Below are 209,818 nucleotides of genomic sequence, written 5' to 3'. Positions count from 1 at the left end.
GCCGAGCGAGCAAAGTTCCAGTCAGTTACTTTGCTCTAGTTATGAGTGCAGTAAATGTAACACTAAAGCACTTTCTGGGGAGCAGGGGTATCAACTTTAATAAAATATTTTTGGGGGGGGGGGCTGGTAACAGTCTGTGACGACGTTTTACAAACTTCAGTATCGCCTACCTGCATTGTATGTATTTAATCTGCAGCTGCAAGTACACTGAGAAAAAAATATATGTTAGTTCATACTTCAAAAGAGAGTGCCTTGTGTAGTTTTTTATAGGAAGGAAAAGAGAATTAATTTAAAGAGTCAAGCAACCCATTGCTGCCTTCCACATGCTCTGCAAATGGAAACTAGAGTCTAATTCACACATTTTTAAAAAACGTAATTTTATTAAAGATTTCTTGGTTTACAAAAGTATGGGCAATGGCTCTTTTTTCAAGTTACATTTTCAAGAGATCGGTTTCATTTGTTATGCTCCAAAATCCAACTATTCTGGACAACAGCCATATGGGAAATATGCAAAATAACTAAACAAGTATTAGAAGGCACCCCAGAACTGTCCCTACTAAACATCTTCCAAGATCATAATGTCCACTCACATCACTAAGAGCTAATTCACACTTTTGGGTGGGTGGCAGGACAGTGAAACAGGACATGCTGCACTTGCGCCTCAAACTCCACACTGAAACGTTAAGAAACTCTCAAGTCATTGATGAAAGCTCTTCAGTTTGTTGAGCTTTTGAGGGCGGGGGATTTCAAAGATCCAGCCAATTTCCGAAATTCCACCAGGATACTAATTCCACGGCATCCCTATGTAGCGTCCCTACGTCTATTGACCTCAAAGGGCTTTGCTTTAGGAAAGCTGCTAAGGTTTGATGTGGCTGACGAGGAAAAAGAGGAAGAGGAGGAGGAGGAAGGGGTTGAAGTGGAGAAGAAAATATGTTGCTGGCAAAAGGCGCAGTAAGAGCGTGTCTACAATCAATGTTTTGTCCTTTTGGGGATCTAAGTAGCGATGGAGAGCAGAAGTCTTATCTCACTCGAGACAAATGCATGCCACTGTAGGCATGTTCATCTCTCACATTTGACAGCCCAGTGTGATGCCTAGCTAGACAGGGATGAAGCCATTGAAATCACAGGTGCAGATTTCATATCATACAGCGTCTTTTGAAGCTCAAGACTTTTCCGGAGAGACAGGCATAATATTCACCTAGGAAACATCAATTTAGATAACTGTTTCTGTTCTAGTGCTTCCCCCATCTCTCAGCAAACAAATAAAACTACTTCGCTGGGGGAGGCTGGAGCCACATAAAAGCCTGCAGAGTCCAGCCATATAATATTATTTATTTGTTTATAAGCATATTCACAAGCCACTATGTTCATAACAAATGTAGCAAAGTGGTTAACAGCAATTAAATATAAAACGGTATAATAAAAACCATTAAAAGCTATAAACAGGCATTGGTTAACTGTTGTAGAAGGAATGCCTCCATAGGCCTGGCGGAATAGAAAAGGCTTTTGGCAGGCATTTAAAAGTTGGTGTAGAAGAGACCCGCTGAATCTCTATTGGCACAGTATTCCACAGGACTGGGCCAATGACGCCAAAGGCTCAATTTCTTGGTGTGTGTGTGGTTTTTGTTTTTTTTTTGTGGTTTTTTGTTGTTTTTTTTGTCAAATGAGCCTCACCAAGTTGGGGGACAACCAGTGGCACTCCTGCAGATAATCTCAGTAACTGAGCTGGAGCCACATTCAGCCCCTTGACCTCAGGGTCCCCACCCCTGCTAATTGTGAAGGTTAGTGAAATTTACATTACTGGATATACATGGGTAGGGACACGGGTGGCGCTGTGGGTTAAACCACAGAGCCTAGGACTTGCCGATCAGAAGGTTGGCGGTTCGAATCCCTGCGATGGGGTGAGCTCCCGTTGCTCGGTCCCTGCTCCTGCCAACCTAGCAGTTCGAAAGCACGTCAAAAGTGCAAGTAAATAAATAGGTACCACTCCAGCAGGAAGGTAAATGGTGTTTCCGTGTGCTGCTCTGGTTCGCCAGAAGCGGCTTAGTCATGCTGGCCACATGACCCGGAAGCTGTACGCCGGCTCCCTCGGCCAGTAAAGCGAGATGAGTGCCGCAACCCCAGAGTCGGTCACAACTGGACCTAATGGTCAGGGGTCCCTTTACCTTTACCTATGATGTATGGAAGTGAGAGCTGGACCATAAAGAAGGCTGATCGCCAAAGAATTGATGCTTTTGAATTAGGAGGAGACTCTTGAGAGTCCCATGGACTGCAAGAAGATCAAACCTCTCCATTCTGAAGGAAATCAGCACTAAGTGCTCACTGGAAGGACAGATCCTGAAGCTGAGGCTCCAATACTTTGGCCACCTCATGAGAAGAGAAGACTCCCTGGAAAAGACCCTGATGTTGGGAAAGATGGAGGGCACAAGGAGAAGGGGACGACAGAGTACGAGATGGTTGGACAGTGTTCTCGAAGCTACCAGCATCAGTTTGGCCATGCTGCGGGAGGCAGTGGAAGACAGGAGTGCCTGGCGTGTCTGGTCCATGGGGTCACGAAGAGTCGGACATGACTAAACGACTAAACAACAACAACATATACATGGGTGGCTCATCCCGTTTTGCCACCAGAGTAGAAATGGGAATCGCTGCCTTATATTCCCCCTGCCACTGTCCACCATCATGCCCTCACGCTCACCAAACTCAGCGGGAGTTGGGGCGCTCCTCAAAGTGTTGGCACTCAGCTTCAGGACGTGGAGTGGTTGGGAGCCGATCATCAACATGGCATTCAGGAGCACCCCAGCTCTCACTGAACTTGGCGGGAGCTGGGGCACTTCTCAAATCCACTTGGCTTTCCCCCCAGAGGCAAAGAAGACGAGTGACAAAACCGCATACCAGAATGCCTCCCTCTCGCTAGTGGTGGAAATGGTGGGATAGCTGGGGCACTGCCTCTTGCAAATCTAGTGTGTGCTTCACCCTGCCTCAAGGGCAGGCCAACTCTGCATATATATTGTATTCATTTACAAAGCCCTGAGCAACTTGGGAAAGGGTAGTAAATTGCCTGTTCTTTCTCCTAACCGTTATAAGAAAAAAAAACTGCTCCTTTTCCCTTATGGGGTATCCAAGAGCCCGTATAGAGTCCTTAAGTGGGTTCCCTATTGGTAGGAGAAAATAGCAGAGTCCAACCAGAGAATATTGAGAAGCAAAGCAACTCGTAAGCTTGATCTTTATTAAACTGTTGCAACAGGGTCCTCACTCACCCCACGCAGGGAGGGAGGAGAGCCCTGAACGATGGTGTGCAAGCCCTTATATAGACTTTTGAAATTGCCCACCCTGTAGTCCAAGACCACCCCCCTAAACATCATACATGCATCACAGAAGGAGGCAGTCTACAGCAGAGGAGGTGGTCTACAGCAGAAATCCTGTTTTGCTAGGATACCTGACAATGGTCACTGATTGCTTTGCCTGGGCAGCCTGGCCATTCTTTTGTGGTGGTTAATAGGTTAGTTCCTGAAACCAGGTCACAGGCTCACCCTATTCATACACAAATACGCCCTTAAGACCGGATTTGTAAGCAAAAGACAATGGGGAGGCTTTCCCATTAACCTTTCTCCCTGCAGAGAAATATTTGAGGTCAATTAATTTGGGAGAGTCAACATGGTTTGGGAGAGTCAAATTGGCTTCAGGATTGCTCTCCTGTACTATTTCAGACATGTGGTTTATATACCTGTCAAATCATTAATCCAAAGGGATTCTTTGGCAAGAAAGGCTCTCTTCTGCTGCTCCCGCTCATGTGTTCTGCTCGCTTTTGCAGCCCTGTTTCAAGTCTACATGTGCACTTATAACTCCCTCCTTCTCTCTCTCTCTTTTTTTTATTAAAGATTTTCTTGTTTTACAGAAGTATGTGTAATGTCTCTCGTATTTTTTCCGTGTAACATTTTTACAGATCAGTTTCATTTGTTGAGACATTGGGGGGGGGAGGGGTGGACATACCTCCACATGTGGTGGGAGTGCCCCAAAATCCAACTATTCTGGACAACAGCCATACGAGAAATATGTAAAATAACTAAGCAAGTATTAGACATCACCCCAGAATTGGCCCTACTAAACATCTTCCAAGACAACAATGCCCATTTATGCCACAAAGCACTCATAACCCACCTACTTTCAGCAGCCAGAAACGCCATAACCAGACACTGGAGAGACCTGTCAGGAGTAAGCATGGACCAATAGTACCAAATAGTATGGGAAACAGCCTTACTAGAAAAATTAACCAATAAACTGAAACTGACACGGGGACAAACAGAAGAAAACTCCCTCTTTCTCTTGAGGCCATCCCAGTTCTTTTTCTTCCTCTGCACTCCCTCCCACCGTAGCGCTTGGAGGAGAAGGTTAATTGGGAGAGGAGAGGAGAGCCGACTCCTCACAGAGTCTATGCAATAATTTGCAGTTGGCTCCTGCCAGGCTGGAGTTTGCCAGTTGCATGCGCATATTTGTTTATATTTTAAACAAGGTGGTCTTGCCCACTTCCCCTGGACCTCCTCCTGCCTCTTGAGGACAGCCAGGGAAACCTGGAGACTTCAGGTCAGCCCCAAAGGTCTAGCAACTCTTGGTAGCACGCAATACTGACCAGCGGGGAAGGTGAAACAGAGTTGGAAGGGACAATTTTTCTGATAGCCTCACGCTGCATACCAACTAGTCTGGAACAGTACCAATAGCTAACATTGTTTATATCATTAGAAACCACAAAGTATAGATCAACGGAAATGGAAGAGGAAAGAGAAGGATTGTTTGTACTCAAAAACTATCATTATCTGTTCTGAAAATCATGTAATTAAGTTCTGTATTGCTGGTAAGAAAACGGATGTGCAACCTTACATTGCAACCTTTAAAAGCAACTGCTAGGTGGATATAAATCTCAGTGTTACCAACAGAATCATCCATATGTCAGATTGGCTTAAAAGGGAGCCATCACAGTGGTTATATACATTTTTATTATTTTATTAATTATTAAATTTTTATACCGCCCTCCGTCGGAGGATGACAGAGCAGTTTACAATATAAAAAGTATATTTCAAGTATATTTGAAATAAATTAGTTTATTTAGTTTCATCATGCCCAGGGATATAATTGTGTTTCAGGGTGAATTTTAAAATATTGAGGGGAAATATAGTCACTGTGATGCGTTGGGAAAAGCTGGCTTTGGAGCTTAGGAACTTTGCTTCCCCACTCACCAATGAAAATCACTAGTTGACTGTAAGCAAATTGCCTTCCTTAGCTTAACTTAACCTCTCACAGCTTTGTTGCGATGAGTGAAAAGTAGTGGGAGCAATCCAAGCAAAGAGCTGTGGAGAGGTCCGAACAGCAGATATACTGTCCTGCATTATGAACTCATCAAATGCCTTTAAGAATGGATCCTTTTTTCAAAAGGAGAAGCAATTCAAATCTCTTGTTAACAGTTTACCATCCCCCGAGATGATAATAGGGTCTAATAGGTCCAATTAACCAGATAATCCAGAGCGTGACTCTAATCCTTTTCTGCCTCTTTGCGTCCAGGGTCATGCTGCCTGCCACCATAGAAATTGGCTGGAACGGTAATAGAGGAAGAATCAGCTATTGTCCCCAGGCCGGAAATTTTCCAGGAAATGGTACTGGACACCAAACAAATGCATTTGTGTTTCAAACAGCATGTCTAAACCGCAGCACCTTTTATTCCACCGCCACTGAATAGACACCATATGAAATGTGCTTTGTTGTTCTGAGGCAGCTTTAAATATTTTATTTAGGTGATATTTCAATAAATAGAACATGGTCTCATTGCGAGCAAGTGTCAACATAAGCAGTTGATTAGGAGAACTATGAGCTTATTCCCAATTCTTCCTTAAATTCCTAATCCAGTTTTTATCCCTTTTTCGATTAGTAATGCAGACCTTCCAAGTGTCCCTGTTTCCCAGATTTACAGAAGCCATCCCAGTTTCTGATTTGATCTTGGAATGTCCTGCTTTTCCTTAAAAGGTAAAGGTACCCCTGCCCGTACGGGCCAGTCTTGACAGACTCTAGGGTTGTGCGCCCATCTCACTTAAGAGGCCAGGGGCCAGCGCTGTCCGGAGACACTTCCGGGTCACGTGGCCAGCGTGACAAAGCTGCATCTGGCGAGCCAGAGCTGCACACGGAAACGCCGTTTACCTTCCCGCTAGTAAGCGGTCCCTATTTATCTACTTGCACCGGGGGGTGCTTTCGAACTGCTAGGTTGGCAGGCGCTGGGACCGAGCAACGGGAGCGCACCCCGCTGCGGGGATTCGAACCGCTGACCTTTCGATCGGCAAGCCCTAGGCGCTGAGGCTTTTACCCACAGCACCACCCGTGTCCCCTTGCTTTTCCTTAGGACATCCCTATTTTGTTGGAAGAGACATCTCCATTTTCATCAGAGAAATATTGGAGGGTATCTTCATCCCTACATTTACAATTTAGTAAAATGCAAGTTTGGAGTTTACTCTTTAGAGATACCTGTACAACAAACTAATATTGGCTTTGTGCCATTTTAAATGACTTGGCTTCAGTATTCTGGGTATTGTAATTTGAAGAGCGTGCTGACAATGCTCAATTCAAGATCCCTAGCCTCCTCACAGAGCTGCGCTTCTCAAAGCTCCCAAGAGAGAGGTGGTGACTACTAAAATTAGTAGTCATGGGGAAATTATATTCTCTAGAATGCCTAAAGGTCATAGATGGAGCCTTGATGTTAAAATAAATACATCCCTTTCAATACGCACGTTTTTGAATAGCTATCTTCATGAACATACATGTTGGCAAATTGCAAATTGGGCCAATCTGAAGCACTCTTCCTGCACAGTTAAATGTCAAGAAAATGCTCATTCAGCTCTCAGGAGCAGAAAAGTTCATAACATAAATATCTATATGGCCATCTTTTTTGGTTATGCAGTGTGTTCTTGTTTTGAGTGCTTTTCTCCTTCATCTATTTGCTAGTAATCTGGAGTTTTCCCCTTCGTATTCATAGAAACGTTGTTTAAAGTATAGAACGTTGATCATTGTTTTGTTGATTTGTAGGGAGTCTAGTTCTCTCCTTTTTTGTTCTATAAGTTTGAGGAGTTTTTTAGATCCTGTTTGTTTGTAGCGTGATGAGAGGGCTGTGATGTCTGGCCCTACTAAACATCTTCCAAGACAACAATGCCCATTTACACCACAAAGAACTCATAACCCACCTACTTTCAGCAGCCAGAAACACCATAACCAGACGCTGTAGAGACCTGTCAGGAGTAAGCATGGACCAATGGTACCAAATAGTATGGGAAACAGCCCTACTAGAAAAATTAACCAATAAACTGAAACTAACACGGGGACAAACAGAAGAAGTCGCCTTTACCCCGGTATGGCTCCCCTTTATCACATACACAGCCCAACAAGACAATGACAATAATCCACCAACAGCATACAAATCAATATGGCTAACCTGATCCAAAACACCCACCCACCCCACTCACATGTGAAAACAAAAACCACCACAGCCAACCACAAATGAACAACCACACCCTAGGCCAACCCCAACCTCTCTCACCACCAAAGGAACACAAGTGAACAGCACAAGCAACGCTGACACCAAACCCTACATGCATTGAGCATAATAGAAACATCGCCACCCGGCCCCACCCCCAACCCCACCCATCTCCCCCCCTCCTCCACCCCCTTTTTTTTCTCCCCCTAATGTCTCAACAAATGAAACGGATTTGTAAAAATGTTACATGGAAAAAATACGAGAGACATCACACATACTTCTGTAAAACAAGAAAATCTTTAATAATTTTTTAATAAAAAAACATAAATGTCTATAAAAAGTAGGAAGGTCAGCTGGAACAGTTGCACAGAGGAGGGAAAAATTTCAGGTGTTCCATGTCATGCAAATGTCTGTTAAAATTTTCTCCTCTACTCAACTATTAGAGGCAAAGGAACCCCATTTCCTCTTTGCATGTGACCACTCTAAAAAGCCAAAGGAAATCAGAGTGCCAAACTAAAAATGATTCCACAGGTCCAATCACTGTAGGAAATTCTTTGCAAACAATAGGAACTGTGAGTGAAAGGCCCTGAGGCATATGTAGCCCTTTGGTTTTGTTCCCTGAGAGAAGACTGTGAACCTCGTTAATAGTGTTCGTTAGCTTGTGATCCAACAAGTAGGCCAAAGTGTTTTATCCATAATATATGTTTAAGTGAATCATTAACTTTTTTCTGTAGTCATAAAGAACAGCAGCACATAGGAAAAGATGCAAGCCCTTCATTTATTATGTTTGCAGGTTTGCTTCAGCCCCTGCACAGAAGGAATGCAGTTCTGCTATGAACAGGCATCTGTTTGCTTACTTTATCCAATCGTAAAAAAATCCAGCATTCTGGTTATGTTTTGATATGGAAGGGAGGGGGCATGTCTTCTTTACCTTCTTCTTCGCTACAATATATCCATTTATTTCCAATTGTCAATGTCAAAAGGGACTAAAATCTATAAAATTCATAGAAAATCAACGTGCCAATTTGCTCAATTTCTCTAGGACTCCATGACACCTCCCCTGTCCTCCATAATCCCTCAAGCAAGGTGTCAAGACCCTAATCCTGTCAAATCACTCTGCCAAGCCTTTCCTCAGGGCAATGCCAGGTGGCAGACTATGCATACATGGACCATTGTCTTCTCATCACCGGTACTCAGGATGTGCTTATCTGCGCATATCTCCAGCTCTGCATATTCCCCCTCCCTCCTCCATATGTTAATCCTGTGTAACCCAATCTCTTCTTAATGTATTCATGATGTAACTGGGATGTATTTTGCACTGTATTCTGGGACATGGAGGGAAGTTTCAAAAGTTCATGTCACCCCTTTCTCGCTGTTCAATCTCGCCTTGAACCTGTTGCGCAATAAACTTGGATCTTCTGCAGTTTGCTCCTGTCTCCGGCTGAGCTCATTTTCCTCCGCAGGGACCCGCGGACTTAGTCCGACAAGCTGGGTGGCAGAGCAGCCTCGCACCCAGATTTTACCATAACAGTTTGATCTCACTATTTCTTAGATGTATGGGAGATTTGGCTTGGTGCAATGAGGGAGACTGAAACTCTTTTTCAAACTCTCTGTAAATGTAAACAGCACTCGAAAGGTAACTTCCTATGCAGAAATGCAAAATGAGCTAGGTCAAAGACTTGCATGTTGTTCCAACACTGAAAAGTTATTTTCCCTGGGATGCGTAAAGGTCATGCATTTGCATAGAGCCTTGTTGCCAAAATAAAAACATCCCCTTCAATATACACATTTTTGAATAGCTATCTTCATTAACATAAACAGTAACGGTTCTGTTTAAATCTTTGTGTGTTGACGCATCCCTTCAGTAGTTGTGGACTTTTACAAAGACAATTGGTTAGAAAGGTGATGACTATAACATGTACAGTGGTACCTCAGGTTAAGAACTTAATTCGTTCTGGAGGTCCGTTTTGAACCTGAAACTGTTCTTAACCTGAAGCACTACTTTAAGTAATGGGGCCTCCAGCTGCCGCTACGCCGCCGGAGCACGATTTCTGTTCTCATCCTGAAGCAAAGTTCTTAACCCGAGGTACTATTTCTGGATTAGCAGAGTCTGTAACCTGAAGTGTCTGTAACCCGAGGTACCACTGTATACTATTCGCAAATAGAGTTCTCCATATGCTGATCTTTATGTAGCTATAGCATCACCATCGAAGAACAAGAGGTGATACAGGTGGGGACCATTTCATGTGAGGGTTGCATGTTGGCAGAGCATGCATAAGCCTGTCCCACCGCTGTTCTGCCCTCTTCCAGGTCCAAAAGGACCCATGCGTCAGCAATCACATGTCATTTGAACATGCCTAAAATGTTCACTACCTGTTTTAGCAGACTTGGGGAAAACCCAAGATGAGTAAAAGCATCTTTAGAAACAAATGAGCATGCTCACAGGCAGAAAAACATCCTGGTCTGAGTCTGCCAGGAGTCAATGCAGGCAACTCCCCATTTACACGAGAGTTACATTATTTTCTTTTTTAAAAAATAAATTATTTTATTTAATTAATAATTAATCATACATAAATAAGCATAAAAATGTGCAGCCCACTACCGAGACCATGCCATTGTAACTATCCAACCTCCCGAAATTTTAACACCTCTTGCACTGGTTTAACCCCTTTTCATTTTGACAATACAAATTCTACCAAAGATTCTCCGTATCTCTTCAAAATCATTTCTCCTACATAGTCCCCATCTTACCTTAATGGCACATGTTATGTTATCATTAATAGTTATATCCCAAATCTCTTTGTACCATTCTCCCATTTTATATTCTGCTTGCCCCTTCCACATTCTAGCTATAATAACTTGTGCGGCTGTCAATAAATTTGTGAGCAAGTCCTTCGTAGCCTGCGAATCTTTCACCCCATCGGAAGTTGATAATAGTGCTACCTCTGGGCTTTTGGTCAGCTTTGACCCAGTGATTTCTGTTATCTCCTTAAACACCCTTTGCAATAAAAAAATGTATATATTTACACCCCTAGTTACATTCTAAGGCACCATGCATTCAAGGGAAATCATGTCTATTGGGAAAACCATTGAAAAAGCCTGCAAAAACCCTTGAGGACCTTCCTGGGGCAACTTGGATGTTTGTCCTCATCTGCAGAATCACTTTTCTGCAATATTGCACCCACAGCTGGATCTCATTTCAAGGTGCTGATCCTTGGTTTGCCTTTTGCCTTGCCTTGCCTAGGAAACAGGAAATATTGACCTCCCCTTGCTTAAGCCATCACCTCTCCTCAGTCGTGGGCATCCCTGTGGGTCGCAATAAAGGTAAAAGTAAAGGGACCCCTGACCATTAGGTCCAGTCGTGACCAACGCTGGGGTTGCGGCGCTCATCTCGCTTTACTGGCCGAGGGAGCCGGCGTACAGCTTCCGGGTCATGTGGCCAGCATGACAAAGCTGCTTCTGGCGAACCAGAGCAGCGCATGGAAACACCGTTTACCTTCCCGCTGGAGTGGTACCTATTTATCTACTTGCACGTTGATGTGCTTTCAAACTGTTAGGTTGGCAGGAGCTGGGACCGAGCAACGGGAGCTCACCCCGTCAAGGGGATTCGAACCGCCGACCTTCTGATCGGCAAGTCCTAGGCTCTGTGGTTTAACCCACAGCGCCACCCGCGTAATAGATAATATTTTAATCTGTTGGATGTAGTCCCTTGTCAGGATCCGATAGTCTTTTGTTGAGAGTGTCCCAAGAGTTTTTTGTTGCAAGCTACTATTTAGCTACCCCTCTTTAATTCTGACTTCCCTTTCCTGCTTCAGGATGAAGGGATTTACCAGTTCATAATGAGAACTGGATTTCTGCCATGATCGTGGATGTATACCACAGAATGGGAACATCGAAAGGAAAACTACTGGCCTGTGCAATTTAGATTCCAATTAGTTTTATTAAAAGTACAACATGGACACTCTGAAAAGGTTTCCCTGCAGCTCCGAATGTGCCTTTACATGAAAATTTTAATGCAAAATTCTTGGAATGTTCCGTCCTGTTCCATTCGTCCTTCATGGTGTGAGTCTAGTGAACTCGCAGCAGCAAGAGACGACACATCCCAAACGAGAGATCAAGATTTGTGGCTGGTTTTAGCTTCATTGGAAGTCACAGGGAACACAACTGCTATCACTAGCTATCAAGCTCATCAGACATTTGGTCCATGATCTGAACTTAGGGCCAGTTCATAGCAGGAAAAGGAGACCCTTGTGATTTATAGGATCTATTTCGTTTGATCCATCCCTTAATGTACCTCAAGTTATACCACAGGGTACTATAAGCAGTGGATTTTGTATGCGGAAATACTTGATAAAATAGTCAAGGGTTTGTCGTCTAGCAGTTCTGATTAAGTTGACACACATATTTTTACAGAGAAACCTATATAATTATTCCACGCTGACTTAGGGCCATAACCTCCTGGCAGGTTTTCCTGCCTAAGCCCCACTGAAGTAAATCCCACTGAGCTGTGTCCTTCTACAGCTCCCATTAATGTCAATGGTGATTTTGTTTTGCTATAGGAGAGCTTCCAAGCAGGTTGCGCCCTTGTTCTTTAAAATTCATGCTGCATGAAGCACTACCCCTGCATGAATCTACACTGGCAGAACACTTTGTTGTCAACCTGGAGTCCTGGTGCGCAGGCAAAGTTAACATGATTACTGAGGAGACCTGAGTTATATATGATGTGAGCCCTGGGGAAAGCACTTACCCAAACATGACTTATCAGGATGGAATGAGATTACGACATCTAGTTAACATATCAGCAATCAGCAACCCTAAAAAGTAGGCGAGAGTGGCATGGCGATGGGCCAGCACACATGGTGAGTGTGTCTCAATGAGACAAGCACATGTGGCGTGCTTCGAAGTTGAGTGCTGTACTTCTGGCATATGTTGTAGGACTCAGCTGTCTTTCCAAAAAATATTTAAAAATATGCTTTTTGGATCATTGCAGTTGTCCTGTCCTGTTATGCAATACCATGATACATTAATGGTGCTGTGATTCAAACTCTACTCATACCACTCAACTGTCCTGATTTAACTAGGACATCCCAAAAGATACCTTGTTAAGAACTTTTCCCCTGGATGAGAAAGGAAATCGTGTGCCGGTGGTGCAGTGGCAGGAAGAGGCCCCATTAGTGAAAGCACGCCTCTAGTTAAGAACAGTTTCAGGTTAAGAACGGACCTCTGGAACGAATTAAGTTCGTAACTAGAGGTACCACTGTACTTTGCAAAGGTAGTCCCTTGTCAAGGCTCTGCCAAGGCTTTGGGAAAGCTATTCCTCCCCAGTTGCAGCGAGAGCAGAGAAAACAAGGAGAGTCCTTTTTAATGAGTTTCATTTAATCCTAAAAGCAAGAGACAAAAGAACGCAACAAGCCTTAACATGGCATTGCTCCAAACTGGGCTCCTCCCTGCTCCTCCCTAGCAAGAACATCTCCCTCTATGATGGCTGCTTGTGGCCAAATGTCCCTGATTCCATTGTTCCTGCACCCTTAATGAACGCCGAGTTCTGGGAGAAGGAGGATCAGAAATACTCCTCAGTGACAACGTGTTAGCTGGTTGCTCTATCACAATCCCCCCCCTTTTCTTCTTACACTTCCCAACTATTTTGTTTGTCTCTCTCTGAGCTGTGTCCTTCCTCAAACCCCTGCTGTAATTCAATGCTGCATTCTTCTTCTCTTGCCGTGTCAGGAGAAGGGTGTGTGTGTGTGATCTCTACCCCTCCTCATCCGTCTCACCCTCTTGAGTCCAATCCCTGACATCCCTAGGTAGACAGGTGAATTGAGTTTCTGTAGTGCTAGCATAGCTGTCAACTTACAGATTTGAAAATAAGGGACCAGCAGCCTCGAAAATAAGGGATCAGCAGCCAAAATAAGGGATTTTCCAAGCACAGGTATGTTCGACTTCTGAGCCCCTCCGAGCCAAAGGCAGAAAGCCCAGCCAGCAGCCAAACGAAGCCTCAAGCAGTGGTTCCCACAGCGCAGCAACCCGGCAAAGGGGATGCAGCAAGGAAAACCACCGTCACCTCTCTGCTGGGAAGCGCTGAGCAAAGGTGAGTCCCCAGGCAAGCGGCCGATTTGATTGGCACAAGGCATGCAAGCTCCACCCCCCAGTCGTTCTTAGACTCCTTATTGGGTGAGCAACACAGTTGGAGCCTCCCTCCTCCCTGGCCGGCAGGGAGGGAGGGAGAGGAGCTGCTTCCTTTGAAACCTGGGAAATTTAAGGGATATCATCAATAAGGGACAGCAGCGGGACACGGCGCTGGGATAAGGGAGTTTCCCGCCAAATAAGGGACGGTTGACAGCTATGAGTGCTAGGGGTAGGGACTTGTACTGGCAGGCACCTTTCATGGCCCACACTCCAGCATGGGGAGGGACCATTGACCACCAAAGATTGCTGGCGCTCCCTCACAAGTCTTCTCTCTGTCCCTCATAGTCTCATGGCCCCAGCCATCAATGTTCATGCCTTCTCCAAGCTGCATAGCCCTGTCCACTCACTTGCATTGCCCCGTTTTATATGGAGTAGGTGTGTAACTATTGCACACATACACATATGCACAATCACACACACAAAATTTTGTAGCATTTAGTGTTCCTCATTAGGATCCCAGGGATCCTATCCTATTTTCCCTTCCTGATTTTCTACCCATGCAACAGTCAGTCAGCGCTCTGTCTCCACTGAGCATGTTCAGGCCTCATTTGGCCTGTTTAAGTGGTCCCTCTCATGTTAAGGTTTTTCATCTTCTTTAAAATGTGTACAGTGGTACCTCGGGTTAAGTACTTAATTCGTTCCGGCGGTCCATTCTTAACCTGAAACTGTTCTTAACCTGAAGCACCACTTTAGCTAATGGGGCCTCCTGCTGCCGCGCCGCCAGAGCACGATTTCTGTTCTCATCCTGAAGCAAAGTTCTTAACCTGAGGTACTAGAGAGCCAGTGTGGTGTAGTGGTTAAGAGCGGTAGTCTCGTAATCTGGGGAACCGGGTTTGCGTCTCCGCTCCTCCACATGCAGCTGCTGGGTGACCTTGGGCCAGTCACACTTCTCTGAAGTCTCTCAGCCCCACTCACCTCACAGGGTGTTTGTTGTGGGGGAGGAAGGGAAAGGAGAATGTTAGCCGCTTTGAGACTCCTTAAAGGGAGTGAAAGGTGGGATATCAAATCCAAACTCTTCTTCTTCTTCTTCTTCTTCTTCTTCTACTATTTCTGGGTTAGCGGAGTCTGTAACCTGAAGCGTATGTAACCTGAAGCGTATGTAACCCGAGGTACCACTGTACTTATGCAAACTTGGGAGTCTGGCTGCTTAAGGATCTAGACTCTCAAATAATTAATTCGCTCTTAGTATAAAGGATCTATTATAAGCAATTTTCCTGAGATGTGGCAGTTATGTTCATCATCCTTCTATTTCAGGCAATCAGCTTTTTCTCCATGTAATGGAAGAGACTTAAATTGCCTCCTTCAAGATGGCATTTCCATGAGAGCTATGTTAGAATGCCCAGTAAACAGGAAGCGTACAGCACGGTGTGAGGAGTAAATGTTCAGTGCACTGCTATGTAATTATGACATTCCTCGCAGCCTTCCTGGAAGACAAGTGTTTACATACTTGGGATAGACTGCACATGGAAGTTGTGACAAGGTTCAGGAGAACTCTGGATGTGAGAACACTCAGTTTAAACAACTTTCTTGGCTGCAATTTTTATATTCCAATAAATGTAAAGCCTGCAGCTGATCTCTGCAGATAATCAGGGTTAGCACTGTGAATGGACTTATAAGAAGAGATACTGGGAGCTCTTAGACCTTTTTATTGAGCATTCATTCTGGTTTTTCTGCGGGGAGGCTGGACAACTTTGCATCAAAGCTAGTTTTACCTCACAGTTTCCAGTGCCGTTTCCTGTCACGTATTGGAAAAAGCCCAGTCTTGTGGGGCAGCAGGCTTTGTTGCACAAGACGTCAAAGTAAGCTATAATGTGCAACCTGAATTTGCCAGTATGTAAACACACAACAATCTGGAAGTGCCTAGAGAGATGTTGGGGTCCAGCGCTGAGGGCCTTCTGGCGGTAGCCTTACGAGGAGAAGTGAAGTTACAGGGAACCAGGCAGAGGGCCTTCTTGGTGGTGGCACCCTCCCATCAGATGTCAAGAAAATAAACAACCATCTGACTTTTAGAAGACATCTGAAGGCAGCCCTGTTTGGGGAAGTGTGGCGTTTGCCCTCCTAGGTGTGTGACATCATGCTGGGTTCATAAGGAAAGGGTTAACTAATTGTAAAATGACTAACTAATAGGAACCCAAGGGTAGGAGTTAGAGTTAGAGTTATTAAGGAGTCAGTCTGGAGTTAGAGAAGAGACAGAGAGGATAAGTCTGTGGCTTGGGCTAGTCTGATGTGAGAGAGTGAGAGAATATGTTAAGAGGAGTCAGTCAAACAGTTGATATAATCAGTTAGAAGGTATTAGGAAGGTATAGGCCGGTAAAGAAACTAAAGTTAAGAAACTGACAGGAACATTATCTGAGAAACCATAAACTTGTTAATGCTTATAAAATAAACTTGTTTATTTGGTTCACTTTTAACAACTGTCTGGACTCAGTGTTTTACCCGAGAGTAACAGGTTGGTGGCAGCGGGGAAGCAAGCACAGTGGTGGCACAGGGATCAATAGACCGTTAAACGTCTGGGGACCTAGTGTGATCGCCACAGGAAGTTTTTAATGTTTAATGTTTTATGATGTTTTTAATATTCTATTGGGAGCCGCCCAGAGTGGCTGGGGAAACCCAGCCAGATGGGCGGGGTATAAATATTATTATTATTATTATTATTATTATTATTATTATTATTATTATTAGGGACTAGTCCAAGTCTGCTTGCCCACAGTTACCGCTCACTCATCAAGGCAGTGGGTGGGGTTTGCCACCCTGCGTGGGCTTCCTGTGCCAGGGTGACACCCCCTTTTTGTTGCTGGCTGTTGCTCTGCCCCCTCCCCAGCTACCCAATCGGCTGCCGGCTGGGGGGTGGAGCAAAGACCACGTATTGCTGGTATTGCATGGCTCCAGCCGACCATCTCTCCATTAACCCCACCCACTGCCTTGATGAGTGAGCGGTAATTCTTCTGCACCACAGAGCTCAGCTGATGAGAGCAAAACTAGATGTGCTCTCTTGGTCACATAGTTTGACACTGCAAAAAAAAAACCAGTGCAGATGGGTCTGAGACAGACTGGGGTTATGGTGTGGTTGGATTTAAAATTGGTGGAGGAGAAGGATAAATGAATACAACACACAACAGAACAGAGCTTGCAGCACAGTGGTGCTCCGCAAGACGAATACCTCGCAAGACGAAAAACTCGCTAGACGAAAGGGTTTTCCGTTTTCGAGCTGCTTCGCAAGACGAATTTCCCTATGGGCTTGCTTTGCAAGACGAAAAAAATTCTGGGTTTGAATTTCTGTGTGGTGGGTGGCTGGGGGAACAGTTGGGGAGGGGTTTGCAAGAATCTGGAAGCTTGTTTTTTTCCCCTGCATTTTTATGATTTTCTGTGACCATTGGGCCACTCTGCTGTTTTTTAAAAAAAATTCTGGGTTTGAATTTTGAAATGCTCTTTACAGTATGTGTGACTTTAAAGAGCAGTTAATAAACTCTTGTACCAAATTTGGCTTTGTTTGGACTTTTTTTGACCATAGGAACGCATTAATTGATTTTCAATGCATTCCTATGGGATTTCGTGCTTCGCAAGACGAAAAATTCGCTAGATGAAAAAACTCGCGGAACAAATTAATTTCATCTTGCAAGGCACCACTGTATTGTATAAGGGCTTGTGGGTGGCCTCAGGCTGTGATCATAGGTATGAGGTGTGTTATAAAGGCGTCATTATTTTCATCTGTGGGAAATCTGGGTATATCAGTCTAGTTCAGGCATAGGCAAACTCCAGCCCTCCAGATGTTTTGAGACTACAATTCCTGTTATGTACTGAGTTGAATAGGATCCAAAATGCAGCAATCTGATTGGTCCTAGAACAATAGGATCCAAAATGCAGCAGTCTGATTGGTCCTAGAACAATAGGATTCAGAATGCAGCAGTCTGATTGGCCCTAGAACAATGCAGCAGTATGATTGGTCCGCAGGAGCCACCCATTCCAGCTCCAGGTGGAAGTGAATCCACAACCTGATTGGCCTACAGGAGAATCCCGGAATTAGCCAATCACGTGCAGCCCATTGTGTAAATAATGTATATAAAGCAGATATTGTGGGGGAACTTCCATTCCTCCTCACCACTACGAGCTGAATAAAGAGCATGAAATCCACTCTTGACTCCGAGTATATTTCAGTTCCCATCATCCCTGACCACTGGTAATGTTAGCTAGGGATGGTGGGAATTGTAGTTCCAAAACGTCTGGAGGGTCGGAGTTTGCCTATGCCTGGTCTAGTTCACTGGCTCTGGCTGTACCCTATCTGGATTGCAAACCCTCTCGCCTGTTCTTAATTTAGAACCATACGATTGCTTAGCATCCTTAAATGTAATTAGAGTGCTGCTGTGTTGTGCCAAATGAAGCGATAGCTATCTCTGGGCTTCCATATCTGCTAAGCAGATAGTTAGAGACATTGGCTTAATGGTGGCTCCCAGCTACTGAACATACACATCACACGTCTAGTGATAACCAGTTTGGCAGCTGGGCTGAAGCCAGTGAGGGAAACGAGTATTTACACGTTACTAGCCAGAAGGAACCTTAAGGAAATGGCTCTAAGGACTTAATATTTTTTTTAGGAGACACTGATGCAACTTTAAAAACTAGCACTGATTGACACCCAGAGGGGGTGGAACCACAGCTGGATCTCAGTGGACAATGGCTGTTCCTTGTCTCTAGAACACAGGTAGAAATTGTGTGTGTGACGCACAGTCTCATTTTAGTGCACAGCCTGCCATTTGCCACACTGCAGGTATGTTTGAACTGCAGCGGTGTATCATCAGATATGCTATTTCGTATATTTAATCACTTTAAGGTGTAAGAATAGCTTCCCGGCAGCGGCGTCACTGCCACTCACCATGTGGGGGGCGTGGGAGGGGGCAGCGAGGTTGGTGGAGCCAATTTGGTATTTCCACCAATGGGTTACAGACTCCGCTAACCCAGAAGTAGTACCTCAGGTTAAGAACTTTGCTTCAGGATGAGAACAGAAATCATGCTCCAGCGGCGCGGCGGCAGCAGGAGGCCCGATTAGCTAAAGTGGTGCTTCTGGTTAAGAACAGTCTCAGGTTAAGAACGGACCTCTGGAATGAATTAAGTATGTAACCCAAGGTACCACTGTATTTTAAAATGTTAGGTATCTTCTGAAGGCACTCTGCTAGGCGAACAGCAGCTTCCAGAAGAACTTTCCTTTATGGCTCACATTCCTAAGCATTGCTTTGCTTCTGTAATGTTATTTATTTTTCAATGAATCCAAAATGAGGCACGTCCTCTCATTTTATCATTTATCGTTATTTTAAATGTATCCATCCGGGGTAGCCAAGAGCAGGCTGTTTGGAGGGCTTGCATCCATCAATACCAACTATATTATTACAGCAGACATCGGAAAAAACAAGCATTTGACGAAGTGCAATGGTTCAGTGGTTTCATGGCATCCATGCCGCTGACTTGGCACATTCCTTCAGAGCAGCATCATGTCTGGCTTAGGCACGCTTTCAATTACAAAACGGGATTTGCCCAGAATTCTGGCCCAGAAGCATCGCTGCTCGAATACTTTGGAACATTTTTGCACAAGTAAGAAATTAAAATAAAATAAAAACCCTGGGGGGGGGGGAGGAACTCTTCCAAAACAGTCCAGTGAGTACTGAGCATGCGCAGTGGGCACGCAATGCTGAGCATCTGTAGGAAGTTGGGGAAGAGATGGAAGAGATTATCCAGAGAAATGGCTGATCCATTTGCTGCAGCTGGAATCCTGAAGGGGAGCATTCCACACTGCAACATTCTGCCGCAGCTCCCACTGTACAGTGGTACCTCGGGATACATATGCTTCAGGTTACATATGCTTCAGGTTACAGACTCCACTAACCCAGAAATAGTGCTTCAGGTTAAGAACTTTGCTTCAGGATAAGAACAGAAATCGGGCTTTGGCGGCGCGGCAGCAGCAGCAGGCCCCATTAGCTAAAGTGGTGCTTCAGGTTAAGAACAGTTTCAGGTTAAGAACGGACCTCCGGAACAAATTAAGTACTTAACCTGAGGTACCACTGTATGTCTAAGGTTCCAGGTGCGTGCTCTCTCTCTCTCTCTCTCTCTCTCTCTCTCTCTCTCTCTCTCATTATTTAAATTTTATTAATATTTTCCACACAACAACAACAACACAAAATATATTGAAAAATAACAATACACAAAACACAGAAACCAACATAACAAAAAAACCCACAAATCCATATCTTACAAGTTAATAATATAAACACTAAAAAGAAAAACAAACATTGATTTCCACCAATCCCACAACACCTCCTTTACACATTGTTCCAGTTACAGATAGGTGGTCTGCCATAGTCAAAACAAAAAAAATTCCTTCCAGTAGCACCTTAAAGACCAACTAAGTTAGTTCTTGGTATGAGCTTTCGTGTGCATGCACACTTCTTCAGATACACTGAAACAGAAGTTGCCAGATCCTTCTATATAGTGAGAAGGTGGGGAGGGGTATTACTCAGAAGGGTGGTGGGAATGGGTGATTGGCAGATAGCTGTGATGAGCCTGTTGACGACTCTTAACGACTGCAATAGGTCTTACAGGAAAAAGCAAGGGGTGAGAAGGTGAAGCCATTTTTCACCTTCTCACCCCTTGCTTTTTCCTGTAAGACCTATTGCAACTTCTGTTTCAGTGTATCTGAAGAAGTGTGCATGCACACGAAAGCTCATACCAAGAACTAACTTAGTTGGTCTTTAAGGTGCTACTGGAAGGAATTTTTTTTTGTTTTTGCACATTGTGTCTTCCTGTTTTCCTGTTTTCCTGATCATCTCTGTCCTAGCATCTAGATATAAATCCCTCTTTCTTATCCTTTCACTTCACAAGGTTATTCCAGACTCAGCCAGATTTCTGTCCTTGAACCTTGACTTTTAAGGTATTCATTTAAACACTCCCATTCCTTTTTCACTTAACTTTCAATTTGGCTAATTCTAAGTACTCTGAAAATTTACATAACCATTCTCCCCTAATGGGTAACTGATTCCCTTTCCAATGCTTAGCCATCAGGATTCTTGCTGCAGACATTCCCACATGACTCTCACATCTACAGTTGAAAGGACTGGGTGGGGGATATTCCATTGATGAAATAAATTCTACTTATTGGCAATGAGGGACAGCCCGAGTTACTGTTATTTCCTGGTACAGGGGCACAAAAGATATTTAGCCATGGCAAAATGCATAAGTCACTGGCAGATTTTCAAGTTTCTTGGGATAGGTGTTTCAAATCTAGGACAGGCCTTGGTTTTTTGAGGTAATGAACACGTACCCATGTGTAATCAGTAGCCATTCCTAAATACCAATTTTATTCCGCAATATCACAGAATTCCTCTACAGTGGTACCTCGGATTACAGACGCTTCAGGTTACAGACGCTTCAGGTTACAGACTCCGGTAACCCAGAAATAGTACCTCAGGTTAAGAACTTTGCTTCAGGATGAGAACAGAAATCGCACGGTGGCAGCAGGAGGCCCCATTAGCTAAAGTGGTGCTTCAGGTTAAGAACAGTTTCAGGTTAAGAACGGACTTCCAGAATGAATTAAGTTCTTAACTTGAGGTACCACTGTATAAGGAAAAGTTATAATATTGGGGGGTTTTCAGTTTAAGAAAAAAACAAAGAGGGGGACATGATAACTCTTTGTGAAATATTTTGTGCATAACTGGTTCAGTGGGTTTTGCTTCTCATGTTATTGGTTCCAAAGAACCAGCACTTCAAAAAGTTTTACAAGTCTTTTTTTTAAAAAAATAGGAAGCTATTTAAATCTTCCTTGGAGGATATGTGAAGTTGAAAAAAAGAGCTTCCTGTGAATGGCATGGGGGGAGGGATTTAATATGGTAACAAAGTATATTTATCATAGGAAGTTTTCATAATTACTGTTTCAACTTTGTATTTACAAAATCCTTCTCAATGAGAGGCAACAAGGCACAAAAGAGAAAAATTTGCATTAAATATTTTCTTGTTTTTCTTTGAACTCAGAAAAAGCTGGAATGCACATACAGAATGCCAAAAGAAGAGAACGGCAATTTTGACCATCTTGCTTTTAGAAACAAAAACTAGTTGGTGGAACAAACCAGTATTACTTTTGTATGGCTTTATGATGAATCAGTGGGGCAGTGGAGATACTAATCATTCTGTTCTCACAGTGGCCAATTGGATGCCTATGGGAAGTAGGGCTGATCAATATATCATCCAATACCGGTTTGAATTTTGCATCGTGGTAATTGTTTCGTAAAATTTGAGCTGGCAATATATCGCGAATCACAATGTTTGTAAGGGCTAGGCAATAACTGGTTTTCAACATCACGATAACTCACCAGCTAAACACTGCAATGTTATCAGCAGCTGAACCTCACAATATCACCAGCTAAACATTGCAATCTACCACAATGTCTGAAATAAGGATGGAACTATTCAGAGGCAAACAGGACAATGTCCAGGCAACTGCTACTACTTGTTGTTGTTGTTTAGTCGTTTAGTCGTGTCCGACTCTTTGTGACTCCATGGACCAGAGCACGCCAGGCACTCCTGTCTTCCACTGCCTCCCGCAGTTTGGTCAAACTCATACTGGTAGCTTCGAGAACACTGTCCAACCATCTCGTCCTCTGTCGTCCCCTTCTCCTGGTGCCCTCAATCTTTCCCAACATCAGGGTCTTTTCCAGGGAGTCTTCTCTTCTTATTAAACATTAAAAGCGTCTGTAAACAGGGCCGCCTTCAGATGTCTTCTGAATGTCAGGTAGTTGTTTTTCTCTTTGACATCTGGTGGGAGGGCATTCCACAGGGTGGGTGCCACCACCGAGAAGGCCCTCTGCCTGGTTCCCTGTAACTTGGCTTCTCGCAGTGAGGGAACCACCAGAAGGCCCTCGGCACTGGACCTCAGTGTCCAGGCAGAACGATGGGGTGGAGATATATGCTGTGCGAAGGAAAAGAATATGGTGTCCTCTCCTAGCACTCAGAGCAAGATCAGCATGTGCTGTTAGCTTTCTGCTTGTGCTTCGTACCTTACCAACAAGCTGCCAGCATCTTTGGTATTTCAGCTGTTCTGATCTCCCAGAACAGCAGTGATGGGAAATATGTTGTTATGGCTTCTGGCTAGCCATTCCAAATCTCTTCGCAATAGAATGTAATTGTTAGGCTTTCTGAAAGCTGGGGGATTTCGCACACAGAGGGTGATGCCAACTCGAGAGATGGTAACATCTCTCTCACTGACGGGAGAAAACAGGTGAAGGATGATTGCAGATTGTTTGAAAACTGCGGCTTGTGCAGAATTCAGCAGAATTTTTGACTGGGACCAGACGGTCTCTAAGCATAACACTGATTCTGGCCCAACTGCATTGGCTACTGATTAGTTTTGAGACTCAATTCATAATGCTGCTATTGATTTATAAACCTTATGTGACTCATAGCCCCAATGCTTCTGCTTCTAGTCTACGTCACTTTCGCATGTATTCATTCATTCATCAGTCTATTTCATCCACTACCACATTAATCTGCCATTTCTTCGACCAAATCTGCATGAAAACCCACTTTTAAAAACCTATTTAAATGCATGTTTCTGAACATCTTTTCTCCAAACAATTTTCTCCCAAAATTTGTATTTTTAAATATGTTTTCTTCTCAAAATTTTCATGTTTAAATGCATATTAATTAATACTCTCTTTGTTAGCTATGAACAGCATCGTAAAATTCAGAGAAGTGCAAAATTTTGATTGAAAAGTTTGTTGCAATTCAGACTTACTAAAGGACCAAGAAGGAAAATGGAAGCTAAAAGAGTACAAGGAAATAAAAGACCATTTTCTGAGTTGGCAACATTACAGGCATGAGATATACAAAGAAGACAGTAAGAAAGGATTTAGTTACTCCTAGATTTCAAAAGGAAGTTATAGAAGGGAAAGTAAAGCTGCTGAAAGGTGCATATAGTATTTTGTTAGAATGGGAAACAAAAGATGAGGAGGTGAAATTGGTCATGATCAAATGGGCACAAGATATAGGGCATAATATACAATTTGAAGATTGGGAAAAACTGTGGAGAACGGATTTAAAATTTACAGACTGTTCCATTTTGAAAGAAAACTATATGAAAATGATGTATAGATGGTATGTAACTCCAGTACAGATTGCAAGAATGTACAAAACTGGGTCAAATGTATGTTGGAAGTATAAAGAAAAAGAAGGGACATTTTATCATATGTGGTGGGAATGTGGAGAAATTAAAAAATTCTGGGAAATGATATATAATGAGTTGAAGAAAATGTTTAAATTAACATTTGTAAAAAACCCAGAGGCATTTTTGTTAGGGATTGTAGGAAAAGACCTGTCAAGGAAAATAAAAAATTTATTTATGTATGCGACAATGGCGGCAAGAGTCTTAATAGCACAAGGATGGAAGAATGAGGAAACCCCGACAAAAGAACAATGAGAAGAAAAATTGATGGATTATGCAGAACTGGCAAAATTGACATACAAACTGCGAGACAAGGACAACTGTAACTTTAAAGAAGAATGGGAACGTTTTACAAACTCAGCAAAATGAACTGGACTCCTTGGCAGGTTTTGAATAAACATACACAAATTTATTGACTGTTAATATAATAGATAGGCAATGTGAGGATCTTTACAATTTTACATTATGCAGAGAACAACATGTGCTGAAAAATCAGAGAGAGGAACTGAGGGAAGTCTTGGAGGGGAGGAGGGTTATTTTTTGGGGAGGGGAGGGGAAAATTGGGGTGGGAAATGTTGAACATGATATGTTATGATAATTTGTTATATTGAAATTATTAATAAAAATATTTTAAAAAATAATTTTAAAAAATTGTTGCAATTCACATACTATTCTGGGGTTGCAGAGCAGGATAGTTTACAAAGACTGATTTTCTCAAGCTTTCCTAGCGAGAGCACCACATTTTATCTACAAAGCACAGAAAGCTAGGATCCATGTGTGGGAAGACTAATCCTGCTAATTATTGAGTGACACAATAAAGATCTGTGTAATGTTTAGGCTGAATTGCCTCCTCTCTTGTATTATTTTCCAGGCAGAGTTTGTGCACTTTGGATATAGTCTTTATATAATTAACACACTCGGGTGGCGCTGAAGGGACGCGGGTAGCGCTGTGGGTTAAACCACAGAGCCTAGGACTTGCCCATCAGAAGGTCGGTGGATTGAATTCCCCGACGGGATGAGCTCTTGTTGCTCGGTCCCAGCTCCTGCCCACCTAGCAGTTCGAAAGCTCATCAAAGTGCAAGTAGATAAATAGGTACCACTCCAGCGGGAAGGTAAACGGCATTTCCGTGCGCTGCTCTGGTTCACCAGAAGCAGCTTAGTCAGGCTGGCCACATGACCCAGAAGCTGTATGCCGGCTCCCTCGGCCAATAAAGCGAGATGAGTGCCGCAACCCCAGAGTCGGTCACGACTGGACCTAATGGTTAGGGGTCCCTTTACCTTTCCAGTCATGGTATAGACTTTGGTCACTTGATCACCCCTAGCAGTGATTTTAATATTATTATTATTGCAGGTGTGTACTGTAATTTGTATGGTTCAACTCCACTTTTGGTCACTTTCAGACATTTCTATACTGCCCTTCAATTCAAAATTTGCATGGAAGTGTGGTGGAAGATTAATGAGAGATTAAAAGGCTGAGTAAATAAAAGTGTATTGGACCAGATGCCTAAAAAAAGGTCTGTTGTACAAGTAGAACTTATTGTGTTGACAGGACAGGTTAGTTGGATACCTCCCCAAATATTTTTATCAACACACAGGGCAAAAGAACCATTTATTTTCCACCAGCTGGAGACATTCTAGAGAGATATCAATCTATAAACTATGATTGTTATTATGGATTGAGTTCAAGATACAAACAAAGTAGTATGCAGTCTTAAAACTAGTTCCCAGAGTGAAAATATTTTATTCCATCATGTCTTCTCCTATCCTGGTCTGGCTCCACACCAAAAAGGAAAAATATAGGAATGTGTACATTGCCTCTACAGTTAAATTTCCCCTTAAATAATTGAAAATAAGTATATAGGGGAAGTCCTTGATTATAATGCTTGCTGTCTGGACAGTGTTGTATGGTCTATAATTTGGTAACTTAATCCAGGCTTCGAGGCAATTTAGCATATTACTGACTTCCATGACAGCATGTTAAGGCATGTGTGTATAGGGAGGAGCAGAAAAGAGCGGTTCCATTTGGTGGTTGTTAAGGCATTCTGGCAGACAGTTTTAATTCCAGTTGGAAAGTCAGATTCCAGAATGGAGAATGCAGATGGCAAAATTCTGCACATTTGCTATTCACCTCAAGCAGAAAACTGGAAATATATGTATCTGCGTGTGTTTAAAAGCCTATCATTTGCACAATGTTGCAATTGGTAAATCATTGACGCCACCTCACATACTGGGGCAAGATATTTGACAAGGACTTCTAATAACAGAGTATCCCCAATTGCCAACAGGAGTGTTTTTGTTCAAAGGTCTGGAAGAGGAGCACAGTTTTGGACTTGTTGTTTTCGTTGCTGCGGAAGATCCTTTGTTTCATTTAAATCCAGCCTTTCTTCCAAGGAGTTAAAATGTACTGTATTTTTCGCTCTATAGGACGCACTTTTTCCCTTCCAAAAATTAAGGGGAAATGTGTGTGCGTCCTATGGAACAAATGCAGGCTCCTTGGCTTCAGCGATAGCAACGCGAAGCCTCCGAAGCGCAGAGGGAGCGCTTCCTCCGCGCTCCGGAGGCTTTGTGTTGCTTTCACTGAAGCCTGGAGAGCGAGAGGGGTCGGTGCACACCGACCCCTCTTGCTCTCCAGGCTTCAGGGATAGCCGCCTGAAGCCTCCGGAGCGCAGCAGGAGGTCCCGCTGAGCTCTAGAGGCTTCGGGTTCTAGAGACTCTCCTGGCTTCAGCAGAGAGGGAGAGCTGCGCAGCACCCCTTCAGCCAAGCGGGAGGAGAAACGGAAGGGGCTCCGTTTCTCCTGCCGCTTCGCTGAAGGGGCACTGAGCAGAGAGGGGGAGATATTTTTTTCTTGTTCTCCCCCTCTAAAACAAGGTGTGTCCTATGGTCGGGTGTGTCCTATGGAGCGAAAAATACGGTATATAACATGGTTGCTCACTTTATCTTCACCTTGTGAGGTAGGTTAGGCTATGAGTGTGTGACTGACCCAGGACTATTCAATGAAGTTCATGGCTGAATGGGATGTTGGAAATCAGGTCTCCCTGGTCCTAGTCTTATAGTATACTCTAACAATTGCACCATGCTGATACATTTTGCGTTATGCTGACAATTTTTCGCTTTTCCACCCTTCCAAAAACTTTCCCCGCTGGGCTATAAAATGCTAAAGAGTGGCGCTGTGGCCTAAACCACTGAGCCCCTTGGGCTTGCTGATCAGAAGACCGGTGGTTCAAATTCCTGCAACAGGATGAACTCCTGTTGCTCTGTCCCAGCTCCTGCCAATCTAGCAGTTTGAAAGCATATCAAAGTGCAAGTAGATAAATAGGTACCGCTGTGGCGGGAAGGTAAACGGCGTTTCCATGCGCTCTGGTTTCCATCACGGTGTTCCGTTGCGCCAGAAGTGGTTTAGTCCTGCTGGCCACATGGCCTGGAAAGCTGTCTGTGGACAAACACCGGCTCCCTCAGCCTGAAAGCGAGATGAGCGCCGCAGCCCCAGAGCCGCCTTTGACTGGACGTAACTGTCCATGGGTCCTTTACCTTTTACCTTCATGTTGCAAGCTGCCACCCGGCCAACGGCAGGGGGTGATGTAAATTACATGCATGCATACTCAAAAATATCTGTTTGGATGAGTGTTCAGATCAGTGAGGACACAAATGGTGCACACACTGATAGGAGATAGTTTAGCAAGCTGCAAAAACTGCTCTGAGAGTGTTCTCGCTGAGACTGCTGTTCATTCACACTGAGATATCACAACAAAGGAAAGCAAAGTGATGTTCTGGGGTGGTGACTCAGTTGCAAAACTCCCTGGGGATACCTCAAAGCCTGAGAGACATTTCAGAAAAATCAATGACTAGCTCACTTCTGCAAATAATTATTTGCATGGCTTATCGAGTTCCATGTGCAACATAGCAACAGAAGAAGGGACTTGGGTGGAATTGCAGCTCCTCCTTCAGGATTAAAAGAATAATAATCACATAATCTGATTTTCCTGCACATGAGATGCAATTTCTTTAAAGTTCTGTGCTCTGGCCAATCTCATGAGCAGCTATTTCTGTGAGTAACCAAAGTGTTCTGAACCAGTACTGGTTGTTAATTTTTCCACGTGGCCTTTTGAACCTGTGTATTGCTGTTTCAAGGGACGCAGGTGGCGCAATGGGTTAAGCCACAGAGCCTAGGACTTGATGATCAGAAGGTCGGCGGTTCGAATCCCTGCGACGGGGTGAGCTCCCGTTGCTCGGTCCCTGCTCCTGCCAACTTCCGTGCGCTGCTCTGGTTTGCTAGAAGTGGCTTAGTCCTGCTGGCCACATGACCCGGAAGCTGTACGCCAGCTCCCTCAGCCAATAAAGCAAGATGAGCACCACAACCCAGAGTCAGCCACGACTGGACCTTTATTGCTGTTTCAACTGGGGGCTCCTCCAAATGGCCTGTTTAGTGAGCATTCATCCTCATTTGCTTGCACAAAACTCATGCAGAGGTTAGAATATATCCAGTGTTTATGGAGCATTCATTATGATTTGTTTCCACGGAGGTTACACTACAATCGTCATTCATTCTATCCTGATTTGCTTGAGCAGTGATTCTACAACTTACGTAATTATTTATCCCATTTTCTAACTTCAAAAAGTTTTTTTAAAAAAAAAACCACACGTGGATTTGTTGTGGCAGAACACTTCAATCCACTCTGTGTGTGCATGCCTGAATTTCCAGTAGCCAATTGAACCCCTTCCACAAAATACTGAGGCTATGTATACATTAGCAACTTAAAATTCTTCCTTTTGCAGCATTTCAAGTAGCATTTGCACACTGCAGTACACACCATGTGGGGGGAAGGAATATAATGAGGTTTCCCTGAACATACTGTTAAGTTGTGGATGAACATATCAGACGACACAGCGATTCTTCAAACAGCTCTTCTTTATTCACAGGCCAGAACAGAACTGAACTGAAGGGTTCAGCCAGCCTGCTTATATAGAGCTCCACTACAACGCAACAATAACCATTTCCTGTAACTATCCAATCACTGAATGTCACTTTCAATCCCTTATTTGCATATGTGGACCTGAGTGAAAACTATCTACAGTATCCCCCTGCTGGCCAAGGGTGAGAACTTCAGTACATAACACATACGACCGTCCCAATACCCATTCATGCATACAACGTGCCAAAAGAAAAAAAAGGCTTTATAGGAGCAATTGTTTTTCATATTAGCGGCATATCTAGCTGCATTTACCGTGACTTAATTACTTGGAAGCTTTTGAAAGTGAACAAAATGCCTTTGTTTTCTCTGGGGACTTGTTTATGATTGTACACAATTTTGTAACGTATAGCTATCCTCAGTTGTCCTGAAATCCATGGGACTCACCCAGGGACGCGGACTTATAAAAAATATTGGGGGGGCCCGGGAAAGCTCATGAATAATAAATAAGCTCATGAATATGCAAATAAAGTGGCGCCGCCTCCTCGTGAGCGAATAGGGGAGAGCGTGCTGCGCCTATTAATCAGCTCCAAAGGAAATTGGGTGGAGCTTTTGCTCGGGAGGGAGGGCAGGAGGCATGCAGCCCGCCCCTCCCTGTGCATTTTGGGCTGGGGGAGGGGCGGCGATGGCGCTCTGCTGGAGGGGCGCCGGAGATTATTGGGGGGGCGGAGCCCCCCCAAACGAATTTTTGAGGGGGCTCGGGCCCCCTCAAGCCCCATGGAGTCGGCGCCTATGGACTCACCACTGGGTAACTGTGGTGTGCAAATATTTGAAGGCAAAAAATCCTCAAACTGTGAGCTTTATACCAGCAGAGGGCACCCTTGAGTACAAAAATCAACTTTTGATTGCTTGGAAAAAGGAAAGCTTCAAATATCATTGACAAAGGAGCGAGCTGCTGGGCAGAACCAGCGCAGTGAATATTGAAGAGGTCCTAGTGAAACTACCAACTTGGGACCAATAGGTTTACACCTGCAAGCAGCTGATCCTGATCTGGTTCCTAAATCTGGGTAACTTTTTACTGCAGACAATAAAATGATCACAATGGAGATCAAACCAACAGTTAAAAAAAGGAAAGAAAACCAAATACTGTACACAGTACACAATGGAATTACAGGTCTGGGTAGGCTTGCCTAAAGAAAAAATGTTTTAGATGCACCCCTAATGCCAGCTCATTCACTGATATAGGTTTACTATCATTAAGCTTGGTATGTTAAAAAAAAAAAAGACTAATAAAAATAGTTGGTTTGTTTTTTTAAAGCAGCTAGGCCAAGTGCCTTTTAAGTGTTACATTAAGAGGCCTGAGCAGTTTTAATGCTGTGCTGCTGCTGTGCCAGCTTACTAGTCTTATACCTTTTTATTGGGCCATCAGCGGAAGCAAACAGGTTATGAAAGAACTTCTGTCACTGGTTTTCTTTTGTATGCAAGGGCAGGTCTATGAGGTCTGAGAGTTGCAGGTTTTTAAAAGAAGAAACTCGTACCAACATCATAGGACAGCTAGTCATGGATGTGTGTTGCGAAACTCTTATTTTTCAAGCCTGAGAAAAAGGCTAAAGCCAAAACCATTTTCAAAAAGATCGCAGATTAAAGATACCAGATTTGGTGGTTGCAAGAACGTTTCTCAAGCTCTGGTGCGCAGGGTATCTAAATAGGACATGAAAGTCCACGAACCAGATAGGATCTTAAGACAAATGGAACCCTCCCCAGCCATGACCTGATTTGGTTGAATACCTCCTCCCTGAGGAATCACAATGATTTACTTGGTACTATGGGGTTGGGCTATGCCTTCCCCATTCTCCCAAAGCTGTTGTTTTGTTTGATAGGATGGGGTGATAAATAGCTTTCTCTGCTGTTTTCTTTCTTTTCTTTTCTTTTGCAATTTATTTATTTATTAACATTTGTTATGTATTGCAGTTCTCACCCTGGCCACCAGGCGTATTGTGTATGTAGTTTTCACTCAGGTCCACGTCAGTTATTTTAGGCGGGAAACCCTGGGTTGTTGTTGCTACATTGTTGACAGCCGGCTGCCTATAAAAGCAGGCCGGCTGAGCTGTTTGCTGTTCAATTCTGTCCAGCTTACAAATAAAGAGCTGCTCTGGCGAAATCGCTGTGTCGTCTGCTATGTTCGCCCACAACTTAACAACATTCTTATATTACATCGGTAAACATTGTCATATTACATTACAGGACTTACTATAATATAATTTCCAACATGTATACAAAAATTATATACAAATTTTATATACCTAAAAAGAAAATTAAAAAACAAAAAAAGAAGAAGGAAAGAACAAGGAAAAAAACACCAAAACAATTTTTTCCAAAAATCATATACCGTAAATACCAACACACTAGACTTCCTGTCTTTCCCATTGTATATTCCTTTTTTACAAATGAATGTACTCTTATTATTGCATATTTCTTTACATATTATCTAATACATTCCTATATCAAGAAGAGCTTTGGAGAACAAATATGAAATTTACGGCGTGTTATAACATTAAAGAAAATATGTTAAAGATGCAGCACAGATGGTATCTCACCCCCCAGAAGTATATTGAAGCTGTATAAAAATTTAGTGAATGTTGGAGGTGTGGTGGGAGTAATGGCGACATGTATCATATGTGGGGGACATGTAGGAAGATCAAAGTGTTCTGGGGCTTACTGTATTTTTTGTTCTATAAGACTCACTTTTTCCCTCCTAAAAAGTAAGGGGAAATGTGTGTGCGTCGTATGGAGCGAATGCAGGCTGCGCAGCTATCCCAGAAGCCAGAACAGCAAGAGGGATTGCTGCTTTCACTGCACAGCGATCCCTCTTGCTGTTCTGGCTTCTGAGATTCAGAATATTTTTTTTTCTTGTTTTCCTCCTCCAAAAACTAGGCGCGTCTTGTGGTCTGGTGCGTCTTATAGAGCAAAAAATACGGTAATTTACAAAGAGTTGGAAAAATGTTTGGAATAACTTTTTTAAAAAGACCAGAGGCATTTCTGTTAAGCATTGTTGGCAGGGACATCCCGAAGGCCTTTAGGGAGGTATTCTTATCTGCAACGGCCGCAGCTCGGACTTTGGTGGCAAAGGGGGGGAAGGAACAAGAAGCCCCAACAATAAAGGACTGGCATTACAAGCTAGAAGAATTTGCTGAAATAGCGCAGTCAATACCCTGAGAGGCAATTCAAAACAACAAATTATGGGAAAGTGGGATAGATATAAAACATATGTTCAAAAATACAGTAAAGGTTCGCTGTCTATGCTGGCATTTGATTGACGTTGGATTGAGACTGAGCTGAGAAATAAGACTAAGCGCACATATTATAGGAATGTATTAGATAAAATGCAATGAAATATACAATAATAAGAGTACATTCATTTGTAAAAAAGGAATATACAATGGGATAGAAAGGAAGTCTAGTGTGTTGGTATGTATATGATTTGGGGGGGCATTTGTTTTTATTTTTTCTTTGTTCTTTCGTTTTTTTATTTCATTTTCTTTCTAGGTATATAAAATTTGTATATAATTTTTGTATACATGTTGGAAATTATATTATAGTAAGTCCTGTAATGTAATTTGAGAATGACTACTGATGTAATATAACAAATAAAATGCAAAATAAAAAAAGGAAAAATGAAAAGTGATGCTGCATAAATCTAACAGGACCCAGTACAGAGTACAAACCTCAAATTACAGAATCATGGAACTGGGGGCCACACCAAAGGCCATCTAGCCCAACCCTCTGCAATACAGGAACCACAGTTTGATGCCCCCCCCAACTTGCTCTGCTTCAGGACACTTTGCCTATTGCTTCATTACAGAGGCCAGAATTTTGCTTCCTCTCATATTGAAGTATTTTTGTACTTGCATGGTTGTATATAAAACAGGGACTTTTCCATATTGTCTTCTAATGGAGAAATGGATTGTTGGTCTTGTGGAGAAGTTAGCTTGCTTGTCTTCAGGGTAAATGACTTAAGAGGAATATTTCTAGAAAACTGCCTTGGGCAGAGTCAGACATTGACCCATCCACCTCAGCATCGTCTAAACTGACCGGGTTTCAGACAGGGGACATTCTCTGCCCCAGCTGGAGATGTAATCCAGGATTATCTATGAGGATGATGAGGATGCAAAGCAGATTGTCTAATCCTGTGCTATGGAGACCCCTAGACTTGGGAGTCTTCTACTGCATTTCAAGGGATGTTGGGATTGTCTCCCTTTGGAAATGGGGCTGAATGAAGAAAGATCCGGTATAGAAACAGGAGCTCGAAAAAAGAGAAGATTGACCTGCAGACAGAACAGCGGGTGCTTCCAAGTAATGAAGAAATATTGGGGGGGGGGAGTTGGGCCCAGGGTCAAGGTGGTTGGGTTGCCATGGTAACAATGGCCTGCTCTCCTTTGTGACATCACCTGCTTCTCCCTTAAAAGCCACCAACTACAGGTGTCCATTGTGGGTTTATGAGGAGAGGCGGAGAGAGGTGTGTAGGTGCGGTTGGCGGTATTCGATTTGGATTTTCTTCTGATTTTGACTGTTTAAAGAGGAGGCGGAGCCACCAGCAAGCATGCAGTCAGTTTCAGACCTTCAGGAAGAAGGAAAGTTCAGCGGACTAGTCCTTCGTGGAACAGAGTGGCTCAGGAGACTGAGAAGAGTGATGCAGCTTAAAAAGAGGAACAAAGTGGCCCCGCTCCAGCCCAAGGAGCAGCCTCCTCTGGCACCAGTTGGGACCAAACTCTTCAAGAGCTGTCGAGAGCTTGCGAGGGCAAAAGCCCGAAACCGGGCCCGTATTAGGCCAGCACTTGAAGAAGGGGACATAATTGTGGAAGATCTGGAATGAGCGTATGGCGTCGCCGGTTGAAGACAAGGTGCTCTGCTTTGGAAGAGTTAAAAGGGAGTAAGGGACGAACGAGGGCGATGAGATCAAGGTAACCCTCCAGGCTCTCCTGAGCTGCAGAGGCTCAGGGCAGAGATGTGGAGGGAACTAAGTTCCCGCAGGAGGAGTGCTCGCCTCCAGGCCAGGAAAGGCGAGTCACCAGAGGATCACACGGTCAAGGCTCTCCTTTCATCGGACAGTGTGCTGGTACAGTACAGTGAAGCCAGGCCGCTGGTCCTTGCCTGCGACGCCTCACCTTTTGGCATCGGTGCTGTCCTTAGTCACCGTTTTCCAGACGGAAGAGAAGCACCGCTCGCCTACTTTTCCAGGACACTATCTCTGACTGAACGGAATTACAGCCAGCTCGACAAGGTGGCACTGGCACTTGTGGCTGGAGTGAAGAGATTCCATGAATACCTCTATGGCAGGACTTTTGACCTCATCATTGACCACAAGCCGCTCCTGGGCCTCCTTGCCGGTGATCGTCTAACTCCACCGGTCCTCTCGCTGTGCATGCTGCGATGGACTGTTTTCCTGCCTGCCTACCACTACCGGCTCGTCCATCGCCCGGGGAAATTGATGGGCCATGACGACGCCCTCAGCCGTTGCCCTCTTCCAGCGTTTGTGGAAGACCCGGCTCCAGCTTCATCGCTCCTCCTGATTGAGGATCTTCCGGCAGGGCCTATATCGGCTGCCACTGTGGCCTCCGCATCTGCCCAGGATCGCACCATCAGCTGTGTGCTCAACTGTGTGTGGAGGGGGTGGCCACAAGGGCCTTTTGCAATGGAGTTCCAACTGTTTGCAACCTGACAACATGAACTCTCGGCTCATCGCGGCTGTCTGCTGTGGGGAGACCGCGTCGTGATTCCCCAAAGACTCCGTCAACGCATCCTGGAGGCTCTGCACGTTGGCCACCAGGGAATCGTCAAAATGAAGGCATTGGCTCAGTGTTACGTCTAGTGGCCTAACATGGATGATGCCATCACTGCCTGGGTGTCCGCCTGTCAAGCGTGCCAAGAATCGAGGCCTGCACCACCGACAGCTAAGGGACACACCTGGGAGACGCAAAAAACACCCTAACGGCACCATTTCATCCATCCAGCAACAGGCAAGCGGAGAGAATGGTGCGCTTGGCAAAAGAGGCACTGGCGCGCCTGGACTGGGGAGACTGGCACGAGCGGGTCTCCGAATACTTGTTCGTGCAACACATCACACCTCATGCGGAAACAGGGCGGAGTCCTGCTGAACTGCTTATGGGCCGCCGCCTCAGGACACCGCTCGACCGGCTGCACCCGGACTTTGCCGTGGCCGAACCCCCAGGCTGTGCCAACGCGCCATGGTCATTTGTTCCAGGAAACCAGGTCTTTGCCCGGAACTATGTGGGGGACATTCCTTGGGTGCCAGCCACAGTAGTGGGAGTCACTGGACCTCGCTCGTACCAGGTGGCACTCGAACATGGACGCTTGTGGCGCCGGCACATAGACCAGCTTAGGCGCAGGGTTGGGGACTTGGACACTACCATGGTGCCCCCAACTGCGCTCATGGCTCCGGAAGAGACAGTTACAGATGGCGAGGCTCCACCTACACCTCCCTCGCAAACTGCCAGCGTGGAGCCGAATCAAGCCACTTCAGAGGGTCTGCCAGACTCACCACAGGCTCAGACCACTCCACTTGCGGAGGCTCCACCCACAGCAGCGGATCCAGGGGATTTGGTTTCAACGCCACCTAGGGTCGCACCACAGCCTCAGCAAGAATTGTGTGGCACCCCAGACTTGGCTACCAGTCCCCGGCGGTCTGGCAGAGTTTCCAAGCGCCCAACTTATTTAAAGGACTATGTTGTTGGAGATGTATCACTGTTGGTCTAAGTATGTCAAATGTAACCGATATGCTTTTGTGCCTAATTGAACCATTACGTGTAGTGCTGTATATAAGGAAACCATTACGATTGTAACTAACGCCTTATCTCGGTGGGGAGGGGTGTTACGTACTGAAGTTCTCACCCTGGGCCAGCAGGGGGATACTTTAGATAGTTATGCATATGAAGCATTGAAAAGTGACGTTCAGTGATTGGATAGTTTTGTATGCAAATGAAGGATTGAAAAGTGATGTTCAGTGATTGGATAGTTTTAGAAAATGGCAACAGTTGCATTGTTCTGGAGCTCTATATAAGCAGGCTGACTAAGCTCCTCAGCCCAGTTCTGTTCTGGCCTCTGAAGAGCTGTTTAAAGAAGAGCTGTTTCGTCTGAAATGCAACGAAATATACAATAATAAGAGTACATTCATTTGTAAAAAAGGAATATACAACGGGATAGAAAGGAAGTCTAGTGTGTTGGTATGTATATGATTTGGGGGGGGTTGTTTTTGTTTTTTCTTTGTTCTTTCTTTTTCTTTGTTTCATTTTCTTTCTAGGTATATAAAATTTGTATATAATTTTTGTATACATGTTGGAAATTATATTATAGTAAGTCCTGTAATGTAATATGGGAATGATTACTGGTGTAATATAACAAATAAAATGCAAAATAAAAAAAGGAAAAAAGGAAAAGTGATGCTGCATAAATCTAACAGGACCCAGTACAGAGTACAAACCTCAACTTACATAATCGTGGAACTGGGGGCCACACCAAAGGCCATCTAGCCCAACCCTCTGCAATGCAGGAATCACAGTTTGATGCCCCCCCCAAACTTGCTCTGCTTCAGGACCCTTTGCCTATTGCTTCATTACAGAGGCCAGAATTTTGCTTCCTCTCGTATTCAAGTATTTTTGTACTTGCATTGTTGTATATAAAACAGGGACTTTTCCATATTGTCTTCTAAATGGAGAAATGGATTGTTGGTCTTGTGGAGAAGTTAGCTTGCTTGTCTTTTTTTTTTAAAGATATTTATTCAAATTTTCAAAATATTACAAAATGAAAAAAGAAAAAGAAAAAATACAAAATAAAAATAGTTAAAAAACAATTCCATCTTTCCATCACTTATCTTTCATTTGCTTGTTTCCCGGACCTCCTCACACCTCCCTTTTCGTATTCCAATTCAACTTGTTAGTTCAGCAAATCCTTTCCCTCTTTGTTTATCCTAGTCTTTAAGCTTAAAATATTGTAACATTAAATTTTTACCTGTTAATAATCCATTTTTCCATATTCCTTATAGCATTATAGCTAAAAACCACTTAACTTTTTATTCAACATCATTCTAACATTCATTAATTTTACAATATTTCTGTAGATAGTCTTTAAATTTCTTCCAATCTTCTTCCACCGACTCTTCTCCTGGTCTCGGATTCTGCCGGTCATTTCTGCCAGTTCCATATACTCCATCACCTTCATCTGCCATTCTTCCAGGGTGGGTAGATCTTGTGTCTTCCAATACTTTGCAATAAGTATTCTTGCTGCTGTCGTGGCATACATAAAGAAAGTTCTATCCTTCTTTGGCACCAATTGGCCCACGATGCCCAGGAGAAAGGCCTCTGGTTTCTTCAAGAAGGTATATTTAAATACCTTTTTCATTTCATTATATATCATCTTGCTTGTCTTCTGGGTAAATGACTTAAGAGGAATATTCCTAGGAAACTGCCTTGGACAGAGTCAGACATTGACCCATCCACCTCAGCATCGTCTAACTGGCCGGGTTTCAGACAGGGGACATTCTCTGCCCCAGCTGGAGGTGTAATCCAGGATTATCTATGAGGATGATGAGAATGCAAAGCAGATTGTCTAATCCTGTGCTATGGAGACCCCTAGACTTGGGAGTCTTCTACTGCATTTCAAGGGATGTTGGGATTGTCTCCCTTTGGAAATGGGGCTGAATGAAGAAAGATCCGGTATAGAAACAGGAGCTCCAAAAGAGAAGATTCACCTGCAGACGGAACAGCAGGTGCTTCCAAGTTCTGAAGAAACATGGGGGGGGGGGGGGGGAGTTGGGTCCAGGGTCAAGGTGGGTGGGTTGCCATGGTAACAATGACCTGCCCTCCTTTGTGACATCACCTGCTTCTCCCTTAAAAGCCACCAACTACAGGTGTCCATTGTGGGTTCGTGAGGCGGAGAGAGGTGTGTAGGTGCGGTAAGAGAGAAAGCAGAGGATTTGGATTTTCTTCTGATTTTGACTGCTTAAAGAGGAGGCGGAGCCAGCAGCAAGCATGCAGGAAGAAGGAAAGTTCAGCGGACTAGTCCTTCGCGGAACAGAGTGGCTCAGGAGACTGAGAAGAGTGATGCAGCTTAAAAAGAACAACAAAGTGGCCCCGCTCCAGCCCAAGGAGCAGCCTCCTCTGGCACCAGTTGTGACCAAACTCTTCAAGAGCTGTCGAGACCTTGCGAAGGCAAAAGCCCGAAACCGGGCCCGTATTAGGCCAGCACTTGAAGAAGGGGACATAATTGTAGAAGATCTGGAATGAGCGTATGGCGTGACTGGTGAAGAGAAGGTGCTCTGCTTTGGAAGAGTTAAAAGGGAGTAAGGGAAGAACGAGGGCGATGACATCAAGGTAACCCTTCAGCCTCTCCTGAGCTGTAGAGGGAACTAAGTTCCCGCAGGAGGAGTGCTTGCCTCCAGACCAGGAGAGGCGAGTCACCAGAGGATCAGGGCCGCCCTATGCCTCGGGGCAGATCAAAGCTGGCCAGCCCCAGTCCCAAGTTGCGGGAGCAACATTGTTGGTTGCTAGTTCCTGCCTGAACCCTGTCCTGCTTTCCTGCCTGAGCTCCTGACCCGCCCTGGTTCCCGGCTTGCAAGCCTGTTGCTGACTTCACCCGACTCCCTGCCCTGCACCCAGATTCAGCTACTATGGACTGCCTCCACGTTGCACCTTTGGCCACGGACCGCACTTGGACCTCACCTCTTGGGTAACCCACGGGACCAGCAAAACGAGGAAGGAGGGAGAAAGGATTGAAGAGAGGTGAAAATGGCGGGGACAAAAGGCTGACTGGACTTGGACCTGCTGGGAAGCGCTGAGCAAAGGCGAATCCCCAGGCAACGCGGCCAATTTGATCGGCACAAGGCTTGCAAGCTCCACCCCCCCAGTCATTCTTAGACTCCTTATTGGGTGAGCAACGCAGCCAAGCAACACAGTTGGAGCCTCCCTGGCCGGCAGGGAGGGAGGGAGAGGAGCTGCTTCCTTTGAAACCCGGGAAATTAAAGGGACATCATCAATAAGGGACAGCAGGGGGACACGGCGCTGGGTTAAGGGACTTTCCTGCCAAATAAGGGACGGTTGACAGCTTTGCGTCTTGCGCTGTACCATTTGCTTTGCATATGCGAACCAAATAAACTCTGCTTGAAATCTGAATTGGTTTTGCCTCTCTGTGTCCAGTCCGTGCTCCAGAATTACCGATTCCCTTCGGTCCAACATGAGAAGAACACATCGGCGGTGACCTAGCGTTTACAGCTGTTGAGGTAGATGGTTCTCTTTCCTGTTCCCAGGCAGTATTCCAAACTAGAGAACAAAGGAGAAACATGGGAAAGAACATTGGTCAGATTTTAAGCCCGGCTTTGGCACAGAAGAGAAGCAGCTTTTGAATTCTGGGAGGGTGAAGGGGCAGAAGGCCTTAGCTCAGGGATAGGCAAACCTGGCCCTCCAGATACTTTGGGACTACAACTCCCATCATCCCTGACCACTGGTCCTGTTAGCTAGGGATGATGGGAGTTGTAGTCCCAAAACATCTGGAGGGCCGAGTTTGCCTATGCTTGCCTTAGCTGCTTGGGGTGCCAGGACAACATGGGAGGGGGCATGGGTATTTAAGCCGTTTCCACCCATTATTCCAGTTCTTTGGAATCTCAGCACCTGCCCCCCCCCTTAGATCCAGTGCAGGTTTTGCCGGCTGCCTTGGGGTCCAGTATAAATTTTGGGTTGCCAGTACACTGGCCTGGCAGCCAGGTGTTTTGTTATTGAGTTGAGGTCAGCTGTTAATTCAGTTGCCTAGTCACTTTTAGTAGGAAATAATAATAATAATAATAATAATAATAATAATAATAATAATAATAATAATAATAATTTTATTATTTATACCCCGCCCATCTGGCTGGGTTTCCCCAGCCACTCTGGGTGGCTTCCAACAAAACACTAAAATACAATAACCTATTAAACATTAAAAGCTTCCCTAAACAGGGCTGACTTCAGATGTCTTCTCCCTCCTTCCTCGTTTTGCTGGTCCCGTGGGTTACTTCAGATGTCTGGTAGTTATTTTTCTCTTTGACATCTGGTGGGAGGGCATTCCACAGGGCGGGCGCCACTACCGAGAAGGCCCTCTGCCTGGTTCCCTGTAACCTCACTTCTTGCAATGACGGAACCGCTAGAAGGCCCTCGGCGCTGGACCTCAGTGTCCGGGCGGAATGTGCAAGAAAGTTCAAGACGCTTGACAGGTAAATAATGAGTTGTGGTGAGCACCCTTAGGCACCTTATAGGGGTGAGGGGGATTGCCAGAGACCTGCCACTCAAGGTCTGTGGGACCTTGTGGGCAAGATACAGGGCACCTCTGAGGCTAGCCTGAGTCGCCACACGTGATTTAAAAGATGGGAGGACTGCTTACTTGCCCTCCCTAAATAGCATGTCTGTGCTCATTCATGAACCTAATTCCCGGAAGCATCTGAGGACTATCTTTGCTGATTTCCTCATACTTATTTCCCAATAGCATTCTCTCTGTTTCATCCACCTCCTCCTAGCCTTTGGCAGAATGGCCTGGCCTTGTTTAATATTGTGTAATATTGCAAGGTATGGAGGTACGTTGTTTTGTTAAGTCCATGGCTGAACAAGATATTCACTCATCCATCTCTACATGATCACATGTATGGCAGAAGACTCCATCATGTGGCGTTTTAGCACCGCACAGATCTTTAACCCACAACATGAAGGAACAGAAGTTTTTATTTTGCTTTTTTTGTTTGGTTGGTTAAAAGTCACTGTCGGTCGCCCTGGGCAAGATAAAGCAACGAGCAACTTAATTAATTAAATAATAGATAAACCGATGACGGACTACGCCAAAATGGCGAAAATGACAGGGAAAAATCGGAAACCAGGAAGATAGAAATTTTAATATGAAATGGGGAGGGGATTACAATTTACTTAAGAGAACACTGTATACAACTAAAAACTTTGGCAGGATTAGAGTAATACTTGTAATGTATTAAAATCTAAGGTAATAATGAATTGTTTTTAGAAAAATAGAGAAAATACATGATGCAGTAGAAAATGCCTGATAATGGAAACCATGGAGGACTGGAGGGAAGTCTAAGGGTTCAGGGAATCCTAAACGTTGACGATTATGATTAATGTTTGAATTTATATGCATAATGTAAAATTGAATTAAAAAGAATTTAAAATAAATAAACAATAGATAAACCACTTCGGTGGCCGCAGCCAAATCAGGCCCAGGAAACATAGACTTGAACAATCTGTGCTCATTTGTTTAGTTAAGCTAAAACCATAATAGACCAGACTAAAGAATTTAATCTGTGAACTGCCCTGGGATTTTATGAGGAAGGGTGGTATATAAATCTAAGAAACAAAATAAATAAAAATGTATTTATTTCATATATATAAAATAAATGTCATGTGTGTTCTAAAATAATTAAACAAAACAAAACTCAAAAGCGGGTAACAAAGTTTTATCGATAAACCATCATGCAAATCTTTCTAGCCATAATTGAAAACATGAAAAAGATCAAAACCACAAAAATATACCGGTAATTAGAAAGGATCCAAGGATCATCTACTGGGATCGAACCTGCAACCTTGGAGATATCAGCCCCACACTCCAATCCACTGACTATCCAGGGCGATTGTCCTAACGGATTTAAACAGACGCTTTCGGAAGGGACTAATGGAACCATCGAATCCAGGAATCATTTTCCCCAACGTGGGGCGCGATCCCACGACGCTGCGACTAAGAGTGTCCTCGCTCTACCGACTGAGCCACCTCAGCTAAGGCGCCGACAGGAGCTGTCACCAATAGTCAAGGAGTTCCTGAACGATCGCAGCTCTCACGAGAGAAGTGCCCTCTCTCCCACCTCCGGCGCTCGCTAGGGAAGTCGGGGAAGGGTTAACTGGAGCGGCCGGCCCATCCAATCAGGCCGCGCCCGCCTTCGGGAGGCGGAGCTTCCCGGCCTTGGGCGCGTTGCTGCGCCTCCGGAACCGGGGAAGAGGCTGCTGAGGCGATTCTGAGGGGAAGGAGCGGCGGCGCTGAGGGGAGAGAATGGCGACGATGGCCGAGGGCTTGGAAGACCAGCGGATCCAGTCAGCGGCTTCCGACTGGCTGCTGTGGGACAAGGTGCGGGAGAAGGAGGGGAGGAAGGAGCCCGGGGAAGAGGGAGGCCGCCCAGGAGCTCATATAGTGGGCGCCTGTCGGAGATGAGAGAACTGCCGAGTGGGGAAGGGACACCGCGGGGTCATCCAGCCCAACCCCCTCGCGCTGAGAGAATGAAGGCGGCGCGTTCGAATCACAGAATGGTGGGGTTCGAAGGTAACCTCTGTGGTCATCCAGCCCAACCCCCTGCGCTGCAGGAATGAACGTGCAAGTAGCCATAGGCAACGTCTCTGGGGGGACCTCGGGGAGCTTTTCAGAAGCATGTTGCGTAAACTGCTTGGCCCTTCCTTACCAAAGAAGGGTGGCTATTAGCATTATTATTGTGCATTTAGTCCTGTGGGGGCTGGCTAGGGAGTCGGTGACAGCAGGAACAGGATGTCCTTTTTAAAAAATACTGTAATAATAATGATTTTTTATTAATTTTAAATTCCAAAAATCCAATATGCACCAAATTATATTAATACCAAATAACAATACCAATTTATATACGAATCAATTACATTTTGTTGTTGTTTAGTTGTGTCCGACTCTTTGTGACCTCATGGACCAGAGCACGCCAGGCACTCCTGTCTTCCACTGCCTCCCGCAGTTTGGTCAAACTCATGTTCGTAGCTTCAAGAACACTATCCAACCATTTCGTCCTCTGTCGTCCCCTTCTCCTTGTCTCCTTTCCCAGCATCAGGGTCTTTTCCAGGGAGTCTTCTCTTCTCATCAGGTGGCCAAAGTATTGGAGCCTCAGCATCAGGATCTGTCCTTCCAGTGAGCACTCAGGGCTGATTTCCTTAAGAATGGATGCGTTTGATCTTCTTGCAGTCCATGGGACTCTCAAGAGTCTCCTCCAGCACCATAATTCAAAAGCATCAATTCTTCGGCGATCAGCCTTCTTTATGGTCCAGCTCTCACTTCCATACATCACTACGGGGAAAACCATAGCTTTAACTATACGGACCTTTGTTGGCAAGCTGATGTCTCTGCTTTTTAAGATGCTTAAAAATCTTAAAAATCAATTACATAGCCAATTATAAATTTTGTATGGCTTCCCACGTGCTATACTTCAGCATCTGATTCCCTTTCATTCTGCCTCCAGACTATTGCTCAAACCAAATACAATCCATTCTTGATAAAATCCCTTATACCACAGCTACAATGATTAGCTTCAATTCGCATTAACACATATAGTAATTTGTAATATAGTTCTCCTTTCTTATTCCTGTGTGAGGTTTTAATTTCCATCAGTTATTCCTTTATCAAATATTATGTCCATATTAATTATTCCTGATCTCCTTTGTTGCCTCGGAGTTACTCTGGAGAGGTCTCTTCTCTTTGTTCCCAACTCTTCTGATGCAGCTGTAAAATTACACTTTTGATTTCAAACAGGGAGTCACCCAAAGTCCTGCCAAAGCCCTGGCGGGCCTCCAAGTTCTCCCCTCCATGTCCTGTTGAAGCAATTAATTATAATTATTTGTAGAAGATAGATCTGGTGCCCCGGCAAGTCTTCAAAGTCCAGTCCTTCCTCCCCTCAATGAGGGGGCAAGTAAAATAATTAACTCCGCAGAGGCTCCAACCCCTTTTTATAATTATTTCAAACATTATTTTTTTCTCACACAGTCCCGTTTGTCATAATGATATATATCTGTGCTCCCATCTCCTTTCTTCTTCATTTGCTTTAAAGAACAAAACTTGTAGCATTCCCAGGCATTCGAGGGGGGGCGGGGGTGAGTCATTTATGTAACAAAGGATTCATAATGAAGCGATTGGCTCCCCCCACAAACATATACTGTCTTTTTTGGCTTGAATGAAGTCATATTTCCAATTTAAATCTGTACAGCCTTGTAACAGTTTCAGTTCTGCAGTCCTTAATCTTTTCCCATCATTACCAACATGTGTCTCTGCATTAATCCTAATGAATCCTTTCATGAACAGAAGTACCGCAGCTCTTAATGGCGGCATTGGAGGGTTACCAAGAGGCGAATTGCTTTGCACCCAAGGGTCTCCCTGCCTCTCACATCTATGTAGGAGCGAAAGTCAGGTACCAAGACTATCCGCTAGTGTAGCTCACTCCCCCTGGGCCCTGGGGGGAGTTTACAAAGATAATTACCCTGTTTCATCTTTGTTTATTGCTTCGCCAGTGGTCTCCGCTGTGGTGGGAGCTGTGCCATTAAGGGAACCGGAAGCCACAGGAGCAGGATTTCCAGTAAGAGAGCATAGAATGGTAGAACTGGAAGAGACCCCAAGGGTCATTTAGTCAGTGTTAGAATCAGATATGAAAGCTAGGAGCTAAATGGCACCTTAAACCTAGGTTATGGGCACAACAACGGAATGTCTAGGCGCACTTTTTTTGAAACAAGAATACAAAGCTGAAAATGAATGAACTGCAGCTAAAATATTATGTTCATATTTCACATGGTCTGGACCTCATCTGAAGACTGCAAAAAACAAAGCCATACTTCCGCTACCTGCTCCCCTGATATTCTTATGAGCGTCCCTTCTCCAGTCCTCAGAGAGTAGCCGGAAGTGGGGAGGCAGAAAAACGCTGTCCTTTCCTTCCATTCTGCAATTTTAATCTGAAATATTAGGCGTATTTCCGAGCTCAGGAACTGCTCATGCAAATGAAATTCCCGGTCGCAAAATGCACCTAGAACAATGGGAATTTCGAACGCTTCGTCTAGTCCAGCACTCTGCACTGCAGGGATAAATCTGATTTGTTAGAATCGTATAATTGTAGAGTTGGAAGGGACCCTGAGGGTCATCTAGTCCAATCCCTTGCATGCAGGACTCTTCACTAAAACATCCATGACAGGTGGCCATCTAACCTCTGCTTCAAAACCTCCAAGGAAGGTTCCTTGCACTGCAAAAACTATGATATAATAAAGGTAAAGGGACCCCTGACCATTAGTTCCAGTCATGGCCGACTCTGGGGTTGCGGCGCTCATCTCGCTTTACTGGCCGAGACAGCTTCCGGGTCATGTGGCCAGCATGACTAAGCCGCTTCTGGCGAACCAGAGCAGTGCACGGAAACGCCGTTTACCTTCCCGCCGGAGCGGTACCTATTTATCTACTTGCACTTTGACGTGCTTTCGAACTGCTAGGTTGGCAGGAGCAGGGACCGAGCAACGGAAGCTCACCCCGCCACGGGGATTCGAACTGCCGACCTTCTGATCAGCAAGTCCTAGGCTCTGTGGTGTAACCCCCAGCGACACCCGCTTCCCTTATGATATAATAGCCATCTTCAAATAGCTATAGGGCTACCACATGGGGGAATGGAGCAAACTTGTTTTTCCCCTGCTCTGGAGTGTAAGACCTGAACCAATAATGGCTTCAAGTGACAAGAAATGAGATTCCTCTTAAACATCAGGAAGAACTTTCTGATGGTAAGGGCTGTTCCATAGTGGAACAGACTCCCTCAGGAGGGTGTGGACTCTCCTTCCTCGGAGGGTTTTAAGCAGAGGCTGGATGGCCTTTGGCTACTCACCTACTAAATAGCACATGATTTAAACATTGCTAACCATAGTGCCTTCAAGCATTTACCCTTATGAACACCGTGTTTCCTTTCTACCAATGCCCAGTGTATCAGCAATGAAGACAAAGGTGATAGTGACTCAACATCCACTGCCCAAATCATCTTCTTATGTCTGTGTTCTATTTTTGAATGGGTTACATACAGTACGTACTGTACTCCACAAAAACATGTGACTTGAGTATCAAAATTAAATTTTAGAACTATCTAGACTAGAGGCTTTTTGTGTGTTAGTAGCAGAATCATTCAGCATTCCTTGTATTTCAATAGTAAATAGTAAATATTTCAATAGTAAACAGCACAATTTCAGTGGCTGTTTAATTTCTTATTCCAGTTTTTTTGTTTTTACTTTACTTCGGAGAGATTTTTAGCTATATGTGTATTTATTTAAACTTTGTATACCCTTCCTGTCTTACATAAATAGCTTTTGTTTCCCCAGATAGTTGAAATACCTTGCAGTACATTTCTTACAATTCTGCTTTGTAACAGTTTACGTTATCTTAAAATTCCAGACATTATTCAGTGATTTATTTTTGATCCTCTAGGTGGTTAAAGTTGGTGGGTACAGTACACTGAAAGAAAGAAACTCGTTGTGTTATGAGTTTTGGATCATAATATTTGTTGAGCAATCCCATTCCAAATTTGTATAATATTTATATGTACCGAAAGCAGTTTTAAGCATAAAAACCCCCACATTCAGAGGCAGTTATACACCAATCATCAGACCCTGTTGCTTCTGAAATAGTACTTTGCATGGGCCTACTGTTGAGAAAGTGGCTTGAGGAATGTAACCTTGGTTAAATATCAGAAGATGGTTACAAAACCTAAAGTAAAGTTCAACTAAGATCACCCTCCTGATAAGCAGAAGAGTACTATATTTACTGTTACAAAACGAGGATTCACCTTAGCAAGCTATTACGCATACAGATACCTCAATCCTTGGATGAACAGTGTGCTAGAAACATTTGGGCAAGTTCAGGTTCATAGGTTTCGTAATTTCTGGACTTTGTTATGCATTACAAATATGGTAATGTTAATCCTGATTTAAACCAGAATCCACAGGATGCCTGAAAGGTGGCAACACAAGAACGGACCTTTTCACTGGTGGCTCCATCTTATGGCATGCTTGGCACCATCATTACATATCTTTACGAATCAGTCATCAGCATAATTTCTTTATTTTTGGCCAGGCTTTTAATTACCCGTGTTTTCTGGCAGTGGGTGGAATGTTTTAATGCAGCTTTTAAAAAATAGAACTACCTCCTAGACTTTTTGTTTTCTTTATCCCCAGTTTTAATGTATCTGTTTGCTTGCTTGTTTTTACTGCAAATCCCTTGGAGTTACTTTGGTAAAAAAAAAAGCAACCTATGAATTTAATAAACGGCAATAATAATGGTAGCAGCATCTGCTTTCTCATTGACCAACAAAAAAAGCTACAGTACTGCCCTACTTCCATCCCTATTAATCCTGAGACAAGAAGCGACTGGTTGCACTCCTATTGCCTTCAATGGGTTTACTGCATTTCCATGTGTTTAATATGCCTCTGTGCAATTTGTAGTTTAGTGATAAAAGGGCGAGACTTAGTTCAAATTCAACCTCAAAGCTGAACCTGGATATGACAGCAGGTGATCTGTTTATTTTACAAAATTTTAATGCCAAAAGTAGCAGTCTAAAAAGGAATAGGAATATGTTTTGTGGCACAGAGGGCCATGGTCTGAATGTAGACGAAAGCAAGATTCAAGGTTTAATGAGCTTCTTGTGGAAGGACAGTGGGTCCGCTGATTATAGTGAATGCCAAGCTTGGTGCTGTTAGCAGGGCTTCAGTTCACACTTAGAGCAGTATCCTACCGCTGTAAACCGTCATGGGCTTCCCCCAGAGCATCCTGGGAAGTGTAGTTAGTTAAAGATGCTGAGAATTGATAGGAGAGCTTCAGGGAGCTTCAATTTTCAGAGTGGTTTAACACTCCTTCCCAGGGCACTCTGGGAACTGTGGCTGCGTGAGGGCAGTAGGGGTCTCCTAACAGCACCCTTAGCAAACTACACTTCCCAGAATTCTTTGAGGAAAGCCAGGGCTGCTTATAAAGTGATGTGATGCTGCTTTAAATGTATAGTGCAGATGGAGCCACTGACAATCCATGGCAAATCATGTGGTAGGAGATTCTCCCTGAGTGAAGTGCTCTGGATGCCCAAAGCATTTCAACTGACTGCTAAGTAGGAGAGTGAGCGAGTGTTAGATCAGGCTGTAAGTATCATTGTTATTAAGCACCTCTTTGCCCAGCAATATGTGGAATAATCTGAGTTTTAGCTACTGTATTGATTTATGCATGCATGCATTTCAGTTATATTTATTCCTCCTACCAGGATGCAAGTCCTTCCAAGTTGGCTTTACAAAGCAAAAAAAGCAAACAAAACACTCCCCTTTCCATTGTGCCTTTTGGATTGGAAGCCAGAGGGCAAAGACTGTCTTGTGGTTGATGCTTGTGAGCTGGTCTAGGAGCCTTTTCTGAAGAGCAGAATGGTTCAGATTTTTACTGTAGAACATTTCCAGCACAAAGCCTTGGGGCCAACTTTCTTTGAAGCTGCAGTCGTCTTCATGCTCAGCTGTAAATCTTTACATTCAGAAGGCCAAATGTGAAGATTCTCAATATTTCAAGAGCTCTAATATGTTCCCTGTGGCTTCCTATAATTGCTGTGTGATTCTGGTCTTGAGGACCAATTAGTGACAACGAATCTTCTTGTGGTTTGTATCCCCCTCTTTAAAACAAAAAACAAAAACCAGCTGGATTTGGGCAAACAGGCTCTGTATTGTCTGAATGTTTCAGCCCGGTACTGTAAATACTAATGTGAAGTGAGTTGCCTAACTCAGCAACAGGTTTGAGCACATGACTCCTTTCCTGTATTGCTTCTCTAGTTGTTTAGTTGTTAGGCAAGTGCTGGACATAACAAGGCACTTTGTAAATGCCGTAATAACATGTGGAGCAACATGTCTGTATTGTGATATGAAAAAGAATCTCACGGCCATCTAAAAATAGGCAACGTCATTAAGCTGTCAGGCATCCATTAGGGTTGAAGGATATAATGGTAGTTTTGGATTCAGTTACTAGTTGAGGACTGTAATTGTGGCTATGGGCATTTGCTCGAGTTGCTTATGATGTTTGGGCCCTTCCAGCGCTGTGAAAAGTATACCAGAAGGCATGGTGTGGGTCCTATCCCCTACATCACCACTACTCCTGTTTTTAGAAGAAATGATTCTGTTTTCCTTTGGACCACATCAGCAAGGCCAAGGGGGGGTTCTTGTTGTCTGGGCAGCCCAGGGCCCCCATTCCCACTGCCCAGGCTTGTGAACCATGGTAGGTCACTTCGGTGGTGCTAATGCAGAAGAATAATAATACCTCGGGTTGAAGTAGCTTTGGGATAAGTATTTTCAGGTTGCGCGCTGCGGTGACCCGGAAGTAATGGAGTGTGTTACTTCCAGGTTTCACCACTTGCGCATGCACAGACGGTCAAAATGACGTCACGCGCATGTGCAGAACCGGCAAATCGCGCAGACGCGGGTTATGTTCGCTTCTGGATGTGAACAGGGCTCCAGAACAGATCCCGTTCGCATTCAGAGGTACCACTGTAATAATAATATTATATTATTTATACCCCACCCATCTGGCTGGGTTTCCCCAGCCACTCTGGACGGCTTCCAACAAAATATTGTTGTTGTTGTTTAGTCGTGTCCGACTCTTTGTGACCCCATGGACCAGAGAACGCCAGGCACTCCTGTCTTCCACTGCCTCCCGCAGTTTGTTCAAACTCATGCTGGTAGCTTCGAGAACACTATCCAACCATCTCGTCCTCTGTCGCCCCCTTCTCCTCGTGCCCTCCATCTTTCCCAACATCAGGGTCTTTTCCAGGGAGTCTTCTTTTCTCATGAGGTGGCCAAAGAATTTCAGCCTCAGCTTCAGCTTCAGGATCTGTCCTTCCAGTGAGCACTCAGGGCTGATTTCCTTCAGAATGGAGAGGTTTGATCTTCTTGCAGTCCATGGGACTCTCAAGAGTCTCCTCCAGCACCATAATTCAAAAGCATCAATTCTTCGGCGATCAGCCTTCTTTATGGTCCAGATCTCACTTCCATACATCACTACTGGGAAAACCATAGCTTTAACTATACGGACCTTTGTTGGCAAGGTGATACAATAATTCATCAAATATTAAAAGCTTCCCTAAACAGGGCTGCCTTTAGATGTCTTCTAAATGTCATATAGTTGTTTATTTCTTTGACATCTGATGGGAGGGCACCACTACCGAAAAGGCCCTCTGCCTGCTTCCCTGTAACTTCGCTTCTTGCAGGGAGGGAACTGCCAGAAGGCCCTTGGCGCTGGACCTCAGTGTCCGGGCAGAACGATGAGGGTGGAGACGTTCCTTAAGTTATACTGGGCAGTTTGACTTCACCCCCTGAGGCACACTTTATTGTCTGTCGAGACAGACAGATGCCAACAACAAATGGCCCTGGGTCTTGGCCTGGGTTGTTGGGTGTTGAACTGAGAGTGTCTCCTACAGCTGCATTTTGTAAGGAAACGTCATTATTTGTGATGGCCAGAAAGCTGACTTTTAGGAGAGCTGCTCCCTTACAGACCCTTCATGGACAAACTTCTGATAAGCTTTCAAGGAATCTCTGAATTTCTCTAAATTGGATTCCCTAGAAAAATGGAAGTCTTGCAGTTACACTCTTTCCATTATAAGACTTGCTTCCCTCAAAAAAATTGGCAAAATTGGTTTTCCATAAAAGGTGCCCTAAATTCTGGGCTCAAAATTAAACCCTGGTGAAATCTTTTTCCTTTACAGAATTCTAAAACCAGAGACAATGTAAAGTATCTGCTTGCAAATCAGAGTACAGAAGAACTCCGAAAATGTTTTGGTTCACGGATGGAATTTGGGACTGCTGGGCTCCGAGCACCTATGGGAACAGGAACATCTCGGATGAATGATTTGACTATTATTCAAACTACTCAGGTACCAGATTTAAACAAACAGGTCTTTATTTTTCTTTAAAAGTACTGTATGCCTGTTTTTCAAAGAATGGTTGTAATTGACAGAAAGTTGAGTGCCTCTCTCATTATCAATAAGTCAAGCCCATCAAACTTTCTCTGGTTTGTACCCAAAGTTTGTAATAATTATAATATGTAGAGAGTCAAATAATTGAAACCGTTTCAGTGGCTTAATCCTGCTTTTCTTTAATGGGTAAGCATACCATTAATGTCTCTGCAACTATTTGTAATGATTGGCTGTTTAAAAAAAAAAAAATCCCACCAAAGCTTTAGAGAAATTAAACTGCATCTCAAAATGGCCATCATTTTCCACTGGAACACCTGTTCAGTTTGCAAGATTAAAATGAGCTTTTAGAAATAGCTTCTCCAATATTTGGAGGCTAATTCTTCCGATTTGGGAGGGTTTTTCCTGAAGGTGGCTTATAAATTTTTGAAATAACATAAAGTCTGGATTGAATGTTAGTGAGATATGTGTTGAAGCGTAGGCACAGAACAATACAATCAGAATGTTGCAAGGCATATGCAATTGCCACATTGTTGCAAGGATTGTAAGATAACAGATCATTAAATCGACCTGAATAAATATCCAGGTGGAGCACTAATTGGCAGATTGCACAAGCTGTTTTCATTATTTGTGCCACAGACAGGCAAAGTCCCACAGCCCAGCTGTGTTGCTCTTCTCAGATGACCAGAAAACCATTCAACAAACATGGCAGCAATTTACATGCAGTCATCATCATCAAACCCTTTATTGGCATCACATCCAAAACAAATCAATACAGAATTACCACTTCCCCAGTGGCACAAAACATTTGCTAAAAGAAAGGAGGCAGAGCAGTCTATCATCACATCTCTAGGTCTCCAGGGAGATCAGACATCTGCAGTGTATTTCAATGACAAAAAACCAAATAGAGATATTTAGCCACTAACTTGTTGAGCTCCTGAGCATTCCCTAGTAATAGAAAATGTATGACCTCCAACTCTGGTTTCCATTTGGGGATACAGAGTTGATCTAGAAATTGCTGACGGAGATCAGCATATAGTTTACAATTAAGAACCACTGATGGTGCAAGTGTTTAATGTTTATCATGCATACAAAAAGATGGCCCTCTGTCTTAGAGTCATTTTTGCAGCAACTGGGAGCCAGCATGGGGCATCCTTCCCAACTTAAGTGCAGCCTCACAGCAGACTAAAATCAACATCCCACTCTTCCCAGATTTACAGGCATAAATCTTGCTCCCCCCCAAAAAAATATATATCACCGGATTAGCACAGACAAGTATTGCTCAGCTGCTCATTCAGGATTCTGTAATAAGAACACAATTCCCCTTTCGTGTTGTGTATATAAGAGAGCACATAACTTGCACCACGGTCATTTACATCGGCACATATGTGCAGTATGAAAAGAATAACTCTGCAGTGCTTGCACAAAATCATGGCTTATAGCCAGGGTGGATTTGATTTAAATCAAATCGATTTAAATCACGATTTAAATCAGTAGTCAGTAAGACTTGATTTAAATCAGTAGTCGGTAAGACTTGATTTAAATCAGTAGTCAGTAAGACTTGATTTAAATCTTTTTTTACAGAAAGACTCATTCTCGCTGGTATAATCTTAATATTTACAACCAGATGAAGGTTTCATTTTTGGAATAATATATTCTCAGAGTAGTTTTTACAGTTATATCAAAAAATACTGATGTCGTTATGCTATTAGAAATATGTAGACAGATAATTATGAAATTATTGTGAGGTTTAATAAGTTAACTGTTTATACTTGGACAACTTTTCTGCTATACTTTATTGGAAGGAGAAAAATAATCATTTCCTTAATAACAGTTTAAACAATTTATTTAACTAAACAATAACATTATAGCATATGTATTCATGTTTGTTAACTGATGTGGTTAAATGATTTTTTTTAAAAAAACTTAGACTAAGTTTTAGCACACATAAAAAAATTAAAACAAATCCTTATTTCCTGATAAATAGCCTTTGGACTATAATGTAACTTAAATAGAAAACTATCTTTAGAAAGATTTTTCCTCCAAAAGCGCTTTATTTTAAAAATCCAATTTAAATTTTAAAAATCCAATATTTTTGTGTGTGGTTTTGTTTTTTTTAAAATTGATTTTTATCCACCCAGCTTATAACATTGCATTGGCCACCCTAATCCAGCACACCATACTGTAAGCACCTTATTTGCAGAGGCAGTAGATACTGGGATTAGGTTGGTAAAATGCAATCCTCAAAGTTACTGTAGTAGGTATTTCCTTAACCTGAGGTTTTCAATCTCTTTATCTTACCTGATCAAAAGCCTCTTCCTTGTTAACAGCATTTCTTTTTGGGAAAAGGTATGCTTTGTAGAAAAAGGGATTTGCATGTTGGTTCATCTTTTAGGTACCACTTTTCATTCTTAGATTTTGTCCCCAAGATGATGCTTTAAAAGCCACTTGCGGGGGAGAAGGGACATATTTTTTGGAACATGGGTGGAAGGTGAAAGCTCGCCAAGTTGTTCCTTCCTCCACTCTCCTGCCCTCAAGGCAAGATGCTTCATCATGAGCCCTGTAATATATTTATTTCAAGATGCCGTAACTTCTTCACTTTGCAAGCAATAGCTTCCTCTTCCTCTGTTCCGTAGAAGATGTGCAAAGTTATATGACGGACTTTCAAAACTGCCGGCACTTTGTATGCCTTTGTTTCTAGGGATTCTGTAGGTACCTCGAAAAGAGCTTCAGTGACCTGAAGAAAAGAGGCGTTGTGATTGGCTACGACGCTCGCGCTCATCCTTCAAGTGGCGGTAGCAGCAAAAGGTATACTTAGCAACTGCTGCGATGATTTGTTGATGACATGCTTGTTTTGCCATAGATGGAGAAGGGGCCCACTCAGAATGAACTCCTTTCTTGACTTAAACTTAAGGGAAAGTCTGTGCCACGATGAGCTGATAAGATTGATTGATGGATTTTTTTAATCCCACCTTTCCTAAAAATATCACTATTAAAACAATAAAAATATTAAAAGTCAATGGGTCTGGCAGCTCCAGTCGAGTATCTTTCTTCTTTAGGTAATTGGGACAAAGAATAATAAAATGAAAGGAATTAAGGCTGTAATTTGAGGCACGCTTGCTAAGGAGTGAGGTCTTTTTTATTGGGATATATCTCCCAAGTAAGGACACTTAAGAGTATGTAAGATTTATGGGAAGTTGTTTTAGTCTATTCTATTGTGGTTGTTTTAACTTCCTTTATGTTTTAATTTGCAGTTGTATTTTTTTAGTGATTATTTTATTGTTTTATATCTTTTTGTAAACTGCATTGTAGCAAAAACCCTCAATCAAGCAGCATATAAATTTTATGAAATACATACATACATACATACATACGTAATATCATTATTGATAAGAAGTGTATTGAAAACTCAGAAAGTGTTTGTTCTACAAACTGCTCTGCTGTACTCTGCTGCCCCCTGGCTGCCAGAGATCCCTCCTTTATTTCATCATGTTGTGGAGAAAAAGCAGTGCTTGCCTGGCGACTAGGGGGTGAACCCTTGGTTTCCTTTTGGAACAACTTATAGTGGTACTTAACTTTTTAGAGCCCTGGCTATACATCCAGATTGGTTGGCTTTAATAGCCGGGGCTTGGCCTGCTTCATGGGTTAACATCATACTTTTTCTGTCATGCTCAGAGACTTTATCTCCATACTAGATGCATTTTAAGGGACGCGGGTGGCGCTGTGGGTTAAACCACAGAGCCTAGGACTTGCCAATCAGAAGGTCGGTGGTTCGAATCCCCGAAACGGGGTGAGCTCCCATTGCTCGGTCCCAGCTCCTGCCAACCTAGCAGTCACGTCAAAGTGCAAGTAGATAAATAGGTACCGCTCTGGCGGGAAGGTAAACAGCATTTCCGTGCGCTGCTCTGGTTCGCCAGAAGCGGTTTAGTCATGCTGGCCACATGAACCGGAAGCTGTCTGCGGACAAACGGCGGCTCCCTCGGCCTATAGAGTGAGATGAGCACGCAACCCCAGAGTCGTCCACTACTGGACCTAACAGTCGGGTATCTTTACCTTTCACCTTTAGATGCATTTTATAGCCCATGAAAAACACTGGGAAGAAACTTATCATATGTAGGTCACCCGATTCATGTCCTTGTGATGGAGAACATGGCCGTGCTACCATCCTTCGTAGATTGCTAAATGCATGCTGTTTGCAGGGTGGGTGCTGGCAAACGTAATGCATGAATATAAACTAAATGGCACCTAGGCTCAATGCAGTACTTCTTCGAGTTTTGCAAGAGGATTCCTTCCTTGTTTTCAAACTATTATTTTTCTCGCCAATAGATTTGCAAGGCTTGCTGCGACAGCATTTATCAGTCAAGGCATTCCTGTGTACCTTTTCTCCAACATCACACCGACTCCTTTTGTGGTAGGTTATTAGCCTCCCTGCACCCCAGTTACGCTACTTATACATTGTTAGAAAGGTCAGTAGATAAATATACTTTATTGTGATGTTACACACACACACACACACACACAGAGAGAGAGAGAGAGAGAGAGAGAGAGAGAGAGAGAGAGTTGTACCTTGGAAGTCAAATGGAATCCATTCCAGAAGTCCGCTCGACTTCCAGAACATTCGGAAACCAAAGCACGGCTTCTGATTGGCTGCAGGAAGTTCCTGCAGCCAATTGGAAGCCCTGCTGGATGTTCGGCTTCCAAAAATAGTTTGCAAACCGGAACAGTCACTTCTAGGTTTGCGGCATTCGGGAGCCAAAACTAAACTGTTCGAGAACTAAGGTATGACTGTTTTTGCCATGAGATGAGGTCAAACTAAAACTAGTTATGAGATTGTTAGTTCTTTAAAAAGAAATAGAACTCTGATTAATTTTAAGAGAGCCGTCTACCGTCTGCAATTGGTTCTTCTGCTCATTGCTTTCTCTGTGCTTTGGAGACCTTCCAGGTTTTTTTTGCAGATTGTGACACAGAACTTACCTGTGATGTGGGCTGAGATGAAGGTCTCTGCCTATACTTGCTGTTGTTGATAGAACAGGCCAGATAGGAAGCCCCTTTTATTGGAGTGCCATCCCTGATGGTCATTCTATAGCATCTTGATTGAATTGGTGTTATGCAGGAGAAATTTAAAAATCATGCGTTCTTGCTACCAAAGGTATGCATAACAAAAAAATTCCTTCCAGTAGCACCTTAAAGACCAACTAAGTTAGTTCTTGGTATGAGCTTTCGTGTGCATGCACACTTCTTCAGATACGAAAGCTCATACCAAGAACTAACTTAGTTGGTCTTTAAGGTGCTACTGGAAGGGATTTTTTTGTTTTGACTATGGCAGACCAACACCTATCTGTAAAAGGTATGCATGTTGCTAATCCATCTGGATACTTCAGGATAATGTAGCAGTAGGCATGCTGTGCTTGGTCCAGAAAGACATTGATTCAAGTCCCCACTCAGCCAAGGAGTGCACTGCATGTCTCTGGACAAATAGTTACCTTGTTGGGATACTGCTGGGGAGACGGGGGCATCAGGCAGGCCCCCAGCTGGCTCCAGCCACCAGCCAGCAGCCGGGCGATCACCGGTCTCCCTTGGAACAGCATCAAACAGCGACACAAGCCTCAGATACCTTTAGAGACTTGACACGCTCTATAGCAGAGTGAATAAATCTTCTCACAATGGAAGTGGCGGACAGAGACATTTGTAAGCAGTATTTACAAGCATTTATTCAGCATAGTTAAGGAACAAAGGGAAAACATGTCTTCTTCCCTTTGTGTTCAGCAAACAGTAATATAGCAAAAGCAACATACAAATGGAAGTTCCCAGCAGACTGTGCTAGAAGTAAACAGGCATGTGACACACAACAGTCATGCCTGTTCCTTTTAAGGTGGAACGGAACTATATCCTAACATACCTTTCACCCGTCCCTCTTTCACAGTGTTGAAGTTAAAATGTAATTCCTATGTATCACATAAACAAAGATCAGTTTAAATAGAACAAGGCTTTCACTATTTAACTGAAATTCTAAAAAGTGCTCCAAATTCAGGGAGACTGTAGTAGCAGGCTGTTTGATAACTGGTGACCAGGACGCGTGGGGGAAATTGGAAGAGACAGCTTTTTCTGGACTGAACTTTATAGCTGCATATATACTGCACTGAGATTCTTAGAATGTGGGAGAGAGAAATAAATGTTTTCTAAAAACTGTGAACGAAACAGGGCAATTGCTCCAGGCACTCTTCTTCCATTTTGAGATTACTTTTTTTGCTTATTTTCCACAGCCTTATGCAGTGATTCACCTGAAACTTTCTGCTGGAATTATGGTTACTGCATCTCATAACCCAAAAGAAGACAATGGATACAAGGTATTCTCATCCTCCTCCTCCTCTTTTTCCAGAACACCTGGATCTGGCCTGAAACAATTTAGAGGTGGAGATCATGTTTCATTTAGGGTTTTTAAAAAACCCTGTACAGCCAGGAGGGTGGGGCAAGAGGAGGAGACACTGCGGAGAGAAGGAGGGTTTAGTCTGTTGGCTACCGCTTCACCAAAACATTCCTTGTGGGAAGAAAAAGCTTGCAAAACAGACCCTGTACCCAGCTTGACTGTCACCTTGATGTATGATTCCTGCAGTTCAACTGCATGTGCTGAGCTACTGTACTTGACTTGCCTGGCCTCCTCATTCTCCATCCGCCCTCCCATATTTTTGTCCCCAGTATGTCCCAATTTCCCATAGTTCAGGCCCCAGCTGTCTCGGTTGCCACCACCAACAATGTCATCTGCTCCTGCTTCCTGGTCATTGCTTGCTCAATTTCTGCCACCGCTTCTGCCACATTCAGACCCTCCACCCCACAAACCAGCTCCATGGTGCACGGCTGCTCCACAGCCCTAAAACTAACTACAGTGGTACTTCGGGTTACATACACTTCAGGTTACATACGCTTCAGGTTACAGACTCCGCTAACCCAGAAATAGTGCTTCAGGTTAAGAACTTTGCTTCAGGATGAGAACTGAAATCGTGTGGCGCGGCGGCAGCGGGAGGCCCCATAGGCTAAAGTGGTGCTTCAGGTTAAGAACAGTTTCAGGTTAAGTACGGACTTTCGGAACGAATTAAGTACTTAACCCGAGATACCACTGTATCTGTTTATACATCTCTATGCTTTTTAGTTTCTTAGAATTCCAGGGCAACACCTGGTACTTTCAGCTACTAAGTACCGTATTTTTTGCTCTATTACACGCACCAGACCATAAGACGCGCCTAGTTTTTAGGGGAGGAAAAAAAGAAATAAGAAAGCAACACAAAGCCTCCTGAGCGAAGAGGGAGCGCTCCTCCCTCTTAGCTCAGGAGGCTTTGCGGCGCTATCCCTGAAGCCAGGAGAGCAAGCAGGATCGGTGCGCACTGATCCCTCTTACCCTTCTGGCTTCAGCGAAAGCATTTCCCTCCACCTCCCGCAAGAGCCGTGCACTCTCTTGGGGGCTTTTCTGGGAGGTGGGGGAAGGGACAGAGCTGTGCGTTCTGTCCCTTCCCCCACCTCCCACAAAAGCCAGGGATAGCTGCGCGAAGCCTCCACAGGGGAGCGGGATGAAGGCTCCCCGCTGTCCTGCGGAGGCTTCGCGCCACTAAGGCAGAAGCTAGAACAGCGAGAGGGAACACTGCGCAGCGCTCCCTCTCGCTGTTCTGGCTTCTGGGGTAGCCCGCAAAGCCTCCGCAGGGCAGCAGGATGAAGGCATTCGCTCCATAAGATGCACACACATTTCCCCTTTTTAGGAGGGGAAAAGTGCGTCTTACAGAGCGAAAAATACGGTAGATACATCATAATGAAGCTTCCATTAACAGGTAATCTGCATATATTCTCTGTGTTACTTAGGTTTATTGGGAAAACGGCGCCCAGATAATTTCACCTCATGATAAAGGAATTGCTCAAGCTATTGAAGAAAACCTAGAGCCCTGGCCTCAAGCTTGGGATGACAGCCTGATTGATAAAAGTCCCCTACTCCACGATCCTTACGCATCTATTAACAAGGACTACTTTAAGGACATACAGAAGCACTGCTTTCACAGGTAAACTGTCAGGGAAGGCTTTTCTTCCTTCTTGGGGATAAATCTATATTATTTAATTTTAGTGCAACAGGATTAAAATTGAAAGAAAGTTGCAAGTAGGTTTCCACATACAGAAATGGGAATTTCTTTTGTCCATTGGTGGAAAGGTGGAACAAACTTCTGATGAGGGATGTAGGAAGGAAGGAAGGAAGGAAGGAAGGAAGGAAGGAAGGAAGGAAGGAAGGAAGGAAGGAAGGAAGAAAGAAAGAAAGAAAGAAAGAAAGAAAGAAAGAAAGAAAGAAAGAAAGAAAGAAAGAATCTTTATTTGCATCGGCCATAGCAATAAAACAACAATACGATATACAAAGAATAGAAATAAAAAGTCAATTATATAAAATACATTTTAGGGTTTTGAATCAATAGTCAAATAGTGGATCTTATTCTGATTTCCCCAGCTAAAAACCTTGCAGCCTTTGCTGTCACCTGCTCATCTTGATTTGCCAAGAGAAAGGACTGTATGACAGTGGCTGGGTGACCCAGAATGGATGATAAAAGAGGGGTGATAACCTCATTCCTCAAGTCTTTATAAACAGTGCAAGCCAGAAGGACATGCATCACTGATTCGGTACTGCCATGTCCTCAGGGACTGATGAGGGATGTAGGGAAGAAAAGACGAAAGGTTGTCTTAATTATCTCTAGCAAGCGACAATCCCTTAAAAATGAGTAGGCGTGTCAAATGGTGAGGTGGCAGCTGGTAAAAGGAGTTCATGTTATTAAAATCTCGACTGATGGCCTAACGTAGATAGACAATTCCTGCTTGACCCTTGAAAGGAAGGCAACTTGTGGCGAGTCCATTTTTCCTTTCTCAGCTGCTAAGGAAATGCATTCAGGACAGGAATGTCCCAAACTTCAGATCTGCGTGTTTCCCTTTGTTCATCCGTTACCGTTCTTCATTCCCTGCCTTATCCCATAAGACATCTAAGCAGGTACTATAGCAGTGCCAGCAGAGAGGAGATACACAGAAGGAGTTGCACACAGGTTGTAACCGCTTTGCAACTGTGTGTGCATGCAGGAACATCTTCGCAACATTGCTTGAATACACAGTCTGCTTACATCAGTTGTGTGGCCTGGAGTTGAGAATCGGGCAACTTGTAAGCGCCTTTTTAAAAAAACCAAGTTTTAGTGAAAGAGGATACAGTGCATTTCTTTGTTATTAGCGGTAAACAAGCTCATGCCAATGTAATGTCATTGCTGTACTTAATTTCAGGAATATAAACAAGGAGACAAAGCTGAAATTTGTCCACACTTCTGTGCACGGCGTAGGCCATGAGTTTGTGCAGTCCGCCTTTAAGGCGTTTGACTTTAGCCCTCCATTTGCTGTTCCTGAACAGAAGGAGCCTGATCCAGAATTTCCAACAGTAAAATACCCAAATCCCGAGGAGGGGAAAGGCGTACTGGTAAAACACAATTTAGTCAAAATTCTTCCTTCTACCTTTCTTTTGCGCCACTTCAAACCTTTCCTGATAACCTATAAATCTTCTAAATGCATATTCTTTTTTTAAAGACATGTACTTACATCTTTTGAAAAAGCCATCAAACATCTTTTCTTCTTCCTCTTCTCTCTCCTTGCTGTATCCTGAGGACAACTTCATGTTACTTTCATGGAATCAAAAATTTGATGTGTTCCTTTTTTCTGCAAGAGGTGCAATTAAAATAATGTGGATATCTGCCCCCTGCCTGCCGGGCTCCCAAGGCTTGCGGATAGCAGCCTGCATCCCGAAGCCTGGGGCGCGCTGTGCAGCGCTCCCCGGGCTTCGGGCAGATATCCATAAGCCTTGGGAGCTTGGTGGTGCTCCCCCCCCCCCACCAGCCCCAAAGAGCAGGTCGAAAGGAACCCAAAGCCTCCAGAGCCCAGCGGGAACTCCCGCTGGGCTCCGGAGGCTTCGGGTGAACGCACCTTGAACACACAGAACGCACCTTGACTTAGAGGGGGAGAACAAGAATTTTTTTCCCCTGTTCTCCCCCTCTGTGGTCCAGTGCGTCCTATGGTCCGGTGCATCCAATAGAGCAAAAAATACGGTAGTTTCAGGGTTTGAGCCAAACTTTCCCATCTCTGTCAGCAAATAGGCCTCTTGTATTATTATTGGCATAAAATGCATTGAATATATTTCTTTTCTTTTTAAAATGTTATTGCTTTGGGGCTCTTCACTTTCCTGTTCTTTTTTAGACACTGTCTTTTGCCTTGGCCGAAAAAGAAGGAGCTCGGATTATTTTAGCCAATGACCCAGATGCTGATCGACTTGCTGTTGCAGAGAAACAAGAAAGGTATGGTTGCTTGCTTTGGTGATTTCAGTGTTTAACAACAATTCAATTGTTGAAAATGCCCAAGAGCTATTTATGTAAATGTATATTATCTGTTGCCTTACTTTTCTTTTGACTACTGTCAAAAGTGTTGGCAGTACATGCTCTTGAGGATAATAATAAAAAAAGGTATCTTAAATCAATTTCTTTTAAAAAATACTTACCGTATTTTTCGGACTATTGGACGCACCGGTCCATAGGACGCACCTAGATTTGGGGGGGAAAATAAAGGCAAAAAAATTTATTCCCCCCCCCCCCGCCAGGCGCGGGGCTGGGGCGGAGAAGCCCGAGCTTCCCCCTCCCCCAGAACGGGACCCAGAGCCATGCCGAAGCTGCGCGCAGCTTTGGCATCGCTCTGGGAGCTTGCGGGGCTGGGGGAGGAGGAAGCCTTCCGCCAGCCTCCAAACCATGTCGGGAGACAGCGGGATGGCGCGCTGCGCCTCTCCCGCTGTCCCCCGAGTTTGCGGGGCTGGGCCAGCCTTCTAACCAAGTCGGGGGACAGCGGGAAGGGCGCGCTGCGCCCCTGCCGCTGTCTCCCGAGTTTGCGGGGCTGGCGACGGGGAGGAGCAGGCTTCTCCCCCCGCCAGCCTTCTAGACAAGTCGGGGGACAGCGGGAAAGGCGCGCTGCGCCTCTCCCGCTGTCCCCCGAGTTTGCGGGGCTGGCAACGGGGAGGAGCAGGCTTCTCCCCCCGCCAGCCTTCTAGCCAAGTCGGGGGACAGCGGGAAGGGCGCGCTGCGCCTCTCCCGCTGTCCCCCGAGCTTGTGGGGCTGGCGGTGGGGCTCTCCTGAAGCCTGGAGGTTGTGGGGCTGGTGGGGGGGAGAAGCAGGCTTGCTTCTCCCACCCCCAGCCTCCAGATCAGGTCGGGGAATAGCGGGATGGCGGAGCGCCGCCATCCCGCTATTCCCCGACCTGATCTGGAGGTTGTGGGGCTGGGGGGGGGGGGAGAAGCAGGCTTGCTCCTCCCACCCCCAGCCTCCAGATCAGGTCGGGGAATAGCGGGATGGCGGAGCGCCGCCATCCCGCTATTCCCCGACCTGATCTGGAGGTTGTGGGGCTGGGGGGGGGGAGAAGCAGGCTTGCTCCTCCCACCCCCAGCCTCCAGATCAGGTCGGGGAATAGCGGGATGGCGGAGCGCCGCCATCCCGCTATTCCCCGACCTGATCTGGAGGTTGTGGGGATGGTGGGGGGGAGAAGCAGGCTTGCTTCTCTCACCCCCAGCCTCCAGATCAGGTCGGGGAATAGCGGGATGGCGGAGCGCCGCCATCCCGCTATTTCCCGACCTGATCTGGAGGTTGTGGGGCTGGGGGGGGGGGAGAAGCAGGCTTGCTCCTCCCACCCCCAGCCTCCAGATCAGGTCGGGGAATAGCGGGATGGCGGCGCTTCGCCATCCCCCTATCCCCCGAGCTTGTGGGGCTGGGGGGGGAGAAGCAGGCTTGCTTCTCCCCCCGCCAGCCTCCAGATCAGGTCGGGGAATAGCGGGGTGGCGGCTCTGCGCCTCCCCGCTGTCCCCAGCTTTTGGGTGCAGGCTGCTGCCCGCAAGCCTTGCGAGCCCGCGGGACATCCCGCCGGGCTTGCAAGACTTGGGATAGCTTCCTGAAGCCTGGAGAGCGAGAGGGGTCGGTGCGCACGGACCCCTCTCGCTCTCCAGGCTTCAGCAAAAGCCTGCATTCGCACCATAGGACGCACACACATTTCTCCTTCATTTTTGGAGGGGAAAAAGTGCGTCCTATAGTGCGAAAAATACGGTACACACCCAATATTTGTGGAAAAAAACATGTCAGTTTGCATTTCTTAGTTCAGAAAGTATTGATCTGATGTGTAGAGATCTTCCCCATTCTAATTAATTCAAAAAGCTTCTCTGTGTGAAAGAAGCAATCAGAAGATTCCTGATATTTGGGCTATTCCTTTAGAGAAGCTGAGTACAGCTGGCTTTAACTGCTTCTCTTATCTCTTCCTGTCAAGGTCATGCTGACTATAAAAGTAGGGCCAGAAGGAGCCTGAGTTTCACTTTCTCTTTCTGTCTCTTTTCCTTCTGGTGTGGTGTTCTGCACATACAGTGGTGCCCCGCAAGACGAACGCCTCGCAAGACGGAAAACCCGCTAGACGAAAGGGTTTTCCGTTTTGGAGGCGCTTCGCAAAACGAATTTCCCTATGGGCTTCCTTCGCAAGACGAAAGCCCATAGGGAAATCTCCGGGACAGCGGGGAAGCGCAGCGCGTCTTCCCCACTGTCCTCGGACCTCCTCCGAAGGCTGGCGGCGGGGCGGAGAGACCTCCTCCTGCCGCCAGCCTTCGTTTCTCCGCTATCCCGGACGGCTTTTGAAGGCAGGCGGGGGGGAGCAAAGACTTTTGCCCCCCGCCGGCCTTCAGAAGAGGTCCAGGACCTCTTCTGAAGGCCGGCGGGGGGCAAAAGTCTTTGCTCCCCCCTGCCTGCCTTCCCGGGGGCTTTTAAATCGCCCCGGACAGCGGAGAAGTCCTCCGCTGTCCCGGGGTTTTTTAAAATGCTGGCGGGCGGCAGCGGAGGCTTCGCTGCCGCCCACCAGCATTTTAAAATCGCCCCGGACAGCAGAGAAGTCCTCCGCTGTCCCGGGGTTTTTTAAAATGCTGGCGGGCGGCAGCGGAGGCTTCGCTGCCACCCGCCAGCATTTTAAGATCGCCCCAGGACAGCAGAGAAGTCTCCGCTGTCCCGGGGTTTTTTAAAATGCTGGGGGTGGGAAGAAAAGCCCTTGTTCCCCCCCCCCCCCAGCCTTCAGAAGAGGTCGGGGGACAGACTGTCCCCGGACCTGGTCTGAAGGCGGTTTCCATAGGAACGCATTGATTGATTTTCAATGCATTCCTATGGGAAACCGTGCTTCGCAAGACGAAAAACTCGCAAGAAGAAAAAACTTGCGGAATGAATTAATTTCATCTTGCGAGGCACCACTGTAGTATGCTTAGTATTAAGGTTTAGACTTATTGTAAGTTATTGTAAGTTTCAGTTAAGTCTGCTGCCATTGGATTTCTTATAGACAGTACCATTCCCGAATGTATTGAATTTGTGGCCATTATGCTCATCTGGCTTCAGCAGCAGTGAAGCTCAGTTGGATGAAATATAATGGCCTCTGGTCTATTTTTTGGGAATCCTGTAACGTGTTTAAGTTGTTACTCTGCTAACTATACATTGGAATCTACTCTGGATCAATATTGAGTATAATTACATGACAAATAAAAGTGCACACTCTGTATCTACCGTATTTTTCCGTCTATAAGGCACCCCCATGTATAAGACTATTTTGGGGGACTCAGATTTAAGAAAATAGGGGGAGCCGCTATCCATCCCCTAATTTTGGACATTATTTTTTAGGGGGAAAACTTAGTCTTATACACGGAAAAACACAGTATATCCCTTTGGTTTTGGAACTGCAACCTCAGCACAATTTCTTTACTGTAGTTCCTATCATTTCTTTATGTTAAGCTATCAAGCTACTGTCTCTCTAACCATCTAAACTTGTTGTGTCCCTCAGTGGAGAATGGAAGGTGTTTTCTGGCAATGAATCAGGAGCTCTTTTGGGCTGGTGGATCTTCACTTGCTGGAAAAAGCAGAATCAGGAGCCTGCTTCCATCAAAGATGTATACATGCTTTCGAGCACAGTGTCCTCCAAAATCTTAAGAGCAATCGCACTCAAGGAAGGATTTCACTTTGAAGTAAGCCATTTGGGGGCAGGAGAGAAGCATATTTCATTTTCCTGTAGACAGTGTTCTGACTGAAATCTTGTTCCTCACAGGAAACATTAACAGGATTCAAGTGGATGGGAAACCGAGCCAAGCAGCTCATGGACCAGGGAAAAACGGTCTTATTTGCCTTTGAAGAAGCGATTGGTAATAAGTATTCCATAACTCAGAGTGGTTTAGACTGAAATATTTTACAGAGATAGGCATCTGTTTAATGTACCATCTACTCTTGTGGTTTTTTGTTTTTTTTACTGGTCTTGAGAACTGATTACCTGTAGTACAGTGGTATCTTGGTTCTCAAACTTAATCCGTTCCGGAAGTCTGTTCCAAAACCAAAGCGTCCCAAAACCAAGGCGCGCTTTCCCATAGAAAGTAATGCAAAATGGATTAATCCATTCCAGACTTCTAAAATGAAAGCAATAAACAATGTACTATACTATAAAACAAATAAGACAGTATTGTAGATGATAAAAATTAAAATGAAAAAAAATCTTACCTGCACTGATGATAGTCATTGTTTGGATGGCAGGCTTTTATCCACTTCCGCAGTCACAGAATCAATCAATCAATCAATCAATCAATCAGTAGCTGAACTGGGTTCCACCCAGTCACAAAAACAAATTAACTGGAAAAGCCTCAAAAACATGCAAAATACATAGCAAAAACAAAAGCGCCAAACTTAATCCGTTCCAGAAGTCCGTTTGACTTCCAAAATGTTCAAAAACCAAGGTGTAGCTTCTGATTGGTGCAGGTGCCCCAGAAACAGTAGCCAACAGCTACATCGGACATTCAACTTCCAAAAAGTGTTTGAAAACTGGAACACTTACTTCTGGGTTTTTGATGTTTGAGAACCAAGGTACCACTGTACAATGAGGTGCATACTGTCTGCATTTATGCTGATGAGAGTAGGAGAAAATGCTTGCCTACTGATAGCTCAGGAAGATAATGTTCAGATGCTAACTGTTTCTAAGCTTTGGCTTTAAAATGTGGCTGCTTATTTCATCATAACACTGCGGGTTAAACCACAGAGCCTAGGGCTTGCCGATCGTAAGGTCGGCAGTTCAAATCCCCGCAACGGGGTGATCTCCAGTTGCTCGGTCCCTGTTCCTGCCCACCTAGCAGTTCGAAAGCACGTCAAAGTGCAAGTAGATAAATAGGGACCACTCAGGCGGGAAGGTAAACGGCGTTTCCGTGCGCTGCTCTGGTTCGCCAGAAGTGGCTTAGTCATGCTGGCTGTACGCTGGCTCCCTTGGCCAATAAAGCGAGATGAGCGCTGCAACCCCAGAGTCGGCCACGACTGGACCTAATGGTCAGGGGTCCCTTTACCCTTTACTTAAAATACCACCACTAAGCAATTTCCCTCCCTAAGTATAATAATGCCCAATAATCAATAAATATATGATAGTACTTGAGGGTTGGGATACCATGCTGCAATTAACTGAAAACAGATTTGTTTCTGGCAATGCTTTCTGATGACATGCTTATTACCAATGTGTGTCTTAAAATGTTCCCATGTCCATGTCAATAAATGGGTTAGTTTGCTCATTTAGTGCTAACATAGACGAGCCTCAGTGAGCCCCAGCAAAGCATTTGTTTTGCACCCTCCCACATTGCTACTTCCATCCTTCATGACCAGGAGAACTTCTGCTGAATATGCTTTCTGTTTCAATGGCTATTATCTAAATTTTACCTGAGAACCAGGAATCCTGGTTTAAAACTACCAATGGCTCCTTCTAAACAAACCAACCTCAAACAATAAGGTATTTATTGTTTAGCCACTGCTAAATCAGGATTCTTTGTTTGTGTTACATATGAACAAGGCTTAGCATTATATGCAAAATAAATTCTACAGAACTTATCCCAGCCACATGGGAAGAAAGGACCGTTTTGATGAGGCACCTAATATAGTATTACCTGCAAATCAGTCCCGTGATTGAGATGAAAATTGGGGCTATCCTTATCTTGGTACTAAAATGCACCTAACCCTTCTGAAATTGCAGCAAAATGCATTTTCTAACTTGGGTCATTCATTTGAAATGATCCTTCAGTCTGTGATCCAGGTTTAGGTCCTGGGTTTAGGGCTTAGGTTTAATAATATTAGTCACAACCGAGCACCTAATACAAACCAGATGATGTACAGATATGAAAGCAACACTGCCTTGCATATGAGCCTGTTATCTTGTGTTGTGTGATAGGACTACTTTGTTTCATAGAATCACATTTGTAACTGAATGGAAACTTTATCAAACCTTTTGCATTTCATCATCTGTCAAGAACATTTAGACAAAATAAAGGTAAAAGGTAAAGGTACCCCTGCCCGTACGGGCCAGTCTTGACACACTCTGGGGTTGTGCGCCCATCTCACTTAAGAGGCCAGGGGCCAGCGCTGTCCGGAGACACTTCCGGGTCACGTGGCCAGCGTGACAAAGCTGCATCTGGCGAGCCAGAGCTGCACACGGAACGCCGTTTACCTTCCCGCTGGTAAGCGGTCCCTATTTATCTACTTGCACCCGGGGGTGCTTTCGAACTGCTAGGTTGGCAGGCGCTGGGACCGAGCAGCGGGAGCGCACCCCGCTGCGGGGATTCGAACCGCCGACCTTTCGATCGACCTTTCGATCAGCAAGCCCTAGGTGCTGAGGCTTTTACCCACAGCGCCACCCGCTGTGGCAAAATAGCTACTGTTAAAGATGTTCTGTCTGTAACTTTGTCTTCAGGATATATGTGCAGCCCTGTGGTCTTGGATAAAGACGGTGTCAGTGCTGCGGTCATAACTGCGGAGATGGCTGCTTTTCTGGAAACCAAGAAATTGACTTTGTCTCAGCAACTGAAAAACATTTACAATGAGTGAGTTTACAATGAGCGTTTCATAGTATACTCAATATATTTTCTACATACAAGGTACATGGAGTTCACGGGTAACTATTTTGCCTTCAAAGGTACGGCTACCATGTTACTAAAGCTTCCTATTTTATCTGTCACGATCAGAAGATTATTAAGGAGCTATTTGAGAAGCTTAGAAATTATGATGGGAAGAACACTTATCCAAAGACCTGTGGGAGATTTGCAGTATCTGGAGTACGGGATCTAACTACTGGCTATGACAGTAATGAGACTGATAAAAAGGCTGTAAGTAGCTGGAACTTTTTGTTCTTTTATTTCTATGAGACTGTTGCTCCCTGAATGATGTCTAAATTTCTTTATTTGGAAATACAGTGGTGCCTCGCAAGACGAAATTAATTCGTTCCGCAAGTCTCTTCGTCTTGCGAGTTTTTCGTCTTGCGATGCACGGTTTCCCATAGGAATGCATTGAAAATCAATTAATGCGTTCCTAGGGAAACCGCCTTCAGACCAGGTCCGGGGACAGTCTGTCCCCCGACCTCTTCTGAAGGCTGGGGGGGGGGCGAAAGTCTTTGCCCCCCCCCCCCGCCTGCATTCAAAAGCCCTCCGGGACGCGCTGCGTTTCTCCGCTCTCCCGGGAAGGCAGGCAAGAGACTTCGTTCCGCAAGTCTCTTCGTCTTGCGAGTTTTTCGTCTTGCGATGCACGGTTTCCCATAGGAATGCATTGAAAATCAATTAATGCGTTCCTAGGGAAACCGCCTTCAGACCAGGTCCGGGGACAGTCTGTCCCCCGACCTCTTCTGAAGGCCGGCGGGGGGCGAAAGTCTTTGCTCCCCCCCTGCCTTCAAAAGCTGTCCGCCAAGGCTTCGCGGACCTCTCCGCAAGCAGCGGCAGCGCTGCCGCTGCTTGCGGAGAGTTGCCGGCATGCCGAAGCCTGGGCGCGCCGAGATCAGCGCGCCCAGGCTTCGCGGACCTCTCCGCAAAAAGCGGCAGCGCTGCCGCTGCTTGCGGAGAGATGCCGGCATGCTGAAGCCTGGGCGCGCCGAGATCAGCGCGCCCAGGCTTCGCGGACCTCTCCGCAAAAAGCGGCAGCGCTGCCGCTGCTTGCGGAGAGATGCCGGCATCCTGAAGCCTGGGCGCGCCGAGATCAGCGCGCCCAGGCTTCGCGGCCCCGCCCCCGGCATCGCAACATGGTCCCGATGGCGGGCGGCGGGGGGAGGCGTTCCCGCCCGTCCACCGGCATCGGGGCATGGTCCTGATGGCGGGCGGCAGGGGGAGGCGTTCCCGCCCGTCCACCGGCATCGGGGCATGGTCCTGATGGCGGGCGGCGGGGGGAGGCGTTCCCGCCCCACCGCCCGGCATCGGGGCATGGTCCGGGGCTTTTAAATTGCCCCGGAACAGCGGAGAAGTTCCCCGCTGTCCCGGGGCTTTTTAAAATGCTGGCGGGCGACAGCGGAGGCTTCGCTCCCGCCCGCCAGCATTTTAAGATCGCCCCGGCAGCGGAGAAGTCCCCCGCTGTCCCGGGGCTTTTTAAAATGCTGGCGGGCGACAGCGGAGGCTTCGCTCCCGCCCGCCAGCATTTTAAGATCGCCCCGACAGCGGAGAAGTCCCTCGCTGTCCCGGGGCTTTTTAAAATGCTGGCGGGCGACAGCGGAGGCTTCGCTCCCGCCCGCCAGCATTTTAAGATCGCCCCGACAGCGGAGAAGTCCCCCGCTGCCCCGGGGCTTTTTAAAATGCTGGCGGGCGACAGCGGAGGCACTTCCCCGCTGTCCCGGAGATTTCCCTATGGGCTTTCGTCTTGCGAAGCAAGCCCATAGGGAACTTCGTCTTGCGAAGCGCCTCCAAAACGGAAAACCCTTTCGTCTAGCGGGTTTTCCGTCTTGCGAGGCGTTCGTCTTGCGGGGTACCACTGTAAGTCATTGATTTCATTCCAGAGGGTAGCCAGAGGGAGTCCTATGACATCCTAAAGTCTAAGGGAGGAATTCAACGTCACACTGTTCTGATAAGTGCTTCTGCTTGTCATAGGGAACTATCCCCCTTCTCTTCCCCTCATCTATATTTGTTTGAGGACCAAGGCAGAAATTAGTGGAACACAAGGCTTCAGAAAGTGAACTGGCAGCTGAAAACAGAGCTCAGGAAGCAGGGCAAATCCCATCCCTTAATAAGGATAAAAAAAATTAAAAACAGTTTTGAAATACTCTGTTTTGTGTACTGCCTTGTAAGCAATGCTGGGGCTAAATGCAAACATGCACATAGTATTGAATGCATGTAGATTCCTAGCAGAATTAGTCAATCTATGCTGTTCCTTTGTCAATGCATTTGACTGATGGAAGAATCGTACGAACCTAATAGAGGTACTGTAAGCTGCCCAGGTGACTTGCTGGTTTGATCTGCATAATTTGCAGATACCTGCAAATTAGAATAGCGTATGTCATATTTGGCATCCTAGTGCCCAATCCTATATTTTCGCTCCCCCAAGAAAAAGACATCTCTTGAAATCCCCACTGTCAATTTTTCACAAGGAAGAGTCCAGGAAAGGTTTTTTCTTTATCCCATGAATTCCACCCTTAGAAAGCTGATGATTAGTCATTACACATTAGCGCATATGAGTCTCATGCAGTCATAGCCAAAATTGTGACAAATTTACCTTTTGTGGTGTTAGGTGCTTCCCACCAGTAAAAGCAGTCAAATGATAACATTTACGTTTACTAATGGATGTGTGGCTACCATGCGAACCAGTGGGACCGAACCCAAAATCAAATACTACTCAGAGCTTTGTGCACCTCCTGGAAACAGGTATTGTTTAGGTTTATTTATTTTTCTGTTGCAAACCATTGTTAAATTTGGATTTCTCCTACTGTAGACTTTTTCACAGAATAGCTGTTTGAGCAGTTTTCAGAAATCTTTGTTTAACACAGTTTTGGGTCGGGTAAGCTAAATTTCATTGTCATATCCACAAAACCTCAGTCCATTGTATTTCAAATGTGTATTTTAAACCACCTCCCCTTTGCTTTATCCAAGTCACCACCACAGTTCCGAATGGACTTTACCTATTAGCATATCATGGGAATAAATCTACTGTTTTTAATGTGAATGAGAATTTGAATAGATTGAAACCCAGGTTTTGTTTTTGGCTCATTTTTAGTGACTTTGAAAAGCTGAAGAAAGAACTGGATGAACTGGTCAGTGCAATTGAAAAATATTTCTTTGAGCCAGAGAAGAATAAGCTGCAGCCCAAGCCAGAGTGATGCAGCTGTCCCTGTTTTCATCTCTACACAAACAATACTTTCTACAGTTAATTGCATAATATGTATAAAGCACTTGTTTCCATGAATTAAGGGTGCACAAACGTGACTGCAATTTCATGTTTGCATGTTTCATCTGTCATGCATGCTCATGTTTTGAGGGGAAATATGTCTTCCCTTGGCAAATTCTCCTTCAACCAATTTCCTGATGAAATTGCATTTGGTTTTAATAAAATAGTTGGTAGTGCCTATTGACACAAGGAATGTCCCCTACCATAGCTCACAAATGGAAGTGCAGAAAGCGCTCAGTAATGGATGCCGATTTTATGTTACAAGGCTTTGCATTCAACTGTAAGATTGTAAGATTACCACTCATACAGATCTCCTGAGTTTCCTGATATATCATTAGAACTATTAAAACTTTTCAGTCATCTCACTCCTGTTGGTGTGTGCATGTTGAAAAGTTGCCTCTTCGCTCTCTTATATTCTCAAATTGGTCAGTGTCTCTTAGTTTTCCAGCTTTGCTCCCCATCCCTTGCATGCCTGATCTCTTTGTTGCAAGCATGAGAGCAAAATCTGTTTCTCTTTTTTGACTCACAATGCCTACTTACTGGAAGTACTCCAGAAATAATTATAATTATAATTATAAAATGTAGGGTCTGCCTTGTCAGAATTGGCTGCAATAAAACCAGTACATCAAAGATGTGGTATAGTCCCCAGTGCAGACAAGCCAGTAGCCGAACCTGAAACAGCACAGGCTGTTTATCATATATCTGAATCTTGAACTTGTAACAAAACAACAGGAGGTATAGTTCTGCCAATGGTAGAGACAATGGATTCAGCTCTGCAAGAGGCACATTTCCAGTGGTTTTTTTCTGGGGTGGGGATGCAGGGGTCCACATATCCCTAAACATTTTGTGAATTAAGTTTGGCCTCATTGAGGGACAGTATTTCAATATGAGTAGGAAAATGAGAGTACCCCTAAACATTTTTTTAGGAAAGAAAGCACTGCATATTTCTATAATTATGTACTGTTAACCAGTGTAAAAACTATAAGAAAATCAGACAATTACTCAGTCAGTTGCCCTATATATTCTGAGACAGAGTTCTTTCAAAAATCATTGGTTCTACAGAATATGACCTCTTCTGTCTGTATTGCTTATTTCTGCTCCTCCCCTTTACAGATTGCTTTTGGCTTGTTTGGGTTTTGCTTTGTTATTATCGAGGGAACAACACTAGCTTTATAGCCGCTAGTTATCTAAAGGCAAGAGTCCTGTTTTCCATGACTGATCCCTCTAAATGGAAGCTGAATAAAAAATTACCTGTCTCAATGATGTCTTGCCTAGAGCAGTGGTTATCAAACTTTTTTTCCTGAGTCACACTTTGCTGATGCTGCCCAGAGTCTTTTCCAGCACTCATGTTTGAATGGCAATTCTGAATCACAACCAGGATTGTCCTTGATATCACTTGATGCTATTGCTCTTATATGGAAAATATATCTATCAGTATTCTGCAAATTAAAAAGCTATGCTTTACTACACTGAAATGTTTAAATGTCTGATTGTCCTTGAATCTTCCTGCCACACTTGCCACCTACCCCTGCTGCACTCTTTCAAAATCACTGGCCTGAAGTTTTGATTACCAAAAAGACAATTTCTTTCTTCATGAATGACTTGAATGACAAATCAGAGATAGGATGTGCAATTTTTCTTGAAATTGTTGACTGATGTGAAGCTCTTGGAATCCTAGCCAATCTGTCATCCACGATTGGTTTTTTAAAAGCTCAGCATACATTTGCATAACAGTTATGCACTTAATTTATTTGACTACATTCCGGAAGAACTGTAGAGTCTCATTTGATGTCGCCCAGAGTGGATGCTGCTTATGTATGGCAATGTAAAATACTGTTTGACTCTTTATTAAATGAGTGTTGCAAAGTTTATACAACGCCTTCCTGTTCTTTTTGCTGTTTGTGGATGTCCTGCTGTTTATTTTCCTCTTAGGCATAAAAGACATGTGTATGTGGGTTGCACAGCTACTCAGACAATTTTACTGTCAGCAAGTGCCTTTGTGCAACAATGTGTCTCAACTTTATAATAACTTCTCAGGAAGGGTGTAGCTAGGCAGAAGTGAAAGTTTGAAAATACAGATCTGAAAGTAAGACTGGAAGAATATGTTCAAAGCAATATAGCAACATTGATCAAAACATCACACAGTTGTTCCTATTTCTCAATTTGTTGTCAGCCTCTGAAATTGATTAATATGCAAAGACTTAACTGATTGAAAAATTGGGATCAAGCAGATTTTTTTTGCTAGCAACCCATTTTGTGGATGAGCACAAAACAACTTCTTTACATAGGATATGATGTTGAAGAAAATGTTACTAGCTTTGCTATATTCATTTAGGTTCGGCTTGTTACAATTCAGTCTTCCAGTCAAGATAAGTAAAAAGGTCCCACTCAACTGCATTTTAAAACATTACGAGTGCATTAAAGTTGCTGAATATACTGTAACTCATTTCTTCACATTTACAGATCTTAGAACATGCAGCATCAACTTAAAGGGGAAAGGGTTATTTATTTATTTCATAAAAAATTATATACCTCTTGATTGTAGAAAAAACATCAAAGCGGTTATATTGTGTGTAAAATATCCAGCGTCGTTTCTGCCTGCTCGTTGCATTTGTTCGAAGTAGGTTTTTGCCTAGGATAACTTATTCCACGACAAACTTGCTAGTCTTTAAGATGTTACAGGACACTGTTCTGCTGCGGCTGCTGTGTTGCAACGGTGCTGCATCACTTTGGAGTTGCTGGGGAAATTAGCTGTGTTAGTCTTGTACACCTATCTGCTGGTGTAAATACCTCAATTTACAGTGCCAGTAATGTTAAAGTCATATGTAGAAAGGGATAGACCAGCCTGATTTGAAACGGCATGTTACCAAAAAGCAACAACATGCTCTAGTCCCGGCAAGGTCAGTTCAACCCTTATGTCAGCTTTGTTATCTGATCTCTTCCTTGCTTTAGACTATAAAGTAATACTGCCCTTATATCCTCGCAAAGCACACAACATTCAGGTTCTGCATATAGTCATAGCTTTTACAACACAAAAATAGACCTGGGAAAATAAGCATGTCATTAGAAAAGAATTTTCAAGGCCTGCTGAAGCCAAGGGAAAAGATTCCAATCACTAAGTTGGGTTTAAATCAGGCGCTCATTAAGGAGTATGGTTTCTGCAGCAACAACCAATCAGAAATACCATATTTTTTGCTCTATAAGACTTACTTTTTCCCTCCTAAAAAGGGGAAATGTGTGTGCATCGTATGGGGCGAATGCAGGCTGCGCAGCTATCCCAGAAGCCAGAACAGCAAGAGGGATTGCTGCTTTCACTGTGCAGTGATCCCTCTTGCTGTTCTGGCTTCAGAGATTCAGAATTTTTTCTCTCCTTGTTTTCCTCCTCCAAAAACTAGGTGCGTCTTGTGGTCTGGTGCGTCTTATAGAGCGAAAAATACGGTAGATGCTTTTTGTGGTTAAAATGGTTTCCTTTAACTGTTCCCTGTTCCTTTACAATCTTGTCACTGGTCATGAGTTTCCTTTTTCATAATTATATCCAGGATAAAATACTAATTATTGTAGATTCATGCAGGAATTGTTCTGATATCTACTTGGTAGAAATATAAAAAGTCCAAATTATAGATGTCTAGTTGATTTTTTTAAAGTGGTGAATGCAGGTAAGCCACATAAAACCATGAACCAGAATCCCACAAGTCACCCCATACTGTATTAAAGAAACATGTTTCTCCCTTCAGTTCGCCCTTATATGTCATATTTCCCTGGCTGCCTTTTGTAATGTTTAGAAACCATTGTGTTTCTTGTTGTGTATGGTTGTCTCAAAAGCTGCTAACATGGTTAAGGGTATGAAAGGCCATGTTCAGATTACTTTTGGGGGATTACTTATTTTGTGCCAATTTTAAACATTCTTTTTTTCTAGAATCCCTGAAAGATAATTAAACTTGCAGGGTCCAGAATAATGATGGCATCCCTCTATAGGTCGGTCCTAAAATGCATATAGTCCCAAGTTCTTTGCTAGACATGAAAAATGTTAACTGAAATAAAAATATTCAGTTAGAAGAAGGCTCATTCAACCAAATGGAGCAATTTTAACAAATTGTACTTTGGACAACAGATGAGAAAACATGTCAATGCAGACAGCAGGTGGACATAAATGCAAGCACTTTTCAGGAGGCTTTTGTGGGGATCAGATGCTCCTGTTTCATTTTATCCTATCTGATTTTCCTGCCTCTCTGTATGATAGATGGGAACAATAGTGGAAATGCTGGGTGTGGTACCTTCACAATCCAGAATGTGACACCAGTAATACTTTCCTGTGTATTGTACTGCAGCAAATGGTGCTGTACTGCAGCACCATTTCCCCCCAAATACTTTACAAAGTTCTGATTTAGTGTTAAAGCTGAAAGTGGGAGAAGCTTCTATTTTAAATATGTCCTTTGAATTCAATGTGAGGGTGTGTGTTGTCATGCTGATTACATAGATCTCAATTTTTTTCTCCCCACAATATTGGATCGTAGTCTTAGGTTCTATGGCTTGCAGGGTGATTGTGGAACAGAAGGGAGAAATCCATATGACCAGATGGATTCTAATAAACTGATCAGAAATGTGCTTCTTTACAAATCACAATTTTATTTATTTATTTTTTTAAAAAAGTTCCCCGCTCACTTGACTTGGTGAAATGGATTTGTGTTAGTTTGAAAAGAGCCAAGTTGCCCCAAATCAAACTCTTAGCTAGCATGCATTGTAGTACCATTCAGAGGTGTCTGGTTTTGTACAAGAAAAGCCTGCTGTACCAGACCATGGCTTGGTTCACAAATACTAAGCGAAACTATGGCTTGGCATGAACAGGAAAGAAAACGATGGGTATTTCACTCCTTACTCAGTTCTGTGGTTGCTGTAGTACCAGAAGCCATGGTTTGGCTTAGCATTATGCCTGAACCTAGCCTTGTGTTTTGTTTTGTTTTGTGTCAAACTATAGCCCGTAACCAAGGTTTGTTCTTGGCTCAGTGCTTGTGGTTTGTTTGAATAGTGATCTTGTGGGAATTCACAACAAGAATCAGAAGAAAGTACCGGTAACTGCAAAACTTGAGTGTGGCTGGAAGGCCGCAGGTTTCGCCTCTCTGGATTAGAAGCTTAAATAGAAATTTCCGTGCTATAGTTTATTCTGTCAGAAACTGGCCATTTGAAATTGTTGCCCTAAGCAGCCGAGTTCAAGTCTATTGGTCTTCAAGAAATGGTTCATTTTCACAGGATAATTCTTGATCTGAGGACTAGATCCCTTTTTAAAGTATGTTTCTAGCCCTCAAGGAGAAGACAGCTGACGTTTTCAAAAAAGTGTTCTCTGCTGAATCTCCTATTATTTGGATCCTGTAACGAAAGCTTTTCAGGATTAAACTGGGTTGCATATTACCCCTTACTTTCAGCCAGGAGAGAAAAGGGCAGAGAGTCTGAGATTCTGGCTCAGACACACTAAAAGCAGTTGTCACATGTGCAATGGGGCAAAGTCCGTGAGTTCACACTTGGGATCCTGTAGCTGCTGTTGCAGCCTCAGTCATGAGGAAATGTAACATTAAAAACAGCCCGAGTCCCTTTGAAAATGTGTCTAAAAGCACCAATAAAGGTTTAGTGGTTGCTAGTTCTACCAGAGCGGCAACATCTGGGAGGTCCAATCTACATATGCACACAAACAGGACACAAATATTGAAAGCTAGTAGCACTGAGCTACTGTTAGAAGATGGTGACCCATGCAACTCTCACAAATGCTTAGAGTCAAAGAAACGTAGAGTTGGAAGGGGCCACAAGGATCATATAGTCAAACCCCTTTCAATACATGAATCTTCTGCCCAGTACGGGGCTCCAACCCACGACCCTGAAATGAAGAGGTTGTAATTTTATATTTTTTTATTTAGGCCTTTTGTAGCACATACAAATGAAGCGAGCATTGATTTTTCCTGTACTTGTGGCAACAGCTTACAATGAAATCCGAGGCGTGTCTAGAAGCAAATCCCACCAAACCCTGTGGCAAATCCTGCCTAGACAACAGGACTGGGCTGCAGTCAAGTTAGTACAGGCAGATGTGACCAGGGACTCAGTTATACAGCTGTACATATTTAAATCGTAGCTGTCAACTTTGAGATTTGAAAATAAGGGATCAGCAGCCTCGAAAATAAGGGATCAGCAGCCTCGCCTGTCCCGGGGACAGTCTACGGGATATCTAATAATCCGGGATAGCAGCGGGTAGCGGCGCTGGAATAAGGGAATTTCCCGCAAAAAAAGGGAAGGTTGACAACTATGATTTTAATGTGCTGCAAAGTGCAATATACAAATGTGACACTAGATGGCTACGGCGAGCTATACCAAAATCAATGTATTTTTCAAAACGTTTTTTTTTGGGGGGGGGAAGCATTTTCACAGCGGTTTAAAAATAGATGTGTAGATTCCACCTAAGTCATCACTCGAGGAGTAAGAGGGGGGCCCAAACCCCCAAAGTTGATGGGTATTGCCATTCAAATGGATCTTGTGATTAACTATGGTGCTCACTCTCAAAAAAACCCCAATTTTTAAAAATTCAAGTTGGCACCCCTGACTCGAGGGCTTGTCTGCCCTGAACGTGAGGACTGTGCCTTCATCACCCTCAGGAGCCTTTGGGCTGAGGGGGGACGGCGGCGTGGCGCCCTTCTGCCTCGAGCGCCTAACCCGCCCGCCTTTTGCGGTGGGTTCCGAGTGGGGGGGAAAGCAAGAAAAGGCGGGAAAGAGAGAGGCAGGCGGGCAGGCAGAGCGGGAGAGGCCGCCCTTCACACGCGCGCGCGCCGGCCTGCAGTGCAGCTGTTTCTCGCACATGACCGCGGCAAGACCGGCTGCTGCTGCTGCTGCGCCACATCCAAGTCCTTCTGTCACTGCGTGTGCTTTTCTCTGAGGCGATTATTCTGAGGGGAAAAGCGCGCCAACCCGCTTCGCCTCGACACTCCCCCAGCCCCAGGCTTCGCTCGCGGCCTGTGGAAACTTCTATTTTTACAGCGCGCAACTCCTTCATGGCCCCTCCGAGGCCGCCCACCCCCCCACCCCGGCTCGGCCCGCTCCTTCCTCCTGCTCCTCTCTCCCTCGAGAGACGCGGCTGGATAAGGAGCCATTGCCGCCGGTGCATGTGCCGGCTTGTTGTGGCTCTTCCCTCCCCCGCCTCGGCTGCGCCCTCGGGGGAGAGGCGGGCGCGGCGGGGCAGCCCAGAGAGGGCGCTGTGAGGGAGCCGCTCCTCCGTTCGTTTCTCCCTCAAGGGGACGCCGCCGCCGCCGCCGCCGCCTCACAGCCCGCCCGCCCGCCCGCCCGCCTTTGACAGCCCCGGGGGCGGGGGAGCGAGCGACGCCGGTCACGTAGCGAACGAAGCAACAGGAGCCGCTTGCGCCCCGGCCAACTTCCTCGTCGACCGCGGGACATTGCCGTCCCCTCAGGGACGAGGCGGGAGAGTTCCGCCTTCCTCTCTCAGTCTTCATCTTCCTCGCTGACATCTCCGCGAGCCGCAGACGGCGCACTTCCTTTCAAGGCACACACTCATCCTGCGCTGCTGCTGCTGCTGATCGGTGAGTGATCTTCTCTCACCGCCCCCCCCCAACGTCCCTTGATACTTTTTCTCCCTTTGCAGGTTGATTGACGCAGCTTCTGGGGCTGGGGGTGGGGAGGAGGGTGCAGCACCCACCTAACCCACCCAGACACCCCACACACCCCGTGGCGACGCGATGCGCCACGGAGCAACCACGTGTTGCTGTTGCTGCTTCCACTATGACCGTATGTGGGCAAAGAGACTTCGCCCAGGGACGTGGTCTCTCTGCCCCGAGGAGCTTACAGTCTGGATTTTCACAGGGAACTGTGATGGCGCAATGTGGCATGGAAATCAATGGAGGCTGTTATGCAATGGAAATAACCCCCCTGCGTTTAGTGGGGTTTGCCTCACCCTCCAGCAGGAGTGTCAACATAGGCGTAGACAGGATTTTTGTTGGGTGGGAGGAGGCAGAAGAACCTCAGATTTGTATTGATTGTATTGATAAGGAGGGGCAGCTGCCCCCCACTGCGCCCCCTTGGCTACGCCCATGGGTGCCAATTTGAATAAATATTGGAGGAGACAGGTAAATCCTGCCCCACTTAATTGATCATGTGATGCAGCACACACACAAACACCATTTGCATGGCAATGCCCATTAAGGTTTTTTTTGGGGGGGCCCTCAAATCTTTTTGGGGGTAAAGGAACCTTGCCCACAAGAGTTGGATCCTATGCCCTCCAGTAAGCATGCCTTGGGCCTCACTTCAGTTAGGACTGAGGAATATAGATCTTACTCAGCTACGCTTTGGCTTTGTGGTCTCACAACCGCAGCCAGCTTTGCACGGTTAGAAGGAAGCTGCAGATGCCAAATGGGAACGTTTTAATGACTGGCATTGCTGACACTGACAACTTGCCTTCGATAATTGTTGCATCAATAAATCACAGTAGAAGGATTGTGAAAATAGGACAGCTCTCTCTCTCTGTATGTAAACAGTTTTAGGTCTACAACAATGCATTAAAATGTTGGATTTTTGTTTGCATGTTTGCTTGTTTTTGTCCTGTCTCAACTCGATCACCGTTAATCTATTGGTATGAGCAATGATGTCTGGTTGGAATCCCACAAATATTTGGTTAAAAACCTGTTTAATACGTTTCCTGATGAACACACCTTTTGCCACTTTTTTCATAAACACCCTACCCTGCTTTTCATCTAGCTCCCAAAGCTTACGACAGTACCAGCACCAGCAATACTAATTAATGTAATATGCCAAGTGAAAGTGGCATATTTGGAAGTAAAGTTGAGTTTTGCTTTTTATTTTTTATCATGTGGATATCATGCATATATCAAGATTAAAAAGAAGTGTTTTGTGTGCATTCATTTCCATTTTCTAAGAGACAGAGGCATAGATTTATCTCTCAGTGCATCATTTTGTTGAGATTGAAAGGCAGCTTTGAACGTACTTTGTAGGCTCTAACTTGTGCCAATAACAAATTGTAGAACTAAAGGCGCCAACTTTGCTCATAACTCAGCACTGCACTTGTGTGGTTTTCTCTTCTGTTCAGAGATCAAGTGATAGAGGGTCACTCTGCCATTTAGCACCGCAGAGCTTAGGATACAATTTCAGTCTGGGATTTTGCTGTAATGTTGACATCCCAGTGAGATACAAGTTCACCTGCGTTAGTGATGATGGAAGCATAAACAACCTAGGAATAAGCATGTAATTTGGGAGGCAGTTTCCTTTTTCAATTGCATGATGATAACCGCTTCTTCACTCCAAAAATAACCAAATATTGTAACCAGTGTCATCTGTACAAGTACAATGAGGGGGTATAATGTTTCCTAGTGGAGAATAATCCAAAATGTACTGGTTGGTTAGCAACTTTTCTCGTTGGAGTTTGCTTGTGCTGTATTTAGGGTGTGCGCTTGGAGTATTATGAGTAAAAATAATGTCTCAGGAATGTCACAGCAATAAACTCCAATTGTGCTGCTCAGAGTGAAGCATGCAAAGTAATGTTATACATAGCACAGTATACTCTGGTTTCAAGCTTGATGTTTGTAAAGGGTTTGGAAAGGCTTTTTAGCAGTATTAAAATTACAGAGACAGGGCATAAAAGAGGGGAAAGGTTACAAAATGCATCATACCTGAATATTTAAGGGTAGCTGTAGTCATAGAGGGGAAAACTGCTTAGAGTAGTTAGGAAGGTAGGAAGCTATCCTTTACTCAGTCAGACCACTGGTCCATCTAACTCAGTATTGGCCACACTGACCAGCAGTGGCTCTCTAGGATTTTAAATGGGTGATGTTCCCAGCCCTCAATTATGTCCTCTTGAGGAGTAATAGACTATAGCCTGCACCATGGCCAGTGCTTTGGGTAGATGGTGAATCAGGCATCTGCAAAACGTCTATAAGCAGAGTGACTCAATTCACATATAGGTCAAGGTTACTGATCCCAAGATGCCAAGGTTACTAAATCTGTGGAGGCCATTTATCTAAACCCAAGTCCACCTTGTATGTGCATTGTAGGCCCATGTGCAGTGTAGCTCTGGGGTGCGGGAAGCAGTCAGTAAAAATGACAAGTTGGGGGGGGGGAGGCCACAGCTTTATTTATTACAGCGCAAGAGCTTTGGCAAAGCGAAGGCCTATATCCATGTGATCACCAAGGCAGCCTGTTGGGTGATGAGCTGTGTCTTGACAGCAAAGAATGACCAATTTTGAGATTTCCGCACAGTATGAACCACTTACAGAGAACCTCCCCTGGCCACTGAGGCGAGGGTGCCATGGCTCATCAACTCCCAAACTGGGCTGCAGGACAGAAATCTCTGCCCTCCAAGATCACTTAAGGGGAATCTCCATTAGCTGGAAAATGGTGTCCTTTGCCTGCCCCTCCCAAGGATTCAGCCCAGTGCCTTTTCCGCTATAGGAAAGTTGTGACAATTAAATACAGTGGTACCTCGGGTTACATACGCTTCAAGTTACATACGCTTCAGATTACAGACTCCGCTAACCCAGAAATATTCCTTCAGGTTAAGAACTTTGCTTCAGGATGAGAACAGAAATTGTGCTCCGGCAGTGCAGCAGCAGCAGGAGGCCCCATTAGCTAAAGTGGTGCTTCAGGTTAAAAACAGTTTCAGGTTAAGTACAGACCTCCGGAACGAATTAAGTACTTAACCCAAGGTACCACTGTATTAAGGTAAAGGTAAAGTTACCCCTGCCCGTACGGGCCAGTCTTGACAGACTCTGGGGTTGTGCGCCCATCTCACTCAAGAGGCCGGGGGCCAGCGCTGTCCGGAGAAACTTCCGGGTCACGTGGCCAGCGTGACAAAGCTGCATCTGGCGAGCCAGCGCAGCACACGGAAACGCCGTTTACCTTCCCGCCAGTAAGCGGTCCCTATTTATCTACTTGCACCTGGGGGTGCTTTCGAACTGCTAGGTTGGCAGGCGCTGGGACCGAGCATCGGGAGCGCACCCCGCCGCGGGGATTCGAACCGCTGACCTTTCGATCGGAAAGCCCTAGGCGCTGAGGCTTTTACCCACAGCGCCACCCGTGTCCCACCACTGTATTAGATAAAAGCAAAATTACAAAGAATAGCATTAGAGGGTGGGTGGAAAGATCAGCGGGTGACTGTGGTGGAAGTTGGTTGTGTCCTCTTTTTATGTTCCTGGAGTGGACCAGACCCCTAGAGTCTTCTCTCTGGTATGCCCCAGAAGCCCTGCCCCCTTGGAACCCAGCGATGAATCTGAGTGGTTCCCAGCTTCATCATTGAGAGAGGTGTGGGGTTTTGGTTTTTTTTCCAAATGGAAAGTCTGGATTCTTAGAACTGTTATAACAACCTGCACAAAGTGAAAATGCCCTAATTTAAGTACGGTAAGCCTACAATTCACTTGCATTTAACTTGTGCACATTCAGCTTTATGTGCATAGCAAAACAGGCGGGGTACAGAAAGCAGGCACGGTTCTGGGGAAAATGATTTAGCAATCCCACCTGCCATTGAACTCAGTGTGCTTTGACCAGGGCTTTTTTTCAGCTGAAACTCATAGGAACTCAGTTCCGGCACCTCTCAGGTGGGCACCATTGCCATTATAAGAGAACGGGGGAGGTGTTCATGGTGAGTACCGGCACCCCTTTTTCTAGAAAAATAGCACTGGCTTTAACTATATGTAGTTTTCGGTTTAGGCGTGATCCCCAGAACATAACTCTTGCGTATGTTGTGGGTTTACTGTAATTCTTTCTTAGATGCTAAAGAAGAACATTCCAAACTTTTCATGTTGATGATACACTTTTTAGACATGCATCATTTTGCAACACAGTAATTCAGTTTTACTAGCAAACCAGAGGTTAAACGAATCCCTTTCCAGCCCCAGGAAGAGCACGGGGAGCATTCGTGCGACACACCTACACATTGCAGCTGACACGCTAACATGTCGCGACACAAAGTTCGGAAAGCTCTGTGCTAAAATATTCAGGTCACTTAATCTCAAAATATTCATACTGATGTTGCACATGTGCACACACACGACGGTAAAATTACTTATAGTAGTTGGTATCACTCTAGAAGTCTCTCACCATTACTGTTAAAAGTATGTTGAGGAGAAAATACCAAATATATGTGGCTTCTCCCATTTTTCAAGTCTCTTTTCTGGCTGCCACTATAAATCAAACATACACACATCCAACTGAGGGTTACTAAGACCTCCCCATATTCTCAACGTGTTGTCTAATCTGTGTCTTGAATTTCACTTTACTGACTGCTGTTAGGAACTAGACTCCATGCTCCACGTTTTGAGGGAGAGAGGTCAAATGTTCAACCTTCTCTGGAGTTGGACGATCCATATACTTTTGTGCACTTTTTGATGTTTTGTTTATTGTTTATTGACCACTTTTGTTATGTGATATTTTTATATGTTGTAAGCCGCCTTGAGCATGGTTTTAATTTTGGAAAGGCAGCTTACAAATAAAATGATTGGTTGATTGATATATCAAATTTCAGCTTTCTTATCAGTTGTGGTGAAAATAAATTTTATGCTCCATCTCTGAGTAAGTAAATGGGAAGGATACAAATGTGTGTCCAGGAATAATAATCTGTTCTGATAATAAAGTATAGCAGTTCATTTCTTAGTTCTTAAGCACCACCATTTTATTTCTTAGCTAGCATTCCTTTTAAAACAAGAAACTTCCCCATCTATGAACGGCTGCATGGGAATTTGAACTCGTGTGTCCTATTTTAGGCTAGTTTTAAGAGATTGCTTATGTACTGCATGTTATTTAGGAAAGAGGCTAATACTCCTGAGCTATTATTTAGGAGCCTCACTGCAGTACAGATGGTGGGATTTGTGACTGTAGCTAAGCTCAGAGATTGAAAAGAACATTACTATATAAAATGGAAAAAAGAGGCACTCTTGCTATCTCCCTCAGAGTTCAAAAGGCTATGAACTGTTGACAGTTACTCTCAATCGTCTTAATGTGCTTATAAGCTGAGCCACTGCATATTTTAAGTAAGGAGAACATTTGTCAAAGTACACAAACTTTCATTATGTTGCAAACAAGCATTAAGTCAGGATAAAAATAGTAGACCAGAAAATGTAATATGATTCTTGTGGTGTGATGTATCATCACCTTTGTACTTCCCTAGATATATGGGTTGCTATAGGTTTGATACTGCTTTAGAAGAATGCTCTCCAGGAAGGTCAAAGGGCCAGTTCCTAGAGGATAAGGGCAAGCTAATGTGCAGTCAATATGAACTCAAGAAAAAGGGGGAAGGGTTGTTCACATCATTTAGTCCCCAAATCAAGACCCAACATCCACACAATCTTTGTCTCCTACTTCCTCCTTCCACACTTGTTTTCTTATTACAGACAAAACTGTGGTTGCCTCCCTGTCTTCCCTTTCCTACTTAGCCCATGGTGATGCTAAGTCGTTATGCTTCCTCCTTCTCCTCAGTATCTTCAAGCAGGGTGAGGAGCATGTGACCCTCCATCTGTTGTTCGACTACAGCTCTTGTCTGCTCTGACCATTTGACATGCTGGCTGGGGATGGTGGGAGTCTGTGGTTCTTGTTACACAAGCTACCGTATTTTTCTGTGTATAACAAGCCCCCGTGTATTAAGATGCCCCCTGTTTTTGGGGACTCAAAATTAATAAAATGGGGGGAGATTGCCCCTGTGTATAAGACTACCCCCCTTTTAAACTTTATTTTTTAGTGAAAAAAATCCTAGTCTTATACATGGAAAAGTATGGTATTTCTTAAAACCTTTGGATATTTTAATTTGGACTTCAACAGTCTTGCTTTTTCTTGTGTTTTCAATGAGCGTGAAGACAAAACCTTGCATGAAAATGTTGCAGCTCATAATTGGACCCATATCAAAGAACCAGAATGAATCTACTATAGTGCTGTGGCTTTTAAATAATGAAATACACTTTATAGCTGGCTGAGGATCATCTGAGGCTTTAACATCCCTATGTTTAAATATGACTTGATTCCTGTAATGCTTTTGCCCTAAGTGTGAATCACTGTTGTTAATGTCTGATATGTATAATTACACAAGAAGCTTTTCATTTTATTGCTTAATTTTATACAGTCACTGACATGACTCTTAAATGATAAAAAAGGGAAATTGTGTTAACCATGTAAATATCTTTCCTTTCAGAAGTAAAAGTCTTCATCAAAAATTTGTTTGATGACTCAAACATGGATCCCATATCGTTCAAAGTTAAAAATCCTGAAGCAACCAGTGATGGCTCAATAGACTTCAGTCTTCAGCTAGTAGGTTCTCTGCCAGTACACTCTCTAACCACTATGCCAGTGCTCCCTTGGATTGTGGCAGAGATTCGGCAGCTCAGCACACACTCCTTGAAGGAAGAGCCTAACTCCAGCCAAATACGGCTTTATGTCTCACCGACCAGGCTGCGATGTGAAGCAGACACAGGGAAAACCCAGCAGTGGGATCCTCTGATTTGTTCCAGCCTGTTTGAGTGTAAGCCGCAGCATGTCCACAAACTGATTCACAACAGTCATGATCCAAGCTACTTTGCCTGCTTAATAAAAGATGGCGCAACAAACCCCCAAAGTATCTGTTATGTATTCAAAGCTGATGATCAAACAAAAGTAAGTGATATATTTTTGTTTACATTCAAATGTGTTGCAAATTAAGATGGCATTTAAATAAATTGTATTGTAGAGAGATGCAGCTTCTGTGATGGTTTGACATCCATGCCATACATTTAAGATATGTTACTTCACACAAAGAATCCAGGGAACTGTAGTTTTATAAAGCTACTGGGATTGTGGCTCTGTGAGAGGTAAACTACACTTCCTAGGATCCTTTACAGGAAGCCATGACTGTTAAAATGCTATAAATGTGCTTTAAATGCATGATGTGGATGTGAATATTTCTATTCCATACAAGCTGTATATGATTATTTTCTCAATATGTAAAACAAAGTATCCATTCATTTATCCAGAGCTTCCCCTATTTCATGAATATAGGAACTCTCAAACAAATTATATTAGTACTCTATGAAGCTTGGTATTCAGTCTGTGTCAATGTGCACGAAGAAATTGTTCAGTAAAAGTGGTGCAAATAGGGAAGTTAAAAAGGTAAAGGGTAAAGGGACCCTTGACCATTAGGTCCAGTCGTGACCGACTCAGGGGCTGCAGCACTCATCTCACTATATTGGCCGAGGGAGCTGGCGTACAGCTTCCGGGTTATGTGGCCAGCATGGCTAAGCTGCTTCTGGCGAACCAGAACAGTGCACGGAAACACCATTTACCTTCCTGCTGGAGCGGTACCTATTTATCTACTTGCACTGTGACGTGCTTTCGAACTGCTAGGTTGGCAGGAGCAGGGACCGAGCAACGGGAGCTCACCCCGTCGCGGGGAGTCAAACCACCGAACTTCTAGGCTCTATGGTTTAACCCACAGCGCCACCCACGTCCCTAAATAGGGCAGTTAGGGAGTGATAATTATCCTGTTTGTGCCATATGTCTTTATCCAGAGAACAGATTCAGTTAGTACAGTTATCTCTGAATATGGCAGTGTATTTGGGGACCATTAATTTTTTTAGCCATTTTCTTTCCGTTGTGACTTCCTTTCCCCGTAAAATAACGAAAACTGTAGATTGGTGGTGGGCCAGGGGTGTCAAAGAAAATTCTCAGCACCCTCAGTAGCTTTTTGAGGGGCTACTTGAACTAGTATAAAACTACTGTAATATGAATCAATAGTATAGATACGCCATAGATAACTTTTGATAAAAGTTTTTGCTCTTGTGTTTGTACAACCTTCTGATTGGCAAGCCCAATAGGCTGAGTGATTTAGACCACAGCATCACCCGCGTCCCCACAATAAATATGGCTTATCATAGGCTCCCCAAAGAATGGAATTGCAGTTCCTCTAGGAAAGGGAATAACTGATAAACCAGTTTTAAGTCTGCAGTATACATACCTCTTTCCATTCCAGACCACATGCTAGTAAATATTAGTCTATGTGTAATTCCTTGAACCACATGATCTGGGTGTCAAAGGCTGTTTTAGCACGACTGGCTTGGCTGCACTGGGCGCTGTGCTGCAAGCGGTGCCACAACAGTGCTGTAGAATGGAGCATGAGAGACAGGAGTGATGGTGAATTTTAGCGTAGCCCAGGGCGCCACTGAAATTTGAGAGCCTAAAGTCTGCCACTGTGGGTATTAACTAAAGTGTAGGGTAACAGTGCTGGGACTGATATGCCCCAAACTGCTACGTAATAAATATGTTGTGACAACAGCATTACAGATTTGTCCCAGATGGCCGGAGGCTGATAGTTCCTTCTCGACCTGTTTTCATTCCTCTGTTCCCAATTTGCCTGGAGTTCTGATCTTTAGTAGCTATATGATGTCATATTGTGAAAACAGAATGGCTTGGGTGTCCCTTGCTTTGAGAACTGTTTGTCTCAATCAGTGAATGTTATGTTGTAACCAGGACACTTAAAAGCATGGGATGTCCCCTGCCCCACTCCCTCCCAAAATACTGATGGCAATAATAATCCCCTCAAACACTAGTAGATGATGTTATTATTGGTTACTTTTGTAAATATATATTATTGATCACTGTTTGCTGTCTACCACAATGCCCCATTTTGTTTTACACTGTGAAAAAATGATGGTAACATTTACTTGCCTGGCTAGTTCTGGGAGCAGTTTGACATAAAGTTTGAAGAACAAAACAGTTAAGTAGAGGGCTGTGCATGTTTTAGTTTCTTTTGGGGGTATTGGTTTATTTATTAACATCATGTTCTAGGAAAGAGCCGAACATTTTCACACAGCTACGAACATCAAATGGATGCAAAATTTATAGTTCTAAAGCAGAACATAACATAAACATCTTGTCCTTTTATAAAAGTCCTATCACGTAAAAAGGATCCTGATTTGGAAGAAGCTCAAATAATTGTGACCCTTGTTTATACCAAGTAAAACAAATATTTCTTTAGAAAAACATTTTTTAAAAATACTTTGCTGCCAAATATGTAGTGAGCCTCTAAACTAGTTCTGGTATTTGTAATCTGAAGGACAAATGTATCTTTAAAAAATCTGTCCATAAGAACGTTTTTGGGGTAGCATTTTAAACTTGGGGAATGGTTTTTACTTTAGTCATTAGGTGGCTTCTCGGCCATGTGGAAGCTTTTGAAGTTGAGAATGGGTATTTTTCATGAGACTTTGCTTGAGATCCATGAGCTCTCTCACACTGTTATAATGGTGTGGCTTCTTCTTTAGGAGCATTGCAAAACTGGAGTGCTGTAATATGGTAGCAGACATTGGCCAGGATCTGAAGAACTGTGCTAGTTCAGTGTTCCAAGGTGACTCCAGACTTGTGCTTTCTTTGAACCCTTTCTTTGCCTTTTGAACAAAAATGGAAGTTTGTGATTTGGGTGTATCTGTTACTCAAAAAACAAAAGTCCCTCTGCAGAAGTGCAAGTCCTGGAAGAGAGAGGACTTTCCATTTTAGGTCCTGGCCATACCAGTGAAATATAAAATGTATAGCATTGAACATGCATTTTATACCTTAGGTTAGCAAACTCATTAACAGTAAGTTTTTATTTAAGAAGGAAGTGAGAGAAAAGTGCAGTTATGCACTTTCTCGCACACTCCAATTTTCTTCCTCACTTCCTTCTTTGGGGAAACCAAAGTTAACAAACTGGCAAATGGTGGTTTGCACCAACCATGAACCAGAAATCATGACTGGAAAGTAGGTTCTGGTTTGGACGCGTACTTTGACTTACACCAGGTGTGGGGAACCTGTGAGCCAGATGCTATTAGACTGCAACTCCCATGAGCTTACTGGGGTAAGCATGGTCAATGGTCAGGGATAGTGGGAACTGTACTCTATAACATCTGGAAGGCCAGAGGTTCTTTCTCTCAGGCTTGCATAAAGCATGGCTTGCCCAATTTCCAAATTGTTTATGTAAACCATGCAAAGGATGGTATGTCTGAATTAGGAAGGAATCAACAGCATGTGCATGGAGGAGAGAAAGTATAGTGTACTATACAAGTTTTAGAGTTAAATAATCAGATGAAAGTATAACTATACAATACAAAAGGTAATGGTTGGTTGAAATGAAAAATTTCACTGTCCATATTAGGACAATATCTTTATTAGGCCAACCAAAATATCACAAAGCAATGCACAATCTTTTGAGTTCTCCTGAACTCTTAATAAGGCTAGGTAGTATACAAAGCAAGAAAATAATATAAAAGTGGGGAGGAGAGAGAGAGAGAGAGAGAGAGAGAGAGAGAGAAACCCAATTGCTGGTGATTAACCTATCATTTCCTACATGTTGAAAGAGTTTTACGATGGACTGATAGGGGAAATAGTAGACATTCATATGAGGTCCCTTAGGTTCTGTGCAGGTATAGATTCTCTATCTCTGGAAATACAAAAATACCAGTTAGTTTTATATCGCCAAATCTTATTCTTTAGTCTTTGATCTCCTCTACAGAGGCCAGTCAAACAATTTCAGCATCAGGTGGTTTTGCTTCAATGAGAAAACAAGCCTTCTTAAAACCTTTGATCTCAGAATGCTATTGAAGTGTTCGTCTTTGATACTTAATTCCACAAACATGCATAGGAAGTATATTGAGAAACTTATTCTGGCCTGGCCAAACAATAAACACATGCTGGCCTATTAATTGCTGGTCAACAGGCCTTTCTGCAAGGTGGGCTTATATTTATATTGGGCTGGGTAACCTCAAGCCCAGAGGCAGAACACTTTCCTATGGCTATGCCCTCCCCTCACTGAATGCTTCCTTAGTGCTTTTGTTTGACTGGAATATATCGTTGACCTATAATAATGCTTCTCACATCCTAGATGGCATATGGAGGGGTGTATGTAGAAACATCTGCATTTGCATGGCTGGAATGTATAAAGGAAAGAGTCATACCCAATGTTATGCCCACTTTTGCCTCTGGTCCCACCTACCATGGGCACATCGCCCCCACAAGCTTCTCTCTGAGGTAATGTGGCCCTCAGGATGAAAAAGCTGCCCTATCTTGATTTGTATGAAACATTTCTGGATTTCTACAGGTTTCACAATCTAACAGGTATTTATATACAGTTATACCTCGGGTTGTGAACGCTGCGGGTTGCACGTTTTTGGGTTACGGACATGCCGAACCCAGAAGAACTGGAACAGGTTACTTTTGGGTTTTGGCGCATGCGCAGAAGTTCTAAATCGCGCTTTGTGCATGTGCAGAAGTGCCAAATCATGTCGTGCGCCTGCACACACAGACATGGCGCTGCGGGTTGCAAATGTGCCTCCCGCACGGATCACATTTGCAACCCGAGGCTCCACTGTAATGTTTCAGTTGTTAGAAGCCCCTTTTCCCATGGTAGCTAACAAAATGTCGACGACTGAAAAACCCCATGAAGTCTTTTATTTCTGGAAATATAGAAATTGTGAATTGTCAAAAAGCTGTCAAAAAGAAATTGTGAATTGTCAAATTATCCACCAATATTTTCAAATGGCTCTGCCCTTCTAACACAATTTTGAGCAGTTGCTTCACTCAGTATCTAAAGTACAGAGTTTGGGGAAATATTTGGTTTTCCATTTTTTTACACCAAGTCAGTTTAGAGCCCAAGTAAAAGAATGCAGCTTTGTAGCGGGAGTTGGAAGAGGGGAAAAGAGGGCCACCTCACAGGTGCATTTTATTATTATTTATCTTAACCAAAAGACTGAAAAACAAGAAGACACAGCAGTGGTTACCAACTGGTGGTCTATGGACTGCAGGGGGTCCGTGTAAACCACCCAGGGGTTTTTTTTCTGAACAGCCAAATATATTTGTTGCTTAGGATGCAAAAACTGAGTAATAATAGCACTCAATTGCTATTTCACCTTTGTCAACCTGATTCCAATCTGCAACTTAGAATAATATTTTTGGGGAATGTGTTTTGAGAAACATCCATATTTTTGAGGCTTGTATAGCTGGCTTATACTGTAACCAGCCTTTGTTTGATTCCAGTTCCTCAATAATGATTTAAAGTAACTATTAGGACCAACAGCAAGAATCTAATGTGAAGAATTCCCCCCACCCCAAAGTTGGCTTCCAGCATATCCTCTGAACAGACTTAGGGACATGATAGGCAAGGAGGGATGAGAGAGGGACGAGTAAAAGTGCAGTTGCATAAACATAAGCTTTGTTTTGCCTAGAGGCGAAGAGTATGCAACAGTACAGATAGTATCGTATTACAATTGGACAGTTAAGTATAGCAGTACCCAGTTGCGATCAGTTGGAGTACTGGATTTGTCCCATGTTTGCTGTAAATGTCCTCAGTACTGGCTAGAAATAGGATGTTTATCTAAGTGACTTTGTGCCTGACAGGTTTGGTAGTTCTTAGGTTATTTTAAAGCCACTATTTCTTAGTGATTATACTTAATGAGTTCAGAAGAAAGATGAAAGTTATCCACATTTTCTTTTCTTTTAGTATTTTATGTGGTGTTTTTCTTATTGTATAGTCTTTTATTTTGAGGCTATCATGTGTATTTTGTATTGGAAAGATTGTTAGTAACCCCTATAAATAAATAACACCGAGCATCAAATTGTACATTAACTTCAGTGTGTTCACTTTTTGTTACAAAACCATATTATTTCACATGGATGTGTATGTATTTCTATTCTTTAGAATGGAATATGGCATGAGAGACCAAGGTTCAAATCCTCACTTAGCCATGAAACTCAGTGAGTGACCTTGCACTAGTCAGTCAACACCTCTCAACCTAACCTATCTAACAGAGTTTGTTAGGGTAAAATGGGAAGCAGTAAGTCAGGAACCATGTATGCCACCTTGAATTCCTTTAGTGAAAAGTGGGATATAACTGGAACAATACAATACATGCACACTGCTGAAAGGCTAGTGGAAGTGTCCGGCATTCTGATCAATAGTACAGTAGGCTACCAGACTACACAGCCAGTCAGGACTGAGAACTGATGAGGATTGTGTACATTATTCCGCTATGAAAGGCATAGAAAAGACACAGCAAACTCCCCAAACACTGGTTGCTAGCTTTAACTTCATGACGGAGGATTATTATGTAATTTATTGTTTATATCTGACACCAAGGCTTTTGTAAGCATCTCTCTGTTAAAATTACCCAGACAAGACATTCAACTGTGAGATTAGAGTTAGTATTGTTTATAGCATTTGACTAGCAAATGTTAAGACAATCTGCAAAGTTATGAGGAAATACTTAGAGAAACACTCCCCCCCCCCCTTTCACTCAGATTTATATGTCAATGCCAGCAAAAATTGTACAGGTGCCCTTTTCTCTCTTCTGTCAAATGCTGCAGACCTCATTTATTTTCTTTGTAAGGTTGCTCATAACTTTAAAGATGCAGCTGATTTTCATTTGAAGGAGCAGAAATAATTGAAACTTGAGTGCATCTAGCTCTCCTGAGAGAAATAAACTTTTTAACAGACTTGTCAGAAAAGTAGACATTTTAAACATGGAGCAAAAAACGACGTTTGATTTAAATCAGGGGCCACTAATATGGCACTCATGTGCTCTCAGAGGCCTTCCCTGGTGCCCATGGGGTCACCTGCTGAAATGAGGCTTGAAAGAAGCATCTTGTAACCCATAGAATAGGGTATGGTGTGTGCTTTGTTGTCTGTGTGGTGCTCACAACAGTTTGTCTTTTTTGCAATTGTGGCTGAAACGTTTGGCGACCAGTAATTTAAATGATCCATCTTATAGCTCAAGAAATATTGCTAAAATCTGTAACATTGATCCAGAAGCACAATCAGTACTCCTCTGAGAGAAAGTTTTGTTCTTAGGGGAAGGTCCATACTTCAGAGGAAGAGTATATGATTTGAATGTAGAAAGTTCCAGGTTCATGCCCAGGAATTACCCCAAGGTAGGCTACAAAAGACCCTGGTTTGAAACCTTGGAGAGCCACTACCACTCACTGCAGAGAGAAGATTGCACTGAACCAGATGGACAAATGATCCAACTCAACATAATGCAACGTCAATGTTGGGCACCCATTGGGCAGTGCCTGTGACATAACAAATCAAATGTCCCTATTCCTGAAATTTTGGGGCAAAACATCATGTTTAAAAAGAAAAAACTGCATAGCTATCCTTTCCTGTACCATTATTCCCAAGGTGTGTTTTTTTTTTGGGGGGGGGGGAGGTGAACAGGCTTTCCCCATCTCCAAAATAGCAAGCTGTTTTTTTCTTTCTCCACTATGTTTGTGCAGTTATACAGTATTACTGTTTTAACATAGGAGACACCATTGTAGCACTAAGAGAGAAGTAGCTTTTGTTGCCCCATATTTTTTTAAAAAAAACCCTCAATACAATCGTTTAACTTTATAAGGAGAGAACTCTGTGAAACAGCAAAGTGCCAAACTCACATAACTCCACCATTAAGCTATAGGTCAGCTCTAAACTCAGGAACAAGACCAAAAGCAAATAATAAATTCTAGTTCGCAAGCAGCTTGCAGAACAATGTTTTAGGTCAGAGAAAAATGTGAGTCCAGTTTGATGTTCTAAATCAACAGCCCACAACAAAGGCCTGCCTGGATTTTCCAGGAGGCTTCTATATAGTCGAAACAGCCAATAAGGCCACATGTGGTCAATAAGCAACAGGTGGCCCTGAGCCGTTGAATAAATAGCACCAAGAAAATCCAGCCCAGGAACTCAGTCCTGACAAGAAGCAAGGAAGATCTGACAAATGTAGAGGTTGCAGTGAACATTTAAAACCACCACCATCCAATCTACCTTTTATTGTTGCACATGAAGTATAGGTAGAGCCCCATGCTTGCAACTTGATCAACAGTAGCTATGCACCTAGTTTTGCAGTTGGGGAGCATGCAGTTCGTATGGACAAGGAAACACATATAGGCCCCGTGTGCATTTTAAGATATATGAGGGCAAGGCAAACAAGTTATATTATGGGGAATGTGGGCCACAATCCCAATTTCCCACCACACATACAGTTAATTGGTGAGATTAAGCAACTCGCTTTTCCACCCACTGGTTTCCACCTGCCGGTATCCTGCCCTCTTTCGTGTCTCCTTTTTCTCTGCATCCCTAGGATGCCTTGTTGTGCTGCAGTTCCCTAAAACAGCCACACTGCGGAGCTATGGCATTTGCAAATGTTCAACGTTCAGACACCGAATATGTAGGATGCAGATATATAGCAATATTTTATCACATTACTTCCTTAGAAAAAGGCCATGGCAAAAATCAGAGTGGTGGTGGGCACCACTGAGCATAGACCCAGCTTATGTGCTGACTTTAAAACTCGGCACTTCTTGCTAAATAATAGATTTTACAGTCTTTTCTATAGCACATGAAATGTCTTCTCTGTGTACGTGCTGATATTTAGAGGCATAAGGGTTTCCAGCTGCATCAAAAACTGTTACCCTTACCAGCTTCAGAACAAATAATTGCGTGGTTAAGGAAATCTGACCTATCTCCATGCAACATAAGCCTAGCTAATAAAGAGTTAGCATTTATTGATAATAGAAAAGCTGTCAACAGTCACAAGTGGACAAGGAAGTAAAATGATATCACAATCTGATTCTCAATTATATTCTCTAATGTGGACAGCAATCCTGTGAACAAAAGCTAGAACAGTGCCAGCCTATATGTGTATATTTGTAAGGGCTCAGCCAGGAGGCAAAAGTTTTAAGCTACTAGGATAACCATTATTTTAATAAAAGTTTCTTTTGTTTTCATTTCTATTGGTCCAAAAAGAATACTTGTGTGTTAAATTATGTACCCTATGCTACAAGGCAGACGAGTCTCAGTCTTGTATTGGTCTCCATGTTGCAATGGTCTTCCTTGTAAACAATAACATCAATAAAAATTCAGATTGATTAGAGCTATTAGGGCAGAGGCTGCTGATTTAAGGCATGGGGCAATACCCTTAGACTGTTGTGTTCCATTCAAAGGACCCATGGGCATAGTAACTTATTCGATTGGAAAAGTAAGCAGTTACATCATTCCAGTGAAAATCAGAGGGACTGAAGTTACTTAATCAGTTGCATTATGCCTATTTTATGTAAAGCCTATTTCAGTTTTATAACATGCATTTATGTCAAAGTTCTGATCATGTTCTCAAAAAGCCAAGGATATTGGCTTTGAATACTTTTAAAGCAAAGGATAAACATACAGTGGTACCTCGCAAGACGAATGCCTCGCAAGACAGAAAACTCGCAAGACAAAAGGGTTTTTTGTTTCTTGAGCTGCTTCGCAAGACGATTTTCCCTATGGGCTTGCTTCGCAAGATGGAAACGTCTTGCAAGTTTGTTTCCTTTTTCTTAACACCGTTAATACAGTTGCGACTTGACTTCGAGGAGCAACTCATAGCACGCGGTGTGGTAGCCTTTTTTAAGGTTTTTGAAGACTTTGGTGATTTTTGAAGCTTTTCCAAAACTTTTCCGACACCGTGCTTCGCAAGACGAAAAAAATCGCAAGACGAAAAAAATCGCGGAACACTGTACTGTACTGATATCCTTGTCTTAAGCACATTAATGGACTTTACTTAAATCTGATGCAAATGTGAAATTTATGTTGACTGGAACATAGATTTGTAGTGCAATGCTGTACATCAACTCAGAAGTACCCTTGAGTTCAATCATTTTATTCCCATATAAGTTTGTAAAGTGTTGCACCTTAAGTTCTATTATGTATCAAACAAAGAAACAAAGAGAGAGAAGTTTATATTTCTTTCTAGTCTTTTTGTTACACATTGGTGGTGGTGTTGAAAATTGATTCTGAGTCATTTACTCACAACAATATTTACTTGGAAACAAGTCTCACTGAGTTCAGTAAGGCTTAGTCCTAAGTAAGTGTGCACAGGATTGTAGTCTCAGGGTTGTGCTTGAAAAGTACAGGTGTATCATGGTATTCCAAACTGTGCAACACAAGATAAAAAGATCTCAGTTCCATTCATCATGTTTTATTTGCCTGTTGATTGCTAAAAACTGCTCTTGAATGCATCTGCCAGTACAAACAGTGTTGGTGTCTGTGTGGGTCTCCAATTGCAATCCAAGCCTGAGACATTTCTGAAAGTCGTGTCAGGAAATTGGAACCTCTTTAGTTTGCCTTCACAGAAATAGCTGCAAGTCTGGGGAGTACTTTATCTGCAGCTTATATTTCAAAATAGTTTATAACTCTGGAGATGTTCCCACTGCAGTTTCTCACTTGAATTTTTAGCTGAGAGATTGGGATTGAGGAGGAGAGTGAACTTTCTTCTAAATACCTTCCCTACGTTTTATTTTTAACTGTTTCCACCAATAACATCTCTCATACACACCGATGGTTAATTTCTACAGAAATTGCTTATTATGAAATAAGTTGTACAAAACTGCATTTCCCAGTAGATATCATTTTTATAGTTTTAATGGTGCCCAAACCATATCCTATCTAGGAGGAAACACTAGGATAGGATTTAGTGGTTACTGAGAACAAACACAAAATCCAAGGAATTCTAATACTGTAAAGCTTCTTGATTAAAACCTGAACACTCAATTTGATATCATATTGGCCAACATTATTTTAAAATCTGTTTTCAGTGTGATGCGAATGCCTCACAAGACAAAAAACCTGCTAGACGAAAGGGTTTTTTGTTTTTTGAGCTGCTTCGCAAGACGATTTCCCCTATGGGCTTGCTTCACAAGATGGAAACGTCTTGCAAGTTTGTTTCCTTTTTCTTAACACCGTTAATACAGTTGCGACTTGACTTCGAGGAGCAACTCATAGAACGCGGTGTGGTAGCCTTTTTTTTAGGTTTTTAAAGTTTTTGAGGTTTTGAAGCTTTTCCAAAACTTTCCCGACACCGTGCTTCGCAAGACGAAAAAAATCGCAAGACGACAAAACTCGTGGGACGAATTAATTTCGTCTTGCGAGGCACCACTGTATCAGTGACGCTATTAGTGTATTGTCATGCAGTAAATGGTGTATCTGTGACAATTCCAAAAGTAATGAAAGCTACAAGTTTGATTATTTTGGAACTGGGTCAGATGAAGCATCAATCCAGTCAGGAAATAGCTTTTTCTCTGATGTCAATATTATTCTGGTGTTTCATATGGATAAGGAGATGTTTTTTGATAGGATGGCTTCATTTTCTGCACATGAATTCAAAGAAAGGCCAACTATATGTGGCATTTCCCACACACCCTTTAGGGTTTTGTTGTTGTTGTTTTTCCCTTAGGGTTGCTTTCCTGCTTGAAGCTCACAGCTGAGGCTGGGTGGAAGAAAGGTCACCCTTGCTCATTCTGCAAGCAAGTTCACACTAGTTGGTGGCTTCCATGCATTCATTTCAGGGGCTAACACTGAGGTCATGGTTGGAGCAGTTCATGTTGTGACATATTTGGTATGAATCTGTGCTTCTATGTATGGGCTATACACACAGGTGCTACGAATTGCATGATTGTTTGGCATTTCGTTTTTTTAATTTCTTTTTCCTATTTGTTACCAAGTTCTAAGTTTAGACACTTTGCTTCAAAATAAAACTAACAGACATCTAACCATTCAGTGGTGACATTGGCATCTTCCCACAAAAAGTAACATCCGGAACACCTTAAAGCCCCTTAAGCAAACACACAATTCCAGCTTCAGTTCCTACCAGATGCAGATGGTTTGCCATCTTCCTCCACAGACAAGCATCTTCCCTAACCTGACTTCTTAAAGTACAGCCAGGATGTAGTGGTAGAGACCTGCTGGTTCATGAGCTAAATCTGGCCCATGGATAACCACCAAGTGGCCCACTGTTTACCCATCTCCTCCTCGGAGCTACAGCCTTGTGGCTAAAATAAACCTTTTCGTCCCAGACAATCTCCTTGGAGCTGACTCAGGAGGAAGAGGAACTGCCAAAATCACACAGGCTGTACACAAAGTCCCAGATTGTGAAGGTACTGGTAGGCACCGGGCGAAAACATACCTCTCCAACCAGGCGTTCTGCTGATTAGCACTCTGTGACTTTTTAAATGTGTTTGTGGGAGGTGGGTGGTTAGTGGTTTGTTTTTATTTTATTATGTATTTTGTATTCTTGTTTTGTATTTTTCTGTTGTGAACTGCCATAGGATCTTTGGATGAAGGGTGGCCTACAAATTTAATAAATACAGTGGTACCTCGGGTTAAGTACTTAATTCGTTCCAGAGGTCCGTTCTTGACCTGAAACTGTTCTTAACCTGAAGCACCACTTTAGCTAATGGGACCTCCTGCTGCCGCCGCGCCGCCAGAGCCCGATTTCTGTTCTTATCCTGAAGCAAAGTTCTTAACCTGAAGCACTATTTCTGGCTTAGTGGGGTGTGTAACCTGAAGCGTATGTAACCTGAACCGTATGTAACCTGAGGTACCACTGTACTCCTAACAAGTGTGGCAAGTGAATAAAAGGGAGAAGTAGCTTGACCCCCTCGGCTCTGTGCTTTCTTTGACTTGCATTGCCCATTGGTGCCAAGCACTGAGTTGCCAATACATGAGTGTAGTGTTTAGTGAAGTGGGTCAAGTGATTCCCCCCCCCCCTTTCCTGATTCAAGAGGAAAATGAACCCTGACTTCTAGATATGAGGCAATGGCATGACACTACTTGTGTGCTCCCTGTGTTCCCTCTGAATGCCTGGAACTAAAGACTACCATTGTTTGCTCACTTCCACCAGGACCTTTAAGGTAGCAGAACAGTCCAAGCCATGGAAGCCGAGTGTTGTGAAGCCCTTTGTCATGCTGCCATAAACCAGTAACTATACACAGATCTGAGGAGATGTCAGTTGGAAGGAAAGCAAAGAGTATGGCTGACCTGGCCCATATGGTCAATGTACAATATGTACCTGGGGACCATTCACTCTAGCATGGTCAGCTGTGGCTTCTAGTGCAGCATTCCTCATGCCCAGCAGTTTTGCAGTTTCTGCAGTGTCATAAGACAGAACTTTGGGGAGATTCAAAGGGTTTATTTTTCTTTGATTTTTTTTAAATATTTTTTTTTTTTGGAGGGGGCATGTCACTGTTTCAATGTCAGAGAATCCAAGCCCTAAAAACCTCATGAAATACAAAATATCCTTCAGTTCTGTAACATTGGATGTATTATATAACTTTTCTGTGCTTAGAATAGGATTGCCAGTTAATATATGCTATCTCAACATGGTCCAGATTGGGTTTGATGTGAGGCTGTGGGGAAGAGCCCGTAGTTTCTGATAGGCCTGGAGCAGTCCACATTTTCTGGTAGGTCCAAGAGCAAGGCCCCACATAAAAGCCATGCATTCAGTCTCAATAACTTACATTAAAGTTGTTGAGGTGTGGCCTTGTGCTCTACTTTTTTGGCAACCAGCTCCAAAGTTTTTTTGTTTTTTTAATGCAACGTTTTCTGCTTGGTTGGCTGCCTTCTTCTCAGAGAAATCAGCCCTCATAGGAACAGCAAGTCTACTAAAGCTCTGGGCCCCAAAGAGGCAATTTTACAGTTTGGCCTCCCTCTGTTCAGGCATGGAATGATCTGTCATGAGCAGCGTTGTGGTGGCTGTTGTAGTGACTGACCACTGAGTTCCCCTGGGAACTGTCTCCATGGCAGCTGCTTTAAAAGGAAGTTCTGGTAGAGACTTGGAAGGTGAACGTGTACAAGGCAAAGTTTTCTACCCCAAGAATTCATCCAGCTACCCTGTTCAGTTTATCTCCATAAGAGATTATAAAATGCTGTTTTCAAGAGCTTTAAAAACATTATACAGTGCATATGGCAGAGTTTTCCTCTTTTTTTTTTGGATGATATATTATTGAATTTTCCATTCATTTAAAATGACTATACAGTACCTTTGGAAATAGCATTGCTTAATCTATTCACAAGCTGCAATAAACATTAAAACACTGAGTTCTGTTTTAAGTATGTCTGTACTGCTAAACTTTTTTTGGAGGAGAGGAGGTGGAACAAATGGACAAACATTAAGGGGAGGTAAATAAAAATAAATTATTGAATACCTGAATACTTTCCAGCTAACTCCACACAAATAAACCTTTTTGAACTTGCAGACTTAATTTTTACTATGCAACTGGGAGACAGAAATGTTATAACATGGTCAGGAGTCCCCAGTCTTATGGCCAGAAGCCAATCTTTGCTGCTAATTGTTCATTGTCCAGTTTACACTTACCATTTATAGGGATATGGTTGTTGGGGTGGGTCGTCCCCCCCCCCCCCCCGTTATTCAGCTAGTATTCCAGAATAACGTGGGGTGTTTTTTAAAAGCCTTTTCTTTTATTGCAAAACAACAACAACAACTTTTGTGAAAGAAAGATCCTGAATGGATCCTCAATATTTTTCATCTGTCTGGAATATGTACAAGCAGGACTTTTTTTTCAGCAGAGCTCACAGGAGCTCAGCTCCAGCACCTCTCAAGTGTGCGCCATTGCCATTCTAAGAGAACAAGGGAAAAGTTCTAGAAAAATAGCACTGTGTACAAGCAGAGTGTCCTGGTTTATTTGTGGTTTGGGGTTGGTGGGCGTGGCTTGGGAGACATCTGTTTTGTGCTACTTCTCTCTGACCTTTGCAAGCTGTCAGTTTGTGACATCGACAGATGGAGATGATGTTGAGTCAAAGCTCTGCCCATGACAACATTCATTAGCTGCAGACAAAATTTCATCACAACAACCAAGTTCGCCATAGCTCAGGCTGACGCACCTTCGAATCTCCTATGCTATCACAAGATTAGAATTCCAAAATGCTAGGCATTTAAAAAATAATAATAAAAAATCCATGAAACAGCTGTAGCTTTATGCATGCTCATAACGATGATGTTTACTGCTGGAGGATCATGAGGGTATGTAAGGAGTGTGACTAGAGCCACAGAACTTTTCTCAATTTGGGCACAACCCACCATTAGTATGGAAAGGAAAACCCTGCACTCACCCTCTAATAACAGCAGCATGTGACCAGTGGTGCAGACAGTCAGCTTCACATTCACTCTTTAAAACGTTGGGTCAAACAGCACAATAAAAGGTAAGAGCAGAAAGGCCTTGCCTTTCCAACGCTGTGTAAATAACATCATTCATAAAGCACCTGAGATTTGCTAAGTGCTGTACACAGATTACAGTCACTGCCCATATGCTTACATTTAAAAGACAGGAAACAGAATGAAAAAAGAATGGAAAGGAAAGTTATATACTGTAGTTCTTATAATGAGCAGCTTGGAAGGAAGCAGCTGGTCTCTCACCCAAGCCCATGGAGTGGCTCCCGCTGACCCATCTTTCCCTCTGACGTGAAATGGCTGTGTTATTACTATTATTCTTAAAACTATTAATTAAATCTCTTAGTCGCTTTATCTTAGACAGGGTAATCCAAAGTGATTTACAACCAAATAAACAGACAGACGCTAAACCTCACATAGATACATTAAAACCAAGAGAAAAGAGAAATACGTTAAAAACATCCCACCCAATTCTAAAAGGCCACAAATAGTTAAAGGCCAAAGGCCAGGTTTTGCCTGGTGTTTAAAGATATATAATGATGGTACCAGGCAAGCCTACCTGGACAGGGCATTCCACAAATGGGAAGCCATTACAGTCTGTTCTTGTGTTGCTACCCTCTGGACCTTTCGTGGAGGAGGCAAAGGCCTCAGATCATGAGCACAGGATCAGGTTGGTTTGTATGGGGAGAGGCGACTCTTGAGAAGAGACGTTTAGGACAGCTCATCTCTTGTCCAAGCCGATAGACTGGGCTTTGCTATGCTATTCCTCCTATAGTAGACATGTGATAATACAGGCATTACAGTGAATAATTCTGAAAGTAAACTAATCTGATGTATCTCAGCGTTTCTCACATTTCTTCTAGAACCAGAAGCCTGCAACCAAGAAATTTATTCAATGTATGATGTAGACGCATCCCAACATCCATTGGCAGCTGGTAACATTTTAAATTTACAGTGGTACCTCTGGTTAAGTACTTAATTTGTTCCAGAGGTCTGTACTTAACCTGAAACTGTTCTTAACCTGAAGCACCACTTTAGCTAATGCAGCCTCCTGCTGCTGCTGCTCCGCTGATGCACGATTTCTGTTCTCATCCTGAAGCAAAGTTCTTAACCTGAAGCACTATTTCTGGGTTAGCGGAGTCTGTAACCTGAAGCGTATGTAACCCGAGGTACCACTGTATAGGCCTTGCTGTTTTTCATCACAGCACTTATTTAGGAATGTTTGCAGAGTGCCATTACCCATGTGCAGAGTGCAAACCCAACACCATCAATTATTCTCTGCACATCTATGGACAGGGAAAAAGCTTCTATGTAAGAGGAGGGTCCTAGTATAATTTTCAGACAAGATTGACTCATACCTCTTATTTAGAAATTAAGACATACTGCATGAAATCTATTCATCTACATGTCTGTTGCCAAAAAGCTAAACACACAAAACATTTTAAAAGGTGAGGAAAGCTTGCTTCTAGTTGCACTCTGTCCCTCCCACCCGCACTGCCCCAAAAAGCAATTCAACACTCAAAAAGCAATTCAACACTGCTTTTTCCAGAGGGGGAAGAAAGCAGCACTTACATTACTTCACTATTACCAAAATTCATTATATTTTGCAAAATATGTTTAAAAATAAAGTAAAGTCCAATATATATTTCATGTTAATATTGCAAAAATCACTATTCCACTGTTGCTCCAATATTGATGTACTAGTGGAGGCTGCAGTCCCTACCATGACTACTCAGAAGTAAGTGGGGCTAGGACTGCAGCTGTTAGCAGAAAGACAAGAAACGAATTCACTGAATTTGGGGGTTTTGCGTTTATTTTCAATTAGCAGTGACATTATTTATTTGTAAGTTGGAATATTTCTAGAAAGTCCTATTAATGGCTGTGTTGTTGGGAGACTGTGCGTGTTGTTTTAAGTAAGTTCTATGAATGCTCTCTTTTATTCAGAACTCCTTAAAAGTTGCCAGCATATGTTCATAACTGCCCTCTTTGGCATGTTATTGCAGTTCTCTCTTAAATAATAAAAAAAAAACCTGCCCCGTTTCACAACTTCCTGAGTGATCTACAGAGCCGGACTTTGTTGGTACTTTCTTTAACTGCCTCTCCCTGAGAGTAGGTGGAGTCGTCTTTTGAAAGCAGCCTATAGAAAATCTCACTCCTGCGCGTAACCCACCCAGCCTTTTCCTTCCTTGCAATGAATCTCTGCGATAGACTGTGGAATTGTGTGCGAGAGACCAGTGACCTCATAGTTGCTTGCAGAGCTTGGAAGGAGCGTGGTTTTCTGCAGCATGGAGCGAATAGTCTGAAAGAAGTGCTTTCTTGTTTCTCAGTAAATGAGCTTACTGCTCGAGGCAGATGCGGGAGAGGGCGGTTTTATGAGAGCGCAAACGCTGAAAGAGGAGAGGAGAAAGTGGCTGGAATTGCAACTTTCCGCACACTGCTGCATCTGCCCTTGTTAGGATGTCACCATTGTTCAACTGGGTGGCGAAGGTAGGAGGAGTTTTAAACTTCATTCATCTCGTTTCTTTCTATTTAGATATGCAGATCAATGGCTATGTTTTGATGGTGGAGTGCTGCAAGAGAAAAATGCAGCTGGAGAGCAAACGTTTAGTTAGAGGAAAGTTAAGTGGCTTTTTAAAATGTGCAAAATCTGAGTGAAAACGCCTAACAGTTACAACCATTATATATGTTTACTTGGAAGAAAGTGCCACAGTGTTCAGTGTGAATTCTTCTCCAATATTTGTGTTTAGGATTGCAGTAGAAGCTAGAATTCTTGTGTTACAGCGAATTTGTAGGAGTTGGTGTATGAACAGTTTAATATTTATATGTAAAAGAAGACAATTTGCATCAGTTTAAATCTGGCCATTCTTGTTGTTCTGAATAAGCATAGTTCACCTAGTCTGCTCCAGAAATTGAAAGAGTCTTTTGCTTCGGACTACGCTTGGAGATGGACAGCCCATAAGCAATAGTGGCAGAGGTTGTTTATGTTTTAGTTATTTGTCCTGGAGTGCTGATAGCAGCTTCCACTGTAACAGCTTTCTTCCAAGTGTGGACGCTGAGCAGCTCAAAGGGTTAAATGTGATAAGTGGGGTTTTTTGTGCCTCTGAGGAATTAATAAACTGATGACCAGTTCTAGTTTGTGATTCAAAATGGGGATGTGAGACAACCCAAAAAACACATCCTAGAAGTGAATTGAAAAATGAGGACATAAATCTTGGACATAAGTTATTTGACATTTATCTCATTTTCTTATGAGTACACATTTTACTATGGAATATAATACCTTCAATATTTTTCCTCAAGAGTGTGTGTAGTAACTTATGTCATGTGTGCTAATATCTTTGAACACCTCAAGAAAATGAAGTTAGTGAAAATTGATGCATTCCTCTTCTTTTATTGTCCAAAAAGGCATAATCCTCTCTATTAAATGACTAAAACAGCTGCTTATTTTTTATCACCTTTGTACCTCACCGCTGGGTCTTGTATAAAGGGTGTGTTCTGTATACCCAAGTAAGCAGTAGCTTATTCTTCTTCCTGTTCTTTATTCTGTGTTCAAATTTCCTGTCCTGACTGGAATTGAAAATTCTGAGCCTTGCTAGTGCCCACAGGAATTTCCATGTTTCTAACTGGAGAGTGAAGTATCTAACCACTTGGATTCTTACTTTCTGTCACATGGATTTGTGAATGGAATACCTATCCACTTACTGTTGTCTTGGATTCTTACTGTTGTCACTAGGCTACCTTCGGCTGTCCTGAAGGGAACCAGCAAGTTTCTAAACATAATCTCAGGATTGTTCCTCTTGCCATATATATATACTTAAGTGCCATTTTGAAGTAACAAAGTAGGATAAGTATTTTTTTCTTGATCTATTCTTGGCATCCGCCTGTCTCTGGAGTCAATTGGGGAGTGTGCCTTATCTTAGTCACATGAACATATTAAGCATATTGGAGTTTAGAGTAGGAGTATTGACAAAATGGGAGAAAGTAAAGATATACAATACTATGTTGGCCACAATATGTTGTACAGTTAACTGATTGTTGCTGGACTACAAATCCCTCGCCATGCTGACTGTGGCTGATGGTATTTGGAGTCCAGTAATGTTGCCGGTGGCACTGTGGGTAAAACCTCAGCGCCTAGGACTTGCCGATCGCATGGTCGGCGGTTCGAATCCCCGCGGCGGGGTGCGCTCCCGTCGTTCGGTCCCAGCACCTGCCAACCTAGCAGTTTGAAAGCACCCCCGGTGCAAGTAGATAAATAGGGACCGCTTACCAGCTGGAAGGTAAACGGCGTTCCGTGTGCTGCGCTGGCTCGCCAGATGCAGCTTGTCACGCTGGCCACGTGACCCGGAAGTGTCTGCGGACAGCGCTGGCTCCTGGCCTCTAGAATGAGATGAGCGCACAACTCTAGAGTCTGTCAAGACTGGCCCGTACGGGCAGGGGTACCTTTACCTTTACCTAATGTCTAGAGGGCCACATGTTAGCCATCCCTGCTTTACAGCTTTCGTTATATCCCCTTCCTGCTGCCACTGCCCATGATTTCTCTATACCAAGTTTCCCCAACCTGATGTTCTTTGGATGTCTTGGATGACAACTCTCATCATCCCTGTCCATTGACCATGCTGGCTGCAGCTGATGGAGTCCACCAGCAGCTGGAGGGACCAAAACTACTCTACTCTAGGCTGTTGTTCTGTTTTACAGATGAGGAACAGAGAATTTGCTAATGCCATGAGTCATTACCCGATCAGAAGAGAGTCCTTGTACACCCAGGAGTGACCTAGTGCTAACCTTTTACAGCACAGTAGCCTTTACAGAAAATTTAAGTGTTCAAAAATACGTGTCAAAGCCTTTCTCTTAATTCTGTTCTAAACTTTTAATAGTTACTATGTTGTGTTTTTCACTAACCTTTCCCGTCTCTTTTTGACTATAGTATTAACCATTCTAAATCTATTCATTAAGAAAATTATTTGAACATTTGGAATTCGCGGGTGAAAATATTAGCCCCTTCTACATCAGCTTTATTTTGGGTCATCCCTTTCCCTTTGCTGACAAATATTTCAAATTTAAAGAGTGGAAAGCATATGGCTTACTGAGACTCAAAAGACATTTTGCATCAAGACACTCTGGCAAACTGTCTGCAAAAGGCCAAAGGCCTGCCATTTTCCCAGATGTTCAGTAAATAAGGGGGAAAGGCTTAGGTCTCCAAAAAATAAAATAAAAAAATGATGCACTCAGTCAGCAAAAGAGGGCCACACAATTTGCAGCCTTGTTCTTGAAAATATCACAGGTGTGAGTGTTGGAAGCAGACTGGTATTACAGTTCCAAAAGGGGCAATGGAACTCATGGACTGCCAAACATTTCCAGGCAATATTGGTCCAGATTAAAGAAGTTACCTTGGATTAACAACTCCTTAACACCAAACTGGGAGAGGGTGCAGGGACACAATCTGGCTTGCTGATGGTGGTAATGCCAAGACATGGCAAAGCACTGGAAGAGGATTCTTAGGACTCTATCAGACCTGGGCAATTAATAGATCACATTAGAATGCTCTTTGGTACAGCAAGGTTAGAGGTAGCTAAGGACATTAAGGAGCTCACGGATAGAAAGGTTGTGGAACATTGTCGGTAGAAGAACTCATACATAATAGCAGAGAAATAAAAATATGGTACCCATTTATAGTTTAATGGCATTAAAGATTCATAATCTGGAACATTTTCACAAAGTGTGCTGCTCTATATCCCATTTTTAGGACCAGAATACAAAAGCCTTATATGGAGTTTTTCTCTCTTAAATTATGTGCAACAAACACGTAAATTGTCATGTGTGGCAGCTGCATGTACAGGTGTTTCACTGCATATATCCATAGTAGCAGTTGACTTTCTGGAATGCATTAATACATCTATGCAGTTTAAAAAAAAAATAGAGCCCATGAAAGGCTCTGCATGTGTGTGTAAGAGAAAGAGAGAGGAGAGAATGAATTTCAGTCCTCTGTATTGATGAGCCAGAGGGGCTGCATTCACATTTGCCTTAAGTGTACTGGTTTTACAGCAGTGTTGCCTGCAGCAAACATTAAGTGTGTGAAGGCAAATGCATACCTCTGCCTCCTCAAACCCCACATTATCTTTTATACCATACTCAGATTGTACTGTATCCCCTCTGCGACAGGGCTTTTCTGCTTTTGACAGTAAACCTGTTTGCCTCTGTTCATCTCCCAATCTATTATCAGCTACTGCAGCCTGTTTTTTACTAGTCAGCAACAGTGCTAAGCAGAGAGGTACAAGACTTCTTTCACACATGGTCAAGCTAAAATTGAAAACAAACAGGTAGAGAAGCCATGCAGTGGTTATGGCTGCAGCAAGTTATGCTTAGCTGTCCTACTTACTTTAAAAAAAAACCCAACACACATATTTTTCATAAACTTGCTTTGCAAAATATGTATAAGTTGTGTTAGTAGTTCAACCTGAGAAGGAGAAAAACCCCTGTAATTGGTCTGTATCTTCTCTGTGTGCAGCTGACCATCATTATCCTCCCTTGAAATGCTTGTTTGGCAAACATGTTCTTTATCTTCCAAAGGAATTTGATGTTTGTTAAAGAGAGACTCCTCCACCATTAATAACTTGCATACAGGAGCCAAGAAAATGGCAAGATCTTGCCTCTGGATAGCAAAATATCACTTTCATGTTTCCATTGCTCTGTGTCACCATCCATACTGTTGGGACTGTTTTAATTCCCATAGTAACTGCTGAAGTGGCTAATTAACATAGAGAAAAGAAATGTATAACAATCTCCATAGTATTTGCAGGATCTGAATATAGTAAAGTATCATGGAAGAGCAAAAGATCCCTAGGCAGTTACTGTTTATGGAGCCAAACTGACCTTTGAGAGACACTGGATAAACAGTGCTTTAATTATCATTTTACAACACTAATGTGAGAGTTACTGAGCCATTTCCTGTGTAACCTGCAGCATGAAAGCTCAGAGACTATGACCTCAGTCATAGGGAGTAGAGAATAGATACTTCATCTTGCTCCTCTTCACTCCTGCCACAGCCTGCAGGGATCCTTCTCTTTTCCTTAGCCAGCTTTTAATACTGTCACTGGTATCATGGTTGCCCTATATTGAACCTTTGTCAATGCAGTAGTGGACCAGGGGCCCAGCTCTGTCCTGGATTTTAGGCAAGTCAATCGAAAAGTTGCTTTGGGGTTTTCAACAGCAACAACAGCAATGGCTCAACAACTTTTGGGGTGTCATTGTCTTTACTTTTTGAAATATGGCAACCCTATCTAAACAGATTTTGACTAATCTGTTTTACACATGAATAAATCTACAGGGAAAACTGTGGCCTTTGAGGAACTGTTAAGACTACAACTCCCATTATCTCTGACCATTGCTGTCTGGGATTGATGGGAGTTGGAGTCCAACACCATCTGAATGGAAAAAGGTTCCTCATCCTTGGTTTATCCTGTTTATATGAACAATGGGTTTTGAATTTGTAAAGACTTGCTAGTACTTGGCCAGTTATAAAAACACAATGGTCTGTGCAGCTGATTCTGGCTCGAGATCAGCTTGCTCATTTGGGAATCAATATCGACGCAACAGTAGCTCCTTTGAGGAATTCACTCTTACTTCGTTTAAATGATTTAAACGAGACATTGAAAATAGGAACATAAATTATTGAAATGGTCACTCGTAAAAGCTCCCTAATTAGAATTTTAAAGGAAAGGAGCGATCAGGATGATAAAAGAGGGGTTGTAGGAAAGAGCCATAGCTTCAGGTCACCCTCAAATACAATAATTTAAAATTTAACAAATGACTGCTCAGGCTCAATCCTATGCACGTTTTGGATTGGATAAGTCTCAGTGAACTCAGTGGTGTTTGCCTCTTAATCGTCATGTATAGGACTGCAGCCAGAAGGCTTTTAGCATTTGTTTTGCTCAAATTAATCCATTTCCATTTTAATGTAACCTGAGCTAGGCCCAGCTATTGTGGATACTCCTCTAAACCCTCTGCAGACCAAGGGGATTTTTTGGGTAGAAAGAAGAACATATCAAAATCTGTGCTGGATGTCATAATCTGAATCCTGTACACATCAACTGCCAGAGGCTGATATGGGTGGAGTTAAAACAGGATGGCTTTATCTTTTGGCTGCCCCAGGTTAAAATGGGCACCCAGAAACTCTTATTTTCAAATGCCCTATGATAAGCAGCATGTGCCTTTTACATTTAAGAAGCAGCTTACCGTATATACTGCTGGCTACTAATCATTTAGTCAGGGAGAACTAGCACCCAGTATAGAACCACACTACATCTGCAATAGCATCTTCATTTCTGCCATGTTCCAATGCTATTTTCCATGTAGAAATAAATGTCCCCCCCCCCCCACACTATCAGCTTGGAAACTGCATTTACTGGATTGTTATTGTACAATATAGTAGTTCAGTCTGCTAGATTTCCTGCTGTTAGAGAAAAATGGTGATCTGTACGTTTCCAAAACATGACTGTAGCCTATGTAAAACAGTACAAGCTTCCTGTGTGTGAGGTCAGGTGTTTAATCTTGGCATCTGCACTTCGTTTTGAGTTTTAAGGGATTTTAGAAACCTCTGCCTGACATCCTAAAGTGTTTCTACTAGTCAAAGCCGATAGTCAATACAGGCCTGACTCACAACAAGACAGCCTCTTGTATACTTAGCTATGGCTTAGCAGTGAAAGAGGGACACTTTTATTTTCTTTCATTATTATTATTAATTGAATTTATATATCACCCTATACCCGGAGGTCTCAGGGCGGTTCTTTTTCTAGTGAAAGAAGCCAACTTTATTGATTCCTTGTGAAAACATTCTTTAAAAGGACACCTGCTGTCATATCTTTAGAATGGGGCAGGTGCATCCTCTCCAGCACTAGGGCTATTTCCTATTCTAATTATAGGACTAGAAACCAGGGATATTTTTCCCCCAGCCAGAACTCCCCGGAATTCTGTTTCGACACCTCTCAGGTGGGTGCCATTGCCATTGCAAGAGAACAAGGGAGGTGTTCATGGTGAGTTCCAGCGCCTCATTTTCTAGAAAAACAACACTGCTAGAAACTATAGAAAAAGTTGCATGGTAAGGCTTGCAGGATATATTTTTTTTAATGGTTCTAGTAAATAGCAAAGGAAGGCTACAGTGTATCCCTATTTCACTTAAAGAGCTTTAACGCTTCTTCTTACTTGACTAATCCAAAACATACTACAAACTGGTAGCTGGTACCATCTGTTGATTGAGCAACAGAGAGTCTTAAGGCCTACGAAGAATACTTGTCTCAGTTCCGAGAATGATTTGGGTTAGTGTTGAGTTAGAACTACACCAGTTTCCCCAATCTTTAACCATCCTACTTCCTCAAATGACGATAAACCCTAAAGGACTCCAGCGTCACACTGATTTCCTAACTTTACTTTGCCATTTACCAAAAGCAACTTGGCTATTTAATAGGAACATAAAAAGCGGCCTTATACCGAATCAGGCTGCAGGCTTATCTAGCTCACTGGCAGCAGTTCTTCAGGTGGGCTCTTTCCAGTTCAAAATTCCAGGGAACGAACCCAAGGCCTTCTACGTGTAAATTATGTCTACCACTAAACAATGGCTCTTTCGCAAAGGAAAGGTTCAGTGTGCATTCGCATGTAGCTTCCCCAATAGTTGTGCAGTTAGAGAATGCACATGCCCTATTCCAAATGCATACATCCCTTTCTTAGTGACTTCACCAAAATGACATGGGCTTATCTCACCCCACATAATTCTTAACAGTCTCCCAGACCATAACACCTTTTTACATAACCAAGAGGTTTGTCCTTCATTATACACAGATAATATAGCATAGCTCTAACATAGCAGGCAGTTGTAGATTACAGGTTAAAGGTGGTCCACAGCAACAATCAATAGTTCCTGAGTTAGAAATGAAAGCCCCCTCTATTCTTACAAGAAATGTTAACTGAAAAATTAGCCCCAGGGTAAAAAAGGTAGGAAAGTAAGATAATAGGTCAAGGGAGTCTCAGACCATTCCCGCTGCAGTATAGAACAGAAGGCAGGGCAGGTGCCTGCTTGTCCTGTCCAGAGAATGCACATCCTGTATCTGGAACTGACAATACCCAGCAGCTAGCGTACTGCTGGATCTGGGACTTTGAACTGTGAGCAACCTGGTCTTCTAGAAATTGAAACAACTCTCACTAATGTAGGCACAGATCTAAAAGTATTATATTTGATGCATGACAACTTAATGCAGTATATTCCTAATGCGCTCCTAAATGCACACTGAATATTAAATGGTTGATTCCTGAAAATGGAAAATAAGGTTAGGAACCTAATGTCTTAGCTGTTGCTGATAATGTGTTTTTGAGAGCTAGTGAAAAGGAAAAGAGGTAGCAGAAAATTTGTGGACAAATACTAGGAGATGCTTGAAAGAGTTTTCTTGAAAAATCATTTTTCCCTCTTTCAGTAATGAACTCCATAATAAAATGCTTGTCCACAATCAGTGCTGTTTGTCCAGTACATGTTAATGTAAAGGATCTTGATATTAGGTATACCTATCATTCTGTACTTAATCCATTCTTGGCACAGGTTCTGCCAATACCAGATCTGAAGCTCGTCTGGTTCAGTGCCCTCCTATAGTTATCAGCCAATTCCCATCCTGAATGGATTGTTTAAAGCGTTGCTTCTCAAAGCAGTGTGAAGAACTAATCAGTATTTGACTCGAAAGGTGGCCTCTTTTGTGGTAAAAGCTTCCAATCTCAGGAAAATATATCTGTAATTCATTTCAGATTATGCTTCCAACTCTACAATTCTATGATTCTGTGGTAGAGTTTCTGATTTTTTTGAGAGACGAATATTCTGACACATGTCTCACCCATTTTTACATTTTTAGTTTTGTTTAGCAAAGATCTAATAAAAAGTTTCTCATTTCGCTGTACAAACAAACATATACTCTTTCTCTCTGTACAATATATATATTGACACAAGACACAAAGGCTTTAGCAACTAATCCACACCTAATGACCCACCTAAGTGGTACTCAGGATATCACTCAAGAAATCACTCAAGATATCCCTCAAGCAACTAAGGAACAAAAGAAGAAAAGGCACACTAGCCTGGGAACTTCCTCTCGGCCCAGAACATTGGAGGCTATACACCACACCCCTCAACAGTATTTATAGGAACTCAAACACTGAGATCCTGCTCTGTTCCAGTAACAAGAAGCCGAAAGCACCAGCCTGAAGATGACGAGTGAGACCTCGTCGAAACGTCGCCTAGACACCCCAACTTTTACACGGGAAGACACCCGAGGACACCAAAACCTGCATACCTATACCCGTGAAAATCTACGAAAGCATATATATATATATATATACACACACACACACACACACACACACACATACACACACACACACACACACACACACACACACACACACTTTTATGTAGAGTTTTAAGCATATTTTATTTTGTTCTCTTTTGATGTGGTCTACAGACTAACTTAATACATTATATTCTATTTAAAGAAATATTTCTGCTTCCATAATATAGCCTTCCTCCTGACATTGAAGGGCAGGATCCTTTTCTTAACACTGCAAACAAACTCTGGATTTTTCCTCACCATCCCTCAGGTTGCATAAATTTTTCCTCGTGCTATATTAACTGAAGAGAATGCAAACATCAGCAGCCCACCCACAGTGGATTTTCTGTTGCTTCTGCTTTGTTTTTTGAAACTCAATATAAAGCCCTGTGTGGACAAGCCCAAAGTTTCCTATGCGCTGGAAGATGCACAGTGATGTTGTTTTAACATTGAAGGAGCACCCAAACATGAATTCTGTGTTTACCTGGCTTTCTAAGGATATGTCAGTGCAGTTGCAGGTCAGACAAACGAGAAAGATGAAGGTGCAGCCAATATTGAACAGAATTAAATATTATTTTACCCATTCTAGCCTCTAAGTGTAGGAAGGCTTTTTCTCCCCTGTTAGTGTGACTTGGTCCCCTGCAGCCCTCATTTTTTGCTAATGCTGTGTGGGGACGCATCTGTTTGATTGCTGCGTAACATCTCACACGTTATGGCTAGAATCCTGACAGAATATCAGTGCCTAGATCAGATAGTTCTTTGTATCAAACTTGGATGCATATTTCCTAATACAGTACAATGTTCATAGAGTACCGTTTGACTGCCAGATATTAAGCAGTAGGGAATAGAGCCAAGGCTGTTGCTGGAGCGTACTACTGTCTTTGTGCCTAGAAGACAGAAAGAGGCTTGGATTTCTAACTCAGGAGCTATTGCTTGCCACTGTGGGTCACCTTTAGCCTGTAATCTACAACTGCCTGCCTATAAATTGCCTGCTTGTTACCTACAGCAAGTAATTTTGTTAGAGCTATGGTATATTTTCTGTGTATAACAAAGGACAAACCTCTTGGTTATGTAAAAAGGTGCTATGGTCTAGGGCAGTGTTTCCCAACCTTTTTTGGGCAAAGGCACACTTGTTTGATGAAAAAAATCTCGAGGCACACCATCATTACAGCCCCGTGACGTCAGCGTGCAGCGTCACGCTGGGAGGGACGCACGAAAGTGTAAGTTTCAATTTTTTCCCCTCCCCCTTGCCGGGGAACCTCCAAGCTTTGGGGGTGGGGGGGGGAGGAGGCAGCAAAGCGAGGGACTGAGGGACTCCTCCAACGACAAGGGTTGGGGAAGAAGAGAAAGGGCTATTCCGCTCCAGTCACGGGAGGGGAATATGTACTGGCCCAACTGGTGTGCGGTCTTCGGAAAGCGGGGTGCGGGAAGGAAGCCTAGGCTCGGGGTCCACCGACCTCAGCGGAGAAAGGCAACAACCGAAGCGGCGGGGGAGGCGGCGGCGGGTGGAGCAGGAGGGCGGCCGAGGCCGGTGAGGGAGTAGGGTTGCCCGGGGCTTGAGGAGCCGTCGCCGGGAGTTGCTGCTGCTGTTGTTGCTGCTGCTGCCCGGACATGCCGGCCTCCTCCTCGTCCGCTGTCTCGCGCTCCTCCCTTTTGCGCGCGCTGCCCCGCCGCCGCCCCATTGGCCGGGTCCTGTCAGCTGATCCTGTGTTATTTCCTGTGTGTGTGTGTGAGGGGAGAATGGAGAGAGAAACCTCGGCACCACCACCGCGGAGCCGCCCCCGGCTCGACGCGGATCCTCGCCGCCGCCGCCCCGCCTCTCGCCGCCCGACTCGCCCGCCTCCCTCCCACGGCACACCAGGCAACGTCTCGCGGCACACTAGTGTGCCGCGGAACACCGGTTGGGAAACACTGGTCTAGGGACCTAGATAAGCCTGTAGTTTGATTCACTTTAAGGCAGCTTTTGATGTTGAAATCATTATTTACAGTCCTAAATTAGTGATTGTGGGTCCTAACTATAACATGTATGAAATGGGAAGTTGTGTATTTAGAATTACCTGAACCCACAGTTATTTGCAAAAGAAAGTTTATAAAAATAGCAGTAGTATTTCATCTCCTAATTTTTATTGGAGGACGACAGGGTCTTTCTCAAAGGAAAAAAGCATTATAACATAAAACATGAGCATTCTAACTTCGCATATTGGTCACAGGCAAAATATTAATACTCAGTAGTACTCAAAGGTTTTGCCTGGACCAAATAAATGCTAGGTACTTACAGCATTGAACTGCTAATACTAAATATGGGTAAAGTCCTCATTCATACCAGCCTTAGAACAATGACATTTTTTCAGTGCCTTTATTATTTAAATAGAGCCATCAAAATTGCATGTCATTTTACAAAGTGCAAGAGGGCAAGTTCTGCTCTTACTCAACTGCTTTTTTTAAACAACTACTTAATATTAGTTCAGAGTGCAACCAAACTGTATGTTGACTGAGTCATGCACCATGCTCAGAGAATGAAGTAATTCTTCCTGTCTCATTTTCAGACCATTCTTGTTTCCTTATTGTAATCCTCTGACTAATGCTATCGAACTATGTCTGTTATCTATAAAAAGACCTTCTGAAGTCTTTGTCAAATCCAGAGGCAAATATTTTCTATTACAGTTAAGGATGAAATTTGCACCTGCATTAAAAACGCTCACACACAAATGAATGCATGTACAAAGAGAAAAGAGTTTTCCAGAAGGGATTTTGTTTGATGATTTCTGGGACATTATTTCTCTAGTTATGTAGAGAGATGGTTCTAAGAGCAGAAGTCTTACTTTTTACTTTCACTGCTTGTTTTACCATTCACTCTGAGCAGCTACATATCTGTTCTGAAAAGCTGCCTTCTATGGAAAGGAGAGTATAATCTGAAAAAAGTATGTATTTTACAGGCTAATACCATCAAGTTTCGAATCAAGAAAAATATTTTTAAAGCCAGAAAATTTGGTGTGATTTCAGTGTTACGTTTGTGGTTTGGGAGCTACTTCCACATGCTTGGTTCCTTGCCATGCCAGTAACTTGTTAATACCAGAATTGTGTGTGTGGGTAATTGACAAAGTTGCTTCCCTTACTGCTATCACCCCTTCTTAGGGTACAGCAGCCTGGTGTGGGCAGTAATATCATCTGGCCATCTCATATGGTCCTGTTTGTGAACTGCAGTCCTGCTAGACCAGGCATAGGCAACCTTCGGCCCTCCAGATGTTTTGGACTACAATTTCCATCATCCCTGACGACTGGTCCTGTTAGCTAAGGATCATGAGAGTTGTAGGGCCAAAGATTGCCTATGCCTGTGCTAGAGTCATGCATTTGGCTTCATGTTTGAAATTTGGATTTTGCTGAGCTATATTTACTTTCCCCTAAAGTTTATGACTGCCTGAAACTCCTTTCATACCAGAACATACCCATGCACACACATACTCTGGTCCTAACCCAAATACATTTTCTCTTGTTCAGGAACAGGAGGGCATTAGCTATGCACAAAGGTTTGCTGATTTCCCCTTATGACAGCAGGCCCTGAACATCACATTAAGTGGTTCTCAAGAGTACACACAGCTACCATTGTTCAAAAAAAAAAAACAAAAACTGAAGACAATGGATTTTAAAAAGAGAGCACAAACAGCTTTGGGATTAGAGTACATAAAAAACCCCCATGCACATGAGGAATACTGTGCATAGCGCTTTGGATCTTAGCCTCTGTGTTCCAGGACAAGTTCACATACAAGCGTGTATGTCACTTGATTTCCCTTCACTCAGTGTTGATAACTGGCAGCTTAATGTAAAATCAGATTTCATTGAAAATCTTTGTGATATGATAATGTAATGGCAAACTACACATATATTGGTTTTCCTTTCATGTTGGGGTGGCCAAATAATGAAGTTGCCTCTAGCTTCCAAAGTTAATTTGTACAGTGGTTTTTCTGATCCCACATCACTTTCTGTCACTTTAAAACCCCCACTTTCTTCCTCTTATTTGAATGGTTCTGATATTGTCATTTTCTTCCAGGTGCCTGAGATCATAAGCACTATCAGACAAGCAGGAAAAATTGCACGGCAGGAGGAGTTTCAGAACAACCTCTCAGATGTGGAAGATCCTTTTAGCAAAAAATTTGAAGTGCTATTCTGTGGCCGAGTGACAGTAGCGCACAAAAATGCACCTCCAGCCCTCATAGATGAATGTATTGAAAAATTTAATGATGTTAGTTATACCAAAAACTTGGATTCTGGTCCATTCGCTCAACAACATGAAACTGTCAACCATTCTGGAGGATTTTCCATAAGTGATAAATTCCGATCCGTCTTCCAACCCTTAGTTAATGAAGAACAGGAGAAAAGGCCGATGCGGAAATCCTACTCTCAGCCCGGACTGCGTTCTTGTGCTTTCAAGAGAGATTCACAAGCAGGTTGCCTGAAGACAAGTAACAGCTTTGTCAGATCCTTTGATGAAGATGCTGTTTCTCTGAACTTAAAAAGCCGATTTATTCACGGGCAAAACGTTCAGCCAACGGATATTGCTGGGAACCGGATAATGTTGTTCACGGTAAAACAGAGTTGTTGTGTTTAATTAATTAATTGCATTTCTTTCCCACCTTTTTCTCCAAGGAGCTCAAGGTGGCACACATGGTTCTTCTCCTCTTCATTTAAGCCCCACAACAACCCTGTGAGGTTGGTTAGGCTGAGAGGCAGTGACTGACCCAAGGTTACCCATGGCAGAGTGGGGATTTGAACCATGATTTCTCAAGTCATGGTCCAACACTCAGTAACCCCCACACCGCATTGGTTCTCTGATACCATCTCTGAACACTGGATAACATGGTTACAGAAATGGATACCCAGAGCTTTTGTGCATTGCTGCTAGCTGATTTGAAGTTAATTGAGTTCAGGTGTGTGTCTGTTTATACAGAGAACGATGGAGTGCTTTCTGTTTACTGTAGCATAAATCTGCATCACTTGTCCTCAAAGCCAAACTCAACCCTACAGGATCACAGCTAAAATTTATTTTCTGTGCTGTGGCTCTTGATCTTGTAGCTCCATCAAATGTACCCATTTAGCACCACTCCTTCCCATATTTGTCATTTTCCTTCTTCTTTTTTTAAGGAAATAGATATGAAGTAATAAAGGGAAGTACTTTGGTTCTTGCACTTCCTCACCACTGAGCAACTGCACTGTGTCCTCACATAGTTAGAATTAAGAACCTGTGCAAATTGCGGGTCTCCCATTTAGGCCCGGCCCTCTATCAATGTAGAAAGTAAGCACAGCTCACTCCCCCCTCCCCAAAAAACCCCACCACATCCTAAAGCTTACAGACTATGATAGTAGTCCTGTAAAATCTCAAACCTTAAGGTGGCATTCTGTACCTGATCACACCCTGTAATATTCCATACTGTATCTACCACATACAAACTATGGCATGTGGAGCAGCTTCAACATAACTGCATTTTAAGTAGCCCTTGTTTTTTGTGTGTGTGTAGGCCATGTGTAAGATGGAAGCCTAAATGTGTGTAATACTTTTAAAGACCTTCCAATTAAAATTGGGCAGAACAGAAGAAGACTGGCTAGGCTTCCCCTACGAAGCTCTGTTTTAACAGACTATGAGGTAATGTCTAAAACAGCCTTCTTCAAGCAACTTCCCTCCACAGTAGTGTGGCTTCATTTGGGATATCCTGGAGTAAATGATTTTAGAACAATACCCAGACACTTTAATGCTCCGGAGACAGTACGCCCGTACGATACAAGTGTTCACAAACAAGAACCTGTCATTCACACATCAATTTTTTTAGGTAAACTCTTGAAACAACCTGAAAGGTATAATGTTTGAAGAAGCCCTCTGTCATTTGCCTTCCAGTAACACTAGATTATATCGATCAGTTAATGTTTAACCTGTTTTAAGTTTCAAAGACACATAAGATGGCACGCTTTTTCTCCCAATATGCCAGCTTACCAAAGAGAAAGAAAATGAGCTAAATTTGTGGGAAATACTGACATTGCATTTTCACTCATGATTATAACTCTGACTTCAGTCTATAACTCAGAAAGTTCTCTGAGGTGCATATGGAACTCCTGTCAGTGGCAGGTGCACATAAATGGAAAAACGTAAAGTCTCCTCCCTTTGACACTATTAAGGAATGATTGTGTGGTAGCTCTCATGCGTACTTTGGATCTTTAGGGAGAGGGAACATAGCTCATTGGTAGAGCACATGACATCTCCAGTTAGAACAATGAGGTAGCAGGTAATGTACCTGGCAAATAACAGTGTAAACAGTATGATGCTAGATGAGCAAATAGTCTCATTGGGTATAAGGCAGCTTCTTTTGTGCCGTGTGCAGGGTTGGGCTAAATTGCTGAACAAGTGTGGTGGTGGTTGTTACCCACCCTTCACTCGAAAGTTCCAGGACAAGTTACAGCAATCTAAAATACAATATGAAAGTCCTACTTTGCATTGTGGCTGATTTGTCATGCAAAATTCAGCATACCCACTACAGTCTCAGAAAATCATATTTTTGTCTACAAATTATTTTGAAGGGCGCAACTGACTAATATTTTGTTTATTTTTTTCAGATTGGCCAGTCTGAAGTTTACATCATCAGTCCTGATACCAAAAAAGTAGTTATCGAGAAAAGCTTTAAGGAAATTTCATTTTGCTCTCAGGTACCAAGCTTTTGATTCCTTCTTGGTTCTTAAAAACTTGGGTGTTGTTTTCTACAACAGGGCAGTGGTTTTCTCCCACTAAATTCCATTACACCATTTAACAAGTCAGAATCTTTGCCCTAAAACCAGTGTATGACTCAAAGAAGGGAGGGGACATGCAGAGGAATATGTGCCAATGGTTTATAAAGTTTTGGGTGATCATTTAGGTGCAGGAAATAAACTGCTAGGGAAGAAAATAAACTAAAATTTGAGGGAGCAGAAAGTAACAGTTTTTTGACAGTTAACTTGTAAAAACTGCTCCCTTTAAAATCTGATCTCTGATGGAAGGACAGAGTGATTTTCTTATCACTTAAGAAATGTGTGTCAGGGTAGATTTCTAAAACCATTGTAGTGGTGACCTTTGCAGTCAGTATGTGGTGGGAACCCTGTAATATTAGTATTTCTGTCTCATTTGCAATGAACTACTTCAGCATATTTCCCCCCAGCAATTAGGGATCCCCTCCCCAGTTTGTCCAAACCATGAAGGCATCAAAGCTCACTGAGTGTGACATTCCTTCGAATAACCAAGGACTGTGTTAACCCCAGTACATTTGAAAAGATTGCCTGCAGTGGATCTTGAAGTAAATTAACACAAATCCCAGAAATTTACTTTCTAAAGGAAGTTTGTCAGACAGTAAAGGAACTTTTGTCAAAGAGAGAGAGAGAAAAAAGGCTGTGAGTCAGCACTTAGCAGGTTGCCCTCAAGGTCAAAATTTAGCTTTCTCAGACCAACAGGAAATAAATTCCAAATTTAATGACCCAACTCCCTCTCCCAGTCCTTTTGATTGCTTAACTAGTGGCCCAACCAATGGGGAAAACTGTCCACATGCTCCTGTTTGCTGTCTCTAGAGAAAGGAGGGCATATGCTACAACTGTACATCCTCCCTTGGATGCCAGCCACAGACTGTTTCCATGGTAACTGTTAGCAGTGATGCTTTAAGGCTTGAAGATGGGAAAATCATTCTGTTTTGCTTCTGTTCTTATGAAACAAGATTCTATAACTTGAGATGCACAACCTTAATGGATATTAAAATGTAAAAATCTGAGAAGTTTGGGTTTATGAAAGTATTTACCCAATTCCTCATGGATATCATTCATTCATCAACAATTATGCTGTATGTTTTAATGTTCCAAGGCCACATGGGAACAATATCTGCCTGTAGGCACCAAACTGTACCTATAAAAACTATTATTTTGGGAGCTATATTTACTGCCATACTGTTTTGCAGTGTTACTGGCCTTGAATTACATTGAATCCTAGAACTAGGGGTATTCTATGTTCTATGCTACATAAGCATTGTCTCCTGCATTTCCTTGTTGCCTAACTCATTCATCTTTTGCTCACACTGATTACTTCTTGTTATGTGTGCCAAGTCAGAGAGCCTTCATTTCTTAATCATGTTATGTTTCGTTGGGCTCCTGGGCATCTTAGACTTAAAGCTTTAAAGCTCCCATAATGCAACACAACTTGCAATTAGAGACATGCAGTTTTCTCATTTATTGATTTTACCCCATCTTCAAATCTAAACTGGGGCGTTTTGTCAACTGCATCCCTTAAGAACTCCAGGGGGTTGGAAGCATCTTAGCTCAGCTAAGAATTGGACATGGGCTTCACATGCACCAGCACTTACTGAAGCAGTTGAGCAAGTGATGCTTGAGGGTTGGTTGTTTTTTTTTAAAGTTCTCCAAATATTTTGTCAACTCCACCATGTGATCAGCAACATGTGGGCCTAACTTTGTTTGTTGGCGAAGAAATTAGTTTATGTGCTTTCATGTTTTTGAAAGCAATTGGCTGGCTGTTCTCCTTTTAATATCTTGGGAACTTGACTGCTGACAGAAGGAAGGGGTTGTGGTTTTTTTCCATGAACAAAATGGAAACCTGAAGGCTGCTCTTTGAAATGTCATCCAGTACATGGCTCTCTGGGCTTAATGCCACCCCACCACTCAACCTACTGATTACTTTTATGTCAAGCTCTGGGCACTGAGATCCATACCAAGCAATGGTATGGATATTCTGCTTCTCTTCTCTCCCTCTCTCCTTTTAAGAAACATGCTAATCTCTTCATTAGAAATTAGAAATGGATTGGATTGGATCCAGACTACATTAGCTTCACTTAACTTCCATTAAAACCAGTGGACTTAAGTCAGGACTTCCGTCCCATTGGTCTCAGTACAAGTCAAATGCAACTAAGGAACAGTGTACAGTGGTACCTCGGGTTAAGAACTTAATTTGTTCCGGAGGTCCGTTCTTAACCTGAAACTGTTCTTAACCTGAGGTACCACTTTAGCTAATGGGGCCTCCTGCTGCTGCTGCTGCACCGCTGCCATGCGATTTCTGTTCTCATCCTGAGGTAAAGTTCTTAACCCAAGGTACTACTTCCGGGTTAGCAGAGTCTGTAACCTAAAGCGTCTGTAACCTGAAGCGTCTGTAACCCAAGGTGCTACTGTAATCCAAACAGAAGATTCACTGGGCTGAGGCAGTTTAGATTTGCCAATCTTGGGCTTTCATTGTATAATATGCTGTGTATATATTTTTTATTTCCCAATGGATTACTTTTATTTTCCTGCAGTTAATATTTATTTTGCATGCCTTTCACAAAAGTTTGTATGTCAAGATGCTGCTTAGCGGACTAATTACAAGTCTTTACCTAGCCTTTATGAATCTTTGATATAATTGTTTCTATTGTAGGGAATTAGACATGTGGATCACTTTGGATTTATCTGCAGAGAGCCTTCGGAAAATGGAGGCTTCCATTTCGTTTGTTACGTGTTTCAATGTACAGATGAAGCTCTGGTAAGAACCTTTAGAAAACAAAAACAAAGAGGTGCTGGACATAGAATGTCTTCTATATAAGGTTCTTATTTACTCTGAAGCTTGATATTTTTCACTATTGGGCTAATATAGAATGGCAGTTAATACATTGTTCATTAGCCTTCTTAAATGCCAGGTCTTCACCCCTAGTTTTCTTTGCTCCAGGTTGATGAGATCATGATGACTTTGAAACAGGCTTTCACAGTAGCTGCTATACAACAAACTGCCAAAGCACAAGTCCAACTCTGTGAAGGATGTCCCATGCAGTGCCTGCATAAACTCTGTGAAAGGATAGAAGGTAGGAATTATGCAGCATGGTACATGTTTGCTTTTTTAAAAAAATATGTGTATGGATTATTGCTAAGTAAACATTCAAGCACGAAGCGCTTTGCCAAAATTATGTGTATTTAAAAACAACTTTGCTACTTGAGCAGTACTCGAGAAGTCTGGAGAAAAGTCCTTGTCTGGCAAATATTTGCATATTACAAGGTCCAAAATACTAAAAAGATATTTTTCAATACTTTCATGTGCTGGATAGAAAAACTGGGGGGCAAAATAGGCCAGGAGGGTGTTGTTGAGGTTGGGGTTTGTTTTTGTTTTTTTGCAAGCCCAAGAAAGGGTCTTTCTTTGTTTTTTAAAAAGTATTAGGTATACAGTCATACCTTGGTTTTCAAACAGCTTAGTTCTTGAACGTTTTGGCTCCCGAACGCCGCAAACCCAGAAGTGAGTGTTCTAGTTTGTGAACTGTTTTTGGAAGCCCTACATCTGACAGTGCTTCGGCAGCTTCTGATTGGCTGCAGGAGCTTCCTGCAGCCAATCAGAAGCTGCTCTTTGGTTTCCGAATGTTTTGAAAGTCGAACAGACTTCCGGAACGGATTCCATTTGACTTCCAAGGTACGACTGTACCTAGGATTCTTTTAAACTTCAGAAGCGATTGTCCCTCATATCTTAAAGGACTGGTTGGCTGTAGCTAAAGCAGTGCAGTTTGCTTAACATCAAACAAAATGTCTCCACTTTGTTCTCTTCCTCCAAGTTTCAGCAGGCACAAAGGGTTTGTTCAGGTGGCATCCATAACCAAGCCCCCAGTGATTGGCTGCTGTCTGGGTCTTCTTCCTGTTCCGAACTTATTCTTTCCCCTTGCTTGTGAAAGCATAGATTGTGGTCACAGTCACTTCAGGTTGTTGTTGTTTTTGCTTCTCTGCTTTTCACCTTAGTGTGGTGAGTGTAGTCCCTGTCTGGAAAGCTTACCGGTATTTTAGATGGACATGACTTTGTGAATATTGCCTGACTAGGTATTGTCATTAGGTTGTATCCAACTAAGTGATAATAGAATAGAGCAATTGAAATCAGTAGATGTGACGGACTTAAAACTATTGATTTCAGTGGGTCTACTCTGAATTGACTGTAGTCAGACACAACCCGTCTAAAATCATTTTGTTTACCCTATATTTGTTTGCCTGTTGCTTGTTAGGGTTACATCCTTCTAAAACTAAACTAGAAATCCAAAAGCATCTAACAACACTGAACAACCAGGAGCAGGCCTCAGTCTTTGAAGAAGTTCAGGTAACCGCCTTGCCTGTTTCTTGTGGAGGGGATGGGGTGGAACAGGAAATATGTCCTTTAAAGTACTCAAATATTTATTATGGTAGATCAAAAGAAACAGCAACAGACCCTTGGCTCACTAGGGAAAAATACTGGAAATTCTTTTTAAAATGTTGGAAATTGTAAAAGAGAGAGAGAGAGATTTCTTATGGAGACAATTAGATTAGTATTGGGAGCTGGGATTGCTGCTTCCGGCATTCCTTGGCAATTAATGACAGAAGCAACTGATAAGCAACTGAAGTAACTGACTTCACACACTTCTGTGGTCCGCATATCTGCTCTTGTCCAAAGAAGTGTGAAACCATGTAGAAGCCCAACAGGGCTTGCTTTTCTCAAAACAGCAGGGCCACCCACACTTCCATGTTACATGGCAGGCTATCCTCTGTTGTTGTAGTCTTATCTTGAAATCTTCTGTCTAAATCTGTCAAGGGTGCAATTAATTTATTTTTGCCTTGATCCTGCTTGTATCTTCACTCCACTGTGAATCGCCTGTTTACTTATTTATATGGGGCAGTGCAATCCCTTTTTCTCGGCTTGGGTTTTGTTTTTGGAGTTTGTTTGTTTTTGCTAGCTAAATTTGTGTGTATCTGAAGAAGTGTGCATGCACACGAAAGCTCATACCAAGAACTAACTTAGTTGGTCTTTAAGGTGCTACTGGAAGGATTTTTTTTTGTTTAAATTTGTTTAGTTTGTGATGCTGTTGCCATCTACTGGTTTTTTAGGGTACAAGCAGAAATTAAACCATACAATGTCCTGACAAAATTTAAGTAATAGGGCAAAATCTGGATGGCTAATATAGATGTTCCCTTTTTCCTATTGCAGAAAATAAGGCCAAGAAATGAACAGAAGGAGAATGAGTTAATAATCTCTGTCCTGAGACTTATGTATGAGGAAAAGCAAAAGGATCATATCCACCTTAGTGAAGCCAAGCAGGTAGGCAATTGTAAATCCCTCCCCCCCTTTCTTATTGCTGGAAAAGATCTATTGGTGCATACAATGAAAATGCCTTTTCTATAAAGGTCTGCACATAAGACCTGATCTGTATTTTCTGAAAACATGTGGCATAGCCCTCCTTGGAGAATCACATATTTAAATGCTGCCCTGTATAACTCGCATGTATTTTGTTGTGTGAATTATTTTATGTGTTTTTTTGAACTTATTGTGTATGTCAACGGCTTTGAGATGTGTGTGTGTGTGTGTATAGCGCAAAGTGGTGTATAAATGGATCATGAATTAAAAATGAAATTTAAAAAATATAAATCCTTGCATTTAGATAACTAGCATGTGCAGGCTAACTCAACCAGCGAGAAGTAGTAAAGTGTCTATTTTAACATTGCTCTGAGTGGTGAATATGTGCCATTGCAAAGGAAGAGAGAAAGCAACGTTAGTTTAAGCAGAATGCTCTCCTGTGGCAGTAACTGTGCACTGAATTGAACAGTAGACTACAACATAAGTGCAAGCCCGCTTGAACCTTTGCCGTTATTTTATGCAAGCATCCATCCATATTTGACCCTGAGTACTTTCTCTGGCAACCATCTTCTCCAGTAACTGGATACAGTCTTTACATTTCCTTGGAAATACTACTTTCTTTCCCCATGACGGATGCCTCAACCACCTGGCTCTCAGTTCTGACTGCCCAGAAACTTGTACACAAGAAATAAATGCAATCCAAATTGCTGTGTCTAGGACATATTTTGGGGTGGGAGCTGATTTGAATGGAGGGGAAAGCTTTCCTTTCCTTGTGTAAGGGGAAAATCTGATCCGTGCAACAAATATTTAGCCTTTTAGAACTTGTTTGTTCCAAGTTAGTTCTAAGTTCAGAACGGGCGTCATACAAATTGTGTGACACTTCTAGAAAACATGGAAGGATGTCTTCTATAGAAGCTTGTTCTATTTGTCCTTATTCTCTCTTTTTAAACAAATGTTTGTTATTTTAACTTTCTAGACGTCACAGTCGTCAGTAGAGGCCATGGGAAATGAGATGCCAAGCAACACAACCCGGTTCAGACTGGATATGTTGAAGAGCAAGGCTAAAAGGTCACTGACGGAGTCATTAGACAGTATTTTATCTCGGGTAAGGCTCTTTAATTTTGTTACCTTATGTCTGATGGCATCGTATATGTTAACTGAAAGAATTTTTTAACATAGTGCAGATAACCAGTAATTTGATTGGTGATTTCTTAAAATAGAAAGGAAGGAAAACATTGATGACTACGCAAAAGGTTCACTTATTAAATTAGTACTTGGCGGTCATGCTTTTGCTGGTTTCCAAGTTGCTTGCAAATATCAGTGTGAGTGACCTTTTTGAAGGAGGCTGTTGTTTCTTATGCAGAGCAAGGCTATTCTTAGTCCACTCAGGAAATTAAATTTAATAATGATCTCAGCACAGTGAGAACTTTGGGGGGTTATTGCAAGGAATCGTTTGAATTTTCAGATTTCTTTATATATGTGTGCCTATATAATATGAGGATTTTCTTGATAGGGGAATAAAGCCAAAAGTCAACTGGAAAGTTCTGGAAGTATTGATTTGGACAGCTCCTTGTCTAGCACACAAAGCACAACAAGTAAAGTAAGTGAATGTCAAAACATTAAAAGTAACAATATATATTACAATCTTTAATATTATTTCCTAAAAGGCAGGTGGCCCGTTGGGGGCACACAGTTATATTATTAAACAGTGTTGAATTTTATTTTGAAAACAATGAACGATTATATTTGTTATCATAAACAGACTAGTGGGGGGAAAATAGTTTGCTGCTCTATAGCTCTCTTGGCTGCTCATATTTCTGTAAGTCATACCTGTATAATTTCTAGCACATCAGTGACCTAAAAGTTTACAAAAACATGCATACTTGATCATCTGGATAGGATTCTTAGTCATCTCAGACACTTAATTGACAGTTATATAAAAACCTAGGGCCTGTAGTTCCCTTCATTTTGACTTCCTTTTTTAATAATAATTTTTTATTAGTTTTCAATTACAGTCCAATAATAGCCTCATTTTAACAATACCAATTTATAATACAATTAATAATACCTATCATTCAAATACCGAATTATATAATTTAGATAAAGTGGCCCCCCGTGTGCTAGATTTGATGGTTTGATGATTTTCTTTATTTCTGCGTTCCAAAATCTTATTAATTTCAATTACATTCCGGTCATAATAATAATCCCTTATATAACAAGTGCAATATTAATAACTTCTATTTGTGTTGACACATTAAATGATTTATAAAACTAGGAGTGAGGAACTCAAACTATATCCTTGTTCTTCCTTTGTGTGCCAATTCTGTCCGTGGTGTTTCTTCCTGTCCTTGTAAGATGTTATGTCCTTATTTCCCCCGGTTGTTGCTGTTATCCATCATGTCTTAGGTGGAGCTGATATCCCATTGTTGTTCAAGAAATTTCTCCATCACTCCATCCTGTGCTTCGTTGTTTTACAACTTTAACAACAGCTGCAAAAGTCATTCTGTCCCAGTAAATTACCTGTTGTCACCATTTTCCCTCTCATCCTGGGAAGAAGAGCGGTCTGTCGAACTGCAGATGACTCAATAAAGAACCCTTATCAGTTCCTTGGCAGTTCACAGCCGCCTTTCATCCTTCCTTCCAACTGAAGATATATGAGCAATTATACTTCCAATTAAATTAAATTCTAAGTCCTCTTAGCATTATTCAGTTCACTTCATAAACAATAAAGGATGGGGAAGAGTAAACCTTTTGCAAAATAGAGCTTCCTTCCCTTTTTCCTTTTTTTACACACACAGTTCCATTTGATGTTATATTCCATATTTATAACCCAATTTATTCTATCCTCGCTTGTACAAATATATTTTGAACTAACATTCAGAGGAGGGTTGCTGAATCATAAATGTAGAGAAGAAAGCTTTAAATAAAGAAACTGTAGAAGTCCGGTAATCTCGTAATCTGGGGAACCCGGTTCGCATCTCCGCTCCTCCACATGCAGCTGCTGGGTGACCTTGGGCCAGTCACACTTCTTTGAAGTCTCTCAGCCCCACTCACCTCACAGAGTGTTTGTTGTGGGGGGAGAAGGGAAAGGAGATTGTTAGCCGTTTTGAGACTCCTTAAAGGAAATGAAAGGCGGGATATCAAATCCAAACTCCTCCTCTTCTTCTTCTTCTTCTTCTCCCCCCACCGTCTTTTGCACCGAATGGAGTCTTATCTTAAGTTCAAACCTTAAAGTCCTTGCAGTTGGTTTGTTCCACGGTTTGCGATCTCATCTCTTCTAGCATGTGCCTGTACTTTAGTCCAATTAAGCCCTGATTAACAGGAAAACCTCTGCTTCTTAATGGTGGCGTTGGAGGGTTTTCGACAGGCGAAGTGCTTTTGCACTCAGCGCCTCCCCCCTCCCCTTCATTTCATGCTGGAGCAAGAGCCAGGTACCGAGACGAACTGTGAGTGAAGCCCATTCCCCCCCCCCCCCGGTCCCTGGGGGGAATTTGCAAGAATAATTAGCTTCAATCATCCTTGTTTTTCCTTTGCCAATGATCTTCCGCTGTCATGGGGGCTGCCTCCATTAAGGCAGAGCAGAATCGGAAGCCCCTTCTTTTTGACTTCCTGTACATCTCCCATTCCAGGCCAGACTTACCTTCTGCAGCATGAGTATTTTGTTCATGGTTCAATTCATGTTTCGGATAAGCTTATGATCTGTAGCGTATGAATAACAACATATTCTTGGTAAACCCTTCTGGGCTTCCCAAACAGGAATGAAACCTCATTGGAACTATACATGCAGACAATGGAGAAATGAAATTGCAGAAGTGCAGCCGTAAAGCATATATGATACGTGCAGAGCAGCCTGAAAAAATTAACAGTTATCACCTCTATGCCATGCTTAATTATATGTGCATATATTTTATGTTGACAGGAAACATCTCTGTTTGAGAAAGAAGACCTTCCCCCAGAGAGCCCCCTCAAGGCAAATGGATCTGTAGGTGATATCTCAAGTGAGCTAGAAAGCCTGTCTAGTGAACAGTCTGCAAAATCAGCTTACCAGGGATTTAGAAGACGAGCTAATACTCTGACCCATGTGCCAACTGAAAGCCAGGAAGCCTCAGAACCCACTGAAGCATCTCCGACTGTTCCCCAAAGGAAACTTATGAGGTATCATTCGGTGAGCACAGAGACTCCAAACCAACAAAAGTAAGGCTAAGTTTAAAACAGTTTCTGGACATAAATGTTAAAATTCTCAGATAATGTGACAAAGTGTTTTTCTATAGCAGGATGTTTTATAAATGAAACGTCAACAAGTCTTTGGGTAACTCATCATTTGAAACCTTTGACATCCTCTCTGTCGCATTAGTGCTCTTACTCATTGGGAAATATGAATTAGCTCTTAGACTTTGAGGAATATTTGTATCAAGGTCCATGATTCAGACACTAGAATCCATGCATGGACTGTCTTCCTTGCAGGTGTTTTCCTGTTATCGTCTGTTAGCGAAGTGCATGCAACTAAAGAAAATGCGTGCCATTTCCTTCCCAAGAACAGTATGGGAAGTTTGGATAGTACCTACAGAAATGAAGGCTAAATATCTAGTGACTACAAATACTTGTAAATTGGGCAGGAGGAGGGATACATTCCTCTATTTGCTGATAGAGATTGGGGCCCTGTCCTATTTTGCCCAGTTGATTGCATGAAATGCTTTTATATTTGCTGATTAACACTCCTCATATTCTTGTGTCAGTATACTTCATATGTTTTCTAAATATTTGCACATGTTAGCTGTGTGGCTTTGCTAAAAATGCTGGTTTACGCTGGTTTGCCAGGCATATCTAGACTATTACAAATTGGGATTTGTGCCAAATCACTTTTTCTTCCTTACACATACCAGAAGAGGCAGAAAGAGGAGGAAGAGTGAAAGAAAGAGGTTCTGTGGCTTTGGTTGGTTCCCTTGTCCTTTCTTTGAACCTTGTTGCTTGTTATATCTAGAGGGCTTTAGCATTACAGCTATGGACTTGCAGATTGTTCATCAGTATCATTTTGCCACAACGCTATTTTCAACCTGCTGCTGCTTGCTCAGTAAAAGCTGAACTTGCTTAGAATGTTTTATTTCACAGTTCATCTTTGATCTCAACTTTTGTGACACAGAGCACTGCTGTATTGCTTTTGCTTGCATGTTACAGAGCTGGTAAAGTTTTGGGGAGGAAGGGTGAAAATAGGGGTTAGTTTGTTGTTGTTTTTTAAAAAAAGCCTTGCTAAGTTAACTTTAAATATAGGCTATACAGTGGTGCCCCGCAAGAGGAATGCCTCGCAAGACGAAAAACTCGCTAGACAAAAGAGTTTTCCATTTTTTGAGGTGCTTCGCAAGACGAATTTCCCTATGGGCTTGCTTCGCAAGACGAAACGTCTTGCGAGTTCTTGCGAGTTTGTTTCCTTTTTCTTTAAGCCGCTAAGCCGTTAATAGCCGCTAAGCTGTTAATAGCCGCTAAGCCCTAATAGCCGCTAAGCCGCTAATAGCTGTGCTTCGCAAGACGAAAAAACCGCAAAACGAAAAGACTCGCGGAACGGATTAATTTCGTCTTGCGAGGCACCACTGTATATACTTCCATTGCTTCAAGAACATATAGTCAAATGTTCTTTGCTCTGAACTTTGGTTATGCAAAAACCAAAGAAGGTGTGCATCACTTTAATGCAGGGGTCAGCAAACTTTTTCAGCAGGGGGCCGGTCCACTGTGCCTTAGACTTTGTGGGGGGCCGGACTATATTTTTTTGGGGGGAATGCACGAATTCCTATGTCCCACAAATAACCCAGATATGCATTTTAAATAAAAGCTCACATTCTACTCATGTAAAAACACACTGATTCCCAGACTGTCCACTGGCCGGATTTAGAAGGCAATTGGGCCGGATCCGGCCCCTGGGCCTTAGTTTGCCTACCCATGTTTTAATGTTCCCTGCTATCCAGAATAGTGATTATCTTAAATTCAGATTTTTTATTATTATTTTATACAAAGTTATCTAGACAACTGAGCTTGCTAGGAACTTAATCCTGCATTTGTGTTGCAATTACGCGATACTTCAAGGGAACTTCTTCCCATATTAGCTCCTTAGAATGACACCAGAAATGCATCCCCAAAAGAGCATTAACACGTTTCAAAATGTTTAGGCATCCCTCCACTATACAAATTGCATCAACAGTCCTGACCCTGCATTATCCCCTGGTTTGCTGGGTGTGGTTGCTAATGGGCATGGAAATTGTTCAGAATCCGTACGTCAAAGCCTTAGCAATAAAACTTTGTTGACAACTCAACCTGATGCAGGCTGGGAAATATATGTAAGAGAAACTAGCAATCATCCTTTCTGGACTGCAAAGCCTTCCCACGGTCTTGGAAGCTGTGCTCCTGTTGCTCACATAAGCGTTGATAAAATGAGCCAGGTCATCTTGGCTTGTTTAGGGCTAGAAGAGGACCATTCCAAGAAGTAAAGCACTGCTTTGTGTTTGCTGCCGATGTAATAGTCATATGTCTGCCTTCCTACTGGGGACATCAGAAGATCTTTTTGGTTACACCAAGCACCATGGAGGAGGCAGAATCAATGGAAGAGCGCTCCCATTGTCCCTGGTGCCTGTGCTGTTACTTAACATGGTTAATACAAAGGCAGTGATGTAGTACATCTTTTTTTATTCAGCTCTTTGCCCTTTTCTTTTTGTCTTTTTTAAAATTTTATTTATGCTTTTCAGATTTGTACATTTCACTAATTTACAATCACTTTAACATTTCAAAACTTGACTTCCTTCCCCCTCTTTCTGTAGTTCCTTAAATTTATTTTTAATATCTTCCGCAAATCCAAACTAAATTAATTAGCTAATTTATTCATCTACTTTAAATATATACTCTTATAAAACTGCAGGTTATTACAGTAATCCTGCCAATGTTCTTATCTGTTTACAATTTATCTGTAAATATTCAATGTTTTCTTTGATTTGTCACGTTTCTTTCTGTCTCGACTTTTGTTTAATCTTCCCTGCTGGAACCCTCCTTGTAAAATATGAACACACCTGGCTGCAGCTCTAAAAGTTCTTCTGATCAGTCATCACTGGCTCCTCCTCCTCCTCCTCCTCCTCCGCCAGCTCGTCTTAATCCCTCGGCCTCTTCGCCCAATTTCTTTAAACATTTTAGGCATAATTCAAGTGGAGAACAAAGTGGGCATGCTGTGCCAAAGAGGTGAGAGAAGAGATGTGGGGAGTTTGTTTATGATCCGCATTTTGAAGAACATTTTAAAACATAAAAACCACCAGAAACCCCAGTGGTTTCATGCTTTCACCTATATGGATGTACTTTTCATGCTTCATTTGAGGTGTTTCCTTAATTATGTGGAAGTAAAAATAAGTTCTCACAACCTTTGGTGGGCTATGTAGTCTGAGGAACAGGAGTGGACTTTTCCCCTACTCTGAGGAGCATCTTCTGAAGCTTCCCTGTAGTGTCATTATCCCACACTCAGATTATTGTTTACTAGGCACTGTGGTTTAAACTTTAAAATTGCCGTGCTCGCTTCCGCAGCACATATACTAAAATTGGAACGATACAGAGAAGATAAACTTTAAAATTGCTGATCGGAAAGTCGGCAGTTCGAGGCCCCGCGACGGGGTGAGCTCCCATTGCTCGGTCCCAGCTCCTGCCAACCTAGTAGTTCAAAAGCACACAGTGCAAGTAGATAAATAGGTACCGCTCTGGCGGGAAGGTAAACAGTATTTCCGTGTGCTGCTCTGGCTTTGCCAGAAGTGGCTTAGTCATGCTGGCCACGTGACCCGGAAAAACTGTCTGCAGAAGCAGACACACGCCGGCTCCCTCGGCCTGTAAAGCGAGATGAGTGCCGCAACCCCAGAGTCGTTCATGACTGGACTTAACTGACAGGGGTCCCTTTACTTTTACCGTATACTGTTGCAAAGCTTGAGAAAAGCAGTGGGAATAGATTGACCTTAAATGTCCACCTAACGACTCTCTCACGACTATTTCATCAAGAAGCCAGGAGAGGAAGAAAGTTAAGATGCATTTGTTTGCTGCACATTTGGTGCTAGGAAAAAATTACATGGATCCAGCCGAAATCTTCTTAATTCAAGTAAATTTCATGTAAGGGTCACATAGCAGCCCTACACAAACCATCATATTTGGTGATTTTCCTGCCACGTTTCCCTTCCATTTCATGAGACCAACCCAGAAGAAACCACTGCTGCCCCACTCATTTTTGAGGGGGAGGTAAAAGCCAAGGTGATTTCTCCTCCCACTGATTTAAAAGTCCGAGAAGTGAGGTTTCCTATTCATTGCTGATTTGGATTAAAGTCCTAAAGAGACTTAAAATGTATTTCAATGTTAGCCTTTGATTTCTTGTTATTTGTTTTAATACCTACAAGTATTATTTTTCTGGTTTGTTATTTGTTTTAACACCTACAAATATTATTTTTCTGGTTTAATACTGATCAGGTTTTTTTCCTGTTTTGTGTTTTTGTTCTCAATTTCACCTGGTATACTTACACTTCCTCCTTCTGAACTTCCCCCTTTCAACTGCTCTCAGCACCTCCTACCGTTCTGCTCTACGGAAAAAGCTTCACTCTTCCTCTTCTGTGCCAAACTTCTTAAAATTTCTGGCTCCTGTAGATGAAAATAACACCTCTGACTTTAGGAACACAAAAAGGTAGGGTTCTCTTCCTGCAGCTGAAAAATCTGTGATTGTTTAAGAAACATTGTCTCAGACTGCAGTAGGAATTGTTAAAACTTATAATTGTTCATAAATGCTTGGTGTGGTAATTTACCGTATTTTTCGCCCCATAGGGCGCACTGCCCCATAGGACGCACCTAATTTTTTTGGGGGGGTGGGGGGAATAAAGGAAAAAATATATCCCCCCCCCAGGCACGGGGCAGGTGCGGGGGAAGCCCGAGCTTCCCCCGACCCCAGCCCCCAGAACAGCCTGCTATCTGCAAGCCTAGGGAGCCGCGCCGGTCTCCCCAGGCTTGCGGTGAGCTGCGCGAAGCCGGGGCGTGCTCTTCAGTGCGCACCAGGCTTCGGAATGCAGGCAGCTCTGCGCAACCTTTGGGAGACCGGTGCGGCTTCGCACCAGGCTCCAGAGGGTTGCGCAGAGCTGCTGGAAGCCCGGGGACGCAGGCAGCTCTGTGCAACCCTCGGGAGCCCGACGCGGCTTCGCACCAGTCTCCCAATGGTTGCGCAGAGCTTCCTGAAGCCTGGAGAGCGAGAGGGGTCGGTGGAAAAAGTGCTTCCTATAGGGCGAAAAATACGGTAATTAAAAAGCCATTTCACTTCAGTGTGTGTTATTCATTTTTATAAATAATGTAGGTAATGTGAAGACCATGGCTTTTCTAAAGTTATGTGATGGAAGTGATTCTTATAAAGTAAGCTGCCATCCTTATTCAATAGCTTCTCAGTGACTGCTGTTTGTGAGCAGAATGGGTCAAAGTTGTAGTTTCTCACATTCCGCATGAACCCTCCCTTCCTACTGTGCGTTCAGAAACTCTCTCAAAGGGCCAAAGTATACAATTCATTAATGCTTTTATTTTGGAGGAAATGCTGCCGCAGGCCCTGATTTGGTGCCATTTCCCCAATCTGGAGGGGAGTCTCTCTCCAGTTTCCTATCTGCCCCACCTTGCTTACTGTGAATCCATGGCAAAGCTCTTCGCATTTCCTTTGGAAATAGCAGCTTTTTCTTCAAAGGAAAACCAGTAGCGTTAAGCACAGCTTTCTAAAAGCGTGATTAATGCATCTCATAGTAGCTTGACTCAAAATGACGAACAGAAAATAAAGAACTGCAGTTGGAAAGACGACAACAGTTTACCTGAGAAGAAAATTGTAAGCGGCAGGTTGCCAATGGTTAAGGGTCACCAGCTTAAGTGAGGCTATTGCAAGAAAGTTGCAGTAATACTATGTGGAATAATGTTTTACTTGTGGCCGGATTTGCAGAACCTGGGAAAGTGATTTAGAGTTTGATGACTTGGGATGTCACCTTATGGGGATGCTGTTGCATAATCAAGAAAGTGGGGGGGGGGGAATGTTATGCTGTAGCTTTTTCTCCAAAAAAATAAGGGTACGATAAAAATATGTGTGGGGAAAGTAAAAAAGAACCCATAGGCCTTTCTTGGAGGTTTATATTACCTCTCACTCCCACTGCTTCATTTTTATAAAAGGATGTTCAAGGTTCAGAGCACAAGACTCTCCATAGGCTGTTTTTGTCAGAGGTATTTTGGGTGAAAGGGGTAGCACTAGCAACTTAACTAAAATTAAATATTAGTTTCACGTGGGCCCAGCATTTCTCTAAAGTGGCCTGCTTGTTACATGAAGAACTGGTGTTTGTTCTTTGTTGCTGCAAATACTTAGGAGGATTTGTTCATTCTGCTTGACTGCAAAACATATTGCAGTTAGCTTCATTTTACAGTTTTTACCGGAACGATAAACAAATCTGGTTCTGACAATCCTTCTAATTTTAGTGACTACAAGCCCAAGTCAAGTGAAGCAGCTTCTATCCACGAAAGCCCTGTGAGGACCCGCCGGCATTCATGGAGACAACAGATATTCTTAAGAGTGGCAACCCCACAGAAAGGATGTGATTCTCCTAGTTGGCACGATGGTAACTGTCTTCCTTAGATAAAAAGAACCTGCCTAGCTTACGCTACAGATAAAAGATCTAATCTTTTTTGTGGATGGACAATATCATGAATTTCCAAAGAACAGATTCATAATTAGTGAATCTACTGATCCAGCAGGATTCTTCTTAATGTTCTTTAAACCCAGAAGGATTAAAAAAGCAGCAAAGTGTTCTCAATTTAATTTGTTGTATTTGATACAAAAAAAATTATGTCAGCAGCAGAAGTCCCATTAATCTCCTGGCATTACAGCTGCATCAGGCATAGGCAAACTCGGCCCTCCAGATGTTTTGGGACTACAACTCCCATCATCCCTAGCTAACAGGACCAGGGGTCAGAGATGATGGGGAATTGTAGTCTCAAAACATCTGGAGGGCCATGTTTGCCTATGCCTGAGCTACATTTTCTAGCACCACTTCCTGCTATTAATCTGATTTGTAATTATGTTGGCAGCAGGCACTAAAACTACACAACGTGAGGAGGGGAAATGGTGGTGGTCGCCCTGCTAAATTGTGCTTGCTGTTTTCAACATGTACACTGGGTGGCACTGTTTCTTCTGCTTGTGATTCGAGAAGATTAGAGCTGCTCAGTTTGAGTCCCTTGTGCTTTTAAAGGTCAAACGCCTCATGAGTTTGGTTCTTAAGGAATCATAGCAGCCAACTCTAGGGGGCCGTGGGTGCTTGGTCACCCACAACAATTGTGGGGGCCAGGCACCCAGAAAGTCACTGAGGAAAGCCAGCAAGCGGGAGAGAAGCAGTTCAGCTCCACCTTCTGCAGCCAGCAGAACTCTTTTCAAAGAGTTTGTTTCAGACTCGGAGACAGAGTCTCTCTGCTGCCAGGTCCAAGCCCCTCCCCATGGAAAAAGGTGCCTCGCTGACTCTGGAGAGGAGGAAGAGGAGCTGCTGTTGCTGCTGCTGCCGCCAGCCTCCACAACCTTGATGTAGAACATCACATGCACATGCCTGCACATGCGTGTGTGCATGCGACGTAGCACGTCTGCATTGCAGCACTAGGCACCCACAATCCCGAGGGTGAGATCGCACCCCTGCAGTGAATTAAGATCTTCTTTTACTTTTAAGAATGGAACGACAGTTGTTTCTTGCAGTGCTTTGCTTTTCAGTCTGTGCTTTGGGAGGATTTAGATTCTTGCATTGAAAGTAAGGAGCACAAATGATCAAAGCTCTGGAATATGCTAGTAATGCTAGCTATGATCCATAGAGGCCCACACATGCAAACAGAATGGGTGGTGACTGTTTTTTCCGTCCAGCAGAAGCTGCTTGTGTCTTACATGATATACCTTCTGTCCTTTGAAGTGGCGTTTGAAGGGGTGGGGGTGGGCCGCACACCATGTGCAGCACTTTGATTGAGACCACTGTGTTCATGTTACGTGCTTTCTTAAAGGAACTACTGTACTGAGAATAAAGTCCAGTTGAGTTTGATAAGCCCTGTATATGATCCAGATTTTGTAGGCACTGTTTAGCCAAATGTGTAAGAAGAGCTCAGAAGTGGTTGCTAGATAATAAAATTCAACATCCTTAGAAACTGTTCTTATTTTTGAAAAATGAGTTGCTATTTCTATAACAGCTGCAAAAATGGGCACCTATGTGTGGTTAAATATCTTAAGCAAAAGACAGAGTGGTACGATTTGCAATTTCTGAGGAGGGGTGGGGCTCTAATTACCTCCATTGTTCTTCCATTGGAAGCAAAATAAATTATCTGAAAACGTTCATAGTTTACACATATTGCAGATATGCAGAATTTCTGTCAGCACACAGACCTGATTAAATGTGCAGGTTTTTCTAAAGTTATTTACAAACTCTAAGATGTATTAGCACAACAGCACACTGATTCAGTTTGTTTACTTTGTTGCCCTTTGCTTCATTTTTTTGCTCTCACAATGTTATTATTGCCCTTTAACCACTTGGAAACTGAAGCTGAGAAATAATCACTTTTCCAGTGCCAGCACAATGTGTTTGTGGCAGATTTAAATCCTCAGCCGAGATCTCCCCCGATTCCAGTCTTTCATTTTAAGCATTCTGCTCATATGGACATTCATGTACAGTCCCATTGACTTCACTGGAATGAGTCTTCCAGTACAAGAATCAATTCTTGAATTATTTTGATTATTGGCATCCTAAAAGTACTGTGGTATTAGCACAATATGTATCCAATTTTAAATGTTTATTTCCTGGCGGAGACTAATTCGTTTCTCACATACACACACACACACACACACACACACACACACACATATATATATATATATATATGGCAAGAAGAAGTAAAATCTGCATGTAGGTGTGCATAGAACAGCCTTCCCCAAAATAAGGTGGATCTTTCCATTGAGAGTTGTGCCCAAGGTATTCAGGATATCCAGTAGAATTTTTGACTTTTAAAAATGAGAACAGTTGACTTCCTGCCATATCACAAACTACTTCTGGGAGCTTCTTTGGTTTTGGGTTTTGTGTAAATTTCACCAGATGTTACAATTGCTAAGTGGAAAGTGACATGCATTGCATAGCGATGGCATGCAAGCCACTTTAATCTGCTTCCAGGATCTCCAGCTCTTTGAAATTAGCTATTCATTTCCACCCCTACCTTGCACATACTGGGAAATTTTCTCTACAGCATCACAAACCTTATCAATATATTGTAACTGATGCTTACCTGAGGTGTTGATCTAGAAATCCAAACTAAAAACATTTAGATACCAGTAAAAGGCTTCTGAATGCCTCTTTCTTCCTTTGTCACCATATTAAGAATACTCTGAGTTGGGCGAACTTCCACCCAGATCACCATTGCAAGCAGTTTGTGAAGATGGCCCCTTTAGGGCAGTAAAAGAAGAGAGGAAGAGGACACCCAGAGAGCTTCGAGAACTGTGGCAAAAAACAATTCTGCAGCAGATACTACTACTTAGGATGGAAAAGGAAAATCAAAAGTTGCAAGGTAAGTAAATTACTAGATCAAAAACTTGAGGCAGGGGAACCTTACATTATTGGACTTTTTACCATGACAATAAATAAGTGTTCTGGAAGTATTGTTGATAACATTTGCCTTGTGTTTATTCAGATTCCTTTCTTCCCAATATCCTGTCCTGTTTGCTTTCCTTCTTTTGCTGTACTTTACCCATAGTTTGTTTACTTTATCTTAATAGTCTCTTTGCTTGTTTTATCAGTGGCTACTCTTAGCCTAGTTCCTGGAAGTGCTGATAAGGTGCTCATTTTCTGACTCTTTTGACCTGTGGCTTTGGTATATTTGGATCCACCTTCGAGATGCTTAAAGTACTCAACCTCTATTAGTGTTCTGCTAAGTCATTCTGAGTCAAAATCTCCCAAGACTTGAGCTCGCACTTTAATCTGTGTGAGAGAGGTACTGGCTTTAAACTAGTACTGGTGGAAATTGAATGTCATCCTACAAATATTTTAAGTGCAATAGGGACACTTGAAAAACAACAAAAACAACCCTGAAACATTTATTTCTGCCTCATATCCTCTATAATCCATGAAAGACGCAAAAATGGAAGACAGAATTTCCCCTTGACCCTCTCCTCCAAACAAGCCCTTTCACAACTTCTGTGGCTACTCACAGCTATGATCTGTCTGCTGCTTTTAGTTGCATTTCCCCCCTTTCTCCTTTACTGCATGGCCCAGGTAAGGTGCTATTAAGCAAATTTATTTTGTCATGATCCGGAAATCGGAGGCGAGGAAAAGCCCTTTATTCTTTGTTCGCATATGGTTTTTAGCATGGCACTATACTGTGCAATCTTGAAAGGAACTGGCAAAACCAAACTGGAAAAGGAAGTATTCTTCTATCAGTAAACTGAAGTTGCAGTGGAGGGCTAAGGCTGCACTCTCCTATAGATTGTCTCACTCCTATAATAAATGAAAGTGCTGTTTTTTATGATGCATAATGCTATTAAATCATAAAAGTGACAGCATTCTTATGATGTATTGGAATAATATGTCCCAAGAATGACAGTGTGCTGGTAATGTATCATCACAGCAAGGGCTTGTTGTGCATATATCAAAGCAGACATCATTAAAGTGATAGCTACGATATGACAGATTACTTTTTAAATATGGTTCCAAGTTATGCTTAGTGTCCAGGCAGTGCTTTTAATGCTGCCCTTTAAGTAGAAGGAAACACAGTGCATTAACTTGTATTTTTTTCCATCTCCTTTTGCTTGGGTCCCTCTGTTCCAGTTCTCTCTCTATAGGGTTTCTTCTGGCATATGGTAGTCCCTAACCCTAACCCTTTCATCTACAGAAAAAGAGCAATACAGTCAATTTGCATCTTATGCATGGGTTATCTTCTGGGGATAGTGTTTAAAGCCGAAATCATGCATAGTCAAAACAACCCTTTAAAAACCAGAAAGTGATACGTAAAAAACATAGTACAGCACTTACCAGTGCTTTTAAGCTCTCAGGCATGCTTAGCGAACTCTGGGAAGCTCTTGCAGGATCTTTTGGGGCCATCCAAGATCTCACGAGAGCTTCCCAGAGCCTTCATGTGAACCTCCTAGAACGTGGTAAGCAAGTCTGGGAGCTTAAAAGCTCTTTTCCACACTGAGTAAACCCAGTGCTGAATGCGCTTGTAAGCTGTGCATTTAATTTGTGCGATTTCAACTGGTTAGCCTTCAGCTGTGTAAAGTTGCGAGTTGACTGTACTTTCTGTCCTCAAAATGCAATTAATCCAGGAGATCTTGTAACAGCAAAGCCTTCCCTTCCCTTTGCTGGGCAGCAAAGAGCCTCAGGATAGGCAATTATCTCCCTCTTAGCATGGCAAGAATAGACAGTTGGGATTCCTCCTCCTTTGGCCCAAGGTAGTGCTCACAGCATTTCATTTATTTATATACCGCTTGACTGTAAGTGGTTTACAGAAAATAAAACAAACATTAACATGGTAGAAAAAGTTGAAAACAGGTATTTTTTAAATTTTAAAATGTAATTACAACCAACAGTTAAGCTGAAAGCAGATTAAAACACACGTCAACTTCTGTGCATCTGGAAAGACTTTCTTGAACAAAAATGTTTTTAGCAGGTGCTGAAAAAAGTACACTGAAGGCACCTACCTGATGCAGGGAGTTCAGTTTCCCCTTCTTATTTTTTTATCTAATCCTGACCCCACTTAGCACCTACCCACATGATGCTTCTGTAGGAACACTGACTGTATGGCTCATGTCGGCTGGATTTTCAGACTGACAACAGTTTTCAGCTTGGACTCAAGTCTGTACTATTTTCTATGTGTAAACAGTAAACAGTGCAGATAAGATGAATGTTTTCAGTAACTTCATGCAGTAAACTGCTAGTAAGGACAAGCCTCTCAAAATGCCCATAATGGGCCAGCAGCACATTGAATATGAATCAGTAGCATTGTCGTATTCTTATATTACCTTATTTCCCCTTTGCAGCTGCTGAAACACGCTTGCCTTTTCTGAGTGTCATGGTTCATTAGGCTGACATTTTCAGTGAACTGTCAAAGCTCCATTTATCATATGCTGAGTGTCATTATAATGTACCTCTTTTATCTTTTTTGTCTAGCTTCTGAAAACAATCTGCTAAACAAACGTCTGAAGCTTGATTATGAAGAAATCACCCCATGCCTCAAAGAGGTAACGTTGGTCTGGGAAAAAATGTTGAGTACGCCAGGAAGGTCAAAGGTGAAGTTTGACATGGAAAAAATACATTCTGCTGTTGGAAAAGGTAAGTGTACTGAATTATTGCAGACATGCACACACATTCTTAGAAAGTAAACTATCAGAACACCTATTTAAATAATGCGGGTAATGTATTATATGAATATGGCTGCATTTCATGAGTCTCCAAGTGCTTGAGGTTCATTCACTCTCAGTGCTCATGGAATAGATTTCGAAAACTTGGAGGTTGTCATGGACAGAGCCACAAAGGAATTGCGAGTAAATCAGGAAGTCCCAATTTTGAATCATGCCTCTGTCACGAGCAAGACACACACTCTCAGTCCTAGTCAGCCCCGTCTGCAACATAATGGGGAATAACTGCAAGCAGATGGAAATAAATGGAAGTGCTGTGCATTTGCATATAGAAATCAGGATTAATTATTCAGGATCTTCTTCAGGAAGTTAAAATGGGATCAGTGACTTGATCTAAAGTTGGGATGTGGAACCTGTGGTTCTCCAGATGTTGCTGAACACCAGCTAAGGTTGATTGGAACTGGAGTGAGACAACCAAAAGTCCCCATTACTGCTGGTTTTATTGATTATATTCCCATTTCTGACATAGCCCCATAACATACTTTTTTATTTTAAACATCCAGATGGACAATTCTTATTTCTTTTAAATATTTATAAGCCGTCTTTCTGAATAAAATTATCTGAAGACTATAATGAAAGTGTTAGCAGTGAGGGAAAGGTAAAAGGTATTCCTTTTTTTTTTTTTTTTTAGTAAAGTTATTTTCTGTGTACAGTTTTAGGTCGCAGTCTTATACCCACTTATCTGTTGAACGCATTGGTACTTACATCTTGCTAGGCATGTATAAGATTGTGCTGTTGGTTTAGTTTTCCAGGGAAAATTCTTTGAAGTTCCTTTTGTATCCCACACATAGTCTGAGAAGCTGGATTTTTTTGTTCCTGCTATGATTGCTACAAGCGTGCCAACAAAACTAGTCAGTATCCTCTCCCCAGCCAGCAGTAAAATGTGTGTGCATTTTAAAAGTGAATGCAAGAACTGTACAATTCCCATTGAGAAAGAACCCAGTGACTGTGGTCCGCCACTGCCAGTAATGATATTGCTCCCAGGAGAAATCGCCAATTAGGTTGCTTTAATGTCAGTGGTGCTGGCACCAGTAAGATGTGTTTTTCTGTTCACTTCTCCCCATCTCTTCTTCTCAGTGAGGATGAATTGGATGGAGCAGCAGACACCTTCATTTGGGAACTATGCCTCAGTGGGGTGACATACTGCTGAGCAAAAACAGAAAGGGGGTGCTTCATTAGCGTTCCTCACCCCTCAAATTGTGCCTACCTTTCAGTGAATTTTTCACACTACACTACTGTATGCAGAAATTTGTGAACTGAGGACTGACTCAATGATGACTTTAGAAGAGGGAAGAGAGAGAACATCTCAACGCCCCTTCTGTGTCCATTAACAGATGTTCTAAGCATCATTGGAACAAAGTCTTCCATTAACTTCCTTCCTTCCTAATCATAACAGGCAGTGGGAGATAGTATATTCACCCTACTTTGTCCTTGGTGATTTGAGAAAAGAGGGATTGTCTTCCTCAAGATCCCCACCCTGCCTTGAACTTTAGCTCTACCACCACCACTTGACGATTTGGCCCACACGTAGGCTTTAGTAGATAATTTATGTGAGTTAAGGTGCAAATTATTGGATACTGTAGTTGAGACAGATGGCTGGTACAGTGATAGATAGTATGTGGGGTCCCCCCCCCATTCCAATTAATTATTTCCTTTTCCTTTTTTGGTTCCTATTGCCTTTTGGAAAGGAGTTCCTCGCCATCACCGGGGTGAGATCTGGAAGTTTTTAGCAGAACAATTCCAGCTTAAGCCTCAGTTTGCAAATAAACAGCAACCAAAGGATACACCTTACAAAGAACTCCTAAAGCAGCTAACCTCTCAGCAGCATGCAATACTTATTGACCTAGGTAAGCCTACAAAAAATAATAATAACCCTGACATAATACTTAGCATTTTGTGTTCTGCTGAGAATGTGCACTTTTAAAGTCATGATTTTATTTAAAAGCTATTGTTCTGTTGCGGTCTATATGCCTTGATGAACTCCCTAGGTTGGAGACAATGCCTGGTGCTCAAAAGTATTCTACTTGCACAACATGGGGTGTTCAACGTCATGTTTCTTTTTAAAGAGCAGATTAAAAAGTAGAATGTGGGTCTAGGTCTCATGACTGCAGAGGAGAAATTTGAAAACATAAACAGATATATGATACCTGCATCACAGGGGGTTGGACTAGAATACCCTTGGTGTCCATTCCAGCACTACAATTCTATGATTCTAAAGATTCAGAAACTCAAAAGGGTTTGAGTGGCATTGGGAGTAGGTCTGCTGCATATAGTTTCCCTCCAGCGAATCTACTGGTCCCCAAAGAAGCACTTATAAAAGCATGTAAGGCAACCTATGATTTGCCCCGGGGGTTGTGTTCCAGGTCATCACATGTGACGGTGGAGTGCACATAAGCCTATCCCCTTTTCTGGCCACTTCCGTGTCACCACGGTGTGCAAAGTCGCACATCAATTGAACTCACGTAAATCGGTTGTTGGGACGCAGGTGGCGCTGTGGGTTAAACCACAGAGCCTAGGACTTGCCGATCAGAAGGTCGGCAGTTCGAATCCCCGCGACGGCGTGAGCTCCCGTTGCTCGGTCCCTGCTCCTGCCAACCTAGCAGTTCGAAAGCATGTCAAAGTTCAAGTTGATAAATAGGTAAACGGCGGGAAGGTAAACGGCGTTTCCGTGCACTGCTCTGGTTTGCCAGACGCGGCTTAGCTATGCTGGCCACATGACCCAGAAGCTGTACGCCAGCTCCCTTGGCCAATAAAGCGAGATGAGCGCCGCAACCCTAGAGTCAGCCACGACTGGACCTAAAGGTCAGGGGTCCCCTTTACCTTTAAATTGGCTGTTTCCTGTATAACATAACTTAAAATCTCTTAAGTAAGTCCTAAAATTCTAAATAACTTCCTTATGCATCTGTTTGTTCCAATGCTGTGTGAATGATGACAAAACTCGGAGGAATAGTTCCTGACCACTCAAGCAGTAAAACACAGTGTATAAAGTCTAGACCTGCACAAATACAAAAAAACCCCCTGCATATATTACTCTGTATAAACTAATACAGATAAAATGTCAGTGTAATGAAACAACTTCTGAATATAATGATAAAATGCACTGCATCCTGTGCACTTCCCATGCCTCCTACACTTCACGTTAGTGGGGACTTTTTCTCCATTCCCCACAGAATATAAATGGCAACAGCCCAAGATTAGCAAGGCACAGAAACACATTGCTCTGAGTTTCCAGTGTCTCACTACAAAAATGAAAATGTCCCCAACACATTTTGAGTGTAGTCTCTTATTTAGGAAAAATGGGTTTTTAAACAAAATATACACAATACTAAAAATGTATGGATCTTTCATTATCCAACACCACATCAAATTGTATCAGAGTGTTAGAGCATTTCAAGTTAAGACATGTTGAACTGTCAATAAAAAGGTAAAGGTAAAGGTACCCCTGCCCGTACGGGCCAGTCGTGACCGACTGTGGGGTTGCGCGCCCGTCTCACTTAAGAGGCCAGGGGCCGGCGCTGTCCGAGGACACTTCCGGGTCACGTGGCCAGCGTGACGAAGCTGCTCTGGTGAGCCTGCACCAGCGCAGCACACGGAACACCGTTTACCTTCCCTCTATAAAGCGGTACCTATTTATCTACTTGCACTTAAGGGTCTTTCGAACTGCTAGGTGGGCAGGAGCTGGGACTGTCAATAAGCAGCGGTTAAAAGGGTTTTTTTATATATAAAAAAGCATGTATTAGTATTATAGCTATACATTTAAATTAGATTATATACATGTTGGCTGGTTTGTATTCAGAGGTAGTTTAGCAGCTTTTTAGAATAAAAAACATAATTAGTATTTGCTAATATTTGAAGCTAAATGCTTAGATCCCTTCATTTGAATGTTATAGTGGATTGTGCCTGCTTTCCGCTGAATCTGTATCTTTTAGCTGAGTCACACATACTTTTGCTTGTTTCTTAAGCCTCTTTCTGTGAAAACAAAGCCTATGCTTGAAATGTTTTGGGAACATTTTCTCCTTGCGCTGCATAGTACTGGAAGAGTGGCTTAGGAGCCTGTGCAAATTGCCTTTCACCACAGTTAATTCGGCCAGCTTCCATGTGAGTTTTAAGATCAGACACAGCAGATTGCTGCCTTAATCCATATCCTTCCAAGGAAAGGTGTATTCCAGAAATGCCTGTCATCAGTTACCATGTAATAAGAAAGAAAGGGGGAAATATTAAGTACTCTTCTTGTTCATTTTTATTATTATGTCTTTTTCCATTTTGGATATCTATTCCCTTTCCTAGTTAGCTCATGCTTTCAAAGTGACTCTGTTGAGCAGGACTTTCTGCCAAACAGGAGACATTGAATAGAACTGTTCAGCGTGTGTTGGAACAACTCCTACTTTGGGCAGGGAGGTAGCTGCTGCAATACAAGCTGCTCTTCCAGTTGGGAAGCAAAGCACGCTACATCTGCAGAAACACTCGGTTTCCTGCCAGCCTGGGCAGTGAGCAGCCAGACCCAGAAATCAAACAGTCTCTTCCTAGTATACAGTGTGCAGAGCACTAATCTGTTTGCAGGAAGACTTAGCTTCGGGCTTTGTCTTTGTTTTTGAAATAAGAGAGCCCTGATAGCATCTGGCAAGGCAACACACCTCCCATAGATGCAATGTTCCGGAAATTAAAGGGTGGGGTGAGATTTAACAAGTGCGAAGCTACAAAAGACTGCTTTAGCTGCACTTGAAAGGATGTGGGGGATGCAGGAATAAACCTACCTTGAGTGTATTTTAATGTGGAAGAAAAGAAAAACTGGTTGTTTCTCTTGCTCTCTTTCAGAGTAGCAAACATTTTCTTCCCAATCCTCATGGAACATCTACATGGATCTCCCAATCTGATTTGTGATCCCAATTTGTAAATCTGGATCAGATCCGTTTCAGGCCCATTCTGTCCAGGAGCTAGATCACAATCTGGAAATTGCAAATCTTCAGAAATACCATTTGCATTGTGAACCCAAATCAGCTCTAACTTTCTTGTTTTTTCACATAAGGGCATGACATTTGCAGTCATGGTGTTCCCTACAGAGGGGATCAGCCCTGAAAAGTTTCAGATGGGTAGCTCAAGTGGTTTTCATGATAGCCAACTTTAAAGTTTAACATATTTTCAGATTAAAATGGACATAACATTTTTGTTTTTTCACATGAAATTTGAAAACATGGTAGCCCTTAGAGAGGATTAACCCTTCAAAATTTGACTAACTTCAGTGGTTTTCAATTTAGCCACCTTTAAATCAAAAGACTGAGTGTGCCATGATGCCAATTCTCATGCTCGTTGTGTTTATCCTGTTCCTGCCATCAATATTTCAAAAACATTCAAGGTATTTTATTTAATTAGGTGTGAGGTAATGGGCATGAGCAGTCAACATTGGGCAGACACTGGCAGGCTTGCAGTGAGGGGGATAATCTTTTAAGGGGCAGATTGCCAGCAATGAGAAACACACAACATATTTATAGGAGTCACAGAAGAGCCCCTGTCATATAGAGTGCAAAGTCTATATTGGATTTAAATCGTTCAGTCTATAGCAGGCTTCCTCAGCCTCAGCCCTCCAGATGTTTTTGGCCTACAACTCCCATGATACCTTGCTAGCAGGACCAGTGGGCAGGGATGCTGGGAATTGTAGTCTCAAAACATCTGGAAGGCCGAGGTTGTGGAAGCCTGATCTATAGTATCAAAGCAATTAGCCAGTGGTTCTCAACCAGTGGGTCCCCAGATGAAGAAGAAGAAGAGAAGAAGAGTTTGGATTTGATATCCCGCCTTTCACTCCCTTTAAGGAGTCTCAAAGCAGCTAACATTCTCCTTTCCCTTCCTCCCCCACCACAAACACTCTGTGAGGTGAGTGGGGCTGAGAGACTTCAAAGAAGTGTGACAAGCTCAAGGTCACCCAGCAGCTGCATGTGGAAGAGCGGAGACGCGAACCCGGTTCCCCAGATTACGAGACTACCACTCTTAACCACTACACACTGGTTGTTGGACTACAACTCCCATAATCCCTGAGCTCTGGCCTTGCTAGCTAGGGGTGATGGGAGTTGTAGTTCAACAACATCTGGGGACCCACAGGTTGAGAAAGGCTGAATTAGACTTTATACAGTTGTACCTTGGGTTAAGTACTTAATTCGTTCCGGAGGTCCATACTTAACCTGAAACTGTTCTTAACCTGAAGCACCACTTTAGCTAATGGGGCCTCCTGCTGCTGACGCGCCGCCAGAGCACAATTTCTGTTTTCAACCTGAAGCAAAGTTCTTAACCTGAAGCACTATTTCTGGGTTAGCGGAGTCTGTAACCTGAAGCATATGTAACCTGAGGTACCACTGTAGTTTATTAGACAAGCGGCCTAACAAAATTGTTTGCTTCACACGAAAACATGGCATGTTTGCTTTATTAATATTTGTGCTGCTAACCCCAATTTTTAATTTTCACAGGCCGCACCTTTCCGACGCATCCATATTTCTCAGCCCAGCTTGGAGCTGGGCAGCTGTCACTTTACAATATCTTGAAGGCCTATTCCCTCTTGGATCCGGAAGTCGGCTATTGCCAGGGCCTCAGCTTTGTAGCCGGTGTGCTGTTGCTTCATATGAGTGAAGAAGAGGCTTTCAAAATGCTCAAGTTCCTTATGTTTGACATGGGCCTGAGGAAGCAGTATCGGCCTGACATGACAATTTTACAGGTTAGCGCTCCAGCTTGCATTTAATTTTTTTTAATTTTTTTTTAAATGCAAGAACATAAGAATTATATATTGCGTTTCCACCCAATGTTCATAAAAAGAAAGCACAATACGTGAAACACTTGTGAATTTTTATTACCTGTGTATTCAGAAAGGTTGAATGAGAAGGGTGCCAAATGGGAACATTGTCAGCTGTGTATCTGCTGAAGTTGGGGCACAATTTTGGAGTGTGTTAGCAGGTCAATAGGCTGCCAGTGGCTGTTGTACAAATAGATTTATGAGGTTTTCCTCAGAGAAAACAAACGTATCCTTTAATAAGATTGTGAAGATCACCAAATCACAGTATTTTTAGCTGGCATAAAAGGGGGAAGAAGGATAGTTTTCATTTTCGAATACAATGTAGAAGGCCAATACAAAATAGCTTCAGTTTTCTTTTTCTTTTTCTCAGGTGTGTGAATGCTAATTTGTGGATATGAAAATTTTAGTTTGCTTCCTGGAAAGTATACTTAGGATCACAATTTCAACTGAATGCATCAGGACTTACATTCCTATAAATGTGCATTTGGACCATCACATAAAGGTCCCAGGGGAAAATCCTTTAAACATTTTGTCTAGTTTAACAACCTTTATTTTTATTTGCCTGTGCAGATCCAGATGTATCAACTTTCTCGACTTCTTCATGATTACCACAGAGATCTCTACAATCATTTTGAAGCACATGAAATTGGACCTAGTCTGTATGCTGCCCCCTGGTTTCTTACCATGTTTGCCTCTCAATTTCCCCTGGGGTTTGTGGCTAGAGTATTTGGTAAGTCACGATAAATGATAAGGATACCTAGGATCCATTAAATATATTATTTGTTTGAAATTCAGGAAGTTTTTTTCTATCAGTATGAGCCAATCAGCTAATAGGACATGAGTGGTTTTCTTAAGATTGTATGGACAAGAATGTGGAGACAGAGCATAGCAAATGCAGATGCTTTCGTTCCACCATGTCAAATGCTTTATCTTTGTTTGTAAACAGAGGAATAGGTCTTTCATGACGGTAACCACACTTTCTGACAAATAGGCAATTGGTTAAAATGGGACAAAATCATTTTTAAATGTGACATATTCTATGGACAAAAGCATTGTGAATTTTGCTTAGGCTGTTAGTAATTTGGAACAGTATTCTGATTTGACTGAACTGCATCTTATTAACCTAAGTTCCATGGTTGACAAAAATTTGATGGAGGCCCTAATCTCTGCCTAAACCTATTGATTGCGTCATACCTTAGTATGGAATCAAGTTGACATTCCAAATATAACATGTTGAAATTATAATCCAACATTCCTCTTCACAGTCATGCATAATAAAAAAATATGATCTTTGGCATTACTTATCAATGTCTTGCTTGAATGCACATAAACTAAAACATATGCTATCTGTATATATCCCACCCTATATGCTTCCAAATGTAGAGTGGTTGTTTTTAATTATTGTACATTTTTTCTGTTTCATTTCCCTTCTTGCAGAGAAACACAGACAACTTGTTAAAAAAGCAAATACACTTGAAAGGCACTGTACATATGTAATGAAATATAGACATGTAAAAGGGCTTTGTGGAACAAAGAATGACACTAGTTAGGGAGGAGATATAACAAAAAAGCAAAACTTTGCTTGCTACACTGGAAGCAATGATTTGCAACAATACTGGGAAGGTTGCTCACAAAACTTTGTATAAGGAGAGCATTCTCTCTCTTTAAAATAATGAATTACAGCAGTGGATAGCCATGTTACTTACTCTGTTGCACCAAAGACAACAAAGAATTATTTTTATGATACTTTAGATGAAGAAGAACAAAAGGTGAATTGCACACATTAGTCCCTTTTCTTTTACAGAAATATTTGAATCAGGGCCTTCCTGGTTTAGCAGCTCACTCTTGTAGTTGTTATGCTAGAGTAGGTCTTTGGGGAACCCAGATATCAGATAAGGAAGTTCTACGTTCAAAAATTGGCTGTGTGGACTAGAGGGCTGCATTGTGTGTTCAACCCGCCTCTGTTTTTTCTCTCTGCCTCTGTGAACTTTCAACACCCCTGTGTAGATATAAGGGTCCTGTACAAAAAAAGATGTATTCTCTTATTTGCTCAGCAATAGAAAAACAATGTTAACTCTGTTTCCAGATTGTATTTTTGAATCACGCTGACATTTGTTTGGATGTCTACATTACGTCGTTACTGGCTCACCACCCAGATCCAGCAAACCTTTGCCCTGGATATGTTCTTAAAATAATTGGCTTTTTGTTTAAAATGTTTGATGTGTTGTACAGGGATCGACAAATTATGTGTGGCCCTGGTGGCCAACTAAGAAATTTGTTGTCATGTGGCTATCCTCCAGGGGGGTAGGGTCTTGATGTATATTTGAGATGTGGCACAAGGTCAGGGACAAGCAGAAGCTTCTCTGATTTTCTTCTTCAGTGTGAAACTGTAAGGGGCGGCAGAAGCCAGTGGGGTTTCTCTGCCAGGCACCTAGAGCTCCAGCTCCATGGCAGGCAACCCTCCATGCCTGCACCATTCTTCTTAGTGGGCAAGGGGCAGAGGAGGTGTGTGGACTTTCTGCACCTGCCTCGACTGTCCTTCCTCTGCTCAGAGCCAGGCAGAGTTGATGGAAGCATGCAGGGTTTCTTTGCTTCTCTCAGGGGGTCAGAGCACCACCCCACTGCCAGGCACAGAGACCAGGCATTGCGTTTGCACTGACCCTCTTCAGCTTGGAAGCAGAATTATGTTTTGGCTAAAACAAGTAACGGGTTCCATATTTGCATTGGGAGTGGTGGAGAATCAGCTCTCCCCTTCTTCACCTCTAGCGTTATGAAGAGGTCTTGGGCACGTCTCCCTTGCCTGAGCCTGACAGACCCCTCTCTGTGGTAAGATCTTTGAGGGAGATTATAAAATGCTTCCGTTTTATACAGGAGCAAGACAATTGCTATGTCTGCCACACTAACATAGCATAGGTCACCTTGAACTGATCTCTTCTCTCCCCCACCCCCAGCTTCTTGCATAAACACTGCTCTTGGCTTAAATCGAAAATTAGTTTTGCTTGGCTATGCTTTCAGCATTATCTGCCCTAATTCTAGCATGTATTTTAGTTTTAGTTTTAGTTTTTTTCTTCAGTGTGCTCTTAAATTTGGATGCCTTGCTGGAAATTAATTTTGTCCGACTTTATTTAAGTGAAAGACATATAAGCATCAAACATTTATTATAGATGGCAAATGATTGTAAGGTTAGACTGGAACTAACAGCTGTCAGTAGAATGCACATATGGTGTAAGTGGAAAGCAGTGTAAGATATATGTCAGACAGAAAACTGTCTATTTCTTCCATTGGTTTCATTCAAATATGCCTTTTGCTGCAGGATACATAGAACTGCTACATGCATTATTTTATCAGTATGTCACATAGTGTTAGAAATCTTCAAATTGGAGAACTGGAATATAGCTGCCATTACCAGAACAATTATTGATACACAGTGGTACTTGAGCATTTGGTGGATTCCAAGCTGCTTAAAATTTTCATTATAATTTCTTCTTTGCCTTCTCCCCCCACCCACTCTTTTCCCCCCAGACATGCTGTTTCTCCAAGGATCAGAAGTTATATTTAAAGTGGCTTTAAGTTTGCTGGGAAGCCATAAGCCCTTAATTCTGCAACATGAAAACTTGGAAACTATAGTTGATTTCGTTAAATGTATTCTCCCAAATCTGGGTTTGGTACAGATGGAAAAAACCATAAACCAGGTATGAAGCTAGGTATTACCAGGAAGATGTAAATTGCAAAATTACTAGTAATTTATTGATGCCCCAGTCAAGAAATGTATTTGTACTCAACCCACCCACCCACAACTGAATTGGCTTATACACTTGGAGAATGTAGATGTTCTTTGTGGAGAGCTAAAAAATCTTTGTGGAGACTAGCCAGAATTGTTTGGGGGTAATATTATAGCTGGAATATATAGCTAGATTTCCTCCTGTGTTTTCATAGTGAGCATGGACAGTTTACTTGAACAATGGAAATGCTTTGGATGTTTGGCAGTAGTAAAATATGTCCTGTGCACAAGAATCAAGGTTGAGTTTCCTCTCCACATAATATAATGCAGTATTTCCTGAAAGCAAGAAATTAAGCTAATGCTCTTCAAAATGGAAGCGAGGGAGAGAAAGTAATTAATGGCAAATAATATTTACTTGAGACTCCTAGCCATTCTACCAATTCTCATCATTTCCCTGACATTTCATCTTCTAAACTCCACAGTCTGTCCATCCCTCCCTTCACCTCCCACCAGGTCCTACTTTGCAGCCTGCCCAGTTCCATCAAACCCTTTGATGCTTTCACTTCCTCGCCACTCAGATTCCAAGGCCTTGGTATCCCTGCATGTCTGGCATTCCAGCTTTTGCCCCTGTTACCGTTCTTTCTAGAAAACTGTAGTAAGGTTTTCCCCAGTTCATTTCTTAATGGCTCCTCCTTTCATTGTATTGCACCATCCTACAATCTAAGTATGTTGCATTTGGTGAACTAGATGTTGTAGGTGCATAGTTCAGGCCTCTAATCTATACAACTCATAGCAAAATAGATGCCCTCTATAATCTAGCCCCTTGGAAGAGCACTGTTGTCTGTGGTTTTACTATGTTTTGGCATACCGTTGGTTATCTCTCTGGTGTGAATTAATATTCTAAATGCTCTTTATTCAGACGAGCCCTTCTTGACTTTCAAAAACCAATAAGATATTAGCCACTGGATGCCTTGACTTCCTTTGTAATCTTGAAATACACCTGATAATTTTTGGAGCTAACTTATTTGTTAGGCAGTTGGGTGTTTTGTGTTTTCAATGTTCCATTAATTTTTACAAGACTTTATCTCAGTAGGCTCATAACATTTTTGAACAAGTGGAATGAATGAATGAATGAATGAATAGCATGATCTATAATGTGATCCTCATAGCTGTGAAACTAGCTGTGAAACAACCTGACATGAGGCCATTCTCTCATGACAAAAATGCTTCTATATGATACTAAAGTGGTTGATACTACTTTTAGATGGTCACCATGTTACTGGAGAGAGAGAAAAGAAAAAGGTTCAGAAGCAGCAAAAATGAAACTCTGATAGGCAATAAATTTTGCTTGGGAAGAATGTTTGGATTATCTGACGCCCCGATTTCTTATAGACTGTGAGCCAAACAGGATCTTATACAGAATATGCATGTAGTGGGTTTTCTGGTTCTTGTTTTCTTTTTAAAAAAATTCAAGGCACTCTTCCATTTTACATATGTACTAGGTATTTGAGATGGATATTGCCAAACAGCTGCAAGCTTATGAAGTTGAATATCATGTGCTTCAAGATGAATTGATAGATTCTTCTCTCAATGACAATCAAAGGATGGATAAATTGGAAAAAGCCAACACCAATTTACGTAAACAAAACTTTGACCTCCTTGAGGAGCTGCAGGTACTGATTGCACATTATACAATATACATTAAATATAGCTCAGTGGCTCATTTATTTACAGCTGGATGCATCAGTAATCAGTGAGTTTTTGTATTTGAAAAACATTTGCACATCTAGTTTCTGGAACCCCTCTTGGTGATTATTAGAAAATCAGATGACTATGGGATTTGATTATCTTTATAAAAATAAAAGTCCTGAAATGCCTAGTGGATTTGTCATCTCTATTTCACTGGGATATCTTGTACAGGAGCATAACTACATCGTGCTTTTAAATACTAGGTATCTGTACCATGCGGATACAGGCAATTGGTAAGCAGAAAAAAGATGAGATGAAGGAAGTAAATTTATGAGCTGCTTAGCCAACACAGCAACTGTTATGCTCTATGACATCAACAGAAATTGCTTAAATAGTGCAACTGTTGCTCTCCAAGGTCTACACAAACACACACTGTTTCCCATTTGGTTTTTGTTTTGTTTTGAGCATGGGTTTTTTACCATTGGGATCAAAATTGGGAAGTAAAAAGATGGAAAGAATAGAAATCATCCAGGTTCATGCTTCCCAGGTCAAAGCTTGCTAAAGTTGAAGAGCCGAAAAGCCAATTTCACAGTCTTTGGCAGGCATTTTTTGTGTGTTATTTGTTTGGTCTGAATCATGATTCATGTTTCCTTGCCTCAGCATCAGTGAGGCTCATGCTAGATAGATGTAGCTCTGGATTAACAATGCTATTCTTAATTAAAATGCCTTGGTTAATAAATTTACACATGAATTAGTCAATTCATGACGTAGATTTATTGGCTTTTAGTTTTTCTACTCAGTATTATGTTGTAGGCTTAAGTCATTCTGGAGCTTAAGTAAACAAGATTTGGAAGGAATGTGGAGAATATATCATACACAAAATTTAATTCGTTATTAAGTAGCAGAGTGGTCTTTTTCCCCCAGTGGTGGCTGTGGAGAAGTTTAGTCGTTACATTGTTGGCAGGAATCTTCCCTGCACCAAACATTGATGTCCACATTTGTCCCGTGTTCTTTTTTTATCTAGATGCAGTCCAATTCTACCCTATTCATAAACTCTAAAAAAAGCCATGAGGGAAACAAGCTTCATCTGCATTGTCCCAGTATAGGCTCAATTTCATTTTGTGTAGAAAGATGAAACTCCAAAACTGGCTGTAAGTTAAGTATGCCAGTACAGTGGTGCCTCGCAAGACGAAATTAATTCGTTCTGCGAGTTTTTTCGTCTTGCGGATTTTTCGTCTTGCGAAGCACGGTTTCCCATAGGAATGCATTGAAAATCAATTAATGCGTTCCTATGGTCAAGAAAAGTCCAAACAAAGGCAAATTTGGTACAAAAAGAATTTATTAAGTGCTCTTTAAAGTCACACATACTGTAAAGAGCATTTCAAAAACTGAAGGAACAATAATTTAAGTTTCTAAACATGACAGAAAAGCATTTAAAAATCACCAAAGTGTACTGTACATACATTTTCTAAGACTCTGGGGGACAACTCGAATGCACCCTGGGTATTAACGGTTTTAAGAAAAAGGAAACGTTTTCGTCTTGCGAAGCAAGCCCATAGGGAAATTCGTCTTGCAAAGCAACTCAAAAAACGAAAAACTCTTTCGTCTTGCGAGTTTTTCGTCTTACGAGGCATTCGTCTTGCGAGGCACCACTGTAATTTGGATTGCTGTACTGTATTTATGTGACACGGGTGGCACTGTGGGTTAACCCACAGAGCCTAGGACTTGCCAATCAGAAGATTGGCGGCTCAAATCCCCGCGACGGGGTGAGCTCCCGCCCTGCCAACCTAGCAGTTCGAAAGCACGTCAAAGTGCAAGTAGATAAATAGGTACCGCTCCGGCAGTAAGGTAAACGGTGTTTCCGTGCGCTGCTTCGGTTTGCCAGAAGCGGCTTAGTCATGCTGGCCACATGACCCGGAAGCTATACGCCGGCTCCCTCGGCCAATAAAGCAGGATAAGCGGCACAACCCCAGAGTCGGTCACGACTGGACCTAATGGTCAGGGGTCCCTTTACCTTTTACTGTATTTATTGTTCTGCACATGTGAATTTCAGCTGGTTTCACATAAGAGGAATAGAAAGGTGTGCTGAGGGAGCAGTCTGCGTGTTCTTACTTGTTTTTCTCACTAGCAATCTGTATATGTTTCTTGTTTGTCCCTTAAGATGGCAAATGGAAAGATCCAAAACCTAGAGGCCATGGTTGATGCTTTGCTCAACAATGAAAGCAAGCTGAGGCAGACAATTCTCACTCTAGAACTGGAGAGGAAAGCACTGCTGGAAACGGTAAAGGAGATGCACATACATTCAGCAAGCCCCAGTGGAAAGCCTCTTCTTACCAGGCAAGAACATATGGATTCTGCTAACTGACAGCTGCAGACATAACGGAGGAGGCAAGTTCAACACAGATAAGAAGGGAAGAAACCTTTTCTGAAGTCGCTATCTTTCAAAGGTGTCCTTTGTATTGTTCACGCCTTAACTTTGAGCGAAACAAAGACTTTGCACAAAAGAGATGCATGTTTTCCTAACGGAGGAAAGTCTTGCTTGTTCATATCTACAATTCTTTTGAATTAAGCATATATGCAATGCAACAAGCAGAAGGACCTTTATGCTGCCTTGTTCTTTTGCTTTTGACTGACATTTCCACTCCACTGTAAAGGTTTGCTGTCCCAAACTCTGCAGCAAGCACTTCTCTACCCAAGGGCTTCATGTTGCTTACAAACTAAGCATTTTTAAAACTCCACTTTTAAACACTGTGTGCTGCAAAGGTGCTGGAGAATTACAGCGCTAGGAGTTCCTGGAGCGATTCCTTCTCCCTATTTGAGGGGCTACATTATTCATTTGCAATTGGACTTAGTAAGTTTGTGGCACTTACCCCTCCGCCTGAAGCTGGAGTGGATTCCATTTATTCACATTGTGTTTTTAAATCCCTTTTGCTGCCTTAAGACATCAGTTTAGTGAACCCAGTAAGTCAAATTTCACCATTTGCATTTTGAGATTGTTATCTGTTGTTACAAATCTGATATCTTTTAATTACCGGGGAGGGGGGGAGTGTTTTTTTATTTTTAACATCCAACATTATAGCATGGTTTAATGCTCTGATGAAGTTCAGGATACTACTTTTTTCTTCTCTAAGGTGTGTTTTGACAGGTCTGAAGCTTTCATGTCATTTTGATGGATCATGCCTTAAAGTGTTGTTTTATTTATTTTTGAAGTATTGTATGTTGCAAGCCTTTGGTTGCCAAATGGAAATCTTAATGACTGTCAGTTTTAATTTTAGAAGTTAATTGGACCCTCAACCCACTCTGATGAAATTTTGCTCTTCAAAACATTACCTTCTGAAATTGTGGTACTTCCAAGGGTTGGTTCTATGAAAGACACACTTAACAGTGCTATCCTACACATGTCCACTCAGAAATAAACCCCACTGGGTTCAATGGGATTTACTCCCAGGACAGCAGTGTTACACAGAGCAGCTGGCTTATTTGAAGTAGGAGTACAGTCTCTCAATAAAAATATATCCTTTTTTTCTTCATATAAACAAAAGCGTTTTTAAGACCTTTAAAAGCACTTCAACTTACAACTTCAGGTAGTGTATCATTATTCATCAGTAAGCAGTTCAATATATATTACAGGAAGTTCAATTGATAACACAAATTCATTTCTTTTTAAATAAATTTGTTGACTTGAAATGTATGGGCATTTACTTTAACTAGTAATGTTACAATTGATAAACAAATTATGCATGAAGAAGTTTTTTTCTTCCTGCCAGCAGTGGTTGACAATAATTATTATATTGCACAGTGAATTTCCTGTCTAGATATAAGGTGAAATCCAGAAACATTAAGATCAATTGACTTCAATAGGATGTGGGTCTCACATCAAACTTAAACCTATTTAATAGTCATTCCCTCTGGCAAGAAACCCTTGGACAGCATTCTGTGAGGGGTGCTAGAGAGACTTTTCAACACCCTTACCAAGCTAAATTTACAGGATTCTTTAAGAAACCATGATGGTTTAACTGGCATATAATTATTCTATGTTGTTCTTTAGATAAGCCCGAAGTATTGTTTATGTTGTATGAAAAGGGTAACACATTCCTTCATTTCTCACACCTCTCCAATTCACTGCATAGTTTTGCATCCTTAAACAAAAACAAACTCTTATTGATTATGTTGTGAGTCAGCGCTTTTTCCATTCACATTTTTACTTTTAAAATGATTTTTTCATTGTGGGTTCTTCAGAAATTTTATTATTTTTACTCTTAGGAGTGCCCAGCAATGATGCATTTGGACAAAGGCAATAACTGATATATAAGCTTTTTAACACTAAAACAAAAGAGCAATAAAAAGACTAACTAACCCAGCCAACTTCATATTGTGATGTTCAAAAATATAGAGTATCGGGTCTCCTGCAGTAGTCCTATGGGATTATTAAATACAAATATGAAGAACCAGTCGGCAGAGAAAGCTACAAGCCCATGGCACCTCTTCCTGAGACTCTCCAGAAAGCACATTGGTGAGCCTTCCTCCACAGAGATTGCCACCAACAGGATGACTTCTTCTCAACCAGTATGGCCTCCTCAGCTTGCTGTGGGACAATCACTGCTGTTAGCACTCAACAGCCTATTCTTCTGTGTGTGTCCATGTGCGAGTGTCCAGCCCTTATAAGGATTTTCAGTCCAGCCATTTTTTACTTTCCAGATCTGATAGGAGTTCACTGGTTTGCACTGAAGGCATTGGGGACATCATAAGCAAGAGAAATATTGCTAATTAAGCTGCTAAATTGTACTTCAGATTCAAGGTGGGAACTGCCAAAGTTTTGCATGAGGATGGCTGTATGTTAATTTGCCTAGCATTCTTTCAATACATCCGAGAGAGAGAATCTGAACCCAGGTCTTCTGAAACCATTTTCCCCCACACAGCAATGGCCATTTCGCAATTATTTTTGCCACAGAGACCACCAGGACTAAACGGCGTTTCTGTGCGCTCTGACTTCCGTCACGGTGTCCCGTTGCGCCAGAAGCGGGTTAGTCATGCTGGCCACATGACCCGGAAAGCTGTCTGTGGACAAACACTGGCTCCCTCAGCCTGAAGTGAGATGAGTGCCGCACCCCATAGTCGCCTTTGACTGGACTTTGACTGTCCAGGGATCCTTTGCCTTTTTTACTGTACTAGGCCTAAACTGGTGTTTTCCACAGCAACAGTCCAAAGTTTGAATGACAAACACACTTTTTTTTTTTAAACGGGCATGACTGCATTGGAGAGCCATGGGCCACCAGATGTGTGTATGTGGAAATTTAACAATATGTGCCTCATTCATACTTCAGGGCTTGTTGTTGTTGTTGTTGTTGTTTAGTCGTTTAGTTGTGTCCGACTCTTCGTGACCCCATGGACCAGAGCACGCCAGGCACCTCTGTCCTCCACTACTTCCCGCAGTTTGGTCAAACTCATGCTGGTAGCTTCGAGAACACTATCCAACCATCTCGTCCTCTGTTGTCCCCTTCTCCTTGTGCCCTCCATCTTTCCCAGCATCAGGTTCTTTTCCAGGGAGTCTTCTCTTCTCATGAGGTGGCCAAAGTATTGGGGTCTCAGCTTCAGGATCTGTCCTTCCAGTGAGCACTCAGGGCTGATTTCCTTAAGAATGGATAGGTTTGATCTTCTTGCAGTCCATGGGACTCTCAAGAGTCTCCTCCAGACCATAATTCAAACCAGCACCATAATTCAAATGCTTCAGGGCTTAGGGAGATTTAAATGTACCTGCAGCAAACATAGTTGCTCTATAGAGTGTGTCGGTGACCACTTTGGAAAGCAATAGCTTTCACTTTCAGCACACAGGTCAGTATTCTCCCTTCAGAAATATCTCCAAATCTGCTAAATTCCCATCTGATCTCATAATACAGCAGCTATATTCTGATTTCCCCTTGCTTGTACAGAATTGTATAGATTATGTTAATAAGTTCTTCTGTATATGTAAAATCCCTTCCTTTGACACCCTGAAATTTAAGGATGCAGATCATACGAGTTTTTGTTGTTTAAAACAATCTGGCCAAATTCAGGGATTTCAACCAAAGAATGAATAGGAATATTGCTGTGTGAATGAAAGGCTTCTAACTTGGTGATTCAGCACGTGCTGGGCATCTTATCAGCATGACAGGAAATTGATGGCCTTCTTCTCTCCAGATGAGGAACAAGCAACCCCAGAGAGCTGGAAACCAGCCAACCCTTATGGTTTTATGAAGACAATAGGACTGGGGGTGGGGGGGAATGCATATAAGTGCACCATGGAGTGGAATTTAATGAAGCATATGCTTGCTTTATATATCAGTAGGTGACCAAATATTGGAGGCACAGGAATGGATGGACAGGGTCAGGAACATCAACTACAGCTCCTGACGAGGACTGCTGAGTTGGCAGAAGATGGCTCCCTTTAAAGAAAGTTGCGAGAGTGAGAATAGGTAGGAGAGATTATGGGGAGAGTGTTTGGGGTAGAACGTCCCAGGAGAAGTAGTGAAAAGGTTTGAGTGCTGGTGTGAAGAATGGGCTTCAGGTGGGGGCTTAGCTGAGCAACAGTATGGCAATGGGACGTTAGGCTTTCAGTTGTAACTTGCCCCCAGCATTCAAATTAATAAGTGGATACTACCAGCAGGACTGCTTTTACAATCTGCAGCTCTAAGGCAAGTCACTATTGAGTGGCCACCTTAAACCTAGAAGGAATGGGGCATTGAAAAAAGATAATTCTCTCGTGCTGGCTCTGGCTAAGCAAAGTGAGAGGGGCAGTGTAACTGGTGTGGGGTGCCCTTCACCAGTCTTGGAATTCCAACAAACGCCTGGCTGTGCTACCCTCATCTTTGGACACCCAGGTGTCTGCCCTTCTTCAAGCATTTTTCACCATAAATAGATAGAATATGGAAAGCAAGTGAAAGTTGACAGTAAGTCATATTGTGACCCAGTGTGGTGTAGTGGTTAAGAGTGGTAGACTCGTAATCTGGTGAACCGGGTTCGCTTCCACACTCCTCCACATGAAGCTGCTGGGTGACCTTGGGCTAGTCACATTTCTTTGAAGTCTCTCAGCCTCACTCACCTCACAGAGTGTTTGTTGTGGGAGAGAAAGGAAAGGAGATTGTTAGCCGCTTTGAGACTCCTTAAAGATAAAGGGACCCCTGACCATTAGGTCCAGTTGTGGCCGACTCTGGGGTTGCGGCGCTCATCTCGCTTTATTGGCTGAGGGAGCCAGCGTACAGCTTCCGGGTCATGTGGCCAGCATGACTAAGCTGCTTCTGGCGAACCAGAGCAGTGCACGGAAACGCCGTTTACCTTCCTGCCGGAGTGGTACCTATTTATCTACTTGCACTTTGACGTGCTTTCGAACTGCTAGCTTGGCAGGAGCAGGGACCGAGCAACGGGAACTCACCCCGTTGCGGGGATTCGAACCTCCAACCTTCAGATCGGCAAGTCCTAGGCTCTGGTTTAACCCACAGCGCCACCCACGTCCCCTTGAGACTCCTTAGGGTAGTGATAAAGCGGAATATCAAATCCAAACTCTTCTTCATCTTCTTTTTCTTCTTCTTCAGACACTGACTCGCAAGGAACATTTGATGCTCATGGTATCTTTTGCTTCATATTGCTTAACGTAGGGAGAAACGGCCAATGCACAGGGCTGCCAGGAAACCTGCCTTTTAACTAAACAATCTGAAGTACCAGGAATTCAGTCCCTCAAAGCAGGCTTTTTCAATCTAACCCCCAAAGTTAGCCAAGAAATATTTCATAACTATGATGACTGTACAAGTTCCTGCTTATGCCACTGGGATTTTAAATGGTTTATTGTGCTGATAAACTGGGACAACTGGTTATTATGCTGAGGACAAGAATGAATTTGGACTGTAATTACACTGTGCTGGGATTTTAACAAAAAAAAAGCAAGTTTTTGAAAAGCTGGAATTTAAATTTCCTTGTGTTTCTAAAGGGAAAAGTTCGCATGAATGGTGACAGGCCTCATGTATCTGGAAATCACAAATGATCCATTAGAGCCAATTTGTACATGGAATACACTTTCTAGGACTATTCAGGGTGGGGAATCGCATGGTTGAATGTTCTTAACATAAAACAAGCTCTGCATAGAAAACCAGCACATTAGGAAAAGAGTTAGGCTACATTTCCGGAGACAGGGTGAAGCATTTAATCATGTAATTATCTGTCAGTATTCAAAATTGATGGGGGCTATACCACATTATTGAGAGCATCTAAATTGGCTTGTACTCGAAGCTGTTCTCCTTGTGTAATTGTACAGCGTGGGTGAGGAGAGAGGGAAAGAGTCTATTAAAACAATATACAGTGTGCACGCCCCTTACACATGGGTTCAGTTCCAGGGGTCTGCGTGCAAAGGCAAAATCGTGCAAAGTCAGGAACGCCGCCCCCACAGCACTGTCAGAGCCTTCCCTCCCCCTTCCCCAAGCCTGGTAAGCAAGGATAACTGACTGGGCATGTAGATGGGGGGGGGGGGAATAACGAAATGGAAAGTGGTGGGTTTTCCTGGCTCTCTACTTATTTATCCCCACCCAACCCATACAAGGTTGCAATCGCAAACCTTCATCATCTATGACAGACGAAATGTGAATGCTTTTGAACACTATCAAACCTATTCAGCCCATGTTAAAATGCAAGGGGGAGTGAGAGCAACTGTGAGAGTGTGAGAGCAACTGCTTTGCATGCAGAAGTTTCAGTCTCGAACTAGGGCTGAGAGAGAACTCCGGCTGATGCCATGAAGAGCCGCTAGCCGCTAGCGTAGACCAGTGTTTCCCAACCACTGTTGCCTGGTGTGCCGCGGGAAAAATTAAAAAATCGAAAGATTTTTTTTTTTTAAGTCAAATTTTCGATTGGGGCGCCGTCACTAGATGACCCCTGGGGTTCCCTCCCTCCCTCCCGCTCTGCGCCTCCCTCCTCCTCCTCCTCCGGGGAGGCCCTTCCTGGCTCTCGGCCAAGGCTTGGCGGCTGCCACTCACTCGCTCGCCCACCCGTCCCTCCATCCCTGCACCCGGCCTCTCCCCCTCCGTCCCCGGCGCGGGGGCTGCTGGGATCCGTAGTCCCCTCGCCCTTGGGCTCCGTGCCCGCACGGGGTGCGCGAACTACGTTTCCCAGCGTGGCCTGGCGGGCCGGGCGTTTTGTTTGAAGCGCTCTTCTCCCGGCCATGGAATGAGCGCGGCGGCCGGGCGGGCAGGGGCTCTTCCGCGCAGACCCCGCGCAGCCTGCCTGCGCCCCCCGGAGATTGGGCGGCAGGATGGAGCCCGGGGATCCCCGCGGAGGCGGAGCGGCGGAGGCTGCCCCCCAGGTAGGGCTGCGTCGGGGGTTTTTTATTTTTGCAATGCTGCATCCGCGCCGGAGGGGATGCATCGGACCGCGGGGAGACCCCTTGGCGGGCGTGCAAGGCAATGCATGCGTGCAGGCGTTGCATGGAGTGCAGTGCAATGCAATGGCAACGCGGCGCCCTGCATGCATGCATGCAACTTCCACCGGCGCTCCGGACTTGGCAGGTGAGGGGGGTCCCCAGTGGGCGGCAGAGAGAGCCGGGAGGGCGAAGGGGAGCCGGGGGGGAGCAGCGCTGCTTCCCGAGCCGAGCCCGGGGGGAAACTTCGGCGTCATTGCGCCGGGTGTTGGAAGCGGAGGCTGGCGGGGGCCCCTCACCTGCAAAACCTGGTCGCCTCTCATATATTTCGTGCATTGCATTCATCGCCCGCTTTCTCCTCCAAGGAGCTCCCGGGGGCGCGCGTGGTTCTCCCCGTGTTATCCTCGCAACAACAGCCCTGCGAGGTGGGTCAGGCGAGTGGCCCAAGGGAGCACCCAGGGATTGTCCTGGCCAGGTGGGGTGATTTGAACCCTGCTCTCTGCCCGGTCTTCGTCCTCATTTAGCCCCCACATGTGCATGACTGTGCATGACTGAGGTTTTCCCCCCTCGTCTTGGCTATGGTGTGAGTCTGTGCTGTTAATTAATGGGGTTCTGCCTTCAGAGAAGATGAGCCAGCCCTCAAGGAGGTGATTATGTAATTTGCTAGCAATTCATGTCCCTCCCGGCGTGACGCTGCGCGCTGACGTCACGGGGCTGTAATGGTGGTGTGCCTCGAGATTTTTTTCATGAAACAAGTGTGCCTTTGCCCAAAAAAGGTTGGGAAACACTGGCGTAGACAAATAACTGAGCTTGATTGTCTGATTCAGCATAAGGCTGTGTAGAAGCTATTTTCAGGTGTAGGTGGCAAGATGCAAATTCCAGACCAGATACAAATACCGGTGCCGTTAACGATTTGAACTGCCTCTCTTGCTTTTCATTACTATTGCTTGCAGTTTCTTAGGCCAAGTAGTCACAGAGTGCTTCTAGCCGTGTCCTTCCAAGAAGGCAGTGCAGCCTCTTTACCGCAACACTGACTCACATCCCTCCCCCCTCCCCCACCTTCCCACCACTTCAAAGTTTTTGAAATCCCGTTAGGTAAACTTGCAGCCAGAAAATCCTCCCGTACTTTCCAGACACAGCATGACTTGTCCTGTTTCCCCAGATTTATTTACATAAGCTATTGTAAGATGAATGAATGTCTCCTATTACTCCCACCTGGAGACTATTTCTCATGCATTTCCAGCACAGAACCTTCTGTTTTAGCATATTATCCCTGGAGGGATTTTATCTCTGAAACACAGGAAGCTTTCTAATTGCGATGGTTGCTTAGGCCTCTTCACAGGTGCATTGTTTTCCATTCCTCTGAAGGGATAACTACTCTCTCTGGCTAAAAACGGGATTCCAACGATTTCCACCCGACGTTGGCAATCTCTTGTATTCTATTCTAGGGCAAAAGATGCCAGAACATGCCAACTGCTAGTATCTTCAGGCTAATTGCACTCGTTTCCATAGGTTAACTATTTTTGCTGAGTAGCATGTATATGTATGTGCATTTATATATGCCGTATGAGTGGGTGTGTATTTTTATATTCCGGGAATTTTCTGGTACAGGATGATGCAGGCAGTATATATATTTATAACAGTCAACGTAGCTTGTTGCGTCTCACTGAAGGGCTTTTAATACCTTTACCAGAGTCTCACCCGTTGATGAAAGAGCCTTATACATTGTCAAACTGTTGGTTTAGCAAGGCAAGTGTAACCTGCTCTGACTGGAGGACTTTGGTCAGAAACTACCCAATAATCTTTTAAATCGGCCCAAGTTGGCAGCCCACCAAGGGCACGATCAATTTCTGCTCTGAAACTAAAATTGGTTCAGAACTCAGCAGCTGAATTACTGATGGGGGCTGGTTGCCAGACACACATCTCTCTCATTTTAAAGTAACAATTCCAGTCACTGGTTCTCACCTTTGTCCTATGGCCTTCCAAAAGTTGCTGGATTACAGATCCTATTATGCCTTTTGGCCATGGTTGCTGGAGAGAGCAACGGTTGTTGTCCAACAACACCTGACGACCCAGGATTGGGCAAGAGTGAACCTGTGAGCATGTCTTGTGCCACTATTGTGGACCTCCTGGTTCTCTTACCTTCACATCTACTAGCAGCAACCAAGGATGTGGTGGGTAGGGGAGGAGAAGGGTAGCAGAGCCAGTTTGAGGGGATGCTTGACAAAGTGTCTTCTGGCAAGTTCTCCTCCTTTGGGCATTCTGGGAAATAAAAATGGGTGCCTGCTGCTTGCAACTACCAGGCACGAGGTACCAGGACTGGCATTAGCACTGCTGGGCCCTGCCAGGGTGCGGGGGCCACAGCAGCTGCCCAAGGGTACCAGATGCTGAGGCCAGGCCAGAGCATAATGATTTATGGACAAGAAGTGAACAAAATTGGGTGTCACAGAGGAGCATGCAAAGCAACCCAGATTTTCGATGTTTAGATCTGCCGTGAGAGCAAGCTCGCACAGGTCCAGTTTTGTCATACAGGTGTTTTGACAATGGGCACTTGTGGTGAACTGGTCGCGACTGATTCATGCAACCAGTTTGTCATGCAAACAAGCTTTTGCTGAAGTGGAGTGTACCAGAACTGAAAACAGCAGATCTGAAAGAGTTCTGTGGGTCAAAGGCACGAGCAGAGAGGCGTTCACTTCGCACTGAAGCTAAGAAAACAAATTTTCCCCTTCTCCCCTTCTACCCCTGCCCCAAAGTTCAGAGCTTAACCAAAAGAAATTCGCTGTCAGCCTTTGCTTTAAAAAGAAGTAGGAAGTTTGCAAATTGCATACGGCGGGGAAGGAGGAAATGAGAGTTTAAGAAACGGCTTACTACAAATGCAACTAGAGCTACTTGCACATTTAGCTGGTGGGTCGTCTTTGCAATGTCCAAAAAGGAATGTGCAAGAGAGAAAAAGCACAGCCCATGCATGCCAAGTTCACCAGAGGTGCCATTTTAGCTCTCATTAATTGGGTCCCCCTTGCAAACTAAGAGGCATAGCTGCTTTTTAATGTGTGTCAGGTAATTGTGGTGAACTTTGCAATGGAATGCAGATCTATTTGGCCTTCTTTTATTTCTGTGTTATTCTCTCTCCCGTTCAGTTTTAAGCTGTTAAATTAGGTTACTTTATTGTTCTGTTACAATGTTAGATTTTTTTTTTTAATGATGTACTTACTTATTGACAATACGATTTGTAATTATTATGGAGTGTATGTGGTTTTATAATCGTTAATGTTTACTGCTGTTCATGTAATCTGTGGTGAGCCACTTTGGGCACAATCTTTTGGGAAAGTGCCATAGAAATTAGAAGAGGAATGCCAGGAACAAGATTCTCAGCAAGATTTGAAGCCCTGCTCTGGGACATATTGAAGTATGTTTTTAATTATTATTTTTTTAAGCAGTGTGTTTTAAGAGTATTTGTTTCAGGTTTTTTTATTACTCTCCCTCGTAATTATATTTGCTTATTTAAATAACCGTTAGCAGCTCTGCAGTGTTTCTACTCGCAGAGCAACTGAAAATAAATATTCAAAACCGGTAAAATATTGTATAACAACAAATAAAAACACATTAAAACAGCAAAGGTGGTGTAAAAGTATCTGCTGCAAGAATTTTTATTTACAAAGTATTTACTTGGGATCCATAAATCATCCTGAGGTTCGACTGGGAAAGGATTAGGTTTTCGTAAGTACCTGGTTTGGGAACTTGCAAAAGACAATAACCACTCAATGAGCTGCTTTGGGCATAACACTAAGCCAAACATTGACTTCTTAGCATGACTATTCCCAAAGAATATCTCACAGCAGCTGAACTCGCCCTGCCCCCGCTACTGCTGTATTGCCGTAAGCTGAAATATGTTTGGCTTGGCATGTCCTCCGAACCCAAGCTCATGGTTAGTCTCTGCCAGATAAACCATGTGCTATAAACACCCAAGAACAAATCTTAGCCACAGCTCATGGTTTGTTTGGAGTGAGACAGACCATGAGGTTCAGGTTGGGTGACGCACTACATTAAACCATATCTTGGCTTATGGCAGTTCAGCAACAGCAGTGCTGGAGGAGGGGGCAAGGCAGCTGTGATGTCTCATGTTTATGAATTAAGTCATAGGTTGGCTTGGTGTTGCATGTGAATCAGCAGAGTGGGTAGACCGGGTGAGTTGGCCAGAAATACAGTTTCTCCCAAGGAGAAGTCTGGTGCACAGGACAGGGGTGCTGTCCTGCTCTCTGCCAGCTTGCCCCGATGTTCTGCCAGCCAAATGCACGAGTGCATATTCAGAATTACCAGGAAAACTTGGTCAAAGCCTCATGAGAACCTGGTGAGCCGCCCGATAAATTCCAAGAAATGACCAGCTTTGAGTGTAAGCAAAGATTGCCACTTGATGGATATTGAAAGAAAACTCATTTCCCAATGGGTGCGTATTCTGTAGCGTTATCAAACTGGTGAGCTTAATAATCCCTGGCTGTGACTGCATATGAAACTCTGGTGAATGAATGGGACTATAATTCATCCGACAGGGTGCCAATATTGTAATGAATGCATGGATGACTGTAGGAACTGACACCCCCCCCCAATGGTCCAAGGTAATTGGCTTTTCAACCAATGGATACAAGACTTGCGTAAGGCCAAGACCTACAATCTTCTTTTCTTCATTAATTACATCTCTTAACAATTATAGACCATGAAAGCCGTTCAGCTGATGTAAGCGTGTGTTTCACTGTGTCTTGCTGTATTAAAGATGAAGGTGTAGATTGTCCTTAATTGAAATGGAGAGCATCTCAATATCCCTGACCGAAGCCTCCTCAAAACATGTTTGAGAGGATTTGTGTACCTGTTTTGTAGGACCTAGCACCTCAAGCTGCCTGATTTTAAAAGGCTCATTGTTTCGGATGGCGACAACTCCCTCGGGCAGCCTGCCCAGTGGAGCCAAATTTGGAGTGAATTTTGAAATGTTGCATGTTACGATCCAGTGTCAACTGACATTTAGCAAGATATTCGGATTATAATTAGAAGGCTTGTGAAAGCTGGTTTACAAGAAAGATGATCCCGTAGGTTGATAACTAGCCCAACAATTCCACAGGAACCTCTATAGATTTGTCTCTTCTGTTTGTAACCTCGCCTGCCCTACCTCCACAAAGAGCTCAGAAGAGCATTTTTACCCTCAGAGATGCAATGTTTAGCAAATAATAGATTGGAAACTTTGTGGTTGATTAAGAAGGTGCCTTCAGTTAATCATACAGGGTTTTGGGTGGGTTTTTTTTTTTAATGTGAACTATTTCTGAACGAGTTCTGAACAAAAACAGCTGGGGATAAATGTCAGCTTAGAAGAGACATTACATTGTTTTGTCACAGGTGAGATAGTGCCCCTCCTTCCTGAAACCTGTATAACAAGGGAACAACTTTAGTAGTACAGGACTTGCTTTGCACACAAAAGGTCCTTGCACACATGTGCTCGCACACAAACCCAAATACACACAGCCTTTAGCCCCACTTCAGGATATTTTAATATAAGCTATAAGCTACTGAGATCACTGTAGGTGGTGACAGCAGCCATGAAATTAAAAGACGCCTGCTTCTTGGGAGAAAAGCAATGACAAACCTAGACAGCATCTTAAAAAGCAGAGACATCACCTTGCCAACAAAGGTCCGTATAGTTAAAGCTATGGTTTTCCCAGTAGTAATGTATGGAAGTGAGAGCTGGACCATCAAGAAGGCTGATCGCTGAAGAATTGATGCTTTTGAATTATGGTGCTGGAGGAGACTCTTGAGAGTCCCATGGACTGCAAGAAGATCAAACCTATCCATTCTTAAGGAAATCAGCCCTGAGTGATCACTGAAAGGACAGATTGTGAAGCTGAGGCTCCAATACTTTGGCCACCTCATGAGACGAGAAGACTCCCTGGAAAAGACCCTGATGTTGGGAAAGATGGAGGGCACAAGGAGAAGGGGACGACAGAGGACAAGATGGTTGGACAGTGTTCTCGAAGCTACCAGCATGAGTTTGACCAAACTGCGGGAGGCAGTGGAAGACAGGAGTGCCTGGCATGCTCTGGTCCATGGGGTCACGAAGAGTCGGACACGACTAAACAACAACAAATAAGCTACTGAAACAGGCAAATTCCCATTCTCTCCCCTTATATTTTTCTTTCACCACCGAGCTGAGACCCTCAATGTTATGTAGGTCCTGGAAGCTCAAAGGGCTCATATTAGACCTGTTTGTTGGTTTGTTTTGAAATTTTATTTTCATTATTTTCCTTTTATAAGTGAATAGACATATGCATACCAAGGGGTTTCCCTGTGCCTATAGAAATGACTAATTTTGGATGGACTCATTCACTTACAAAATGATCAGCACTTCACCACTTATGTTTAACATTGGAGGGAACAACCATATGTGAGTCCTTCGCTAAATTAGCCCCTGTAGCTGGATAACATGTGTTGACTTTCCAGCGAAATGGATAGCTTTAACTTCTAAGCCTAATCAGAAAAGTCCCACAGGAGCAACTCACTGAAATCCCACTCCAAACTGCATAATATATATTTTCCTTCATTGTACCATGTCCAAGCGGGTGGCACTGTGGTCTAAACCACTGAGCCTCTTGGGCTTGCCGATCAGAAGGTCGGCGATTTGAATCCCCATTATGAGGTGAGCTCCCATTGCTCGGTCCCAGCTCCTGCCAACCTAGTAGTTTGAAAGCACACCAAAAAGTGCAAGTAGATAAACAGGTACCACTCCGGCAGGAAGGTAAATAGCATTTCTGTGCGCTGCTCTGGTTTCGGTGTTGCATTGCACCAGAAGTGGCTTAGTCATGGTGGCCACATGATCTGGAAAATCTGTCTGCGGACAAATGCCGGCTCCCTCGGCCTGTAAAGCGAGATGAGTGCCGCAACCCCAGAGTCATCTGCTACTGGACTTAACTGTCAGGGGTCCTTTACCTTTACCTTTTTACCACATCCAAGACTGTTTAATGATCTAGCAAATTTCTGAGTAATCTCTCCCCAAGACCGATAATTTTCCATTCCTTGCTTAAATGTACAACTTAAACTTGTTCCCCATTGGGAGGGTTGACATTAATTTCAATGCAAAACAGGATCCAAAATGTAACTCTTCCAATTCAGATAAGAGGAAACGAGTTTTCATTTATCGGTGCTTAGATTAAAGCATGTAGTTTTTCAGGCTGATGAGGCAAAGACTTTTTGTGTGTGTGAAAGGGGTGTGAAATATGCTGCTGTTTCACTGTGTTCCATGTTTGTAAGGCTGAATGTGTAGACACCTGAGGCTGTGTCATGCAATAGTGCCTGAAATTGTACTTACTGGAATATCTAAATCACACTAATGCAAACACAAATAGTACGCATTATGATCCTGGTTCTAGAATATAAAAATCAGCAGGAGAAAAGTGGAAGAACCAGAGAACCCAAATCTAATAATCATTTGCATTAAAATTGCAAAAGTGTGGGGGTTTTTCCCTATGCACCAAAATGCTAGACCAAGAATCCTGTAATATGTAACGCATATGCAGTTTGGGAAAATATAAGCAAGGAAGGGATACATGTCCCTTTCTCTGATGGGAATGCAACCTGGTTAAAGAATACCGGGAAAAGATCGTTTAAGGCAGGGGTCAGCAAACTTTTTCAACAGGCCACTGATGAAAAACACCAGCCACAAAATGTTTTAAAAGAAAGTAGAATCAACACAGATTTTTCAAAAGGAATAGGATGGAATTTATTCAGCAGGGCAACCAATACCGACCATATAAATTAGTAACTCAGAATATTATAAGCATTCTTGCTACTAAGAGAGTGTCTGTGTGTTTCTAGAAAGGAAAACTAAGAATTTTAAAATGTTTTAGAAAAACAGATCTAATATTTATCAGACTAGCGAGAGAATTAAACCTCAAAAACGAGCAAATATCTGTCTTCCAGTTCATTTAATTTGCATAAATGTGCTTTTGCTTATCATTGGGAAGGAACAAGGTGTAATGAAGCCCCACCCTGTGACCAGTAGCCTTTGTTCAGTTTTGAAAGCATGCAAACAAGCAAGTCTGATATAGTCATAAAGACTGGAAACTTGCTCTTTTAAGCAAAAAACGAAGAAAGGACATTGATCTGATAGTAAAATTTTGCTGTGCTTTGTGTGAAACGGCAGAGGACACACTGCTTTGGTTCTGATGGGTTAAGTAAGAACAACAGCAGCAACAATTAAAAAAAAAGATTAACTGTCGTGGACTAGAGCAATTTGATCCGAATTGTAAGAGCAAACCGACCTTCCCACCAGGTGGCACTGTTGTTCCAAACAATTAATGGGGAACTATTGTTCCTTTGCAGGATGCGAACTTTGAAAGGGCAGTGTCAGAAAAATTATTCAGGAATTATTTTGGCTCTCTCTTTTTTTAATTATTCTTTTTGGGGCGTACAGGATGAGGCAATCCTTAAGGTATCCTAAGCCTAGTTATTCAGGGTTTTGTACACTAAGTACATGAACCCTCAACCTGGCCTGGTAGCAGACAGGAATCCACTGCAGATTGTTTAATACCAGTGTCAAGTGTGGTGTAGTGGTTAAAAGTGTTGGACTGGGACCTGAGAGACCAGGGCTTGAATCCCCACTAAGCTACCAAGCTCTCAGAGCGGCCTTGGGCCAGTCACTGACTCTTGGCATAGCCTACCTCACAGGGGGCTTAAAAGGAGGTGGAGAACCATGTATATTGAACTTCTTGGAGAAAAGCAGGGAGGACCTTAAGGTCCATATATAGCAACACCCAAGAGGTCCCGGGCCCTAAGGAAGTTAGATTAGCCTCAACCAGAGCCAGGGCCTTTTCAACACTGGCTCCGGCCTGGTGGAACGCTCTGCCTCATGAGACCAGGGCCCTGCAGGATCTGATTTCTTTCCGCAGGGCCTGTAAGACAGAGTTTGGCCTTTGGCTTGGAGCCAATTTGATTCCCTCCCCCTCTTTCTTTTTTCCTTTCTCCTCCTGTGATGAGGCTGCATTTTAATGTTTTAATGTTGTATTTCAATCTTGTTTTTTAAGTTGTATTTCAATCAACTTGTTTTTATTTTCAGTTGTTAGATGCCTTGGCTGGGGAGGGTGGGGTATAAATAAATTATTATTATTATTATTTAAATGCAATAAATAGACGGCGGCAGTCTACTCCCGTCACTAGTCCAGCCGCAGCATTTGGCACTAGCCGAAGCTTCCAGGCCATATATTTAGATACAGTGGTACCTCGGGTTAAGTACTTAATTCATTCCAGAGGTCTGTACTTAACCTGAAACTGTTCTTAACCTGAAGCACCACTTTAGCTAATGGGGCTTCCTGCTGCCTCCGCACCGCCGGAGCACAATTTCTGTTCTCATCCTGAAGCAAAGTTCTTAACCCAAGGTAATATTTCTGGGTTAGCGGAGTCTGTAACCTGAAGCATATGTAACCTGAAGCGTATGTAACCCGAGGTACCACTGTATCTTAGAATCATAGGATTGTAGAGTTGGAAGGGGCCTTGACGATCATCTTGTCCAAACCTCCTGCAATACAGGAATATCCATCTGGATGAAACCTGCAACATTGCCGTTATCAGGACCACGCTCCAATCGATTTACCCTGGCCCTCTTTTTTATAAAAAGGTTCAGAAGTCCTCCTCTATTTTACATCTTGGTTGTTGAGCTGCGGGCCCCGTCACCTTTCCAGGCATGCCACAAGGTACAAAGTCGTTCCTGTCTCAACAAGTTCGTAATGAAATGAGCATGCAAACTCTCCTTTGTAAGGGGCCCAAATGCCCACTCGCTTTTACAGACCAGACATTCACATCAATAATGCTCAGGAGTCCCTCAAAGGCAGTTTCAGCCTCTTTGGCTGAAATCTGGAGAGTAAGTTCCAGTGAAACGAATGCAGCGAATTGGCTGCAACTCACTCGTGCATCTCCATCATTTCAATGGGACTGAAGTGCGGCTAAATTTCTCTGGATCAGGTCCCATATTTGTGTTTACCTAGAAATGAGTCTCACTGTGTTCAAATGGACATGCTCCCAGGTAAGTGTGCAAGGGACACGTAACAACAAATCGAGCTGCGTCGCCACTGGAAAGCTCCACCCGTTTTTTCTGTCAGCACTCCATGATGACGGAGCTGTCAATCATCCGTTTGTCTTCTTCTCTTCACCCAGACTAACTCACGTGAGCCAAATGCTACCTGTATCCAACGTTTCAGGGGAAGCAATCCACACTGAACAAGCCGGTGTGTCACCCATGCTCAACTGTACACTCCCTTCGACAAACAAACAAACAAACAAAAACCCACATAGATTGTGAAGCAAAGAACAGCGCATTGCTCCGTAGGTGTTTTAAGACAATGTCTTTCTTCATTGACCATTTTCTCTGCTGGTTTTGAAGATAAGGATCAAGATGCTGTGGGAACAGGGTGAAACAAGAACCTCGATGTGTGTGTGTGTGTTGCGATCTTGCTCCACTTGCTTATGTCAACATACGCTCAGAAGTCAGTTGAGACACTGGAAGTTTCAATACTTGGTATTGCTGTCAGCCCACACGAAGACTAACACGACCGCCAAAGCTATCACATGGCATATGTCAGCGTGACCTCCTGGCCAGCTGATGGTCTGCAATGTCCTGCCAAGTCGTGAGGAGAATCTTGCTGTCAGCAGAGGCCGATCCATTAGGACAAGCGGGACACTGACCCAACGAGCTCTGTCTGCCCTCGGCTAACCTGCTCCTGCCAACCTCCTTTCCAGCATGGGTGGTGTCAGGGAATGGTCGGAACAAAAAGACTAGGAAGTGTGCATTCAGTCTGAGCATCTTCTCTCAGGAGGAGGAGGAGGAGGGAGAAGCATGGTTCAGGAGGAGAGAGAGAGAAAGAGATGCTATACCGTTCAAGGAAGAATTACCGAGCTACAAGATAGCGGAGGAGGAAGGGAGGCGAGAGAGCAGCTGGCAGAGACCTCCTTGGAGAGTACCGTATTTTTCGCTCCATAAGACGCACTTTCCCCCTCCTAAAATGTAAGGGGAAATGTGTGCGCGTCTTATGGAGCGAATGCAGGGGGGAGGCAGGCAGGAAAAGACCCAAAGAGCCGCATACAAGCTCCACGCGGCTCTTGCGGGCTTTTCCCCAGGAGCAAGAAGGGACTGACGCGGCCAGTCAGTCCCTTCTCCCTCCTCGTAGAAAAGCCCGCAGGAGCCGCACGCTCATTAAAGGGTGTGCGGCTCCTGTGGGCTTTTGCAGGAGGTGGGGGAATTGCCATAGTCGTGCGCAGCCTCTCCCGGCCGGAGAGGCTGCGCACGGCTAAAGAAGCCAAGACAGCGAGCGGGATCCATTTTAATTAAACATTAAAAGCTTCCCTAGACAGAGCTGCCTTCAGATGTCTTCTAAAAGTTTGGTATAGGGGATCCTCCATCTCCATGGGCCCGTCGGGCCCTCCGCATCCTAGAACAGAGAAGGCAGAGGGGTGGCACTCCTGGGCCTTCCTGTTGGCGCTCAGGATGTTGTTGGGGCGGAAGAGGCAGGGCTCAGAGTAGCCAACATCTCTTTGCGTGGAGACATGGATTCTTGTCTTGCAACCAGATGGCTGAATAAAAAGGACTATAAAATACGAACGGCTTGTTATTCTTGCTTTTGATGCTACCAGAAGGGGAGAGGAATCTCCACGCCTGACAGGTGGCGTCACTGCATGTCGGCCTTCTGCTTAACTTCGGTGTTGGCCTTACAGAATTCAGCAATGAGGATGGGGACAAAACCAGTAGTACAGTGGTACCTCAGGTTACAAACACCTCAGGTTACAAACACTTTGGGTTACAGACTCCGCTAACCCGAAAGTAGTACCTCGGGTGAAGAACTTTACCTCAGGATGAGAACAGAAATCGCGCGCCGGCAGTGCAGCGGCAGCAGGAGGCCCCATTAGCTAAAGTGGTGCTTCAGGTTAAGAACAGTTTCAGGTACCTCAGGTTAAGAACGGACCTCTGGAATGAATTAAGTTCATAACCCGAGGTACCACTGTAGTTGGTTCTGCGTATCATTGGCTCCAACTCCTCTAGCCATTGGCAGCCCCTGTTTGCTCCTCTGCCTTCTGCCCCACAAGTACTAATGGGCACCAGCTTCCACAGCTTGCCTCACGGCTGCCCATGGCTCCCACACAGCAGGGGTAACAATGTAAAAGACCCAACCAGGTGGGCAGCGTTGCCAGCGGTCTACCACTTCTGATCCATGCAATCAGTTTCTGCCCATGTGGTCATTTTAATGAAAGGTCCCTCACAGGTACCTTCCCCAGTCCCAACCTTTGGAGTGTGGAACCAACTCATCTATTCTGCATAAATCTCATGTGTCCATGCTTCTTGCTGTAGCCATATTGACCGTGGCTGTGCATTGGAAGCCCAAATTACCTCCTCCCCAGGAGGAGTGGCTAGTAAAAATATGGCATTAGTGTATTGTCAGAACACCTGACATATAATAGGGTTGTCAAATTTGCAGATGACACAACCGTGATTGGGCTCATCCCTGAAAGGGAGGGTGAAACGGATTATAGAGATGAGGTGGAGCGGCTGACAGAGTGGTGCAGAGCTAACAACTTGCTCATAAATACAAGGAAGACAAAGGAGCTTGTGGTGGACTTCAGGAGACAGAAGAGCAATGTCCAGCCACTTTTGATGGATGGGGTCTGTGTGGAGAGGGTAACAACGTTCAGATTTTTGGGCATTGAATTACAAGAGGATCTGTCCTGGAGTGTCAACACAAGGGGGCTTGTGAAGAAGGCGCAGCAGAGACTGTACTTTTTGAGAATTCTAAGGAAAAACCATCTTCCGCAGAAACTGCTGCTTGCCTTCTATCACTGTTTTAATTAGTGTTTTTATGGAGCAGTCAAGTAATTTCGTTGTCCCCGAGAGGGGGTAATGACAATAAAGATATTATTATTATTATTATTATTATTATTATTATTATTATTATTATTATTATTAACAGAGAGTCCTTAATGGTTTATCAAACATAGATATTTTCTATTCGACAAGGCATGAGTTTCTCTCCTATGCTATCTCAGTTGAACAACCCACTAAACCCCTTGCTCTACAGACAGGTACGTGGAGGGGTTTTATTCAGAACTGAATCACCCACTTATTATTGTATTTTCAGTGGTTTTCTGGTTTGTTACCTCTCCTCCGTATCTGTGTTTTATTTTTCTACTTTCATATTTATTTTATTTAACATATCCATCATTTTCACTGTATTCTGTATGTGTTTATGTCAATAAACTTTTAGTTTTAGGTTTTTTTAAGTCCCACTTGGATAATCAACTTTCCCCACCCTTCTCTAGAAAAAAAGGTTACTTTGCTGAAGTTTCTGTGAATTTTATCCCCCATTTGCTCCCAGTCCTCACCTGAAATGACACAGGGAGCACTGGGGAGGAAAGAAAATGGAGCCCAGGCTAGCAGCACAATAGCTAAAAGAAGAAAACAGCAAAAAGCTGAGTGTGTCATCGTTGTCGTCCCGCCACCCCATGTCAAGAAACCACAAAAGAATTTCTCCTCCCCCTAGATAAATATGGTGAAAAGCCCACCCTATCCCCATTATTCTGCCCAGAAACTGAGTGGAGAATTGAATGCCCAGCTCTAACTTGAAATCCTGCTGACCTGCTGGGGCACTGTATTAGAAATCAAAACATATCCAAGAGTATATAAGGACATGCTGCGTCTCTGTGTATTCCCTGTTATCTGAGAGGAGGATGACGATGACGGCGAGTCTCTGGAGTGGCATTTTAGCCTTTGGCCTGCATCAGCGTGGGGAAAGGGTTGCTCCTTTGCAGGCTTCTGGGAGAGATTGTGCAACTTCTCCAAGAACTCTCATGCCTGATGGGTAAATAGCGCTGAGCATTCTGTCTGCGGGCCTTTCTGCAAATGACCAAACACACAGGGAAGAAGGCATAGTTATTTTCTAGGGTGGTGTAAGGCCTTTCCCTGCCTCCCCCTCTTGTACATATATAAAACAAAAACCCAGCTTTTCTGAGAACCAAAGACGATATTATAAATAACTCTGCTACAGCTGTAGGAATTAATTCCCACCAGTCAGTTGTATTTATTCAAAAAGCTAGGATGCACATTGCACGGATGACCAAATTCTTAATGGTACCACTGTATCTTTGGGGATGGTTTGCATGCGAGATGGCTGTCTTCCAACACGGTGTGTATAAATGGAATTACAGTGGTACCTCGGGTTAAGTACTTCCGGAAGTCCGTTCTTAACCTGAAACTGTTCTTAACCTGAAGCACCACTTTAGCTAATGGGGCCTCCTGCTGCCACCGGAGCACAATTTCTGTTCTCATCCTGAAGCAAAGTTCTTAACTCGAGGTAATATTTCTGGGTTAGCGGAGTCTGTAACCTGAAGTGTATGTAACCCGAGGTACCACTGTAGTTTATTTGTTCCTCATGTGGCATGTCAAGAATATTGTGAATTGAAAGCTCATTAGGAAAAAGAAAGGATGCACACAGACTGCATAGACACTATACCTTTAAAGCACCCCCAAAGAATCATGGGAAATGCAGTTTATTAAGGGTGCTGGGAATTGTAGCTCTGGGAGGGGCAAACTACAGTTCCCAGGATTCTTGGTTTGTGTGTTTTAAATATGCTTTAAATGTATATAATGTGTACGCAGCCACAGATTCAAAACAATCAACAAGAGTTTCCTCGAAAAGTAAGGGGTGAATATTAAAGATCTTCCGTATATGCACCTATAGGCAAGCTGGCTTTGGATATTTGGCCCTCTTCATGGTGAGTTTAACATGATGAGCTGGAGGAAGATAGCACTCGATTTGTAACGTGACCATTATGAGCCGGTCAAATTCATATACTGAACTAAAGTAAAGGTAAAGGGACCCCTGACCATTAGGTCCAGTCGTGGCCGACTCTGGGGTTGTGGCGCTCATCTTGCTTTATTGGCCAAGGGAGCCGGCGTACAACTTCCGGGTCATGTGGCCAGCATGACTAAGCCGCTTCTGGCGAACCAGAGCAGCGCACGGAAACGCCATTTACCTTCTCGCTGGAGCGGTACCTATTTATCTACTTGCACTTTGACGTGCTTTCAAACTGCTAGGTTGGCAGGAGCAAGGACCGAGCAACGGGCGCTCACCCCGTCGCGGGGATTTGAACCACCGACTTTCTGATCGGCAAGCCTTAGGCTCTGTGGTTTAACCCACAGCGCCACCCGCGTCCCTTATATACTGAACTACAATCTGTAATGTGCTGTGGCCTGGCTCGCTTGACTCACAAAACTAACCCTTGGCTTAGCGAGACCATGTGACATCTTGGGCTCCTGGAGAGGAGCTATCCTCCTCAGCCCTTTTTGAAGCTGTGCTGCATTGGGCAAGCCAAAGTTTAGCATGGTGTGTTGTTTAAACTGGGACTTGCAGTTAAGTTGTCTCCTCACTAACCATGAGCGGCTGCATGTGTGAACGAGGCTTCTGAGCTAGAAACCAGATTTTTGGTGATAGCATTTGTTGTATTGTGGCTTCTAGTTGGAAGACAGGAAACCTGCCTTATACCATGAGTATTTGTGCAGTATTATCTAGCCTAGTAAAAAGGTAAAGGTAAAGGACCCCTGGATGGTTAAGTCCAGTTAAAGGCGAGCATGGGGTTGCCGCGCTCATCTCGCTTTCAGGCTGAGGGAGCCGGTGTTTCTACACAGACAACTTTTCAGGTCATGTGGCCAGCATGACTAAACAGCTATTGGCACAATGGAACACCGTGACAGAAGCCAGAGCGCACGGAAACACCGTTTATCTCCCTCCACAGCAGTACCTATTTATCTACTCTCACTGGTGTGCTTTCGAACTGCTAGGTTATCAAAAGCTGGGACAGAGCAACAGGAGCTCACTCCTTCATGAGGATTCGAACCGCCAACCTTCTGATCTGCAAGCCCAAGGGGCTCAGTGGTTTAGACCACAGCACCACCCGCATCCTTTACATTTACCTAGCCTAGTACTCTGAACTGGCAGCATCTCCCTGGGGTCCCAGGCAGAGCGTCTTTCTCATCTACCTGATCAGTTTAACTGCAGGTGCCAAGCACTGAACTTGGACCATCTGCATGCAGAGCCTAAGCTGTGGTCCCAAAGTGAGGAAATGCAGCAAATTTCATCTCCAGCCAGAAGTATTTGTACCTAGACATGGCAGTGGGGAGATAGGCTGTAACAGTAGGTTGTGCTGCCACAGGAAGGCTATGTAAGGTTAAACAGGTATGGGTGTGTTTCTTTGAAACAGGAAGAAGATGGGTGGATTGTGCAGTATCTGGAATCAGGTTAGGTGTGGCAGAAAGAGGAGAAATAGGGATAGCGTCTGTTGGAGAGAGGGAGGAAGGGAAGGTGACAAGGATGTGCTTGTGGTATGAGACGCTTGGCTAACCTATTTCCCTGCAGATGTTGCTGGACTCCAATACCCATCATCCCTGGCTGTTGGCCTTGTTGGCTGGGGCTGATGGGATGTGGAGTCCAACAACTGCAGGAGAGAACCATGTTCCTCTGGAAAGTGGTGATATTGAGGTCCAGCTCCAAGGTCCTTCTGGCAGTTCCCTCACTGCAAGAAGCGAGGCTACAGGGAACCAGGCAGAGGGCCTTCTCGGTAGAGGCACCCGCCCTGTGGAACGCCCTCCCATCAGATGTCAAGGAAATAAACAACTACCTGGCTTTTAGAAAACATCAGAAGGCAGCCCTGTATAGGGAAGTTTTTAATGTTTGATGTTTTAGCGTGTTTTTAATATTCTGTTGGGAGCCGCCCAGAGTGGCTGGGGTATAGAGTATAAATAAATACATTATTATTATTATTATTATTATTATTATTATTATTATTATTAGTGTTTGGTTAACACAGCAACCATTTTTTCCTGATGCCACAGGAGCACTGAATGTGATCTCAGGCACAGAACCCCAGCTTCCTGAGAATTTCAGTTTTTCCTTTCCAAAACAACGCATTTATAGTCTTTATGTCCTTCCAATGTGTGAGTGATATCTACTGAAACTCAGAATCCAGAGGTGCCTGAATATGGTCTTTGGCAGTGGGGGTTGAGGATTCGATATTCTGTGCATCTCCTTGACCTATTCCAAGATGAGCAAAACAATAGTTCATCGGGTCATAAAGATACAGTGGTACCTCGGGTTAAGTACTTAATTTGTTCCGGAGGTCCGTTCTTAACCTAAAACTGTTCTTAACCTGAAGCACCACTTTAGCTAATGGGGCCTCCTGCTGCTGCTGCGCCGCCAGAGCACGATTTCTGTTCTCATCCTGAAGCAAAGTTCTTAACCTGAAGCACTATTCCTGGGTTAGCAGAGTCTGTAACCTGAAGCGTATGTAACCCGAGGTACCACTGTATATAGAAAGATGACTGCAAAGCACAGTGAATAGAATAGGAAGGTGGTGAGCTTGGGTCCAAATCCATCTTCCTTTGGAGAACAATCTGCCCCTGGCGAGCTACCCTGGATATGGAACTTTGTGGCAGACCAGTCCACTTTGGGGTGAGGGGGGAGCTATTACTTCCCCTGCTTCCTTAATGAGCTCCTCCAGTAAAATGAATTGCTGACCAGGAGGACAGAGTGTGGTTTGGATATAGAAAAAATCTCACTCAGTCGTGACTCCAGCTCATGCTCTTGAGTAAATCACTATAGATAACCAAACCCTTACGTGGCTCCTGTGAAGATGCAACTGGATTCTGTGGCAAGCTGAAGCTGGAAAATTGCCATGTGAAATTATTTTACTATCATTAACTCTTGCATTATAAAGCTTTCCTATTAAAATGAACGGAATGGGTTATATTATAGTGTTTATGTATGGGATAACTAACCTAGGACGATGATACTGCATGGGTAAGAGATGGCAGTATTTAACACAGTTGAGACAACAAAGTGTGTGGCTTTTTTAATTGCTAGGGAACCAAAAGTATTCAGATTCCATGTATAACAACCTGCCTGACAGACTATACCAGCCATTGCGAAATATCAGCAGCTGTTTCAATATGGTTAGATGAAGCAGTTTCCACAGTCCTTGAAGGAAAACTCAGAGACAGATGTGTGATTAAATGCTACATGCAATCCAACATGGCTCCCTCAACTGGTGGTGTGTTCCTTTACTGATAGTACAGCGATGCCATCAATATGATGTCAAGTTCTGGGATCTAGCTTGGAGGGCACAAAGAGAAACATTTGTTGTAAGGGTGATAATTCAAAACGGTCACATTTCTTTCTTTTTTTTAAAAAAAAATGTTTTTATTAAAGATTTGCTCGGGTTACAAAAGTACATGCATCTCTTTTTTCAGATCACCAAGTCCTTTTCACAGATCAGTTATATTCAATGTGAGACTTAATTCTGTATACAGGTTGGGGTAGAAGTTAGGAGGGTGAACTCGTTTTTGAAAACAATGGGAAATAAACAAAAGGCACACCCATTTGTTTTGCATTCATCTTAATTTTAAATAAATTTAAAACCGAAATTTATGCACACACAAAGCCTGAGTATACCCATTTCACATTCTTTTTGGTAACTGGCAGCAACCTTGACTTTGGGAAGTCAGGTAAGCAGCAGGGCCCACTGATTGGAACAGATGATTGATTGATTGATTGATTGATTGATTGATTGATTGATTTTGCTAATCACAACCCAAAATGACTTACAAACCAGTCAACAAATGGAAAATCCTGCTGCTCTGGACAGAATAATTGCCACACACAAGAAGAACAAAGAGAGAGTTTGAATGCTTCACCTGTAGGACTGTAAACTATTTAATGTGTTAATGTGAATGGAAGTCCTTAAAATTGCAGTTGCGGTATAAGGGTTTGTTATTCTGACTGGAGTGTAATGGGAATTTGTAAGACTGGAAGGCAGAAATATAGTAAATCATCAAACCATCAATTCTAGCATGCGGAGAGGGGCACCTAAATTGTATAATTTGGCCTTTGAATGATTGGCATTATTAATACTATTATAATTTGGCATTGTTATAATGAGGCTTTTATTAGATTATTGTAATTGAAAATTAATAAAAATTGTTTCTAAAAAAGAAAAAGGAAATCCTAGTGCTCTCCACGTCAGCAGGTGGGGGCAGCAGGTACAGTGGTGCCTCGCAAGACGAAATTAATCCATTCCGCGAGTCTCTTCGTCTTGCGGTTTTTTCGTCTTGCGAAGCACGGCTATTAGCGGCTTAACGGCTTAGCGGCTATTAGCGGCTTAGCGGCTATTAACGGCTTAGCGGCTTAGCGGCTATTAACGGCTTAGCGGCTTTAAGAAAAAGGAAACAAACTCGCAAGAACTCGCAAGACGTTTCGTCTTGCGAAGCAAGCCCATAGGGAAATTCGTCTTGTGGAACGACTCAAAAAACGGAAAACCCTTTCGTCTAGCGGGTTTTTCGTCTTGCGAGGCATTCGTCTTGCGGGGCACCACTGTATTTGAAGAGAAGTCTGGTCCCAGTAGAGTATCTGAGGGGCTAAGCATGTGACCACCAGTAGACAGGCCCTTTGGAGGGACCAGAAGAACAGCAGGAAGGAGTGTGGGAAACCCAATGCTGACCACCTACAATGGAGCAGTGCATTCAGAATTCTGCCCTCCGCAAGTTAGATGAATTCTTGCTCCAGTCATTCAATGTCACGCCTGCCACAATCCACTTCAAGGCCAGGGCGCAGCTAACTTTGTAGGCGTGGGGAAGCACGATCCCTTGGTCGGCCACTGTGGAGAGCTTTGCCTGTAAGCTCCCACTCAGGAAGTGCTGAACAGTGCAGGACAGAGTTCCAGGCGTGGCTGGATGTGCCCTGCAGGGCGGGCCCTCCATCCCAGGGCTAGAAGGACTGGAAAGACCGCTGCCGCTGCTGTCACTCCAGAGTTGTGCAAAAGAAGGGAGGGTGTCGGTGGCTTGGGGTGTGGGACCAAATCAAGTGGGAAGGGAAGCAGCAAGGAAGGGAGGAGCTGTTGGTGTGGATCCAGGTCAGCTGCCGAAGAAGAAGAAAATAAGCTTGGCAGCCTCTGCAGCGCATTGGAAACGGAAGTTCATGGGGGAGTGAGAATGGGCTGCCCTAGCAAAGGAGAGACGATCATTTAAGAGCAGAGGAGGAAGGAACGAATGGGATTAACCAAGCCTTGTGATTCGAGTAGCCATCCCCCGCTTTGGGTTAATAATGACCGCTCCCCGCTTAAAACGGGGGGCGCCCTTTGCATGGACGCGTGCAGCCCCTAGATCTGGAGCGGTTCCAGCAGCATAGGCTTGGCCGTGCCTTCCCTCAGGTGGGATACCTGGAGGTCTCTGCCTACCTCAGTCAGTTGTCCAATCCCACCTGGGGAAAGCGTTGCCAAGGAGACCAGGCCAGGGAGGGGAGGGATTACCTGCCCACACAATAGAGGGAGGATCTTACCTGGGAATCCTCACTTGGCTCCAGAGCTTCTCCCACCCTACCCACCCTCAGTTAATGTCTTATTTTGCAGGTTAACTTTTCTTCACAGGTTTCGCAGGTTAACTTTTCTTCACAGGTATGCGGGCGCTGCTACGTAAGGTCGCTGTTAAAGGGCCGGAAAGGAATTTCCCTGCATTGGCAGGTTTCGCCTTTCCCGTAGCAAAACGTCACAACTTTGGCGGTATCAGGCCTTGGGCGGAATCCTTTAGTCCATCTTCCTCTTTGCGGCGGCGATACCAGGGTTCCCCGTTAAAGGGGTTTCTGAAGGGAGGCTTTGGCCGTGCGCGAAAGGTTGTCATTGCTCTCCCCTGCGGCGGCGGCGTAACGGGGGCGGCTATCTCTGCTTGAACATATGTTCTCCAGAGCCGGCCCATCCCCACACACACACCGGATAACCCTGATGCTCCCTAGGTCCCCGGCTGGGGACTGGGGAGGGAGAACGCCCAATGCCTGAGCCAAGGTCTACCCACATTTGAAATTTAATAAAGTTGTGGTCAATTTAATCCCATAGCACGTTGTCTCGAGTCGTTATTCCACATGACGGGGGGACCGCGGGGGATCTGGGGACTCCGCCTGTCCACGCAAAGACACGTGGACACGGTATATAAGGTTAATGGGCAAGAAAAGGCCACAACTTTATTGATTACAGCATGTGAGAAGGTATTGGCTTAGGCATTGGACAAGAGCAAATTTGACTCCACCCACTCGGAGAGGGGTGAATCTGACGAGGGGTCAACCACCAGTAGGGGGAGCCTGTTGATGCCAATACAGCTATAAGCTCTCCCCTGATGTCACCGGGGGTCGTGCCATGCCCCCCCCCCCCGCCACACAGGGCATCGGACAGGATCCACGACCCCCGGATTCCTTTAACGGAATACCCATAAGTGAAGGGGTAGGCGATGGCCACAGCTTGCCCTTCCACACACCAACAACACATTCCAATGCCTAACCGCCAAATACCAGGAAAGTTGTGACGGTGCCAATTTGCCAATTGGAAAAAACTCCTACCAGGCCCCCTGGGCAACCAAGGTGACCAACCATGGGTCCATAGCAAGGTCAAGCGAGAAAAAGGTGGGTGGGTGACTCGCAAAAATTGGCAGCGCAATGGTGGGGAGAGCTGGCGCGGCCGCATTTGAGCGGCTAAACCACGCCCCCGCAGTGTCTCTTGATTGGGTACCCAGCTGGGAGGTGTGGCGCGCCAGCGATGATAGCAGGGCAGGGGGCAGAACGCCCCCTGCATGACACGAGGATCTGGTCCCGCTCACAACCCCTCCCCTCTGGAAGGAGGAGAGGCTTTCTCTGACATTACATGAGAAAAATGGCCTTTGTCTCTTCTGCCAATCGACATCAGTTTTATGTCAATGTAACAGGCATTGCTTCTCTCCTGCCTGTCCCCGTCATCCCGGTGAAAATGTGGACAATTATGTTGGAAATTTTTGGCTCCTTCACTATTGTTCCCAGAGGAGAAGAAATGATGTATTAGCACATGAAGCTGCCTTCTGCAGATAATTAGTCAATTGACTCAGTACTGTATTGTCTACACCAGGGTCTCCAGCTTTTTTGGGGACTATAATTCTCATCATCCCTCATCACTGGTCCTGCTAGCTAGGGGTGATGAAGGTTGTAGTCCAAAAGCCGCTGGAGACCCAAGCTTAGGAAACTCTGGTGTATACCAGTCAACCAATGTGGCTCCCTCTAGATCAGCGGTTTTCAACTTGTGGGTCCCCAGGTGTTGTTGGACTATAACTCCCATCATCCCTGAGCTCTGGCCTTGCTAACTAGAGGTGATGGGAGTTGTAGTTCAACAACATCTGGGAACCCACAGGTTGAGAAAGGCTGCTCTATATGTTGTTGGATTACAGTTCTCATGTGAGCTGAGGCTGATGGGAGCTGGTGTTCACTGACAACTGGAATGTTCAGAGTTCTGCACTTTTCTGGTCTATGCTGAGTGGCAGTGGATCAGACAGGAGTACTTTTTCCCTGCTGTACTTCGAGATCCCAGGAATTGGACCTGGAACCTTCTACAGTGGTGCCTCGCAAGACGAAAATAATCTGTTCCGCGAGTCTCTTCGTCTAGCGGTTGTTTCGTCTTGCGAAGCAACCCTATTAGCGGCTTAGCAGATTAGCGCTATTAGTGGTTTAGCGGCTTAGCGGCTATTAAAGGCTTAACAGCTTAGCGGCTATAAGGCTATTAAAGGCTTAGTGGCTTAGAAAAGGGGGGGCCAAAAAAATCGCAAGACTCGCAAGACGTTTTCGTCTTGCGAAGCAAGCCCATAGGGAAAATCGTCTTGTGAAGCAACTCAAAAACGGAAAAACCCTTTCATCTAGCGGGTTTTTCGTCTTGCGAGGCATTCGTCTTGCAGGGCACCACTGTATATGCAAAACAAGTCCTCTTAACACTGAGTTACGGTCTTGCCCCATTTTACGGAAACAACCCAAGTCTTAAAACATGGGGTCAAGCCAGAAATAGAGTGTGACAACTTAAAAACCTGTTGGACACCTTTTGCAAACAGTTTTCCATAAGCCAGGTTTGTACAGACGTACCTTGGTTTTCAAACAGCTTAGTTCTTGAACGTTTCGGGTCCTGAATGCCAACCAGAAGCCGCGTTTTGGTTTACAAACATTTTGGAAGTCGAATGGACTTCTGGAACAGATTCCGTTCGACTTCCAAGGTACGACTGTATTTGTATCATTGCCATTTTTAACTGATGTGCCATTGACAGCCTCTCCATCAGAAACATGCACCAAGCAATTGTCTCTGAATTCATATGGAGGAACTAATTGATGCATTACTGCTGCTATAAGTGGAGGCTAATTTAGCTTTCAAACCACTTCAGATACACAACCTAAGCATGCTTGTGGATTTGGTTGCTCTGCTTTGAAGACTATGAAGTGAGAGTAATATTAAAACAGTTTAGTCACCTGTTACGTTAGATATCTAGTTAATATTTGATTACATATTTGTACAGTTAGTGACATAAATCAAACAGTTCAATCCAAAAAGATATCCAATATAGAAAGGTTAGAATAATACTCTATAATTGGCAGGGGGGATCCTGGAAATTGGGGGATTGGTGGAGATGCTGTCTGTCTCTTGCAAATTCACAGAGCTACAGTTCCTTGTGGTGAGGCCACATGAGGCTGCCTTTTAGAAATCATTAGTTCACCTAACTCATAATTTCCTACACAAGGGATAACTAATGTGCTGCCCTTCAACTGTTGCTGGACTACAGTTCTCAAAGGAGGGGAGGGCAAGATATAATTATTATTATTATTACATAATGTTAGTTTCAGCCACAACAAACAACAAGACAAACAACATAAGTTGGAGTGGAAGCCGAACTGTAAAGGTAAAGGTAAAGGTACCCCTGATCGTTAGGTGCAGTCGCGGACAACTCTGGGGTTGAGGTGCTCATCTCGCTCTATAGGCCGAGGGAGCCGGTGTTTGACAGCTTCCGGGTCATGTGGCCAGCATGACTAAGCCGCTTCTGGCGAACCAGAGCAGCGCGCGGAAATGCCGTTTACCTTCCCGCCAGAGCGGTACCTATTTATCTACTTGCACTTTGACATGCTTTTGAACTGCTAGGTGGGCAGGAGCTGGGACCGAGCAACGGGAGCTCACCCCGTCGCAGAGATTTGAACCACCAACCTTCTGATCGGCAAGCCGTAGGCTCAGTGGTTTAGACCACAGCGCCACCCATGTCACCGAACTGTAGTGGAACGCAAACAGCACTAATTGCAATGAACACAAGATGGGAATTGAAGGCTCCTTACATCCCTACTGGGGTGTGCAAACATGCAGTGCTATTTTTCTAGAAAAAGAGGTGCCAGAGCTCACCATGAACTTCTTCCTTGTTCTCTTAGAATGGCAATGGTGCCTACCTGTGAGGTGCCAGAACTGAGCTCCAGCTGGAAAAAAACCCTGCAAACATGTAGGGTCAAGAATAGCTGTGGCTCCCTGTTGAGTATATTTTAACTAGCAAGCAAGGATTTGGTACCAAACAGTCCTAAAATGCAGATCATCATTATATTCAGGTCAGGTTTCATATCACAGCAGTTCATAATCTGTTTCAAAAAATATGAATAACCTTTTATCATGAATACTGACAAAGATAAAACAAAGCATATTATGAATTTGCAATGGCAATGTTCCTGGAATGTGATCAAAACACAAAAGAGAACCATGTTAGTCCATTGTTGTAAAGACAACTGTGTGCATTTTTGTAGTTTCATGTCAGAGTGTTTGTTTTGCTAAGCTACCTGCAAAAAAAGGAAGAATGCAAAAATAAAACTTAACAGCTATTTAAATAGGTAACAAATACCATGATGGCTTAGGTCTGAGTGGTGTGTGTGACTCACTAGCTGAATGTTAAGGTAAAGGTAAAGGGACCCCTGACCATTAGGTCCAGTCGTGGCCACCTCTGGGGTTGCGGCGCTCATCTCACTTTATTGACCGAGGGAGCCGGCGTACAGTTTCCGGGTCATGTGGCCAGCAGGACTAAGCCACTTCTGGCGAACCAGAGCAGCGCACGGAAACGCCGTTTACCTTCCCGTCGGAGCAGTACCTATTTATCTACTTGCACTTTGATGTGCTTTTGAACTGCTAGGTTGGCAGGAGCAGGGACCGAGCAACCGGAGCTCACCCCGTCGCAGGGATTCAAACCACCGACCTTCTGATCAGCAAGTCCTAGGCTCTGTGGTTTAACCCACAGCACCACCCGCATCCCCAGCTGAACGTTAACAGCCCCCCAGTTAGGTCTGGAAGCCTTTGAGGCAACTTACTGCTTTTGCTGCCTGCTGAGGAAATGCAGAAACAGGGACCCTGCCAAGCACCTGGTAGACAGCGGTACTTGGCTGCAATGGTAGGCAGTGTTTGGTGGGTCACAAGCCATGCTGGCCTCTCTCAGGAACATATAACAGCCTGGATAGCTCAGTTGGTTAGAGTGTGATGCTGATAATACTAAGGTTGCAGGTTTGATCCCCATATGGGACAGCTACATATCAGACCCTCCTAGTGTCCCTATTTTCCAGGGACTGTCCTGGATTTGCAGAAGCCGTTTCAGTTTCTGATTTGATCCCAGAATGTCTTGTTTTCCTATTTTCCTTGGGAAGTCCCCATCAGAGAAATGTTGGCAAGTGTAGAAATAATAATAATAATAATAATAATAATAATAATAATAATAATAATAGAATGTCCCTATTTTCATCAGAAAAATGTTGGCAAGTATGGAGTTATACAGCCCTCAAACTAAGGAGAAAAGTAACTATACAACCTTTAGTCAAAACAAAAAAAAATTCCTTCCAGTAGCACCTTAAAGACCAACTAAGTTAGTTCTTGGTATGAGCTTTCGTGTGCATGCACACTTCTTCAGATATCTGAAGAACTAACTTAGTTGGTCTTTAAGGTGCTACTGGAAGGAATTTTGTTTTGTTTTGACTATGGCAGACCAACACGGCTACCTATCTGTATACAACCTTTAGACATCTGAAGTTGTATAGTGAAGTTTTTAAATGTTTAATGTTTTCTTATGTTTTAATGTACAGTGGTACCTCGGGTTACATATGCTTCAGGTTACAGACTCCGCTAACCCAGAAATATTACCTCAGGTTAAGAACTTTGCGTCAGGATTAGAACAGAAATCGTGCTCCGGTGGCGCGGCAGCAGCAGAAGGCCCCATTAGCTAAAGTGATGCTTCAGGTTAAGAACAGTTTCAGGTTAAGGACGGACCTCCGGAACAAATTAAGTACTTAACCCGAGGTACCACTGTAATCCCATTTATACATACCATGATGGAAGACAGCCATCTGACATGCAAACCATCCCCAAAGATACAGCGATACCATTAAGAATTTGGCCGCCTGTGTAATGTGCATCCTAGCTTTTTGAATAAAAACAATTGACTGGTGGGAATTAATTCCTACAGCTGCAGCAGAGTTATTTATAATATCGTCTTTGGTTCTCAAGTTAGATGGGCAGGGTAATAATAATAATAATAATAATAATAATAATAATAATAGAATAGCATGTCTCCATTTTCATCAGAAAAATGTTGGAGGGTCTGGCAGATAATCCCCAAGCTTCCTTCCAATTCCGCGATTCTGTGAAGCTGGTTATTTTATGGAGAAGAGTATCAATCAAATGCTTTTTGAGCAGGATCCTTTATCCCTTAATAGATGTGGGGTTTGGTGCTGAAACCAGTTCGCAAGGGTGTGTTTGAAATAGGTTAAGTTAGCAGAATGCGAGGTGAGCTGACCTCAGGTCAGGAACTGCAGGGTGAAGCGTATGACTTGGAGCGCTCACCTTGGGATTCTTCGGCAGCCAGAGATCCTACGCCCTGTTGAAACAGATCCAACCCGCCTGGTTCATCAGGTCAAAAGAAATGGTGTGTCCAACCCCACCCAGGGTCCCACCTTAAAAGAAAGAGAATAAAAAGGCATGCAGCACACTTTGGGACAGGCTGCGACAGCAACCCGATGTCAGTTTCAACTGGCACGTTTTAATAAGCTGCTCGTAAAAGTCAGCAGACGACGCAAAAGAACACAACAGGCCTGGGAAACTCTTGCTTTGGCACGCTTTCTTTGTCAAACCTTTAAATTTATTTCTCGTGACCCGACCCCCACCCCACCCCACCCACCCCCAGAGCACTGCCTTTGTGGTTTACACCTGTATCAAAACCATGGCCACAGTGGCAGAGCAACAAGGAAGCTTTTTGCTCACCCCCTCAAAAGAAAGGCCCAGAATAATCTGAGGCATTCCACTTCAAAATAAGTCTCTGCTATACTTCAGACCCTCCAAGTGTCTCTGTTTTCTAGGGCCAGTCCTGGATTTACAGAAGCTGTCTCGGTTTCTGATTTGATCCCAGAATGTCCCACTTTTCCTTGTTGTTGTTGTTTAGTCGTTTAGTCGTGTCCAACTCTTCGTGACCCCATGGACCAGAGCACGCCAGGCACTTCTGTCTTCCACTGCCTCCCGCAGTTTGGTCAAACTCATGCTGGTAGCTTCAAGAACACTATCCAACCATCTCGTCCTCTGTCGTCCCCTTCTCCTTGTGCCCTCCAACTTTCCCAACATCAGGGTCTTTTCCAGGGAGTCTTCTCTTCTCATGAGGTGGCCAAAGTATTGGAGCCTCAGCTTCACAATCTGTCCTTCCAGTGAGCACTCAGGGCTGATTTCCTTCAGAATGGAGAGGATTGATCTTCTTGCAGTCCATGGGACTCTCAAGAGTCTCCTCCAGCACCATAATTCAAAAGCATCCATTCTTCGGCGATCAGCCTTCTTTATGGTCCAGCTCTCACTTCCATACATCACTACTGGGAAAACCATAGCTTTAACTATACGGACCTTTGTTGGCAAGGTGATGTCTCTGCTTTTTAAGATGCTGTCTAGGTTTGTAATTGCTTTTCTCCCAAGAAGCAGGAGTCTTTTAATTTCGTGGCTTTTCCTTAGGACGTCCCTATTTTCATCGGAGAAATGTTGGTGGATATGGGATAGGACATGCCTATTTTCATCAGAGAAGTGTTGGCGGGGACGTCTCTGTTTCCTTTGGAGAAATGTTGGAGGGTATGGCAGTTCAATAGCAAAGGCCAGTCCATTAGGCCCAAGGTGTATGTATATAAGAGTGCCTTCCTATGCCAGTGCTTTTTTAAGGTAAAAAAGGTAAAGGACTCCTGGGTGGTTAAGTCCAGTCAAAGGCAACTGTGGGGTTGCAGCGCTCATCTTAAAAGCAGGTGAATCATGTCCTAAATGTTTTAAAAATTAAGAGTAAATAAATACTGGGGTTCGTCAGACAGCTGGTAATTATGCCAGTTACTCTGGTCAGTGAGTTGCGCTCCTAATGAGTTAGAGGAGTTGTTCTCATGGAGGTTGGAATGTCTGAGCCATGGATCGCTGATGAGATGTTGGCTGAGAGAGGAAGAAGCAAGTCATTGTGGGTAAGTCAGCAAGCATGTGGAGCACAATACTGTATTAGTCATGGTACCTGTGACACCCTTCGTGATTGCAAGGACGTAGCGACTCTTAAAGGGAGCATAAAAAATATCAATTTTACGTTATGCTCTAATACGTCGATATGGTTTACATATTTCACAACTCTCCAGCATCAAGGGATGCACGGTTTCTCCGATTTAAAGTAATCTTTATGGAGAAATAGAAGGCGACAAATCCACACTCGGTTAATCCAGTTCTGTTGTGTTTGAAAAACCTGGGGCTTGTTTGGAGACGATTGCTGTCATGTGGGGTCCATCACATCCAAGCAATTAATTTCTCTGCTGAAATTCCTTAAGCAGTTTCACAGCAAAATAGAAGATTAAAGCAGAACAAGCAAACCTGAATAGTAACAAATTATTATTATTATTATTATTATTATTATTATTATTATTATTATTATTATTTTATTTATTTATTTATACCCCACCCATCTGGCTGGGTTTCCCCAGCCACTCTGGGCAGCTCCCAACAGAATATTAAAAACACGATAAAACATCAAACCGTAAAAACTTCCCGAAACAGGGCTGCCTTCAGATGTCTTCTAAAAGTCAGGTGGTTGTTCATTTCCTTGACATCTGATGAGAGGGTGTTCCACAGGGCGGGCGCCACCACCAAGAAGGCCCTCTGCCTGGTATCCTGTAGCTCCACTTCTCACAGTGAGAGAACCGCCAGAAGGCCCTCGGCCCTGGACCTCAGAGTCCAGGCTGAATGATGGGGGTGGAGACACTACTTCAATAGCTCCACACAACAGCTGTGGTTGTACCATCAGGTGGCAATCCTTTTTTCATGGACTGGCTGGATGCAGAAGAAGTGGTAGGAGGCACCTGTTGGGGAACTCTCAGGGGAAATAAGCTAAGAGGCAGGGGAGTGGTGGTGGGATGGCAATGAGCGGTCAGAAGGAGAAGGTGCAGACTGGAAGGAGGAGGTTTCGATAACAGTGTTTAGTGAGTAGGAAGATCCTGTGGCAGAGAGCAGTTCAGACTCCGAGGCTGAAGCAGTGGCTGGAGAGGAGGTTGGCCAAGAGGCAGAGTTGAAACAGGTTGCTGAAGAATCCAGGGAGTTTTCCCCTCCTGCTGTGACAATCACATATGTAATTGGAGTTAGCCACTACTGAATAAACTGATGTACTTTTAAAAAGCATTGTACAGTGGTACCTCTGGTTAAGTACTTAATTCGTTCTGGAGGTCCGTTCTTAACCTGAAACTGTTCTTAACCTGAAGCACCACTTTAGCTAATGGGGCCTCCCACTGCCGTCGCGCCGCCAAAGCATGATTTCTGTTCTCATCCTGAAGCAAAGTTCTTAACCCAAGGTACTATTTCTGGGTTAATGGAGTCTGTAACCTGAAGCGTCTGTAACCTGAAGCGTATGTAACCCGAGGTACCACTGTACGTCAAGCAATCGGCCATCTGTAAAATTATTGTGATAACATCAATATTTTAGCTGAAATAAAATGAATTCATAGGCCTAAATATAGATGGATAATGTAGAAGATTAGCGTTCAAGATCCACGTTGCTAAATTCAGAGTTGCAATGAAAACTGGAAAACTGAGTATGAAAATTTGTATCCAGCTTCTGATACATGTAGTGGCCTGTGGAAAGTTCAAAACTGTTGTGACGCCTTATGTACATGATCCTGGATACAAACAACAAAACATACAAAATATGGGTTTTCTGCCCTTAAGCTCTTAAGGGAGGTTTCTCTCCTGCATTTGAAGATAACAGTTCGCTTTAATTCTTAATTAATTTCAATTAAATCTAATTAGTTCATGTTGAAATCATGCATTGCTTATCATTTTTACTGTAGCTAGCAAATTGGTCTCAAGGTCAAATCCTGACGCCATTTAATCCCTTAGGAACTTTGCTGGTAAACGAAAGCAGGGTGATTTCTCCCCAGGGTGCAGTCCTGGCTCCATTTAGGTCAGTAACTAAATTCCCTTCAGTTTCGACGGGGCCAAAACTGCAGTTTAAATCTTTCATTACCTTGCATGATGGTTACTGCTGTTAACTCTGTTTCATCACGTCTTTGAGCTTGCATTTCCTTTATTCCAATTATATGCACCAGGGTGTGTTTTCATTATATATTTTAAAAGCAAAGGGAATGCTAGCATTGTCACACATTCACAATTTTAATGAGCCATTCCATCTTTCAGGAGCCCTGCTCTTGATCAGCATTACAGACAAAGCTTGTCCACATTCGGTATGTTCTCATACTGCTCCTTCCTTCAGATTCATAGGAACGTTTGGATCTGCCTTTTTCAAAGTCATAACTGTGGCAATGTTGTAGATAGTAGGAGAGGATATATTGATTAAATATTATCCTTCCTCACACACGCTAGTGGGTTAGTAGCAGAGTACATTCCCCAGTATATAGCAGGAAGTTAGTTGGTAGCATAGCTGTCAACCGTCCCTTATTTGGTGGGAAACTCCCTTATCCCAGCGCTGTGCCCCGCTACTGTCCCTTATTCATGATGTCCCTTAAATTTCCCAGGTTTCAAAGGAAGCAGCTCCTCTCCCTCCCTCCCTGCTGGCCAGGGAGGAGGGAGGCTCCAACTGTGTTGCTTGGCTGTGTTGCTCACCCAATAAGGAGCCTAAGAACGACTGGGGGGGTGGAGCTTGCATGCCTTGTGCCGATCAAATCGGCCGCGTTGCCTGGGGACTCACCTTTGCTCAGCGCTTCCCAGCAGAGAGGTGACTGTGGTTTTCCTTGCTGCATCCCCTTTGCTGTGTTGCTGCGCTGTGGGAACCACCGCTTGAGGCTTCGTTTGGCTACTGGCTGCGCTTTCTGTCTTTGGCTCGGAGGGGCTCAGAAAATGAACATACCTGTGCCCAGAAAATCCCTTATTTTGGCTGCTGATCCCTTATTTTCAAGGCTGCTGGTCCCTTATTTTCAAATCTGTAAGTTGACAGCTATGGTTGGTAGATTTGTCTGAATCTCTTTACTTAAGCAATTCAATCTGGCTTGTCCAGATTGGGTTTCTTCCTGGAAAATCTCCTTTGTTCCCTCTGAAAAAGAATAAAGATACAACAGTCTTCTTTAAAAGTAACGCTAAGAAGTTTACTTACATTCAGTTCACAGTAGGTTCCCTGAAGGCAGGCTATAGCTTATAGTTACAGAAGAGAGTTGGAGTTCATCCCATGTGGGAATAAGCTCATGTGCTGCTGGCTGAGAGCCAGCAAACAGCAAAAATACATCAGTATAACATCTGTAATCAATAATAAGGTAAAGGTAAAGGGGCCCCTGTCCATTAGGTCCAGTCGTGACCAACTCTGGGGTTGCGGCGCTCATCTCGCTTTATTGGCCGAGGGAGTCGGTGTACAGCTTCCGGGTCATGTGGCCAGCATGACTAAGCTGCTTCTGGAGAACCAGAGCAGCGCACGGAAACGCTGTTTACCTTCCTGCCGGAGCGGTACCTATTTATCTACTTGCACTTTGACGTGCTTTCGAACTGCTAGGTTGGCAGGAGCAGGGACCGAGCAACGGGAACTCACCCCGTCGCGGGGATTCAAACCTCCGACCTTCTGATCGGCAAGTCCTAGACTCTGTGGTTTAACCCACAGCGCCACCCACGTCCCGACTACTTATATTACATCCCACAATAACACGGTTTCATTTAACACAGTAATGTGTGCCCTAGAGGTAAGGAAACTGCATTCCTCTCTCCACACGTTGCTAAACTGCAAATCCTATCAGCCCCAACTCAGAATGGCCAACAGCCACAGCATTGTAGCCCGTAGAGTCACAGGATCCCTATCCCTGGTCTCCACTGATAGGAAGAGTAGGGTGTGTCATTTTAGGGAGTGAAACTTAATTTTTGCCAATTTCTTCAATGGGGGGGGGTCTTAAAAGTACTGTATGCATTTGGTTATGAAGAATTCAAACCTGCTATTATTTTTGTGACTTGACAACATTTACATCGGTAAATTTGATGAAGAGGCACCTAAACTGCTTTCAGAAAAACCAAAGAATTTTCATTTTACCTTCTGAAAATGTCAGATAATGCTAGATAATACTAATACGATTACTGCTAATATATAATAGAACCGCAGAGTACTTGGCAATCATTTTTTTATGATTTCTATGCGATTTCACACACCTTTTACTTACCAAGCAAAACTAAATTACATTGTTTGAAATAAAATATCTTGCCAAGTCATGTTGCAACTTTTTAGCACCCCTCATGTAAGGAATTTGGGGTTTGGGGGATTTACCACCACCACCGTCACCACCTGAAAATCCAGTGCACTGGATTTTGTTTCTCATGTAAACCCTAAGCACATTTTATCTTCAGAGCATTCCTGGTGCATCAAGGTGTCTGGTGAGGAACGTGGCACATCTGTCATGGATTTCCTGTGAGTTGCAAAGGATTCTGGGTAATGGTCTGTGGTACATATTCAGCACACCGGGGGAGGCAGCTGGGCCTGTTGGGTCTTAACAACGCCCAATGTTCACTGACAGAGTGCCTTACCTCTCCCTGCCCTTGTCAAACCCTCTAACATTTCTCTGATGAAAATAGGGATGTCCTATTCAACAACAACAACAACAACAATAATAATAATAAATAATTTTATTTATACCCCGCCCTCCCCAGCCAAGACCGGGCTCAGGGCAGCTGACACCAGGTATAAAAACAATTGATTGAAATACAACTTAAAAACAAGATTAAAATACAACACTAAAACATTAAAATGCAGCCTCATTTCAGTAGAACTCAAATCAAAAACTTTTTGGGGGATGAAAATAGGGGTATCCTAAGGAAAAGCAGGACATTCTGAATTTTAAAATATAATGGGGAAAATTTATTGACTATTTGAAGATGCACTGTGAACAAAACATGAGCATGACTGATATAAACACATGCAGGAAGAGATAATTAAGGGGAAGATGAGGGGAAATTAGTAGATATATTTGAGGTAGGTATGCAGTAATAAAACAATACAAAATAAATAACTGCATAAAGTTATTTGCAAAGATTTTGTTTTTCTTGTTTAAATATTTGTAAAATGTGACAATGAAAAAAGAAATTTTAAAAAGCAGGACATTCCGGGATCAAATCAGAAACCGGGATGGCTTCTGTAAATCCAGGACTGTCCCTGGAAAATAGAGACACTTGGAGGGTCTGCCTCGTACCAGTTTTGCATCTTCTAATCTGCTGATTTAAACCAAATAAAGCTTGGTGTCCTCATTTCAAATTTTAATTTACTAGAACTCTGTCAAGAAGGAAGACTTCCGCCACTTACGAAACACTCAACTGTGTGAAATATCATTGGAACAATGAAGCTGAGCTGGAAACAATGGTCATGAATTATTTACAGTTAGCACGCTGCATAAATGTAAAAGTTATGTGAACAAGGAATTCAAGAGATAGGACAGTTCATATTGGCCTGTACCCAGGCAGGGCCCAACCCAGAATTGCTTCGGCGACTCCATGCAACTTAACTGTGGAACATGTGAGACAAAAAGGAACTACATCCATTATGATCACCCTGTGGCGCCCATATTCTCCATTCAAGCCCATGCCAAACCACATTTTCACATTGCTGTGTATCTATCTGCCTCTAAGTCAATCACATGATGGCTGCTATTATGTTTGCACTGTCTCTTAAGGGGGCAGGGACCAAATTCTTGACCATAGAGTTATGGCACCTTAGCACAGTGTTTCCCAAACTTTTTTGGGCAACGGCACACCTGTTTACTGAAAAAAAATCTCGCGGCACACCACCATTAAAGCCCCGCCCCGTGACGTCAGCGCGCAGCGTCACGCCGGGAGGGACGCACGAAAGCTATCCTATGTAAATACGGATTTAGCCTCGGTTTGCTCTGGCTTTGAAGCTAAAGGTTAAAGGGGGGGGGCAGAGAGACGTGTAGACCCGTTTGCTTAGAAGTAGGTCCCCAGTGTTTCCCCATGGGGTCCCAAGGAAGAGCGGCGCCACCCGATTGGATTTCCTAAACTCCCGCCCTGAGCGCTGGAGTTCCGCGTAACCCAAATTAAACCCGGTTGCTTACACTCTGTCCAGGAGGACGCACAATCCCCGCTTGACGGATGGGTCTGTTCCAAGGCTGGCTCCGCTGGCAAAGCCGGCTTGCTGGACGCCTCTTGGCAGGGAGAGAAGCGGACGGACGAGTTTTAAGAGGCTCTCCGTCGCTCCAGAAGAAGGCAGGGCGAAGATTTCAAGGGGCATCGCTCCGGCTGCTCCCTCTCCCGGCGCGCAGGAGCGATGCCTCTCTCTGGCTCTCCCTCCGCGCAGGCTGAGGGAGGGAGGGAGGGGCGCGTGTGACCCGTCTCTGCTGGGAGACCAAACCCAGCGAGGCAGAGTCGCGCGGAGGCGCCCAGGCAGCGCTGCCGGCTGCGAGGAGGAGCGCCAGGCAGCAGCAGGAGGCGCGGCCTCTCCTCGCCGCCGCCGCCCCGCCTCTCGCCGCCGACTCGCCCGCCTCCCTCCAGGCATCTCGCGGCACACCCGCCGATGTCTCACGGCACACTCCTGTGCCGCGGAACACCGGTTGGGAAACACTGCCTTAGCATATCAAGTGAAAGGACCAGACCACAGGTGTCCATGAAATATTTCCGTCAGAACTAGGCCCATTTTAAACATTTAATATCCAAATGACTTTTTTTTTTACTCATGTATTCATAAATTACTATAGCAGCAGTGAAACCAGGCTAAATTAATGCTCGGTGCTTTATAGAAACCACAGGTATTCCCACGAATGTTAACGAGGCTTGTTCAAATTTGATTTAATTAAAGTTTTACTGTTTGCAAAGATCAAAGAGCCGAGTCTTTAAATTTAGCAAACTTTACCTTTGGTAACCAGCTCATAAACTCCTCTTGAACAGCTTACAATCCTCAGCATTCGGTTTTGGAGTGGTTTATTATTTTTGATGTCTTGCCAATTAATTCAAGATGCAAACTTGTGATGAAAGGGACTGTTGCACCTAAAGTTCTATCCCCATAGAAATGTAGGTAAAGGTAAAGGGTAAAGGACCCCTGGACAGTTAAGTCCAGTCAAAGGCGACCATGAGGTTGCAGTGCTCATCTCGCTTTCAGGCCGAAGGAGCCGGCGTTTGTCCACAGACAGCTTTCTGGGTCTTGTGGCCAGCATGACTAAACCGCTTCTGGCGTAACGGGACACCGTGATGGAAACCTTGCGCACGGAAACGCCGTTTACCTTCCTGCCACAGTGGTACCTATTTATCTACTTGCAGTAGTGTGTTTTCGAACTGCTAGGTAGGCAGGAGCTGGTACAGAAAAACGGGAGCTCACTCTGTCGTGGGGATTCGAACTGCTGACCTTCCGATCGGCAAGCCCAAGAGGCTCAGCGGTTTAGACCACAGCGTAAGTTGAGTAAAAGTTGCTCAATTCACAGAATAATGGGGTGCATTATTAATCCATTAAAGCTAATGGAAGGCTTGTCTTTTGCCTTCCAATGAGACACTCCAAATGCAACAATATTGTTAGGTAATGATTTGTTACATCCTATGCTTACTGCATCTCCTGTATTTATTGTTCATTTCAGACTCTTACGGTGGGCTTCAAAACAATCCGTATTTTCTCAAGTTAGAGGGAGGACTTCCTGGACAAAATAAGAAACCATATTTTTAGATGCTGCGTACTTCCTTTTGGGGTGTTGTAAGAATGCATGCCCATTTCCCCCCTTTCTTCACCTTTCAAAGAAACAACCTGACGTTGAAAATGATCAAAATTAAATGCTTTCTTAAAAGTATAAGGCACAGCCATTCCAGTATTGCAGCACTTCAGAATGCAGGCTTGAGGGGTTCCTATTCGATTGTGAAAGGAGCCTAATCATTTCATCACTGGATGACATAGTTCCATCATGTTTACAGCCATAACTTAGGAAGCAAGAGATCAGAAAATTATTCTAATTGCCTGTGAGATTTTTATTCTAAGCTAAGCCAAGTATGAATCTGGGAATCAGTTCTAAAAATGTAATCATTACAGACAACCAGTGTATGAGAAATAAAGAACCACATGGACTTAGTTGGAAGTCTCCTTTTTTCTTTTTTTCTTTTAATTTTCTTTTCTTTTTTAAAGAGAGTATAATGTTTATACAGTGGTACCTCGGGTTAAGTACTTAATTCATTCCGGAGGTCTGTACTTAACCTGAAACTGTTCTTAACCTGAAGCACCACTTTAGCTAATGGGGCCTTCTGCTGCCTCCGCGCCGCCAGAGCATGATTTCTGTTCTCATCCTGAAGCAAAGTTCTTAACCTGAAGCACTATTTCTGGGTTAGTGGAGTCTGTAACCTGAAGCGTATGTAACCTGAGGTACCACTGTATTTTTGATTGCAGTCTACGTCATTATGCTTATATATTTGCATCTCTGCCTTTGTATTTTTTTCTGTTTTGGTATTGCGTGCTTGTTTTATTTAGTGTTTGTTTGTATGATGCATAATTATAAATAAAGTATCATTAAAAAAAAGGAAGCAAGAGATCAGACTATGCAGAAGCAGCTGCCACCCCTCCAACATTTCTCTGGTGAAAGTGGGGACTCCCTATTCAATCCCCTCCTCCAACATTTCTCCACAATGGCACCCACCTGAGAGGTGAAAAAAACAACATTGCACCTACCTTTCAGGCGTTGGGAGGATAAAGGAGAAGGGGAGAACAATGCACACTGTCTTGAGTTCCTTGGAAGAAAGGCAGGCTACGAATGCAGCAGAATAAATATATAATATAACATGTACCCTGCATATCACAGAGAACACAGCAAACACAAAGGGTTGGGGAAATTTATTCAAGCATGAGTTAGCATTGGCTAATCTCCCGGCAACTTGAGACTTCATAGAATAGGACCGTCTTTTAGAAAGATGAGCAATGACCCATAGAATAAACTTTGCTTAACCTACCGAGGCACCTATTTTCCTAGTTAAAAGGTGCCAATGCATTCGTATCATCAGAAGGTGGGGAGGGACACCAGTTTTACTCTAAATATATAGTTAAAAGAGGCCTCTGCTGTTCAGTTTTACATGTACTTGTTCTTCTGATTACGCGTTTTGTGTTTTTTTTATATTCTATTTTTATGTTGTGAACAGCCACGAGATCTGCAGATGGTATGTCAATCCAATAAATAAATAAATTACTATTTGCATAATTAAACTCCCCTGGAAATTCCTTAACCAGGCTTTTAAAACCCTTTCGGAAGGGTGGGTAGGCAATGGTGTGCTTTAAAAAGAAGCAACTATTAATGTGGCAAAGAGCAGATCTCCTTGGTCTCCTCATTTTTTTGTCAGCGCTGGTTGTGATGACATCATCACTATCTAACCAGTCAGAAAGGACACTGATTGTGGGTTTTGTTATGCCGAATAATAATGGGCCCTGTTGAGAGATTGACAGCTCAATTATTGAACGAGAGTGTGGTCATTTCCCAATGAAGATGGGAAGATTCCTGTCAACAGAGGGCACCTGCCTCATTGTTATGTGTCATTTGTGTACAAATTCAGGGTGTTCGGGAATCTGGTACAGTGGTACCTCGGGTTAAGTTCCGGGGGTCTGTTCTTAACCTGAAACAGTTCTTAACCTGAAGACCACTTTAGCTAATGGGGCCTCCTGCTGTCGCCCACTGCCAGAGCACGATTTCTGTTCTCATCCTGAAGCAAAGTTCTTAATCTGAGGCACTATTTCTGGGTTAGCGGAGTCTGTAACCTGAAGCGTATGTAACCTGAGGTACCAGTGTAGAGATATATTTACTTGGAAGGAAGGTTTTCAATGGAGCAGACACCAGACTGTCATCTCTCAGTATGTGAAGCTGCTAGAGGATGTTCATCTTCATCATATTTGAGAGGAAACAGGAAAACACAAGGAAACAATCACACAGCATAGAGGGTACCTTTGGATAGGAGTGGGTTTCAGCTTTTCTGCAATGGAGCAAGCTCTCCTTTCCCCCACCTTTACTCAGGTAACAACACAGAAAACCATAAAATTGCAGAGTTGTAAGGTGCATCTAGTCCAACTCCCTGCAATGCAGGAATCTCAACTAACACATCCATTAGAGGTGGCCACCCATCCTCTGCTGAGAAACCTCCAAGGAAGGAGAGTCCACCATCTTCTGAGGGAGCTTGTTCCACTGTTGAGCAGCTCTTACCGTCAGAAAGTTCTTTCTGATGTTTAGTCGGAATCTCTCTTGTAACTTGAATCACATATGATCTCTGAATCAAATTCTGTCATCTTCTCCCATATTTCTGGATAGCTGTTTGCTTTGTTTCTATTCTCCATGCATAACGCACATCTGATCGCGTAGTTTATGCTTTATTTTTTGACATTGTAAAGTGAGTTTTTACATTACATAAACTGCTCCAATAAGTTGGGGAGGTGGCTTCATGACTGACACAATAGTCAGCCAATCGGTGGTTTGCATAGCCCGCGTCAGGAATGTGCCCCGCCCCCAGAGCGGAAAGGAAGAGTTAGAAATTGAACTAAGTGAACAAGGAATTGACTCTGCAGATGAGAATTGCCTGACAGAAGTGAGAAAGGGCTGTCTGACTCCCCTTCATGGGGAAGACTTTTAGCTCTCAAGAAGGGGAAGAGTTGGAAGGCAGCCAGAGCGTTGCTAGGCAATCAGCAGATAAGCAGAGGTCTGGGTCTGTGTCGAGTGGAAGTGGGGAGGAGGCAGGCCAGCCTCTCAGTCCCCGTTCTAGGCGTCTGGATAAGATCAGATGGCAATGGAAGGGCAAGAGGGGAAAGGCGGGAGTCTGGCGTCCTTCCTGCTGTGGGAGGGGCAAAACATCAGACTGACCAACAAACGTAAATGCAAGCAGGCGAGAAGTCGGGCTCTGGATGTGTCTTTTTCTAAATAAATGTACATAAACTTGCCAAGAGTCATTGCTTCTTATCAGGTCTTGCTTGCCTGCCAGAGATCATTACAAGAGAAAAAAAATGCCTTTGTGATTGACACAAAACCTGCCCAATCAGCACTGTGAGAACAGCGGGGGGTGGGGTTGCCATTTCCTCAGCAATGGTTACAGAAGAGTCTCTGCTGCTTTTCCAGCCTAGAATGATGTGAGGAGAAAGTGAGAAATTGGGTTTGCAGTGCCTGCATTGAGGCTGGGCAACCTCAAACCTTAAGGACTAACATGGGTTTACTATCAAGTATCTGATGATCTGGGACGCAGGTGGCGCTGTGGGTTAAACCACAGAGCCTAGGACTTGCCGATCAGAAGGTCGGAGGTTCAAATCCCCGCGATGGGGTGAGCTCCCGTTGCTCGGTCCCTGCTCCTGCCAACCTAGCAGTTCGAAAGCACATCAAAGTGCAAGTAGATAAATAGGTACCGCTCCGGCGGGAAGGTAAACAGCGTTTCCGTGCGCTGCTCTGGCTTGCCAGAAGCATCTTAGTCATGCTGGCCACATGACCCGGAAGCTGTACGCCGGCTCCCTCGGCCAATAAAGCGAGATGAGTGCCGCAACGCCAGAGTCGGCCACGACTGGACCTAATGGTCAGGGGTCCCTTTCCCTTTACCTATCTGATTACCTTATGAACTTCTCATTTCTTATGAAAGTCAGTGCAAACTTATATATTTAAAACTATCAAGTGTCTAATTAGTGCTATACCAAAAACCCGCCCACTATAGCATCCTATTCACAAGCTGTATGTTTTTTCCCCGCAGGGACCTTTTGCAACAAGGGATGTATATGGAGTGAAACACCTAGTGAATTGCTTGGAAGGGAAAGAGTTCTGCCCCCCAAGTCTTCTACCAATGACATAAGGGAGCCCCCCCCCCCCCCCCAGCTACATCTAAAACAGTAACATAAATTAAAATAAAATACAAAAGCAAATTAAAACAACCACCAGTTATTAAAAGAGAGCCATGTTTATAAGCAGAGAAGGGATCAAACAGGAATTAAAGGCTTGCCCAAAACGTGCCGTTTTCAGAATCTTTCTAAAAGTATTTGATTTGTAAAGCTAGCAACAATGCCATTTTTTTAGCCGATATGTTAAGGATTGCTATGGTTTCTTGCCTTGTGCAAGAAAGAAAGGCCGACTGAAAGTGAGAAGCTTGGGGTCAAAATCCTAATGATGTTTTCCGGTGCCCTGATAATGAGTCAAGAAAAACAGAATCCTCTTTTGCAGAGGAATGAAGTTTTTGAAAAAATGGAGGGCAGATTTCAGCACAGCACTGAGCTAGCCCTTGTTTCAAAGATTAAGTACAGGACAAAAACAGTTGCCCAGAAAAACTAGACTATGGGAGTCTCCCTGGTCTGTCTTATGCAAGTAAGACGGATTAAAGTAAGCTCTAGGACCAATTGGACAAAGCCTCTGGGATAGTGCCCATCAAGATCTATCGGCCTATGACAGCACAACTCATTCCCTGTTTTCCTTTAGCATCACGTTTGGCAATTTTTTTTTTTTTACATACCCTCCAACATTTCCCTGATGAAAATAGGAACATCCTATTCCATAGAAATAGTAGTAGTAATTTTATTATTTATACCCTGCCCATCTGACTGGGTTGCCACAGCCACTCTGGGCAGCTTCCAACATATACAAAAACATAATAAGACATTAAACATTAAAGAACTTTCCTATACATGGCTGCCTTCAGGTATCTTCCAAGAATTGTATAGTAACTTATTACCTTGGCTGGGGGTGGGGTTGCATAACTCCGTATCCTCCAATGAAAATAGGGATGTTCTACCATACCCTTCAGGGATGTGGGTGGCGCTTGGGTTAAACCACAGAGCCTAGGACTTGCTGATCAGAAGGTTGGCGGTTTGAATCCCTGAGACGGGGTGAGCTCCCGTTGCTCGGTCCCTGCTCCTGCCAACCTAGCAGTTTGAAAGCACGTCAAAGTGCAAGTAGATAAATAGGTACTGCTCCGGCGGGAAGGTAAACGGCGTTTCCGTGTGCTGCTCTGGTTTGCCAGAAGCGGCTTAGTCCTGCTGGCCACATGACCCAGAAGCTGTACGCCAGCTCCCTCGGCCAATAAAGCGAGATGAGCGTCGCAACCCCAGAGTCGGCCATGACTGGACCTAATGGTCAGGGGTCCCCTTTACCCTTACCATACCCTTCAACATTTCTCCGATGAAAATAGCAACGTTCCAAGGAAAAGCAGGGAATTCTGGGATCAGGACATCTTCTGCAAATCCAGGATTGTCCATGAAAAATAGGGACACTTGGAGGGTCTGTGATCATCTTTATCTCTAAGTGGTAAGATTTCCAAAAAGCCTTTTTGCTTCTCCGATTGAATGTCTTGTGTTCACAAGTTACTGGGGAGACGAGCCAGCATTCAGATGTGTTCTAGAATATGTCCCTCGAAGAAAGAGGAGGTGGGAAAAGTGGGGACAGCAGTTCCAGAAGCAAAACTTCTGCATGCAGTACATAACTAAACTACGGAACTTGGTTGGTCCCATGTGACACAATGATGCTTACCAACTTGAATAGCTTAAAAAGAGGCGAATTAATGGATGAGAGGGCTATCGATGGCTACTAGCCATGATGGCTGTGCTCTGACTCTACAGTCAGAGTTAGGAATGCTTCCGAATACCAGTTTTTGGAAACCACAGTTTCCTGTGGCCTCTGGTTGGCCACTGTGAGAACAAGATGATGGACTACATGGGCCATTGGGCAGATCCAGCACGCTCTGCTTATGTCCTTGTGTAAGAATAATTTAATAAAAGGGACAAGTTGGCTCCAGAAGTCCAGTGCTGAGCAATCAGACACATACTTCTAAACCTGAGGTCAGAGACACACCTTTCCATCAAGATAATATCTTTATCCTCCCAGCCATCATGGAGCCAGGATCTTAGAATCTTTTCTAGTAGGAGATCATGGATAGATTCTTCATCGTCCCATAATGATAGAGAGAGTCGATTCTTGTCCTGACACTCTTCTTGAATTAAGGCCAGGAGAAAAATTGTTTATCTGTGCTCTAAGCCCTGTGGTCTGCCCTCATTCACAAATTCTGTCATTTAAAAAATCTTTACTCTTATAGAGACCATGAAAATTGCTACCACCGCAACTAATAATAATAGAGAATTGAGATACAGCGTGGACTGCCATAGCTTTAACAAATATGCTTTATTCGCCTATTTACACCTTCAGTCTGCATGGAAGGAGTCCAGATCTTACAGCATGGTCGTTTCAAGAGGGGCTTGCTGCCATGGAGTCTCTCCCAGCCAGCCTACGCAAGATGGATCCCAGATTTTCTTCCCCCTCCTTCTACCCAGCAACCCTTGCTCAAGACTCTCATTTCCTGTCATCTCACACCCAGTTACCCTGACAACCTTCCACCACCACCACCACCCCAGTCTCTGTTCACACGCCAGGGCAAAGGGGGGAGACAGTTCTCTTGCATTACCAATGGCTCTCAATAGCCCTGTATTGTTTCTTAATGGCCCTAGCTTGGCCAGGTCATTTTACATAGCCTAGGTCAGAAATTACTCTGCAGCTTGTAATTCTCCCTTTGTAGCTCAAATAATTTTACATTTAATAATTTCTAGGGTTTAGCCACCCCCCAATCTATAACAATATTTACTTCCCTTGGCAGATCCAAGAGACTTTCATGAATTCTTCTATTGTAAGAGAGTTTATTTATTTATGGCACGCCCTGGCACTTCTAACCTGCCCGTCACCATATGGTCCTGGAGCAGGGACACACACATAATTAAAACAACATATAACAACAAAGGTAAAATCACATAAATTTAAATAACCATTCATATAATTAGCATCGTGTGCTCTGTCACTGTTGGTGCATACACTATTTCAAACTGAGTAGCATATTATAATCTCACCACCTCCCAGGAGTGCCAACTTGATCCCACGACCATGGGTGCCCAGGGCTGTGGGTGCCGTGCTGTGTGCATGGCCCTGGTACAAAAGTTGTGGGTGCCTGGCCCCTTCATGGGGAATTTTGTGGGTGCAGGAGCACTCAGGGCCCCTGGGATTTGGCACCTATGCCTCCTCCCCAAGGCCTGCTGAGAAAAAGTCAGTGCCAGACATATCAGAATGTTTTCAAACTTACTCTGTGTTCAAAACACATCAAATGGTTGCAAACATTTCGCGATGAGTTCTGCATCAAAGCCATTCGTTTGCTTTTACAGGCATTTTTCAGGTTGCGGGTAAAGGTAAAAGTACCCCTGCCCGTACAAGCCAGTTGTGTCCGACTCTAGGGTTGTGCGCCCATCTCACTTAAGAGGCCGGGGGCCAGCACTGTCCAGAGACACTTCCGGGTCACGTGGCCACCGTGACGAAGCTGCAGCTGGCGAGCCAGCACCAGCGCAGCACACGGAAATGCCATTTACCTTCCCGCTACAAAGCGGTCCCTATTTATCTACTTGAACTTAAGGGTGCTTTCGAACTGCTAGGTGGGCAGGAGCTGGGACCAAATGCCGGGAACTCACCCCGCCGCAGGGATTCGAACTGCTGACCATGCGATCGGCAAGCCCTAGGCACTAAGGTTTTACCCACAGCGCCACCCGCGTCCCGCAGGTTGCGGGTAGATATCCTTTAACTAGAATGTAAAGAGGATTCCTTGATTTGAGACCCGGCTAATGCGTCAACTGGCAGCCAAACTGCCTCTGTCGCAGGAAAATATATAGGCAGTGGCTATCGTTTTTGTTTGTTGCTGCTGATTTTTTAAAAAAAGCTCCTAAGAACAACCATTTAATGAGCTTAACAAAAGCAAAAGCAAAAAACCTTTAGGCAAAACCACAACATAAAATCTAGCTGTTCTAAGAACCAACTGAACATTTGTTGACATCTCATCCTAGTCCATCGTGTCAACAGGACTGAAAGGCATGTTTAAATGTTAGCAAACTCCTTGCTGGCTGAAACTCCAGGAAAACGTCTTGGGGTAGGATCCAAGCCTTGCAGAACATAGGAAGCTGCCTTATATCTGAGCCAACTATTTCATAGAATTATAGAATTGTAGAGTTGGAAGGTACCACGTGGACCATCTAGTCCATCCCTCTGCAATGCAGGAATCTTTGGCCCAATGTGGGACTCGAACCCAGGACCCTGAAATTAAGAGCCTCATGCTCTACCGATTGAGCCATTGTACATGAACTAGCAGAGACATCACCTTGCCAAAAAAAGGTCCATATAGTTAAAGCCATGATTTTCCCAGTAGTGATGTATGGAAGTGAGAGCTGGACCATAAAGAAGGCTGATCACCAAAGAATTGATGCTTTTGAATTATGGTGCTGGAGGAGACTCTTGAGAGTCCCATGGATTGCAAGAAGATCAAACCTATCCATTCTGAAGGAAATCAGCCCTGAGTGCTCACTGGAAGGACAGATCCTGAAGCTGAGGCTCCAATACTTTGGCCACCTCATGAGAAGAGAAGACTCCCTGGAAAAGACCCTGATGCTGGGCAAGATGGAGGGCACAAGGAGAAGGGGACGACAGAGGGCGAGATGGTTGGACAGTGTTCTCGAAGCTACAAACATGAGTCTGACCAAACTGCGGGAGGTGGTGGAAGACAGGAGTGCCTGGCGTGCTCTGGTCCATGGGGTCACAAAGAGTCGGACACGACTAAACGACTAAACAACAACAACAACAACAACAACAACATGAACTATTTGTCCATCTAGCAACAACTATCAAGGGCCTTTCTTTGCCACCTGGTTTTAACTGGAGATGCCAGGGTCTTTTTGCATTCAAACGCTCCATTACTGAACTACGGTCCGTCCTAAACCAAATTGACCATGCAGACTCCCAATGTGGTACCTAATGCAGAATTTGTCAGCCTTGGTTTCTGTAGATCAGACAGGTTTCTAGCCCTTAATATTGCTATGGAGCGCTAACAGTTTGGGCATGTGGGGACAAGTTGGGACTGCATTGGCATCAGCCCTCAGAAGAAGGTAGTCCGAGCGACTTGGAGTTGCTGGCACTGCAAGTCTCGGCAGGATTGTACGGCAGAGGAATGTGTAAGCGGGATCTGAGAAGCAGGTTTGCACAGATGTAAGGCGGCGAGGGTAATCCAAAGAAAAGGTCATTCACGCAAGCCGGAGCGAGAGCCAAGGGATTGGGGAAGGCGGAGAAGCAGCCACGGCAAGTTGGCTCACATACAAAGGGAGTCAAGGGAACGAGACAGACAAAGGCACAAGCTAGGTGTTGCTCAGGCAAAGATCCAGAGCTGACCCAGACGAGATGGCTGGTCAAAGGTTTCTTTGTTTTTTGCTGTCCGAGACAGATTGATTTTTTACTGCCCTCCCTTCCTCCCATACCTTATTGTGTGCTCAGCAGTAGAGAGGGAAAAGAAATTCGTTGTGTGCAGATTTTGCCAGATTTACACTTCCCAATCCAATACACAAAGGGAAGCTCTCCTTTGAAATTTGCACCTCTCTGAATTTTGCGAGGCAACTCTCTATTCGTTCACTTGTTCCTGTTTATCAGCTCCCCCACCCCCCCGTAAGCCTGAACTCAAGGAGACTTACAAAAACAAAGGTCGAAAACAAGAATAAAAACAACTGGAAATATAACAAAATGTACAGATGAACAAATCCAGCTCGGCCCCACCTGACGTAACAGTATGCAAAGAATATCAAACTCCAAAGGCCTTGAGGAATAAAAATGTTTTTATCTGGTGTCTAAAATCAGATAGCGACTATGCAAGGCATGGGGAGAGCACCCCACAACCAGGGAGCCACCACTGAGAAGACCTGTTCTCAGGTCTCCACCCTCCAAATATTAATGAAAACATAAAGTCACATTCTCTTGTGGGAAAATTGCTTTCAGAACTGTCTACATTAAGGGAAAATGTGCAAAAAATAATATAATATAATATAATATAATATAATATAATATAATATAATATAATATAATATAATATAATATAATATAATATAATATAATATAATATAATATAATATAATATAATATAATATAATATAATATAATATAATATATAATATAATATAATATAATATAAATATAATATAATAATATAATATAATATTGCATGCGCAAAACAATGAATTTTCTTATGAACTTTTTTTAAAATCACCAATTTATGCAGAAATTGCCCCCCCCTTTTTTAATGCCAGTGTATGCAAAAATTGGTTGAACTGAACTTAAGATCAGAAAAGTGAGAAACTTGGAGAAGATGAAATTAATTTATCCATCCCTACTCAGCAACACAAGGGACATGGGTGGCTCTGTGGTCTAAAGGTTGGCAATTCGAATCCCCACAACGGGGTGAGCTCTCGTTGCTCAGTCCCTGCTCCTGCCAACCTAGCAGTTCGAAAGCACGTCAAAGTGCAAATAGATAAATAGGGACCGCTCCGGCAGGAAGGTAAGCGGCATTTCCGTGCACTGCTCTGGTTCGCCAGAAGCGGCTTAGTCATGCTGGCCACATGACCTGGAAGCTGTACACCGGCTCCCTCTGCCAATAAAGCGAGATGAGCACCGGAACCCCAGAGTCGGCCGCGACTGGACCTAATGATCAGGGGTCCCTTTACCTTACTCAGCAACACAGTCACAGCAAAATCAACTGGGAAGAAGTAGCACTACCCTTTCCTCATTCTAACCTATCCTGGGATGAATCTAAATGATTCAGATAATCAGTTGTACAGTCTGTACCTTCGGTGCTCTGCACAGGTCAATTTTGCTATTTCTGTTTCTGAGACCCTCTTCCCCATGCCTGCCTTTTCCCGGTCTCCCCACCCCTTCCTTGATTTGCTACTGCAACTCCCCACTCCCCCAAATCTAATGCACCTTGAAATCCCAGCACATGGAAACAGAATAAATTTCCCGGTGGCAGACGTCAATATGTATGATATAGTCTGATTGCACAGTTAGATGGAGGGTGTGTGTGGGAAAAATATATATACACAATTAGGGCCATTGAGCCATGCAGAAAATAAGATGCAACTGAATAGCAGCAGTATCTTTGAAGACATCACCGAACGTATGCAGTGAAATGCCTGAAGACTTGGCAGAACTTGGCACCGTCTGCAGAAATTACTAGCTTTGCTTTTTCTTCCCCTCCTCCCATTTTATTGCTGTCTATTAGCGCAGTGTTTTGTACAGTACCCTGTAGGCACAAATTATTGCCCTAATCAGGACTATAAAACACTGACAACTTCAAATATGTTGGGCAAGGATCTGGCGCTCTGCCTGGTTCTTTTCAGCAACTTAACTTGCCCTTAATTCCTTTTAACTAGACTTCTGTCGTCATGGGCTGCCTGGCTTATGGAGAAAGCTCTGGGCTAGGTGTATCCCAGATATCGCTGC

General features: G+C 43.5%; 2 protein-coding genes and 1 long non-coding RNA gene across 6 annotated transcripts; 2 read left to right on the top strand and 1 right to left on the bottom strand.

Moving 5' to 3' along the window:
- Nucleotides 1-38,924: 38,924 nt before the first annotated feature.
- On the bottom strand, nt 38,925-41,683 carry LOC144328900 (uncharacterized). Its single transcript, XR_013394280.1, has 2 exons — nt 41,375-41,683; nt 38,925-39,130 (listed from the first exon to the last, which is right to left on the bottom strand). It is a non-coding gene; the product is annotated as an uncharacterized LOC144328900 (long non-coding RNA).
- Nucleotides 41,684-41,792: 109 nt separating this feature from the next.
- PGM2 (phosphoglucomutase 2) lies at nt 41,793-72,675 on the top strand. The gene is made up of 14 exons (XM_028743946.2): nt 41,793-41,960; nt 50,347-50,514; nt 53,255-53,361; nt 54,880-54,964; nt 56,817-56,900; nt 58,402-58,595; nt 59,842-60,031; nt 60,802-60,899; nt 64,438-64,618; nt 64,699-64,792; nt 67,360-67,489; nt 67,582-67,771; nt 70,146-70,279; nt 70,629-72,675. Exons 1-14 carry the CDS (start codon nt 41,886-41,888, stop codon nt 70,729-70,731), a joined length of 1,833 nt encoding a protein of 610 aa, XP_028599779.2. The 5' UTR covers nt 41,793-41,885; the 3' UTR covers nt 70,732-72,675.
- A 5,442-nt stretch (nt 72,676-78,117) lies between these two features.
- TBC1D1 (TBC1 domain family member 1) lies at nt 78,118-161,323 on the top strand. Of its 4 annotated transcripts, XM_028743185.2 has the most exons (22): nt 78,118-78,370; nt 84,973-85,430; nt 116,150-116,683; nt 118,702-118,791; nt 121,520-121,624; nt 121,808-121,940; nt 123,114-123,205; nt 124,067-124,177; nt 125,190-125,318; nt 125,727-125,813; nt 128,133-128,407; nt 131,273-131,428; nt 132,777-132,896; nt 134,699-134,838; nt 137,615-137,800; nt 140,395-140,556; nt 142,331-142,489; nt 147,098-147,342; nt 147,988-148,147; nt 150,940-151,109; nt 152,641-152,811; nt 154,989-161,323. In XM_028743185.2, the coding sequence occupies exons 2-22, from the start codon at nt 85,014-85,016 to the stop codon at nt 155,190-155,192; spliced, it is 3,846 nt and encodes a 1,281-aa protein (XP_028599018.2). In that variant the 5' UTR covers nt 78,118-78,370; nt 84,973-85,013; the 3' UTR covers nt 155,193-161,323. The 4 variants fall into 4 exon arrangements, with proteins under 4 accessions (XP_028599018.2, XP_077790520.1, XP_028599021.2 ...); XM_077934394.1 differs by lacking the exon at nt 131,273-131,428; XM_077934395.1 differs by lacking the exons at nt 78,118-78,370; nt 84,973-85,430 and adding an exon at nt 102,935-103,231.
- The last annotated feature ends 48,495 nt before the right edge of the window (nt 161,324-209,818 follow it).

Source organism: Podarcis muralis, chromosome 9, assembly GCF_964188315.1.
Source record: "Podarcis muralis chromosome 9, rPodMur119.hap1.1, whole genome shotgun sequence".
Classification (NCBI taxonomy): Eukaryota; Metazoa; Chordata; class Lepidosauria; order Squamata; family Lacertidae; genus Podarcis; species Podarcis muralis.
Note: the sequence above shows the minus strand (reverse complement) of the source record. Positions and strands in the feature narration are given on the sequence as shown.

Coding starts and splice junctions, on each gene's coding strand:
- PGM2 (XM_028743946.2), top strand. CDS start 41,886: ATGGCGACGATGGCCGAGGGCTTGGAAGACCAGCGGATCCAGTCAGCG. Junction 67,490..67,581: donor CTGAAAAACATTTACAATGA/GTGAGTTTACAA, acceptor TTGCCTTCAAAG/GTACGGCTACCATGTTACTA. Junction 67,772..70,145: donor ATGAGACTGATAAAAAGGCT/GTAAGTAGCTGG, acceptor TTGTGGTGTTAG/GTGCTTCCCACCAGTAAAAG.
- TBC1D1 (XM_028743185.2), top strand. CDS start 85,014: ATGGATCCCATATCGTTCAAAGTTAAAAATCCTGAAGCAACCAGTGAT. Junction 121,941..123,113: donor ACTCTGTGAAAGGATAGAAG/GTAGGAATTATG, acceptor GTTGCTTGTTAG/GGTTACATCCTTCTAAAACT. Junction 147,343..147,987: donor CTGACATGACAATTTTACAG/GTTAGCGCTCCA, acceptor TTGCCTGTGCAG/ATCCAGATGTATCAACTTTC.